The 256,270-nt window shown below is 37.7% G+C and overlaps 1 protein-coding gene across 1 annotated transcript; it reads left to right on the top strand.

The window, feature by feature from the left end:
• Positions 1-47,772: 47,772 nt before the first annotated feature.
• On the top strand, positions 47,773-231,908 carry LOC150083259 (U3 small nucleolar ribonucleoprotein MPP10). Its single transcript, XM_090378453.1, has 11 exons — positions 47,773-47,923; positions 61,634-62,390; positions 111,614-111,747; positions 141,489-141,651; positions 161,219-161,360; positions 166,537-166,604; positions 175,587-175,724; positions 188,714-188,824; positions 210,618-210,725; positions 225,653-225,832; positions 231,765-231,908. The coding sequence occupies exons 1-11, from the start codon at positions 47,859-47,861 to the stop codon at positions 231,906-231,908; spliced, it is 2,010 nt and encodes a 669-aa protein (XP_090234579.1). The 5' UTR covers positions 47,773-47,858.
• Positions 231,909-256,270: the final 24,362 nt, after the last annotated feature.

Genomic DNA, 256,270 nt, shown 5'->3' on the forward strand with positions numbered 1-256,270 from the left:
CAATATTTCGTCATTTTTCTGTGTAACGTAAACATAACTTTCACATACCAAATAATTTACTTACTTTAGTCTACTTTGTAACAAATTATATGTAAAATAAGCAAACTTTAGTTTTCATACTATTTGTGATCCCATGGGCCGGTATCAAAAAAAATATATATGAATTTGTACTGGCATGTCCTCCAATCCGCCGCTGCCTCCAACATCCCTTCCCTCTTACTTTTACTGCTAAGCTGCTTTGAATGGAACTGGAAACAAAAGTTTTTTGTTGGGGGAGGGGGGAAGGACACAATGATGTGTTAATCTCAATATTTAATTTCTTTAAAGTTCTATTTGTCGCAACAGGGCTATCTGAAGATAAAATTGGACAATAAGATTCGTTTCACCAAGAAGACCTGGCCAATACTTAGAGTTTAAGTCTGTTAGAAAGAATAAAAGAAAATCCAGGAATTTCAACAAGGAGGGTTGCTCTGCAAGAGCGTGTACTGAATCATAGCAGTGTGTGGCGAACTTTACATCGCCAATTACTGTACCCCTACCATATCCAGCTGGAAGGGTAGTCTGCAATACAGGCTACCTTCCCAGTGGATGCAACAACAGTGTGTCCAGAACTCACAATTTTTAAACAACATTTTGTTCACTGACGAAGCTGGGTTTACTCGTGATGGTATTTTTAATTTTCGTAACTGTCATGTTTGGTCAGACGAAAATCCTAATACAATTCACAAGTCACGACATCAGCAACGTTTCTCGTTGAATGTATGGGCAGGACTACTAGGAGACCGTCTAAATGGACAACACACACTTTCTACCAAACAGACTACCAGAATAGCTGTACCTTCAGTTTCTGCAGAATGTTCTTCCAGACCTCCTTGATGATGATAATGTTCCACTTAAGCAACACCAGAACATGTGATTTATGCATGATGATGCACCGGCACATTTTGCTCGAGTTGTGACTCGGTATCTAACTAGAAAGTATGGTCAACGGTGGATCGGTAGAGGTATGCCTGTAATGTGGCTTCCCAGATCACCAGGCTTAAATCCTATGGATTTTTGTATCTGGTATTTGGAAGGTTTGAGTCATTCTCAAGGAGCCTTTTGGTGCAGTGTACGGCCTGTTGGACAGAGATTGCCTCCATCCTCCGAAGCACACGGCCACCTGCTCAAACCTTAATCACCATCAACACGCCGCTCTTTCCTCTATAAGAAAGGACAGTACCATCGTCGTGCTTCCCGCTAACAAGGGACGTCGCACTGTCGTATTAGACCGATCAGCCTACCGAGAGAAAGCCCTGGTCCTCCTGCAAGACCCCAACGTATATGAACCTGTGACAGATCCGCCCATGAAAGTCTTAGGACATCTGGAGTCATGCGTTAATAAACTTGTCTATACATGATTTAAAGCAAAGAAAATTTCTGCTCCTCTCGGTGGCTTCTTCATGCCACATGCTGCCAACTACCACAGTTTTATGGGTTATCAAAAATCCATAAGCCTGGTGTTCCTCTCCGGCCCATAGTGTCCTGCTGCAATGCACCTACACATGAACTATCCAAATATATTGCACGACTCCTCACACCTCTTGTAGGAAATACCACCCACACTGTCACTAACAGCGGCGAATTCATTCGCCTTATTAAACAGCTCTCAATTTCTGACATTCAAATGACGTCTGTTATTGTTATGGCATAATCTGATGTAGTGTCGCTATTTACATCAATCCCTGTCCAACAGGCCGTACACTGCATCAAGAGACTCCTTGAGAATGACTCAAACCTTCCAAACAGAACGTCACTGTCTACTACCGCCATCCGTACCGCCCTCAACCTGTGCTTGTCGAGCAGCATCTTTACCTTTGAGGATTCCGTATACCAGCAGGTACATGGTACTGCTATGGGCGCCCCTGTTAGTTCTGTAGTGGCCAACATCGCCATGGAAGAATTGGAAGAACAGTTATTCCTGAACCCAGCAGTACCTATTACAACATGGTGCAGATACCTTGATGACATCTTCACCGTCATTCCACGTGGCTCTCAAACAACATTGCTAGAATATCTCAATTCCCTGTGTTCATCCAGTTCACTCTAGAGTTAGAAGTAGGCGGATCTCTCCCATTCCTGGACGTCCTAGTAAAACGCGTGGGCCCACATCTAAAAACCTCAGAATATCATAAGCCTATGTGGTGCGGACAGTTCACAAACTACAGATCCGGCCATGCTCCTGGTCATCTCAACAACACTGCCTGCACTCTATTCTCCAGGGCTTGGAGCCATTGCAGCACAGATTAAGTTAGGCACAACGAGATTTCTACAGTGAGGACAGACTTGATCAATTGTGGCTACCCAACACACATATTAGACAAGTGCTTATTGCAAGCACAGGAGCTCACAGTCCACCCAAGACCACCATCAACTCAGGACAATGTGCCTACCGCCTACATTCCGTACTATCCAGGCATGTCGGGCCGGATCTCAAAAATCCTCAGAGAATACCGCATAAAATGCGTGCGGTTGCCTGGTAGAAACTTACGTTCTCTAGTTTCCAATGTAAAGACCCCGGTCACCCCCTCTTACGCAGCAGTGTAATATACCGCATAGCCTGCAAAGACTGTGACAGTTGCTACATAGGAGAGACTTCGAGACGTCTTCAAGACCGCCTTGCAGAACACGATAGAGGGATTCGCCTTGCTGAGACCGACCAGTCAGCAATCGCGGAACACTTCTGGTCCACCCACCACGACCTCAATACCAAGCTGGACTATGAAATAATTGACCACTCCCGACACTTTCGCCACCGCCTCTGGTTACAGTCACTCAATATATTGTGTAATTCGAGAGCCATGAACCGCTGCAAAGGCATGAGACTACACCCCATCTTAGAGACAACCGTTTCAGGTTTAGACAAGCGCTGGAGAAAAACTACGCAAGTCCATGCAGCAACAATAAACACCAATTTAATGATTGAATGACTTACCTCGTGCCCTCGCACGCCTCACTGCACGCACAACTGTGTCCGTTAGAATAATTTTATCTCTAAAGTTTCCATTTTCTGTTGAAGAAGAGACACGATTTGTCTCGAAAGCTACAGTATCTATTTGTAATTAAAGATATTATTTTACTGGCTAAACACTTAATCATTTATCAATTTACGCTATCATTAATAACTAAATTTAAATTGTGACTTACACAATGAATGTATTCCGCATTTCATTGAATCCTTTTAATGCATGACTGCACACCATTATAAACCCCACTCATGGCATTAGCCCCATCATATCCCTGACCATAACATTTTTCAACTGGAATATTTAGTTTGTGTAATATTTTCATTATACAGAGTCATCGAAAAAGTTGTCCGTGATTTACCTTTTAATTATCTTCGGAAATATTTGGTCGATTGCTGTGATCGTAGCAGAAAACAGTGTGGTAACTCACTAAGTTTTATTTGACACCTCAACAATGACCTTGGCTGTGACATGAGTGTGCGCAGAATGACTCCTACGCGCACCGCCTCAGTCAGTGCCAGTAAGATGGCCACAGTTCAACAGAAAGCGCAGTGTTGTGGCACGCTGAATTTCAATACCGACGTAGGTTGATAGTGACGTTGCACTGTTATGAGAGATTTAAATTCGGCGTACCAAAACACACACTGCGCTTTCTGTTGCACGGTCGCCATCTTACTGACACTGACTGAGACGGTGCGCGTAGGAGTAATTCTGCGCACACTCACGGCGCAGCCAAGGTCTTACTGACACTGACTGAGACGTTGGTTGAGGTGTCAAATAAAACTTTGTGAGTTGCCGCACTGTTTGCTGCTACGATCACAGCAATCGACCAAATATTTCCGAAGATAATTAAAAGGGAAATCACGGACACCTTTTTCGATGACCCTATATTATCCATCATCATTTCTATGTCAAGAATTCATGTCATAGAATTCTAAAAACGTTTCACAAATTTCAAAATCTTTGGATTTTTCATTTTCGTCGCGAATTATGTGAACATGTCGTACAGTAACACTTAATTGATCTTTTTTTTGTGAGATCTTGAGTAGTGTCTAAAATTAGTGAATAAAATGGTGCTGAGTCAATTTTGAGTCTTGATTCGTTTGTTAATTTGGTACCTAAACATTCTATTAACTCATTTTGGATAGTGGGGCTTAAATAAGTTACTGAACCAGATGGCTTATTAATAATTTATTTCATTACGTCATGATAGTAGGAGAGTAAATGGACTTGAGATAAAAAAAAAAATTGCCGTTTTAATCTTCCGAAAATCTTTCTCGATGACCGCGAAATGCTAAAGAATTTTTAACCAACATAAGCGTTATCTGAAATAACCGTTCGAGTACCATTTTCCAAAATGAGTATCTGTATCTTACTTTTCCTCAAGATCTTTATCAAGCGTTGCGTCCTTTTGCCACATTTCATGTACAGTGTAAAGTATATTGATGTCTAACGGCACCAGGGGCTACCCCCATCTCTGCATTGCTTTCATTGTAGGTGTACCAGTTCGCTGGGAAGGCCAGAGATTTAAAAGTGTGTGGATATTGTTAATATGTGGTGTCGCGTACCGTTGTTCCTCTGGCCATTTAGCCGCCAGACTCCTGCTGAGCCCGACGTTGTCCACACTTCGCCCCAGGGAGGCAGACCGGGTACCCAGTAGTTTCTATTTTACTCTGGCAGGTCTTACCACTTACTTTCCTGAGATTTCAGTGGTTAGGATCTAAAAAAAAAATTATATATATCCGCGCACACACAAAAGTGCATGCGTACGCATATGTTGGCATTTGAGTTCATTTGCGTGAGAGAGTTTTCGCTTGATTGATAGGGCTGAAAATATGGGCGCATGGTATTTTAGGCATAATTAGATTTAGGTGTGTAGGGCATTCGCTTGCGTAAAGATAGAGAGGGAGAGACTGCAGACTGGGGGGAGAAAAACAGAAGTATGGGGACGATAGGACAGGCGACCCCAGTAGGTTAGTGAGGTAAACCCATGCCTCACTAGGAGCCACATTTCATGTATAGGATATGCCTCGATATGATGTTGAGAAACACTGCGAAATTTTATCGGAAAAGATAGAATTTTCCAATGCATAGTCCGGAACGCCAGACTATGAGATTGGCATAGTCAGGAGTTCAAGTTCGCTAGACTACGCCAAATGCAACTTTGTTCAGTTGCATTTGGCGTTGTTGACTTTTAATATTTGAAAACAGCCAGCATGGTTGGCAATATGCAGCATCTAAAATTCGTGAGTAAAAAAAAGGTAAAGTGTAGCCATTATCAACCCACTGCAGGATGGAAGCCTCCTCAACAATTCATGCTGAGGGAAATGGACCATAATCTGCCACGCTGGTCCATTGCGGGTTTGCAGATCGACCGTATTCAGCAGTCAGGGGCTTGAACCCCGGTCTACTCAAAGAGCGTGTGCTACTGCACACCCGCTCCTGACCACTCGGCTACGGAGGCCTTCACAAACGAGGAACTGGACCATATGTCAAAGTAGAATAGTAGTACGTGTCACTAAAACTTCTATTTTGTTGTTAAACATCCCTTGGAAATGGTCCTGTAAGTCTCTGAGGTGACAAACTCATAATGTTTTGTTTTGTTTCATCGGAAATGTTGATGTCCACGTATTCTCCAAGATCGCTTGAGGGAATAAACGGTGCAGTGCGTTCAACACTAATTTCCGATAAAGGCATATCTGTGATTGTTGAATTGTTTTCATTTGATTACCCTACCTGATTTAAATGATCCACAGATATATTCACACCATCAGCATTCTTTTCTGCATTTTCCGATTCAATACTAGTCTTCTCTTTACCTTCTTCTGGACATAATTCATTACTGTGTTTTGTAAAGAAATTATCTAATTTAGGTAATTTATTGACTGCTTGTTCTTTTGCTTTCTTCATTGTTCTTTTTTTGGCTCCACCCTTTTCCTTTTTCTTTTCATCCATTTTTAGCTATTTTTTTTATTAATTTAATTTTAAACTATATTTTAAATACAAATAGCAATAATAAACAAATACATATTTGTATGTCAATTGCTCTTTTGATAATGGCTTGAACTTGAACTGAAATTAATCAACTAACAACTTTAGACCACCGTATATGGCTAAATGTTCGTATACGGTGGGCCTATCCCCCATGTCCTCCTGTCAAGTTTGAGAATTCCGAACACCATACCATGACGCATACACATGCACTAACCGAACGGGTAAGTAGGGCCCCTAATTCACTAGAACCTCTAGTCTTTGCCTACTTTTGCTATACGATAGCTACGCCCCTGCATTCACCGATATAATTCGTGATACCAAATGCTTAACGTAAGTAGTGCGTACCTTAGACCAACGCTTTGTTCACGAGAAGGGGGAGGACTTGTAGCGTCAACGCATCGCGGAATAACCTTGGTGCGCCTAAAAATTCTCTCTACTATAGAAATACCTTTTAGTCTTTATATAAATATTTAGACATAAATAAGTTCATCTGTTAGCATTTAATATTCATTAAAATGTGCTTCTTGAAAACTGCTCAACCACTAGATATATATACCTCTTTGAAATCCAGAAAATGTTAAAATCCAGCAGATCTCAATCCCCCAGGGGTAGGATTTCAAAATGTATCATTTTGTTTAAATTCAATAATCCAGTTGAGTCAAATAACACATTCATAAAAATTCGTAACAGGCCTCGAGATAACTAAAACTTACTCTCACATTGTAGTAGTTTGAACTACTGCAGACGACATCACCATTGCATTTTTTTTTTTTTTTTTTTTTTTTGCAACCCACATGAATACTTTTATTTGAAATTATCCCTAGTGAAATGTTCTGTCAAAATTTAATTCACAACTAATATAAAATTAGAAACCATACCTGAGAACTTCCTTCAAGATTATAAATACCTTGGATTCACAGGAAATGATGTCGCGACATCTTCTGTTCCAAGGAAAGCGGACTGGAAAACATGTTTCTTTCTGAGACAGCAAACTCAAACAAGAATGTAAAGATTTCGTAGGAATAACCTCTAACTTCATTAAAATTCATCTTTAATGGAGAAATTATATCTCTCACGAAGAACAAGTCTCTCACGATTAGTCCAGTGAAGCTTTTTATCACACGCTTTGCATAACAGTTTTCTTTTCCAAAGCATTAGACAATGGGCGTTCCCCACAACTTGCTAAGCTTATCGTTTGGTAATGTTGTGCTCCATTATACATAAGCAAAAATACAGAAACTTTGTTAAAACACGCTTCTAAAATGAATATTTTTTTAAGCGAGTATAGTCTTTATACCGCTGAAATTACACAACCTACTAATAATACATGACATACCAGTCATTGCAAATAATTCCAAAGCCTAAAAATATAATGAACCTTTTGTATAATTTTCTTTACATTTCCCAAATATATTTAAAAGTTTACCAATCACAGTACGTGTAACTAAGCAATAATTACATTGAATTTTCTAACTGCGCCAAAAGCAAAAAGCGGTCAAAATTCTAAACACACACAGACATAATTTCATGTTTAATGCTAAATAAAAACAAATTAGTGAAAATGTGGCACGTGGGTAATTACCTTTAATACGAGTTACATTTATCATGAAGAATTAGTTTTTCAAAAAAAGGAGTGCGCATTAATTCAAACTAAATTATGAACAAAACAAGTTTATCTTTATATAATTAATTCGTAGTGTTTCTCTATCAAATGTTTATCAAGATAATTAATTTTAAATCTAGTAATAAAAATTCCATCATAAGGTAATTACATTCATTGTAAATGGTTTTAACATTTATGCTTTTACATCGCCTAATTGCAGAGGAGATCTACTACAGTTCAGGTCGTTGATTGTTAATCAACGAACCATTTCAGTTACTTATGATTTTAAAAAAATACATACCTAATTTGTTAATCATTTATATTAAAATGATTTAAAATGATTCATATAAAATCAATTTAAACAAATAATTAACATGTTAAGTATGTCTTTTTTATTTAATAATTAATACACCGATGAGCCAAAACATTGTGACCACCTACCTAATATGATGTTGGTCCTCCAAGTGCAGCCAAAACAGCTCGTACACGGCGAGGCATGGACGCTACAAGATTTTTGAATGTGTCTTGTGGTATCTGGTACCAACACGTAACCAGCAGATCCTTTAACTCCTGTAAGGTCCGTGGTTTAAACGCCGCAGAGTGGAGTTGCTGTTCCAACACAAACTACAGATGCTCGATAGGATTGATGTCTGGGGAATTTGGAGGTCAGGGCAATACCTGGAAGTCTTCCTCATCTTCCGCGAACCAGTCTCGAACAATTTGGGCGGTGTGGCATAGTGCATTATCCTACTGAAAGACGGCACCGCAAAGATCGTAGCCATGAAAGAGTGTACCTGGTTAGCAATGATGTTTAGGTAGTGTGTTCGTGTCTAACGGCACCAGAGGTTTCCCCCATTTCCTCTTGGTGGTAGACGTCAGAGTTCCCGGCACATGGATGACTGGACCCAGGGTATCCCAGCAGAACATCGCCAAAAGCATGACACCGCCGCCACCGGTTTGTTTTTGTCCCACAGTGCATCCAGGTGCCATCACTTCCCCAGGTAAAAGACGCACATGTACCCACCGTCCACATGGTGCAACAGGAAACGTGATTCATTGGACAGACGACCTTCTTCCAGTCACTCAAGGTCCAGTTTCGATGCTCGCGTGCTCATTGTAGGCGCTGTCGCTGGTGAACCGTGGTTAGCATGGGCACTCGGAGCGGCCTGCGGCTACGCAGCCCCATTTTCAGCAGGGTTCGATGTACTGTGTGTTGTAACACATTACTCCCGTCACTAGCGTTCCAATTACCGGCGTGTTGCGCCACAGTCGTCCTTTTGTTGCCACGTACCATCCGGGAGAGCCTTCACTCACCTCAAACATCGATGAGCCGTGGTCGTCCAACACCTAGCCAGCATTTCGTGGGATTTCCCTCCTCGGACCACTTTCGATAGGTACTAACCACAGCTGAACGTGAGCATCCCACCAGCCGTGCCGTTTCGGATATGCTCTGCCCCAGTCGTCTGGCCGTTACAATTTGGCCTTTGTCAAACTCTCTTAAGTCTGCTGCCTTGCCCATCTGAAGAACAAGAGTAACACTGATTAACGGAGCTCCTTATCAGGTGTGCTTTATACCGTGTCCCGACCCGCGCACGAGCCGTAGTTCACCTGCAGTTGCTTCGATTTGCATAACGACTCGCTGGTCATTATGTTTTGGCTCATCGGTGTATATGAGAAATACAGTTTTCAAAGCAAAACATGTGCGATATATTCTTCTCTGAGTGCATTCGCAGTAGCACAATGACTGCTACAAAATTTGCAAATTCGACACTTGTCTTTAAGATATCTCTATATAAAATAGTCGTCAGGAGACAGAGCTGGCCAAACGAAATCTCCGCCTTGAATATTACGAAATGTGAGAACACTCTATTTCCAAATTCTTTCTAAAAGTCGAACACAATACTCGTTGTGGGAAGCCTGGTACCACCATGCTGGAACGAGCTTTTGTTGTCATAAACTCACTAACCTACAATAAAAGGAATAAAGTTATTTTCCAAGACATAGAGGTTCACTGCAAGTACAGTCACGTACAGAATTGACTGAACCTGCAATGAACATGGATCCAAAAGTTATAAATAATGGAAAAGGCCGGGCCACACGGTAACTCGATAATTTAAGGGATTGGCAACTAATGATACAATGATTTACAAAACTAATAGTTTGTTTTTCCCACTAACTAAGTTTTTGTTGGTGTACATGACTGTCCAAATGAAAATGAACTTCATCTGAAAACAAACCTCAATAGAGAATAAATTGATAATCATACATTGCGTTTAAAACATATAGCTCATTCTTACTGTAAAATATTAAATGTGTGTTTCTTCGCTTCATTTAAAGGTTCAGATTATTCATCTTGTAAGGATGTGCTCATACGTCAGATGTTATCTTTGTTGTTCTTTGAACTTGCAACAAGGAGTATGAGCCATTAGTATATCGCCTGTAATCTGCATGTTTTCTATAGCTGAGTTGCCTATTTTACTGAAAAAAAAAACAGTTTTTGGGACGAAAATATCATGCAGCTTCCTCCAAGACTAACTTCCTTGCCCACAATGACGGATAAAAAAAGTTAATAAAATTCCCTCCCGCTTCCACGAGATTCGATTCCAGGCCTTTGAGCCCAAGCTTTCGAACCAATCGTTGTTTTTCCACAATGTGGAAAAACAACAATTATAACCACTGTGTTAACTACAGTGATGATATTCATTGTGCCCTTGTGGGTAGCACAGTAAATATCATCCCGGTCCTTCCCACACTGGAGTCCTCATAAGTAGCACAGTTAATAGAATTGCCGTCCTCCCCACACCAGATGTAAAACACTTCAGTTCGAATCCCGCCAATGACGCCAGGAATTTTTATGGACCTTTTTTTCACAACGTTAGTGAGTTAGTTGGTCTCGGGCGAGGGTAGCATGTTTTCTCCTCCCGGAAACTCGGGTTTTTCGTTCAGAAATTCGACCAGAGAACATACGAAATTTACAAACATTACATACAGCACAATATGGCCTAAGTTGCTGATGCTCCCGAAAAACAGTACAACAACCCACACCGGTGGATAAAGCCTGAGTTCAACTCCCGTCAATGACGCGAGTAATACGTAATAATCGGCATTTTTTTCATTTTTTCAGACATGTTCTGACATGTGATTAAAATGGCATAGTTTCAAAGTGCAAACGAAAATTCTAAACATACACTGGTGTTCAAAGAAAGTGCATCACCCCTTAAAATTGTAATTGTCGTCCGAATAACGTAAGTATAGGGCAATATTTCTTACAGATTGCATCAGATGATTGACGCGCATTGGTGATGATTTAATATTGCATCAGCTATATAAGCACACTCTGCAAGAGTTTCAGTCATTCCTTGCTTGTGTCAGGATAGCGAGTTACGAGCAGCTGACGCCACGAAGAAAGAGTGCTATTGTTGCTTTATGTGAGGAAGGATATTCTTCCCATCATATAACTTATAGAATGTCTTGTAATCAGTCGACAGTGAGTAGATGTCTTTCCAAACTCAAGAATACTGAAGAATATTATTGAAGAATACTCAAGAACAGGAAAAAAGGAACCGAATGCAAACAAGTCTCTACGCCAAAACAGGACTGCGTTTTGAAGCGCTTATGCCTTAAAAACCGTAAAGCTTCTTCGTCTGAGCTGAAAAGAGAATGGGAAGAACATACAGGAGTGGTAGCAAGTGCAGTAACAGTCAAAAGACGCCTCTTCAAAAATGGACTTGAGGGGTTTCTTCTTAGGACCCGTCGTCCTAAGAAGAAACCCCTCCTCGCAAAAAAATGAAAAAGGCCCGATTAATTTGGTGTAAGGAGCATGTCAAATGGACCCCCGAGCAGTGGAAGTCAGTTATTTTCTCGGATGTGAAGAAATTCAACCTGCATGGCTCTGATGGCAGACAAACGATTCGCCGTAGACGTGGTGAAGAATACCGTCCAGACTGTATGGTGTCTACAGTGAAATTCCCTACCAGCCAAATGGTATGGGGGTGCATTTCGTATCGCGGACCTTTCGTATAAAAGGTTCCGTAAATGCCAATGGATACTTGGCTATATTGGAAGGCAAATTGCTGCCAACCATTAGAGACCCTTTCAACCTGCCAAGTAACTGCATCTTTCAGGACGACTCTTCTCCTTGTCATTGAGCAAAAAGTGCAAGTCTATAGTTATTTTAGCTTCATTTCTACATTAGAGGTTCGACAGTAATGCGTTTACATTTGTTACAGATGAAAAAATGGTTGGAAGAACGGTCCATTACAACTGTTAGCTGGCCAGGAAACAGCCCGGGACTGAATCCTGTAGAGAACTGTTGGCATCGTGTGGAATCTGCAGTTGCCAAAAAGAAATCAAAGACCCTTCGTGAACTTCAGGAAGCCATAATTCCTGTTTGGAACCACGAAATATCAGTATGATTATCTTCAGAAATTGATCTTGTCAATGCCTCGACGGTGTGCTGCTGTCATCAGGGCCAGAGGTGGTTCAACTAAATATTAGTTCGCACCTGGTGAACTTTTCATTTTGTTGTCCATTTAAAAAGATAAACTGAAGCAAACTGAGGACCTCTGATAAAATTTTGACCATAATTGTCGTGTTTACCAAAACTGTTGTATAAAGGTTGCAAATGCTCATTTTGGAATATTTTGAGAACACTTGTCAAATATCACTTAGCTTTGCCTTAACTATTAATAAATATATTTTGTTTTTATTTCTATTTGTGATGCTAGTCATTAATGTAAAGTACCATCGCAAAAAAGGGTTATAGATGTGAAATTCCTAAGTGATGCACTTTCTGTGAACGCCAGTGTATATCTCGACTCTACATTTTCAATTCCGAGACAGCAGGAATTTGAAAAATATATGCAACTAAAATAGCTCAATGAATAACAACATAAAAGCATCAATTGGCGACCAGTACCACAGCACTCTTGTGAGGCAAGGGACAAAATATATTCTAAGAGGAAAGATAATGATAGTCAGAAAAGTAAACAAAATCATAAATACATTGTGCGTGATTCAAAATTCGAGCAATCCAAATCAGAAATCCAAAAGTTTGGCTTGCCTGTACACGCACAAGTCCAGGGCAAGAAAACTATTAATCACGCTCCGCCGGCTCACGGGCTGTTTGGGAAACTACGCATGTGGTTAACTATCCCGCGCTTCTTCTGAATGAAAACTACTTGGTGAAATAAAATATTATGGGGATGGGGCCAAGGGAATACTGTCTTGATACTCAAATCTAACTTGTTTAGTTTCAGGCAGTGGTTTGGGTGTTTTTGCTAGAAAATCAACAGAAACGATGTACACATCAAATAGCTACACATAAAGTAAGAACGATGGAAGAGCGAAGGGTAAGCTTTCTGCATGGAATTCGCTATATTTTTTTATTACTTTCTACAAGTAATGTGAGAAGGCAGATTTCACTTTTTTGTGGCCATTTACTCTATATTATATGCCTGCATGCGTTCTCAGTATTCAGCATTAGGTGAATCAAATTATTAATACGTTTATACATAATTTTAAAGCTGTAAAAAATAAATAATTTTTAAACACACAAAGCAAATGTCATTCTGTTCTTGTGCGTCACTATATGCATCCCTGGTAGCTAGCACAGTGGCTGCGGCCACCGCTCTTACCAGGCCATATGTGAAATGCTTGGGTTCGAATCCCGTCTGTAAGGAAGATACTTTTATATCCTTTTTTTACATGGTGGCGAAGCTGATCGGTCTCCATCGAGGGTTACGTATTTCGCCCTTCCCGATTAATCCAGGCTTTCATCACATAAAAGAGAGGTATGTCACTGATAGAATACGCGTCATTTAAAGATTCAGTACTGACACCTCATGGCCGAATTAGTTTATACCACTCACGGAATCCTCTTGCATGGCCTCTGGTTAGTGAGATATATATAAAGGATTTCGACGGATTATGCACAAAAGTACATCCAAGGTTGCTGCTGTTTTAGATTTTGCACCTAGGGCCTGTGATGCACTAAGACCATGAGGCGTAAGTGTATCACATCTGTAAATTACGCATATTCTGGGGTCGCTTTCTTGTTTTCGAGATTAAAGACAGCGTATCTCGAAATTAAAATCATTAAGTCCTCTCTCTCGGTGACAGTTACTACCACCAGGAGAGGACTTCTTGACAGTGACTACATCAAAATGTCCAAGTGGATAAAGTGTAGTAGCTACAAACATTAGTTCCACGAATATTGTGTCCGAACAAACAGGAAATGCTTATTTGTGAGAGATGATAAAATTTAAATTTTGATTTCCTGCATTTGACCTACGTCAACCATGCTAATAAATGAGCTGTTTTTCATTGTCATGAATTTGTATAATGCCTTGTATTTACTGTTGTACATTATCCCATGAATAATGTACAACATTATCTACGTAATCAACATTTACGTAGATAATACACATTATTTCATGGATCCACTTCAAATTAGTCACAAATTGTAATATAACAATTTCTCCCACTGATGAAAGGAGAAGATGATCTACTGCACTCTCCAACAACTCCACCCCCCCCCCCACCTCCGTAACACAGAAAACAGTGCTTGTTTTCTGGGATTTAGCTGTAGTCCATGTCAGAATGGAAACTAAAAATGAAACCAGTGTTGAATTCAGTTCTGCATCACAGAATGGTAGTTTACTCTATAAATTCTTGAGAAATATAAGGTAATATTCTAATAGATTCCAAAGAATATTAACAACAGGGGAATATCTCCCAGTACACCACTAAATTCAGTATATAGTAGAACTCAGTTCAGTCATCATGGAATAAATTTGGAAATTCCAGCTCCATTCTGAATGTGAGTTCCTTTCTTCTCGTCAATGAGCTGGGGGTCAAAGTAACCAGTTCCATGAAATAGGCATTCGCGCACTAGTGAGGGAAAAAAAAAAAACTTTTATTTTTTTCAATCTGAAACTAACCATCAGGAATACTGACGAGCAGGGCCGTCTTTAGGGTAAGGCCGAGTAGGCACTGGCCCAGAAGCGCCAAGGTTTAGGGGACACCAGTGCTCTCTAAACCTTGGCGAAAATCGGTAAAAATTAATCAATCTAAAAAATGAAAATCTTCGCATCGGCGGGAGGGGGCCACATCAGTCAATGTGGTCTAGAGACACCATATACCCTTGAACCGCCCCTGCTGACGAGTTATCACAATAAACATTTGCATTATTATCAAAAACATTGGTCCCTCAGTTTCTTCTGTACTAAGTTCTTACATGTTCCTTTGCGTTATCGTCTCTCATCTGTCCGCTATATTGTTTTCACAATTTCTCGGAAAGATTTATGAAAGGCTTTCACTTTTACTTTCGCTAAACGAACATATGAACTTGAACACAAATACAAAAAAAAAAAAACTCTAACGCCTCATTATGAGAAAAGTTCTGACACTTCCAAAATTCCCTGGTCTTTTGTATTCACGTGAAAGGGCATATAAATATTGAATACGATTGCATATCTCACAGATGGTATTTATCAAAGTTTATTTATTTCACGTGTTTGTCATCCGCACGCTGTCAGCCACAGTGAGTCGCCCAGCAAACATTGTGAGCATTTTTGTACATTTGACAAATTTACATTCACAGAGCGTTCAAATCAGTTCGAAGACTTCTATGCGAATGCAAAAATTGTACGGCTTACCTCTCGAGGCTTTAAACTACCTCAAGCGTTCTCTTTTCCTTAACAAAACACTAGGCTAGACGAACAAAAAAGGGAAGAGCAAATAAGATTCCGAAATCACTCCGGATCTTCGTTTAAGAATGATGGAGGCAGTGTAAGATGAATTCGGCGTCTTTTGGCGCGTGACAGCAAAACATCTCACGACAAACTCTGTCGAATGAAAGCGTTCTCGCGACATTTCCGACGAACGCCGTCCTCCGCTATCTTTACAACGATATTTCATCGTCGTTGTTATCCGAGCAAGCAAGTAAGTAAGGAACTTTGCCCCTGCAAATAGAGTCCATTCTGGAAACATTGTCACCGCGCCTTTTTTTTTTTTTTTTTTTTTTGTAATGCGTTTTCTGACATCCTCCACCTCATCCCTCCCCTGATTCTACCCAGTACTCATAACTGTTCTCCAGGATTTTTCAGTGTGACTTATTGGCGCTTTATCTTCGCAAGGTGGAAGTGCACAATAGTGGTGGAATGGGTTTTTTAAGCCCGGGAGGGAAGGAGAGGTATGAAAAGCGTTCTGCTGCCTTCATGTCACGTTCTACTGATGAATCTCATTTTATTCAAAGTCTTGGTGGCCCTTGTGAAGACGATTTCCTCTGGAATACTTAGTATGTGTTTATTTCTGCGTGTGTATCGACTTTGTCAAGTCGGAGGATCGATCAGAGACTCAACTTTAGATGGAGTTAACAGTTCTCTCGTCTACAGGTTATACAAATAAATAAACTTAAGTATCAAATTTTAACTAGCTTTGCGATGGAACCAAAATTTCATTCTAAAATCCATGTGTATTGACACCAGGATGCTAAGCAAAGAAATCCTTTAGTTTTCTGTTTTTTTTTTTATTTTAGATTATTCACAGTAACATTATAACAACACGAACAGCCAACAAGTTATTATCGTTCTAACAGCTGTTCCTGCTATATGTAGCAACTATAAGTTCATTCTCTGCAGCATATCGAACGATAACTGAGAAATCATTGAGTGAAATGTATGCATCACCTTATATTTCAGGTGCGTCTGATATTGAATAACGTTCCTCAGGGATTAAAAACTTCTGTATTGTACTCGAAAAGGTTATAAAAACTTCATAGTGTAATGTTCTAACTGATGACAAGTACAATTGTCACATGTTCAAAAACTCTGATCCGAAAACGATTTGTTGGAAGGGGAATGGAAGCACTCCTGCAATTTTTTTTAAATAAAATACACAATTTTTTAAATTACCCTGCAACTAAAATGTTATTTATTAAGAAAATAAACATTAAAATTAGCATAAAATACACTCTTTTTAGATTACTTTGTAAGTAAAAATTAATTACTGTTATCGGAAAAAAATTACCACAAAGACTTTTTCCGTGATTTCGATTTACTCGTAATTTTATTTATGTTTAATTTTTGGTTTATTTCCTTTAAAACATTGGAATATATGATACAAGTATTAAATAGTTTTGTCAGTTACATTATAAAAAAAGCATATAATAACCTGCAATAAATATCACACTCGCCTCAAAATGAATGGAAATTTCATTTTTCTGTACCATTCTATGACCCGGAAAAACGACAAAACAACAAGGACCACGAGGATGGCATTCTTAAATCCAGTCACTTTTCCCAATTAGACATTAAAACTGTAATGGGCAACAGTGAGGTGGAGTTTGTGCTGCAGTATTTCTTTAAAGGAAGACGTGTGCACAAAGGAAACTAGGTTAACATATCGTTATGAAATTTTGAAGAAATATCCGTATGAATACTGTGAGTTAGTCCCGAAATTTTGAAGTGGATAGCAGCTTCTCTTCCAAATTTATAATAATGTTTCTGTAGTGAGGGAATGAGGATTCTGGAATCGGAATTGGGCCTAAAACCCATTAAGAGACAACAAAACACACACTAAAATTTTCCAATTTATCTGTTCTTTGAGTTTAAAAAGATATTTAGTAATGCCTAAATATCCGAAACATGATTTTTATATCTAAATAACTCGAGATTCAAGTTATTTATATACATATATAATATATGATGAAATTCAAGTTATTTATAAATAAAAAGTAATACAGTACTGGTAAAATTGATGTAAATAAATAATTTTTATCCCATAGCTCTGAAAAATATTCTTCACGGCCGAAATTTTTACAAGCATAATATACTAACGCAGATGTTATTTATGAAACTGTTAAAATTAAATTAAAAATTATTAGGAAATTAGTTAAATATTAAAATGTAATAAAACTTAAATTTAAATAAAAAACATTTTTAAAAGACATTTGAAAAGTGTAAAGAAATTAAGAAACTACACAAGGTGCCTGGTTATTTGCTAACTCAGTTAATGTTAATGAGGCAGTTACATTAACTGAAGTTACGCAGGCGGGACAGTGAATAATATACAGGGCGGTCATATGGCGACTTAACGTAAATTATATTAATCTACCAACAAGAACACATAATGGCCTGTTTTAGTGAAGGCTTCAATGGAACATATCCAAATAACAAAAAGTCGATTAATATGATGGAAATTAACCTGCACACATATTACAAAAAAACACTTAACCAAAGATAAACGTCATATACAATGATTCACGTATAAGAAACGTAAAGCTTTTTGAAATACTCCCCCAAATTCTTATATTCTTCTTTTCCTTGTTTGGATTACCGTGTTAAATTTTGTGAGGTCAAGGTTTGCGCAGATAGAGTGCCAAGGCTGTTCAAGATAAGAATGTTGCATATCACAATTGACTCGCATCCAAATCTCCAGTATCATTTTCTGCCTGCACTAAAGCTCACGACGATTGTAAAGCAGTTATTAAGCAGTCCAAAATAGATTTTTAACAGCCTAAAGAGTTGAAAATTTGCTCCTTGTGAAAATAGCGATTGAGCATTCTGGTCTCTTGCCAAAGCTATTGGCCGCAAATTTTTCCCATCTGTACCCATACCTCTGTTAAAAATCGAATGATTCTACTGCCTCCTCAACTAAAAATAAATCCAACTTACTAGCATCCTACTTTTCTTCTAACTCGTGTATTGATTATCTTAGAAAGCCAGCTTTTACCATTCTCAATACACTTTAACGTTGTTGTTATTTGGTTTTTAGGAGCATTAGCAACTAAGGTCATATTACTCCGGGGATATGCGGTGGTCATTCCCTGACCTTTCCGCATCCTCCATATTTTTGGTCACGGACTCGAACCCCGGTCTAATCAAGAAGCATGTGCTTCGCACTGCTTCTCCTGCCCACCTGGCTACGGAGGCGTCACACTTTAACGAAAGACCACAGGATGCTTCCTGTTGTCTTTCATCAAAAAGATGTCAAAAGAATTCTGAACAATCTTCATGTCAAAAAACTCCAGATCCTGATGGTATTTCTCCACTTGTTTTCAAAATCTGCCCTCTTGAGCTTAATCCTTTTTTGTATCGCTTTTATACTTTATCTTATTCCACTGGTGTTTTTCCTACTGCCTAGAAATTTGTCATAACCAGCCAGTCTCTTAAAAAGGAGACAAATCTTTCTCCAGTTACCATCCTACTGCACTCACCTCTACTCTTTCTAGAGTAATGGAGAAATCCATTAACTGCTAGCTCCTTAACTATCTCGAAACCTTCCATCTGATTATTGATCGCAAAAAAAACATAGATTCCATCACTGTCGATTCACTGGTGATATTTCTGCTTATGTTACCCATCTATGGATAAATTCAATGGAAAAGTTTGTAAAATCAAGCAGTTGCCCTGACATTTCTAAGGCATAAGGATTGTATTAGGCATAAACCTCTTCTAAATAAGCTTCCATCGTATGGTTTGCCATCTGTTTTTTTGTAATTGGGTAACTCAGTTAATTTCAATCCTTATAAAACTCAGTCCTGTCTTATTTATATCTCTCAAAAAGACGTCTACAGCTCCTGTGCTTATCTTCGATGACACTCAGATTTCTAGACAATCATATATCTTTATTAGGGATTACCCTGATTCCAACCTCTCTTGGTATAAGCACATCACAAATATGCTTTCTCTGCATCTACAAAACCGGGTTTTCTTTTTCGCATTACTTTTCTTCTAAACAACTACTCACTCTGCACAAATCTCATATCTGCCCTACCATGGAAAATTGTTCCCACATCAGGGGTGATGTCCTTGAAACCTCTCTCAAGCTTCTAGGCTCCATTCAAAAAAAGGGCAGTTAGGTTAATTAATGACCCATCTCTAACAAAGTTTCTCCACTCTCTGTCTCATAGATTTTCTGTTTCTGCTGCATGCCTTTTCTATAGATACCTCCATGGGCACTGGTCTTCTGAATTGGTTTCTATAATTCCCACTCTGTCTTCGAAACTAGTCTGAACACGTACGCAACCAGTCAGCATCCGTTTACTGTCCAACTTCAAACTGACAGAACCAACTTTTCTTCTTCCTCATTTATTCCTTCAGCTTCAGTTTTCTGGAACAACCTCCCTCCATATGTATTTCCTGAAAATTGCAATCTACAGAAATTCAAATCTAATGTCAACAAGTATATTTGTTCATCGTCTCAAACTTAAACCCATGAGCGGTGCTAAGTACTATAGGTTGTAATACTTCTCGTACTTGGGGGTTACATTAAAAAAATAATAATACCAGTTTGCATATATGTACTTTTACGTTTATGCTTTTCGTTTATACTCGTATTTTAATTAGAACGTTTCCGCTATTATGCGAATAGTGACCATCTAGGATAAGGATAACTTTGTTGCGTGTTTTTTGCTTATTGAAAAGATTCCACAGGCAATGAACGCCTCTTCGTTAACCCAAACAGCTTCTTTCATAAAATGTCTGTACAAACATACATCCCATTGGCACATGTGTCTTCGTCACGAACACTTTTAATCCGCTAAGTAGAATGCAACTGAAATAGACGGAATGCACGAAATTTAAATTTTTCTGCGAGCGAAGTCAGCCTAAATTTAGGCCAAAATTTAAAATGTAGTATGCAATATAACATCGATTAAACTTTATGAATGTAATATCTACTATTAACCGTCAGCAGCCACGCTTCAATTTGTTACAAACACAGTAACGGGGTATTTGAAAGATGCGCAACTTTGTTTTTTTTATTTATGAAAAAGGTTTTTTTCATTCGGCTTGCGGTATGCGAATATTTCTTATTTTCTTAATGGACTGAAGTGCTTATTGCATGTATTTTATAATATTAATAAAAAATGTAAATACGCTTCCCATTGCACCTACCCAACTTTGCAGAACGCCCATGTTCTGCAAGCTATCTTCATTTCCCTGGCCTTCGGTGGGCTCACCAATCAGCCAGAGTATGATGGACAGCCATCATACTAAGTTTGAATGAGGACGACCCAGGTGAAAGATTAGAATTTGCGAACGGTATTTCGCCATGGGTGTTACAAACCCAGATATTGTTGATAATGTTTTGTGGCTGATGAAGCCAGCTTTAAACTAAATGGAACTACTAATCGCCATAACTGTGTTTATCACTCTCTTAACAATCCCCTATTCTTTAACAAGGATTTAAACGCTCCTGGCTTGACAATCTGGGCTGGAATTCGGAGAGGAGGACCATCGACCATTGTTATTTGAGGGAACCTTGACAGGAGAAATCCACCTGACACTGCTAAAAGATAAAATTACCCCATTAATGTATAAAATCAATTTACCAATTTTTAGCATTTTCTTTTTGATAAATTGATGCAGGAATGAAGCATCATCTCACTAAACAAAAATTGTGGTATTAATAAACTTTAGAAAAATGAGATAAAAATATCTTAAATAGTAAGATGCAATACTTTATTTGCGCGTGTTTTTCAAGGCTAAAAATATCTGCTTTTTAGCTTGTATTATTTGTCAGAAATATCTTATATGACTCGATCTACAGGCTTGACAGGGATGGGAGGGAGAAATTAGCAGGCTACAGTACCCAGACTCGCAGTTCTTCATGCGGTTCGGGCGAGACCTTAATATTACATTTTGAAATTCATTTTAAAAACAGATATAAATATTTTACAAATTAAAAAAAAATTATGTTGTTGATTTGTTATTAGCATTGACTTGTTGCTTTTTAACGCTCACGTCTACATGTGGACACATAAACATATACAGGGTGTTTCAGTTAAACGTTTCAGAACTTCTAAGAGGGGTAGGGTACATCCTGACAACTCGAAATCATATAGCAATGTGGGGTCGGAAATGCTTTCCTGAAGCGGTGTTGTACACAGAAGCACCATAAAGAAAAGAGACCGTAAGTGAGAAATCGTTTTAATAATACATGAAAAGAAGCAAAAGGTACATGGATTAAAGTAAGTGTTCGAAGTTTCTTCCACGGGCTACAATGCACGCCTCACATCTCCGACGCATGGACATCCGAACATTCTGGAATACTCCAGGCGAATTTCGAATTTCTTCGGCAGCTACTGCGATTCTTGCAACCAGCTCCTCAGCATTGTCAACAGGGGTGTCATAAACTAGCGATTTCATATGACCCCAGAAATAAAAATCAAGACATGATAGGTCGGGTGACCGAGCAGGCCAACGCACGGGACCACCACGTCCGATCCACTGTTGACCAAATGTGACATCCAGGTAGTTACGAACATCTCCGCTATAATGGGCAGGGGCTCCATCGTGTTGGAACCACATTGTCTGTTGCGTCGATGCAAAAATCTGTTCATCTCTCAAACGTTGTGGCAATACTTGCTGCAGAAAGATCAAGTAGATAGGTCCGGTTAGACGACACGGTAACAGGTAAGGTCCGATGAGGTGATCTCCCATAATACCGGCCCATACATTGACCGAAAATCGAATCTGTGCTGCACGACGTCGTATTGCATGCGGGTTCTCGACCGCCCAGATATGGTCGTTATGCGTGTTGAAAATTGCTTCCCTTGTGAAGGATGCCTCATCGGAAAACAACACTTCAGCAGGAAAAAGGGGATTTGTAGCACATTTTCCAAGGTACCACTGTGCGAAAGCAATACGAGGTGCATAATCCTCCGGTTGCTGTGTCTGGACACGCTGCACGTGAAACGGATGCATGTCTTGTTCTCGGAGAATCCTCCAGACGCTGAAATGGGAAACCCCGACTGCGTTTGCTAGACTTCGTGTACTCGTTCTTGGATTCCCCTGTACATGCTGCAGCACATTCTGTTCGACGGCTGGAGTCCGTACTGTTCTTACCCTGTCCCTGTCAGCTCTTTCAAATGAACCTCTCTCAGCTAACCTCTGGTGCAGTCTTGCAAAGAAATTATGACTGGGAATACGCCTCGTCGGATATCGTTCCGCGTACAAACGCTGTGCGGCTGGCCCACTACAATTTGCAGCCCCGTACGCCAAATGCATATCGGCTAACTCTGCGTTCGTGTAATCATCCATCCTACTAACTTGGCGTTCTTGTTCAAGAAATTCGAAATTCGCCTGGAGTATTCCAGAATGTTCGGATGTCCATGCGTCGGAGATGTGAGGCGTGCATTGTAGCCCGTGGAAGAAACTTCGAACACTTACTTTAATCCATGTACCTTTTGCTTCTTTTCATGTATTATTGAAACGATTTCTCACTTACGGTCTCTTTTCTTTATGGTGCTTCTGTGTACAACACCGCTTCAGGAAAGCATTTCCGACCCCACATTGCTATATGATTTCGAGTTGTCAGGATGTACCCTACCCCTCTTAGAAGTTCTGAAACGTTTAACTGAAACACCCTGTATAGAAACACAAGGGAGGCCCATTAACTGCATCGGAGCCCGCGTTAACACATACAAACACAAGAAGTTGTTTCACCCCGGGGACCACGTTACTTTTTAAAAATTACTTATTTCGATCCGATTAACCCTGTAATCCCCTTCGCCTCGGCTTACCCTAGCGTACACATTACTGATGAGTTCTCTGGCATCCGTAATAAATTAATCAATATGTTAAGAATTGGAGGACTGTCATTAGATTAATTTGGGGTTAAAGAAAATCCTAACCCAACATTATTTAAAATTTTATTAACTGAAATCTCCGGAATAATTCCATGACTTCCGACTTTCAACAGAAATGTTCAAAGATACCTTTGCCGGTCAATCTTTCATTACTGTAAACAGCCATACACAGAAAGATATACTACTGACATAAAGTCGAGCATAATGAGCTAGTAATTAATTATAAACAAAACGTCCAACAATAGCTAAACACGACTTTAATAGTGACGCTTAAATTGCTTCGATCCTTCGGACACAGAAAGATTAAGTATGGCAAATTTCCATGAACCAGCCATTCACTTTTTTTCGTCTTTCCATTATGTATAACAGGCATTTCAAAATTCTTTCTTGTACTACTGCGCAATTACAGTCATAAACCAAAGGCTGAGAACACTAATGAGATCCTAGATATACGCATAATAAAGGATCTTTTCCTAAAATCGGTCGAGGACAGTCATTAACAAGTTCGCTCGTCCATAAATAAGGATCCTTTCCTAGATTGTCCACGAGAAAAACAGAGTAAAACGTGTGACTTCAAATTGTCTTCTTGCTAAAGCGCCATAAATCATTAGTTATTCCTTAATGAACGCTAGGGCACTTTCACACGAACGACGAGAGAAAATTTATATGTGGGGAAGGCTTTAATCCTTCTTTTGCATATTTTTAATCTCCTGCAAAATGAAGTTTTCTTGTCAGAAGAGATAATATGGTTAATGCGCATCATTCTTTTGAAACTAGCACTTCTCTTCTTTTTTAGTGTAGTGTGCCATTTTGTTCTATCTGAAAGTGATAGCAGAAAAAGCATTTTGCATAACTACTGGAGAATTTAGAGGAAATGCTAAATCTCATTTCTTTTGAGAGTTAATATATATCAGAGAGAATTTTGTAATCCTCACTGAGTTTTGATGTATTACTTTCATAAATTTGTTTCTATTCTAAATAATTTCCTGCAAAGTTTATTGATTTATAAACTAACTCCATCAGTGCTTCGAATAACTATTGAATTACTAAGACGTAAGGAACAATCGTAATTCAGACAAACATTTTATTATCAAACAAAAAAAAAGAAAAAAAAATCCATTTTTAACACAAATTTACAAGTTTCATTCGATTTCCTTTTATTGGATTTCTTTAGGGAATTCTTTTATTTTATTGGGGGGGAAAGGATGGATTAGTTAATGTGATAAGTGGAAATTCGTTCTTTTCTTGATACTATCCATTACTGCAGGTGAAAATCACGATACATTTTCTACCAGAGTGGTAAGAACCTCTTTATCCTCACTGCAGAACACCACATAGGTAACTCATTGATATTTAGAGATCGTCACAAAATCGTATATACCTATCAAAAAGATCTGAGATTAATGTAGTTATTCAAACACTATGAAAAGTTGCAAGCTGCGAATGAGATGCAACGCTGTTATTTATAGATAACGTTGCACTAATCGTATTTAGCAGTCAAGCGAGATTCAACCACAGTCCACTCAAAGAGCGTATGCTACTGCGCTCTTTCCAGTGACCACTTGGCAACGTCAGGCCTGAAGTTTTGTGTTAAAGTAGAGAAAGGCTTCGGAAACATAATAAATGTTGTAAATAGCAAATATAGTGAACAATTAAGCCGAACAACATCCCGATGGTTTTCGAAGTTTAAAAATGACGGAAATAAAAAAGAGCGGTTGTTTGTTTGTTGTAGGCTTTTAGGCACATCAGCGACATGTCCATATTGCGCCGTATATATTACGTCTGTAAGCTGCGTGTGTTCTGTAGTCGTCTTACCTCTATGCTGGACGAAAAACTCGAGTTTCTGAGAGAAAAAACCTTGCTACGGTCACCTGAGACCAACTGACTTATCCGCGTTGTGAAAAAGACCCATAAAAATTCCTCACGTCATCGAAGGGAATTCGAACTCAGGTCTTTTCCACCCGGTGTGGAGAGGACGGAGATTATACCAACTGTGCTACTGTGAGGGAAAAGAAGGATGGCAGGTGCGATCAAGGTAAAGTTGGCACTTTTTGATGAAGAAAGCCAAAGTTCACCACAATTATCTTTCTGTTGCGACTCTCTGAATCAGACATTCTATGAAGGATTTCTAGAGTACACTTGATTTGGATAGAAGGAAATGACAGCAATATGAAAGTGGCAGAGTCCAAGATCCCCATACGGTCCTGTCTTTAGACCTTTTGACCTCTTCCTCTTTCTTAAACGGAAAGCACAACATAAAGGAAGATTTGACAACAAAGAGGTTTAAACATTTTTTTTAAGCGCGTTAGCGTATATGTGCATAAAGCGCCTATTGTCGTCACTAAATTCATCGATCTGTGCGTCTGTCAGTATGTGAGAAGTCGTCTACCAACGGACTCAGTTTCATGAAATTTTATACTTACCTCTTTTATGCAAATCTGTTCCGTCATCTGAATTTCATTAAAATTGTGCAAAAATAAATCTGGCAATTATTATTTCTCTTTTTTTTCATACATATGACGTAGATTATCCATATTAACATTAGTATTAGTTTTAGTATTAGCCAAATAGTGGAAGAAAGCCATATGCTTTTGATGCACCAGCAAAAAAAAAAAAAAAAAAAAATAGATAAGAAAATACAAATTTTGCCTTCCCATATTCATGTACATAACTATCCAGCTGACTTTTGAATTTCTTTAAACTGTCAGCCTCAACTTCTTGCGATGGCAACTTCTTCCACTTCTTGTCGCTAACAGAAAACTTGCGACAATCTAGTCTAAACCTATTTTCCTGTAATTTTAATTTATGGCTCCTAGTTCTGGAATCCTTTATAACAGTGAAAATTCCGCCTTCATTCATTTTTGTGTCTTTTGACCCTTTCAAGAAGCTCACTGTCTTTTTTTCAGATGAAGTCTCCATACTTGGCCACAGTGTTCCGAATTGCAGTCTTTCAGTTGCCTTATACAGCGAGATTATAACCTCTCTATCTCTACAATATATTGTTCTATAAATCATCAATAGGACACGATAGGATTTCCTGGCCGCCTGGTTACACTGTTCAGAGCACTTCATACCTGCCAGTATTGTTAGTCCCATATCCCTTTATTTTTTTAATTCAACCCCACCAAGTATATCAGTTATTTTGGGGTTGCTGTTCCCCAAATGAAAATGAACTGAAAATATAGAACTGTGCTTTGTTGCCTTCCAATAATCTGACGTAACATATATGTTTTTCTCATGTGTATCTTTTGTATGTATTGTAAACCCCTGGCACCACCCGTGACGGGACTAATTGTATGTATATCATGCTGCAATTAAAGATTCTATTCTATTCTGACCTCCCTCCTTCGTGAGGCTAATTTAATTTCCCCTCAGCAATATGGATTTTTTCCTGGAAGCTCCGGTGAGGAAGCGCTCGTGGATTTTCTGAGTCACAAAAAAATTCTTATAAATTCGTACTTGCTATTTTCGAGGGGGGGGGGCGTTTTCTACAGCCTTTGGTTGGAGAACTCCCTCGCAAGATTACGTCAAGCTAATTGCCCTCAGCAGGTATATAACTTAGTACAACGTTACAAAGGAAAATACTGGTGAAATCAAAATTTCTGTGTTTAGAGCGGAAGGTTACTCGAGGATGTCCTCAAGGCTCGATTTTGAGACTGACTGTTAATGTGGAATGGGGTATTACAGGAATGGTTAGCACAAATTTTTAACAGGACTAAACTTATTACATATGCCAATCAGTTAACTATTTTAATTGAAGATAATTAAATAAGAGCTTTAGAGTCTTCTGTCAATCATGTATTAAAGGATCTGTATAAGTGGACTCTTCAGAACAAGCTTACCATTAATTCTTCTAAAATTAAGATGATTATTTTTAAGACTAAATTAGATCTAAACAGACATCCTCAAATTAAAATTTAGGACTGACAATTGATTACAAGCTAAATTTCTCTGCACATCTTTCTTTTTTATCTGGTAAAAGTTAAGTTCGCTGCAGCTATCTTTAGGATATCAAGAGCAGAGTGTGGATTGTCGAGAAAAACTTTGAAATTATACCAGTCTGTAGTCTTCCTCCCTATAGTTACCTATGCTGCTGGTGCATGGTACCATTAGGGCGGTAATTGTTAAATTTCAATTAAAGCTCATGTCGTTGCAAATGACAATGCTCTTGGATATTGTACTTGTTTGTCGAACAGTATCGACGGCTGCTTTGCAGGTATTAGCCGGAGTGTATTACCATTGTGCTTTTTTTTAGTATTTCGAGGGCTATGTTTTCACATCCGTAAACAGATTTCAACTGCACTTATGAGGATTGAGATTGACACGCAACAAAATGTTAAGAGAGAGAAACAAATACACAAGTGTTCATATATGTTCGAGTTGGAGAACAAATTGCAGAACAGATGGGGTGCCTCCGTAGGTGGGAAAGAGCAGCAGTGCGTAGCACACGCTTCTTGATTAGACCGGGGTTCGAGCCCGTGAGCCACCAAATACGGAGGATGCGGAGAGGTCAGGGAATGACCACGGCATATCCCAGAGCAATATGGCCTTAGTTGCTAATGCTCCTAAAAACCAAATAACATAACAACATAACAGAACAGATGGGATATATCAGAAGCTGGATTAATGACTAAAAAATTTATTCTTCGGGTTTCTTATTTAATGGACATAAGGACAAATAAGCGGTTCTCTGTGAGCATGTTCAGCTCTTATGTTCTTACAGGACGTGGTTCGTTAAATGATAAACTGTATAAATTCGGCCTTAGCAATACACCTTTCTGTTTTGTCAAGGATTGGAGCCATATTTTGTGTGACTGTCCACAATATTTGGACATTAGGACAGAATTTGAAACTACTGTGGGAACAGTTTCTCCTAGTCAAGAGACTAAACTCATTGAAACTCCCTTTGTTATTTGTTATTTGTTATTTGGTTTTTTAGGAGCATTAGCAACTAAGGCCATATTGCTCCGGGATATGCGGTGGTCATTCCCTGACCTTTCCGCATTCTCCGTATTTGGTGGTGACGGGCTCGAACCCCGGTCTAATCAAGAAGCGTGTGCTATGCACTGCTGCTCCTTCCCACCTGGCTACGGAGGCGCCGAAACTCCCTTTAATCTAAATGCTATTCATGTATTCGCCAATCAGATGTTTAAAATGTGAAAATTTCTGCTGACACAAATGGCTTTGGATAGGTCTAGTGTGTTGTAAAAATTGAGTGGATAGTTAAATTTTTTTATTAAGAATAAGAATGTATACTATAAATACTTTATGAAGACAGTGCATATGAGTTTAGTGAAGGGAAGTGTTAGGAATTTTAAGTTCTACTTTCTTTTTTTAAAATTCCCCCTTTTTTAATTCCCCTTTCTTTTTTAATTCCCCTTTTTTTTATATTCCCTTTTTTTTAGTTTCTTTTTCTTCTGTTTTTTTTTTTTTTTTTTAGCTTTCCAAATGATTGCTGCTCCTGGGTAGCCAAGCAGCCAACACAACTCGCACTTACTACACAGACCTTACACTACTACATGTCTGGCCCATTTTTACAGAGTCTATAAAATTACAGGTGATACGAGGTGGATTTGAACCAACGTTCCAGGAGAAGCCCTTAACAATAACACATGTCCACAAATGCTGACCTGATTTGTGGCGTTTTTTCAGAACGGTCGTATATTTATCCAACATATCGTCAGGTCGTATTCGTCCAATATCGTTAGCCCCAAATGAATAATAATGTTCTCTTTCACCCCTTTAAAATCTGACAACTTGTTGGTAACATCATCAACTGCTGCTTCCCGCAAACAAACCATGGTTCTGGTCCACCTAGATTTATTTTAAAAAATGTTACCCGTTTCTCTGACAATAGAGTCTCCTAATAAAACCAATTCTTCTTCAATTACTTGAAAAAATTTAACTTAGCAGAAATACTTCAGAAAAGTAAGAATTTAATTTACAAAATATTAGAGAAATGAATTTCACTAAATTACTGAAATTAAATTTAAACAAATTTTTTTTCTACCAGAAAAAAATTGTCTTATCATACCTTATCTTAATCCCCTTCAGTTAATCTGCTATTAAGTTTTAGAATTAAGAATAGAAAAGACACGGGATCCCTGTAAAAACGTGCTGTTTCCTATAGTTTCTGCAGAAAATGGTCTAGTTTTCAGCATAATATACTATACAGTATATTGTAGTTGATGCACTGGATATATATTTCCTTGTGCTGATTGGAGGTGTGATGGGCAATATGGTGGATGCGTAGAAATGAAATGTTCTCGGTTTTTGCATGAAAGGTCTTGCTTTTTGGGGAACTCGATTTCTCTGTTATCAGGTTCTAAATCGTTAATTATTACTAATTGCTTGTTATATTAATCTTAGGAAAAATTATATTAATATTAGGAAAGCTTTTGATACTGTTGCACATGGAAAACTACTGTACAAATTGGAGCAGTATGGCATTAAAGGCAAAATGCTGCTATGGATAAAGGTACGGTTGAGTGGGAGAAGACAGAGAGTGGTAATCAATGAACACTGCTCTTCGTGGACTAATGTTATTAGTGGAATCACCCAGGGTTCAGTGTTGGGTTCATTGTTGTTTTCTGTATTTATTAATGATATTGATGAAGGTATATCAGGATTAATGTCTAAATTTGCAGACGACACGAACGTTGGCAGGATTGGTAATGACAGTACGCTACTTCAAAAGGATCTAGAAACGTTCATCAGATGTGTTGAGAGGTGGCAACTGAAGTTTAACATTGACAAATGTAAAGTACTGCATATGGGTAGCAGTAACCCCAGAGTAACATATCAACTGTGTGGTACTACACTTAAGGTGGTAGAGAATGAAAAGGAACTGGGGGTAAGTCAGATATTAACCCTAGGGGCTCACATCTGGTGAGTATGGGCTTGGCACACCCAGGGTCCTGAGCTGGATATCATTATTCTTCTCTTTCTTGGTGATTTCCCTCTACTTCTCTCTCTCTCTCTCTCTCTCTCTCTCTCTCTCTCTCTCTCTCTCTCTCTCTCTCTTTCTCTCTGGGTCACAGGGTAAATCAAATTTTTTTTTGGCTGGTGCAGCAAAAGCCTCAGGCTTCCTTGCATCATATGGCTAATAATAATAATAATAATAATAATAATAATAATAATAATAATAATAAAGTTTTCTGAGCAGTGCAGACAGTCTGAAAGAGTAGCTCATGTTGTCGTGTCAATGATATACAGGAATTTTTCTAGCAGGGATAAGGAGGTGATTATTCCCTTGTATAAGGCAATGGTCAGGCTACATCTTGAGTACTGTATACAGGTCTGGAGGCCTCATTTTAGGAAGGATGTAGAGCTGCTGGAACAAGTACAGAGAAGAGCAACAAGATTAGTGAATGAAACAAATGGTTGCTTTTACGAAGAAAGGCTTAAGATTTGCAAATTACAGTGTTTGGTGACTAGGCACCTACGAGGCGACCTCATTGAGGTGTACAAGGACTTGAATGGTTTGAGCAAGCTCAATGCTGACGGGATTCTTCCTCTTGCCCAGATTAATCGCCTGAGGGGACATAAATTCAAATTGAAGAAAAGCAGTTGTAGAATATATCTGCAGAAATTTTTCTTTATCCAGCGTGTGGTTGATTGCTGGAACAAACTTCCATGTGTCGTTGTAGAAATTTACAGCTTAAATAAATTCAGGGGTTTTCGTTTTTTTTTTAAATAAATAAATGGGAAGGTTTTTTTTTTTTTTTTTTTTTTTGGCTGATGCTGTATAAGCTTGCTTTCTTACATCGTATGCCTCTACTAAGCTAATCACATCAGAAACTTAAAATGCGTGTTATACTTCAATCAGAAGAAATAAGTAAAGTCCATTACGAAAATGTTGTTAATATGCAACGACTGGAGAGTATGTTTGCGTTTATTTAATTCATTAAGTCGCGGACCATGAAGTACATATTGCATTTAATATTTTTATAAAAATCTAGAAGGAAATAATTAAAGTACACTACAAAATTTGAGTGAATATTATGTTCAAGTATGTGCAGAGAGTAGCGAAAATAATTACTTTTATTTATTATAAGTCAATTAATTAATAAGTGACTGGCAACAAGTTCATTAGTTATGTATTTTTCACTTCTGTTTATCACAGAAAAATGAAAATTCAATTAAAAATCTCGAAGGCACCTGTAATGTATCGAACTGCGAATATTGTGCAATGTAACAAATGCTTTCTCCTGCAGAATATTTTGTTTCTTGACAGAACATAATATCACTTGACTTCTGTTACTAATATACAAGGGTGTAATACCAAATAGTCAAAAAGCGGTTTTGTCCTTCTGCTAGGCCCTCGCGACTAACATTGTAAAATCAGAGTCCTTTCGCACCGTGTGGGAAAGGCCTCAGTTCGAGTTCCGTCTAGACAACAGGATGGATGGTTTTCATAACTTGGCTGAATTAGTTGGTGTCGGGCGAGATTTGGATGTTTTTTCTCACTGAAAAGATTTTTAATCCAACAAGTAGACCATGGGATAGACGAAATTTATAGACATCGGAGAAATACGCCTCGTGACATACTTTGCCTTCGCTAAACATGCTAAATGAGAAATCGTGCCTCCGGTTCTATGGTTCTGTGGAAATGTGTCTCTTTCTGTTGATGGCTATGTAGAAAAGGACCATAACTACGACACGATGTCAAGGGCAACTCTAGACATTGAGACATCCATTCGCTAACATTTATTTTAAAAATTACATTGAAGGAAGGTAGCAGTTTTAATTTTCTTTACTTTTTATGCGTATATTTGATAAAAAAAAAATCATGCATTTTTGCGCCTAAGTGTATTCCAACACGAAATCCGGTTAAGTTCCTCCACACCCATCCACGAATTGCTAAAGCTACTATTGAACGTTGCGATGCAATAAATAACTTTCTGACTATGCCTACGGTAACTATACTTTAAAAACTCTAAACCGGGTAGTCAATGAAACTCTCTGCGATAATGATGGAACATTCGAGCAAATTTCGTTACATACAATAGCTTCCATGATTACTTCCTTGAATGCTTCCCATTTAGAATTTTCTGTTGGTAACATCATCAGTTGGTCTCACTTTATACAATTTAAAAACTCTTCCCTTTACTCTTGATGGTAGTTACATCTTTAAGTAAATCCCACATCAGTACAGTGTGATCACTTCCACCCAGTGGTTTCTTTATCTGCAAATTCTTAATGTACGAATAATCACTGCTGATAACCAGATCAAGAGTATTACTCCCTCTGATTGCCTCTCTAACATGCTGCTGTAGAAAACAATCATCCAATAAATCCACAAAAGTCTTGCTAGAGTGTGAGTGACCAACCCACAAGTGCCAGTCAATATCTGGGAAGTTAAAATCCCCCATTATTAGACAATCTGATTTACTGGCCCACTCTATTTCTAAATCTGTACAGTTGTTCGTTGTACTCATTAGATTTATTAGGCCTACAACGCTCCTACTCTCATTTTTGCTTTCCCAGTGCTTACACCAAACTGACTCAACATTGCACTGACCATCTATGTCAACTGGATGCACTTCCTTAGATTTTATGTGTTTCTTAACTAACAGCATAACCTCTCCTCCCTTCCTATAGTGTCTGTCCTTTCTGTACACATTGTACTCCCCAAATTACAATTCTGCCCTGCTTATATCTGTGCGACACCGCGTCTCTGATATCGCAACAATATCAACCTTTGATGAAGTTAAATTATGAAAACATGTATGCTTTGCTATAAAGCCGCCGTAGCCTAGTGGTCAGGCGCGCGGTTGCATAAGTACAGGTGCCTTGAGTGACCGAGATTCAAACCCGTGACTGCTGAATACGATGCTGTTTCTTGTAATCTGTCTATCTTTTGAACTCCTCTGACCGTTTGGTCGTCCCGAAGTATAAACAGAAAATTAATTTAAATGATAGTTTATAAGCCTCTTCTAATACTGATACAAAACTACGCTGAAACCTCTAAGTATCGTCCATATCAATAATAAAACATGGCGGCAGAATTCGAACGTTCATTGTGATGCAATGCAATGACGGCAGAAGTTTCCGGTGTTTTTTTTAAGCAACTACAAAGACCAAGTAATGAAAGAGCTCTCCCGCTTGATTTGTTTACGATCTTCCGTGGGCTCTGCTTCAGAATCAGAAAGAAAATACCAACCTGTATTCTGGATATTGAGCTTAATCTCACTGCAGATGATAAGTGGAAAAAAACAAGATGTTACAGCGAACTGGTCAACATCTGGCAAACCAGGTGGAATACGTCGCCACAAGGCACAATAACCAAAAGATTCCTCCCCGAGGTAAAGTTTGCGATGACCAAAACTGCAAGATCCTGGTTCTCTCTCAGCCTTGAAACGTCCTTCTTGGTGACCGGCCACGGCTCCCTGAATGAAAAGCTGTACCAACTGGGGATTTTCGCTACCGACCTATGCTTTTGTGGAGGCAAGGAAAACTGGTACCACCTTCTTTTTGACTGTGACTTGTACGAGGATCTCAGAGATTAACTTCGGAGAGACATTCTGAACTTCTCCCCAACCAATGTGGATCAACTAATCCAGACTCCAGACAATCTTTCCTCCCTGCAGGCCTTTGCACATGGCATTTTTACCAGGCGAAAGACCATGTATGCTAATGCCAACCAAAACCAGACAAACAATTCTACAGCCTAGATTTCACACTTGTGAAGGGGAAGGCTAAATTCAAATTTTTATTTATTTTTATTTTTTTATTTTATTTTTTATTTATTTTTTTCTCTATATATTTTATTTTTTATTTTATTTTTTATTTATTTTTTTTCTCTATATATTTTATTTTTTATTTTATTTTTTATTTTATTTTTTATTTATTTTTATTATTATTATATTTTTATTTTATTTATTTTAATTTTTATTATTTTTATTTTTATTTATTTTTATTATTATTATATTTTTTATTTTATTATTAATATAATTATTATCGTTTTTTTGCTCAATTGGCCACACTATCAATTTTTATTTTATTTTTATTTCTCATACCTAAATATATCACTTTATTATTATAACATATTACAATGTATTACCTTTATTATAATATATTACCTGCACGCACCACTAGCTTTTTTATTATTTTTTATTTATTTTATTTTATTTTTATTTTTTATTTATTTTTTTTTTATTTTAATTTTAATTTTTATTTTTTTTTTTACAACCTGCACCACGGGTAGTTTTTTTTTTTTTTTTCTTTCTCCTCTCTTGCCTCTGGAATGGGCCCCCAGAGGTTCCTGGCCCACCTGCTGACAACACAGGTGGGTCAGAGTCTCTTTAGAGACGGTACGTGTTTTATTGGGACTGGCCCACCTTTCCGTGGTGTGGACGAGTACCCAGAATCATTTGTCCAAGTGACTGATGCTTCTGGGTAGCCAAGTGGCCAGAACAGAACAACAGAACACACACATAATACACACAAACCTACGTCACACACATCTGGCCCAATTGTAGTGATACTGTTCTTCACAGAGATACGAGGCGGAGTTGAACAAACGTTCTAGGTGCCGCCCTTACATATACACATGTCCACATGTAATGAAAGAATAAATTCACCAAATTAATCAGGCAATTACAAATAAATACTGCACTACTAACTTTTAATAAAGTTAGTAGTGTAGTCAGTAGTAATTTATTAAAAGTTAGCAGTACACTACTAACTTTCAATAAAGTTTAATAAAATAAAGTTACAAAAAAAGCAATAATTTTAAATCAATTGATAAAGATCCACCTAGCGGCTTCCGGAAAAGCTTCTAGTGGACTAGCTTCGTCAGCGGACTGCTAAGCCATTGAGGTCTTCTGCATACTGGGTGGTTTGTACAATTGACAATGGATCTCATATAACAGCACTCTTGGTGGGCTTTTGTATACTACACAAGGCTGGAGGTGTGGGGTTATGCCTGATCAGATTTTTGTAAGCGTTTTTTTTATTTACTTTTCTTTATTTTTAGACTTTAGTTGCTTTTTTTTCGGCATAGTTGTAATTCTCGTAGTTGCTTTCTTGATTACTGATTAAGCAATGCTATCAGCAAGATCAAGTAGTTCACAATTATCCTCATACGTGTTAACGTCTACAAAGGCATTCCCTAAATTAGCTTTTATAACATGTATCTATCTATCTGATCTAAGTTGGGAAAGGGATTTTCTGAGAATTTAATTAGAAATTTCCGTTTCAACAGGATAAATACTCTATTGCTAAAGTTAATTACCATACGGAACAAACTATCAACTGAAGAATTTGACCTGGAGATAATTCCTTGCTGTTACTTTTTACTCTTGGTCAGCGCTGTTATTGTTTATGGTTCCTGCTCTGGCGGTCTGTTCTCATGGAGTTGCGTGTGTTTCCTTTCTACTGTGCTGTCAATCTTTTTTTTTTTTTTTTGAAAACCTCAAGCAAAAAAGCTATTAAAACATAATAGTACAGGGATTGAAGGTTGAGAAGATGAAAGAACATATTTCATATTTGTTGATATTCAAATTGAATCTCTCTAGATAGTAAATTTCAGGAAATTACGTATGAAAGTTTGCTCCAGAAAGCGGAAGTTGAAGAAATAAATGAGGAAGAAGAAGAAAAGTTGGGTTTCTGAGTTTCAAGTTGCAGAGTAAAAGAATGCTGACTAATCGTGGCACGAGTTCGGAATGGTTTGGAAGGGAGAGCGGGAATTACAGAAGCCAATTCAGAAGAACAGTATATGGAAGTGTCTATAGAATAAGCATGCGGCAGAAACATAACGCATATGAGAAAGAGAGTAGAGAGAGAAGGATCAATAATGAAACTAATTAAATTAACTTTCTTCTTTTAAATGGAGTCTAGAAGCATGAGAGAGGTTTCGGGATCAACATCCCATATGTGGTGATAAAGCTCCATGACAGGGCAGATTTGAGATTCCTATAGAGTATCTGTTTAGAAGAATAGTAAATCCCAGAGCGAAAGAGAAAATCCATGTTTTTAGATGCAGAGGAAGTAATATTTGTGTGATGTGCGTATGCCAAGAGAGATTGAAAGACACGTTAATCCCTAATACAGATATCTCATCTTCTTGTTGTTGTTGCTGTACAGTTTTAGGAGCATCAGCAATAAAGGCCATATTGCTCCGCGTATATCGTTTGTAAATTGCGTGTGTTCTGAGGTCGATTTCATATTTGTGAAAAGGAAAACCACGCTGCCCTCGCCTGATACCGGCTAGCTCAGCGACGTCGTGGAAAAGGCCCATAAAAATTCCTTCGGTCACGACAGAACTTGAACTCAGCTGTTTTTCACTTGGTGTTGGCAGGAAAACGATTCTCCCAACAAGGGATCATGTCATCTTGTCTAGAAATCTTAGTGTCATCAAAGATAAGCATAGAAACAGTAGAATCCATTTTGTGAGATATAAGACAGAACTGAGTTTTAGAAGGACTGAAATCAACTAAATTATCTTTTCCCCACTGGAGAATTACCTGAAGATCAGCATTTAAGGATTTGCTAGTGGATATTCAAGAAATTCAAGCGCTACAGACAAGAACTACATTCAAGAAAGCACTACAGAGAAGACACCCTGAAAGAACTGTACAATGTAGAACTATTGGCTGTACCACCTTCACAGTTTTGAAACTTCAATGTTATATCATGTCAGCTTACTTGTAAATACAATGTGTGTTCATATATATATTTTTAAATTAATGTGTTTATATATTTATTATACAATTTGAATATTTGTTATGTACACCCCCCCCCTAGCCGAACCAGGCGGTTCCGGGGGTGCCCACTGATGTGGAAATAAAAAGATGTTAATAATAATAATAATAATAAATTGAAGCTGTTCGTGCAGGGAAAGTTTTCTCAAACTGAAAGGTGGAATGCAATGTACTATCATCAGCAAAACTATGTATAGTATTTCCAGTCAATGGAAGGTGATCGGCATTTAAGGAATTGGTATTGGATATTTAAGAAATTGAAGCTGTTTGTACAGGAGAAGTTTTCTCAAACTGGAAGGTGGAATGCAATGTGCTATCATCAGGAAAACTATGGATAAGATTTCCAGTCATTGGAAGGTCATTAATATTCAAAAATTTCAAATTATTATATTAGGACCACCCGTAATTTCTTACAAATACCCGTTTATATATTATGTTTGTAAATTGTGTGTGTTCTCTGGTCGATTTGCTTGTTTTGCAGGACGAAAAAACCGTAGTTTCTGGTGACAAAATCTTGCCATCTACACCTGAGACCGACTAACTCAGCCACGGAGTGAAGAAATCCCATTAAAGTTCCTCGCGTCATCGACGGGTTCGAATCCCGTCGATGACGCGAGAAACTTAACAGACATAAGACACACAGCACGCCAGATGAATTTCATTATTCGGTTGGCCTAAAAATAATAGGTTGCTTTGGTTTCATAGTTAAGAATCACCAGGTTTTAACCGATTTAGAGAGTAAGAAGGTCATATAAGGCAGGAATTTTCTTGTGGCCGCTCCAACTGGGGTGTTGTCCCATCTGCTCTGCCAAAGACTAAAGATGCTCCAGATGCTCGTTAAAGCATTTGGATTTCTCTTTTTTAGGATCTTCATTTAAATCTAACGGGATACCAAGTAATTCTGAAGATATTTCTTTTTTGTCCCGAAAGCAGAGGCTACGATAGATGACAAATAGATCCAACGGAAGGGACCTCGCAATAACTTGCACTGCAGTGATGGAAACTGTTCCACAGACTCTGTGAACAGAGAGTAACATTCTCCGCTGGGTGAAATTCAGTTTTAACCTCATTTTGGAATTGGTAGCCCAGTGAAACCAAGCTCCTACTGCATAGGTGGCTATTGGCAGGAAAATAGCATTATAGTAGAGAAAGATCTGGAGGACCCACCAGAGAAAGATCAGGAGAGTTTCCCTCCCCAGTAAATGTCATCAGTGAAGTAGAAGTCTTTTTCAGAAAATCAGAAGCCCAGCCTCTGACCACTTCAGCAAACGACTGAAGTGATCAGTCGTCAAAATGTCCAGCTCTGGTTTCAAGTTTTCCAGCTCGAACTTTTAATCGCTCGTTGCCGATAAGTAGCGCTGTGGTAACTGCCTCCAAATCAGGCTAAAAACTATGTATAAGATTGGAAGCCATCTTTGTAACCTTACTAGTATCACCGCAACCGCTACCAATTCCTTAAATGCCGATCACCAAGTAATTCTCCAGTGGGGCAAAGACAACTTAGTTGATTTCAATCCTTCTAAAACCCAGTCTTGTCTTATATCTCGCAAAAACGATTCTTCTGCTCCTATGCTTATCTTTGGTGACACTCCAAGCAAAATGATATTTCCCTTTTGGGGATTACCCTGACTTCTAATCTCTCCTGGCACAAGCACATTACAAATATTGCTTCCTCTGCATCTAAAAAACTTACTTTTCTCTTTCACTCTCGGCGTTACTTTTCTTCTAAACAGCTGTTCACTCTGTAAAAATCGCAAATCCGCCCTGCCATGGAATATTTTTCCCACATCTGGGGTGGTGCCCCCAAAACCTCTCTCAGGCTACTAGATTCCATTCAGAAGAAGGCAGATAGGTTAATTAGTGACTCCTCTCTAACAGAGTCTCCCCCCCTCGCTGTCTCATAGACGTACTGTTTCTCCTACATGCCATTTCTACAGATACTTCCATGGGCACTGTTCTTCTGAATTGGCTTCTATAATTCCCGTTCTCTCTCTCTCTTTCAAAACAGTCCGAACACGTGCCACCACCAGCCAACATCCATTTACGGTCCAACTTCAAACTCACAGAACCAACTTTTCATCTTCCTCGTTTATTCATTCAACTACCGTTTTCTGGAACAACCTTCCTTCGTACGTTTTTTCTGAAAATTACAGTCCACAGGAGCTCAAGTCTAATGTCAACAAATCTTCTTTCGTCTTCTCAACCTCAAACCCAAGCACGGTACTAAATACCATAGGTTCTAATACCTCTCGTGTTTGGGGTTTTCATAGTAAAAAATTATAATAAAATAAATTCACCTAGAGCCTTCCTTGTTTTAGACACAACTGCATAAACAACAGAAACATCCAAGGACCAACCCAGGTCCAGGCCCTCAGTAAATGAAATACTCTGTGCAGAATCAGACTACACACCATGAAAATTATCATGTTTGTCTCCACCAGCAACAACCTAAACAAGGACTACTGAAACAAAAGACTCCGCCTCCTCCAGAATCGGAGGATTCAGTCTCTATCTTCGTCTTCATCCACATCTCGGTCTTCTGAAACCAAAACGTTTTTGTTTTTATCTTTCTACCTTTAAGAATTTTACCTTTTAACTGTTCTACCTTTAAGAATTATAAAAACCTTAGGGGACTTCATTCCCCCAGCACAATCCATAGTCCCCGAATCAGAAGAATTATCAACATCAGATTTATCTTTATCTTCAACTGACTCAGTGGTTATGTCTTTATTCCCTCCATGATAACCTAACACTGGAGGATCTTTATTTTTAACCTTTTCTCCACGAGTACCAACTCTAGTGGTTTTAGGAGTCTTTTGACCCTTAGATACTTTAAAAACCTTCGGGGACACCCTCTTCCCAGCTGGGTCCTCAGACTCAGAACCCGAGAATAGACTGCCAACATTTGATTCCTGAATCAAAACCTTTTCATGCCCAGTACCCATCTTAATGTGTGTATAATAAATAAAAGAGCAAACTTATTTCACTCTTAATCTTAAGAATTCCTCTTCTTCCTGAAAGAAATAACTTTATTTTTATTATATTCTCTTCTTCTGTACCTTCCACTCAATAAAATACTCACCAAACACTTGAAACAAATCTTAATGTCAAAGTAATACTGTATTTGTTGTATGTATTATTCAGTATCCAGCTGGGTACTGAATAATGAAGTTTTGATTTTCTCAAAATTGGATATCTGTATCTCAGCGCCTATCCACCAGATGGAGCTGAAACAATTCGCAAAATTAAGTAATTAGCCAAGAATCTTATCTTCAAAAGAAGCGGTCTCCAGGTCCAAGAGGTAAGATGATATAGCAGTTCAAAGATAAGGCCAGATACAGCCCATGGTCAATCCTATGTTAACCTATAGGACTTGGGTCAACCATAGAAAACTAATATAAAAATTCAGATATACAGGGTGTCTCAAAAATGCACGGCATAACTTCAGGAATGAGTTCCTCATATGTAGACAATAAAAATATTTTATATCAACATAGTTCCGGAGTTGCTTGGTTTCCAAGTTTTGAAAGTCTGTCTATGACACTTAACTGTTCACATCACCTTACGGTAATTATTCAAAATGTCCACCTTCTGCCTGAATACAGGCCTAACATCGACGTCTCATGGACTCGCGAATAGGATGCCAAATTCCTGGAATGTTTCGTATTGTCTCACATCCTGCCACAATTGGATTGCGGAGAGTTTCCACATCAGCTACCGGAGTCAAATACACCAATGACTTTAAATGGCTCCACAAGAAGAAATCTAGGGCTTTAAATCAATTGAGCGTGGAGGCCAGGCAGTTGGTCCTCCTCTACCTATCCATCGACCAGGAAACCTTCGATTCAGGTAATTGCGGGCTAGGTGGCTGAAATGTGCGGGAGCGCCATTGTGCATGAAGTATGCTTCTTGATGAATGATCAGTGGCGTGTCGTCCAAGAAATCAGGCATATTGTTTTCCAGAAAGTTTCTGTACGCCTGACCTGTGAGTTTGTTTGGAAGTACCTGGGGTCCAAATAACTTACCACCAAAAACACCAGCCCAGATGTTGAGGCTGAACCGCTGTGATGGAATAATTGCATGTGGGTTTTCCACAGCTCATTCATGCTGATTGTGAAAGTTTTGGATTCCGTCTCCTGCAACTGTGCTTCATCTGTGAATATCACTAAGGCAGGAAAGTGAGGAGTTGTACCACACTGCTCCAAGAACCACTGGCAGAACATTACTCGTGCAAGGTAATCTGCTGGTGACAAGGCCTGTACCCATTGCAGATGGTAAGGATACAGTTGGTGTTCTCGCAACACTCTCCAAATAGTAGAACGTTGAACAGCCAGTTGCATTGCTATTCTGCGTGTTCTGATTCCAGGAGTGGCATGCACAACATCCAAAATCTCCTGGTCTACTTCAGGAGTCGTAGATCTGGTCGTCCTCTGTCGGCAGCACCACGTGTAAAGGTCCCATGTTCACAAAGGGGACGGTAGATACCTTCAAAGGTTTTCTTATCTGGACATCTTCGTTCTGGGAACCTTTCGTGGTACAAACGACGAGGCTCCGGAGCGTTGCCTTCCGCCAAATCGTACATAAAGTGCATATCCACTTGCTCCTGATTTGAGTACATGGTCGGAGTGGAAAACCATCAGTTCTGTTAGTACCTTGTGATGAAGGAAATCACCTGCGGGAGATACGATATTCCGGTTAATAACTCGGGAAACAAGCATTTCCGGAACTATGTTGATTGAAAATATTTTTATTGTCTAAATATGAGCAATTCATTCCTGAAGTTATGCCGTGTATTTTTGAGACACCCTGTATATATTATTATTTTTAACAGGGATTTCTTCTATATCACTATTAGATGGTGTTGAAGCTGTTAGTAATCTCCTAGGATATTTTAAAATAGAATTATTCCAAGGTAGCCATTTTGTCACATGTAAACTATATGTGGCAGTGCTTTCCCTATGGGAAAATTCACACTATGATAACTCTATGCAATAGTGTTATCTGTATGCCAGCGTCAACATTATTCACATGGATATGTGTAATCGTTAATAGCCTAACAAACACACAAACGCACAACCCCAACAGCTGAAACTTATCTTCTACAACTCACCACATTTTACTTAATACAAATATTTATCCACATGGGGGACGCCAAGAAACGCACAAACAAATCTAAAATGCAGAAGCACATTATTCACCGCACTTAACCAATCTGAACTAGTAGTAGTTAGGGGCAACTTCCGAAGGGAGGACGTCGAAGAGTTCCAAGTGATTAGTGGAGTTGGGAGAAGGATAGAGGCAATAAATGAATTACCCTAAATAGAATAGGATGGAGAGATTTTTAATCCAGAGAAGATCGAAAAGAGGTCAATCAAAATTACACGGAAAGCACAGAATTAATGGGATGTGGTTTCTGGGAAACGCGACGCTGACACCCCTCTCACTAGTGGGCGAACCCACCACTTGACAGGTATATAGGTACACTGCATCACTGTATTCACATAGAATCTATGTGAATGCAGTGATGCAGTGTCTACGTCGTAGAAAGTAATTCAATGTCAGTATGGATAAACGCCGTGAGTTATCCGACTTTGAAAGAGGTATGATGGTGAGTGCACCATGGGTCACTCTATCGCAGAAGTGGTACAGAAATTGCACTTTCCCCCTTCGACAGTATCAAGTGTGCATCGGGAATACGCAATTTTCCGGAATATCATCTGATCGTGGACAACGCTGTGAGCAGAGAAAGGTGGTGGATGAATGTGGCCGTTGATGTCTATCTGCCATTGTTTCAGCCAACCGGAAAGTGATAGTGGCACAAATTACCACCGACCTCAACGAGAAAGGTGCCAGAAACGCCTCCACCAAGACCATCAAGAGATCATTAGCTGTAATAAGCTATGGGAGCTACCGACTCACTAGAGTCATATTACTAATACCACGACGCAAGACTTTACGCCTCAACTGGGCAAAAGAACATCGGCACTTGACCATGAATGATAGTAGACGGGTCTCCTGGTTCGATGAGTCACGTTTCCAATTATTTCGAGTAGATGGGAGGGTGCGTATCTGGGGGAATCTGCATGAATCTATGCACCCATCATGTCAACAAGGAACTGTTCAGGCAATTGGACATTGGTAATGGTCTGGGGCGTTTTCAACTGGCACATGTTGAGACATCTGGTATGTCTAGACGCATCTCTGAGCGGTCCAGGTTACGGGCCCATCGTTGCAGACCTTCTGCATCCTTTGGTTAAGTTTTATTGGCGCATTAGCAACTAAGACTATAACGCGCCTGCATCCTTTCACAGTCATCCTGCACCCATAGGGCAATGCACTCTTCCAGCAGGATAATGCGCCTCCCCACAGAGCCGTGGTGACTAGAACATGGTTCAAAGAGCATTCTGCAGATTTTACCACCATGGAAATGCTTCCCCTGATATGAGCCCTGTGGAGCATCTTTGGGATGTTGTGCAAAGATCAGTTTGAGCTTTGCATCCTACACCCAGGAATGCAACGGAATTATGGACAGTAGTGCAGCAAGAATAGATGGAAATACCCGTGGAACGCTTTCGTGAACTACTGGACTCAACCTCGCCGTGCGATTGCCCTTATCTCGGCGAAAGGTGGGCCTACCCGTAACTAGGCAGGTATCCTATAATTTCTGTCCACTCAGTGTACTAAGTCTCGGACAGGAAATATCAGAGCGGCTATAGGCACAAGTTTCACCTTTGAAACAAAAGAAACTGTGCAGCGAACAATTAGGACAACTTAAATGAAAAGAGGTTGAATCGATAATTGGGATTCTGTCAGAAAAAGTACATGGGGCTTGACACACTGTAAGTGGAAGTGGACGTCACGGAGATTGGAACTGCGACTAGATATAACTGTGAAATGAACCAGGAACCGTTTTGGAGATTTATATCTTATTGTGAATAAGTTTTTTTGAAATGTTTGAACATTCATAATGTATTAAGTAGTAAGAAAAGGTGGGGAAGACATGTTTTATGAAGTAATTAAATTTTTAGATATGGCGTACATACGGCAAGTATATACTCAATTCCTTGAAATAACTTGGCCTCGACAATGTCCTCCCGATACACTCTACTCGGCGTCGGTCTAATCACTTGGAATTTGAGGTTATAATGCTTGTGACACAGCAAATGAAGAGATATTCACACACACACACACACACACACACACACACACACACACACACACACACACACACACACACACACACACACACACACACACACACACACACACACACACACACACACACACACACACACACACACACACACAGTCTTTAATGATATGTACAGAGCATCTAAATATATGTAAATACTGAGTATCTTGTATATACTTTAATGTATATAATCTTGAGACTGTATATTGTGTGTAACTAATAAATGAATGAAAAGAAATAATCACTATCTGGAAGAGTAGACGCAGCAAAATTAGGTGGGTAAGGAGGTGATTATCCCTTTGCATAAGGCAATAGTCAGGTCAAACCTTAAGCACTGCATACAGCTCTGGAGGCCTCATTTTAGAAAGGATTCAAAGCTCCTAGAACGAGTACAGAGAAGAGCGAAGAGATTGGTGAGAGGAACAAAGGGATGCTCTTATCAAGGAAGCTTAAGTTCTGCAAATTGCAGTATCTGGAGACCAGGCACTTGCCAGGTGATCTGATTGGGGGTGTATAAGGCTTTGAATGGTTTGAGAAAGCTCAATGCTAATGTAATTCTTCCCCTTGTTCAGATTATGGAACAGATTATGCACTTGAGGAGGCGTGAATTAAGTCGGCGCCTCCGTAGCCAGGTGTGCAGGAGCAGCAGTGCGTAGCACACGCTTCTTGACTAGACCGGGGTTCGAGCCCGTGCCCACCAAATACGGAGAATGCGGAAAGGTCAGGGAATGACCACCGCATGTCCCAGGAGCAACATGGCCTTAGTTGCTAATACTCCTAAAAACCAAATAACAAACAAACAACAAGCGTGAATTAAAATTGAGAAAAGACTGTTGCAGAATAGATGTGCAGAAACCTGCCTTTAGCCAACGAGTGGTTGATTGCTGGAACAAACTTCCATCTGTCGTTGTGGAAGTTGATAACTTAAATAGATTCAAGGAAGAACTGGATTAACTTTTGCAGCGAATGAATTGGTGAATTGGGAAGGTTTTTTTTTCTTGATTAATCTGTATAGGCTTGCATTCTTGCATGATATGCCATCACTAATGCTAATGATAATTATTCACTAGCTTAGTTGGAAGCTTTCCTTCTAACGACCGTCCTGTAAAGACAGGTTTAGAGCTGTACACTCAAAATGTAAGGAACATTGGATCTCACTATAATGCCCATCATAACCTCAAATGACATCAACTATACTGCATGATGAAAGAGATTAGGGGATATGTACACAGAGCTCTGGAGAAGAAGAATGGGTTCCACCACTTCAAGCTTCCAATAAAGAAATTTGTGGTATTGCACTGGTTGATGAGTCATCTACCAACTCTAATTGCTTCTGATAGGCGTGTTGGAAGGAACTATTCTGGATTATGGTAATAATCAGGTGTTATATTATATGGAATGATTGTTATTTGAAATGGCTGGAGAAGCTTCTCTAGTTGCAGCTGTTGGCAGGTTTTCTTTGGAGTGTGTTGAAGTCAGAGGACAATGCAGGCAAGTACCTGTTTGGTTCTGAAGTTTGTAAAGTTTCTACCGGAGGTTGTGCCATAATTTTCATTGGCCAAAATTAAGAGAGTGTCTGAGATTTAGGGTTGGTCCATACACATTGGGGATGTGAAAATTCCTGTTCCATTTTCAATGGAGGATCAGGGCTATGTGAGAAATTGCAGACCTGCGAACTTGATTTCCCTTACAGGGAAGATAATGGAGTCACTGGGTGAAAAACATAATTCAAAATCATCTTGACACCAACGCAGTTTAGCCCAACACAGTTCAGGGGAGTACTTGTCTAATTAGCTACTGTGTTGTAATAGCAAATGAAATGGACGCAAAAAACTAATACTCTTGTAATAGAGATAAGTTACTGCTATGGATCAATGACGATTGAATGGCAGAAGACAGAGAATAGTAATTAATGTGAACTATTCTCTTTGACTAGGGTAATCAGTGGAGTCGCTCAGGATTATATGCCTAATCCATTATTTTTTCTAAAATATTCGTTAACAACGTTGATGACCTCTTCGTTAGCATAGTTTGTAGAATCGCCTTCCACCCCTCACCATTTGGAAAGGACATGAGTTAAATTCCTGTCAATGACGCAAAGATTTCTTAAGAGCGTCTTCCAGAACGTGGGCGAGTTCGTCGGTATCAAGCGAGGGAAGCATGGTTTTTTTTAGCAAACATGAAATCGATCACAGAAATACGGAATTTACAGACACATTATATACCGCCCAATATAGCCTAAGTTGCTGATGCCACTAAAACTCAACAGTAATCAACAATAATCATTTGACGAAGGCATATCAGGTTTAATGTATAAGTTTGGAGATGATAAAAAGATCGGTATGTTAGTCTGTGATGGGAACCAAAGTATACTAACACAACAAGATCTAGAAAAATTAGGCAGATAAACTGAAAAGTGGAATTCATGTTTAACATTTAATATTTTTCAATGTAAAATACCGCTTAGCTTATGGGTAACAATAATGCCATAATAACATACCAATTGTGCAGTACCACACTGAAGGTGTTGGAAAAAGAAAAAGGACCTAGAGGTCCTTGAAAAATGTCCATGATGTTTTCTAAGCATTGTAGATAGCTGCTAGAATAACTCATTGGTTATGTTAGTGAGGAGCAGGAATTTTCCTAGAAGGATCAAAGCGATTATACAGTAAGACAACGGCTGAGCTGCATCTTGGGTACTGCATAGTGGTCTGGAGGTCTTTGTCGCTTTAGGAAGGGTCCAGATTTTTGGAAGGCACATAGAAGAATAACAAGGTTAGAGAGGGACACAAAATGGCACTCTTACTAGAAAAGACGTTAGCTCTGTAACTTGCCGTGCCTGGTGGTTGTTGTTGTTGTGAAGTTTTAAGCGTATCAGCTACTTATACCATATTACGCCGTATACATTATGCCTGTAAATTGCGTTCTGTCGCCAATTTTCCTATGCGTCAGAAAAAAAAAAAAAAAATTCAGAAGAAATAACCATATTGCCCTCGCATGAAACCAATTAACTCAGCCACACTGTGGAAAAATCCCATTTAAATTTGTCTTGTTATCGTCGTTATTGGAATCCAGGCCTTTTCCTCACGATATGGGAGGACGTGTGGAAAAGGCCTGGGTTTGAGTAGAATTTTTATTCTAGCAATTTGGATATCCAGAGCTTTCCAAAGAGGATGCTCAGTGGCGTCACAGAGTTGATACCAAATTCCGTTATATCAGTTATGTTTTTAGTGCGATCGCTACATATGTTGATGCAATTTATAGGTTATAATAAGTTTAAAATTATGACATTTACTTCTTCACGTAGTTCGTTTTCCGCGGCCGGTGAGATCCGAACAGGCCGGATTTTTTTTTTTTTTTTTTGATTTTTTTTGGGGGACGGAAACAAAATATGATGCTGACCGGCGTTTTTGTTGTTATTGTTGGAATGGGTGGTTACTCTGGCCAGATTGCGCAATCGTTACATTTTCTATCAATTTAAACAAAAAGGAGGAAAGGAGGTGCTAAATAATTTGAAATTCTGAGGGGGGGGTGTCAAATTATTTTTGGTATGTACATAGTTTGCCGGCATCAAAGAAGTTTAGAAAGTCCTGCACTTATTGATATTCTGAAATTCTGCTTTTGTTAGAATTATCGTACAGATGTCGCTTTTTAATACATACAGAAGAAATGTGGATTCGTTGTATTTGAGTAGCGTGTTTCACGATGTGTTATTTTGTTTTAAGTTATTGAGAGCTAAAAGATTAATGACATTATAAATACTATGGAATTAACAGATATTTTAACACAAGTGAAAAATTATGCCAAGCAACCTGAAGCGTTTTTAGAGTAAGTTTATGTCGTTATAGAATTCTTCGCGAGTTGTACTTTTTCAGCTGTTGCTTCCTTTGGAAAGTTTATTCACTTGTGAATAAACTTTGATTATTACGAAATCTGTCTTGTTTAATTAAATTTATGAAAGGATACAAAGAAATTTAAGTTTAATCTAAAAGTTTAATTAAAAATAATTATAAATTTCATTGCGTGCAGCATTTCAGAGTGAACGCCAGAAAGTGAATTTTGATATAATTATTTGCATATCACAAGCTTCAGTCCTGCAGTGTAGCTGCAGACTGATGTAATTATTATTAGCCATATGTTGTAAGGAAGCCTGAGGCTTATGCTGCACCACTCAAAAACAATTCCCGAGTTATCCTGTGAGTGAGAGAGAGAAAGAAATAGAATGGAATCACCAAGAATGATGATAGCCGGAAGGCCGCCGTAACCTAGTGGTTAGGCGCGCGGGTGCATAAGTACACGTGCCTTGAGTGACCGGGGTTCAAGCCCGTGACCACTGAATACGGTGCTGTTTCTTGTATTCTGTCTATCTTGTGAACTCCTCTGACCGTTTGGTCGTCCCGGAGTATAAACAGAAAATTTATTTATTTATTTATCCAGCTCAGGACCCTGAGTGTGCCAAGCCCATACTCACCAGATGTGAGCCCCTGTTTAATAAATAATTTGATGACAATAATCTGATCTGGGGCACTTTTCCTACCTTTCCATTATTATTTCATAAGAGATTATATATGTACATGTGTGTGTGTTATTTGGAGGTTTTTGTATAAATAATTTGTATGAAACTACTCACCATTTTTTTAACATATTCTTAATTAATAATGTATAATTAATTTTTCATTATAACTATTAATTTTAAATTGCCTGCATTTTTATTTTTATTAACATTTTTTAAAGTAAAAGTAACATAACGTAGATGCCACATTTACCTGTACATATTTAAATAAATAAATTCATTTCATTTTAATAATTTTTTTGGCTACAACATTAAGGTATATGTACAGGAAACTGTTCAAACATTAAAGGCTGTATACATGGACTATTTCAGCATAATTTGCTGACCTAGTGAAACAGTGTGGCATCCTGAAGAGATACCGTTTCACATATATCAGCCAGTTACCCACTAATTTAAAACCTTTGTTTAAATTATGACAACATAATTATAAGAGTATACATTAATGTTAAATAAAATTTTAATTATAAGTATAAGATTTTGGTAGATATACATACAACCACTTCCGAATGCAGAAATCTACCATGACCAGGTCCGTTACTAACACGGAGGGTAAATTGCGCTCTCGGATATCCTGAGCACCAGCTTTATATTCTTCAGTCATATGTTTTTACTTTCCTACAACTAAAACTTCCACACTCTTTGCTATTGGTGTAATACAAGGGCAGGAGTGTCTATTTCTATCTCTATCCTAATTACCTTCCTAACTTTGCCTCCCATTAGCTAAACAGCCACACAATGACTTTTAACTATAATACATAACATTTACATAAAATAAATAAATAAATATATACATATATATATATATATATATATATATTATTTTTTATATAAGAAAGCAACACTTTAAATATTATTAATAATAGTTTATGGACCAGGGACACTGCTATAATTATGCAGAAGGTACCCAATAGCCATAATGGCTACATAAGTTTGTAAGTAGAAAAAGGCAAAGCATTAACATTACAACACTAATGTTTGTCCTCGGTAATGACGAGTGCAGTAATGTTAGTGCTTTGCCTTTCTCTACTTACAAACTTATATGTATAAATATATATATATATATAGTATAATATAATAGTAATGGATACAGATATTTAGCATAAATATTCATTAAGGATTATAGACCTCGGTTACTGCTGCATACAGTAGAAAGAAAACAGCGACCATAAAGAAATGTAGATAAGTAGGTAATGAATGTGGTAAAGGGAGAGTAGGTAGTCTTACAAAACAGGAAATCGAAATTATGGAATAAAACAAGGGTACCTATAAAAAATAAAAATAATAATACATTAAAAGTACTTAATGCTGCATATTGAATGATTTTAATGTCTTTCTCAAAGGTCAGCTGTCAAAACCAAGGGACCTACAGCAAGAAGTAAAGCCTCTGTTTCTAACCTGCAATATACATAGCACATGGTAGATACAATGAAACCAAATTATAATTGAGCCAGGAAGCCAGGTTAAGTGCAGTGGTTAACATATGGAATGCTGACATATATTTCATGGCTGACCCGACAGAGGCAGAGAAAAGAAAAAGTAGGAAAAGATAATAAATGCAAGAAGTAAAATGTAATCACAAAAGTTGAAATAAGGAGTTGGAACAGAGGGTCATAGACTTTACTTGCTGTACATATTACCATGCTGAGGTCAGAGTGTGGGCCATAGGGTGTAGACCAACACTCTGTGATGGAGAAGGAAAGGGTACTGTCTTTTGTCAGGGAAAAGTTCTAGTGTGTTATAGCAACCTCGGACTTTGGAATGCAGTAAGTTGAACAAGGCTAAAATTGCTAAGTGTAATGGGAAGAATGAAATTAAGCATGATGAAGCAGTACATCCCAGGATAGTGGAGAAAAGATAACTGAGCAACATTATCTCTGATTTTAGCCTCGTATAACTTACTGCATTCCAACGCCTGACATTGCTGTAACACACTATAATAAATTTTCCTTAAAAAAACACAGTATCCTTTCATTTCCATCACAACATGTTCGTCTGTGCCATACGGCCCACATTCCAACTCCAGCGTGGTACTACAGTAAGTAGCATCCTTCGACTCAGGGGAGGTTCCCACGGACTGGAGATGTGCAAATGTATCCCCAATTCACAAAGGGGGATCGAAGGGTGACACGGGTAATTACAGACCAGTTAGTTTAACTTCTGTTTCGGGTAAAATAATGCAGTCGCTGGTTAAAGATTCATTGCAGGATCATCTAGACAAGACTGCAGCAATAATTCAGACACAGCATGGGTTTGTTAAGGGAAAGTCTTGTATGACAAATTTGATAGGATATTATGATGTGGTTACAAAGGAACTGGATGCAAAAAATAATTTTGATATCATATATTTGGATTTCAGGAAAGCTTTTGACACTGTGCATGGAAGACTATTGTACAAATTGGAGCAGAATGGTATTAAGGGTAAGTTGCTACAATGGATAAAAGGATGGTTAAGTGGGAGAAGACAGAGGGTAGTAATCAGTGGGTGCTGCTCTTCTTGGACTAATGTTATTAGTGGAGTCCCACAGGGTTCGGTGTTGGGTCCACTGTTGTTTTGTATATTTATCAATGATATTGATGAAGGTATATCAGGCTTAGTGTCGAAGTTTGCAGATGATACAAAGGTTGGCAGGGTTGTTAATGACAGTAATGGCAGTGTGCTACTGCAACAGGATCTAGATAATTTGGGCAGATGGGCTAAGAAGTGGCAACTGAAGTTTAACCTTGACAAATGCAAAGTACTGCATATGGGTAGAAGTAACCCCAGAGAAACGTACCAACTGTGTGGTACTACACTTAAGGTGGTAGAAAATGAAAAAGACCTGGGAGTAATTGTGCAGGCAGATATGAAGTTTTCTGAGCAATGCAGACAGGCTGCCTGGGCAGGTCATGGGGTTTTGTCAATGATATATAGGAATTTTGCTAGCAGGGAAAAGGAGGTGATTATCCCTCTGTATAAGGCAATGGTCAGGCCACGCCTTGAGTACTGCGTACAGGTCTGGAGGCCTCATTTTAGGAAGGATGTAGATTTGCTTGAGCGTGTACAGAGAAGGGCAACAAGATTGGTGAGGGGAATGAAAGGATCCTCCTATCAAGAGGATCCCTTCATTGGGATCCTCTTGTTGGTCCTTGAGGTCGTCACAGACATTCTCTCAGATATGCCAGACAAGCTGTACTTGCTACCTGGGAGTCTAAAACGCTGATGGAACTGATATTCGGGTGACACTCAAGTCAAGTGGACCCAATTTCGGCGAAGTCCGGACGGTCTGTGACAGCCAAATCCTCTGCTTGCACCTTCACAATGGTGGGACTGTTAGTAATCCTGGGTATAACCCCCATGCACAAGTACATGGTGGGTGACTACCCAGGTGTGAACCAACGTAAGCAGGGGTCGAGGTGTGGCGCCCACACCACGTGGAGGAACGCCACCCCTCTATGTTACCAGGCAGTACTAGGTGGAAGATGACTCTCATCAACCGGTGAAATACCACCACTTTGCTTATTGGAGGCTTGAAGTGGTGGAACCCATGTTTAGTCTCTAGAGCTAAGTTCCGGTCAACCCTTCCCTATCTCTTCCATCATGCAGTATGATTGATGACTTTTGAGGTTATGATGAACGTCGTGGCGAGATCCAATATTCCTTACATTTCGAGGGTACAGCTCTAAAACGGTTTTCGCAGGCCGGCCGCTAGTTAGTACACCGGACCGGACCGGACCTATTGGTAACTCTCTAGGAGGCTTCCGGATCAGCTAGTGTATAATCTTGCTACCTCTACTCTGCCAGATAGTGACTGGAGGGAGTCCGAGTAGTGTGTATGTGGGGAGCATTGTCGAGGCCACGTTATGTCAAGGATCTGGGTATATTCTTACCACATGTACGCCATATCCAAAAATTTCATTACTTCATACAGCATGTCTCACCCACTTTTTCTTACTATTGAATGCACCATGAATTGTCAAACTAATAGAGCAAGCTTATCTGCGAAAAGATCTAAACCTCCCAAGGACTTCCTAATTCATTTCACAAATATACGTGGTCTCAATTCTAATCTCAACGATGTCCATTTCCACTTGCAGTCTGCCAAACCTCATGTACTTTTTCTGACAGAATCTCAGTTATTGGTTGATTCAACTACTGCTCATCTCAGATGCCCAAATTATTCGCTGTATGATTCCTTTCGCCTCAAAGGTGGTACTTGTGCATATGTCCGTTCTGATATTCCCTGTCAGAGACTTGGCAATTTGGAATCTCCTCTCTTTGATCTTCTCTGGCTTAAAATCTCTCTACCTCATTGTGTCAAATTCATCTGTTGTCTCTACCGTTCTCCCAACTCGACTAATCACTTGGAGCTCTTTGACTTCCTCTCGTTGCAACTTGACTTTCTCCAGTCCAACTCTCCTAACAGTGAGGTAATTTTCCTTGGTGATTTTAATCTTTACAATCCCAGCTGGCTTCCGTTTTCTAGTCACACCGACCCAGCAGGTCGAGATGCTGAGGCTTTTGCAATTACTAATGACCTAGCACAGATTGTTCATTTACCTACAAGAATACCGGACAATCCTAATCATACAGCCAATACACTTGATCTTTTTCTCACAAACAACCCTTCTAAGTACACAGTCGAAGTGAAAGCTCCTTTAGGCACTTCAGATCACAACTTGGTGATAGTCTCTTCTCCAATGGAACCTTTATCTCATGGCTATTCCCAACCTCGTGTTGTTTGGCATTACAAGAATGCAAAATGGGATGACCTGCGAGACTTCTTTTCTTCTTTTCCTTGGTCGGATTACTGTTTCAAAAGTTCTGATGTCAACGTTTGCTCAGATCGTGTCAGTGAAATTATTCTTGCAGGAATGGAATCCTTTATCTCGTACTCCACTTTAAAATCTATGCCTTTATCTAAACCTTGGTTTTCCAATAAATGTGCTAAGGCTGTCCAAGAGAAGAATGTTGCATATCATAATTGGCTTGTTTCTAATTCTTCAGTTTCATTTTCTGCCTACACCAAACCTCACAACAATTGTAAAGCAGTTATTAATCAGTCCAAACTAGAGTTTGAACAGGCTAAGAGTAGAAAACTTGCTTCTTGCCCTAATGGTAGCCGAGCATTCAGGTCTCTTGCCAAAGCTATTGGCCGCAACTTTTGCCCTTCTCTGCTCCCACCTCTGTCCAAACCAGATGGTTCTATTGTCTCTTCAGCCAAGGATAAAGCTGACCTGCTAGCATCCCATTTTTCTTCCAGCTCATGTATTAATGATCTTGGTAAAACACCTCCCACCATTCCCAACACACTCCATTCAATGCCTCCTGTGGTCTTCCGTCAAAAGGATATCAGAAGGATTTTGATGAATCTCGATGCTAAGAAAGCTCCAGGTCCTGATGGTATTTCTCCACTTGTTCTCAAAACCTGTGCTCCTGAACTTACACCTATTCTTTGGCGCCTTTTTTCACTTTCTTATTCTAAAGGTGTTTTTCCTTCTGCTTGGAAATTTGCTCATATCCAGCCAGTTCCTAAAAAGGGTGACAAATCCCTCCCATCCAATTATCGTCCCATTGCAATTACTTCTACTCTTTCTAAAGTAATGGAGAAATCAATTAACTGCCAACTCTTAAACTACCTAGAAACCTTCCGTCTGATCAACGATCACTAGTATGGATTCCATCAGTGTCGATTCACTGGTGATATTCTGGCTTATGTTACCCATTTATGGACTAATTCAATGGAAGGGTTCAGTGAAACACAAGTAGTTGCTCTTGACATCTCAAAGGGTTTTGATCGTGTTTGGCATAAAGGTCTTCTAAACAAGCTTCCATCTTATCGTTTGCCAACTGTTTTTAGTAATTGGTTATCCAGTTTTCTCTCTGATCGCTCACTGAGGGTGATGGTTGATGGCTCTCTGTCTTCTAACTTCTCCACTAATGCCAGTGTCCCCCAAGGTTCAGTTCTTTCCCCCACTCTTTTCCTCTTGTATATCAATGACCTTCTTCCATTGACTGGAAATCCTATCCATAGTTTTGCCGATGATAGCACATTGCATTCAACTTTCCATTTTGACAAACCTTGTCCTGCTCAATCAGCTTCAACCTCTCGAAAATCTGCTAGCAATTCCCTAAATGCTGATCTTCACGTAATTCTCCAGTGGGGCAAAGATAACTTAGTTGATTTCAACCCTTCTAAAACTCAGTCTTGTCTTATATCTCGCAAAAAGGATTCTTCTGCTCCTATGCTTATCTTTAGTGACACTCCAATTTCTAGGCAAAAGGATATATCTCTTTTGGGGATTACCCTGACTTCTAATCTCTCTTGGCACAAGCACATTACAAATATTGCTTCCTCTGCATCTAAAAAACTTGGTTTTCTCTTTCGCTCTCAGCGTTACTTTTCTTCCAAACAGCTGCTCACTCTGTATAAATCGCAAATCCGCCCTGCCATGGAATATTGTTCCCACATCTGGGGTGGTGCCCCCAAAACCTCTCTCAGGCTTCTTGATTCCATTCAGAAGAGGGCAGTTAGGTTAATTAATGATTCATCTCTAACAGAGTCTCTCCACTCGCTGTCTCATAGACGTACTGTTTCTGCTGCATGCCTCTTCTACAGATACTTCCATGGGCACTGTTCTTCTGAATTAGCTTCTATAATTCCCGCTCTCTCTTTCAAAATAGTCCGAACACGTGCCGCCACCAGCCAACATCCATTTACTGTCCAACTTCAAACCCACAGAACCAACTTTTCATCTTCCTCATTTATTCATTCAACTGCCGTTTTCTGGAACAACCTTGCTTCATATGTATTTCCTGAAAATTACAATCTACAGAAGTTCAAGTCCAATGTCAACAAATATCTTCTTTCGTCTTCTCAATCTCCAACCCAAGCACGGTACTAAGTACTATAGGTTTTAATACCTCTCGTGTTTGGGGTTCACATAAAAAAAAAAAAAAAAAAATTATATATAATTTTTTCTCTAAGTCAGTAGGCCCCAAACTTTATCGGTTCACAGCAACCTTAATGGATCGGTAATTTTTTCACAGCACACCTAGGCCAAAAGAAATACATAAAAGTTCCGTTTATTGAGTAGTTAGGTCCAAACAACTTAATAAGTAGGCGCCTCTATAGCCAGGTGGGAAGGAGCAGCAATGCGCTTCTTGATTAGACCGGGGTTCGAGCCCGTCACCACCAAATACGGAGGATGCGGAAAGGTCAGGGAATGACCACCGGATATCCCAGAGCAATATGGCCTTAGTTGCTAATGCTCCTAAAAACCAAATAACATAACTTAATAAGTAATGTTGAAACTGTGAACTACCCCAAGCTAGTAGTTTGTGCGGTGTCCAACAAATGTCGAGTATCGCTGTTTCCCTCGAAATTTTAAAATATCCCACGGCACCCCTATGCTTTGCTGTGGCACTCTGCGGTGCTGCACAGTTTTGGAACCGCTATCCTAAGTTAAAAAAAATTTAAATTTCAAAGAGCCATTGAAGGTCACCATGTATATGTACATCTTGATAACAGGCCTTGATTTTCAATGATTATAATGAACGAATTAACGTGTGTGTGTGTATATATATACACACACACACTGATGAGCCAAAACATTATGATCACCTACCCAATATGGTGTTGGTCCTCCAAGTGCAGCCAAAACAGCTCACACCTGGTGAGGCTTGGATGCGACAAGATTTCTAAGTGTCTTGTGGTATCTGGTACCAACACGTAACCAGCAGATCCTTTAACTGCTGTAAGGTCCATGGTTGAGATGCCGCAGATCGGAATTGCAGTTCCAACACAAGCCACAGATGCTTGATGGGATTGATGTATGGAGGAATTTGGAGGCGGGGAAATACCTGGAAGTCTTTCTCATGTTCCGCGAACATGTCACACTATTGCAGTGTGACATGCCACATTATCCTGCTGACAGACAGCACCGTCAGAGGGGAAGACCGTTGCCATGAAAGGGTGTACCTGGTCAGCAATGATATTTAGGTAGGTGGTAGACATCACTGCCCAGCACATGGATGACTGGACCCAGGGTATCCCAGCAGAACAACGCATGACGCCACCAGCTTGTTTTCATTCCAGTGTGCATCCAGGCACCATCACTTCCCCAGGTAAATGACACACGTATCCAGCCATCCACATGGTGCAACAGGAAACGTGTTTCTTTGGACCAGACGACCTTCTTCCAATCACTCAAGGTCCAGTTTTGATACTCGCATGCCCGTTATAGGCACTGTCGCCGGTGAACCGTGGTTAGCATGCGTACTCGGAGTGGCCTACGGCTATGCAGCCCTATTTTCAGCAGGGTTCAATGTACTGTGTGTTGCGACACATTACTCCCATCACCAGCATTCCAATTACTGGCGAGTTGCACCACAGCTGCCCTTCTGTTGCCACGTACCATCCGGGAGAGCCGTCGTACACCTCGAGCATCGATGAGCTGTGGTCGTCCAACACATTCGTGGGATTTCCGTCCTCGGACCACTTTCGGTGGTTACTAACCATGGCTGACCCTGAGCACCCCTAACAGCCATGATGTTTCAGATATGCTCTGAATCAGTCATTTGGCCATTACAATTTGCCCTTTGTCAAACTCGCTTAAGTCCGCTGCCTTTCCCATCTGAAGAACAAGAGTAACACTGATTAATGGAGCTCAGTGTCAGGTGTTTTCTATACCATGTCCCGACCCATGCACGCAGGGTATTTCACCTGCAGTTGCATAATGACTCGATGGTCATAATATTTTGACTCATCGGTGTATATGTGCATGCAGGAACATATGTGGATATACACGGTGATGATTTGGGCCTGCATGAGCAGTCAGCGTGTGGAGTAAATCATGTTTATACTTTATATACATCTTTTGCCAAGGATTATAAGAAATCCTTGGCAAAAGATGCTAAGAAAAACAGCAAGGATTTCTTTACTTATATAAACTCTAAAAGGAAGGGGAAGAATCTGATTGGTCCACTTGATATCGATGGATCGACTGTTGATGATCCTGCCCAGATAGCAAACAAACTGAATGAGTATTTTTGCATCTACATTCACACACGAGGAGTCATTAAGGTTTGGAAATGGCAGAAGGTTATCAAATTGTAGCAGGATACTTAATGATTTTGTAATGATTGAGAGCAAAGTGGAGGAGAAATTTTTGAAGTTAAACATAAGAAAAACACCTGGGGTGGATGGGATCTATCCAGTTATATTAAAGGAGGCGGCAAAGCAACTAAGCAAACCCTTGGCCATAATTATGAGAGCATCTTTGGACTCGGGAGGTTCCCACGGACTGGAGATGTGCAAATGTATCCCCAATTCACAAAGAGGGATCGAAGGGTGACACGAGTAATTACAGACCAGTTAGGTTAACTTCTGTTCCAGATAAAATAATGGAGTCACTGGTTAAAGATGCATTGCAGGATCATCTAGACAAGACTGCAGCAATAATTCAGACACAGCATGGGTTTGTTAAGGGAAAGTCTTGTCAGACAAATTTGATAGGATATTATGATGTGGTTACAAAGGAACTGGATGCAAAAAATAATTTTGATATCATATATTTTAATTTCAGCAAAGCTTTTGACACTGTTGCGCATGAAAGACTATTGTACAAATTGGAGAAGAATGGTATTAAGGGTAAGTTGCTACAATGGATAAAAGGATAGTTAAGTGGGAGAAGACAGGGGTGGTAATCAATGGGTGCTTCTCTTTGTGGACTAATGTTATTAGTGGAGTCCCACAGGGTTCGGCGTTGGGTCCACTGTTGTTTTGTATATTTATCAATGATATTGATGAAGGCATATCAGGCTTAATGTCGAAGTTTGCAGATGATGCAAAGGTTGGCAGGGTTGTTAATGACAGTAATGGCAGTGTGCTACTGCAACAGGATCTAGATAATTTGGGCAGATGGGCTAAGAAGTGGCAACTGAAATTTAACCTTGACAAATGCAAAGTACTGCATATGGGTAGAAGTAACCCCAGAGAAACGTACCAACTGTGTGGCACAAAATGAAAAAGACCTGGGAGTAATTGTGCAGTCAGATATGAAGTTTTCTGAACAATGCAGACAGGCTGCCAGGGCAGGTCATGGGGTTTTGTCAATGATATATAGGAATTTTGCTAGCAGGGAAAAGGAGGTGATTGTCCCTCTGTATAAGGCAATGGTCAGGACATGCCTTGAGTACTGCGTACAGGTCTGGAGGCCTCATTTTAGGAAGGATGTAGATTTACTTGAGTGTGTACAGAAAAGGGCAACAAGATTGGTGAGGGGAATGAAGGGATCCTCTTACCAAGAGAGGCTTAAGTTCTGCAAATTGCAGTGGCTGGAGACTAGGCACCTTGCACGGTGATGTGATTGAGGTATATAAGACCTTGAATGGGTTGAGCACGCTGAATTCTGATTGGATCCTTCCACTTGTTCAGATTACGAACCTAAGAGGGCATAAATTCAAATTAAGAAATGACAGATGTAGAATAGATGTGCAGAAATTTGCCTTTAGCCAGTGGGTTGGTAATTTCTGGAAGAAACTTCCAACTGTTGTTGTGGAAGTTGATAGGTTAAATCAGGGGTGGGCAACAGCCGGCCCGCGACGATGTTGAATCCAGCCCCCTCGTTAAATGCATAAATATAGAAAATCCATACCTGACTACACTCGCCGTAAACGTTCGGCTTAATTCAGTTTAATCGGGAATCGCGGCCAGGACAAAAGTAACCAAGTGATTCTACGCAGCGTCAAAGAGTTATTTCCTAATTATTATTGTAGCATCGATCGAACAAAGTTCCTTTGGGTTTGACTTCTTATTGAAAAAAAATAATATTGGTGTGAGATATTTTATGTTTTATGCCTTTTCTAATTATTACAATTTTTAATTTAATATAATTTATAGCCCATAAAATGAGCCAATTAAAAAAAAAAGAAAAATTGATGCCGAATGCCGCATTTTCAATGATAATTGGACATTCAGATATTTTTTTTAAAAATACTTTAATAATTTGGTAATTCAAGTAATATAACAGGTTCTGTTTTTTTATTAAATCGTTCAATCTATTCCGGCCCGCATCATGATGCGAAAATTTCATTCGGCCTGCTGACAAGAAAAGTTGCCCACCCCTGGGTTAAATAAATTTAAGGAGGTACTGGACAGGCATTTGGAGGGAATGGTGTGTTTTTATTTATTTATTATTTTTTTTTTTTTTGGCTGATGCTGCATAAGCTCATACACATGCTTTTTTGCATCACATGCCACTACTACTACTATTTTGTAGTTTGAATGATCAAACAACCATATTTTGGCTTGCAGGGGAATACTTTTGTGCATTATGTAAAAGCAGTTTTTATTATACTGCATTGTGGATTAATTACAGTAGAACCCGGATAAGAAATTCTTACATAAGAAGTTTTCCCCTGTACTGTTCATAGTAAACCACCGAAGTAAGTGAAATGGCATCATTTTTGATATACATGTATCTCATATTGGTTTTTTTTTTTTTTTTTTTTTTTTTTTTGTTAGTTATTGGCGCATCGGCTTCTGTGGCCATAATGCACCTCCCAAAGTTTTTTGCATTTTACTCTCATCCAAGCCTGAGGTGGGATTCGAACCTGCGACCTTTAGGTTGCCAGGCAGGCACTTTACCCACCTGGCTAGCCCGGTCGGCATCTCATATTGGGAATGCCTTCACAACAAGTTGACCTGATATTGCACTACCTCTAATAAGCAATGGAGGAGACTAATGTTACTTATTCTTGGCAGGTGTCATCACCCCTGGGTGATGGTATCTGCCGAGAATACATTGGCGAAGTGTTGCCTATTTGAGAATCCATTCTCAAAGCATTGCTTATTCTAGGTAGTTCAATATCAAGCATTACATTGCAGCTCTGGTTTGTACTATCTAGGTAGTTCAATATCGAGGCAACTGTGAAGACATTCATGAGATATAACTAAAACAATGCCATTTCACCTACTTTGGCAATTTGCTATGAACTAAAATGATGATATGCACCACCTTGTTCGATTAGTGAATTTTGAGCGCTGAAACCTTTTCAGTATAAACATTTTGATATAATGGAAGTGACATATTGCGATTGTTTTCATAGATATCCATAATTGGATGTGTCAACCATGTTAAGTTCTGATGGTTGTGAACAGTTCTGAATTACTTAATGGATTGTTGCTCTTATTGTAATTGTGACCTTTTAAGGTATGTTGAAACTCCAAAGGAGCTCATTCTTCCAAATTGATAATGAGTTTAATAAACAATGTTAAGCAATTAAAAATCCTCAGTTTAAAAATGTTTCCCATAGGCAGAGTAAAATATTTATAAATTCTAAAATAGTATTTAAAAATCATCTTTACTTATGTATGTAAAGATGATTTTTACAATATTTACTTATCTTTTCATTTTTATTTGTGTAGTTAATATTTCATACCCTTAGGTCATTTTACCTTCCAAGAAGTTTTCCAGCATAAGAATAAGAAGTTCTAAACCTTCAGTCACTTGGAAAACTTCTTATCCCTGTTCTACTGTATATTGAATTTAGCATTTGGGTTACCACACATTCTAACCCCTCATTGGGGGTCTTCTTCAGTGAATTAAAGGTTAAAGAAACCTTACATACATTCCAAAACTTGAATAAATCAAGATAGGTGATCCTCCATTATAATTTCGCACTGAAATTATAATGGAGGATCACTATATTCAGTTTGCATACCATCGGACTGCATTCTGTATGTAATGGTAGCTTTATCTAAAAGTAAAATGATATTTTCTGTAAATTTTATATACAATGTATACTTTTAATTAATTTTCTTGTCATTAGAGGTCTAATAAAGCTGCAGAACTTAAGGTGTTATTGACTCACAGATTTCTTATGGCTTATTATATAACAATTAATCATATTTAATTTGTAAATTTGAAAATAAAAAAAAGTATTTCCAAATTATTCATTTGGTTATTTTATTTTTTTTTAACAGGCCTCAACCACAAGGTGTGAAAAATTTTAAATCAATCTTGAAAACACTATATCAGCATACTTCAGAGATCATCTCCAAAGAAAGTTCCCTTCCAAATACTCTAAAAGAACTACTACAAAAGTTTGATAATGAACAAATATGGCAACAGTTAGAACTACTGAACAGTTCACTTAAGTCTAATATGATAAATAGAGTTGAGAAAGTACTTGCACAATGCCAGAATGTAGAAACACATTCACTATCTGTAAGCTCAAACAGTACTCATAAGAATTGTGGTACAGAAATACATAAGTCAAAATCTTATAACGATGATGAAGACAGTGGTAATGATAGTGAGGACAGCAATAATCAGAGAAAAATTCCATGCACACTACTAGGAAAAGCTAATATTAATGGAAAAACTACAAAAGCATCAGTTGTTGATGATCAGTTTTTTAAATTGGCTGATATGGAAAATTTTCTTAAGCTTGAAGATGCAAGAGAATCAAAAATGACCAAGGATTTGAGTGATGACGATAGTGACAAATATTCTGATGACGTAAATTTATTTGAAGATATCCCGTCTGAGAATGATGAAATTAATGACATTACTGAATCCATTGATGATACTAATGACATTACTGAATCCATTGATGAAAATGATGACATTTCTGAATCCATTGATGAAAATGATGACATTACTGAATCCATTGATGAAAATGATGACAAAGACTTTCTGAACCTAAAAGATAGAACCTGTAATAAAATAGTTAGAAAGGTAATCTCATTAATTATTTTTATAAAAATCCCCTATTCTATTTGAATAAAACTTAATTACATTTTAACAACTGCAACATAACATAAAATGTTCTTTCAGATATTTATTTCTCATAATTCTAAAATAACTTAGGGCATTCTATGTATTTTGTACCTATTTCAGTTTTTTTGGAAAAAGTTTAACAATTTATAATTGTACATTTTTCAATAACTATCTGTTATTTGCATATAATAGGAGATACAATTACAGAAAAAATCTACATACAATAAACTCCTCTGTAGTAGTTTCAAAAGGACTCACCCCAAAGATCACAGCAGTAGGCCATTTTTCATCAGTATTGTGGAAGATAACATTAATTTTTTTTTTTTTTTGCAGTGTTTATAAAGGAATAGTTTTTGTTATGGTAGAAACCTGCACTTTTAATGTTGCTTGTCTCTTGGAACTTTCAGCCCGTTTTGCTTTAAAAAAATGCAAATTTTTAAAAAGGTTTTATTAAATTAAAACTAAACATATCTTGAGTATTAACTGTAGAAACATGATAATTGTAGTATTAACATAATATAACACTGTCATTGATGAAATTTATTGGTGCCTTAATCCTAGCTGCCAACTCTCCAAATATATGACGTCCGTCTTATTGACTTGATTTGAACCCCTTCTCCATCTCACTGTCATGCTAGAGATAGTACCATAGAATTTCTCAATCATTTTTGCAAAAAAAAAATTTTCTGCACCTTTTATTTTTGCAAAAAATAACAGAAGTTGTGCAGTGGCATCATTACATGATATCTCATATTGTGAATTCCTTCATGAGTTGCCTATCACATTATGCTTCAAATAACGATATAGGCAATTCATTGTGAAGGAATTCACAATATACGATTAACGTAATGATGCCACTGCGCAACTTCGGTTGGTTTACTGTGTATAGAAATAATTCTATCTTTTATGATAGTAAACTCTTTCTTCAGTATGAGGCTTTTTAACCCCAAAATCCTACACATACTTTGCAAAAAAATAGTAAGGCTGCATTAAATTTTTGGAGCTGAGTAGTCAATCACAAGTATAACAACACACACACACTTCAGTGGACTAGTTCAAACTTTTTTTACAACTAAATGTGGTTAATGATTGTATTCTTTGTCAAAATAATTAATTGTAAACTCCTCTGATCTAATGGTCATACTGAATATAAAACAAGAAGTTTTTTTAATTCTTTGAATTTTTTTGTATCAATTCCATTAATGAATACAGCGATGGTAAACATCTGAGAATAGTTTGCTGTAATTATTTAGTTAGCCATGCAGAACTGCCTTTTGGTATTTGTGGTTCTTACCCTTCATTGACAAGCTTACTACATTATATCAAACATATTCAAATACCTCTACATTATATTTATTATTTTGTTGTTTTTAAAGAAACTTGAAAGCATTTCTACAAATTTGGTATCAAAACTACACAACAGTATTCCAATAGTGACTTACTTACAGTATGCACTTTTGATGACATCAATGATTTTGCTAACAGCAAAAGCTGAAGGAAGTATTTCTTAGAAATCCATATTTTAAAAATTTGGATTTTTAAAATATGGATTAGAACACTGAATTCTATTTGAATTATATTTTTTCAAGGCCTATTTTTTGTAGACCCTGTGCACACTGCCTGAAGTTTCTAATGGAATAAGGTGATCCTCTGACCCAGCAATCATACCACCCCCTATTAATTTAAAAAGCAGTAAAAATTAATAAAAGAACTTAAGTCTTTTAAAAAACTAATATAATTAGATTTATTTTTTATTTAAAATAAATTGTTCATTTTCAACTCCTAACTTGCATTACTTGTTGTCTAGAAATATGAACTAAAACATGGTCCTTCTCTGTCAGTAAATTAGTGTAGGCCACCTTCTCTGTCAGTAAATTAGTGTAGGACACCTTCCTTGTCATTCACAATTATAAAAGGCCAGTAAGAGACAAGTGCAGAGAAAAACAATTTGACTCAGTATAAATTTATCATAAGTTGTTTTATATATACAGTAAAAAAAAAATTATTAGTTCAAGTTCACACATATTGTTGAGCTGATTTCAGTACTGATATGATCTAGTGAAGTGTTACAACCTCAAATATTTAATATGCTCAAACAGAAACTGTTTGACTGTGAATAACTTTAGTAAATAGCAGACATAGTTAGGCAACAAACTAACTTCTGTTGCAAATTTCTAAGACATTCCAAAGCATGTTTCCTTATGGCAGTCAAAAGTCTGCTAGCTCAACAGAATTCATATATAACAAGTTGTCCAACTGAGTTATTAAAAGTGTTTAATATTATTTATCCCTGAGTTAGGCATGTGGGGTCAATTCAATCCCAAAAATATTTCGGCAGTTTGTGTGTCATTCACTCCAGCAGTTCCCAACCTTTATGGACTCACTAGCATTAGCATTTAACATTAGTAGAGGCATACGATGCAAGAAAGCAAGCTTATGCAGCATCAGCAAAAAAAAAAAAAAAAAAGCTCCCATTTTACCCCTCAGCTCATTCCAAATACCTGTCCAGCTCAGCCTTCAATTTATTTAGACTATCAACTTCCACGACAAGGGATGGAAGTCTGTTCCACCAACCAACCACCCACTGGCTAAAGGCAAACTTCCGCACATCTAGCCTATAACTGTCTTTCCTCAATTTGAATTTATGCCCTCTCAGGCGATTATTCTGGGCAAGAGGAAGAATCTCATCAGCATTGAGTATGCTCAAACCATTCAAGGCTTTATACACCTCAAACACTGTAATCTGCAAAACTTAAGCCTTTCTTCATACGAGCAACCCTTCGTTCCATTCACTAATCTTGTTGCCCTTCTCTGTACTCGTCCTAACAGCTCTACATCCTTCTTAAAATGAGGCCTCCAGACCTGTATACAGTACTCAAGGTGTGGTCTGGCCATTGCCTTATACAAGGGGATAATCACGTCCTTATCCCTTCTAGAAAAGTTCCTATATATCATTGACAAGACACCATGAGCTACTCTTGCAGACCATCTGCACTGCTCAGAAAACTACATATCTGACTGCACAATTACCCCCAGATCCTTTTCATTCTCTAACACTGTCAGTGTAGTACCACACAGTTGATACATTACTCTGAGGTTACTGCTTCCCATATGTAGTACTTTACATTTGTCAATGTTAAACTTCAGTTTTCCACCTCTCAGTCCATCTGCTCAACTTTTCTAGATCCTGTTGCAGTAGTGTACTGTCATTAGTGTCCTTAACAACTCTGCCAACCTTTGTATCATCTGAAAACTTGGACATTAGGCCTGGTATACCATCATCAGTATCATTTATAAACACAGAAAACAATGATGGACCCAACACTGAACCCTGAGGGACTCCTAAAATCACACATTAGTCCACGATGAGCAGTGTCCATTGATTACCACTCTGTCTTCTCTCACTCAGCCATCCCTTTATCCATAGCAGCAATTTGCCTCCACTGCTGCACTGCTCCAGTCTGTGCAGCAGTCTTCCATGTGCAACAGTATCAAAAGCCTTTCTAAGATCCAAATATATGATATCAAAGTTATTCCCTGCATCCAGTTCCTTTGTGACCACATCATAGTATCCAATCAAATTGGTCAGACAAGACTTCCCCTTAACAAAACCATGCTGTGTCTGAGCTATAACTAAAGTCTTGTCTAGATGATCCTGCAGTGCTTCTTTAACCAGTGCCTCCATTATTTTCCCTGGAACAGAAGTTAAACTAAGTCTATAATTACTTGTTGCCCTTTGATCCTCCTTTGTGAATTGGGGTCACATTTGCACATCTCCAGTCCATGGGTACCTCCCCTGAGTCCAAGGAAGCTCTCATAATTATGGTTAAGAGTTTGCTTGCTTTCTTTGCTGCCTCCTTTAATATAACTGGATAGACCCCATCCACCCCAGGTGCCTTTTTTATGTTTATCTTCAACAATTTCTCCTCCACTTTACTCTCAGTTATTACAAAATAATCTAGCTCACTGCCAGAGTTTAATTCATCTCTGGCATTCCCCTCCCTAAATAACTCATGTGTGAATGTAGATGCAAAATACTCATTTAGTTTGTTAGCCACCTGAGCAGGATCATCAACAGTTGAACCATCAATATCCAGTGGACCAATCTGATTTATTCCTTTCCTTCTAGAGTTTACATAGGTAAAGAACTCTTTGCTGTTTTTCTTTGCATCCTTTGCCAAAGTTTTCTCATAATCTGCCTATGCCTGCCTAATCTCCTTTGTGACTTGGTTACAGACCAGCTTATATCTATCATAGGCTTCCATGTCACCCATTAATTTATATGCATCCCATGCATTTTTCTTCTCTGCCACATGTCTCACTAGTTCATCTGACATCCATTTAGGCCTAAACCTTGTTTAGGCCTAAATGAACCGATCACGAACCCCTTTAAACATAATATTCTCGTTGCGAACCACTTAGCCTATATTCTCTGAAATCGTATAATAGTTCTGAATTTTTATTATAAAAATTTTCTTATAATAAATTTTTTTTATTATAAGAAATATTGCTTAATAATATAAAATTATTATTAAGTGCCTATACATAACAATTATCTTTGAAAACGAAAAAATTTCGTATTGAAATTTTCAAAAACATTTTCATGCTTCTCATTAACTTGTATTTTAACATCATTGTTCTTTATTCTTCCAGTCTTCAACCAACAGTCCATAATGATTTTTAAAGTTTAAAAATACTAAGAATTAACCTTATAAACAATTTAATACTGTATAACGTTCAAATCCAACACAATATGGCACAGTGCAGTGACTAGCAATGTTTGGGAAAAGTAGCATATCTGACACGTGACTGAACGGAATGCTACATATCGGTACATTCACAACCAATTCCTCCCACATTAACATCCTGTCTTGCATGCTCACTATGTTGTTGTTTGTTTGTTTGTTATTTGGTTTTTAGGAGCATTAGCAACTAGGGCCATATTGCTCCGGGATATGCGGTGGTCATTCCCTGACCTTTCCGCATCCTCCGTATTTGGTGGTGACGGGCTCGAACCCCGGTCTAATCAAGAAGCGTGTGCTACGCACTGCTGCTCCTTCCCACCTGGCTACGGAGGCGCCTGCTCACTATGTAAGGGCACATGACTCAAAACACAACTAAATATAAATTTTGAACCAAACCACATAAATTAATATTAAATTTTTGTAGTTTGCAAAAATATACCTATGTAAATCTAAGCAGAAGCCATTATATTATAGAATTTTTAGTGCGAACTCCTGGGGGTTCGCGAACCACTATTTGGGAACTGCTGATCTACAGAGCTGAAACTCCTAATAGCTGTTTTTAATATGGTTTCTTTGAAATTCTCCACTTAAAATTCCAGAAATGTGTTATTATCACAAAATCATGAAATATTAGTGATTAACCTAAGCTAAACCTAATTATATGTATTGTTGATTGACATCTGTCATGCATAGTATTGATAAGAACCTCACTTTATAGCCATGTTCTTTCTTTCAGTCAGTAACACTCACTGGTTTCATGTCATTGATGCATTGTATGGAATTAAACTGTTGATACATGCACACTTTGCACTTCAGTTTTTGTTGAAGCACACAGTTTTAAATTTGTATTTGTTTGCTGACAGGTCTAAATGTAGTTTTAATTTCAAAAATTAATTAATTTTTGAAATTAAAACATGGATTTTTCACAGTTATTTACAGAAAAAATTGGAAAATAAAGTTGGCATCAAAAATGAACAGTTTTTAATTATTTTTTGCTGATTTTTCAAATGTTTGTGTGCACAGAGGAATTTAAAATTTTCACGTGCCAAACTGAAGGTTAATTTAAATATAATCATATTTTTGAACCAATATGTTATCCAGTAACTATACATAGAACAAGTTTTTGGACTAGATGAAACAAATTGATTTTGCAAAAAAAAAATTCTGGTACTTTTCCATTTATCATTGAAAGTAAAGAAATGGATATTTTGCACTATCAGTTTTGTTAGTTTCATTGTGCAAAATAACTAGGTAAGATGATAGACCCTGAATGCAGTGGCATTATGCTAAGCCTGAAAAAGAGATCTGAAGCCAACCCAACTCACAGAAAAGGGTATGCATTGAATAATAAGGGGATCTTAGTGTGGGAAAACAGAGATGAAAGGTGGGGCAGGGACCAGGAGAAGGTGGTTTTACCAAAGGAAATGCGCCCCGAGATATTAAAAGCCTTTCATGCTAGCAGAATAGCTGGGCACATGGGGTTCAAGAAAACATTGCAGCGGATCAGGAAGTGGTACACATGGAAAGGGATGAGTAAAGACATAGAACGGTTTTGTAAGACCTGCCATGAATGCCAGATGAGGGCTACACATATAGGTAAAGCCCCTATGCAACAACACCTAGATCCAGGACGACCTTTTGAGGCAATTGTATTAGACATTGTAGGCCCCTTACCAACAACACCTAGGGGTAACCGGTACATCCTATCTGTGATAGACATGTTTACTAGATACTCGGAGGCCTTCCCTTTAAAAGACCAATCGGCTTCGGCTATAGCAGAAGCCTATCTGAAAGGAGTGGTATGTAGGTACGGATGCAGCAGGTATATGTTGACAGACAATGGTGCGAACTTCCAGTCAGAGTTAATGATGCAGATATGTGAGATGCTGCAGGTAAAAAAACTCAACACCGTACCATACAGACCCGAATCAAACGGGCTATGTGAGCGGTTTCCTCTCACATTTCGGACTGTTCCGCTAAGGATTGAGACGAGAAATTGCCCTACGCCTTGTATGCGATACGGACCTGCGTCCATAAAAGTATAAAGGACACTCCAGCCTACTTGTTGATGGGTTTTGACCCAAAGTTTCCGACTGATTTATGCCTCAAGGGTAATAGGGAGGAGTTCCCTGATATCACAGAGTATAAGGAGAAGATCATTAGTAATTTTGAGGAAGCACGCTCAGATGCGAGGAAGGCGAGTTTGGAGGCAAGCAAAAGGAACAGGGCACGTCTAAATATGGGCAGGAAATACAAGACGCTGGAAGTAGGAGATTGGGTAGTTTTCGGAAGTGCGTAGAGGAAGACAGTCGTGGGGCAGAGTCGTTGCTGAGTTTGGGGAGATGGTTTAGGAATGGGAAGGAAATTTTCTTTGTGAGAAATTTCGTAAGCCTAAAGTTGGGAAAAGAAATGTGTCCATGTGGAAGAAAGAATATTCTGCAGTAGCCAATGTATACTACAGCAGTGTGAGAAGCCGACAAAATTCATAGCGAAGGAAGAAGAGTGCCCAAGGAAAATCCTAGAGAACGCCGTAAGAAAAGGACCCTTATTCAACTCAACAGCGCAGTGCCTATGGGAGAGCGAATCTCAAGTAAATTGATGCATTCCATGGATGAGCAACCGCCCGCCTCCTAGTCTACGCCGTTATGCTGATGGTTATGGCAGCCCTGAATAGGAAAATCACTTGGAAACTGAGTAAGTGATAGTTCAGTAAGAAACAAAACTTAAGTTTATAAAGGAAGGACTCTAGGAGAAATACCTAATCTATAAGAGAAAGTTAAATGTAATTGTAACCATGCCCACAGAACTATCATTTTTAATTTAATAATTTAAAATTCTAAACATGAAACTTTCTGTTCTCTTTATCCATCCAAAAGTATTGTAAGAAACAAAACATCAAGAACAGGACTTTTTTATATCAGTTTTGTTAGTTTCATTGTGCAAAATAACTAGGTAATATTATAAAAAGAAGAAAGAATTGATGTACAGTGTCCCTTGGTTGAAAAGTACACAAGGAATCATGAAATATAAAAAATTATCAAAGTCATTCTTGGCATTTTAATAATTCTTTGTAGCAGTGCTGAGTGTCAGAGAGCAGTCAACCAGGTGGGGGTGGGGGGAGACTGCATTTAAATCGTCTCTTTCTGATGCAGATTTGGAAATTCTCTTGGCAACCAAGTCTGAACAGCAGTGGTATTATTATAAAAAAATAAATAAATAAATAAATAAAAAACATTTTCACTCATCGTTTCTGATGAGAGCGATAATCTGCTACACTCTAAAAAGAAATCCATGGACAAAAAATGTTGGATATATGTTGGATATGCTTTAAAAGCAACCATACTGACAAACAATTTATGGCTGTATTTTAATATGAAATGTATGTTTTGATGGGGGAATTTAATTTCTAACGTAGCATGTTTTTTTTTTTTTTTTTTTTAATAACTATAGCTTTTTTGCAAAAGTTATTGCCTGTTTTGACCAAAAAATCTTTCTTCCTGCCTACAAAATCCCGATCTACAGTTTTTTGAAAGTCAGAAGTTTTTAGTTATGCTTATTGAACACATGCACACACAAATGCTACTAATTACTCTACCAGTAAGAAAGCTGGTAAATAATGTTGCATTAAAAAAAAAAAAAAAAAAAAAAAAATGCACAATTAACAGTTTTTAGATTTTCTTCTCTATTATCCTTTTTGCCGAAGCCAAAAAATCAAGTTGAAGGAGAGATATATATCTGGGTTTATTCCTCCTTGGGACTTTAAGAAAGCAGTATAAGCAGCAAACCGTTTAAATGGAAGTGCCATAGCCATTAAAAAAAAAAAAAAATGGATTTTACTTCATAGGATTGACCATCGAGCCATAATCTGCTACTGGAAATGTTTTGGCCAAAATATCTCCCATATTTCTCCTGCCTACAGTTACCCATTCTATAGCTTTTTGAAAGTAAAATGTTGGCAGCTATGTATCCTGATATTGTAGAAGTTATTTTGAAGTTAAAATTATTAAAATTGAATGCTACATATTGCATTTGTAATATGTAATGTTCCTAAACCTTGCATTTGTATTGTTTAGTTGTAAATTAATCATATTGTAATGATGGTGTTTCCCCTCCCCCATAGCAATTGATTCTTGTGGGGAAGATGGAAGAAAGAGGGAGAGAGAGAGGAAAACCATTAGAGTATATTGTTAAAAGGCCTCTTCAGTTAAGCATAGTCATTAAAATATTCTTGAATCATCAATATTTTAGCTCTATTTAAATCTAAAAGACGCCTCCGGAGCCAGGTGGGAAGGAGCAGCAGTGCCTAGCACGCGCTTCTTGATTAGACTGGGATTCAAGCCCATCACCACCAAATACGGAGGATGCGGAAAGGTCAGTGAATGACCACTGCATATCCCAGAGCAATATGGCCTTAGTTGCTAATGCTCCTAAAAAAAAAAAAAAAAATCTAAAAGTACTATAACAGGAGTTTTGCTAATTGATTTTATTATTGTACTGCATGTTGTCATCCTGTCTTCTTCACCCCCCAGTATAAAAACAGTTACTATGTTTTTCTGATGATAAGACATGCTGATATTTTAGAGTGCAAATTCCAATTGCCTGCTAAACAAAATGTCTGAGTAAAATAGTGTTTACTTGTTATATTATGCCAAAAACTTGCCATTACTGATGTAATATGAACTTTCACTGTTTCCAAAGAGTGTCATTTTCATCAGTGGCATTGCTGATTTCACTGACTTGTGCAAAATGTATCTTTTCACACACCTGGGAAATGGTTGTCACTTCACTTGTCCTGTTGGTATCAAATCTTCATTGAGTACCTGAAAAGGGTGTGTTGTGTTACTTGAGATTTCTATGGCTAAAATTGGCTGAGGCCTTCTGAAATTACAGCTTCTCTATGTTTAATTCAGCAACCGCCCTTTCTGTTATGTGTGATCTGAACTGGTCACACAATAAAGGGGCTAGCTTTTTCAGAAAGCCACCTAAATGTTTTTGCCACAATGTCTCTTGCCAGGGCTAGAGATAAAGACATCACAACATTGCACCTAGTGTGCTCTTGGACTTTAAGACAGAGAATTTTTGGAAAAGTTTTACAGGAAAAAATGTGGTACATTGGATCAGGTTTAAATGAGATATATATCTATTTAATTTAATCATATATTTCTGCCACCTTCCTCCATTAATTTTAGTATGTTTATAAGATTCTTTGGCTTTGAAGCAAAAAAAATGCAGAAAGGGCACTTTCGGAAGCCTCAACTTCAAGTTCTTTTACATCGAGATAGTTTGTTTGTTTGTTATTTGGTTTTCAGGAGCATTAGCAACTAAGGCCATATTGCTCTGGGGATATGCGGTGGTCATTCCCTGACCTTTCCGCATCCTCCGTATTCGGTGGTCACGGGCTCGAACCCCGGTCTAATCAAGAAGCGTGTGCTACGCACTGCTGCTCTTACACACCTGGCTACGAAGGCGCCCATCGAGATAGTATTGACTTCTGAATAGGTTGTAGATAGTGCAAGGACTGGTGAATTCAACAGGTATTGAATTTTATTTTCTCAGCCAAGCCCCTTGATTTTGCCACATGTGAACCAAGGAGTATAAAGATATACATCATTCTGGGGAAGCTCATCTGCACAGTCCATTGCTGGAGCCAATGTCCCAGCATCAGATAACACAACAGTATCCTCCACAGCAAAGCCCCTCAACTTGGGCACTGTACGTGGTGAGAGGACCTCCCAGTGATGCTGCTGATCTTCTAGATTAGCATCACTGAGATTTAACAGCCACATCCTAGGTTCCAGGCTAACATCATAGGAATCTGGTATGTTTGCCGTGGAAATTCAGAAAGGAGGATCCTAGTAATTGAGGGGGCCCAGCTTCGACACACCACTTTGGCCCCTGCTTTTACAATACACATGGCCTTGAAGGCCCAGCCTGGATAAATCAGCTAGTGGGCTCACCTGCGAAAGTCAACCATGTCAATGCCACGCCCCTATCCTCATGGTCTGAGGGACAGGATTCAAGTTGGCAGCAGTGTAGGTATGGTGTCTGGGTAGCCCTGGCACAGAACCAAAATAAAAAACATTATGAATCCTGATAAACTTATTTCTTCAGGGAGCCCCAACAGGGTCCCTATCTGTAAATACAAATGAAGAAACATAATGCTAATGCAGCAAAGAGACAATGAACAGTGAAATGAACAGTGAACAGACAATGAAAGAGACAAGCAATACAATCTGGTCTATTCCAAGATTTTTATCATCCATTCTAATAGTGAAAAACCTATTGGGAAAATGTTGCCCTTTTTTATATAGAAGGGTTTAGAGGGGTTAGCAGGTTCCTCTAAATCAGTTAAGAGGCTTCATTTTGGGCACCTTTTGATTGAAACCAAAAATGACTCATTCTGAGCAGCTACTCTAAACAACATCAATTGAAGGTATACTGATTACCATACCACATCATAGAACACTAAATTCATCGAGATGTGTCATTTCGGATGGGACTTCCCTGAGGTCATTGAACTAAAACCACAAGGAGTGATTGCTGTTAAAAAAATTTCCACACTTAGGGATGGGAAATTTGTTCCCACTAGAAACATCATCCTGACATTTGATTCACCAACATCTCCCAGTGAGATCAAAGCTGGCTACATCAACTGCCCAGTGCATTGATATGTACCAAATTTCTTACGGTTGTTATTATTTGGTTTTTAGGAGCATTAGCAACAAAGGCCATATTGCTCCGGGGATATGCGGTGATCATTCCCCAACCTTTCCACATCCTCCGTATTTGGTGGCTCGTGGGCTCGAACTCCGGTCTAATCAAGAAGCATGTGCTATGCACTGCTGCTCCTGCCCACCTGGCTACAGAGGCACCATTTCTTATAGTGCTTTAGGTGCCAGAAATGTGGACACTTGCAAATGGCCTGTTGTGGAGCCCATGCATGCATTCAATGTGCTGCAGTGGACACAAAACATCATGTTAAGCCACACTGCTTACACACAAGTATGCTAGAGGCAGAAGGAAGAAAATAAATTCAAAGACTTAAGGCAGAGCTGAACATATCATATCAGGAGGCAAGAAAAGTAGTGAAATGTATAAATACAGAATACAAACAAACCTACCTGCACTCAGATGGTAGCAGGGAGATGATCTGTCAGAACTCAGACCAAAATAACTATCCCACCAATAGAGTCATTCACTCCCATTGCACGCTACCTGTTAAGTTCAAGAAAACCTGTACAGAAGGATCAATCAGCTGTCACTCCTATATCTGTACCTCGTAATGCTCCACCAGTAACAAAAAAAAAAAAATTGGGGAAAAGAATAAGAAGCCTGAAGTACCCCTAGTTCCCAAGAGAATATGGATGTCGAGGAGGAGGTACCAGACAAAACAGTCAGAGAACTCTTTGCAGAGGAGGAGACTGTCCATACTTCCCCAAAAGAGATAAATCCAAGACTGAGAAAATTAAGCCCTCAGCACTTTGGAAGCTGCCTGATTGCTTCCAAAGCTGAGGACTTAATGATGGCCTGATGCACCCATCAAGCCAAAATAATGGCTAAATTTCTACAGTGGAATTGTCATGGATTCCATCAAAATACTGATGATGTCAAGGCCCTCCTGCACAAGCCAGTTTGATTTTGCTTGCAGGAAACATTTGAAGGCAAATGAAAACCTATCATTTCATAATATTACGATTATACGTAAGGACAGAACTGGGGATGGATCTGGAAACTCCTCCATGGGAACTGCCCGTGGAGGAGTTGCCATCTTTGTGGGCACCCAGATCCCATTCCAACCTGTGCTGCTTTCGACTAACTTAGAAGCGGATTCGGTTCGTGTTACAGTTGAGTTTTTGTTAAGTCTGCTCGATTTATTTGCCACCTGAGACTGGCATCTCTCAGAGAGACCTTAATGACCTCATTGTGCAGCTGCCTTTCCCTATCCTACTTCTCAGGGATTTCAATGGACATAACATACTGTGGGGTAATTCTGACGTTAATGGAAGGGGACATGTCATAGAGCATATGCTCGCTGACAATAACTTCTTCCTTCTAAATGTGGAAACTAACACTTTCTTCCACTTGCCTCCCCTGTACGTTTTCCGCCATTGATCTTTCTATTTGCTCTTCCCCTTCACTTACATGGAAAGTAGAGGAAAACATGTATGGAAGTGATCACTTCCCCATGATAACCTGCATCCATAGTGGGAGACCTTGTCTTCCTTTTAGGTTGCTGCTGTGGAGGGTCGATCAGGCTGACAGGAATGCCTTTCGACATCTGGCAAATCTTGACATCACTACAGTCAGTCAGGATGTACATGACAGCACAATGATGCCATCACATACATGATCACTTCCCCATGATAACCTGCATCCATAGTGGGAGACCTTGTCTTCCTTTTAGGTTGCTGCTGTGGAGGGTCGATCAGGCTGACAGGAATGCCTTTCGACATCTGGCAAATCTTGACATCACTACAGTCAGTCAGGATGTACATGACAGCACAATGATGCCATCACATACATCACAGAAAGTATTGTCCATGGAGCTGCAATTCCAGTTCCAAAAACATCCACCCAGTTTCCATCATTTCCGAAACCTTGTGGGATATTCTGCCAAAATCCAACCACAAAAAATTTAATATCACTTAAACATGCAAGTGACAAAGCACGCTATATATGATATCAGAGCCAAAGGGGATCTTGGATCTGTTTTACATCTTCTATTACTCAGGCAACTAGCTGTAGGGTAGTCTGGGACAAAATCCAGAAAATGAAGGACAGATACACAGCAAACCTGTCCTTGTCCGGGAATATAATGGATGTACTATTGCAAACCCACCTGCAATAACCAGTGCTCTTGGGGAGACATACTAACAATGGGCCATTTACCATCAATGAACCGAAAACAGCTCTTTCTCTTATGAAGACTCGTGCCATTGGACCAGATAGCGTCCATCATGCAATGATTAAGCACCTCTCACCAAAATCTATGGATCTCTGTAGATGATAGAATATATGATAGAATCTTTCTTGAAGAGCAGTTTATAGATACCTGGTGCAAGGCAAGGCAACTGTTCTTGCACTTGCTAAGCCAGGAAACGATCCTAAATTTCCAAAAAATTATTGACCAGTTGTTCTGACTGGCTGTTTATGCAAAATATTGGAGAGAATGGTCATTGTTTGTCTTTTGTGGTACTCAGAATCGAATGAACATGTCTACTTTGCACCACTTAATTAGACTGGAAACATCTATTCAAGATGCTTTACTAAAAAGAGAGCACCTGGTGTCCATCTTCTTTGACACAGAGAAAGTGTATGACACAACTTGGAAATTTGGTATTTTAAAAGACCTTTATAGCCTCAGTCTAAGATGTGCACCTTCCCGTTTTTATTAAAAAACTTTTTTAGCCTCTTCTTTTCCAAGTTATGAGTAGAATCCACCTTCTCTTGGTCCTTTTACCAAAAGCAGAGAGTATCAGCAGGATCTATTGTAAGTGATATGCTTGAAATGAACTTCCTTACTGAACAACTGCCTCCAACCATAGCCGGTGCACTCTGTATTGATGACTTCAGCATATTTTCCCAGTCGTGCAACAACCCATCGATTGCCTCACCTCCTGGGCATTAGCCAATGGTTTCAGTATCTCACCGGAGAACTGTTTGCATCCATTTTTGTTTCAAGCATAACCCTCACCCTGAACCTGAACCTGAATTATGGCTCGGACAAAGCAACATTCCAGTAGTAGGAGAGACAAAATTCTTGGGTCTCATATTCGATAAAAAGTTTGCGTTCCTCCATTATATTCGTCAACTATGCACCAAGCAAATGAGGGGACTGATCATCCTTGGTGCTCTCTCTTTTGTTTCCTGGGGTGCACACCAGTGCACTTTACTCCATCTATATCGTGCACTTGTACAATCAAAATTAGATTATGGGTCTCAGATGTATGCGTACGTCAGAAGTAGTATCCTTTAGTGGCTTGACCTCGTTCACCATCAGGCTATTCGTATTTCTACCAGTGCTTTTGGGACATTTCCTGTCCAAAGCCTATATGTCAAAGCTGATGAGTCATCTTTGACCCTTCACCACAAACATTTGTCTCAATAGTATGCTGTCAAGCTGAAATCCCTGCCAGACCATCCCATGTGGACACCCATTTTTGAGCCTCACTGAGAAAATCTGTTCAATAGTTGTCAGACTGCCAATCATCCTGGTATTCATATCTGGGATCTATTCAGAAATTTAGGCATCTTGGTAGACAATATTGCCTTGGCAATATTGTCTACCAAGATGCCTAAATTTCTGAAACTTTAGACATCTACTTTAGAAATTTAGGCATCTACCAAGATGCCTAAATTTCTGAAACTTTAGACATCTTGGTAGACAATATTGCCAAGGCAATATTGTCTACCAAGATGTTTAAATTGCCTTGACAAGAATGCCTTGGCAATCCCTTCCACCCCAGCATCTCATATTCCCATCTGCAACTTCTCTCTTAACAAATGGAGAAAGAATAGTACTCCATCTGCTGTTTACTTGCAGCTCTTATCGGCATGCTGATCAGAACATTCTGACTTCTTGCCAGTCTTCACAGATGATTCAAAGTCAGAGGTGTCGTTTGGATGTACAGCTGTCCTCCCAGATGCTCTGATATCTGAGTAGATCCCTGCCGAATGCAGCATACTCACTGTAGTCTGTATAGTTCCCTATACAGACTACAGGCAGGTAATATGAAAGAAACTGATTTCCTAATAGCAACACTGTTGTCATAGGTTTTTGCAGTACTTTGATCCAAGCCCGAGGTGGGAATCGAACCCAAAGGTCACGGGTTCGATTCCCACCTCGGGCTTGGATCAAAGTACTGCAAAAACCCTGGGAGGTGCATTATGCCACAGAAGCCTATGCGCCAACAACTACCAAAAACTACCTTGTCGACCAATTCGGCCCTGGAGAGATTGTGCAAAGCTCAGGGGGGTAGAATTTTTCTCAACATGGTCTGTGCTTATTAATAGGAGAGAGTGCTTCTACAGGGATGGGATATACTTAAATAAAAAGGGTGCAGAATATTTGCGGATGCTATCGAGGCAGTGTTAGGTGGGTTGGAAAACTGCTAGTTTGGTGGGATACAAGGACTAATAGATTAACAGTAGCCGCTGGCAGAGGTGAAAGTGATTCTTGCACTGCTTCTATTGAAATGAGCAGCAGCCTGTAAAACAAGAAGCAGGGAATTTCAGAGGCTGCTGGGAGTTATTGTGGTACAAGTAAACACATGGGCTGTGTTAGGGTAGCTAAGAATAGGAACAAGTGCATGTATACTTGCGTGAACACCAATGCTAGGAGTTTGGTAAATAAATATGATGAATTTGAGGTATTGGTCAAAACATCAAAGGCAGATATTGTTGGGATATCAGAGACTTGATGTCACACATATAAGGAATGCAGAAATGGAAATTGGGGAGTACAATGTGTACAGGAAGGATAGACAGAATAGGAAAGGAGGAGGGGTTATGCTATTAGTTAAAAAACACAAAATCCAAGGAAGTACAACCAGTCGACATGGCTGGACATAGCAGTGTCAAGTCAGTTTGGTGTGATGACATAAGCACTGGGAAATCAAAATTGAGAGTAGGAGTGTGTTATAGGCCTACTCTGATGAGTATAATAAACAGCTGTACAGGGAAATAGAGTGGGCCAGTAAATCAGAGAATCTTATAATGGGGGATTTTAATTTCCCAGATATTGACTGGAATTCGTGGGTTGGTCACTCACACACTAGCAAGGCTTTTGTGGATTTATTGGATGATTGTTTCTGCAGCAGCATGTTCAGAAGGCAACTAGAGGGAGTAATACTCTTGATCTGATTATCAGTAGTGATTCTTCATGCATTAAGAATCTGCAGATAAAGGAACCACTAGGTAGCAGTGATCACAGTGTACTGAAGTGGGATTTACTCAAAGAGGAAACTACCGTCAGGGTAAAGAGAAGGATTGTTGCTTTCATAAAGGCAACTTCGGAGGTCTCAGACAGTATTTAAATTCTATACGGTAGAACCAACTAATGATGTTACCAACAGCAAATTCAAAATGGGAAGCATTCAAAGAATTAATCTTGGAAGCTACTAGACTTTTCACACCAAATAAGAAATATTGTTCAAGGTTTAGGCCTAAATGGATGTCAGATGAACTAATGAGACATTATTCTTATTATTAGCAGCCATATGGAGCAAGGAAGCCTGCGGCTTTTGCTTCACCAGCCAAAAAAAATTTCCAAGAGAGAGAAGTGGAAAGGAATCACCAAGAAAGAGAAGAATGATGATATCCAGCTCAGGACCCTGGATGTGCCAAGCCCGTACTAACCACATATGAGCTCCTGGGGTACAAGTGACAGAGATGAAAAATGCATGCGATACATATAAAGTAATGGGCGACACGGAAGCCTATGATAGATATAAGCTGGTCTGTAACCAAGTCACAAAGCTGGTTAGGCAGGCAAAGGAGATTACGAGAAATATTTGGAAAAGGATGCAAAGAAAAACAGCGAAGAGTTCTTTAGTTATGTAAACTCCAGAAGGAAGGGAATGAATCAGATTGGTCCCCTGGATATCGATGGTTCAACTGTTGATGATCCTGCTCAGGTAGCTAACAAACTAAATGAGTATTTCGCATCTACATTCACACATGAGGAGTTATTCAGGGAGGAGAATGCCAGAGGTGAATTAAACTCTGGCAGTGAGCTAGATGATTTTGTAATAATTGAGAACAAAGTGGAGAAGAATTTGTTGAAGATAAACATAAGAAAGGCACCTGGGGTGGATGAGATCTATACAGTTATATTAAAGGAAGCAGCAAGCGAAGTAAGCAAACCCATGGCCATAATTATGAGAGCTTCCTTGGACCCATGGACTGGAGAAGTGGAAATATGACCCCAATTCACAAAGGAGGATCAAAGGGCGACACAAGTAATTACAGACCTGTTAGTTTAACTTCTATTCCAGAGAAATTAATGGAAGCACTGGTTAAAGAAGCACTGCAAGATCATCTAGCCAAGACTTCAGTTATAGCTCGGACACGGCATGATTTTGTAAAGGAGAAGTCTTGTCTGGCAAATTTGATTGGATACTACAATGTGGTCACAAAGGAACTGGATGCAGGGAATAACTTTGATATTATATACTTGGATCTTAGAAAGGCTTTTGATACTATTGCACATCGAAGACTGCTGCACAAATTGGAGCAGTGTGGCATTGGAGGCAAATTGCTGCTATGGATAAAGGGACGGTTGAGGGGGAGAAGACAGAAAGTGGTAATCAATGGACACTACTCATTGTGGACTAATGTTATTAGTGGAGTCCCTCAGGGTTCAGTGTTGGGTCCATTGTTGTTTTCTGTATTTATTAATGATATTGATGGTAGAATATCAGGCTTAATGTCCAAGTTTGCAAAAACGATACGAAGGTCGGCAGGGTTGTTAATGACAATACACTACTGCAACAGGATCTAGAAAAGTTGAGCAGATGGGCTGAGAGGTGGCAACTGAAGTTTAACATTGATAAATGTAAAATGCTGCATATGAGTTGCAGTAACCCCAGAGTAATGTATCAACTGTGTGGTACCACACTGATAGTAGTAGAGAATGAAAAGGACCTTGGGGGTAATTGTGCAGGCAGATATGAAGTTTCCCGAGCAGTGCAGATGGTCTGCAAGAGTAGCTCATGGTGTCGTGTCAGTGATATATAGGAATTTTTCTAGCAGCGATTTGGAGGCCTCATTTTAGGAAGGATGTAGTTGCTGGAGCGAGTGCAGAGAAGGACAACAAGATTAGTGAATGGAACAAAGGGTTGCTCTTACAAAGAAAGGCTTAAGTTTTGAAAATTACAGTGTCTGGAGAGTAGGTAACTGAGAGGTGATCTCATTGAGGTGTATAAAGCCTGAAATGGTTTGAGCATGCTCAATGCTGATGGGATTCTTCCTCTTGCTCAGAATAATCACCTGAGAGGACATAAATTCAAATTGAGGAAAAACAGTTGTAGGATAGATGTGCAGAAGTTTGCTTTTAGCCAGTGTGTGGTTGATTGCTGGAACAAACTTGCATCTGTCGTAGAAGTTAATAGCTTAAATAGATTCAAGGCAGTACTAGACAAATATTTGGAGCGAGTGGATGGGTGAAATTAGGGATTTTTTTTTTTTTTTTTTTTTGGTTGATGCTATATAAGCTTGCTTTCTTGCATCATGTGCCTTTACTTCTGAGCCTTATATCAGCAATTTTGTAATTTTAAAAAATTACAGACCTTTATACACATATATAAATGTTTTTTTTTTTAAATGTGCATTGTGTATATTTCAGTTTCTTTACTTGATTTTAATTTTATCTAAATTATTTTTTAGCTATTTATAAATATTGATATAGTAAGGTATTTTTAACTTGTATTTTAATATATTTTAATATTGGACGTAGCTCGTGATGGCCTTAATTACTCATGTATCATAAAAACCAAACCAAACCACAGCAAAAATCCTCGGTTCACAGTAAGTAGCTTTAGTTAGTGATTTGATTGGCATGGAAATAGAAGAATATATCGTGCAAAAACTGGTGAGTGAAACAGGACCAGGATATGTCTGCCAGGGGCTAAAGTTTAGGGCACAAAAGGTGATATTCTTGTTCACATTCCTACTAGCGATATTAAGAATAGCAGATCTGAGGAGTAAATTGACATATACAGGGCAATTTTGGAAAAAAGTTGACCTGGGATTTAAATTGATGATATATGTGATTCTGTGCGGACATGATAGGAAGAAGTACATGATGAGAGCCTGGTCAACCAGTTTAGCGTTGGAGAGACTGTGCATGCTCATGGGTAGAATTTTTCTCAGTGTGATCTATTATTATTATTAGCCATATGGTGCAAGGAAGCCTGAGGCTTTTGCTGCATCAGCCAAAAAAAAAAATCTTTTTCTGAGTTACCCTGAGAGAGAGAGAGAGAGAGAGAGAGAGAGAGAGAGAGAGAGAGAGAGAGAAAACAAGAGTCAGAAGTAGAAGGAATCACCAAGAAAGAGAAGAATGATGATATCCAGCTCAGGACCCTGGGTGTGCCAAGCCCATACTCACCAGATGTGAACCCCTGGGAGTATGCTTGTTTACATACAAGACTTTTTACAAGAATGGGATACATCTCAGTAGAAGGGGTGCTACTTGTGTTCAACTGCTATCCAAATAAACTAACAGTAGCCTGATGCATAGGTGTAAGTGATTGTTGCACTGCTCCTTGGAACATGCAGCGACCTGAAAATCAAGGTGCTGGGGATTTCAAGGTCTACTTGGGGGATCCTCATGGAACAAGTGAATACATAGGTTGTGTTAAGATTAACTAAGAGTAAGAAGTATACTTGTGTATACACTAATAATGTTAAGAGCATAGTAAATAAATTAGATGTATTTGAGGTACTAGTCAAGTTGTCAAAGGCAGACATTGGTAATATTGGAGACATTGTGGCACTCAGACATAAGAAATTCAGATTTTGATTATGGGAAGTATGTGTGTAGAAAGAACAAAACTGTCAAAATGTGTTTGTTTCATGGTGGTCTCTGGGATTTCCCTATTAGCCACTGTAGCATCTGTATGAGGCATGTGACAATTCCGGCAGTGTGGGTAGAGTGGTATGTTTGTTCTGTTGGTTGTTTGCCATCTCCTGGCATCTTCGCAGGCATGAAAGGACAGGAGAAGGGGAGAGGTTATGCTCTTAGTTTAAAAAAATGTATAAAATCTAAGCTGTGCATCCACTTTACATGGGTGGCCAGTGCAATGTGGAGTCAGTTTGGTATGGCTATTTTTTATTAAGACTATTAGAAAAACGATAGTAGACATTAACATAACAAATTATGGATTTTACATGCAGACAAAGACACAATAATTGAAGCTGGATGGAAAAATAACTACCAGGATTTGTCAAGAATCAAGGTTCTTACGATTAAAAAGGAAGGAATCATCTTTAAAAATAAGTGGGGAGGTAGTTATATGGAAAATGAAAGGCAGGCTAAAGATCATCAGAGTGTAGCAACTAAAAAAGATAGAGAACCAGAGCATAACTGTAGAGACAGAAACATAAGTTGGAAATGATTAGGTAGAATGTAAAAAATGTGATAGATTGTGAAGGTTGGGTGTCAGTTTCTCAAGATGAAAATGACCAGGCCTGAAAATAATACTTTACAGTGCGGAAAGAGAAATAACTAAGAAAGAGATGCTACAAGTCAAGATCCATGTGAATTAAGCTTTTTTTTATAACAAAAGCTTAATTCACATGGATCTTAATAGAGCAGAAATGAATTCAGAAGTAACTGCGAGGTTTTTGAATGAGAATAAAACAAAGATAGGACTCAATACTGAGGTATCTAAATTCATCAAGAGCGCGGCAATAAGGGCATGTTACTGCTATGAATAATGGGATGGTTTAGTGGGAGAAAATAGAATAGTTATCAATGGGCCCTGCTTTTTGTAGACTAATGTTATTAGTAGATATATTCTGGTTTGTTGCTTGCTGCCTTGTTTTTTTCTGTGTTTGTCAATGATATTGATGAAGGCATGTCAGGTTTTCGTCTAAATTTTCAGGTAATATGAAGGTTGATAAGGATGGTAATGATAGTAATCAGGGTATACTACTGCAACAGGATCTATAAAATTAGGCAGATGGGCCATGAAGTGGTAATTGAATTTTAACATTGTCAAATGCATGGGTGACAGTAATTCCAAATTAACATACCAACTGCATGATACCCCTCGGGGTACTGGAAAATGAAATACTTGTCTGCACAGTCAGATAGGAAGTTCTCTGACCAGTGCAGACAGGCTGCCAGGATAGCTATTGGAGTTTTGTCAAAGATATACAGGAATTTTGCTAGTAAGGTTAAGGAGGTGATTATCCCATTGTCTAAGGCAGTGGTTCCCAAACTGGGGGTCCAAGACCAGTTCCAGGGAAGTTCGCAAAATGACCCTCTGAAACTGGTCAAATTTATTCGTTCTATGTATAGCAAATTGATGATAAATAAAGTTATTATATATTTATGTAAAAATAAGAATAAAAGTTGTTTTAAACATAAAACTTTGAATTTTCTTTTCAGAAAACCCAATGTTCACACACACACACACACACACACACACACACACACACACGCACACACACACACACACAGATATATGCATATATATAGGAGGTCCACAAACTTTTTCCCCCCCCATTTTTGAGGGGTCTATAAATTGTCTCAGTAGTTTGGGAACCACTGGTCTAAGGCATTGGTTAGGCTATATCTCGATTTTAGGAAGGATGTAGATCTGCTGGAATGGGTGTGGAGAAGGACAATGAGATTGGGGAGGAGAACAAAATGGTGCTCTTTCCAGGAAAGAGCTACAGTTCTGCAAATATTAGCATTTGGAGACTAGGAACCTACAAGTGATCTGATTGAGGTGTTTAAGGCTTTGAATGGATTGGACAAGCTCACTTCTGATGGCATTCTTCCTCCTGCTCAGAGCACATACATGAGAGGATATAAATTCAAATTTGAATAGAGATGGTTGCAGGATAAATGTGTAGTAGTTTACTTTCAACCAGTGGGTAGTTGATTGTTTGCAACAATGTTTGGAGATTATTGTTTTCTCATGTTGCCTCTGTAATGTACTGATGTAGAAAACAGGCATCCAGTAAATCCACAATAGTCCTACTATTGTGTGAGCGACTAACCAACAAGTTCCAGTCAATATCTGGAAAGTTAAATCCCCCATTATAACACTTTCTGATTTACTAATCTACTTTATTTGTGTAGTTCATTATACTCATCACAGTCATTTGGCTTGTAACACACTCCTGCACTTATTTTGTTTTGTTTTGTTTTTATAATTCTTATATTACACCGAACTCAGTTTTACATTGGTCACCCTTATCAAATGGTTCCTCCTCCTTAGATTTTATGAAATTCTTAATTAAGTGCATTACTCCTGCCCCCCCACCCCCCTCCTCCTGTACTTTGTCCTTTCTGTACACATTATATTCTCTGTATTGATATTCTGCATCCCTGATGTCAAAATGACGCCAGGTCTCTAATATCCCTAAATGACCATGAACTAAAGTGATTATAGTGTATAAATTTGATAACTATTAGATAATACTAGTTTAGAAGATGATTTTAATCCAGCTAGACAATTCTGTATTACAATACAATTTTGTCCAGAATTGTAAGTCATTTGTCGTAAAATTGTTTCAAGCAGATCAGATATGTATTTTGAGTGGCAGCCACCTTATGCGAAGATGGCAGATTGAAATAGAAGTACCCCTATCAGGATAGACTCTCGCCCCACACAGAGAAAAATGTAAAATTGATTTGAATCAGATGTAAACAAAGGAGTTATAAACAGGCGATGCTTTCGCATCATTTGCTCATCTTGTTTCACGGTGGATAAAATTGCATCCACACTTGGAATTTCAAAAACACACCCATTGAAGTAGAGGTTACTTGTAAGATAAATTTGGTTTTGATCAGACTAAGCAGAAAAGTTATGAAAGTGGAAACACAGACACACAATCTCACAAGCCATCCAGTGTTTGGAAATGCTAAAAAACTATAAAAATTTTTGGAACTTTCTTGAAAAATAGTGTAACTATTAAATGGTTACAGAATAGTGGTCTTTGCTCGATAACAGGAGAGATTGCTTCTACAGGGAATGGGATACACTTAAATAGAAAGGGTGCAGATATATTTGCTGATGCTATCGAGGCAATGTTAGGTGGGTTGGGAAACTACTAGCTTGGGGTGATTCACAGACTAATAGATTAACAGTAGCTGCAGGCAGAGGTGGAAATTGTTCTTGCACGGCTTCTTTTGGAGTGAGCAGCAGCCCAGAAAGAAAGTTGCTGGGGGTTCAGGGACCTGTTGGGAGTCATGAAACAAGTAAATACAAGGGCTGTGTTAGAGTAACTATGAGTAACAACAGGTGCATGTATACTTGCATGTAAACCACTTCTAGGAGTATAGTAAATAAATTTGATGAATTTGAAGTGCTGGTTAAGACATCCAAGGCAGATATTGTTGGGATATCAGAGACGTGGTGTCACACAGATATAAGGGATGCAGAATTGAAATTTGAGGAGTACAATGTGGGGAGGAGGGGTTATGCTGTTAGTTATGAAACATAAAATCTAAGGAAGTGCATCCAGTTGACATAGATCAGAGGAGGCCAACTTAATTTGTGAAGCTATCTACTTTTTTCCTTCAAAATGTCCTGCGATCTACCATCTCAAAAATTTCATTGCACAAGGTTAAAAAAGTTAATCAACACGTATTGAAAAATGTTGTTTATAAATTTTAATATTCAATACAATTCAGAATTCTTATTTTAAATTCATACATATTTAAAATTTTAATTTATGCGAAGTTTGTGTCTTTGTGTCATCTGCCAAGCTTTCAAAATCAGGGATATACTGTAAAAAGGCCAACTGTAAAGAATCCTCTGTATGCAAGTCCATAAAAGTACAGCAATTCTTTGTTTGTTTCAAATACGAGAAGGCCGATTCGCATATATATATGTGGAACCAAAACAGGAATTTAAAAGTTCACTGCATTTTTTTTACATTGTGTACTTTCCTCGGCAAAAATATTTTTAAGTCTTTTTCTGATGATCTGGCTTTTAGGAAGATATCATTTCGCAATGTAATAATTTCATTGTCAAGTAATATTTTCTCCATGTGAAAAATCGCAGCGTTTTTTTTTCTGCAATTTGTTTCGCATCTAAGTTGACATTATATGGATAAGAAATATATTGAACAATGTCTTCAATTGTTTTAAAATCACTGAATCTGGTTTCAAAATCGTCCACAACATTCTCAATTTCAGAAACATATTTCTCACTATTAAATTCAAAAACAGGATATTTTTGCAAATGATCTTGCATATTTGCAAAATGGTCGAATTTTTTTTCTTTGAGATTCTTACCCATTGCCAAAAATTGATATCTATATGCAGAAATACTACTAATCATGTCACCCACATTTTTATTTTTTCTTTGTAATTCCAAATTCAGATCACTTAATTTACTGGTAAAATCTGCCAAAAAAGCCAGATCGTACAACCACTCTGTATCTTGTAGCTGCTGATAATCATCTCCCCTCTGATCAACAGATTTTTTAATTTCATTCAGCAAATTTCAAAATCTCTGTAGAAACTTACTCCGACTCAGCCACCTCACACCTGTGTATAATATCAGATCTGGTTCATTTTCATCAAGTTGCATTTTGAAAAGTCTCCTTTGAAGAGATTGTCCTCTGATGGAATTCACGATTTTGAAAGCTATGTCCATAACACTTTTAGAATATAATCTTTTGCTGGCTAACACTTGTTGGTGGATGATACAGTGGTAACTCAAAAAATCTGGGAATTCATCATCATGCAGTGAATCCGTTAAGATGCCCAGTCATTGTTTTAGCTCCAATTGTTGTTATTGATACGAGCTTAAATAGTGCTAATTTAATTTTTGCACTAAAATGTTTGAATGAGTTAAAGATATCAAGACTTCTAGTTCTTTCTTTTAACGAAACCATACCCAGCAGAATCATCGAAAACCATACGAATAAAAATGAGTAACTGAGCTGTATCACTGACATATGCAGATTCATCCAGTTTAAAGAAAAGGACACAGAATTAGCGATATCACATGCAGTTGTTTGCTCACGTTTTAACTCATTTTTTCGATGCGTCGCATCACAGTATTTCGAGATAATTGCAGATCTTGAAGGGCACTTTTAATTTCATTTTTCTTCTTAAAATTTTCCAAAAGACAATCTGTTATTTCTAAAAATGCATCTTTGGTGAATTGACCATCAGAAAATGATTTGCATTTTTTTGCAAGAAGATGACTTACTTTAAATGATGCAACAGTTACTGCTTTAGATTGTAAATTAGGTGTCGTGAAGAAATTTTGTTGCGCGAATAATCTGGATTTAAGTTCTTTTAATTTATTTTTTCTAAGGTCACTTCGGTGAAAAATTCGATTGGTATGTACCATGGAGTGCGTTGAAGTGCCTTCTAAATTTCCTTTTTTGGATATAGCTACGGAAGCATTGCAAATCAAACAGCAACATTTTTCTTTCACCATTACAAAAAAGTAATCTATTTCCCACTCGATGAAAATAATACGTTTTACTCTTTTTCGTAGTATTCATTTTAAATCAAAAGGTATTAAATTAACATATAAGTACTGTCCATTTATTAAATCAGCAAAAGCAATGCTTACCAATTAAAACACTTTAAGTTGCCCGAACCAGAAAAATATTCTGTCTGAAGAGCTAATATAGAATAATTGAAGAGGATTTCCGAATGAGGAAGTTGTTTCCAAAATAACCGGACAAACACACCACCGTTTATTGCTCTGTTTGGTTATATCATTATAAGAATCAGTTTTGAATGCCTTTGTGATATTTCTCTAAAGCTGTTTCTGGAGGTCATGACCATAAAACTGTAAAAGCAATTTCCACTTTCCGGTTTATTGGGCTTTTCTGTAGTGCAATCTAATTATAAACGGGTAATAAACTCAAACTTATTGCATTTGCAATAATACCAACAGCTGGAATTCTGTGGGGTTTTACGTTATTATGGTGAAATGTGTTTCTCCTTCAATGAAATCTTCAATCAAGGGAAGAAAGACAAAAATAAATTTTCAAAATCTGCTCTTCATTCCTATTTTTGAAGCTTCATTCATTAAAAAAAGATAACATGCAGGTAATGAAACCCACTGAGCAATATAAAATTTTGGTAGTGTAGCTGACCGCGCAGATTGAAGGATGACTGTATTTTAAAATTCATTGTGATCGACCGAAATTGAAGTCGCAATCGACTCGTTGGCTACCCCTGACATAGATGAACAGTGCAATGTTGAGTCAGTTTGGTGTGACATAAGCACTGGGAAAGCAAAAATGAGGGTAGGAGTTTGTTATAGGCCTAATGACTCTGATGAGTACAATGAACAATTAATCAGAGAAATAAGTGGGCCAGTAAATCAGTGTCTTATAATGGGGGATTTTAACTTCGAGGTAGACTGGAACTTGTGGGTTGGTTACTCGCACACTAGCAAGACTTTTGTGGATTTATTGGATAATTGGTTTCTACAGCAGCATGTTAGAGAGGCAACAAGAGGGAGTAACTCTTGATCTGATTATCAGCAGTGATTATTCATGCATGAAGAATTTACAGATAAAGGAACCACTAGGTGGCAGTAATCACAGTGTACTGATGTGGGATTTACTTAAAGATGTAACTACCATTAGGGGTGAAGAGGAGGGTTTTTGCTTTCGTAAAGATGACTACAGTGGTCTCAGAGAAATTTTAAGTTCTATACAGTGGGACCAACTGATGATGTTACCAACAGCAAATTCTAAATATGAAGCATTAAAGGAAGTAATTTTGGAAGCTACTAGGCTTTTTGTTCCAGCTAAGAAATACTGTTCTAGGTTTAGGCCCAAATGGATGTCAGATGAACTAATGTGACTCGTGGCAAAGAAGAAAAATGCTTGGCATGCACCTAAATTGACATTTGACACAGAAGCTTATGGTAGATACTAGCTAGTCTGTAATCAAGTCACAAAGGACGTTAGGCAAGTGAAGGCAGATTATGAGAAATCTTTGGCAAAGGATATAAAGAAAAACAGCAAAGACCTATTTACTTTTATAACTCTAAAAGGAAGGGGATGATCCAGATTGGTCCACTTGATATCAATGGTTTGACTGTAAATGGTCATTCTCAGTTAGCTGCCAAACTAAATGAATATTTTGAAAATATATTCGCACATGAGGAGTTATTCAAGGGAGAGGGCCAGATGTGTATTAAACTCTAACAGGGAGTTAATTAATGATATTGTAATAACTGAAAGCAAAATGGTGGAAAAATTGTTGAAGTTAAACATAAGAAAGGCACCTGGGGTAGATGGGATCTATCCAGTTATATTAAAGGAGGTGGCAAAGGAAGTAAGCAAATCCCTTGGCCATAATTAGAGAGCATCCTTGGACTGAGGAGAAGTCCCCACGGACTGGAAATGTGCAAATGTATCTCCAATTCACAAAGGGGGATCAAAGGGTATCATGAGTAATTACAGACCTGTTAGTTTGACTTCTGTTCCAGGGAAAATAATGGAGTCACTGGTTAAAGAAGCATTGCAGAATCATCTAGGCAAGACAGTAGTAATAATTCAGACACAGTATGGGAGTGTGTTAAGCAGAAGTCTTGTCCGACCAATTTGATTGGATACTATGATGTGGTCACAAAGGAACTGGGTGCAAAAAATAATTTTGATATCATATACTTGAATTTCAAGAAAGCTTTTGATACTGTTGCCCATGGAAGACTACTGTACAAATTGGAGCAGGATGGTTGAGTGGGAGAAGACAGAGAGTGGTAATCAATGGATACTGCTCTACGTGGACTAATGTTATTAATGTTGTCCCTTAGGGTTCGGTGTTGGGCCCATTGTTGTTTTGTATATTTATCATTGATATTGAGAAGGTATATCAAGTTTAATGCCAAAGTTTGCAGATGATACAAAGGTTGGCAAGGTGGTTAATAACAGTAATGACAGTATGCTGCTGCAACAGGATCTGGAAAAGTTGGGTAGATGGGCTGAGAAGTGACAACTGAAGTTTAACATTGACAAATTCAAAGTACTGCATATGGGTAGCAGTAACCCCAGAAAAATGAACCAACTAAGTGGTGTTACACTCAGGGTAGTGGAGAATGAAAGAGACCTGGGGGTAACTGTGCAGTCAGATATGAAGTTTTGTGAGCAGTGCAGACAGGCTATCAGAGTAGGTCATAGGGTCTTGTCAATGATATACAGGAATTTTGCTAGCAGGAATAAGGAGGTGATTATCCTCATTGTATAAGGCAATGGTCAGACCACACCTTCAGTACTGCTTACAGGTCTGGGAGCCTCATTTTGGGAAGGATGTAGAGCTCCTAGAATGAGTACAGAGAAGGGCAGAGAGATTGATGAGAGGAACAAAGGGATGCACTTACCAAGAAAGGCTTAAGTGCTGCAAATTGCAGCTTCTGGAGACTAGCCACCTGCGAGGCAATCTGATTGAGGTGTATAAGGCCTTGATTGGATTGAGCGGACTCAATGCTGATGGGATTCTTTCTCTTGCTCAGATTACAAATCTGAAGGGGCGTTGATTCAAACTGAGTTAAGACAGTTGTAGAATAGATGTGTGGAAATTTAGCCAGCAGGTAGTTGATTGCTAGAACAGACTTCCATCTGTTGTGGAAGTTGATAGCTTAAATAAATTCAAGGCAGAACTAGACAAATATTTGGAACGAATGGATCAGTGAAATGGGAAGGGTTTTGTTTTTGTTTTTTTTTGGGCTGATTCTGTATAAGCTTGCTTTCTTGCATCATATGCCTCTACTAATGCTAACGCTTCTATTTAATATACTTTTTTTTTTTTTTTTTTTTTTATCTTCAATTTGGCTTCTTTGATTTTTATCACTAACTTAAGCTTTCTTCCAAACCAGTATAAAAGCTATTGCTGTATATCTTGAATTATATCTTATTTATAAAATATATTAATTTATAATTAATGTATAGCTTTTTCTCTTTTATATTCATGTTCTTGGTTTCTGTGGCATCTACCCTTTTGATAACAGAATGACTTAGTTCTGCAAACTCAATCTCTTTGCACTTTAAGCTTCTAATGTTGGTGGTACATTTCTGCTTGGAATAGTTTGTAATAGGCACAGTGGAAGATACTCCATTTTTCTTTTTTATTGCTGCGCTTCTGAAACATTATATGAAGTAGGCTTCCTTAAGGCGTTCTTCTGGAGTATGATGAATCTGTTGAAATTTTTGACACATTCTATTTCATGCAAAGATGATTCCAAGAACCCTAAACAACTAAATCCATATACAGCAATACCTCGCTTGGCACGGCTTCAAACAGCATGGGTTTCACTATAACATGGTTTTCAATTAAGTTTAAGTTGAAAATTTACTGTACATATTAAAACTCATTCAATAGCCTAGAGAGGTGACGCTACTGGCTGCTGTCAATGCTGAAAGCAGTTATGTGCTCCTGAATTTTATCTCCAAAAATGTGGTACTAAGAAGAGTTATTTGATTTTCTTGGTGATCATCTTGTTAACGAAGTTATATTGTAGTACAATTGAGTGTTTCTTCACGATATCAGGTAATATTTAACTACTTAAAGACACTAGGTTATTTTTGACAGTTGGAACATTCTTCGTTCTAACTGTCAGTTGATTGTTTACGTATGCTACAGCATAGCGTAAATACTTAAATTTTAACTGGCTATAATTTAAAATCCTGATGTTTAGAGACTGGAAGACTTTAATTAATGAGAACAGTCTTACTGTTCTGTGTGCCAAGGTTTAAATCTAAGGAAATAATGTAAACTGTAAATGAGGATTCAATAAGCTTTAGGTAGCATAAGCTGTACTACTGTTTACTTTGCTCAAAGTTTACATTTGCGGATTCTCATCAGAGGATAATGGTTAAGGGTTCAGAAGGCGCAAAGGACAAAGGTAAGATTAGAGAAAGACATTTGGATGATAAGTTAGGGGACAGATGTATGGGTTTAGTTGAAGATATGGAAACATGGGAAAATACAGTAGTTATGGAAACAAAGGACAATAAAATATTGTTGGGTGGAAAAGAGTGTGATTTTGATGTCAATGGGACATTGGCGAATGAGTTTTGCTCTCTCACAGCAGGGAATAATTAAGACATAGCGAAGGGAAGTAACGATTGCTTAGGATCTTCAAATGACAAGGTTGTTCTATATGCAGTCTGTTCAGGCAAATTGAATAATCTTGGAGAAATTAGTGGAGCTATAAATAGCAAAAGAGATATGACTGGATTTGGGGATGAGGAAGTTAATAATGGAGAGGATGAATATAGTGAAATCTACATGTCTGTGGCGAGTCATGAGAAAATAACAGATGCAATATCCGCTGGAACAATGCAAAGAAGTTCTGGAAAGGGTAGGCCAAAGAACGTTAAGAATAAAAACGATGGAACACTAACTAAACTAGATACTGAAGAGGAAAGCAGAAGTGAAAGTTTGCAGATAACCGGTGGCTTGGGGATGGTTACTCCATTATCTTCCAGAAGTTGGTCTTCCGGCTGTTTTAGAGCAGTTAGGCTTTGAAATAGATCTAATAGAATGGATCACAGTTCAAGGAGCACCCCCTACTTCGTGGGGCATTGCTACGTCGTTATGCAGTAGATACCCTCAGCCTAGGAAAAGTGCCAAAGGTAAACATGTGCAACGTTCCAAAGTAAGTAACAGTTTGAAAAATACTATGCACAATGTTCAGAAGGATATTGACTTAGCCAAGGCAAATAGGAATTTGGAGAAGTTGATGAAATGCACACCAACTGTTTCCCTTGGTTTGTCTCCATGCAATGGAACAGAAGAGTATGCTATATCAAGGGAATTTTTACCTGTATCGTGCGAGGGAACCTGTAGATTTAGCTGAGAAAATATCTTAAAACATTTAGCGAGCTTTCTCTCTGCCTGCACAAGGACCTGGAGGAATTTCTTTTTCAGGAGAAAAAAGGTGTTGGTATGAGGATTGTAAATGGGATACTTTCAAGATGGCGCACACTTGAAAGTGCTCTACATTTTGATGGCATTGAAAACGAACGTCTAAAGGAGAAGGTCACTGGTTTAGAGAGGGTACTAGATGTGAATGAGAAACAACTGAGAGAGATCCATATCAAGGAAAAGTGGCTTACTAAGGAACTGTTTAATGCTTCCTTGTTGGGAACAGAAAATAAATGCTTAAAGGATAACATTACATCCTTGGAGGTGAAATTGGAGGAATACAAACAAAAAATTGAAGGACTGAAAAATAAAGATAGTGATATGGTAAGAGAACTATATATAAGGTAATCCAGCATAGAACACCTCAGAATTAGGTGAACATCAAGGGACGAGGGCAAACTAAGGGCAGAAATGAAAGTCAGGTGTGCTTGTCTTCCTCGTCATTGGATGGGACAGGAGGACATGTTCTGATAGTGAAAGCAGCTGAGGGATCAAGATTGAAAAATAGTGATGAGGTGCGTTTAGCAGTAACTAAAGAGCTTAAAAGCAGCTTAAAGAAAATTAGGATAAGGAGGCTTCGGAAGATTAGGGATAATGGTGTGGTATTGGAGATGCAAACAGAAAAGGAGCTACAAGAGGTAAAGGAATGCAAGAGCATTAAACGATTGGGCATGATTCTCTCGCCTCCAAAAGAGCCAGGGCGAAAAATAATATTGTATGATGTGGAAAAAACGATCAACAAGGAAGATCTGTTAGAAGACTTATACAACAAAAATTTACTAAATATGAACATCTCTAGAGAGGAAGTGAAGATGGAGATATTTGTACATTTTTGTAGTACAGCAGGCCCCCGTTATAACGCAGTTCGCTTTATGCTGATTCGCTATAACGCTGTTCTTATATTATAACCCGTATCTGACTAAACACTGTCACAGATCACTATAACGCTCTTTTACAGATTGCCTTTTTGCATATCGTTTTGCATATTGAAATCGTTTCATTTGATGGAGTCGATAGCCTGAAAATTAATAGCAAAACAGCATTAAAACGTTTCCCACGCCGACTTGAGAAATTTTCCCACACTCAGTGAAATTAAATTTTCTCGCACGTTAAATTAATTGCAGTACAGTGACTTGTTACGTAGTTCTGAGATCAACATTTTAAAAAATTATCAAGTACATTGCTTGTAATATTTGCATTATATGCATTTATCCGAAGTCTAGTCATCACTCAGTACATTATTAAACATTGTGCGTAACAGACAGTTTACTTGAACATTGTATCATAATTAATGCAACCAACGCAGTTACATTTACAAAGAGCTAATAATGGCCGATAAGAATGAAAAAGCAACAACGTCTGGGCGCAGTATGAAGACTATAAATGTAAGAAGAAGACTGAATTTGAAAATTAAATTAGGCGTTTTGAAGTGAAACAATTCCAGTCAACGACAAGCGGATGTGTGCCATAATTTAGGACTTGCAATTTTAACTGTAAGAACAATTATAAAAAAATAAAGAATTAATTTAGCAGCGGGAAAGATAGCTGTTCCACTGCAAGCAACTAGGGCTAGGCCGGCTATTAGGATTGAAATGGAAAGACTAATTAATTTTATTTAAGATAATATCCAGTGCAGAATTCAGTTAAGTTAAATATTATAAAAAAAAAAAAGAGAGAGAGAAAGAGATTGGCCAATATGATTATCTGAAGAAAACTCACCTAAATATAAAAATAAAAATGTGGAACCATTTAAAACTGGTAAGGGCTGGTTGAATAGATTTAAAATCCAGGGAGAAGCCGCAAGTACAGATCAAGGAGCCGAAACTTTCAAAAAAAAACTTGTTAAAATTATTGAAGAGGGGTATTATGTGTTATACTTCTTAACAAGTTTTTAACATAGATGAAGCAGGACATTTTGTGGAAACAAATGCCTAAAAGAAGTTTCATATTGAAAGAAGAAAAACACATGCCAGGTTTCAAAGCAACAAAGGATCGATTGACTTTATTGTTGGGTGGTAACGCTATGGGAGATTTAAAATGAATACCCCTTTTAGTTTATTTGGAAGAGGGCCAAAGTTCAACCCAAAATTGACACATTTTTCATGATTAAATTCATCAATTAAATTAAATCAATTAAATTCATGATTTTAATTGGAATTTTAAGTTTAATTTTGATAAGTAAGTAGTTACCACATAATCATATACTTATGTAATGCAGAATATTTTATATGTACAAATATTTGAATATTAAATATTTTGACCGATATTTGTGCATCTTTTCACTACCGTTTATTATTGATTAGGAAATATCCTATGGCATCGACCGCAACTCACAAATACATGTTACCTTATGGGAATGCGGCGCTGGCTTAACGCGGATTCACTTAGCGCTCTGTTTTTCCGGAATGAATTATCAGCATTAAGCGGGGATCACCTGTATTAATAAAGCAAAAATAGGAAATAATTGGGTCCTCCAGGTGTCAAGGCATATTAGAAGTAATTTCTTACTGCATGGTAGGATTTTCATTGGCTTCATGTCGTATAAGTTCAATGACTTTCATTTAGTTACTTTGTGCTACAATTGTCAGGAATTTGGTTATACAGCCAGAACATGTTATCGCACAGACCCTGTCTGCAGTCACTGTGCAGATATAGGACACTCCTACACATTCTGTACTCATCAGCAAGAACAACCGATCTGTTCCAATTGTAAGGCAAAAAATCGAGCTGCAAATCATTCTGTAAGGAGTAAACAATGTCCAGAATACTTGAATGCACTTAAGTTGGTCAAAGAAAGGGCACGGCAATTTGATAGCGTTAATGGCAGATATTGATAATTACTTAATTCTTAATTAGTACAATGCAAAATTGAATGGTAACCTACGTATACTACAGATTAATGCTCAGAGATCAAAATCGGTGGCTGATGAAGTTAGACTAGTGTGCAGCAGAGAGAATATTGATATAGGCTGCATACAGGAACCATACTTAGTGAAAGGTCGGCCTACAGGATATCCACTTTCAGCATGTGTACTCTGTGCAGATGAACCAGACTTAAGAGCTGCAATTGTACTGTTTAATAAGGACATAGTTATTACTGTTATAAATTCGTTTTGCTCTTCACAGATGGTGTGCGTAGGGATAGAGTCAGATCTTGCATCATTCTATCTATGTTGTATGTATTGTCATCACTCAACAGACGTTAATTTCTACATCAGGTACATGGAACTGGTTCAAAATCGCTTGGGTAGTAATTCAGTAATATTTGCGATGGATTCTAATGCAAGATCAGCATCGTGGTTTGATAGAATTACAAATGATCGTGGTCATGAACCAGATGAATTCTTGGCTTGTTGTGGATTGTTTATCAAAATCTACCAAGTTCAGATAGTACTTTCTTCACTGTTAATGGAGAATCAAATATTGACTTGACAATCTGTAACGTTGGGGCAGCTGGTATCGTGGACGATTGCCGATTAAGAGCAGACTGGGTCTGCTCTGATCATTGGGCCATTGTATTTTCTGTCAGGGACATAAAACCAGCTCTGTCTCAGGAACAGTTACGACGATTTGCTATCGAAAATGCAAAGTGGAGTAGGTTTGATGAATATATTCATGTCCGGTTGGGAATCTGGGTATTGGGGCATTGTCAGATGTCTGGAGAGAATGCAGTGGAGTTACTTCAGTGCTCTCTCTTTGAGGCTTCCAGCACATCTATGAAGGGGCAGTGTGACATTGGAGGCAAATTGCTGCTATGGATAAAGGGGTGGTTGAGGGGGAGAAGACAGAGAGTGGTAATCAATGGACTAATGTTATTAGTGGAGTCCCTCAGGGCTCAGTGTTGGGTCCATTATTGTTTTCTGTATTTATAAATGATATTGATGATGGTATATCAAGCTTGATGTCCAAGTTTGCAGACGATACAAAGGTTGGCAGGGTTGTCAAGGACACTACTGACACTATGCTGCTGCAACAGGATCTGGAAAGGTTGAGCAGATGGGCTGAGAGGTGGCAAATGAAGTTTAACATTGACAAATGTAAAGTACTACACATGGGAAACAGCAACCCCAGAGCAACGTATCAACTCTGTGGTACTACACTGACAGTGGTAGAGAATGAAAGGGACTTGGGGGTGGTTGTGCAGGCAGATATGAAGTTCTCTGAGCAGTGCAGACGGGCTGCAAGAGTAGCTCATGGAGTATTGTCAATGATATACAGGAATTTTTCCAGCAGGGATAAGGAGGTGATTATTCCCTTGTATAAGGCAATGGTCAGGCCACACCTAGAGTACTGTATACAGGTCTGGAGGCCTCATTTCAAGAAGGATGTAGAGCTGCTGGAACAAGTACAGAGAAGGCCAACAAGATTAGTGAATGGAACAAAGGGGTGCTCTTACGAAGAAAGGCTTAAGTTTTGCAAATTACAGTGTCTGGAGACTAGGCACCAGCGAGGTGATCTGATAGAGGTGTATAAACCCTTGAATGGTTTGAGCATGCTCAATGCTGATGGGATTCTTCCTCTAGCTCAGAATAATCACCTGAGAGGGCATAAATTCAAATTGAGGAAAGACAGATGTAGGATAGACGTGCGGAAATTTGCCTTTAGCCAGCGGGTGGTTGGTTGGTGGAACAGACTTCCATCCCTTGTAGTGGAAGTTGATAGCCTAAATAAGTTTAAGGCTCAGCTGGACAGGTATTTTGAACGAAAAGAGGGGTGAAGTGGAAGTGGGGTTTTTTTTTTTTTTTTTGGCTGATGCTGCATAAGCTTGCTTTCTTGCATCAAATGCCTCTACTAATGCTAATGCTAATGAAGCAAAAGAACTGTAATAAGATTCCAGTTAAATGGTGGTCTGGTGAGTTAAGCCAACTTCGGAAGCAGGGTCATAAAGCGCGGAAAAGGTACCAAAGAAGTAAGCCTAACAATGGGGAAGAGGAAGTTAATGTACTTAGAGTATCAGAGGATATGGAGTGCATACGTGTGTTTGATATCTAAATCAAAATTAACTGCCTGGAGAACGTTGTTTAGAACAGTGGGCAATGAGAACCCATGGGGAATTGTATATAAGCTATGTACTGGCAAGACTAAAATATATAATGGAGATACAGCATACTCTATTGGAGGTGTTGACCAGGAAAGTACGGGTTGAAGAGAAAGTATGTCTGCGACTTTGGATCATCTGATTGGAGATACTATCTCTGAGCAAGACTATGAGGAACAGATATTGATGAAAAGGCTTAATCATGCTTAATCTGGGGTACATGATGAGGATCCCTTTAGCCAGATTGAACTCTGTGATGCAGTACAATGCATAAGGAACAATAAATGCCCAGGGATGGACCTCATTGAAGGAGAGGTCATTAAACGGGCTCATCAACTGATACCAGGGATCCTTCTTGAAGCTTTTAATAGCTGCCTGCGTGACGGGACCTTTCCATCACCATGGAAGGATGCCCTATTAAAGCTGATACTGATGGGACCATCTAGGCCAAAGAATGATCCACAATCTTATCGACCTATTGCCCTCCTCCCTGGATTAGTAAAGGTGTTTGAAAGGATGCTGGCGAGGTGGATTACTGACTGTACTGAAAAAAACTTGGGCTGGTCTGGCAGACAATATGGTTTTACTCCAGGTCGTGGAACAGAAGATGTGCTTCGGGCATTGCAAAACTATATATTAGGCTCGAACAGTAAGTATGTCCTTGGAATCCTTATTGACTTTGAGGGAGCTTTTGACTCAATTCAATGGAGCAGCGTTCTTATGATGTTGAGACTTGCAGGCTGTTCAACTAAGATCTTTAGCGTGGTAAAGGACTACTTCACGCACTGTACAGTGCATCGGTTGATTCTGTTGTACGAGAGGTGACCAGGAGATGCCCATAAGGATCAGTTTTTGGACCACTTATGTGGAACCTAGTTTTGGAGGACTGGTTGAGTATGGACTTCGAGCATACAGAGATGGTGGCATACGACGATGATATTGTGTTGCTTATTAAAGGAAATACACGGATGCAACTAGAAACCAGGTCACAGCAGGTTTTGTTTGAACTTAATAACTGGTGTAGGTTACATAAACTGTGACTGCATTAGGAACCAAAACAAGGACAATGGTCTTTAAGGATCAATTTTCGAGTAGAAGACGCCCTGTTGTTAGAATGAATGAGTCGAGCCTAAAATTGGCAAGGCGATTAAAATATCTAGGCATTATGTTTGACGGATCTTTGACTTTCAACTCACATGTTACTTATCTATCAGAAAGGTGAGGAAATTTATTGGGATGATTACTCGAATCACTAGAGTTGGCTGGGGAATAAAAGGTAAGGCGCTGAACTTGCTATATGAATGTGTATTTATCCCCATGGTAACGTATGGTGCACCAATTTGGTTTGAATGTGTAAATATAAAAGTATTTACTAGAAAGCTCAGTTCCATTCATAGAGTAATGCTCCTTAGGATGTGCATGGCATGCAGAACTGTGTCGACCCCAGCTTTGCAGATTGTGACTGAAAATTGCCTATTGATCTGCATTTATTGTATTGTGCATTGGCTTACTTCATCCGCCGTGGCATTCCCTGTTCTTTTCTGAATATACAGGTGGACATTTTGGCAGATCCCAGGAAGGAAACGACAAGAATCTGGGATGCTTTGGTAAAAGTCACTTGCGTGTACACCAATGCTAGGAGTTTAGTAAATAAATTTGATGAATTTGAGGTATTGCTCAAAACATCAAAGGCAGATATTGTGGGGATTTCAGAGACATGGTGTAACACAGATATAAGGAATGCAGAACTGGAATTTGGGGAGTACAATGTCTACAGAAAGGATAGACAGGGTAGGAAGGGGGAGGGGTTATGCTATTAGTTAAGAAATACATAAAATCCAAGGAAGTGAAGCCAGTCGACATCGCTGGACAGTGCAGTGTCGAGTCAGTTTGGTGTGACATAAGCATTGGGAGATCAAAATTGAGAGTAGGAGTGTGCTATAGGCCTAATGACTCTGATGAGTGTAATAAGAAACTGTACAGGGAAATAGAGTGGGCCAGCAAATCAGAGAGTCTTATAATGGGGGATTTTAATTTCCCAGATATTGACTGGAATTTGGGGGCTGATCACTCACACACTAGCAAGGCTTTTGTGGATTTATTGAATGATTGTTTTCTACATCAGCATGTTCAGGAGGCAACTAGAGGGAGTAATACTCTTGATTTGATTATCAGTAGTGATTCTTCATGCATTAAGAATCTGCACGTAAATGAACCACTAGGTGGCAGTGATCACAGTGTGCTGAAGTGGGATTTACTCAAAGAGGCGACTACGATGGACTGAGACAGTATTTAAATTCTATACAGTGGGACCAACTGATGATGTTACCAACAGCAAATTCAAAATGGGAAGCATTCAAAGAACTTATCTTGGAAGCTACTAGGCTTTACATACCAACTAAGAAATATTGTTCAAGGTTTAGGCCTAAGTGGATGTCAGATGAACTAATGAGACATATGGCAGAGAAGAAAAATGCATGGGATACATAAAAATTAACACATGACACAGAAGCCTATGATAGATACAAGTTGATCTGTAACCAAGTTACAAGGGAGGTTACGCAGGCGAAGGCAGAATACGAGAAATCTTTGGCAAGGGATGCAAAGAAAAACAGCAAAGAGTTCTTTACTTATGTAAACTCTAGCAGGAAGGGGATGAATCAGATTGGTCCACTTGATATCGATGGGTCAACTGTTGATGATCCTGCTCAGGTAGCTAACAAACTGAATGAATATTTTGCATCGACATTCACACATGAGGAGTTATTCATCGAGGGGAATGCCAGAGGTGTATTCAACTCTGGCAGTAAGCTAGAGAATCTTGTAATAACTGAGAGTAAAGTGGAGGAGAAATTGTTGAAGATAAATACAAGATAGGCACCTGGGGTGGATGGGATCTATCCAGTTATATTAAAGGAGGCAGCAAAGGAAGTAAGCAAACCCTTAGCCATAATTATGAGAGCTTCCTTGGACTCAGGACAAGTACCCATGGACTGGAGATGTGCAAATGTGACCCCAATTCACAAAGTAGGATCAAAGGGCGACACAAGTAATTATAGACCTGTTAGTTTAACTTCTGTTCCTGGAAAATTAATTGAGGAACTGGTTAAAGAAGCACTGCAGGATCATCTAGACAAGACTTCAGTTATAGCTCAGACACAGCATGGTTTTGTTAAGGGGAAGTCTTGCCTGACCAATTTGACTGGATACTATGATGCCGTCACAAAAGAACTGGATGCAGGGAATAACTTTGATATTATATACTTGGATCTTAGAAAGGCGTTTGATACTGTTGCACATGGAAGACTGCTGCACAAATTGGAGCAGTGTGGCATTGGAGGCAAATTGCTGCGATGGATAAGGGGGTGGTTGAGGGGGAGAAGACAGAGAGTGGTAATCAGTGGACTAATGTTATTAGTGGTGTCCCTCCGGTTTCAGTATTGGGTCCATTATTGTTTTCTGTATTTATAAATGATATTGATGATTGTATATCAAGCTTAATGTCCAAGTTTGCAGACGATACGAAGGTTGGCAGGGTTGTCAAGGACACTACTGACACTATGTTACTGCAACTAGGATCTGGAAAGGTTGAGCAGATGGGCTGAGAGGTGGCAAATGAAGTTTAACATTGACAAATGTAAAGTACTACATATGGGAAACAGCAACCCCAGAGCAACGTATCAACTCTGTGGTACTACACTGACAGTGGTAGAGAATTAAAGGGACCTGGGTGTGGTTGTGCAGGCAGATATGAAGTTTTCTGAGCAGTGCAGACGGGCTGCAAGAGTAGCTCATGGTGTATTGTCGATGATATATAGGAATTTTTCTAGCAGGGATAAGGAGGTGATTATTCCATTGTATAAGGTAATGGTCAGACCACACCTAGAGTACTGTATACAGGTCTGGAGGCCTCATTTCAAGAAGGATGTAGAGATGCTGGAATGAGTACAGAGAAGGGCAACAAGATTAGTGAATGGAACAGAGGGGGTGCTCTTACGAAGAAAGGCTTAAGTTTTGCAAATTACAGTGTCTGGAGACTAGGCACCGGCGAGGTGATCTGATAGGGGTGTATAAAGCCTTGAATGATTTGAGCATGCTCAGTGCTGATGGGATTCTTCCTCTTGCTCAGAATAATCACCTGAGAGGGCATAAATTCAAATTGAGAAAAGACGGATGTAGGATAGACGTGAGGAAATTTACCTTTAGCCAGCGGGTGGTTGGTTGGTGGAATAGACTTCCATCCCCTGTCGTGGAAGTTGATAGCCTAAATAAGTTTAAGGCTCAGCTGGACAGGTATTTCGAACGAACAGAGGGGTGAAGTGGAAGTGGTTATTTTTTATTTATTTATTATTTTTTTTTGGCTGATGCTGCATAAGCTTGCTTTCTTGCATCAAATGCCTCTACTAATGCTAAAGTCTGGCAAGAGCGTTGGAGTGTTTGTGATAAAGGGCAGATTACATAAAAATTTTTCCCAGATTTAAGAAATGCAGCCTCGATAAAATTCAAATGGTTTGCCCCAAACTTACAAGCTATGTTCTTATTAACTGGTCATGGTTCAATTAATGCAAAGTTGCATGATTTAGGAATTAATGAAAGATCTAGTTGCCATTGTGGCAAAAGAGAATCATGGGAACATTATGTACAACTGTGAGGAGTACTGCGATCTATGAATTGAATTGGTATCTCGGGTTAGTAATCTCAATCTTATGGCAGAAGGCTGCGAGACAATTCTAGTTGATAAAGAGGAGAACTTCTTGGCTTTCTAAGCCTTTGCGACTGCAGTATTTCTTAGGCGGAAGACTCTGCATCTGGAAGCCTTGGATTTGTAATGTGGTATGGTGTATGCCGAATTACCTAGAATTCTGTCAATTCGTGGAGGCTTGAGTCTGCTATATCCACTTCAACTCCAGCTCCTTGTGCTCAATTACCTAAAGTTCTATGAAACCATGGAGGCTTGAGTCTGCTATATCCACTGTAACTCCAGCTTCTTGTCCTGGCATTTCTGTTCTCGGCAGCTCCTTGTGCTAGAATGTCTGCTCTCGGCAGCTCCTGGCGCTGGTATTTCTCTTCTCGGCAGCTCCTAGCGCTGCCGGCTTTCCAACAGACTGTGAACAGATGCAGGTCTTTCCAATGAAGTTTGGACTTTGTCTGAAATTTAATTATATGTATATTTTATTTTTTATGTAATTTGATTATTTTTCAATTTATTCATATCAATCTTTTTTGGTCATGGCAAGTTTTTTCCCTCCCTGTAATTGGGCAAACAGGAGAGGGAGTATATAAGAGTACTGCTAAATTATGTGTAACTGACAGCAGGGTTGCCATTGGCTGGCTGGGACCGCTTTATGTAATAAATATGTCAATAGCCTAGACACGTACTCTACATATATGCTGCATTGTCGTAGCCTAGGTACACGTACATATATGCTATGGTGCCAACTCTATTGTCTCACATGCACATGTGCCAATAGCTCCCCTCAGGCAGTCAGCGGCATCATGCAACAGTATTCGGTATTCTTAATTCCATCCTGACGAGATGACATGATAGCTTTTCAAACTTTTCATTTCACAGTTTATTTTTTACCCCTTTAAATACAATCGAAAATATATCTCATCTTGGCTAGAAATCACTGCCAAACAACATGCATTCTGTTTGGTAGCATGTTTTGCCCCATTTGGCAAATGATTTCACTGGTTTTGAATGACAAGTTCAGAAAATTGCCGAAGACATTGTGTTCGGAAAAGACTTGGGATTCAAAACTTTGGACACTGCCAGTGTATGTGACTGCATTTACTCACTTGCAAATGACTTAGATGATGCAACTCTGCTTGAAATTGACAAGCAAACTGCATATGAAGAAGAGGAAAACAATTCTGAAGTGGCACCAAAAGAATTTTCAACAGAAGAATTGGAGAAAGTTTTTTGTGGGGGGTTGACATGGCCTTCAAGGCGATTATATGAATATCCAAATGTTGACAGTAGTATCAAGATACTGCAAATTCTACACAAGATGAGATTCGATGCTACAAAGACTTGTATGCCTAGAAAAAGAGACGACTTCGCCAGACTTCATTATTGAAATACCTAAATAAACAGTAAAGCTTTTTTCTCATCTATCATGATGTTACCTTTTCATTAATAAAATTTATGCAATATTTTTTATTTCAAATCCCTTTAATTGGCTATCAAGCACATTGTTTATAGATTTATCATAATTTGTTTATAGACTGTTTCTCTGGTATGCATTCAATTAAAGCCCATTATAATTATACATCGGTCAACACAGTTTCACATAACATGGAATAGTTTCGGTACCAATTATCAGTGTTATACGGGGTATTGCTGTATTTACCCTCCTTAACCTCGTAACCAGCACACGTGGTGGTAAACTCACGTAATAATATAACCCAGTACCCGAAAAACCATCTCATAGACAAACCTTCCCATTGGCCACAACAAAATCTACCCTATCTATGTATATATAAATCCTTTCTCAGCCCATCCCAAGTACTTCCAGAAAACTCCACTCTAGGATCCCATAAACTGGTAAGCTTTTCCAACTTAATAGCATAAGAGAATAACTCTAAGGATTCCAACGAAACTATGAATTAACTAATTAATTACTTATGCTACATGAATAGTCTTTGTAATATGCTATAATTATTGTATATTTTATCAGTGCTTCTCAAACTATCTGTGGTAAAGGACCAGTTCCTTTTATTTCCAATCCATCACAGACTGGTACTTTTGGAAATTACAATTGCTGTGGACCAGTAGCGTCCACAACGAATTTCCAATATGAATTGGAAATTCGTTCTGGAAATTCTATTTCCAAAAATATTGTAATTAAGACTCAATAATATATATAGAATGTTATCAGAAAGAATTATTCTGTTACACCATTAGTAGCCGGGTGGGTAAAGTGCCTGCCCGGCAACCCAAAGGTCGCGGGTTCGATTCCCGCCTCGGGCGTGGATTAAAGTACTGCAAAAACCATGGGAGGTGCATTATGGCCACAGAAGCCTATGCGCAAACAACTACCAAAAAAAAAAAAAAAAAAAAAAAAAGTTACACCATTAGCAACTTGTAAAACTTTAATTATTAATAGAATTATGTAAAACTCATAGATAATTAATACTTGATACTGAAAAATATATATACCGTTATAACTGTGTTGGGATACAAGTTTAATCTTATAATTTTGTGCTGAAATTGAAATTTAATGAAAGTAAATCGGACTCAGACCAGAGCAGCAAAGCAAAAGGCTCAAGCTAATGGGAGTGCTGTGGCTCAGAGGAGAACTGAGGGGGGCAGTTGCCCTCTGAATCACAGCCTTTTAAAATGCACTGCTTGCATGATGTTTGTGGAGCAATCAGGTATGGGACATGATATTGCCATGGGGGATGTCTTTGTGTGTGCGTGATGCAAGGAGTGTAACGGAATCAGGCCCATAATCTCATATAGGCCCATAACAACTCAGCGTTGTTATGGGCCTATATGAGAGCTTGAAGGACAGGGTGGATGCCCTCGAAGGAACTAAATTGAGGGGCCCATCAAGCTCTCAGCTGCCCACATCAATGCCAGAGCTTGCACTTGTTCATCACACAACACAGCGGAAACCCCCAAGGCAGAATGTGCTGGTCCCACAGGAACTAGTAGTTGTTGATGACTCTATTGTCAGGGAAACGGAGAACATGCTTTGTAAAAAGTATAGTTCGAACAGGACCAGGGTATGTCTGCCAGGGGTAAAGGTTGATGACGTTGTAGAGCAGATATCACCTTTTAAGGGCACAAAAAGGTGATATAGTTGTACACGTTGGCACTAATGATATCAAGAGTAGGAGATCGGCAGAATTGCTTAACAAGTACAGGTCACTGTTGAAAAAAAGTCGTGAATTAGGGTTGAATTTGAAAGTGTCTGCAATTCTGCCCAGACACGATAAGAGGGAGTATATGATGAGAGCCTTGTTGATCAATTTGGCCCTGGAAAGATTGTGCAAGGCTCAAGGGGTAGAATTTTTTTCAGCCTGGACTGTACTTGTTAACAGGAGAGACTGCTTCTACAGGGATGGGATACACTTAAATAGAAAGGGTGCAAGAATGTTTGCTGATGCTATCGAGGCAGTGTTAGGTGGGTCGGAAAAGTGCTAGCTTGGGGGTATATAAGGACTAATAGATTAACAGTAGCCACTGGCAGAGGTGAAAGTGATTCTTGCACTGCTTCTATTGGAATGAGCAGAAGCCTGAAAAACAAGATGCAGGATATTTCAGAGACTGCTGGAAGTCATTGCGGTACAACTAAACACATGGGTTGTGTTAGGGTAGCTAAGAATAGAAACAGGTGCATGTATACTTGCGTGTACACCAATGCTAGGAGTTTGGTAAATAAATTTGATGAATTTGAGGTATTGCTCAAGGTATCATAGGCGGATATTGTTGGTATATATCAGAGACGTGGTGTCACACAGATATAAGGAATGCAGAACTGGAATTTGGGGAGTACAACGTCTACAGAAAGGATAGACAGGATAGGAAGGGAGGAGGGGTTATGCTATTAGTTACGAAACACATAAAATCCAAGAAAGTGAAGCCAGTCGACATCGCTGGACAGTGCAGTGTTGAGTCAGTTTGGTGTGACATAAGCATTGGGAGATCACAATTGAGAGTAAGAGTGTGCTATAGGCCTAATGACTCTGATGAGTATAATAAGAAACTGTACAGGGAAATAGAATGGGCCAGTACAACAGAGAGTGTTATAATGGGGGATTTTAATTTCCCAGATATTGACTGGAATTTGTGGGTTGGTCACTCACACACTAGCAAGGCTTTTCTGGATTTATTAGATGATTGTTTTCTACATCAGCATGTTCGGGAGGCAACTAGAAGAAGTAATACTCTTGATTTGATTATGAGTAGTGATTCTTCATGCATTATGAATCTGCAGATAAAGGAACCACTAGGTGGCAGTGATCACAGTGTGCTGAAGTGGGATTTACTCAAAGAGGTAACTACTATCAGGGGTAAAGGGAAGGGTTATTGCTTTCGTAAAGATGACTACGATGGTCTGAGACAGTATTTAAATTCTATACAGTGGGACCAACTGAAGATGTTGCCAACAGCAAATTCAAAATGGGAAGCATTCAAAGAACTTATCTTGGAAGCTACTAGGCTTTACATACCAACTAAGAAATATTGTTCAAGGTTTAGGCCTAAATGGATGTCAGATGAACTAATGAGACATATGACAGAGAATAAAAATGCATGGGATACATATAAATTAACGCGTGACACAGAAGCCTATGATAGATACAAGTTGATCTGTAACTAAGTTACAAAGGAGGTTATGCAAATTATGAGAAATCCTTGGCAAGGGATGCAAAGAAAAACAGCAAAGAGTTCTTTACTTATGTAAACTCTAGAAGGAAGGAAGGAAGGGGATGAATCAGATTGGTCCACTTGATATCGATGGGTCAACTGTTGATGATCCTGCTCAGGTTGTTGTTGTTGTTGTTTTGGTTTTTAGGAGCATTAGCAATTAAGGCCATATTGCTCCGGGATATGCGGTGGTCATTCCCTGACCTTTCCGCATTATCCGTATTTGGTGGTGACGGGCTTGAACCCTGGTCTAATCAAGAAGCATGTGATACGCACTACTGCTCCTTCCCACCTGGCTACGGAGGCACCTCCTGCTCAGGTAGCTAACGAACTAAATAAATATTTTGCATGGACATTCACACATGAGGAGTTATTCAACAAGGGGAATGCCAGAGGTGTATTCAACTCTGGCAGTAAGCTAGAGAATCTTGTAATAACTGAGAGTAAAGTGGAGGAGAAATTGTTGAAGATAAACACAAGAAAGGCACCTGGGGTGGATGGGATCTATCCAGTTATATTAAAGGAGGCAGCAAAGGAAGTAAGCAAACCCTTAGCCATAATTATGAGAGCTTCCTTGGACTCAGGGGGAGGTACCCACAGACTGGAGATGTGCAAATGTTACCCCCATCCACAAAGGAGGATCAAAGGCTGACACAAGTAATTATAAACCTGTGAGTTTAACTTCTGTTCCAGGAAAAGTAATGGAGGCACTGGTTAAAGAAGCACTGCAGGATCATCTAGACAAGACTTCAGGTATAGCTCGGACACAGCAAGGTTTTGTTAAGGGGAAGTCTTGCCTGACCAATTTGATTGGATACTATGATGCAGTCACAAAAGAACTGGATGCAGGGAATAACTTTGATATTATATACTTGGATCTTAGAAAGGCTTTTGATACTGTTGCACATGGAAGACTGCTGCACAAATTGGAGCAGTGTGGCATTGGAGGCAAATTGCTGCCATGGGTAAAGGGGTGATTGAGAGGGAGAAGACAGAGAGTGATAATCAATGGACACTGCTCCTCGTGGACTAATGTTATTAGTGGAGTCCCTAAGGGTTTAGTGTTGTGTCCATTATTGTTTTCTGTATTTATAAATGATATTGATGATGGTATATTAAGCTTAATGTCCAAGTTTGCAGACGATAGAAAGGTTGTCAGGATTGTCAAGGACGCTACTGACACTATGCTGCTGTAACAGGATCTGGAAAGGTTGAGCAGATGGGCTGAAAGGTAGCAAATGAAGTTTAACATTGACAAATGTAAAGCACTACATATGGGAAACAGTAACCCCAGAGCAATGTATCAACCCTGTAGTACTACACTGACACTGGTAGAGAACGAAAAGGACCTGGGGCTAATTGTGCAGGCAGATATGAAGTTCTCTGAGCAATGCAGATGGGCTGCATTGGACCTGGGGGTAATTGTGTAGGCAGATATGAAGTTCTCTGAGCAATGCAGACGGGCTGCAAGAGTAGCTCATGGTGTCTTGTGAATGATATACAGGAATTTTTGTAGCAGGGATAAGGAGGTGATTATTCCCTTGTATAAGGCAATGGTCAGGCCACACTTTGAGTACTGTATACAGGTCTGGAGGCCTCATTTCAAGAAGGATGTAGAGCTGCTGGAACAAGTACAGAGAAGGGCAACAAGATTAGTGAATGGAACAAAGGGGTACTCTCATAAAGAAAGGCTTAAGTTTTGCAAATTACAGTGTCTGGAGACTATGCACCAGCGAGGTGATCTGATAGAGGTGTATAAAGCCTTGAATGGTTTGAGCATGCTCAATGCTGATGGGATTCTTCCGCTTGCTGAGAATAATCACCAGAGGGCATAAATTCAAATTGAGGAAAGAGAGATGTAGGATTGACGTGCAGAAATTTGCCTTTAGCCAGGGGATAGTTGGTTGGTGGAACAGACGTCTATCCCTTGTCGTGGAAGTTGATAGCCTGAATAAATTTAAGGCTCAGCTGGACAGGTGTTTCGAACGAACGGAGGGGTGAAGTGGAAGTGGGGTTTTTTTGGCTGATGCTGCATAAGCTTGCTTTCTTGCATCATATGCCTCTACTAATGCTAAAACATTTTAGAAAATTGTACCTCGAACCAATTCTAACTCCAAAGATCTGAGTTAGTTAGTTAGTTGGTTTTTAAGAGCATTAGCAACTAAGGCCATATTGCTCCGGGATATGCGGTGGTCATTCCCTGACCTTTCCACATCCTCCGTATTCGGTGGTGACGGGCTCGAACTCTGGTCTAATCAAGAAGCCTGTGCTATGCACTGCTGCTCCTTCCCACCTGGCTACGGAGGCGCCTCCAAAGGTCTGAAGTTGGGAAACAGTGTGTTCCCAAAACTTAGCCAGAATTGTTTGGCATTGAGGTTTTTCACTCATTCAGATTGTAGCATTTCAATAATAGATTACTTAAATCTGCTGCTTGATATAATAGTGTAGCATCAATTAGTTATTTCACAATGATGAACAATTACATAGGGCCTCTCATATAATTAATAATAAGTTTTCTGTTTGAATATTTCTCTAGTGATTTAAGACATTGCCAGAGCTATGTCAGAGAGAACCTGCTGGCTTGTCCTCTTCAGGAGAATGTCTACCTAGTCAGTTCGATTTTAAAATTGATGCCTCACCCAGAATTAGCCTTTTTTAGGCTGGACTCTCCAACTGAAGAAACTCTGTGCTTTCACAGATGAGATATAAAGGAGATATTGATGTTAGTAGTCACATAGAATAACTGAGTTAATACCTGCTTATACTGATTTGAAGGAAAAATGATATAAAATACATAGAGACATTGTGGATTACATTTCAAATGAATTAAGCAAGGTTACTAAAACTGCTATCAAAGTTTTACTAGATATGTAGATATTGTTGTTAAGTCTCTTAATAGAAAATGTGAAAAATTAAGATTAAATCAGAGGAGTTTAGCAAACTCCACAGCACTAATTCCTTCTTATGCATATGTGTTAAAGAAACCTACAACACCAAAAATCTCTTGCCTAGTCCTTCATTTCCGGCACCTCCGTACCCAGGTGGGCAGGAGCAGTATTGCGCAGCACACTCTTCTTGATTAGACTGGGGTTCGAGCCCGTGACCACCAAATACAGAGGATGTGGAAAGGTCAGGGAATAACCATCGCATATCCCCGGAGCAATATGGCCTTAGTTGCTAATGCTCCTAAAAACCAAATAACAACAACCTTCATTTCCAGCCTCTCAAATTGGCTAGACCTTGTGTCTAATTTTTACTCATTTCTGTCTGTTTTGTAATTATGTATCAATGCAACATATTATGGTAATAGGTTGCCCAATGTAAGAAGCAACTTAGAAGATGGGCGAGACCTCCTGATTAAAGTCTCAAACCCTTCAGTAACTCTTCAGTTTAGATGTAATTAAATATGTATTATTTCACTTCATTTTTTAGAATAATTCAAGAGGAGCAATGTATGAAGAGTTCTTTGACCCTCCAGAGATGGAAAATATTGAAAATGAGATTTCTATTAATCAGGATAGTGGAGAAGGCAGTGAGAGTTCTGCAGAAGAAGCTGACGACAATGAGTAAGTTAAAAATAATTCTTAATCTAATACAGTGGATTCTGGTTATTTGGTCCACCGGTTAATTGGGTCAGCCGTTTATTTGGGACAAATCTTAAAGAACAGAACCCAGTCGAGAAAATAGCCAGGGTTTACTTTGCTTAATTGGGGCAACATGCCATTTAATCGGGGTAGGAGACCGCAGCACTAGAGATTACCCTAAGATTGTCTCTGACAGTACCTCGTGGTTTGGTCGGATTTCTGGAGGTTGCAACCATAAAACAATAAAAACAATTAGCAGTCACCTGTTTATTGGGCTTTTCTGTTAGTGAAATCTGTCATAAACAGATAGTAAACTCGATCTTATGGAATTTGCGATAATACCGAAAGCTGGAATTCTGTGGGTTAATATGGTGAAATGTGTTTACACTTCCATGAAATCTTCAATCATATAAAAAAATTAGTTTTCAGAATCTTCTCTTCATTCCTATTTTTAAAGCTTCGTAACTTGTTACTCCTTTCTCACTTGTGCGTATCATGTTACTTGCAATATTTGGGTGCCATATTCTTTGTTATTGATTGCTTATCTTTTTACTGTTTTAAATTTTAACCCCCACCCACAAATGTCAACTAGTTAGTTTGTACATATTACAGCACATATTAATTATTCCAATTATCAGATATATTCTTCCGATTTTCACGTGTCATTTAATTTTTTAATTGGTAAGGTAATAAAGGGTAAATTTGTGCTTAATATATCTTTGCTTTTTTAGCCTGTGGATATATTCCTCTATTTTCGCTAATTAGAATCGCTGTTTAATAGAATTAAAATTCAATTCAAAAATGTGATCGCAATGACTGGCGCTTACTGCACATCGTATAGTGAACGGTACTCTACTGTGGTGAGTCCATCGTAACATTGATTGTACAGTGAACCAATTGCAAAGCAGGGGGTCCACTGTATTTTTAACTATTTATGTGAAACTTCGCATAATTGGAGCAGCCGCTTAATCAGGCCAAAATTCACTAGTCCCAATGTGCCCCAAATAACCGGAATCAACTGTATTTGGAATAAAATATATACAGAATGATTGAGGATGAATATTAAATATTTTGGGAGGTTATAATATCAATTATTCTGAGTAAAAAGTTCATATAAACATGTATCTAATTCTCAATAGATACGGAGATATAGCTGTTTAAAACTGGCATGTACAGCTCTCTGAATCAGATGTGACCAAGAAGCAGTTATAACCTAATGCTGTTTGGTGTTAGAAATGTTAAGAATGCTGCACATCTTCACACATGCTGAATGCCTATATGGTGTTTGTGGTGGAAGTGCTACTGCTGCTTGTAGAGAATACCGTCGACAGTTTCCTAATTTCAGAATACCAGATTCAAGAGCATTTACTGGTATTTACACCAAACTGTGTGAGACTGGTACAATTCCCGGTGCTCATATTTCTTCTGAACATGCAAATGAACAAAATATGGATGAAATAGAACACATTCTATTAGTAGGACTACATTCTACATTCAGCAGAATGTAGTCCTACTATTAGCACAGGAAGAATTTCTACACATATCAGTGTTCCACAGACAAGAGTATGACTTGTATCCATTTCACGTGCAGCGGATGCAACTCCTTCAACCAGGAGACGGCGTCCGACGATTGGAATTTTCTCGGTGGGTAAATGCTAATTGCCAATTAATTCCATTAATACTGTTCAGTGTTGAAGTTACTTTCACCCGTGAAAGTATCAACAGCACCCATAACTCTCATAGGTGGCAATACAAAAATCCACATTCCAGTGTAGAAACAAATTTTCAACATCGATTCTCTGTAAACGTGCAATGCCACATCATCGACAATCAGTTGATTGGGCCTGTTGTGTTAAAAAATTGTCTTACAAGGCCCATTTACCTAGAATTTCTGCGAAAATGAACTTCCACTACTATTGGAGGATGTTCCCTTGGCTACAAACATTGGTATGTACTTTCAGCATGACAGAGCTCCTGCACATTATACCCATCTGGTGATATAATATCTAAATCGAACTTTCCCTGAACACTGGATCAGCAGCAGTGGGCCTGTTCATTGGCCACCAAGGTCTCCAGACCTCACTCTGTGGCACACTATAACCTTGCTGTTTTTGCGCCACAAAAATCAATCAATCAACCTCATTGTGTTAGATTTTTGTTTGTGCGGATGGATGAAAAGGGCAGTATACAAAGAAATGCTGAATACAAGAGATGAATTGGTCACTTGCATTTTGGAATACTGCTTCCCTCATAAAGGAACTCCAAGACAACCTCAGAAGAACAACACGTCATATTACCACAAGAATTGAAAGTGTATTGAGGTTGGCAATGCAATTTTCAAACATTTATTGTGAACTTTAAAAAAATTGTCAATTATTTGTATTTTGTATCATTCAAAAAGTCAATAAATACAAACAATGTCATTTATCGTTCTTTAATACCTCTCATAATGGCTTTGTATGCACAAGTTTCAAACAGCTGTATCACCATATCCATTGAGAATTGTACACATGTTTATATGAACTTTTTTACTCAGAATAATCGATACTATAACCTCCCAAAAATATTTACTATTCCTCCTGAATTACCCTGTATATAATCAATAGTTGTAGACAAATATTATCAATATTTATTTATATTAATTATATTTCAGACAAATATTATTAATGTTTGCCCGTGCTGTGTCTGACAGTTGTGTTCTACATAAAGATTTGCTACATATTGTGACACTAAAGAACTGCTCTCACAAATAAGATATGAAAGAGACTTTGATGTCACTAGTTATTACATAAACTCAACACCATTGCAGTGGATGGGACAATGTCTGTGTGTGTGTATGGATCTGCAAATGGATTGGTGAAGGTTGAGAGCATTCCTAAATTCTGGTTATTGCATTATATTATTCATCAGTAGTAATTTTTGTTGAAAGTCTCACATATGATCATGTTAGAAAACTTGTGTTGGTCATAGTGAATTTCATTTTCGCAAATGCACTCGGTCATAGTCTATAAATCTAATTGAATGAATGATGACTACTTTCCTACCGATTTGCCAATCCACTGCACAATTTTGATGGCTTTTGAGAGATAAAGTTATCTTGTTTTATTAAGCTGTTAAAGCAAGTTCAACTAATTATGGAAGAACAGCACAGAATATACCTAAAACTAGTAGAACCTAGGTGGACTTTAGATTCAACATTTATTGCAGAAATTTTGGTGCATTTGGATGAATTAAACATGGAATTGTAAGGTAAATTAAAATTTCTGCTTGATATAGTGAAAAACATTTATGTTTGTAAACAAATTCACAAACAAATACCCAAGGAAGAATTAATTCACTTTCCCTCAGTGTCACAAGTTTTTTTAAAGATTTGAAGGAAGATTCAAAGGTTGGCAGCAGAAAAGCCCTCAAATGTAATATCAGATTGTCCCTCGTAGCACCAAAGCATATTGTCTGATTCTACATTTAAGTTAACAATGAAGAAAAGCCTCAGGTGGAAATAATAGAACTTTTGGAGAATGATAGACTGGAATGTGGAGATCATGTCAATTTATTGTAGGACAATTTGGTTACTACGACAATTCACCAGGCACCTCCGTAGCCAGGTGGGAAGGAGCAGCAGTGCGTAGCACACGCTTCTTGATTAGACCGGGGTTCGAGCCTGTCACCACCAAATACGGAGGATGCGGAAAGGTCAGGGAATGACCACTGCACCGGAGCAATATGGCCTTAGTTGCTAATGCTCCTAAAAAACAAAATAACAACAACAACGACAATTCACTGAATTCTTTTGGAGAATTCAGTGTATGGCAAAACAAGACAAAATTCAAACTTTTAACATGCTGTGCTGTAAGTGATGAATTTAGTGATCAAAATACCATTCTTGATATTTTATATTTCTGATGGTGCCTACTATTCACCTTCGTTTCTTAATGCACGTTCTACTTTTTTAAGGAGATCCTATTAAAATACGACAGACAGGTTGAATATTTGGATTCAGGTTGTTGTTGTTTGTTGTTTGCTTTTTAGGAGCATTAGCAACTAAGGCCATATTGCTCCGGGAATATGCGGTGGTCATTCCCTGACCTTTCCGCATCGTCCGTATTTGGTGGTCACAGGCTCGAACCCAGGTCTAATCAAGAAGCGTGTGCTACGCACTGCTGCTCCTTCCCACCTGGCTATGGAGGCGCCTTTGGATTCAGGAGAAAAGTGTGAACATTGTTCGCACTTTACTTTTGCTTCTGTTTTTAGGGAATACAAATGGTGGTGGGAGAGTTGTTCCAAAGACCAAAAGTAGAGATCATTAATGGATGCCAGCTGGGTAATGCACATCTTCTGACATTCAGTTTGCAACACATACTGTATTTTTTATTGAAAGAAGTTATTAGGAACAAGAGGGAGGTGATTAAACTTCACCTAGAGGCTACCATAAATAAAGGGAAGCCCTTCCATAGAAGCCAATCAGAGGACACCATTGATTCACTCATTCTGAGCAGTTGACCCGACCATGTAACTAGGGTTGCCACTCAGTCAGAATCCACTATACCAGTGGAATTCCCAACCAATCAGAGTTCAACAGCCCCCTTAAATTCAGTTCACCTCACCAAATATCAGCTGATCGAGCTATGGCTGCATCCAGAGCTGATGGGATTCCTCAGTTTATGTTGAAATGCCTCAGTACATTTGTTGTTGATCCTATTCTGTCATTATTTAACAAGATCCTTAATCAAAAATTTTTCCCTGCTATGTGGCATGTCTATCTAGTAAGACTGCTGCCAAAAATACGCTCTGCTTCTCAGCCCAGTCACTTCCAATTATTTCTGCATCAAGTCTATTAAAGCTCTTTGAGAAATCTCTTCTGAGAAAGTTAACTACCTGATCAAGATCCACTGCTACAAATCTAGGCACCACCGCTACCAAGATTCTCGAGGCATTTGAGCACTATTCAGAAATCATCGTTGCTTATATCGACATATAGGCAGTATTTGATTCTGTTCATGTGTTGGCAAGGCTACTACATAAGTATTACCTCATTGGTGGAGATGTGCTCTGGTTTATTCAGACAATGCTTGAGAACAGGACTATTACAGCTGGAGTCCCACAAGGCGGGGTCCTGTGTAGAATCTTGTTCTCAGCTGTTCCTGTGCCATTCGTGGCAGGCCGAACTGATATCATTGCCTTTGCTGATGACATAAAACTGTTTACTCCCATCAGCCCTGGAGACACTGTTGATACATCAATGCCTTAATCCTTCAGAAAATCCAGGACCTCGAGTCCTTCCTCTCCGGTTTCGATGTTCACATCAATCCCGAGAAGTCAAAACAGTTGACTTTCTCACTCAAACAGAACCCAACAATAGTGCAACCCATTTTAAGAGGATCTGCGATTTTTGCCATCCAACAACATACAGATCTAGGTGTTATTTTTGATCAAAGCTCTCCTTTCTACCACACATCAACCACCTGCAGATAAAGTTCTGTTGACTCTGGTGGATGATTAAACAACAACTACAACTTATGCACATCCATGACCAGGCTGTTGAGTATAGATACATTAAGACGTGTGTATCTCGTCATACTCTATGGCGCCAAAGTCTAGACTTCAACTGCTACGACGCATCTTAGATGGATTTTTGCAGGGGGATTCTGGTTATAGAAGTGGGCCATTTGGAAATTTTGGCTTCCCCCTGCACCAGGGAGCACCCAGATGGCAGCAGCTCTCAGCATCAGGCGGCTTCCTACCATCATTCACAAGAAGACTTGTCTTTGCCGTCAAAATCATGGTTGGCATTATTTCAGTACCAGATTTCTGGGCTAACTGCGAATGGAGGGTCCTGGTCCCAAGTCTTAGTGCCAATCCAATCCTTCAGGCCATTCCAAACGGTTCAAGTTATCTGATCGGTTCTTACCCATGCAAATGCTGCAGGACATACACTCCTTGCTTGGACAGCAACCTTTATAAGTTCACAGTCGATAAGAAATATAGGCAGAATGTACTCAATTGACTTACTTCTCAGGATATTAGAACCTGCTCCGAAGGACCTGTCCATCACTGCCGTGGATCCATCGCTCCAGTGTTCAAACCATCTGTTTATTATGTTGTGTAATTTCTTTTATGTAAATCCCTGGCTTGTAGCTGTGAAGGGAATTGTATACAGCATTGTGCCTTCTGTATACAATAAAGTTATTCTTCTTAATAGTAGGTTAGTACCATGGATTGGTAATTTTCCCTGGAGATTGTGTAGGAGTTGGAATTGGAGTCTGAGTCTTTCTACACAAAAAGAACTCTGGCCCAGTGAGGCATTTTCACCAGGGCCTGTGGTAATTTTCGACACTCCTGACTAAGGTATAAGGTATATTCGTGTCAGACTGCACCTGGGATTTCTCCCATCTCCGCGTGTGTTTTGCTGTATCAAGGACAGTACACTGTCAAGCCAGAGACTTGAAAGTGTGTGGGCCGTGTCTGTGCCATGTGATATGTTGTGCCCATTGTTTATCTGGCTTATTGGCCGCCAGGCCCGACGTTGCCCATACCCTGCCACGTGGAGGCTAGCCGTGTGTATCTGGCAGGTCCTGCCACCTAGTTTCCTGGGATTTCAGTGGCTAGGACCTATTAAAAAAAAAAAAAAAATTGCGTTTGACATTAATGCTTAATGGGATTGCTGTTAGGAAATCGCTGGTTGGGGTTGAACGCTAAAGAGATGTGTTGAAGGCCAAATAGGTCGGGCAAAATTTTGATGTTATTAAATTTAGACGTGAGGCTATACACTAAATAAAAGCTAATAGTGTTAGTTGTCTTAGAGATTTACATAAAACTGGTAGAATTTAGACGCTGATTATAATCTGGCGGCATTGTTAAGGGTGTACTCAGTCGATTTAGTGAGAGAGAGAGGGGGGGAGACTGAAGACTGGGCGGAAACTGATAGAAGAATAGGGACGATAGAGTAGGCATTCCTAAAGAGGTCAGTGGAGACAAGCCCCACCAGGCAAAGTATGGGGGGTAGGCAGGGAGGAGAGGAGACAGAGATCCGTCTCCTCCCTCTCCTGCCTGGGGATGGGGTTTTAAAGGGAACCAGGTTAGAGTACCCAGTTCAGATCGCCAATGGCGTGTTGGCAGCAAAGCCGCAGAATGTCTTCGTCGGTGTCATGTCCAAGCAGTGTCGAATCCGGTATGAAGGTCAAGCTGCCCATCCTGCTCCGGGGGTGGGATATGTTAGCTGGCAGTGGGGAACTCAACAGGCGAGGGGATGGGAGAGACACACATTTACTTCATTCATAATCTGCATTCTCACTCTACTTGCATTCTTTTTTTTTTTTTTTTTTTATTTATTTATTGTTTTTAATAGTTTTTTCTTATTTTATAATTTTTTTTTCCAAGTTTTTACATATATATATATTTTTTTTTTTTTTTTTTCACTCAACTCATTCATCTTTTTCTTACACACCAGGAGGGGATGCAGTGATGTGTAGTGTAAATTTAAATACTAATTAAAACTAGGGGTAGTGTGTACTTAACTAGCATTTATGGTTTGTGGTCTTTTTCTCACACGCTTACACTTTTATTCATTCTTCTAGAGCTCTCATCTCATTTATTCCACTCTTACTTTCTGCACTGCGCTCTCTGGGCACCGCAACTTATTGTTATTCTTCAGTTGTGGTGCAGGCCTAGCCGCAAGGGGTTTTTTTTTTTTTTTTTTTTGCAGGCCAGGGGAGAATGCACTGATGATAGTGTTTATGTGGTTAGTAAATGTTTGTTGGTACAGTATATACAGTGAAACTTCCCTTTAACGGACAGCCATGGGGAACGAAAATGTGTCCGTTAGAGAGAAGTGTCCGCTAACAAGAAGTCTGAGGGAGAAAAAAAAAAAGAAAAGAAAAATCGTTAAACGTTTAATGTAAAATTAAATTAAAATATATACAGATTTTGAACAATATTTTTGTAAATAATATACATACAATTGTGCTATGCATATTATGACTTTTTCTTAAGAAAAATACATACAGTAATCACTTATTTTCTTCTGCACCTTCTTCCGGCTGATAATTTTGTTTTCAACATTTGTTTAGAGTGAAGAAACCATCGAAATTCCTTCAGTATCTTCTTCAGCGGCGAAAAACAGTTTTAAACGATTGATTTGTATGAGCGTTTCTTCTATTTTCATCGGTGGTTCGTCGTTAATATGTTCTTCGACAGAATGACCTCCTTCCATTTCTTCATCTTCATGAGGAACTTCTTGAAAAATATCAATGATATTGTCGTTGATATCTAGAGCACCATCTTCTGTAGTGAGGTTTGAGTCTATATCTTTGTAGCCAGGGTCACTTGTAGCTGAAGTATCGTACGTTATCAATAGATGTTGAAGTTCTTGTTCTTCTTGGTGCTCCACATTGCTGTTCACAACTTCAATTTTTGCGTTTGAGAAGCCAGACTTTACAAAACAGTTCACGACAGTTTGTTTTCTAATTGCGTTTACTGAAGAGGAAATCCATTGAATCGCATCTAGGATGCTGATTTTCTTTGCAAGGTCACTCGCACATGTTACATCGTTTATGTTTGCAATGAGATGTCTTAAAACACGTTTTCTGTAGTGAAGTTTAAATTTTTTCATTATCCCTTGATCCAAGGGCTGACACTCTGCAGATGTGTTTGGTGGCAGAAAAATGATTTGAATGTTGCACAATTCAATGTGCTGGTGAGATGCAGCATTATCCATGAAAAGAATAATTTTTCTGTTTTGACGAATCATGTTTTGGTTAAAGTGACTTATCCATTCGCTCATGATATCTCGTATCATCCACGCTTTTTTATTAGAATTCCAGTCAACATTCAAAAGATTCAACTTTATGCCCTTGAAACAACGAGGATTTTGTGGTTTTCTTATAACAAGAGGTTGTTCAAAGTCTCCCAGCATATTTGTACACAATAGTACAGTCAAGCGTTCCTTAGAAATTTTTCCGCCCTGGCACTTTTCGTTTGTTAGACTCATTGTTTTCTCAGGAAGAGCTTTAAAAAAACAACCCTGTTTCGTCACAGTCGTAAATATCCTTAGCTTCAAAATCACGACATAAATCTTCCAGTTTGACAGTACACTCTGTTACAACCCCAGTATCAACAGATCCACCTTCACCACTTACGGTTTTCCAAGAAATTTTATGCCGAGTTTTGAACTTGTCTAGCCATCCCACAGAAGCTTTGAACTCATTTACTCCCATAGATTTCGCAACCTCCAAAGCCTTTTCCCTAATAATAGGCCCATTAATGGAATTTTTTTAGCACGTTCGCGACAAAACCACTCATACATAACATTGTCAATTTGAAGTCCAACAGTTTTCGGGAATCATTTTTGAACCTGATCATTTCCATGTTGCCAAAATTGTTTAAGCAGTTCATTTTTTTTCTTTAGGATGTCGCTTACCTGCGTCTTCCCGATTTTGAATTTTGCAGCGAGATTGCGAACACTATTTTTTTGCCGATCATATGCATTAATGAGTTCGACTTTATCTTTTAAAGTTAAATGTTTACGAGAAGACATTGTGCACTTCACACGACACTGAACAAAACTGAAAACTGAAACTGAAAAGACGAAAGGCCGACCATATTCCCCCCCCCTGCACACACCGAATTCATCAGAAGTTTTACACTTGCCTTAAACTTCTTGAAAAAGGATTTAGAACCGCGACGTAAACCTTGATAAAATTCAGAGAATCGGAAATAGAAAATAAACACACGATTGAGGCAATACGTGGAAGAAACGTTCCTAGAAAAAGGGCCGTAAGCTCGCCCGCTATCCGTTATGGGGAGATCAAATTAAGTGCTAATCTAAACGAAATAGTGCAGATTGCCTGTCCGCGTCCGTTACAGAGAATGTCCGCTAGACAGAAGCTGCAAACACGTTAAAACCAATGGAGGTGAGTTGGAGAATTTGAAAATGTCCGTTGTAGAGAGAGATGTCCGTTAACGAGAGGTTTCCGTTAGGAGAAGTTTCACTGTATAAAGTTATGTAAGTTATTTTTAACTTTGTATTCTTTCGGCCAATTACATTTGCTCTTCCACTTATTCCCATTCACTCTCTCTCTTTCCCTCATGCTAGGTCACTCTTTCTTTCACCAAAACTGCCATTTATTCCCTTTTACCATAATTCCTAGTTCACTCAGTGCCCAGCCTATTTATTCTATCTTTCATTCTCATTCATTAATTCCTCTTTCATTCTACATTGCATCCCCTTGCTACTAGCTTACTGATATTTTTCAGTTAATCTGCTTCCCTGGCTGCCTGTACATCTCCCTCCCCTACATGGTTACTTAGTTGGTGTGGGGCCCCAGGTTCCTACACATGGCAGGGTAATCCTGGGGAATTTTGTTATGTCAGGTTTCTCTCAGGGTGCAGAATACTGCTATCCTAACAGTTTTTAAGTCATCGTCTGGGCATGGTGGGAAACTTGGGCAATTTTACTATTGATTATTGTTTAATTGCTGGGGGGCCTGAATTGCCATTCTTTGCATTGCTCTGCGCATTTCGAATACTTTCTGTGTGAAAGATGTAAAAGCTTTATAGTTTTGCTCTTCTATGATGAAAAGATGTTCTTCTCCCCTGGGAAGGGGACCAGTCTGTGCTATTAGCTCTGTTCTGGGGATGTCATATATTATACATTCATATAGAATGTGTGCCTAGTCTTCACTTTCACCACAGGTGCAGTTTGGGTCATCAGTCAGGCCTAAGGAGGTTAGTTTTGCCTTTAGGGAGCCGTGACCTGTCAATATAAATGTTGTAAAAAGTCCAGGGGCATACCACTTAGGTGGCTTTGGGCTAACCATTGACACCCGTGGCAGAAACTATTTGGTAACCAGACCTCTGGTTTCCTGCTCCCACTTTGTTTGCCATAGCTCGTGGAGCTTTGTGGCTATTCTTTTTCTTTCATCATTGAAGATGTTGGTTGTGTCAAGGGCTATCCCCAGAAATTCTGTGGGTATGCCCTTTTTAAATCTATAATATAAGCCTCTTTTGGCTACTTCCAAGTAAAGTGGGAGAGTTCCGGCCAGCAACTGTAGTGCAGGTGTGCTTACCATGTGACATGCTCTGGTAATAGTGAGTAGTATTGTCCTTTGTATCGATTCTAATTTATCCCTATTTCTTACTCTATGGCTGAGCGGATGAACCACGCACCAGCTCCATAGGTGATAACAGGTAGGAACATTGCACGGTATATGATTGCCAGGGTCTTTCTTTTGAGTCCCCAGTCTGCTCGACTGATCCTCGCAATCATACCTGCATAATTTCTCACTTTCTTTGCCAAGTAGATCAAATGGGGGTAAAAAGTTAATTTTGAATCAAAGACCACTCCAAGTTATTTTAGTTCTGTTACCATTTTTATAGTGGTTATGTTAATTTTGATTTGTGGACATCTTCTTATGTCCAAATTGCCTTTTAGAAGTATTTGGTTTTTTCAGGCGATATTTTGAGCATGTGCATTTGTGCCCACTCCTGCTGCTGCAAGAGGGCGGCATTTGATCTTTGCTCTACAACCACTGGTGAGTTACCTTTTACAAGGAAAATAATGTCATCTGCAAAGGCCAGGCTTTCCACGGGGCCCAGATCCAAGGCCAGAAATTCATCCAGAACAATGTTCCAAAAGAAAGGGCCAAGGATTGAACCCTGAGGGCAGCCTTTATTCACAGGGCGTGTCAATTCCTGGAACCTTGTGCGTACTGAGACACTTCTGTCTGTAAGGTAGCTGTTTATTACCTTATAGAGGTTTTGTGGGGCATTTGCCTGGCAAAGTCTCCTAAGGACACTAGGCCACCAGAGTGAGTCAAATGCCCCAGCAAAGTCAATGGAGATTGCCAGCATATATTTCTCCTCTGTGTTTTTAACTGTTGTCAGTAGGTGGTGCATGGCATCCTCCGTAGAATTGCCCTGCTTAAAACCGTACTGATTGTTGGAATGCAAACCTGCTTCTGTGTAATATTGAGCTAATCTGCTATATATTAGTCTTTCATGTATTTTCCCTAGTACAGGGAGTAGGGCTATTGGTCTATATGATTTGGGATCAGTAGGGAGTTTTTCAGTGTTTTTGAGGATTAATCTTAAAACAGCTTGTTTCCATATTTTTGGGAATATACCTTCTGTCATACAGTTATTATATAGTGTTTTTAATTTATCTGGTGCTATTTCTGCTAGTTTTTTGATAATCTCAACCTCTAAGAGGTCAAAACCTGGGCATTTATTGTTTTTGGTTTTAGGTAGTGCTATTTCTAAGTCTTGTATAGTGAACGGAGGTTCAGTATTGGCATTGTCATATTCAGTGTTTTCTTTTATAATGTTTAGCTGGGTGGGGGAATGATTTCCAGTTTCATTCTGAATGATACTGTCTAGGATGTTATTTACAGAATCCACCCAACACAGGGTTGGGGTTCCATCTGGTTTGACAGTAGTTTCTAAGACATCTCCTCTTGGCAGCTTGTTGGTCACTATTCTGTAGACAACTCCCCAAGGGTTATTATTTCCAGTAGTTCCCACCAAGTGCCTCCAGCATTCCTTTTTCTTGTCTCTTATGAGGGCTGTATATTGATTCCTGAGAGTTCTATAAGAATCTCTCAGTGCAACCACCTCATTTTGTGGCCAAGATGTTCTGGCTCATTGAAAATGTCTCCTCGCCTGGTGTACCCTACTTCTGAGTATAGTCAGTTCGGGGCACCACCAGGGAACTGTCTGCTTCCTCGGTTTTTTCCGTGGGATGGACAGGGTTGCTGTTTTTGTTAAAATGTTTGTCATAGTCAGTGCTTGCTTGCCCGGGCTACAGTTGTCTGATCTAGACCACTCATTTTTCTGTTTTTGCAGCTCAGCTGCTGTGTGTTCTGCAAAAATCTGCCAGTTTGCCTTTTTAAGGTTATACCTTTTGATATCCAACAGGGAGTGTTGGGTTGTTTGTAATTGCCTGTTTAGTTTGAAGGAAATGGCTCTGTGATCTGATGTGGTCCAGGCTGGCTGGACACACCAGTCTGTGATTTTTATAAGCTATTGAATTGTTGGCAAGAGTAACATAAATGTCACTCTCCCACACAGTACTGCTAAAAGTTGGGAGGTTATTTGGTTGGTTTATCACTTGAAAGGGTGAGGTGGCTATATAGTCTGAAAGTATCTGGCCGTTGTGTGTGCCTGCTCTGTCTTCCATCTTACGGCTATGCCATAAGGCTGACCGGCAGTTGACATCAGCACACACTATAATATTTGCAGTAAGTAGCAAGTTTCTGACTACTTGTACGTATTCAGTAGTTGAATTTATGTCTTCACCTGGTCTGGAATATAGTGAAATAATGTAAAACTGTCCTACAGCACTGGTAATATGGGCACACACTCCCACTGGGGAGCAGAGGTGACCCACCTTTGTGACTGTAAGGTCAGTATTTTTAACTACTATTGCTGTAGAAGGGACACCTGAGGTGTATTCTATTATTTTATAGCTTCTTGGGTATCCCTGAACCCTATCCATATGTGTGTAGGGTTCCTGGAGTACCAAGATATCTATATTATTTTCTTCCGATTTGAGTTTGATCTGATCTACAGTGGCTCTTGCTCTTTGAGCATTCAATTGGACAAGATTTAGAGCCCTAGTCACATTTACATTTTCAATCTGGCCCATAGTTGGTTCTAGATTGAATAAGTTTTGCCATTTTTTTATAACTGGGGCATTTATCATCCCTGATACTATGTGTATAGTCAGTCAGCCGTGCTGCTTTGCAGGTAGCACATTTTGGCTGCTGAGACTTATTTTTGCAATTTTTGTAATCATGGCCAGTTACTGCCCAATTGATCTTCTTTCTGACTGCAGTCTCTGGCAATGTGACCATATTTATGGCAGTTAAAGCAACTTTGGATAGGGAAGTGTTCTCTAAATCTATGACTGGTCCAGCCAGCATAGATTCTCTATTGTCCCTGCAATACCTTCCAAATTTTTGGTGTAATTTCTGCAATTATGTTGAGTTGTCCATTCCTCTTGTTTTTTCAATTCCTACTATTAGTTCACACTCTCCCTATATATATTTATATATCTTGTTCAAATTTTCAGTCGTTAATAAAATACTTTTTATTCATCCACTCAAGTTCAAATGCATTTTTTTAAACTTGTAGTGGATGACACTTGATGTTAATACAGTTTTTTCAAATATTAATTCATTAATTAAATTTAATTAATTAATTTTAGTTTTATATGGGAGAAAAAAAAATTTCTCTTATATAAGATATTTAGCAGGATATAAATTTAGGAATAAAATTGAAATCAACAGGCAGTAGCTCAATCGGTAAAATGCAAGGATTTCAGTATTTTTCACGTGAAGGTGAAGAATGCGAGTTCAATTCTTGCGAAAATCAATAATTTTTTGATAAATTTGTAAAGTCGAAAGTTCGTCGTTGACCTAAGTAGGAATTGACTTTAAAAAAATTTTTTTTATATTACTTGTTCTCTTTTCAGCAGGAATTCAGCAGCAAATTCATCTATTGTCATTTCATTGTTAAAGTTTTTGAAGTAGATATCCATCATGAATTCTTTTTCTATTACTGACACAGGTATGTCAAAGATTATAATATTAGGGTTTTTCCCATTTGGTTTTTCAGGGAGCAAGCCCAGTTTTTCCATTTCAGGATGGTTTTCTATTTTTCTTAGATCTTCTTTGCTTGCTACCTCGATCAGAACTCCATTATTCCTGATTTTCCGCATGTTGTTTATCTTTATTTCTCTCAGATGAGGCCTCAGCTTTGTTACCACTGTATCCTTAACTGCCTCACTGGTTTTATGAGTAGAGTCACTTTTTGCATTTAGAATAATAATGTTGCTTTCCTTGTTTATATTACGTTGCTTAGTAGCTATTTGTTTTTCTTTAGTTATGTCCTGTTTGCCATTAACCTTTGCACATTGGGCATAGGTTAATGTGTTCATTGTTTTATAGTTGTTCTTCTCTTCAGTTGGCAATATATTTCAGGACATGGTGTCATGTCCTGAAATATATTGCCAATTTCTATATTCCATGAACAAGTGATTCCACTTTTTCTGAATGGAACAAGTCTGTTTTCATTTGGTTTACTATTGTAAAAGGACTCATTTATTGTACAGGCATCTCCAATTAGGGTGAGAAGGAAGACTACAAATTTTTTTGCGGCATACAGCAGCAGCAGTAACAGAAGCTTCAATTAGAAGATCATCAAGATTGGAGATGATTGACCATTTTATGAGATCCAACAACCAATTCTAAACATTTCTGTATTAGAAAAGGCGATAGCTTGCCGACAGGCTGTGTAGATAGTGAATGCATTATGAGAAATGCTGGCATGTCTGTAGTTCATTTTTCCCGTCCATAGGCTCTTCGGATGATTTGAGTCATGCTCTGAGACAGTGTTAACAGGTCTGAAGCCTGTGGGCCCTAGCAGTGGATATGCATCACAATTCATCACTGCTCCTTTTAGCCCTGGAAGAAGGAATTCCCTCTCCCAGGTTAACGTCCCCGCCACATGGAAGCAGGTGCCAACCATGACCAAGCGATCAGGAGAAGAGGAGAGCAGTAACGTTGCTAGCAGTGAAGTTGCTCAGCGAGGGAAGCAGTAATGTTGCAAGCAGTGGAGAGTTTATTAAAGCACTAGTACTTGCCCTAGGAAAACACTAGAAAATCGCACTAGAAAGATCGCTTGGCACTCAGGGCCTAGTTTAATTTTGAGGTTATTGTGTCAAACCTGTGCTGAAAAGTGAGTAAAACGTAAATGTTTGAACAATCGGAATGAACAATCGGAATTCATTTTGTTATATTTGCAAAAGTTATGTAGCCCTCAAGCAAAGACAAGATATTATACAATTTGTAACAAATGTGTATCATGCTTATTTTGGAGTGAAAACTCTGTAACCAAGATAAACAATGGAATTCACATAAAGTTTGCTGAATCTGTGTTGAAGCATTGAGATTGTGGAAAAATGGTAAAAAGAAGGCTATGCCATTTGTAATTCCCATGATTTGACAGGAGCCTACAAACCACTGTGATGACTGTTACTTCTGCTTAGTTAATGTAGAGAGATACAATGCAAAGAGTAAGAAAGGCATCGAGTATTCTAATATTCCATCTGCCTTTAAGACCAGTCCACACAGAGTTAACCTGCCAATTTTATGCCCTCCACTCATACAGGAGAATGTAGCAGCACAGTGCTGAAAGTGAAGCTTCTGAAGATGAAACTCAAGTCTAAATGCCTGAAGACATTGAGTCCAGCCTTCAACTGTGTTCACAGTATGAACTCAATGATCTGGTAAGAGATTTAAATTTAACAATTTAAGGAATGTGCAGAACTCCTTTGTTCTATATTTAAGTAAAAAAAATCTAGCACATGGGATGTTTTCTTCAAGGTACAGACACAAAGAACGAGAACTTGTACTCTCTTCTCTGAGGATGATTATATGGTTTTTCACACTAATATGACAATAAACTATTTAGGAATTAATTATAATCCTACACAGTGGAGACTTTTTATTGACTCATCAAAGAGGAGTCTCAAAGGTGTGCTTCTCCACAATGGAAATAAATACAGGTCAATTCCAGTAGCTCACTCAGTAGTGCATCTGAAAGAAACGTATGAGAACTTGAAGAAATTGTTGACAAATATTAAGTAAGAAGAATGCATGTTTGGTTGGTCTGTGCCGACTTTAAAGTAATAGGCAAGTTACTTGGACAGCAATATGGCTGAACAAAAATGCCTTACTTTTTGTGTGAGTGGGACAGTCGGGCAAGGAGTAAGCACTAGGAGGTCCAGATTAAGGTCTGGCCAGAGAGTGGCATTTTGTTGCCTGGATCAAAGAACATAGTTCATAAGTAGACCTCCAAAACTGTCCTCCTTCCACTCTTGTACATCAAATTGGGTTTGATGAAACAGTTTGTGAAAGCTTTACCTTACAAAGATCCTTGCTGCGACTATCTTTGTACTAAATTCCCATCAATCATTCAAAAGAAGCTAAAACAAGTTATTTTTGTTGGACCTCAAATTTGAAAGCTGATGAGGGACCAAGAATTTGAGGCTACTATGAATAAAAGACAAATCAGGCATGGGTTAGGTCTGTTGTTGAGAACTTTAGAGAACAAGAAGTATTTAGACTACAAGAACGTAGCGAAAATATGTTGGCAAACTTCAAGAAACAGGGCTGCAACCTGAGTGTCAAAGTACATTTTTTACACTCCCATATTGACTACTTCCCAGAAAATCTAGGAAGTGCTAGTGAAGAATAGGGTGAGAGGTTTCACTAGGACATTAAAGACATGGAGTTGTGAGGTGAAAGTCAACATGATGGCTGATTATTGTTGGATGCTGAAAAGGGACTGTAAAATAGAAGGATCTCTAAGGCTAAGTCATTTTCTCAACAACCAACCTATGCATGGTACTAAGTTCTACAGGTCTTAATACCTCTTGTGCCTGGGGTTTTCATAAAAAAAAACAAAAAAATCAAAGAAACAGAAATTTGACCCATTGTAGATCAGTTTTTAAAACGAGTACCACAATGCCCTTTTAATAGTGTTTTCTACATGCATTTAAATATAAAACTGTTAAAAGTGGCATTTGTTATAATTTCAGTGCACAAATTCTAACAAAATTAATAAAAATTTGTGAAAAATCAAATTTTATTTTGTGATTTCTGAAGAAACCTGATGCGATGGAAACAAACAGAAGTTATTTTTGAATTTGGCATTAGAAAATGATTCAGAAACAACCTTTCCTGAGAAAACATTAATGCATTTTTTTTTCAAAATGCAGAGTAGTGTAATTGAGGAGTTGAACTTCATAATCTTCATTTCTGGGTATCTTTGCTGATGCTACTTTATGGTATTAGCATAATTTTTTTTGGTAGGGACTTTGTTGGAGACCTCAGAAGAAGAAGAAATTACATATCAGGATTTATTTTATTTGTTTCAGTGATGGATTCCCAAACCCACAGATTCCAATGAATACCCACCACCAGGCAAGCAATAAATGCACTCAGTAGTGGGATTGGGGCTACCCAGGCACCATATCTGCACCACCACCACCATACCATCTTGTTCCTAGGACCATGTGGGTAGGGAGCTAACCCATTAGCCAATTGATCTTCGGTGATCCATCCCAGAATCCATTTTATGAAAGCAGGGGCCAAAGTGATGTGCTGAAACAGGGATCCCTCCCCAACTACAGGTGACCCCCGCTTAATGCTGATAATTCATTCCGGAAAAACAGAGCACTAAGCGAGTGCCGCATTCCCATAAGGTAACATATGTATTTGTGAGTTGTGGTCGGTGCCATAGGATATTTCCTAATCAATAATAAACAGTAGTGAAAAGATGCACAAATGTCGGTCAAAATATTTAATATTCAAATATTAGTATATATAAAATATTCTGCATTACATACATATATAATTATGTGGTAACTACTTACGTATCAAAATTAAACTTAAAATTACAATTAAAATCATGAATTTAATTGATTTAATTTAACTGATGAATTTAATCATGAAAAATGTGTCAATTTTGGGTTGTACTTTGGCCCTCTTCCTGGTAAACTAAAAGGGGTTTTAATTTTAAATCCTCCACAGCGTTACCACCCAACAATAAAGTCAACCGATCCTTCGCCGCTTTGAAACCTGGCATGTTTTTTGCTTCTTTCAATATGAAACTTCTTTTAGGCAGTAGTTTCCAAAAAAGTCCTGCTTCATCTATGTTAAAAACTTGTTGAGAAGTATAATACATAATACTCCTCTTCGATAATTTTAACAAGTTCTTTTTTGAAAGTTTCGGCTCCTTGATCTGCACTTGCGGTTTCTCCCTGGATTTCAAATCTATTCGACCAGCCCTTACAAGTTTTAAACAGTTCCAATTTTTTTAGGTGAGTTTTCTTCAGATCATCATATAATCTCTCTCTCTCTCTCTCTCTCTCTCTCTCTCTCTCTCTCTCCTCCTCTCTTTTTTTGTAATATTTAACTTAACTGAATTCTGCATTGGATATTATCTTCAATAAAATTAGTCTCTCTATTTCAATCCTAATAGGCGGCCTAGCCCTAGTTGCTTGCAGTGGAACAGCTGTCTTTCCCGCTGTTAAAATTAATTCTTTATTTTTTATAATTGTTCTTACAGTTAAACTTGCCAGTCCTAAATATGGCACACATCTGCTTGTTGTTGACCGGAATCGATTTGCTACAAAACGTCTAATTTAACTTACAAATTCAGTCTTTTTCTTACATTTATAGTCTTCATACTGCGTCCAGAAGCTGTTGCTTTTTCGTTCTTATTCGAAAATGTAACTGCACTGGCTGCATTAATTATGATACAATGTTCGAGTAAACTGTTCGTTATGGATGATATCTAACACTGTATCGAGTGATGACTAGACTTCGGATAAATGCATAATGCAAATATTACAAGCAATATATTTGATCATTTTTTAAAATGTTACTCTCGGAACTATGTAACAAGTCACAGTACTGCAAGAAATTAGTGTGCGAGAAAATTTTACAGAGTGTGGGAAAATTTCTCAAGTTGGCGTGGGAAACGTTTTAATGCTGTTTTGCTATTCATTTTCAAGCTATCGACTCCATCAAATGAAACAATTTCGTTAAATATGCCAAAAATGCAATCTGTAAAAGAGCATTATAGTGATTTGTGACAGCGTTATAACATAAGAACAGCGTTATCAAATCAGTGTAAAGCAAACCGCGTTATAACGAGGGCCTACTGTACTGGAATCTCTCTTTCCAAGTTTCAAGACGTCACAGCATAGAACAAACACCTCACACTCCTATATTATCCCACAATCTAGGTTGTGGGTATTAGATCCCAGTGATGCTAACTGATGGCCAGCACCATCAAATGGTGCAAAAAAAAAAAAAAAAAAAAACACATCTAAACATCTGTGGAATAAGGAGTATAAGAATGTGACACAAAACAGAAGTTAACTCTGGAACACGCAGATAAGGTGAAGAAATTCCATCATGACCTACATCCAAAATAAATTGTAAAAGTCTGTTCACAATAAACAATGATTGTTCAGGATCCTTCTAATGTCATTCTGTCAAAAGTCTAAGGGATACACTGAGCAGTAACTGTTCGGTATGATAAGAGTAAATGTACAAAGATTACTGGTGCAAGGATTAACAGTCAAAATTGTCTAGAAAATTACTCCATCAAAAAAATTAAATAAATAGCCATAAGGTTTTCTCTCTTTTTATTTTTTAAATTCTGATTTGACAATAATTTCACTCTGATGTTGGGCAAGGTCAAAGCAATTATGAACAAATTAATATTTAAAAACATCTACATACAGTTTTTATTTTTTATAAATTTTCAAAACTGACTCATGAGCCCACATACATTTAGTAAACTCACTCAGGAATTTTATCCTGAACAACCTTAACATAATTTCTGGTAAAAAAAAAAAAAAAAAAAAAAAAAAAATCCGACACTAGTTTTATATAAAGGATTTCATCCTTAAGAGCAATTTCCTGACATGACCTACACAAATATTAGGATCAGAAGATTTGAAACAGTCCAACCCATGAAAAGTGGAACAGAAATCATTCAAATCATCACATTTCATTCATTACTGAATGACTAACAGATTTCTTTTTGTAAGGTATCATTGTCAATGCAGCTACTACCAACTCCCATGACAATGCACCATCCAACAATTCTTGACTAACAAAAACATTCTTAATGACAAAATGTCTTCTACTGACTTTAAATAGTCTGTTAAAATAAATGACACAAAATTAGAAATTAAAAATAAATTATAAATATGTACAAGAATTTAAAATCATTGACTGTGTACAATAAATAAAATGGGATTATATACAATTAAAATATAAAATAAAACAACCAAATAAAAGCACTAAAACAATCGTGCACTGTATGTAAGACAAGAGGCTTTTGAGGGGGCAGGCTTCTTCTTCATCTTGATAAAGATCAATGTCAGTGAACCAAATATACACTGCAAAGGAAAATCCCTCCCATGCATGTGCGAACAATCAGTTTCTTGTTTTATAGTAACTTTTTTTTTTTTTTGTTTAGAAATCACGAAAATGATCGGCAAATGCAAGAGTTGTGCTTTCAATTAAACAAAAACTTGAAATTATTCAAAAGTTTGAAAACGGTGCATCCGTTAAATCTTTAAAGACCAATTATAATGATGGTGACCAAACCATACGCGACATTGTAAAAAGCTATGGAAACTAATAGATATAAAATTGACATTGTAAAAAATAAAGGAAAACATTGTATTTGACACATGAGTAGTGTGTGGCAAGTTTTTTTCGTCTTTTATCTATTGCCATACTTTTTATGTACTTGCTGAATATTTTTCAATATAGTAAGTCCCTGACTTACATAGCTTCGGACTTACGTTACGTTATTTATAAGACAAGATTTCAGTCATATAAAAAAAGGGGGGGGGGACACATTTCACTATAAAATGCAAAAACCCACAGAATTTCAGCTATCAGTATTATTGCAAATGCAATAAGATCGAGTTTACTACCCGTTTATAATGAATTGCACTAACAGAAAAACCCAATAACCAGGAAAGTGCAAATTGTTTTTATTGTTTTATGGCAGTGACCTCTAGAAATGTGCTTTAGTAAAATGTGAGCTCAGGTGGGGGTGATAATAGTGAGCTTTCACCTTAATCCTGTGAAGTTCTTTTCAGAAAATTTAATTTTGACTGTTATCATGGTGCCGACTAAGAGAATAAGTGACAGCGGTATTAGTAAGCTATCAAGAAAAGGAAAGCAGTTGAGTTGGATCAGAAAATCAAAATAATAAGGATGTATGAAAATGGCCAAACATTAACAAGTATCGTGCGGAATTCAGATCTGTCAGCAGCAACGGTGAACACAATAAAGGAGAAAGAGAATAAGAGAAGTGGTCAGCACCAATGAAGTCAACTATAATAACCAAGGCTATGAAATTCATACTTCATCAGTTTTTACAGTACAATAACATGCATTTTTCCCCCCTTCCTTTTATGTTTTCTTTTCTTATCTGCCACTCCGGCTACTTCACTGCTGTCCCCAGATAAAGTATTTAATTGAACTAATTAAAAAAATATATAACTATTTTTCTATATATATAACTAATTAATTGAAAAATATATACCTATTTTTCTTCATTCTTCTGAGGATATTATGTGGTTTTTTGTAATTTTGGCATATCAAGGATATAGTAGCAATATTTTATTAGTCATTCACGAGTTCCGTAAAATTCGACTCACGTAAGAAGTCCTGGAACGTATCTCTTAGTATGTCGGGGACTTACTGTATTTTTGGATTAAACAGGAAATCGATTATCCGGGATGTTTTATTTATTATCTATCCCAGAAAATCAAGAGTCTACTGTATATATTTGGTTCACGGTAGTTGAGCTTTATCAAACTGAAGACTCACTACCTCGAAAGCTTCTCGTCACATATACAGTGCATGCATGTTTTTAATGCTCTTATTTGGTAGTTTTATTTTATATTTTAAATGTATATAATCCCCTTTTATTTATTGTCCATAGTCAGTGATTTTAAATTCTTGTATATATTTATAATTTATTTTTAATTTCTAATTTTGTATAATCGATTATTTTAATAAACTGTTGGAAGTCAGTAGAAAAAATATTTTGTTTTATGTCTAATCCTGATGCCTGAGGACTCTGCTCTAATAAAAACATTCTTGTCGTGCACACCCAACATAATCATTCACCAGATTTTGCATTAAAGGAGGATATGAAAAGAAAATGATTTGGGTTGATTCAGAAATCCAATCAAACATGTTTGCCCTCCTAAAAAGTATTCACTTTTGTAAATGCTATTAGGTGGGTCCTTGGACCTTTATCTTAGCATCTTCCATTATACTGGCCTGCATAGATTGATTTTGATATGGAAATAAGATGGTATTTCTGGGTGTACTTTTGGTGTTAATTCTAAAAATGCAAGCTGGTTTTACCTATCACATACAGTAAGAATTTTTTTCTTAGATAATCACTCCACATATAAGTGATATGCATCCTATTTCCTTTGCCACTGACAGGTACAGACATACCTAGATATATTTAGACATGTGCAAATCAGGTACCTATACATTAATATGTATAGGTACCTGATTTGCATACTATTTTATATACAGACCTGTGAAGTGTTTCTTCTGCATTTAGTTATTTTCTGGTGCAGTCGTGCTAACTAGTATTTGCTTCCGAAGCAATTTTCATATTCTGCGTCTTTGACAATGGCAACTTGTGGTTGTTTGTGTTGTTGAAAAATCCAAATGTATTTTGTTATATTTGTAACAAAATTAAATTGAAGTTCAAGTACAAAATGCATGTACTTGAACATGCAAGATCGACAGCATGATCAAATAAAGCTGCATATTGAAGTATTAAAAAAACATTTATTTATAATTTTTATTTTCAATTATGTTTCGAAAAACTAAAGTATTCATAATTAATAAATATTGATTTATTGTGGATTATCTCACACACTCCATGGATCATCTTGCGCACCCAACTTTGGAGACCACCGATCTAGACGATGTGAACTATTATGACAAAGAAATTCACGACTCTGAACCATAGCAGTTTACACAAAGCAGACTTCATGATCTTGTGAGAAATTTAAATCAACCCAAAGGGCCTGCAGAGCTTTTAGGATCAAGACTGAAATCTAAGCAAGCAACTGTTCCTGCTGGCTCAAGGAACATTTGCTTTGTGGTATTAACCATTGTGAAAAAGAACTGGCAACAACATTCTTGCAGTTACGAACTCTTTTTGAATTTTCTGCTAACCAATAAAGTGGAAGCTACTTATTGATTAATTGAAGCAATGCCTCAAAGGAGTTGTCCTTCATTAATGGAAACAAGTATGCACACATTGCTGTAGTCCATTCATAACATTTAAAAGAAAACTATGAAATTGTTAAACTTCTTTTGGAAAAAAATTACGACAAAGATCATGGTTGGTTAGTGTGTGGAGATTTGAAAGATATTAGTCTGCTTTTTGGCCAACAAACTAGTTACACCAAAACGCCTTGCTTCCAGTGCGAGTGGGATAGTCAAGCAAGAAGTGAACATAGGGAAAGGAAAATGCCACTAAAAAGAAAGTCTTTGACATAAAGTTCAAAGAACATTAAAGATGAACCACTAGTATATTAAAACAAAGTACTGTTACTTCCTCTGCATATAAAATTAGGTTTAATGAAACAGTTCATCCAAGCCCCGAATAAAGAAGGAAAATTTTTCAAGTACGTTTCACTAAATTCCCATCACTTATATATGAAAAAATATGAGGCCCAACAAAAATTCAAAGCAGGAATTTTTAGTGGAACACATAATTGCAAGCTGCTGCTGCTACACTCTGTATATGAAGAATCCATGAACTGAAAGAGACATTAGACTGGCTTTAAAAATGTAGGATGTAATTTATTGGGAAACAATAAACACCCAGATTACAAGATGATTTGGCTGGGAAAGTTGGGAAAACTAGGCTGCAATTTGAGTGTTAGGGCACACTTCTTGTATTCTCATTTCAATTATTTCCCAGAAAATTTGGGTAGTTTAAGCAATAGAAAGGAAAAGTAATAGTAAGGAAAAGATTTTATCAGGATATAAAATAAATGGGGAAAAGAAGAAGGTACCGGGGGGTCATGGAATGTCAATATGAGATTTGACTACTGTGCATATGAAAAAGAGGACCAGTCACCAAACCTAGCTGCCAAAAGAAGTCAAAAATGTAAGTTTAACTGAATCTATTGTATAAAAACTCCAGTTTGTGGCAATCTATGTCTGACAGGAGGAAATGGCCTTTGTTATTTCTGTTTTTATGTATAATTATCAGTATTTTTTATACTGATATGAACTGTATATATATATACAGGGCGTCCAAAAAAAATTTATGCACACTTTATCAGCCGTTTTTATCTTTTTTTTTTTTTAGTAACCTCTTTTCTTTTTCAGTTGCAAGTTGGTGGTAATAATGGAGAAGACCAGCTTACATTTGAACAGCGGAAATTTGTGTTGAAGTGGTATTGGTAGTCGGAAAATATTAGCATTAGCATTAGTAGAGGCATTTGATGCAAGAAAGCAAGCTTATGCAGCATCAGCCAAAAAAAAAAAAAAAACCCCCACTTCCACTTCACCCCTCTGTTCGTTCAAAATACCTGTCCAGCTGAGCCTTAAACTTATTTAGGCTATCAACCTCCACCACAAGGGATGGCAGTCTGTTCCACCAACCAACCACCCGCTGGCTAAAGGCAAATTTCCGCACGTCTATCCTACATCTGTCTTTCCTCAATTTGAATTTATGCCCTCTCAGGTGATTTTTCTGAGCTAGAGGAAGAATCCCATCAGCATTGAGCATGCTTAAACCATTCAAGGCTTTATACACCTCTATCAGATCACCTCGCTGGTGCCTAGTCTCCAGACACTGTAATTTGCAAAACTTAAGCCTTTCTTCGTAAGAGCACCCCTTTGTTCTTAGGAGTGCGTAAGAGCACTCCTTTCTTCGTAAGAGCACCCCTCTCTCAACGAAGTCCAGAGACAGTTTAGGAGTGAATACCAACACTGAAGCACCAACACGTCTCACAATTTCGCATATTCGTGATAAGTTTGAAGCAGATGGCACTGTGCAAAATGTACACAGGCAACGATCAGGAAGACCTCGCACATCCACGAGCCCTACAAGAGATGCTGGAATTTTCAGGACAAACACCAAGCTAATCTGTCCGACAAGTTGCTTGTGAAGCGGCAATCCCAAATCCAGTGTGCATAACATTTTAAAGTGTGCGAAATGGAAAAGCTATATTCTAAGATTAGTGTAGGCTCTGAATGAAGATGATCCTGATCGTAGGGTTGAATTTTGCAAGTAGTTTTTAAGAAAATCTGCAGAGAATGCTCTGTTTGCCAATAAGATCGTTTGGAGTTATGAGGAAACATTCAAGTTGAATGGCACAATTAATCGCAACAATTGTTCATACTGGGCAACCGAGAATCCACACATTACTTAGAAACAACAGGCGAATTTACCAGGCATTATAGTGTGGTGTGTATTATCATCCTTGGGTTTGATTGGACCATTCTTTTATTTATGCAACTGTTAGTGGTGCTGTTTACTTCCACTTGCTTTAGGAATCAATTGTCCCACACATCAATTTGAGGATGATGATGAATTTTATTTTCAACACGATGGGGTACTTCCCCATTTCCATCGCGATGTTAGGGCTTATCTGGATGAAACTTTCCCAAACAGATGGACTGGACGAAGATGCAGTGTTGTGTTCACTCCACGTTCTTCAGATCTAACGTCATTGGATTTTTATTTTTGAGGATACCTCAAAGATAAAGTTTATGCCACAAAACCAGTAACAGTTGCTGAATTATGGCAAGTTATTGAAGCAGAATGTGCAGCAATATCAAGCAGTATCTCAGGTGATGTATGCACTTCAGTTTCTTCTTGACGATGTCAACAATGCCTGGATGACAATGGAGGACAATTTGAACATTTGCATTAATGGATATTTTTTTTTCACATTTTTTTTTTTCATTATAAAATTATAAAATTGAATTTATGAAAATAAACATAGAAGTTATTAACAATCAAAGTGTGTATACATTTTTTTGGACACCCTCTATATATATATATATTTTTTTTTTTTTTTTTTTTAAATTTAAAATATTCTGATGTGATAGAGCAAATTTCTATAACTTTTCAAATTTACATTAAAAAGCAGTTCAAATTACTTATCAGCAGTAAAACATCAGAGAACTTTTCTTAAAATACAAACCAGTAACCAATTTATTTTTAAATAAAATGCTTGGGTATTTATCCTTTAGTACCAGTTTTTAAAAAATAAGTTCCCTCTCTGTTTTAGGAATATATTTTGGGTCCACGTCAATTCGTATGTGACAATTCGGTGCATGACAGTTCAGTGTACAAGACAATTTGGTGAAAGACAACTGGTGGCTATGACCATTTGGCGTATCACAGAGATCAGAAATTAACAAAAATCTGTGAAGTAAAAGGCTTAGGAAAGAAGAGAAATTTTGGTGACTTAGAAAGGAGGAATGTAGAGATTTATAAAAAGATAATATTTTTTTATCCATTTATTCTATATAAAAGGATTCACACTGATTCTTCTCATAGGCAGGTTGGAAAGAAAGTACGTGGATATTTCAGCATGACTGTCCATATTCTAATACCTTTAATCCAGGTAAGATAATTAATTAATTTTTTTTTTAACATACCTGCTCAGGTGAATCCTATGCTTTTCCAGGAGCATAAATTGGTTGGGAAACTAGAAGAAAGTTATGGATGCAGAACAATTAAAGGAACAGACCATCGTCTGTTCCTTTAATTGTTCGCACCATCCCATTAGTCACGAGTGTGAAGAGTGTCGCTGTGGTCGTGGAAGTGTATGGACGCATCTGCACGAAGCTCCACTTGATGTAAACGGCGGACAATGATATTGCGGACAATGATTTGATCTTCAATTTAGGCAAGTATTACAACATGGATTTTTCAGGTGTGAAGAGTAGCACAGATGAACGTAAATAAAGTAAGTCAGGCAAGAATAGTTTTTGTGATTGTATTTGCCTATTTTTGCTCTTTTGAGTGTTTTTGTTCAGCGCGATCACTACAGCTTCAGCGGTAGCGAGCCCACTGGCATAGCCACTGATTTGAGTACATCTCAAAAGTCCAAAAATTTTAATATATATTATACTTCACTCACAGACCTGTAAAATCTATTCAGATGGATCAAAAACTGAGACACACAAGTCGGTGCTGCGTCAATCTTTCCCTCATTCACCACTTCTGTGTTATTATCTGGAGAATGCAGTATCTTCACTGCTGAGCTCTGCCATAAACTTAGCTCTGGATCACATTATTGAACTTTTAATTACACCTGCTTTAATATACACTGAATCACTCAGTGCTGTCTCTGCTATAAGTAGTAATACCAACCCCTCTCACCCTGTAATAAAGCAAGTTCATTTAAGTTAATTGCTTGTAATGAGAGAAACTGAACTGTGGCATTCTGCTGGATCCTGGAGCCTTCTGGAATAGCAAGAAATGAGAGAGAAGATCTTGCAACCAAACCGACTTTTCAAGCTCCATATACCGATTACAAACATAATGAAAGACTAATGATTGGGCATACTGACCTCACTCATCTGTGCCTATTAATGAATGACAGTACTCTCCAATGCACATCACGTCATGTACAACTGAATGTTCGGCATTTGTTAGTGGACTGCCCTAAGTTTCTAAATATCCGTTCAAACATCTTTGAACCATCTGCTAATGCACAGTCATCATTAACATTATTGCAGATTCTTGGAGATAATCCTAATAAAACAGAACTGTTTACCTTTCTGAACTGCTTAGGAATATATCATAAAATATAACAGGTATTTTAAATAAAGTTAGTATTTCATTATTAACCATTAGAAAGACACAATATGGCCCTGGCAGCCCGTGTGTCATTAAACTCCATCGCAACAACAACATCAAAAATAAACTGAGCGCACCCTGATAAACACAGGATCATGGAGCTCTCAAGGTCAAGAAACAAATGACTGAAGGCAGTGTTGCTAATATATGAAGATTCAGTATACAAATTCCCAGCATTTACTCCTAACTTAGTGCATTCAATAATACAACTTGTGACGACTTTAAAGCCCAAAAAAAACTTTGTAACCATGTTATAAACTTAGAAAACAAATACTGTGAAGTTGATTTTATTGTTTAAAATGAAATCAAAAGCTTAATAATCATTGATTTTGGAGAATGCAGTAGTGATTCTGAAAGCGATAGCAGTGACAGTAGTTTATTAGACAACAGTGATTTGGAAGGCATTGACCCACTCTAAATATCAACAAAATACATATTTTGTGAGTAAATAAAATTTCTTTTCTGTTTATTTTTATATGTTAATGTATAGCTCTTTTCATTGATTTACTTTTTTCCTTTTTAATTTTTTATTACAATTATTTAATTTTTGTAACAATAAATGTTTTTCTTATTTAATTGATTTTATTTCTGTAACTGAATAAAATATATATCAATGTTTTCTAAAGCAAGAAAGAAGCTAGTAGTTTTCCGATCCACCTAACACTGCTTCAATAGCATCAGCAAATATTCTTGCTCCCTTTCTGTTTAAGTGTATCCCATCCCTATAGAAGCAGTCTCTCCTGTCAACAAGCAGAGACCACACTGAGAAAAATTCTACCACATGAGCCTTACAAAATCTCTTCAGAGCCGAATTGATTGACAAGGCTCTCACCCTATACCCCCTCCTATCGCTTTGAGCAGAATTGCAGACACTTACAAATTTAACCGTAACTCGTGACTTTTTTTCAACATTGCCCTGTACTTGTTAAGTAAATCTGCAGATCTACTCTTAATATCATTAGTTCTAACATGTACAACAGTATCGCCTTTTATGCCCTTAAAAGATGGTCCTGTTCTACCTAACCTTTTTGCACAGTATATTTCCCTTTTCCCTGACAATAGTCACTGACAAAAACTAACTCCTGTGGGATCAGTGAATTTAATTTTCTTGTAATTAATTGTGTGTCTAAGGTGTAGTTTGGTTACATAGCATTGGAGGTATTTTTCTTGTCTACTTGATAAATGCAATTTTCTTTAAATACTATTAAAAATATATATATAATAATAATAAAAGAGTATTTTGTTCCCTCCTCTAGAGAGTATGACACCAGAGATGTTGATATAAAATCCCTGGAACCAGATAGTAAAGGTGCTCCTCAGAATTTCCTATCAAGTGATAGTGAAAGTGCTGACGGCAGAGATGTCCAGAGTGTAAAGAATTCAGAACTGAAGTCTAGATTTGAGAAACAACAAGAAAAGGCAAGTACTGCATATGTACAGGGGGTGGACAAAATAATGGAAACACGTGATAGTAGTAGTTTTTTAATGGCTGTATGGCATATTATGAACAAGCAGTGATATTTTTTTTTTTTTTTTTTTGTTTCTTTCAGGTAATAATGTGAAAGAAAGATGATAAAAGTTGATATTTATTTAGAGGTGAGGTGATATAAAAAGTACACAAAGAATATGACCGACCTGTCTGAATTCCAAATAGATCAAATTGTTGATGCACATTTAACAGGAACATTGGTGACTATATATATAACTGCTGATTTGCTTAATGTATCCAGAGCTTATTCGATACATTAAGCAAATCTGCGTAATGTATCGAAAATGATATCTGCATTCACCAAGTGTGGAAAAACTAAACCTGATAGGACAAATTGTGGCAGATAATTGAAGCTGACTGATAGAGACCACCGGACATTGAGAAGGATTGTATTCTGAAAATATAAAACTATTGTCTCAAAAATAACTGCAGAACTTGTGTGTCTCAGCAATTCAATTTCTTGCTAAACAGTTCAGCAAGATCTTCATAAAGCTGAAATTTATGATAATCTTCTGTTGCTGAGCCAATCGTTACTGATGGTAATGCTAAAAAGAGGATGCAGTGATGTAAGGAGCACAAAAACTAGACTCTTGGTGATTGGAAGCATCATATTTTCAGATGATTCATCATTTACACTTTTTCTAACATCATGGAGATTATGTTTGGAAAATGCCAAAGGAAGTACATCATTCTGACTGTCTTCTGTCAGCTGTCAAACATGGAGGAGGTTCAACAATGGATTCAGCAGCAATGTCTTGGTATTCTTTAGCTCCTATCATCACCCTGAACAGGTGAATTACTGCCACTGATTACCTTGATATGCTGAGTGACCAATTCATCCCATGTTTCAAACATGGTTTCCCATAAATGATGCTATGTTTCAAGGTGATAATGCTCCAATTCACACAGCCAAATATGCCCTTGGTTTGGGGCGAATGAAATTGAGGCTTAGCATCTCCCATGACCTGCACAATCACCAGACTTAAAAATGTTATTGAGCCACGTTGGTCATATTTGGAGAGGAAAATGAGAAGCACATTTCTTCTACCTTCATCACTCAAAGAGCTTGAAACATTCCTGAATGGAGAAATGGCCCCTGAGTGCCAAGTGATTTTTCTTAAGCGAATTATAAAGTGATCTTTCCAAGTGATTTTGTTCTGTTTCATTTCTAGCCACTCTGTTATACTCAGTTCATAGTAAGTGGTTCTTCACTTAGCAGATTTTAAGTAGAACCCAGGAAGAAAAATCACCTTTCTTTTCTTAGGATATCTGTTTTCTCACTAACAAACTAATCCTCCAGCCGCTTGGTCACTAGGTGGCACTGCTCCTACCTCTCCGTGGTGGGGCCAGAAACCTGAAAGGAAAAATAACCCTTTCAGGGCTAAAAGGAGCAAAAATGGACTTGACAAACCAGGCTTCTCCTGGAATTATGGATTAAACTGATCATAATTGGCAGCAAGATGATCCTAATCCATCTACTGCCAAAAGACAAAAGAAAGATGTGACCCAAACCATCTCTCCACTCTTTCTAATTTTTCATTCCCTATCAGACCAGCCAGTTAGTAAACTTTCTCCCTTTGTTATACAGAGGTGTCTAGAACATATAGCTGGTCCACCGAAAATGGTTTGCCGCTTGAAATCAGGCGAACTACTGATAGAAACGACAAATCATCGACATTCTGAGCTTCTTCTTGAAACCACAACTTTTGGAGGGATTCCCATCAAAATCACTTGACATGCTATGTTAAATTCATCTAAAGGGGTTATCGTGGAATGGGACCTCCTAAACAGCTCTGAAGAAGAAATCGTACAAGAGCTACAAAACCAGAATGTCATACATGCCAAAAGAATCCTTATTGAAAAGGATGGAAACCTCATTCCAACCCGCACTATCATACTTACTTTCAGTACTCCAACTCTACCGGCGCCTCCGTAGCCAGGTGGGAAGGAGCAGCAGTGCGTAGCACACGCTTCTTGATTAGACCGGGGTTCGAGCCCGTCACCACCAAATACGGAGGATGCGGAAAGGTCAGAGAATGACCACCGCATATCCCCGAGCAATATGGCCTTAGTTGCTAATGCTCCTAAAAACCAAATAACCAACTCTACCATCATCAGTCAAAGCTGGGTACCTGAATTTCCAGGTAAAGCCATACATTCCCAAACAGTATGCAGAGGACAAGCTATTTGTGCCACTTGCTCAAAAGAACGTAACTGTAAAGAATGCTATACACAGTCTCCTCGCTGCCCAAACTGCAAAGGAGACCACCCTGCCTATTCCAGAGACTAATATATGGAAAAGAGAAAAGCAAGTTCAAAAATATAAAACTGGACATAAGATTACATATCAAGAAGCCAAAAACCAGATACCACTATTTCCAGCAGTGAGATCATATGCAGCAACAGCAGCAACTACAGTGCAGAAAACAAAGGTAATTGCAACACAGACTGACATCTCAGTCCCACCTAACATCTCAATAGTGGATTGGACACGTAATCTTCTTTTACAAACAAAACCAAAAGTTGACCAGGCAATTAATACACCCATTGTAATCTCACCAGATGCTGAAGATTCAACATCAGCAGTACAAATCCCACCAAACCTGTTGAAAAAACACAAAAAAATACTGACACTATGGAAATTGATGAAAAGGAGCAAGAAGACGGACCAGTTCTGGTTCGTCTTCTTGCTCCTTTTCCCAATGATGACATGGACAGTGGTGGCTGACCAAGCTTCCCTAGAAAAGAAAAAAATCAAAACTGATAAATTAAAACAAGCAGCTCATCGTAAGTCATCTGAATCAGTTACTAAGCTCAAATAATGCATACACTTCTACAGTGGAATTGTCATGGCATTCGAAGTAATCTAAACGATATCAAAGATCTTATTTCCGTATATGCCCCTGCAAGTATCTGTTTACAAGAAACAAACCTAACTCTGTACATAAGTATTTCAATCAAGCACTACAATGTATATAGGCAAGATCGAAAAACCTCTACAGCTCATAGAGGAGTCGCCATTCTTGTCGACTCTAATATTCCATCCAAGCACATTCAGCTGCAAACACCCCTTGAAGCAGTTGCAGTTCACATCGTGACTTGAATTACCTTGACAATAGTTTCACTCTACCTTCCACCTAATCATGCGTATATACTGCAAGAATTTGAGGACTTAATTGAACAATTACCATCTCCTTTCTGTTTGATGGGGGATCTTAATGGGCCCCTGCAAGTGATCCCCAGATGATCATATGAAGTGATCCCCAGATGATCATATCATCTGGGGATCACTTCATACAGACAAAAAAGAGGACAGATGATTGAAAAACTTATAGATAATAGGAACTTAACACTCTTAAACACAGGTACTCACACCCATGTCCATTTACCAACAGGGACTACCTCTGCAATTGATTTCACCATCTGTTCCCCAGCTCTCTTTCCTCTCCTTGACTGGTCTGTCTCTGATTATCCTTATAGCAGTGATCATTACCCAGCTGTTTGTCACCTACTAGCAAATGATGTACCGCAACCTATAAGAGGTATAAAATGGAAATTTTGCAAAGCAAACTGGGAAAAATACCAATGTGCTGCTTCTTTAGATGAGAAAATCATAAAACATTCTGATATCAATAATGCTGTTTCTCATATCACAAATCAAATAACTTCTGCAGCAAACATTGCAATACCAAAGACAGCTAACCAGTTCCATAAACATTACAAGCAGTGGTGGAATGAAGAATGCTTGGAAGCAAAGAAAGAAAAAAATAAGGCTTGGAATCAATTCAGAAAGTACCCCACCACCACTAATCTCATAAAATATAAGAAAGCCAGAGCAAAAGCACGTTATATACGCCGGAAATCTCAGAAAGAGTCCTGGATATCTTTTGCAAACAAAATTAATAGAAATATGGACAGCAGAGTAATCTGGAATAAAATTAGACAAATTTCAGGCAAATATTCAACCGTCCCTACACCGATCATAAGCTGGAAAGGTCATGACATAACTGAAGCAGAAAAAATTGCAAATCTGCTAAGAGAAACTTTTGAGGAATTGTCAGCAACAACATCATACAGACCAATCTTTCAAACATATAAAGCTCAAATCGAAAAATACAAAATTAATTTTCATGCAGCTCATGAGATTTCATACAACCAATCCTTTACTATAAATGAATTGCATAAAGCCCTAGCCAAATCTAAGCAAAGTGCAGGCAGATCCGGATGGAATCCACTATCAAATGATTAAACACCTCACTAAAAATTCTTTATGCATGCTCTTATTGCTATATAATAGGATATAGCTGGAAAGGTCATGACATAACTGAAGCAGAAAAAATTGCAAATCTGCTAAGAGAAACTTTTGAGGAATTGTCAGCAACAACATCATACAGGCCAATCTTTCAAACATATAAAGCTCAAATCGAAAAATACAAAATTAATTTTCATGCAGCTCATGAGATTTCATACAACCAATCCTTTACTATAAATGAATTGCATAAAGCCCTAGCCAAATCTAAGTAAAGTGCAGACAGATCCGGATGGAATCCACTATCAAATGATTAAACACCTCACTAAAAATTCTTTATGCATGCTCTTATTGCTATATAATAGGATATATCTTGGGGATGCATATCCCCAGACTCTTGGCTACATTTGTTTGTACTGGCCTTTCCAAAACCTGGGAAGGACCATTAAAACCCATATAATTATCGCCCCATTGCCCTCACTAGCTGTCTAGGTAAAACTTTAGAAGAAATGGTGAATGATCGGTTAACATGGTTTCTTGACTTCCATAACCTCCTTAGTCCTAGCCAATACGGTTTTTGGAAAAATAGATCAACAATAGACATAATGACAAAAGCTGAATCAAATATTTGCAATGCTTTTCTTCGAAACGAACATCTTGTAATGATATGCCTTGATATTGAAAAGGCATTCAATACCATCTGGAGATATGGTATCCTTCATGAATTGCACAAATTAGGACTTTGAGGCCATCTACTGAAGTTCCTTCATGACTAAAAGAACTTTTCAAATCCGCTACCATCATATTCTGTCTTGAATATACAATCAAGAACAGGGGATTCCCCAAGGCTTAGTCCTCAGTGCAACCCATTTCGCTATCAAAATCAACCCTATAACAGAAGTTATTCCAGCAACAGTAGAAACCTACCAATATGCCGACAACCTCACAATATCACGTCACTCACAGACTATGTGGACAATTGATAGGCAGCTTCAATGTGCTATTAACAAAATAGAGTCCTGGTCCATCTATAATGGATATCGAATCTCAGTTCAAAAGACAGTGCAATACACTTCTGCAGAAAACAAAAGATGCATCCTGACCCAGAACTAAGAATAAGCAGTCAACAAATCCCACTCAAACAAAGTATCCAACTACTAGGACTAATCATGGATCACAAATTAAATTTCCTAGAACACACAAAATATCTATGTACAATGTGCTTAAAGTAATTAAACATTCTATGAGCTATATTGGGGAGCTGATCGTTATTCACTTTTGCACATTTATCGTGCAATGATAAGATCTAAATTAGATTATGGTTCTCCCATTTACTCCTCAGCTAGGAAAAGTGTGTTGAATTGGTTAGATCCAACTCATCACAGTGCATTACGTGTTGTTTCAGGAGCCTTTCGTACCTCACCTGTGTATAGTCTTAGTCTATACACAGAGATCCATGAACTCCCACTCAGTCTTTGTAGACAAGTTCTTCTTCTGAACTATGCTGCGAAAGTTCAAAGCCTTCCTGGACATCCCACATGGCAATATCTGTATAAACCGAAATGGGAAACCTTATGTGCGAACAAACCTAACACATGCAAACCTGCAGGCATCTGACTAAAAGAAATACTCTCACAATTGAATTTAAGTTTGGATAAAATATACCAAGGTACCCCCACATCCCTTCCACCGTGGGAAATCAGTTCAGTTGACTGTGACATGTCCCTCATAAAATGGAAACAGAACAATATTCCAAATCAACATATAAAACAGCTACATTCCATTTATGTAATGCAATTCTCTGACTATTCTCACCTGTACACTGATGGATCCAAGACTGATGCACACGTTGGTGCTGCAGTCGTATTGCCAAACAGCATAATTTCACAATCTCTTCCAATAGAGTGCAGTATCTTTAGTCCTGAATTGTTTGCAATAAGTCTCGTCCCAGATCACATTGCCAAAACCTCTCTCGTAAAAAGTATAATTTTCAGACTCATTACGTGCAATATATGCTTTAGACAGAAGATCATCCAACTCATCCGTATGTAAGAAAAATTCCTTCTTAGCACACCTTAGGAAATAAAAAACAAAGAGTCAGATTCACTTGGATTCCTGGACATTCTAGAATACTCGGCAATGAACGTGCAAAACATTCGTCAAACGAAAACTCTCACGTGCATAAAATTCCACTCAATGACTTTAAAAACGTCAATCGAAAAGCCTCTAGAAATATATGGATGCAGACCTGAAAATCTCAAACAAACAAATTATAACAAATCAAACAGCAGCAGAAATCCTGGAAATCAAGTTTTCAGTCAAACAGATACGAATAGGTTATCCTCGCCCGGCTTTGCATCGGCCACACACATTTAACACACTCTTACCTTTTAACGAAAGACGATCCTCCACAATGCCCTCAGTGTCTGACCACACTAACAGTGAAGCACATCATCATTGAATGACCACGATACCAAATTGCCCACCAATCAGCTTTCAAATCACATTCAAATGAGCCATTAAGCCTTGAGCTCATTATGGGAGAAAAATCAAATGCCAGTGAACTCTTTTCATACCTCAGTTTAATAAACTTAACCAATATGTCATATCTAATATGTCAAATCAGTAACAGTATAACAGGAAATAACAAAACTTGAACAGGTACAATATAGCTGAAGCTGCTCTTGTGCCATTAAACCCCAAACAACAACAATGGAGAAATGCTTCACGCTCAAGATGATAATGCTCAAAAAGACATAGCTAAATGTATTAATATTGGTTTGGGGAACCTGAAATTGAGGCAAAGTATCCATGTCCTGCACAATTACCAGACTTAAATGTTATTGAACTGCTTTGGTCATATTTGGAGAGGAAAGTGAGAAGCAGATTTCTCTACCTTCATCACTCAAGGAGCTTGAAACATACATTCCTCCATGAAGAATGGCCCAACATTCCTTTTATGACAGTTCCAGGTACATATAGGATTTAGGGCTAAAAGCCTCAGTTTGCAATACGAGTTTACTGTTGTATAAGTTAGTGCAATAGCATAACTTTTATACACAGTAAACCAACCAAAATTATGGAGTGGCATCATTACATAATATTTCATATTATGAATTCTTTCACAAGTTCTGTCTCATTATACCTTGAAGCCATTTCAGGACTATTTGGTTCCTCATCAGTGATTGGGTAGGTATCCCGGTATAACAACTGGCAATCCATTTGTGAATTAATTTCACAATATGAGAGATGCCAAGTGGGGTGTAGTTTAACATGTATAGGATTTAGGGTTAAAAAGCCTCAGACTGTGAGAAGAGTTTACTGTCATTAGTATTAGTTGAGGCATATAATGCAAGAAAGCACACTTATGCAGCATCAGCCAAAAAAAGGCCTTCCCATTTCACCCATCCGGTCACTCCAAATGTTTGTCTAGTTCAGCCTTAAATTTATTTAAGCTATCAACTTCCACAACAACAGATGGAAGTCTGTTCCAACAATCAGCTGGCTAAAGGCAAACTTCTGCACATCTATTCTACAGCTGTCTTTCCTCAATTTGAATCTATGCCTCCTCAGGTTCTTAATCTGAGCAAGCAGAAGAATCCCATCAGCATTGCGCCTGCTCAAACCATTCAAGGCCTTATACACTTCAATCAGATCAACTCGCAGGTGCCTAGCCTCCAAATGCTGCAATTTGCAGAACTTAAGCCTTTCTTCATAAGAGCACCTCTTTTTTCCTCTCACCAGTCTTGTTGCCCTTCTCTGTACTCTTTCTAGCAACTCTACATCTTTTATAAAATGAGGCCTCCAGACCTGTATGCAGTACTCAAGGTGTGGCCTGACCATTGCCTTATACAAAGGGATAATCACCTCCATATCCCTATATATCGCCGACCGGGCTAGCCGAGTGGGTAAAGTACCTGCCCGGCAACCCAAAGGTCGCGGGTTCGATTCCCGCCTCGGGCTTAGATCAAAGTACTGCAAAAACCTTGGGAGGTGCAATATGGCCACAGAAGCCGATGCGCCAACAACTACCAAATCAAAAAAAAAAAAAAAAATCCCTATATATCATTGACAAGACTCCATAACCTGCTCTGGCAGCCCATCTGCACTGTCAGAGAACTTCATATCTGATTGCACAATTACCCCCAGGTATTTTTCGTTCTCCATGTCCCTGAGTGTAGTACCACACAGTTGGTTTGTTTCTCTTGGGTTACTGCTACCCATATGCAGTACTTTGCATTTGTCAATGTTAAACTTCAGTTGCCACTTCTTAGCCCATCTGGCTAACTTTTCTAGATCCTGTTGCAGTAGCATACTGTCTTTACTGTCATTAACAACCTTTCTATGTACACAGTAAACAAACCACCAAAGTTGTGCATAACATCCCATGTTGTGAATTCATTCACAGCAAGTTGCCTAGGAATAGCCCTGAAATGGCTATCAGGTTGGTAGTACCCACCAAGAATAAGTAACAGTAATGTTCTTTACTGGGAAAGCATTATTTGTTCAAGATATAATGAGATAAGTAAACTCACTGTGTAGGAATTCACAATATGTGATTTTATGTAATGATGCCATTGGAAAACTTCTGTTAGTTTGCTGTGTATAGAAATTATGCTATTGCACTAACTTATATGACAGTTCAAGGTTTATTTGAATCTATTCCACATAGAATACAGTACAAGCTGTTTAAAAGCAAAGGGTGGCCCAGCACCATATTACTACATGTTTGTAACACTTATTACAGTTGTTTGCATTATTTTGTCCACCCCTATATGTATAAGTATTTACACACAAACTTTATTAGTATAAACCTAATATAAATCAAATAAAAATAAATAAAATTAATTATTTGTATAATTAAATTTCTGTATTTTTAGAATCATATTATAATAGCAGTGATTTCTACAATACTCAAATTACAATTTACTGCCATGATTACAAACTTGTGTAAATTAAAATAAAATAGGGGATGATTATTGCATTAAGGAAGGAATTTTGGTAATCTAAAGTACATGGAAGCAGTTAACAAGTAATGAAAGATAGAGTTTTTAGAATATGGAATTCCATGGATTAAAATCCTTCAAGGATGATCTAAGCAATGCAGTTGCAGTAAATGTTTGTTAGGATCACATTTGAAAAAACAGTTCAACCTAAGAAAATGTGTATTGAAATCTTGAGCCTATCTCATTTATTCCGTTGATGCTTATTTGGTCAGTCCTGTGTAAAGCCAAATAGCTTGCTTATCACGAATCACTTGAATAAGCAGCCTGGCAAAAGAAGAGAGTGAAGATCAAAACTGAGAACAACTAACATCTGCTATATACACTGAAAAGTTATTAGTGAGAAAAAGATCAAGAGAGTTAAGTGGTTAAAATTATCTGGTTTTCTAATATGTTAGTGAATAATTCTTGTTTAGTTAGTGAACAAACATCAGTTATGTCAGCACTGTTGGAAAAAAGGAAACTAGTTGGAATTAAGATTAACATCATTAAGAAAAAAACATCAAAGGCAGATATTGTTGGGATATCAGCAACGTGGTATTACACAGATATAAGGAATGCAGAACTGGAATTTGGGGAGTACAATGTGTACAGGAAGGATAGACAGGATAGTAAGGGAGGAGGGGTTATGCTATTAGTTAAGAAACACATAAAATCAGAGGAAGTACAACCAGTAGACATGGGTAGACAGTGCAATGTCGAGTCAGTTTGGTGTGACATAAGCACCGGGAAAGCAAAGTTGAGAGTCGTAGTAGTGTTGTTATATGCCTAATCACTCTGATGAGTATAATCAACAATTGTACAGAGAAATAGTGGGCCAGTAAATCAGGGTGTCTTATAATGGGGGATTTTAATTTCCCAGATATTGACTGGAATTTGTGGAGTGGTCACTCACACACTAGCAAGGCTTTTGTGGATTTATTAGATGATTGTTTTCTACATCAGCATGTTCGTAGTCAACTAGATAGAGTAATACATTAAGAATCTGCAAGTAAAGGAACAACCAGGTGGCAGTGATCACAGTGTGCTGAAGTAGGATTTACTCAACGAGGTAACTACCATCATGAGTAAAAGAAAGGGTTTTTGCTTTGCAACTACGATGGTCTGAGACGGTATTTAAATTCTATACGGTAGGATCAACTGATGATGTTACCAACAGCAAATTCAAAATGGGAAGCATTCAAAGAATTAATTTTGGAAGCTACTAGGCTTTTCATACCAACTAACCTCTTAAGAAATATTGTTCAAGGTTTAGGCCTAAATGAATGTCAGATGAACTAATGAGACATATGATAGAGAAGAAAAATGCATGGGATACATATAAATTAACAGATGACACGGAAGCCTATGATAGATATAAGCCGGTCTGTAACCAAGTCACAAAGGAGGTTAGGCAGGCAAAGGCAGATTACGAGAAATCTTTGACAAAAGGAAAACAGCAAAGAGTTCTATACTAATATAAACTATAGGAGGGAGGGGATGAATCAGATTGGTCCACTTGATATCGATTGTTCAACTGTTGAAGATCCTTCTCAGATACCTAACAAACTAAATGAGTATTTTGCATCCCCATTCACCCATGAGGAGTTATTCAGGGAGGGGAATACCAGAGGTGAATTAAACTCTGTCAGTGAGCTAGATGATTTTGTAATAACTGAGAGCAGCAAAGTGGTGGAGAAATATTGAAGATAAACATACAAAAGGCACCTGGGGTGGATGGCATCTATTCAGTTATATTAAAGGAGGCTGCAAAGGAAGTAAGCAAACCCTTAGCCATAATTATGAGAGCTTCCTTGGACTCAGGAGAGGTACCCATGGACCGGAGATGTGCAAATGTGATCCCAATTCACAAAGGCGGATCAAAGGGTGACACAAGTAATTACAGACCTATTAGTTTAACTTCTGTTCCAGGGAAATTAATGGAGGCACTGGTTAAAGAAGCACTGCAGGATCATCTAGAAAGACTTCAGTTATAGCTCGGATACAGCTTAGATTTGTTAAGGGGATGTCTTGTCTAACCAATTTGATTGGATACTATGATGAGATCACAAAGTAACTGGATGCAAAGAATAATTTTGATATCATATATTTGGATCATAGAAAGGCTTTTGATACTGTTGCACATGAAAGACTGCTGTACAAATTGGAGCAGTGTGGCATTGGAGGCAAATTGTTGCTGTGGTATAAAGGGATGGTTGAGTGGGAGAAGACAGAGAGTGGCAATGAATGGGTGCTGCTCTTCGTGGACTAATGTTATTAGTGGAGTCCCCAGGGTTCAGTATTGGGTCCATTGTTGTTTTCTGTATTTATTAATTATATTAATGATGGTATATCAGGCTTAATGTTCAAGTTTACAGACAATACAAAGTTCGGCAGGGTTGTTAATGACAGTATGCTGCTGCAACAGGATATAGAAATGTTAAGCAGATGGGCTGAGAGGTGGCAGCTGAAGTTCAACATTGACAAATGTAAAGTACTGCATATTTAAAGCAGTAACCCCAGAGTAACATATCAACTGTGTGATACTACACTGACAGTGGTAGAGAATGAAAAGAGACCTAGGGGTAATTGTGAAGGCAGATATGAAATTTTCTGAATAGTGCAGATGGTCTGCAAGAGTAGCACGTGATGTCTTGTCAATGATATACAGGAATTTTTCTCGCAGGGATAAGGATGTGATTATCCACTTTTTCATGCTGAGGGAAATGGACCATAATCTGCCACGCTGGTCCAGTGCGGGTTGGCAGATCGAACGTATTTAGCAATCAGGGGCTTGAACCCCGGTCTACTCAAAGAGCGTGTGCCACTGCACTCCCGCTCCCGACCACTCGGCTACGGAGGCCTCTTTTATAAGGCAATGGTCAGGCCACACCTTGAGTACTGTATACAGGTCTGGAGGCCTCATTTTAAAAAAGATGTAGAGCTGCTGGAACAAGTACAGAGAAGAGCAACAAGATTAGTGAATGGAACAATGGGTTGTTCTTACGAAAAAAGGCATAAGTTTTGCAAATTACAGTCTCTGGAGACTAGGCACCTGCGAGGTGATCTGATTGAAGTGTATAAAGCCTTCAATTGTTTGAGCATGCTCAATGCTGATGGGATTCTTCCTCTTGCTCGGAATAATTGTCTGAGAGGGCATAAATTCAAATTGAGGAAAGACAGTTGTAGGATAGATGTGCAGAAGTTTGCCTTTATCCAGGAGGTGGTTGATTGTTGGAACAAACTTCCATCTGACATAATGGAGGTCAACAACTTAGATAAGTGCAAGGCTGAACTAGACAAAGGTTTTGGAGCGATTGGATGGGTGAAATGGGAAGGATTTTTTTTTTTTTTTGTCTGATGCTATATAAGCTTGCTTTCTTGCATCTTGTGCCTTTGCTAATGATATTCTTACGATCTCTGACAGTTGCAGTACTGTTATACAACAATCTTCTCTCATGATTACAGAAGCAGTATTTATGGTTTCTTTGGTGATAGCAATGGTTGTGCTCAGGACCACCAATGTTTGTGATTGAATTATGATCATCTTTAAACATTCTAAATCACCTGCGAACTGTGCCATATGAAAGCATAGAGTCGCCGTAAACCTCTTAACATTTCATATGCTTCAGCTGACATTTTCTTGAAATGGAAACAAAATCTAAGAGCAGAATACTGTTCCTCACATATGTGTTATGGGGATTTAACACAGCATAAGCTGCTGTGTGTTTCTCGCATGTCACATCCATTGTTATGTAGGCAAAACTGAACAGGCATAAACTTGACTGAGTTCTAAGTTTACACATGAGTCAATTGCACTGTTGCTATGTGATGCTGGGTTGGTATTAAATTTTGCAGCTGAGATAGAAATAGCAAGCAGTACAGTTTGTTGATGAAAAATTATAACATTCTTTATTGAACAGCCTTCATATATTAATAGCAACTGAATAAATTAACATAGCAATAAAATGAATATATACATATTCAAATAAAATGGCATATCTACAAATGTCAACCTCAATATAATTTGCTAATCATATGCACAATATCCAATTTCTTATATGCATCAGAACACTGAACTTTAGAAAACCCACATATTCTGTGTTTTGGCATTCTGAAGAACACATAAGATAAACAGAATATAATCAATTTTATGATGAAAAAGTTTATGGACATATTGATTTTTAAGTGCAGCAAAATCTCAACTCTGTCACTTTGTTATAAAAAAAAAAAAAAAAAAAAAACTGTAATCCAAAAATGTATCTATTGTCTAGCTTTTGGATACCCTTGGATTGTCTCTGGGGTGGATATCTTATTTACATTAGATTTAGAAATGAATTGCTGATATTTGATTCATATGGTAACATTCCTAAAGCCATAAGTACATATGAAGTGTATAAGACACAGTAAGCAGTGTCATTGTGGTACTGTTTGTGCAGTTTAAGCAGGACCCTTGGTTGGTCAGCATCACATGATGTTATTACAGATGTAATGGAAAGCCGTGATTAATACCTTTAATAATTAATGATTTGTTTTGTTTACTTTATTAATTTCAAATTTAAAATTAAAAAAAAAACAAGTAAAGAAATAATAACTGACATTATCTTGCTGAACTAATTCAGTATTTTCAAAAAAAAGAAATCTGTCAGTACTATTTTTTACTTTAGAATATTGTAATGTGAGTTTTTTAAAATATAATCCACTGTTAGGAAAGTAACTCCCATAAATGTACTATGCAAATAATTGTAATATAATTATAAGTTTGTTAATGAGAGGTATTAATTATAAACATTTGATTAAAATAATGGTACTTTTTTTTTTTTTTTTTTTTTTATGGGGAGTGGATACACTATACTTGCAGGAAACTTATTGCAAACACTGGAAAGACATATATTTCCACAAATGATATAATTCGTATATATGAATCTATGTGCTGCTAACTTAGCTTCATATTGATTTCAAATACACTTTTCAGCATTAATTTTTACTAACAATTAATGAAATACCCTGAACATTGCATGCGAATGCATGTAAAAGCTTTATTTCTATATTATAGAGATTTTTAAGTGTTCCATGCCATCACCTACTGATCAGTCAGGAGATTGCATCATCTTTAGTTGACAGAAAATATCACCAAGCTGTTAAATAAATAAAATGTTTATATTCCAGAGGGTGGAGGAATTTTAAAAAGAGGTGGAGTTTGCAAAAGCTTTGTTGTGAGTTTTTGGCGGAGCGTTTGCATATATTCAGAACTTAAGAAGCAGTCTGCTATGGTAATTTATGAAGTTCCTCCATGATTATCACCTCCACTGTATTCTGTACATTGAAGGAAAGTTGTCTATGTAGGTCCCATACAAAATCATTGTTCTAGCTGCAGATTTAACAGGTTTTCAGTTCCACTGTAAAGGTTAATGCGAGGTATTAAATATAAATTTAAGCTATCATCAGTGTAGTACCTAACTGCATTCTTTAAAGCTCTAGCATGGATGAGTGTTCTTGATTATCTAGCTTTATAGACAGTAATGTTGTCCAGTCTTCTGTGAAACTTTAATTCCCTTAATCTTCCTTTCATCACAGATCTCAATCCCCTCCTTTTGTTTTCGTGTCCTGCAATGTACTGCTGCACTGTTGTGTATACCTCGGAATATAACAAAGCTTTCTTAAAAATTTCTTTACTGTGTTTTAACCCTGTAGACGTAAGGATGAGATGTCCCTTAATGAGCACTTGTATGTGGTGAGATCTCCCATTGATGCTGCTGGTGCTTCGGATTAGCATCACTGGGATCCACAGCATAGGTTTCAGGCTACTACCATAGAAATCTGGCATGTTTTCCCATGCACCCCAAGCTGTGGAAACTTGGAAAGGGGGATCCTGGTGGGTGAAGGAACCAACCTTCGACATACCACTTTGGCTTCTGCTTCTACAGGATGGGTGGTCCTGGGATGGCTCGCCCAAGGTCAGTTGGCTAGTGGGTTTACCTGCAAAGGTCAACCATGCTATGTCCATACCCTCAGGTCCGAGGGACAGGATGCAGGCTGATGATGGTGCAGATGTGGTGTCTGGGTAGCTCTGGCACCTCACTCCCAAGCAGATTTATTGCTTGGGAGCCCAGTCACTGAAACAAAATTAAAAAAACTTTATGAATTCTGATAATCTCAACTTTTCTTCTGGACCTCAACATGATCCCTAAGAGATAACAATGACACTAACAATAATGCTACTGCATCAGTAAAATGATCCAGAACAGAGGTATCAGGACCTACACCACACTTTCTTGATAATCCATTCCACTAAAGAAAAGCATAGCAAAAATATCATCCTCCTTTATATAGAAAGGGTTACAAGGCTTAGCAGGCTCTCCTAAATTGGTAAAATGACTTTTTTCTAGTGACCTTTTAATCAAATCCAAAAGTAAGCATTCAGAACAGCTTCTTTGAGCTGCCTCTATTGGGGGAATACTGATTACAGAAGTTCACATAAAACACTAAATTCATCATAATCGAGTGGTGTGGGATCTTATGAAAGTGTCAGAGGAGAGGTTTGTTTGAACATAAGCCACAAGGAGTGACAGCTGTAAAGAGAACATTTGTGCATAGGGATGGGAATTTAGCATCCACTAGAAACCTCATTCTTGCTTTCAACTCACCAGTATCTCCATATTTGAGCCTCTCATAGTCTGCGAGCTCGGAGCCACTTATGACAGCAGTTACCTACCTCAACCTTCTCCCTCCCCCTCTTGACCTCCCTCTTCCCTTGTCACTCTTTGCACATACCCATAAACTGCCCTCCCTTCCTATGTGACCTTGCATACTTACATACTTGAAGATCAGCTTCATGCATATAAAAACCACCTTTTTTCCAGTGCTCTATTAGTTGACAAAGGCTACAACAGTAGCCGAAAGCTTCTGTGTTATTAAAGAAAAAGTTTCGGGTTTCATAATCATTCAAGAAATATTATTCCTTCAACCAAAAAACTGATAACGTTTATTATATAACAATAAAATGTTGTCTTCTATGTCAGCATTTCCCAAAGTGGGGTCCATAGACCAGTGCCAGGAGGTCCAAGAAACGACCTCCTGGCACATCATTTGACGATTTTCAAATGATTCATTCTATGTATAGCAAATTGATAATAAATAAAGTTATTATATATTTATATAAGAATAAAGTTAAGATGTTTTAAACTTAACTTTAAATTTTCTTTTCAATAACGCAGTTCATACATATATACACACACAGAAACATATATATAGGGGTCCACAACCCTTTTTTTTTTTTTTTTTTTTTTGAAGGGTCTGTAAACTTTTTTTTTTTAGATTTTTGAAGGGCTCTAGATCTGTAGATATCAGTAGTTTGGGAACCACTGTTCTGTGTTATGTTTTTTATTTGTGCTAAATATAATATATGTTATCTCTTATTATTATTATTATTATTATTAGCTATATGGCGCAAGGAAGCCTGAGGCTTATGCTGCACCAGCCAAAAAAAAAATTCCCAAGTTACCCTATGAGAGAGAGCAAAAGGGAATCACCAAGAAAGAGAAGAATAATGATATCCAGCTCAGGACCCTGGGTGTACCAAGCCCTGAGCTATACTCCCTCTCCTGTTTAATGTAATGTAAATGATATCACAGTCCCATCCCCCCCCCAGCTTACAACAAAATGAATAACAATATAAACAGACCAAAAAAAAACCCCACACAAACATAAAGCCACTTTTAAGAAGGTACAAAATCTAATCCCCAACCAGTGAGTTACTAGGTGTTAAATATTTTCCAGCAGGACCTGTCAGGAGACACAGTGTTACTGCAGGGCTAATATCAATTAATAAATATTAAAAATAGTAAGGGACTCAACACTGAAACCCACTCATAACATTAGTCCATGAAGAGCAGTGACCATTTATAACTACTGTCTCCTACCACTTAAGGATACTTAACCATCCCTTTATCCACAGTAGTAATGATATGACCCTTGATGCTATACTGCCCAATTTATAAAACATCGTTTGTGTGAAACAGTATCATAAGCTTTACTGAAATTTATTTAAGCAATATGAAAATTCTTTGAATCTAGTTCTATTAATAACTTCATAGTAACAAATTAGATTGGTCAAGTGTAATTACTTTTACAATGCTTTACACAGTAACGCTGTGCCCTATATGCCTCTTGAGTATCTGTGCCATATGTCAGTTACCATTTTGTTTTTCTGTGTGTACTCTCTTGCTTAATAATAAAGTTCTTTTCACTTGGTGCAAGCAAGCAATTACTATGCATCCAACTCCCGACCTTACAGGATTCTTCAGTCAAATTTCCTATTAATAACTTCATATTAATAACTTCATATTAATTCTAGTTCTATTAATAACTTCATAGTAACAAATTAGATTGGTCAAGTGTAATTACTTTTACAATGCTTTACACCGTAACGCTGTGCCCTATATGCCTCTTGAGTATCTGTGCCATATGTCAGTTACCATTTTGTTTTTCTGTGTGTACTCTCTTGCTTAATAATAAAGTTCTTTTCACTTGGTGCAAGCAAGCAATTACTATGCATCCAACTCCCGACCTTACAGGATTCTTCAGTCAAATTTCCTGTTTATACTCTGGGACAACCACATGGTCAGAGGAGTTCCCAAGATAGAGAGAATACAAGAAACAGCACCGCATTTAGCAGTCACGAGCTCTATTTTTCAATGGGTTATATCTTTTTATTGCAGTTCAGAACAGCATATGACCGTGGATGGTGAATTTATTCAGTTTGTGTACTAAAAATGAATTTCTTCCTTTGTGATAACATCAAAGCATACCAAGGAAATATTGAAATATTTTCCAGCAATACTTTTTGAACAGCCCATTAGCTGTAATTAGCTTTGTATTATTAGAAAATATTGCAGTTTTGTGAACAATACACATTTCAAGAAACAATCTGTCATTCAAAGCTGATGATTTTTCTTTTTTTGCACACAAATTTTCGAAGTTTATAATGCAGCTATCAATAGAAATATTTTCTTGAAATTTCATTAGAATGTCAAATATACATCCAGGAAACATCCTTGTCCAATATTGTTCTCTAAAAACAATTACAATAAAGCAAACTTTTTTTTTTTTTTTTTTTTTTTTATCAAATGTGCATTTGATCAGTTTTTCACCAGTTTTTCCCATTTCCATGTGGCTTCCAACAATGAATTTCCTTGATTTTGTATTAGTAGATACAATACACATTGAAGAAAGGAATACATTCCTTTTTCTTTTTCAAAAACAATTGTTGCAGATTCTTTAATTGTTTCTTATGGCAACAAACAGTTAAGTGCGGTTTTTTTTCTCTTTGCCTTCTCGATAAAGCTTTAGAAGAACTGTAATGCAAATGTCAGACGTTCTCACATCATAAATGTAACTCCCTTTTGCAAACACAGGACGAGTGCACTAAAAAAATAAAACGAATGGAGTATCACATTACTTGAGTGCTAGGCTACTTAGGGCAGAGGTAAAGAAAACTGAAAAAGGCTTAAAAGATGCACATATGATGGTATATTTTTGTCTTTTGCATGAAAATCAATAGAAACTTCTAAAATTTTAAGTGAGAAGATTCAAAAAAAACAGTTCTGGCTCCAGATATACCGAGATTCAGCTCTGTGGATAGAGTAAAAATTATAGAATTTATTAGTTGAAATTTGTTCTGAGTAGATATCTACCGCACGCACAGAATACAACCAACATTAAAGTATTCTTAGGTTCTTGTTTGGAGCTCTATAACTACTGATGTCGGATACTTTGGTTCATTGGTTTTCCTTCGGGTGCAAAGATACGTTTAAGTAATATTTTTACTAAATTAATTGTATAACAGAGTGTATTGATATTGGAGCATTTTACCGGAAATTATTGAGATAAACCTCTTATTCATTTTTGATTTATTTATAACGTAAAACATACTGACCTCGTTATTCTTATATTTTCTAAGTATATATTAAATTATTTAAAACAGTGCATATGTTATTCAGTCCAAACCATTTTTTCATTTGTTCAAGCATATATTCCTCCTGATTAGCTTTAAAAAGCAAAAGTTAAAATGGCAGATTTTGTATAGTCTTTCTAATAAAATATCTAATAGTCAAATAAAATATCTGAATATTTTAAAAATGAAATAAATCCTTACCCTTTTTAATTTCTATACATAGATAGGAAAATTGTAAATATGATTTGCCCAGTTAATGTATAAAATTATTTAATAATTGTAGAATTTAAATGAAACTCTTTCTCTTATAGTTATTGAAAAACATACATGAATTGGAAGAAAGTAATCTGAAGGAAAAAGACTGGCAGTTGAAAGGTGAAGTAAGTGCAGATACAAGACCAGAAAATTGTCTTTTAGAGGAAAATTTTCAGTTTGACCATGTTACTAGGCAACGTAAGTATCAAAAGTAAAATATTTTAGGCAATTATTGTGAATTCATATTTAATTATTTTATTTTTGTGTATCATTAAATTTAATTATACATGATTAGCCAGGTTTCCTTTTAACACATCCATTCAGTGGTGATCTTACATTGGGTTGCCAAATATTGCAGTTGTTTGCTTGGGTATGTCTAGTTTTAGTTCATATATGAGGCACAAAGATTATATATTTTAATTTTTTTATTACAAAATCAGGGTGCTCAGTCACTCTCTTGCATAGGATAATTCACTGGAGAGTTGCCAAATTTCTTTAAAGAGTTCATCTATCTGCTTGATGAGGAACAACAGAAGGTTGTTTTGAGACAGACAGACCTTCATCATTGCATTCTCCTCACATTTAACTGTCGAAAATTAATATTGCACATTAATAAGAATGAAAATTGTATGTATAATTACATACAATTTAATACCCATTGTATAGCTCGCAACTGTGCCCATTGAGTATAGCTACACACACTGAGTATATGCATTAGTAAAGGCATATGATGCAAGAAAACAAGCTTATACAGCATCAACCAAAAAAAAAAACTTCCCATTTCACCCATTCATTCATTCCAAAAGTGTCTAGTTTTCCTTGAATTTATTTAAGCTATCAACTTCCACAACTGATGGAAGTTTGTACCAGCAATCAACCATCTGCTGGCTAAAGGCAAATTTCTGCACATCTATTCTACAACTCTCTTTCCTCAGTTTGAATTTATGCCCCCCTCAGTTGTGTAATCTGAGCAACAGGAAAAATTCCATCAGCATTGAGCTTGCTCAAACCATTCAAGGCCTTATGCACCTCAGATCACCTCGCAGGTGCCTGTTCTCCAGATGCTGCAATTTTCAGAACTTAAGCCTTTCTTCATAAGAGCAGTCCTTTGTCCTCACTAATCTCATCACCCTGCTCTGTATTCATTCCAGCAGCTCTACATTCTTCGTAAAATGAGGTGTCCAGACCTGTATGCAGTACTCAAGGTGTCGCCTGACATTGCCTTATACAAAGGAATAATCAACTCCTTATCCTTGCTAGCAAAGTTCCTGTATATCATTGGCAAGACCCAGTGAGCTGCTCTCTCACCCTGTCTGCACTGCTCAGAAAACCTCATATCCAACCACACAATTATCCCCAGGTCATTTTCGTTCTCCACTACTCTTATTGTAGTACTGCATAGTTGGTACATTACTCTGGGGTTACTGCTACACATACGCACTACTTTGTATTTGTCAATGTTAAACTTCAGTTGCCAACTCTCAGCCTGACTTTACTAGATCTGTTGCAGTAGCATACTGCAACAGATCTAGAACTGTTATTACTGTCATTAACAACCCTGCCACCTTCGTATCGTCTGCAAACCTGGACATGGGCCCAACACCAAACCCTGGGGGACTCCACTAATAACATTAGTCCATGAAGAGTAGTGTCTATTGATTGCTACTCTGTCTTCTCCCACTCAACCATCTCTTTATCCAAAGCAGCAACTTGCCCTTAATGCCGTACTTCTCCAATTTGTTCAACAGTCCTCCAGGTGGAACAGTATCAAAATCTTTCTGAAATCCAAGTATATGATATCAAAATTATTTTTTGCTGTCAGTTACTTTGTGGCCATATCATAGTATAAATCAGGTTGATCAAACAAGACTTCTCCTCCTTAACATTGAGATAGGAAGGTTATAATTCCACTGTATCAGGCAGTTGTGAGACCACGTTTGAAATACTGTTCAAGTATTAAGACAACACCTAAAAAAAACATTTAGGTGCTTAAAAAAAGTCTAAAGACGGACATTGTGTGCGATAAAATTGATTATGAGGTACTCATATTAGGAAGACATGCAAATACATATATGGACTACAGAAATTGGTAACTATATACCTTGGTGCATTCACTGTGAGAGGGAATAGTAAAATAAAAAAGGGGGAAATTTTCACAGTATTAAGTAATGCTAGAATGTTGGGGCATAAATTCAGACTGAGGGGGAAAAATTATATGCTTAATTATGGAAAGTTTTTCTTTAGACATCAAGCAATTAACAATTAGAATAAATTGTTTCCATAGATAGTTGAGGCTGATGGTTTGAAGGGAAATTCAAAAGCCTGCTGATTTGGTACCTATATTTTAATGTTCGTGTTTATACTCCCACACAGCCACCAGGTCAGTGGGGTTTACAACAAATCAGTCAATACAAATGTTAATCATATTTAGCAGTATAGGCTTGAACCTCAGTCCACTCGAAGATCGTGTGCTACTGCACTCGTGCTCATGACCACTCAGATATTGCGATAGTAACTTCACTGAAGGCAGAATGATACTAGATTTTGGCAAGCTTTTATTTGAACTAATTGAAAATCACCTGTGAAGGATCAATTTTACCATTTAGGCCAAAAATGGGGCCCATGTGTTGCCTTCTTCAGTTGTCTTCAGTAAAAATCATTTCTTCAGCATAAGTGTCTGAATACTTTTGAGTAGATGGTGTACTTATTTACTTAGGATGAAGTCAAGGAGGTTGTGATGAGGTTACCTTTTTTTTTTTTTTTTTAGATAAATTAACTAAAAACACATACTTTTCTGGCCTACTTCAATTATCTGTGTAGATATTCATTATTGTCTCCTTAGAAATTAAGTCTGACATATTCCTCTTGTCATTACACTGCTGCAGTTACACTACCAGACTGATTCAGTATCATGTTGATAATTCTTATGTAATCAGTGGACTGTTCTTGAATCTGTGCTTATTGATTAATGGCATGACCTCCCTTTTATATGCAGAACATGCAGTTACCAAATAACATATACAAATTCTGCATCCCCAGTATGAGAGGAACACTGGTTTTCTGATATTCCTATTTACAGAATTTAACTTTGCCAATGACAGAACATTCCATTATGAACTTTACATTGGTCTACATTGGTTTTGTGACTTTCTTATGAATATAAAAGCCACAAAGCTGATAATTTTTGATTCAATTTACAAAACTTCATTGAGCTTCATCAATTGTGCAATATATTTACTTTTGAAAATAAAGTGGATAAGAATGTAATACTTTCATTGTGTATGTATTTAACCTATATTATACATATACAACACAGAAATTTTTATTTTATTTTTTTTTTTTTTTGCAAAATTAGTGTTGCTACTACTACATTTTCTTTTATTTTTTTTTTTATTAAATGGTGCTAACATGAACATTTTGTGAGAACAAATGTGTGAAAATTCACAAGAATACAGTAATTTAGTAATTATTCAGTAATACACATGCTAATGAGTATTATGAATTCAAGCCTGTATACTTCCAAAAAAAAATGCATGCCCCATTTAACTATTGCATTGCTAATATTGAATATAATGAAACAGTTACAAAGAAGTTACAAACACCTGGCCCAAACTGTATATAGTATAAATGAAAATTTATTGATTTGGTTATTTAATGATTTACATGTAATCATTTTAGCATAAGGCCAGGGCCAAGGGTTCCATTTGCTTTCTTCACCAGCTCTGTCAGCATAAAATATGCTTTTCCTCATATTTAACATGCAATGTACTATATCATTATTACAACCAGTAATATTCTTATGATGGTGATAGTGATAATGAAAGAGTTCATTATCACCAAATTGTAGGTGGCCATAAATTATGCTATCTCTGAATGCATGGTGATCTATCTGCCTTTTGTTCCAGGCCTTTTCAGCAGTGTACACACAATTTTGGCATTACAATTACATTGAAATTCCTTTATGCCTAAACATTTAGTATATTCCTTCAGATGGGTTTTTTTTTTTCAAAAATCCATCCTTATTTACTTGAATGACTACAGAATTCCTTGATCAAGAAACTGGATCAAGGATGTACAGTTAGGTGGAGAATACACAACAGACACATTATATTTGAATATACCATGAGGTTAATACAAAATCAGTCATATGATAGTCTGAAGAGAAGAGCGTGCTGGGATATTCAGAGTGTTTTGGATAAATGGTCCCTATACAGTACAGTCAGTCCTCGTATAGCACGATAGTTGTGTTCCTAGAAACCCTCGTGCAATATAAACAAAGGCCCTATGGGAAAAGTAAGGTTAGGTGGCGCCCACCCAAGATTGAACACACATTTGTAACCAAAACATTACCAAACACAATAAATAATCGTAATAAAATACTTACGTATTTTATTACGATATTACTATTATTTTATTACTAGTCTTAGAGATGCCTGGTACTAATAAAAATGGAAATCGATTTTAGAAAATAACGTGGAACCTTGAACAGTCTATATAAAGCCTTCTGTACTATTTAAAGGAAAAAAATATTGGGTCACCTTGTTGGCTGCTCTTATATCAATCAAGAACACCAAATTACCATTGACTTTTTTGTCTGTTAGAATAAATAGGCTGTTCCCTTCCTCTTGATAATCTTGTTCATCTTGTAAATCAAGGACATCTTGTACCATTTCATTTGACCGACAGGAATATATTTCTTATGCAAAATACAAGAAATCTCTTTCCTTTTTTGCCTATGTGCATCTGATTATACATGACTACCCTTAGTCATCTTTCACGACTTTAGAGAACTTTACTTAAGACTACATAGATAAAACTTAAAATATGAACATAGTTGTGAGTAATTTATGCATTTTTACTATTCAGGTGCTTATTTTGTCTTTTACATATGAATGCCTTATTCCACTTTACACTTCAACCACATTCTGCAGCGTTACATTTTTTTTTCCATGTTACAAAGAAATAGTCTGTTACTGCAAGAAATTCTCTGTGTTCCTGACATTTTAGGCCTGTTTTATAATTAAAAAAAAAAAAAAAAAAAAATCACAGTTCACATTTTTCCTATAATTACCTAAGTTATGCATTTATAAAATAAATATTTCCTTCATCTTGCCTCCAGTGCTTTTTATATATTCTACACAATCATGCTGAAATAATGTTTATACACATTTAATCTGTCAGTTATAATAACTTAACTTTGTTCAACTTCTTAGCAACATTACATAGCACTTTTAACTAAATTTAGAATTAACACGATACGTTTCTGATGATAATTTTATTATAATTCTTGAAATATCAATATTTTTAGAATTATAATAAAAAAAATTTGTTAATTCTTATTTTTTTTTTAATTTATAATATCCTTTTCTTTCAGCACCTCTCATTACACAGCAAACTACAAGAAAACTCGAAGACATCATTAAACAGAGGATTAAAGATAAGGTTTTCAAATTTTGATTATTTTAAATACTGAATATTGTTTTCCAAAGTGGAATAGAAAATATTTAATGATTTAAATAAAACTAAAAACTACAAAAAAAACTAAATTTTATCAAATGTAAATTTTGTATTATAACCTTGGTTTTTAATAAATTGCTTATTTATTTTGGGAATTGAAACAGATTATATGTATAACTCATCAAAGTGTATAACCAGGTTCATATTATGTATCATCTGGTAGGTTTCCATGCTAGAAAATTTAGGTGTTAAAGAACGTTTCAGATTTTTTTTTTTTTTTTAATAATTTCAGTGAAGTACTGACATAAAAAAAAAACTCTCTAATACTTCCTTCACAGCAGAAGAATATAGAACAAGAATTCACTTGAAGTAGATGTGTATGAAGATAGCTCAAGCCAAATAGTAATATTGTTTTTTAATATTTATTGAATGATTGGGTTGTTATGTCATTCACCTAATATTAGGTTGGGGATTAAACATCACATTCATTTGTGCTCTTGGGGTTTTCTGTGCTATTTTTCTTAGGGATCATAGACTTTTTGGTAGATTGTTTACATAAAGAAATTAGGATGCTATTATAAAATTTAGAATGATCCATTGTGCAATATCATTAGTTGACTCAGCAGGCAAACTTTTGAAATTCTGAATCATTATGTGGATTAAAATGATATAAAAAAATTATATTTTTTAAGCAGTTTATTGAGATGAGAGTTTACAAAAAAGGTTACTTACATTACAAACATGCAAAGAATCTATGTGCATTTTTGTTGAAATATTCTGTCAACTATCCTCAATGGAACAAGAACTAAAAATTATTGCAATTACTACAGAAAAGGCCATAGATATAAGAGATGTTAACTGGAAGTTTCTTTTCACTTCAAATCTGGATAGTTTGTGAAGATCAATAAAGTGTTCTGGCAACAAAATTTCTTCTGGAATGACAAAAAGGATTATGAAGTCAAAATTATGGGCCACCATTTTGAGTAAGCCTGTACTACAGATACATGCCAAGAGGCTGGTCTGTTTTTAGTCTGGTGGGAAGGGGGGGTGGTGTTGAGCTCAATTTTAGAGACCTAATGAAGATGTTGCTGGATGAGGTAGCACTCTAAGTCAAAGAAGGGTGTAATACTGGAAGAATGGGCCAGAATCTTCAGCTCAGGTGTTGCAGTATCTGCTTGACTTGAAGAAGGTAACAATCGTAAGCAGCTAATTTTCAACTGCTTATTACCGTTACCTTAGGTCTTTCTCAGGCTCCACTACCATGAGTTTGGTATCACCCAAATAGTATGTTATTGCTACCCATTGTACAAAGGGTACTAGGAAAGTTTTGCAATATGACGCAACAATGAATCACAGGAAGCTGCTTGTTGCTGCATGTTGAGACATGTTCATACGTGCATAGTAGCCGCCGCGCCAAGTCGATGGGCTCAGTTATTCATTAGTAGTGAGAGTGTAAAGTGCTTGCGATGGCATCATGGTCACGAAATGAGATAAGGACAGTTTTGCGGTATAATTTCGTGCGTGGTTTAACCATAGACCAGTGCTTAGAAGAAATGACTCTTGCACTAGATGATGATTGTCCACATCATACAACGATATTCAGGTGGTATAGAGAATTCCAAAGGGGAAATTTCACTCTGGAGGATTCTGAGAGGCCGGGAAGGCCACGAACATCAGTTACGGAGGAAAACATTACTGCTGTGAGGAAAATGCTTGACGAAAACAGGCGAGTGACCTACCAACAGATAGAGGATACTTTGGGCCTAAATGCACCAGCAATTCATTCGATTCTGCAAGATCATTTGCACGTGAAGAAACTTTGTTCTCTCTGGGTGCCGCATCAACTGACTGAAGAGCAGATGACACGACGTGTGACTTGGTGCCGGGAGATGTTAAAAAAGTTTGATAAGGGACAATCTCGGTATGTGAACAACATCGTAACAGGTGACGAGACTTGGCTGTACTATTACGATCTGCCGACCAAGGCTCAAAACAAAGTTTGGGTCTTTGATGATGACGACACACCCGTAATTGTCAGAAAATCCCGATCTGTAAAGAAGAAAATGATAGCTGTATTTTTCAAATCGAGTGGAATTGTGGAACGTGTTGTTTTGGACACGCAGAAGACAGTCACAGCTAAGTGGTATACTGAACAATGCCTGCCTAAAGTCATTGGATCTATGAAGAACCTGCGGCCAAAGTCAAGAATGGACGCCTGGTACCTCCATCACGATAATGCTCCAGGTCACCGCGCCAAAGCCTGCACAGAATATTTGACCACGACAGGACTGAAACTTCTCGAGCACCCTCCCTACAGTCCAGACCTTGCTCCCTGCGACTTTGCACTGTTCCCGCATGTGAAAATGAAGCTAAAAGGGAGGCGGTTTTCCAGTGATGAGGACCTTCTACGGGCTTGGGACAACGAGTGTGCTTTACTCCCTAGTGAAACTTGGCAGAACTGGTTTAAAGATTGGTTTCGGAGGATGGAGAGGTGTATTGAATGTAGAGGAAATTACTTTGAAAAAATTAAATAAATAAAGCTGTATTGCAAAACTTTCCTAGTACCCTTTGTAATACCTTCCAAATGACAAACTCCAGTAGTAGGCAGATCTGCTCATTTTGTGTGATATTAGATGTAGTAGTAAAGAATAAGTGTTACCCTTGAACAGACATTGAAATATTGCCAACATAGCATGAACGATACTCTTTTCACTCAACTTTTATAGAGATATATTAGAATTGGAAAACCAATGACAAGAAATGCAGTGTTCACAAGTAGGGAATAGAAGAACATAGTGGCATAGTATTTAGGGTCAGGCATCACTGATTGTTTCCACATCTGCACTGTATGTATTTTTTGATGGAATGTGTAACTACCGCAAAAGTCCAGAAAAGGTGTAGCGTCTTTTTTACGCAGTATTGTGTTTTGTTCTGTTGTTGTGTCTCTGGCTGCTTGGCTGCAGGGCCCCTATATTGCCCTTTACCACCTCTGGGAGGTGAGCCATGCTGCCCATCATACTCTGGCTGGTCTCCGCCAGGGGTAAGTCCATTGGTAAGGTGAAGCTGTGGCAGAAGCTTGGAACATGGGGGACCCCCAAAGTGGGGCAGGTATGCCTGTGTTGCATTTGTTGTTTTTTTTTTTTTTTTATCATTTCAGTTTCTAGAGAGAAGTGACCTTGTGTATGTGAAGGCTGCCTGTGCAGATGTGGAGAGTTCTTTGTAGTGCTGCTCATCTATGATAAAAAAATATTCGTCTCCATGTGGTGGGGGAGGTTTGCCAGCATGATGCTTCTGAATGGATGTTAATTTTCATGGATGGACTGTCGGTGAGGCCCAGGCTGGCAAGCTTTAATGAGCCATGTCCCATGAAAAGATAAGTGACATAGAGACTTGGTGAAAACCAAGGGGAGGACCGCAGGAAGGTGATTGTGACTTGGGGAATGAATTTCTTTGTAATCAACCCCTTAGGGGCGGTATTCCAATTGTCTTGCCAAATTTGAGTGAGGTGAGTATACAATCTTTCCTTTCCCTTTTCCAATTATTGGTTGGGTCCAGTGTGAAGTTCAATATTGTTGCTGGAAGTGATTTTCTGAAGCAGTAACAAAGGTACCTAACAATGGCTTCGAGGTGGAGTGGCATGGCCCCAGCCAGTACTTGAAGGGCAGGTGTCCTGACGGTGCATCAAGTTCGGGCGATGGCAAGCAGAATTTGCTGCTGGATGGAATCAAGCTTCCTTTTGTTTCTGTATATACTGGCCCTATGAAACCAAATGACAGCAACGTAGCATACCACTGGAATAAAGACAGTCTTATAGATGGTGGCCAAGGCATGGCATTTTGGTCCCCAATCGCATTTGGAAATCCTAGCAGTTAAAGAGGTGTATTTTTCTTATCTTTCCAGCCAAGTGGACAAAGTAAGGATAAAGTGTAGGTTTATCATGAATAATCACGCCGAGAAACTTGAGCTTTTTAACCAGTTTAATGGGTTTTTTTATCAAGGTGTACAGTTGGTGATCTTCTGGGACTCAGGGTTACTTTAATTAGGACTTACATTTTCTCTGGTGACATTTGCAATTTATGAAGATGCGACCATGTCTAGATTTGGCTTAAGGCAGATATAGATCTTCTAGCTGTGCTCTGCTGTCTGCTTCTGTTAGTATGATGACATCATCAGCATATGCTAGGATGGTGAAGTGCTCTCTTTCCAGATTTAGGAGTTCATTTGAGGACAACTGTCCAAAACAGAGAAGCTAAGACAGACCCTTGTGGATAGCCTCTGGAAACGTGACGTGATATTTCTTTGTATTTGGTTCTCACAACGACTCAGCAATCTTGAAAGTAACCTTGGAGGCATGATAAAGATTAGAAGGAATGCCAGCCTGCCAAAGGTGTCTCTGACACTCGGCCACCAATTGGCGTCGAACGCCTTGGCAAAGTCAATTGAGATTGCTAGCAGGTACTTCCGGTCTGTGGCAGCAGGAGCTGCTGTAATAGTGCAGAACGTATCCTCTGCACTATTACAGCAGCTATCCCTTACTGAAGCCATATTGTCTGTTTGAATGCAATTTTGCAGCGAGGTAATGTTGGTGTGTTATTTCATAAAGTAAAGAGATCTTGCTTAGTACAGGTAAGAGTAATATGGGCTGATAGGAGTTTGGTGCTGTCAACAGTTGTATGGCCCCTTCAAGATAACTCTGAAGGAGGCTGTCTTCCTCCTTCAGAGTTATCTTGAAGGAAATGTTGCTTGTTTGAGGCATTTTTTGAAGAGGATCAAGAGGCAGTCAGGGTGGATGATGAAGAGCTTTTTTACCACTTCAATGTCAATGAGATCGTATCCGGGTGTCTTATTGTCTTTTGTTTTCTACAGTTCACTCTTTTATGGGGTGAGATGAAGGTGAGGCATATCATTAGTATTAGTAGTTGCATGATGATGTGAGTTTATGCATTTTCAGCCATTTAAAAAAAAAATCACTATTGCCCATTCCTTCTAATAATTTGATATGCCTTCCTCAATATCATTAAATATCAAAATCAGTATGTGGCCCCAACAGTAAACCCTGAAGGACCCCACTAATAACCTTAGTCCATGAAGAGCAATGGTCATAACCACTGTCTTATGCCTTATGCCACTGAACCATCCCTTTATCCATAGCAGTACCCTCACCATACTGCCACAATTTGTGTAGCAATCGTTCATGTGAAACATTATCAAAAGCTTTGCTGAAATCTAAGTACAGTCCATTCCGGTTATTTGGGACACATCGGGACTAGTGCATTTTGCCCAATTAAGCGGCTGCCCCAGTTATCCGAAGTTTCACGTAAATAGTTAAAAATACAATGTACCCCCCCTTTATGATTAGTTCACTGTACAATCAAATCACGTTACGACGAACTCCATAGTAAAGTACTGTTCACTATATGATGTGTAGTAAGTGCCGGTCATTGTGATCACGTTTGTGAATTGAATTTTAATTCTACTAAACAGCGATTCTAATTAGAGAAAATAGGAGGAATATTATCTATAGGCTATAAAAGTAAAGATATATTAAGCACAAATTTACCCTTTATTACCTTACCAATTAAAAAAATTAAATGATACGTGAAAATTGGAAGAATATACATGATAATCAGAATAATTAATACGTACTGTAATATGTACATACGAACTAGTTGACATTTCTGTTCACTGACATTTGTGGGTAGGGGTTAAAATTTAAAACAGTAAAAAGATAAGTAATCAATAACAAAGAACACGGCACGCACAAATTGCAAGTAACACGATACACGCAAGTGAGAACGGAGTAACGAGTTACAAAGCTTTAAAAATAGGAATGAAGAGAAGATCTGAAAATTAATTTTGTTATATGATTGAAGATTTCATGGAAGTGTAAACTCATTTCACCATAATAACCCACAGAATTCCAGCTGTCGGTATTATCACAAATTCAGTAAGATCGAGTTTACTGTCCGTTTATGATAGATTTCACTAACAGAAAAGCCCAATAAACAGATGACTGCTAATTGTTTTTATTGTTTTATAGTTGTGACCTCCAGAATTTCAACCGAACCATGTGGTACTATCGGAGACAATCGTAGGGTAATTTCCAGTGCTGCGGTCTCCTGCCCCGATTAAAGGGCATGCTGTCCCAATTAAGTGAAGTAAACCCTGGCTATTTTCTCGATTGGTTTCTGTTTTTTAAGATTTGCCCCAATTAACTGGTGGCCCAAATAACCGGAATCCACTGTATATGGTGCAAAATTGTTGCATCCAGTCTTTGTGAGTACCTTATATTAGCTAATGATATTGGTCAGATGGGATCTCATTTTTACAAATCATTGCTGTGATTTCTGTATCCTGCATTACTTCTTTAACCATTCACTGTATTTTTTTTTTTTTTTGCACATAAATCAAGCCTGTAGGTCTGTAATTCACTTTCCCTTTTGATTCTCCCCTCCTTGTGAATAGGAGACACATTAACACATATCCAGTCTCTAGGGGCATCCCCTGGATCCACAGAAGAGGTACTTGTAATTATGACTAAAAGTCTGCTGCTTCCATTAATGTAACAGGATAAATTCCAGTTATATTAAAATAAGCAGAAAAAGAAGAAATAAACCTTTAGTCATAATTATGAGGGTATCATCTGGACCATCAAAAGAGAAAGAAACAGAAGTGCCATGTTTGATCAATCTACTCTCTGTCTGATTAACCCCACAGGAAACATTGACATACTTGCCAACACTTCCAAAAGTAGAACAAGCATTAAGGGAAAACAAAGGATTTAAATCAGCAGTCATGAGCAGTAATACCGAAAGACAAATGGTACTGAAACTGAAGAATAGCAGCAATGGTGTACTTATAAATAGCATAGAAGGTATAATTCAAATAGCAGAAGACTACTATAGAGAATTATACAAGGAGCGAGGGAATGATGCCAGCAGTAGGGAAGATGGATCACAAATTTGTAACACATACGACATACCCGATATTCTTCCTGATGAGCTAGAACATGCGTTGAAGAAAATGAAGAATCAGAAAGCCTTGGTGTAGATGAAGTTACTGTAGAATTGTTAAAATTGGGAGGAAGGGACATGATACAAAAACTGGCAAGACTCTTCACAAAATGCATTAGAAAAGGTATGACGCCTAAGGAGTGGAATAATGCAATCATAGTTTTGCTGCATAAGAAAGGAGATAAATCAGAAATTGGAAATTATAGACCAATTAGCTTGTTATCCCACATCTACAAGTTGTTCACAAGGGTCATTACTAACAGATTAGAAAGAATACTTGATGAGAATCAACCGAAAGAGCAAGCTGGCATTAGTACAGGATTCTCAAGTATGGATCACCTTCATGTAATATCACAGCTAATGGAGAAAGCAAATGAATATAAAACACCATTATGCCTGGCATTTGTGGATTATGAAAAGGCCTTTGACTCCATACAGCATAAGCAATGTTTCGGGCACTGGAAAGACAAGGCATAGATACCCCATATATTATGATTTTGAAGAAGATATGAGAACGCTATCTCCTTTATTAGACTAGACAAAGACAATAGTAAATTTAAAATTGAGAAAGGAGTTCGACAAGGAGACAGTATCTCTGAAGTTGTTTACTGCTGCCCTTGAATAAGCTTTCAGAAGATTGGACTGGTTGCAGAAATGAGTCACTGTGAATTGAGAGAACCTAACCATTTACGATTTGCAGATGACATTGTGATCATAAGCCACGATCCCAAAGAATTAGAGGAAAATCTTAATCGGTTATGCACAGTTAGTAAGGATTTTGGACTAAAGATGAATATGGCTAAAATAAAAGTAATGATGAACAAGTATACCACAGAAAGGGATATAATGATTGAAGGAGCAGTAATTGAAAAGGTGGAGTCATATACTATCTGGGACAAGTCATTAGCTGTAATAATGATAAATGGCTGGAAGTTGAGAAGATAAATGGCCAAGTCAGTGATATTTGCCACTGGATTTCAGTAAACCATATATCCTTAATGGAACTTCAATAAAGAGAAGTCAGACAGCTTTATGTTCTGTAAATGTGGTGATCAAGTGAACTATACACCTTCAAACCCCAATATTGATGGTGGCCCCCACCTTGTTCATAAAAGACATCAGACTGCTGTTCTCCCCATTGTGGATACACCACCCTTCCACCGTATTTTGTTAATTATTGGAATTCATAGTTTATTCCATAAAGAAGAATGGGCTAATCATTTGGTCATGGAACAAGCCACATCAGACATTTTCTTTTATATCACTTCACAACATTGAGAACCTACAAATTCCCATATCCTCGTGTTGCAGCCATTTCACTTTTTCAGGTGAAAGATTGATTCATCTGAAAACACAAAGAAAATCATTGTTCATTTGATCAAGTATACTAATGAAAAAAAAATTTTCTTGGTTGCTCCATTATTTGGCTTCATTGCTTGTCTCACTTTCAACATATACATCAGCAGCAGAAAAATGTCTGTATCAACCTGTGTATCATTGATTGCATCATTTGCAGGTGATGTGTGCACTCCTTTTGGATTTCTGTGAACTGCAGGTGAACACTTGCCATGTATGCTCAGTTATCTTGTGAAGGATGTCTCCTGTATGAATAAACAGTTTGTTGTTGTAAGTTACTGATCTTTATGGTGGTTCTTTCTTATAGGTTGTTCAGTAGTTTCTTTGTGTGTATCACATTTGGTTTAAATGACCACCCTGTGCACTGTGCCTTCCCTATGGTGGTGCCAGTTTCATTAATTTAAGATTTTATGTAACTAGTCTATATTGTACATACCATTTACTTTAATTTTTAATTCAGCTTTTAAGAACTGTGTATTTTCAATTTTTGATTATTTATATAAGAATACAATATGGGCTTTGTTGCCTAGTGTACTGTTTTCTGTATTATAATTTTAGATCCTTAGACTACAAGCATATTATATTCACTCAATTCCAGGCATGGGATGATGTGGAAAGAAAAATCAAACCTAAGGAGGAGCCTTTTGAGTACAAACGAAGAGTTGTCTTGAATCAAGAAAAAAGCAAATTGAGTCTAGCAGAAATTTATGAAAAAGAATATGTAAAACAACAACAGGTCTGTATCTGTTTAAATTTCTTTGTTCCTTCTATTTTTGGTTATTGTAAAGTGTAATCAATAGTCATTTCCACATATAATTCTGTTTGACAATAACCACACAAATAAATGCTGTGCCATTAAAAGTTTGCTAAATTAAAATACACACATACACACTTACTATCTGCTTATAAAGCTCATTAATTGTTAAAATGTCATAGTTGAATTCTTAACTCTAATATATTATTGATGCAGTACTAATGCCATTGCTTTTGCAATTGGAACATTACCTGTTATGTGTAATATATGTTGTGAACAACTTTAATTTTAAATATATTATGATTAAGCTTTTATTTTCATTAATGGTCATCAGATTTTGATTCTTATATATCAGTCAGAGCCCAGCCAATGTGTAAAGATTAAGCCAGCTCTAGTGCACTAACAATATATAACCATCAGCCATTTTAGATACTAATTTGTTGGATATAAACCATCCAGGTTATTCAGTTACCATTTTTAAAAAATTAGAAAGATATAATATCTTTCTGTTAGAAAGATATTATATTCATATATCTTTCTGTTAGCCTTATCCAGCATTACTAGTTACACTTTATTCCAGCTTACAATTAACTTAATTCGGGCATACAAAACTCTGATTTGACAGTTTTGTATCCCCGAAAATAATAAAAAGATCAAACTGTGTTAAATATTTTTCACTTTTACCATGCTACTGTAAATTGGAGTAAGGAAACAAAGCCCTACATTAATTCATATCAAATTAAACTAGTTTCATCATTTATTCAGATCTTTGTTACAGCGGGTCACAGCAATAAAAGAACAAATGCTTGAAAATTGCACCTTTAAAACTATAATGGCATGTAATAATGAGAAATACCATTTTTCAATTTTAATTATAAGTAATTTGAACTTTAACTGTTATCAATGTTATTTATCTGAATTTAAATGTGAAATTTACTATAATCGAAGTGAAAGTTAAAACAATTGAGACATTATTTTGTAAAGCTTTGAAGTTAAGGATAATTAAATTAAAGTTAAATTTAAAACTAAACTGTAATATTTCTGCATAATGGCCCATGTTGCCAGTCATATATTTTTACAACTACCAAACTAATGCAAATCAACAGATATTGTGAGTGGAAGTAAAATGTTGAAGTGCTATTAAATTTTTGAATAGGTGTTTTATATTCTATAATGAGACAATGTCTGTCTCGATGTAAGGAAACATTAATGACTGTTGGTGGTAAATACCAGGTGTGCTAATTAGGCAATTATATTGTTTAACCACTGTCTTCATATTTTGTGCATAAATATGCTTTTAGGGTAAATATTGATCAATTTTGATAATTTTGTGAAGCTGGATGGTGTTCAGTGCCATCACATCAAGCCCCTTTTGGAAACAGAGAAGTCGCTTAAATGCTGTTCCATAATTGGTTCACAATATGTCTTGTATTGTAAGTGACACATTCATATGATCTATTTACATTTTAACTGGTCAGGTTATTAATTAAGTGCATAAGCTGATTCACCTTTAAGTTTATGTTCTTATGATATTAGCAAGCACCTTATTTAATACGTTGGAATTCCAGTTTGTAAATCTAATAGTCTTGGAATTAAAATCTTTTTGTTTGTTGCACCTCTCTCTCTCTCTCTCTCTCTCTCTCTCTCTCTCTCTCTCTCTCTCTGTGTTTTTCATTATTTATATTGTCTGTTTCAAAGTTGAGATTTGTGGTTCTAATATGGCCATTGTCATTGATATGTCCTATTTCTATATTATGAGAATAACATGTTCCATTAGTAATTTATTCAAAATTTTCATAATCAGATAGGTCATCTATAAAATAAAACTTTTATATTATAGTTGATATTTCTTTCATAATAAAAATAGAAGTTTGCAAGGTTAGAATTGCTCATTCCCAGCACATACAATATACAGTAGTGCTCAAAAAAATTGCATCGCCTATTTTCTTTTGGTTGTTTGTCCTTATACTGGCAGCCAATCTTTTTGGAAATAGCTGAAAGAACATAAGTAATAACAATACACATGTGAAACTATTAATTGCAGAAAATTTTACTATTATGCCTTATGGGTAAATATAATATTTCATATAATAACAAAAATTCTGTGAAAGCAGTGATTTTTTTTTTTTTTCCATTACTTTGCTCATACTAAGATGACAGGCAGCTATATAACTAAAAAAAACACAACAAAATGCACACACTTATATTTCATTGGCCATCAATTCAAATTTAGGAATGATAGTTGTAGAATAGATGTTTGGAAATTTGCCTTTAGCCAGTGGGTGGTTGATTGTTGGAACAAACTTCCATCTGTCATAATGGAGGCCGACAACTTAAATAAGTTCAAGGCTTTAGACAAAGTTTTGGAGCAATTGGATGGGTGTAATGGGAAGGGGTGTGTGTTTTTTTTTTTTTTTTTTTTTTGTTTGAATGATGCTTTATAGGCTTTCATCATATGCCTCTACTAATATTAATGCTGATTAAAAATTTATAAAATTATTACCATTTATCATAAAACACTCACAATAATTTCTCAAAAGGTTATAAAATTAGCAGGCAAATCCCTGCTACTGGCCATCTGACTGTTGGGAATTGTCGTTTATATAAATGCATAAGCCAACTATCACAAGCGGCCATAGTGACACCACATACTGCTTGTTACTGTGACAATGAGTAAAAAAAGGAAGTGAACAAACTTTGATGTTTCCATGACTTATCAAGTGGTGATATGTGAATCTTACTATTTTCATGTTTATTATTTGTTTTATGTGTCCTTTGATATAATTTCATTATTGTAAAATATATTCAAGAGAACTTTTTTTTTTTTTTTCTTTTGAGACACCAGGACATGTGCTCAGCTTACTTATATAGCAAGTACAGTATTCTACTGTTATTTAATCTTAAATGTAATTATCTCTTGCCATTACAGTACTGCCAGTGGTAATTTATCTACTGCAGTTAATATACTGGGTGGTTATAAAATAAGTTTCCCTATTCAGTAGACCCAAGTGTCAAAACAGTTAGAGATAGCACTGTGAAAATCGGTGGATATGTCATTTAGGGTATGGGGGAAGCAATTTGTAGAAGGAAAAAAAAAAGTAGTTCAAATTTCTGTTACTAGGGGAGAAATTGGCACTGTAAACATGAAATGGAACACTTACCTAAGGATTAGATTTTAATATCAGAACTTAGAAATCTACAGATATTGTTCTATTTGCTTTCCTTCACTTGAGATGATATTCTGAAAATGGAGGATGCGTGCGACAGTTTCGCACTCATTGCATCTCATTGGGGATATTGACTACATGCTGTTTAATGCTTGCTTTCAAATCGCCAAGCGTCTGTATGCCGCCATGGTAAACTCTGTCTTTCAGGTATACCCATAGCCAGAAATCACGGGGATTGAGATCTAGCGATCAGGCTGGCCAGAACTGTGGAAAGTCTCTAGAAATGATGTGATCATTTCCAAATGTTGAACGGAGCAGTTCCTTCACTTGTCGACCACCATGGGGAGGGACACCATCTTGCATGAACACTACGGTCTCCAAGCATTGCCTTTCTTCCAGAACGGGAATAATGTCATCTCTTAGAAGAGCACAGTACCATACACCTTACGGTGCCATGAGGTGTAGACTCTTCAAAGAAAAATGGTCTGATTATAAACTCTGCTGTGAATCCACACCATACTGTAAAGTATGGACTTTGAAATGGCCTTACATGCACAGCAAATGGACGAGAAGATCCCCATATTCAGCAGTTTTGTGCATTTGCCACCCCATGAAGAGTGAAATGTGCCTCATCAGACCACAAGATCATTTGAGCCCATGTATCGTCAAGTTCCACACGAGCCAGAAATCATAGAGCAAAGTCTACTCGTTGCTGCTGATCACAAGACTTTAGTTCTTGCGCTACATGAATTTTGTATGGGAACCAGTGTAAAATTATTATTTGAAGTACTTTATGTACAGTAAACCAAGGAAGGTTCAAGTCTCTTGACACACCTTTAGCATTAGTATTAATAGAGGCATATGATGCAAGAAAACAAGCTTATGCAGCATCAGCCAAAAAAAAAAAAAAAAAAAAAAAAAACTTCCACTTCACCCCTCCGTTCGTTCGAAATACCTGTCCAGCACAGCCTTAAATTTATTTAGGCTATCAACTTCCACAACAAGGGATGGAAGTCTGGTCCACCAACCAACTACCCGCTGGCTAAAGGCAAATTTCCGCACATCTATCCTACATCTGTCTTTTCACAATTTGAATTTATGCCCTCTCAGGTGATTATTCTGAGCAAAAGGAAGAATCCCATCGGCACTGAGCATGCTCAAACCATTCAAGGCTTTATACACCTCTATCAGATCACCTCGCCGGTGCCTAGTCTCCAGACATTGTAATTTGCAAAACTTAAGCCTTTCTTTGTAAGAACAACCCTTTGTTCCATTCACTAATCTTGTTGCCCTTCTCTGTACTCGTTCCAGCAGCTCTACATCCTTCTTGAAATGAGGCCTTCAGACCTGTATACAAAACTCAAGGTGTGGCCTGAGCATTGCCTTATACAAGGTAATAATCACCTCCTTATCCCTGCTAGAAAAATTCCTGTATATCATTGACAAGACACCATGAGCTACTCTTACAGACCGTCTGCACTGCTCAGAGAACTTCATATCTGCCTGCACAATTACCCCCAGGTCCATTTCATTCTCTACCACTGTCAGTGTAGTACCACAGAGTTGATATGTTGCTCTGGGGTTACTGTTTCCCATATGTAGTATTTTACATTTGTCAAGGTTAAACTTCCGTTGCCACCTCTCAGCCCATCTGCTCAACCTTTCCAGATCCTGCTGTAGCAGCATAGTGTCAGTAATGTCCTTAACAACCCTGCCAACCTTTGTATCGTCTGCAAACTTGGACATTAAGCTTGATATACCATCATCAATATCATTTATAAATAGAGAAAACAATAGTGGACCCAACACTGAACCCTGAGGGACTCCACTAATAACATGGAACAAATGGAACAAAGGGGTGCTCTTACGAAGAAAGGCTTAAGTTTTGCAAATTACAGTGTCTGGAGACTAGGCACCAGCGAGGTGATCTGATAGAGGTGTATAAAGCCTTGAATGGTTTGAGCATGCTCAATGCTGATGGGATTCTTCCTCTAGCTCAGAATAATCACCTGAGAGGGCATAAATTCAAATTGAGGAAAGACAGATGTAGGATAGACGTGCGGAAATTTGCCTTTAGCCAGCGGGTGGTTGGTTGGTGGAACAGACTTCCATCCCTTGTAGTGGAGGTTGATAGCCTAAATAAGTTTAAGGCTCAGCTGGACAGGTATTTTGAACGAACAGAGGGGTGAAGTGGAAGTGGGGTTTTTTTTTTTTTTTTTTTGGCTGATGCTGCATAAGCTTTTTTTCTTGCATCAAATGCCTCTACTAATGCTAATGCTATTGCTAATGCTAACATTAGTCCATGATGAGCAGTGTCCATTGATTACCACTCTCTGTCTTCTCCCCCTCAACCATCCCTTTATCCATAGCAGCAATTTGCCTCCAATGCCACGCTGCTCCAATTTGTGCAGCAGTCTTCCATGTGCAACAGTATCAAAAGCCTTCCTAAGATCCAAATATATAATATCAGAGTTATTCCTTGCATCCAGTTCTTTTGTGACTGCATCATAGTATCCAATCAAATTGGTCAGGCAAGACTTTCATTTAACAAAACCATGCTGTGTCCAAGCTATAACTGAAGTCTTGTCTAGATTATTCTGCAGTGCTTCTTTAACCAGTGCCTCCATTAATTTCCCTGGAACAGAAGTTATACTCACAGGTCTATAATTACTTGTGTCAGCCTTTGATCCTCCTTTGTGAATTGGGGTCTCATTTGCACATCTCCAGTTTATGGGTACCTCCCCTGAGTCCAAAGAAGCTCTCATAATTATGGCTAAGGGTTTGCTTTCTTCCTTTGCTGCTTCCTTTAATATAACTGGATAGATCCCATCCACCCCGGGTGCCTTTTTATGTTTATCCTCAACAAATTCTCCTCTGCTTTCCTCTCAGTTATTACAAAATCATCTAGCTCACTGCCAGAGTTTACTTCACCTCTGGCATTCCCCTTCCTGAATAACTCCTCATGTGTGAATGTAGATGCAAAATACTCGTTTAGTTTGTTAGCCACCTGAGCAGGATCCTCAACTGTTGAACCATCAATATCCAGTGGACCAATCTGATTCATTCCTTTCCTTCTAGAGTTTACATAGGAAAGAACTATTTTCTGTTTTTCTTTGCATCTTTTGCCAATGATTTCTCAATCTGCCTTTGCCTGCCTAATCTCCTTTGTGACTTGGTTACAGACCAGCTTACAAAGGGTACTAGGAAAGTTTTGCAATACAGCTTTGTTTATTTAATTTTTTCAAAGTAATTTCCTCTACATTCAATACACCTCTCCATCCTCCGAAACCAATCTTTAAACCAGTTCTGCCAAGTTTCACTAGGGAGTAAAGCACACTCGTTGTCCCAAGCCCGTAGAAGGTCCTCATCACTGGAAAACCGCCTCCCTTTTAGCTTCATTTTCACATGCGGGAACAGTGCAAAGTCGCAGGGAGCAAGGTCTGGACTGTAGGGAGGGTGCTCGAGAAGTTTCAGTCCTGTCGTGGTCAAATATTCGGTGCAGGCTTTGGCGCGGTGACCTGGAGCATTATCGTGATGGAGGTACCAGGCGTCCATTCTTGACTTTGGCCGCAGGTTCTTCATAGATCCCATGACTTTAGGCAGGCATTGTTCAGTATACCACTTAGCTGTGACTGTCTTCTGCGTGTCCAAAACAACACGTTCCACAATTCCACTCGATTTGAAAAATACAGCTATCATTTTCTTCTTTACAGATCGGGATTTTCTGACAATTACGGGTGTGTCGTCGTCATCAAAGACCCAAACTTTGTTTTGAGCCTTGGTCGGCAGATCGTAATAGTACAGCCAAGTCTCGTCACCTGTCACGATGTTGTTCACATACCGAGATTGTCCCTTATCAAACTTTTTTAACATCTCCCGGCACCAAGTCACACGTCGTGTCATCTGCTCTTCAGTCAGTTGATGCGGCACCCAGAGAGAACAAAGTTTCTTCACGTGCAAATGATCTTGCAGAATCGAACGAATTGCTGGTGCATTTAGGCCCAAAGTATCCTCTATCTGTTGGTAGGTCACTCGCCTGTTTTCGTCAAGCATTTTCCTCACAGCAGTAACGTTTTCCTCCGTAACTGACGTTCGTGGCCTTCCCGGCCTCTCAGAATCCTCCAGAGTGAAATTTCCCCTTTGGAATTCTCTATACCACCTGAAAATCGTTGTACGATGTGGACAATCATCATCTAGTGCAAGAGTCATTTCTTCTAAGCACTGGTCTATGGTTAAACCACGCACGAAATTATACCGCAAAACTGTCCTTATCTCATTTCGTGACCATGATGCCATCGCAAGCACTTTACACTCTCACTACTAATGAATAACTGAGCCCATCGACTTGGCGCGGCGGCTACTATGCACGTATGAACATGTCTCAACATGCAGCAACAAGCAGCTTTCAGTGATTCATTGTTGCGTCATATTGCAAAACTTTCCTAGTACCCTTTGTATATCTATGATAGGCTTCCATGGAAGTACATGACATGGGAGAAATGAGACATGGCAGAGAAGAAAAATATGAATTTTTCTTCTCTGCCATGTGTCTCATTAGTTCATCTGACATCCATTTAGGCCTAAATCTTGAACAGTATTTCTTAGTTGGTATGTAAAGCCTAGTAGCTTCCAACATAAGTTCTTTGAATGCTTCCCATTTTGAATTTGCTGTTGGTAACATCATCAGTTGGTCCCACTGTATAGAATTTAAATACTGTCTCAGACCATCATAGTCGCCTTTACGAAAGCAAAAACCCTTCCCGTTACCCCTGATGGTAGTACACTCTGATCACTGCCACCTAGTGGTTCCTTTATCTGCAGATTCTTAATGCATGAAGAATCACTACTGATAATCAGATCAAGAGTATTACTCCCTCTAGTTGCTTCCCGAACATGCTGATGTAGAAAACAATCACCCAGTAAATCCACAAAAGCTTTGTTAGTGCGTGAGTGACCAGCCCACAAATTCCAGTCAATATCTGGGAAATTAAAATCCCGATTATAAGACTCTGATTTACTGGCCCACTCTATTTCCCTGTACAGTTTCTTATTATACTCATCAGAGTCATTAGGCCTATAACCCACTCCTGCTCTCAATTTTGATCTCCCAATGCTTATGTCACACCAAACTGACTCGACACTGCACTGTCCAGCGATGTCGACTGGCTTCACTTCCTTGGATTTTATGTGTTTCTTAACTAATAGCATAAACCCTCCTCCCTTCCTATCCTTTCTGTACACATTGTACTCCCCAAATTCCAGTTCTGTATTCCTTATATCTGTGTGACACCACGTCTGTGCTATCCCAACAATATCTGCCTTTGATGTTTTGAGCAATACCTCAAATTCATCAAATTTATTTACCAAACTTTTAGCATTGGTGTACATGCAAGTATACATGCACCTGTTCCTATTCTTAACTACCCTAACACAACCTATGTGTTTACTTGTACCGCAATGACTTCCAGCAGTCTCTGAAATATCCTGCATCATGTTTTTCAGGCTTCTGCTCACTCCAATAGAAGCAGTGCAAGAATCACTTTCACCTCTGCCAGTGGCTACTGTTAATCTATTAGTCCTTGTATCCCCCCAAGCTAGCACTTTTCCGACCCACCTAACACTGCTTCGGTAGCATCAGCAAATATTCTTGCACCCTTTCTATTTAAATGTATCCCATCCCTGTAGAAGAGTCTCTCCTGTTAACAAGTACAGTCCAGGCTGAAAAAAATTCTACCCCTTGAGCCCTGCACAATCTTTACAGGGCCGAATTGATCGACAAGGATCTCATCATACACTCCCTCCTGTCGTGTCTGGGCAGAATTGCAGACACTTTCAAATTGAACCCTAATTCACAGCTTTTTTTCAACAGTGACCTGTACTTGTTAAATAATTCTGCTGGTCTCCTACTCTTAATACCATTAGTGCCAACATGTACGTCATCAACATTTTCCCCCGGTAGACATAGCCTGGTCCTTATTCACCTATTATTTTTAGAAAGCATGTTCCCTGTTTCCCTGACAATAGAGTCACCAACAACTACTAGTTCCTGTGGGACCAGCGCATTCTGCCTTGGGGTTTGCCGCTGTGTTGTGTGATGACCAAGTGCAAACTCTGGCGTTGATGTGGGCAGCTGAGAGTTTGATGGACCCCTCAATTTAGATCCTTAGAGGTCATCCACCCTGTCCTTCAAGCTCTCATTTAGGCTGATGACAACGCTGAGTTGTCGCCTGATTTCCTTACACTCCTTACATCGCGCACACACAAAGACATCCTCCGTGGCAATATCATGTCTCATAGCCGATTGCTCCACAAACATCAAGCAAGCAGCGCATTTTAAAAGGCTGTGATTCAGAGGGCAACTGCCCCCCTCAGTTCTCCCCTGAGCCACAGCACTCCCATCAGCTTGAGCCTTTTGCTTTGCTGCTCTGGTCTGAGTCATGATTTCTATTTAATTTCAATTTCAGTACAAAATTATAACCCTAAACTTGTATCCCAACACAGTTATAACAATATACAGTAAACCCCCGCTATTTGCGGGGGTTACGTTCCTGAGAAATGCCGCGAATACTGATAATGGCTCCCATAGTAATAAAGGGGTTCCATTCCACAGTATGAAATATATAAGAAAAACTAGTCTAAAATTTTGTCTAGGTATGTATTATATGTACATTCATAATATGACTATGTACATAGACAGTACATAGTGAAATGCAAGCATGTGGCATCGAAATGAAAATAAGAAACAATTTAATATTAAATGTAAAATTTATTAGAAATTTCAAACAAATCTTTCAAACCAGCGCCTTTGCTAGCTAAAAAACTTATCCTGCCAGTGCTATCACCAGTTTCGCTAAAGTGTTGATAAAGGAGTTTTGCCTTTTCACAAATGATGAGTGAACTTAACGGAATTTTATTTTGAGTTTGGTCTTCTATCCACAGATTTAAAGCTCTTTACATTTTTTCTAAATTAACATCACGAGTTACAGAGCAAATTTTTGAAGCAATTATCGCGTTTTCACGGAAACTACGGCGGATTTTTTCTTCCGATTTTTTGATTGATCGTACCGTTGACTCATTGATTTTATGTTTTGCCACTGAGGAGACACTTTCACCATTAGAAATTTTGTCTAATAACTCAATTTTATTCGTTAATGTCATCACCTTCTTTGATCTTTTCACATTTCCCTTGTTATTCGTAGCCATATTTTTGTACAGGTGGCGCCTCGTAGCCAGGTGGGAAGGAGCAGCAGTGCGTAGCACATGCTTCTTGATTAGACCGGGGATCGAGCCCGTCACCCAAATACAGAGGATGCGGAAAGGTCAGGGAATGACCACCGCATATCCCGGAGCAATATGGCCTTAGTTGCTAATGCTCCAAATAACAAACAAACAAACTTTGTACTGGTTAGAAAGAACTTGTCCACAATAAAGTCACTTTCTTCCATTAACACACTCGAAAAAGTCTGTTTTACGCTGCAAAACAGTAGATTTATCACTTTTGTAAGCATATCAATTTATAAATTGATAAGTTTATTCAATTTATAAGCATATAAATTAAAAACAAACGACAAAACCTTCCTTGACAAGCACATAACACATACTGAACAAGGATTAGCGAGAAACATCCACGCTCGCGATTTTGTCACCCCTCTCCCCCACCCACTGAGCGCTGGTTTGACCAGGAAAGATAATTTTAGCCACGCCCACGTTTTTTATGCCGGATAATGTTCACGGCACTTTAAAATTCACATTTTTTTAGGTTTCATTTTATATTAAATCAGCGACCGCGAATACAGATACCGTGAATAGCGGGGGTTTACTGTATATATTTTTCAGTATCGAGTATTATCTACGAGTTCCGTTTATATAACTTCCGTATCAAGTTATGTATTAATTAATTATGTTATGTTTGTAATCTAAGTCATTATATGTATTTAGTTAAAATGTACAATTTAATTGACAATGAAGTTTATCAAGATTAATAGATTTTACTGATTAATTGACAATATTATATACTATACCAAGCTTACACTATCTAGTTCGTGATATAACGTATTGTATAACAATGGCGGCAAGTTACGAACGGTAAATCTACGGACACTTAAGTATTAATTAACTTCCAAATCTCGCTGTCTCAATTCAGAATAAACTAAGGATCCTGACTACATCTATAATTATGCTACTTATAGAAAATAATTTAATATAACAATTGGTCAATAAAGTGGCTAAATATGGCTAAGAAACTTCTCATTCAGCGGGGCTGCAACTTGTAACACATGGATTTGATACCCTTACTGATACTAAGTAATACCTACAAAATCTCTAAGTTAAACTTTAAACTAAGTATCGTAACTAGGAATATAAAACTACTCTAGAAAATAAGTTAATATGCCAATTTAAGCTAATAAAACAGAAAAACCTTCTCTATTCCAGTAGCAGTAAAAACTTCAGTTCACCTCTGACACTACTGACTGGTAGCGTTTCGCATTCTGACCATTGCAACAGCCACTTCATCCACTACTTCTGTTCCAATATATAGTTGTCCCCTGCCTAGAATTACACCTAACTCCCCAGTAGCTTCAAATTTCTTTATTAGTTTTCGAAGCCCCACTGACATCAATGGTCCTTTACACAAACCTTTGTTTCCGATATTCACATAGTGCTCCATTAGCATTATTATTATTCTGGTAGAAAAGTTTTACTAAAAGAGCACGTTCCTTTTTTGTAAGAGCCATAATGATTATTGACGGTGGCATTGACCTTTCTGCTTTTATTTAACAGGGTATCATTTGTGTAAGCAGCATGTCTTGAAGTAAATGACAACTTTTATATATGTGCAGTGCCGTTTTTCACCTGGTGACAGAAATTTGAACTTTTTTTTTTTTTTCCTACAAATCGCTTCCCCATACCCTAAATGACATACCCACCGATTTTCACAGTGCTGACTCTAACCGTTTTGACAATAGGGTTTCCTGAATAGGGAAACCTATTTTATAACCACCCGGTAATTGTCTAGCTGTATGCAAAGTGGTTTTAATTTGAAAAGTGGGTGCATCTCTCTCTGTGTTTACTTTCTGCCTCAGAAGATAGATGCTTTGGCTCTGTGATAGCAGCAGAATGTTGGCTGTCGTGACTTGGGTTTACTTCTGCAACAGATTCTTTGTCTTTGCCTTAAAAGAAAGCTATTTAAAAAAAATCTCCTGTGAAATTTAAAATTGCTTTATTTCTTTTTATTTTATTATTTTTATTTGTTTATATTTTTAAGAAAAATGTATTGAATGATGTGCCACAAACACCACTGTTTAAACCGGAAATTAACGTGTTACATTCATGTAACACTTACTTATCTAAGACAAGGTCTGTCATTGCCACTGTTAAAATTTGGAAATATAGAAAATTTTAATTGTACCTGTAATACAGTTAAAATAACGGATGACATTGCAATGTGCATAATTTAAAATTATTTTTGTTTTTTGTGGCCCCCACACAATAAAACCGAATAGTGACTTAATTCCAATAATGGTATTGTTGGTGCTACTTCTTTGAAGCACCCAGAAGAAAAATTTGTCGGAGGTGAAAAAAAACTACTTTTCTTATGGGGTGACCATTTTTATATATCTCCAATAGAGATAGTTAGTAAGGCAAAACATTCCAAATTTCATTGTACATATTTGAATTAGTTTAATTGAACTTTGCTTATTTCAGAAAAAATAAAATACTTTGTTTACAATAATACTATGCATTTTTTATTTTAATGTTTTTGATTTAAATTTATTTTTAATTAAGTGTGTATTAATGCAATAGGCACAAAAAGAGGATGAAGAGAAACTAGAACATGTTGAAATAAAGCAAAGGATGTCACTGTTGTTCTCACAGTTGGATGCTTTGTCAAACTTCCATTATATACCAAAACCAGTGAGTAGTGATGATCTTAGGTGTGTGTGTGTGTGTGTGTGTGTGTGTGTGTGTGTGTGTGTGTGTGTGTGTGTGTGTGTGTGTGTGTGTGTGTGTGTGTGCGCATGCGCAGTTACATACAAGGCGACTATAATATAATAAGATTGAATATTTGTGTATGTCTTACAGAAGCTTTGGAGGAATGATTGTAGTAGCAAGGGTATGTTGGCATGTTTTTCCAGTGTTTGCAGCTAGTCAGTTATGTGCCATTAGCCATGGTAAATAGAAATACATGTTGTTTCTTGTTGACATTAAAATGACTGTTTACAGCAAGAATTTTCAAATTATATGTGAATAAAAACAAATTTGAGCGAGATAATTGACTTGATAAAAGAAGCTTGTTGGGGATGAAATGTCAAGAAAAGTGCCCACAATGATGTGAAAAGTGGCCATCCGGTCGTGACTTGAATGTGAGGAAGATTTCCACAAAAGTTGTTCCTGGTGTTATGTTTTGAGTCAGGTGTAGAAACACCAGGCTTTTGGTCTGCTACCTTAATGGAAAGGTTTTCATGGAAAGGTGGACAAAATGATGCATTTTTAGGAAAAGTGGAAAACAGGTTTTTATTATGACTTGAAAGCAGTGCCAAGGTTTGCAACAAAAAAGGCCAATATCCCCATCATCCAGAAGTGTACTTGTGGAAAGAACTTGTTTAAAAATATTAATGACATTGTTCATGCAGGATTCATCTTACAAGATCCAGCGGTCAGTCAGGCTTATTATATAGACATTCTGAAGCATTTGAGAGATTCTGTGCAATGCAAAAGGAGTGGTCTTCTAATTTGCTTCTTGATTCTGAGTACATTTCTATGAAACAGGACCTGACCAAATCTCAGAAAACTGTTTTCAAATATCAGATCCATCATTGCCATCATCAAGCTTATTCAAAGGAATTTACTGCAGGCTCTGAATTTAATTCCAAAAGAGAATTTCCGTAAATGTTTTGAGTAATTCCAGAATCATTGGAAAAGTGTATAGGCCCTCAAGATGACTGTGAAGGGGACTGTACTTATATGGATGTGTGGTGTGTATATTAAGAAAATCATTCTTTTTACTTTATGGTTATGCCTTGTATGTGGCTTGAAGTGATTTTATGTATTGTTATTGTGACACACAAAATATATGTACCTTATGTATACAGAATCCTTGTAATAGTGCTCTAGAAAGTTTTCATGGTTTTAATAAAAGCATAAGCATAACAATTTTCAAATGAGTAAGATTTCTTCATAACAACGGGTACTCAGGTGTTTACAAACAGTAACTAATAATTGAATATAAAAGCAAGATAAATACACTGAAAAGCCAGACACACTTGTTTTTCTTCTTCTCTTTTTCTCCCAATTAAAAATTAGCAGTTGTTGCTTTCTGTGTATCTCTTGTATTGCTTAACTTTGTTTCGATAAATCTTTTCACTTTCTCTTTGTTTTAGGATAAGGTTTAACTATGTAGTGTTACAGTCAACAATATTTGACATGGTTGCTGATTGTAAATTTTTTGAATCTAGTAATATTTTTCATATTTTCATGTATTTGTTGGTTTACTTGAATTTTTTGCTTTAGGTGTAAGTATATATTTGTAGAAAACATATCACAGCATGGTTTTTTTAATTATGCTTTTTAAAAGTAAACCCAGTTGTAATAATTCTATACTCTTTAAAATTAATGAATGCATTTTATATATTGAACCATTTTGTGATAGAATTATATCTTCAATTGGTTAATATACGCATCTTTTCCATAGGAAAAATATAAATTCCATCTTATATTTGCAGAATAAATGTTTTGTGAACCATAAATATTTTCTTTGGTAGTAATTTACCCATATGAGGCATGATTAAAAATTTGAAGGGGGTTGGCAGAACTAATATTTTGAAAATGATGAAGCTTACTGGCTATTCAGATGGATCTCCTTTGAAGTGGGGTCTCTTTGACACTGTATACACCAACTGCAGTGCTTCTGGAAGCATTACTCATAGGCTTTTTTGAAGCTGCTAACACTTCCTGAAGAAATGCTCCCTCTTCCAAGGCTGAAAGATCCTAAACCAACAAAAAAAAGATGCAAGCCAAACCACTGTCCCTTTGTTCCTCTTATACATTCATTGGTGGATCAACCATTAAACTCTCTTTTTGTGATTCAGAAACATATTGAAAATATGGCTGGTCTTCCTAAAATGATATAAATATGAGGATCTGGTGAGCTGTTAGTAGAATTGATAAAATATTGACACGTTGAAAGACTAACACTCTTATTTGGTGGAATACAAATTGAGTTAGCCCCACATGCCTCCCTTAAACTTCTCTAGTGATTAGAACTGAATCTTCTGTGAGTCTTAGAAGTTACCCAAGAACCAAATGATCGACCAGCATCATCAAAACACCAAATCTGCCATCAGCCATAAGAACTGCTTATTTGAATTCTTTGAGTTTTATTCTACATCCGTAATCCAGTTGCTTTAATTGCCAAAAATTCAAACACCTATAAAGCACAGATTGCCGTGTACAAACACTAAAATATTCAGAATGTCAGAAGAGTCATTTCTACCATTTTCCGGAAAATGTGAATAATGGAAAAGAGGAAAATTAGATCTAGACATATAAATCAAATAAAATATATATACATTTGAACCCGGATAAGAAATTCCTGCATAAGAAGTTTTCCCATGTACTAGGTTTGGTCTCTTAATTCCCAATTTCAACTCTATATGTTGTAATGTATTATTTTCCCGCATAGGAAGTTTCCTGGGTAAAAAGCTTTCCCGCATAAAAAGTATGTAATAAAGAATACACAGTGTATTATTATAATGACATTTCCTACTTAATACATTTTTAAAAATAGAAATTCTTTATTTTTATATAAAAAAAACCTTGTGTACCCTGTACGCATGAAAGATATTTTATGTGAAAACATCTTTAACAGAAATGTGAACGGAAATGAAGTAAATTGCATCACTTCCTAAATGACATCAGTGCTATCACCAATGTTGATTCAGTAGAGGGGGTGAGCCTTCTATTTACCAGTGGAAGGTCAAAGATTTCATTACCAATTCCAGCCCGTTTGAACTTGTTCGTCATCATCCTTTTCTCATATTTATCAAACCAGTTCTCTTTCCAAATGTCAGTGGAATCATCACCTATGTTTTCTCATTCCATTTCTTCGTTCTATTTTCTATTACGCTGTCACGCGATAGGTCAGACAGGTATATAAATTATAAGAACTAAACTCTCAGACATCTGTTGACGAAGCAAAATACCAAGCAACCTCTTGACTAGTAATTTTGACAGAGTTGAGCATGTCAATGCTTAATTTTCTTGTAATTTCTATGATGCCAAACTCAGGATACTCATTCATAATTTCAATAATTTTACATTGTAAATTGCTAATCCCGCAATTGGTCTTATTTTTACCTATTCGGCGACATAAATAGCACAAGAATATTCTTCCGTGATAAATGGAATGTCCATGTTAGACTTTAAAATGCTAAACACAAAAGGATTGAATTTTTGATGAGGTTCTCATTTCAGGAAGTCTTTTGGCCGAGTAATACCAGCTCAAAGTAAATTGATATAATATGATTCTGAATGAATACGATTTTCTTTAACATAGTGATTGATGGTAGTATATTTGTTGTCCTCTTTATTCTTCCACAATTTCTTTATTATATTATTATATTATATACTTTATTATATTAACATTATATTTGACTCATCGAGTGTCTGCTTTTGGCATGGGAATTAAAATCATTGCAGATCATAATGGCATAAATGGAGCTTCCAAACTTCCAAAAAGTAAAAGTATATTTATGAGTTTGGACTTTTTTCAGTAGGTATAGTTTCACTCATTTCACCATGGATAGGAGTATGATCGTGTTCCATGTCTTCATCGAAGAATGTTTTGTCAATCTCGATATCATGCAGACGATACAAGTAGATGCAAATAAGTAGATACTTTCACCTAACCCTTACATCTCGTTTATGAACCAAACCCTTTAAATTACTGGATTTGTGAATTTTTTCTTACATTTGATATGAACTCTAATGCAATAATCGTTATCTATTCTCCAAGGCAAAATTCCTTATTTTCCGGGACCATGACTTAGTTTTCTAATTTGCATTAATGGTATATGAGGAGAAATGAGCCCCTCTGTCACTAAATCCAGTCGAGGTAGATGAGGTGGAATAGCTGGATGAACGAAACTGTTGCTCTTCAAAAATGTTGGAATGGAATCATTTTTGAGAGATGCTGGACAAGTATTACAAGCCTTCATAGTCGTTACGTCTGCAGTTGGAAATTCTAGAAGGAACAGGCTTCAAATATATTTTTCAAAGTGTAATAAAATCTGCTTCTCAGTATCTTGAGAAGCAGATTTTATTAAACTCTGCATTTTTTTCATTCTCTGTTTTTGAACTCTTTCTTTTGTCGACATGGAAGGCTTCTTCAGTGACTTTGAAGCTTTTATTCTTGCATACTTCTTGGTTTTGCTCAGCTGGAGTTTTAACCATCTTCAAAATACTCTTATAGGTTGTTAACTGAAATTATATTTGGGTTATTATTTCTACTGCTTTGTTGTTTGTTCAAGTGATTGTTAATAAAATGTTTGTTTAAATTACTATTTAATAAAGTGACTGTTTAAATTTTTAAACAGCTTCAAACTTACTTATTTACAAAATTTTTAAACGAAACTTACTTACGATACTTGGAAAGTTGATGTTGATCAGATCTTGAGAAGCAGATTTTATTAGTCTGCATTTTTTTTTTTTTTTTTTTTTTCATTCTCCATGTTTTTGAACTCATTGCTTTTCGTTACGAGAGGCTTCTTCAGTGACCGAGAGGCTTCTTCAGTGACTTTGAAGCTTTTATTCTTGCATAATATTACTACCCACTGCTTACTCTACCGAATCAAGGTTAGTGACTAAGTTAGTGTCATTTAAGAAGTGACATCACTTCCATATCTTAGTAAGAACATAACCTACCAAATCTGTTAGTGACATTGTGAGTTAGCATCATTAACGGCATTTAGGAAGTGGCATATGCATAATATAAATCTAACAGCCACCTAATAGGAAGTGACATCAATTGCATCATTTCCTTTAAAAAATTTCATTACCAATCAATTGCGTCATTTCCATTACCAAAAGAAAATTTTGTTACCAATCGATTTTACTCTAGTGCCGCAGTAGATGTTTTCATCAAAAATATTAAACAAAATAAACATTTTGATATAATGGAAGTGACATATTGGAATTGTTTTCATCGATATCCATAATTGGAAAGCATCGACCATGTGAAGCACAGTGAAGCATTTGCTCTTAGGTTCTGATCAGTTCTGAATTATTTAGTGCATTGTTGCTGTGTCTTATTGTCATTGTGACCTTTTAAGGTATGTTTAAAGCTGAATTTATAATGCCCGATGTTCCTGAGTAAGTGTTGTAATTTGTTAAGGAAATTGATTTATTATCTGGATAACTACTTGAAAAAATTATAAACATTTTTTTTTTTTTTTTTTTTTTTACTTCTAGTAATTCTTGTAATTGATTTTTATCATTTGAATGTTAAGCAATTAGAAATCCTTGGTTTAAAAATGTTTTCTATAGGCAGGGTAAAATATTTATAAATTCTGAAATAGTACTTAAAAATTATCTTTAACTTGTGTATGGATATCATTTCGTTTTTATTTGTGTAGTTAATATTTCATACCCTTAGGTCATTTTCCCTTCTAAGAAGTTTTCCCTCATAAGCAGTTCTAAACCTCCACTCCCTTGGAAAACTTCTTAATGAAGTTCTGCTGTATATATATATAAATATGTTCATTATTAAATTATTCTTCAAGAAAAAGGCCCAACGAAAATGGATGTGGAAGAGCCCTATCGGAAATACTGGTGAAAGTGACTTAATACTGACAAACAATATTCATTGACTGTTTATCTTGGACCATTTTAATGTTGGAAGCAATGGCAGATCCAGAAAAAAATGACAGTAGGAGCACCGTTTTGTGCACTAGAATGGCGATCACATTAGCATCAGTATTGCCAACTGTAGTCAGTTGAAAATAGTTGAGCCACAATACAAAAAGAGATAAAATCCTATATTAACAATGGGGGGGGGGGAACTTTTGTAGTTGAAGGGAATTTAAACCGTTTGTGTATGCTTTCCGAAAAACGACAGGGTGGCTCATGCCCCTACCCTGAATTGCCACTGGTTGGAAGTGATCATTGGTAACTGAGAGCAAAAATTGAAATTGATCGCAAGAAAGAATGAAAGAAATTAGTCAAGTCAACTAAAGTGAAGAAGGTCTAACAAACTATTGAAAAATCACCAAACGTTTGAACTAGAACTGTCCAATCATTTTCATGTGCTGCAAGACCTTCCTGATGCAGATATTTCATCTGATAATGACAGTCATTGAGGCTATTGTAAATACTGCCTATGTCTTTGCACCTACTGTAAAACAAGTAAAACCAAGCTGAACATCAAAAGAAACAATTGCCATAATGAAGAAGAGATGAGAAATGAAGCAAAGTGGTAACATAAGAAACAAGGTAGAATATGTAGAAATGTGAAAGTTCAACATTGACCTTGTCAGAAGAACACTAGAAGAAAGTCAAGGGTGAAAGAAAGTAAAAAAAAAAAAAAAAAATGGTTACACATAAGAACCAGATGTTTGCTTTGAAGCTTGAGGATGGTGCAACAACAAATACTGAAACGAGTGGAAGAATTTTATTCAAATCCTTAAGGATAAAGGACAACAACTGGATCCAACACCAGATGTAGAAACTGTACCAGAAATTTTAGTGGAAGAAGAAGATGCTATCAAATCAGTGAAAAATGGCAAAGCAGCAGGACCTGATAGTCAGTGTTGAAGTCTGGAGGCTAGCCAATATGTAAAGCTCTAGCCAAACTATTTTCAAAATGCCTTCTACTTAAAGTATCGTAGAATGGAAAAAATGCAGAAGCCATCCAATTGCACAAGAAAAGTGACAAAGCAGATTTAAAAAACTACTGACTAATAAACCTATTGCCAATTGTCTAAGGTTTTCACAAAGATACTTTCAAGAAGAATAGGCACAATATTTGATACAGCCCAACCCAAAGAACAAGCTAGTTTCAGAAGCTGCTTTAGTACAACAGATCACATCTAAACAATGTAGCAAGTTATAGAGCTGCACAATGAATACAACCTTCCATTATGTATAACCTTCATTGACTACAAAAAAGCATTCGACTCAGTCACAAAACAAGCAATAATCAACACCCTAATAAACCATACATCAGTATTCTCCAATCAATATAGGAAAAGGCAGCTGCATCAATATGGGTCAGCAATGATAAAGTTCATATCAACATAGAAAAAAGCATCCAACAAAAAGACAATCTCCCCAAAACTATTTTCTGCCTGTTTAGAAGAAATTTTTTGCAAGCTAAATTGGGATGATGAAGGACTCAAGATAAATGGATATTATCTAAATCTCTTACGATTTGCGGCTAATGTCATTCTTTTTGCCAATGATTCAAAAGAATTGCAGAAGAACATTAAGAACTGCAGCATGAAAGCAAGAAGTTCTATTTGAACTATCAAGAAAACACAGATTATGTTCAACAAATTTGCCAGACCAAAGAAAATCATGGCCAATGGAAAAGAAATTTCAGCAGATGGAAATATCATGGTTGAAATTGAACAGCACATAAAATTGGGATAACAAACATTTGTAAAGCTTCATTTGTATATAATCTTCAAGGCAAACTTGCCACTCTGTCTCAAACAAAAAGTTTTTAATCAGTGTATCCTCCCTTCCCTAACATATGGTTGTGAAACATGGACATTGAATGCTAAAGCTTTGCAAAGACTGAGAGTCACACAGAGAAGTATGGAGTGCTGAATTTTGAACATAACCAAAAGAGACCGAAAAACATGTGCATGGATTTGCCAATGAACCAAGGTCTGTGAGGTCATTGAAAGAACAAGTGCTTAAAATGGAAATGGGCAGGTCCCATATCAAGAACTGATGATAGGTGGACCAAACACGTTTTTGAATGGATACTGCTTAACTCTAAACACCCAAAAAAAAAAAAAAGACCAAAGATGAGGTGAATCAATGAATTTGTGAAATTTGCCAGTGTACAATGGCAAAAGAAAGCACAAGGCCATAAGTGCTGGAAGAAAAGTGTTGGGATGGCTTCATCCTGCAGTGGATCGACAATGGCTGAAGATTGTGATGATGATATATAATTATATATTTACGCACACACGTCACCACCTTGGTGATCCTACAGCAGAACATCACAACAATACAAACAGATGTTACTGTATTACCTAATACTGTATTTCCTCCAGCTGCAAATCTTGCTGTACAATTGGTCAAAAGAAGTGAAAGAAACACAAACTATTAATCATATGGAGATTGATACAGATTACAATGAAACCATTATTAAAATATGTGGAAGATGATATGGAAAAAAATATCATTATCAGCCATATGGTGCAAGGAAGCCTGAGACTTGCTGCACCAGGCAAAAAAAAAATTCTGAGTTACTGAGAGAGAGAGAGAGAGAGAGAGAGAAGGGAATCACCAAGAAAGAGAAGAATGATGATATTCAGCTCAGGACCCTGGGTGTGCCAAGCCCATACTAGGTGTGAGCCCCTGGGGTTATATGCCATTTTTCACAAAAAAAAAAAGCAGGAGGACAAAAACAGAAATAAACTGGTCCAACCAGCCTTCTTGGAAATAAATAGAAACATTAATTAAATCAGTGTTCATGTAACGAATGTCCATCCTAATTCATTGGAATCTCATGGTCTCTGTGTTATGAACTTCTTAATCCAGTCAGTTGTTTTTTTTTTTTTTTTTTTGTTTTTTTTTTTTTTTTGCAAGAAAGTAATCTCACACCCTGAAATTCTCTTGCAATAAATCATTATACTAGGTATAGGAAAGATAGAAATTCATCCAGTTTGGTTTGTGGAGGAATAAAAATATTAATTGTAGTGTTTGATTAAGATCGATACTTCGATGAACATCCATAGAAGCAGCAGCAGCTTATACAATATTGGCACAACAATAGTGTAGCTTGGTGACTTAATCAGCAGCTTCCCCAACTTTGTGACCTCAGTGACCTTACTGTACATCATCCCTGTAGGGGTCTTTCACCCTCCTAGGCAAGGAAGCAGTTAATTGAAAAATGCTTGATAAGCAAAACTCAGTAGGGATGCTGTGTACATTTACTACAAAATCCAGTTTGTTGATTGGCCTATCTCTGCATTCTCCAGTCTTATTTCCACTCACTGACTGGACAGCCCTAGGTGCCAGGTGATTTTGTGATCAAGTGACTTTGATAATAAATACTCACTTTCTTGAAAAGCTGAATTGTTTCCTTATGTATAGCATTATACTAAAACTCAGTTAAGTGGTCCATAGTAAAGAAAGTATGTTGCTGGATTAGTAACAAAAGTTACTTTCTTTTTTATTTTTCCTATTCTTAGTACTAACCCACTACTGCTTGGTCACAAGGTGGCACTGCTTCTGCCTCCACATGGTGGGGTCACCTGGAGGGGAAAAGTTCTTCCTTCCAGGATGAAATGGAGCAGCAAAGCATTCTCAATTCCTAGAAATCCACTTCTTTCGCAGACCAGTAACGAGTCATAAACATGAGGAGCTAGTTCTGTCTGAGCAAAATGTCAAAAGACTGACATAGACAGAATCTGTAATCCAACCTTCCTCATTATCCATTCAACCAGTTGGAAAATTTTCTCCTTTTCTAGTGAAGTAGGAACTCCAAAAGCAGTTCGTTGCCTGAGATCAGGGGACTTACTGGTTAAAGTTTATATTGCTCGACAACCTGAGAAATTACAAAAGCTCACAGCTTTCAGGGGAACATTTGTCACTGTTTCCCCATGCTCCTCCCTGAATTCATCAAAAGGTGTCATTACTGGTGGGAATCTGATAAATCTAACATATGAAGGACTAAAGCAAGAATTGCAAGATCAAGGAGTGATTAATGTGAGACGAATAATGACAAAACAAGAAGGTACGTTAGTCCCCACACAAAACATAATTATTATTTTTAATAATCGCAGATTACCAACAATGATCAAGACAGGCTACTGTAACTGTTATGTTATAACTTATATCCCAAACTCCTTACCTTGCTATAAGTGCCAGAAATTTGGGTGTATGTAAGTGTTCTGCGAGGGACCAGCTACCTGTGGCACATGTGGATCTTGTGCACACAGCCACAACACCCAAATGTCTGAACTGCACACAAGAACATTCTGCCTATTCCAAGTAATGCCCACTCTGGAAATAAGAATAAGATATGATACAACTGAGCATAACATAACTTTATCAAGAAGCTAAAAAATCCCTAATAGTTGAAACCACAGAGAAGGAAATTTATGCTCAAACAAGCATGAAAAGAATATAAATTGCCACTCAAATGAAAGTAACCATCCCATCCAGCTAATCTCTAGCTCAGTGGGATAGGTCAATATTGGAAACGTACCAGTAAACCAAGCTCCACCTAAACCCGGTAAAGCAGTAAATACACTGATAACCATAAAACCAGGTGCTGTTCCCCAGCTGATTACTGATACACGTATAATCACTGATACAAAGCAAAGATCAGACAGCATAGGTATTGAAGACAAATCAAACAATGATGATCAGATTCTAGAACTATTTACTGAAGAGAAAATGGACACTGCAGTGTAGCCCTCAGAAACACTGAGGATTCCTCTAAATCTCAACTGGATGTATGCATTGTAAATAATTTGGAAAATTAAATGCACTAGGCATAATCCTTATGGGTTTTGATAATTAACTATATAATATCGGTGTAAATACACCATAGTTAACCCATAGATTTGAGCTACGATTGTAGCGTAGAAGGCATCGTTTTAATTGTATCTCATAATGTGGTTGCCTTCACAACAAGATAGCTACTATTGAATTACTTCAAATAAATAACGCTTCTCTAGTAGAGAAGGCTACTGTTATTTATTTTTCAGCGTACCACCACCCAGACGATCGTTTCGAAGCTTTTTGGCTTCGTCATCAGTGGGCGGGTAGGTAATACAACAAGCCATCTCAGTTGTGAAGTTATATCCACATTATGAGAGATGCCAGAAGGGTGTGGCTTGTTGTATTACCTACCCGCTCACTGATGACGAAGCCAAAAAGCTTCGAAACGATCGTCTGGGTGGTGGTACGCTGAAAAATAAATAACAGTAGCCTTCTCTACTAGAGAAGCGTTATTTATTTGAAGTAATTCAATTGTAGCTATCTTGTTGTGAAGGCAACCACATTATGAGATACAATTAAAACAATGCCTTCTACGCTACAATCGTAGCTCAAATCTATGGGTTAACTGTGGTGTATTTACACCGATATTATATAGTTAATTATCAAAACCCATAAGGATTATGCCTAGTGCATTTAATTTTCCAAATACATTACCACCACACCCTTCTGGCATCTCTCATAATGTGGATATAACTTCACAACTGAGATGGCTTGTTGTATTACCTACCCGCCCACTGATGACGAAGCCAAAAAGCTTCGAAACGATCGTCTGGGTGGTGGTATGCTGAAAAATAAATAACAGTAGCCTTCTCTACTAGAGAAGCGTTATTTATTTGAAGTAATTCAATAGTAGGTATCTTGTTGTGAAGGCAACCACATTATGAGATACAATTAAAACGATGCCTTCTATGCTACAATCGTAGCTCAAATCTATGGGTTAACTATGGTGTATTTACACCGATATTATATAATTGTAAATAATGCATACATTCCTGCAGTAGAACTGTAGGGGTTACTGCAGTAACAACTGATGTGTGAGATCTCTTTGCACAATATGATCCTATTGCCTTCTGCCTGCAGGAAATTAACCTGTTTCTTGTGGAATCAGGTTAATTTCCTGCAGACTCCCTCCCCTCTCTCTAAAACTACATAATACATCAACAAGATTGTGTTACACATAATCTGAAAAATGTGGCATGCATTGGGACAGCGTTGATAATTAGCTCTCTGATACCCTCAAAACCAATCACATTAAAAGCACACCGTGAGACAGTTGCAGATGGAATTAACATAAACTTTGACCTAACTATAGTTTCACTATACCTGCCCCCTAATAAACATAAGCTATGCCGACTTAAGAACTAATGATACAAGTTCCTTGGCCTTACTTTATCCTCAGAGACCTTAATAGTCACCATGGGAAATCAAAATCTGGACAAATGCAAGCAAGCAATTGAAAAATTACTCAACCAACATAATCTGATAGCCCTGAATACTGAACACACACATTTTCCTATAGGATCCACCTCAACCATAGACATTTCTTTATGCTCAACAACCATATACCCTTTATTTGAATGGACTGTACACAGCAATCCATTAATCGGTGACCATTACTCTGTAATATGCCACATCAACCCCAGCATCCCCCAACTTTCCAACCAAATTACAAAATGGTGTTTCAACAGAGCTAACTGTTTTATAAGCAGTCTATGTAAGCAACATGCTTTACTCTAGGAACAGTGGGTCCAAAAATCTTCCTTTAGTGTCTATATCAAACTGAATACTGAAGGCAGCAGATCTAGCAATCTCAAAATGATCCATTAAATTCATATACATCTAAAAATATGGTGGGATGATGAATGCAGTAAAAGCTAAAAAAAGAAACGAATAGAGCATGGAACATCAAGAAGTTCCTAACAACTGCAAATCTTATATGCTTCAAAAAGACTAGAACAAAAGCCAAACAGCAAGAGAGAGAGGGAGTGTGTCGTGGAAACGTTTAGTTTCCACAATAACAAGGTCACAGACAATATGGGCTAAAATACAACAGATATATTCTAAACATCCATGCATCAACCTTCTATACTATAACAATTCATTGTCATGATGTAACAAAACCACAAGAAATAGCAAATGTATTAGGTGAAACATTTGCAGAAATTTCAGCTATGTCTTCATAATAACCCAAATTCTAGAAGTAAAAAAACCAAGCTAAAAAAATGCCATCTCAACTTTGAAACAGTGCCTAGCACTTCATACAACCTCTCATTTACACTAGTTGAATTGCATCAAGCTCTGTGTACAACCAAGCAGCTTGGTGCAGCGGGACCTGATTAGAATTCAATACATAAAGATTTCTCAACTTAATGAACCAATTCTCAAAACACTTTTACTATTCTATATTCTAAGTTGGGTACTTACTTAACATACTTTCCCAGACAAATGGCACCATGCTTACATTCTGTGCTTTCCAAAATCTGAAAAAGATCCTATCAATCTGCAAAACTGCCAGCCCATTGCTCTGACTAGCTGTATGAGCAAGCTCGAGGAAAAAATGATCGATACTCAATGGACCTGGTTCCTAGTGCAACATAACCTCCTCAGTCCCATGCAGTGTGGTTTTCATGAAGGTAGATCCACCCTTGATATGTTGATTCAGTCGGAAATAAACATTTGCAATGCTTTTGCACAAAAAGATCATGTTATGATTCTGTTTGATATAGAAAAATCTTTTGACCTTCTATGGAGATATGTCATTTTGTACGATCTATACAACATAAAATTGCGGGGCAATTTCCCATTGTCCATCTGAAACTTCCTGCACGAACAGAATTTTCAGGTTCAACTTCATAACCAGCTGTCTCATAAACTTTTCCATGAGGAAGGGGTCCTATGGGGTTTAATACTTAGTACCATTTTATTTATCAAAAATAAACTCAATAATGCTGAACCTACCAAGAACATTATTTACCTCTTTGTATGTATGCAGATGACCCCCTCAGTATCTCCTGCCATTCCTACAGTATGTAAATGGCAGAAAGACAGTTACAAGGTATGATCGACGGAACTGTTGCATGGACTAGAAACAGTCTTCCACCTGTCACATCAAAAGACCATTGGGGTACTCTTTTGTAGGAAATGTAATCTGCATCCAGACCCAGAACTTCAACTGTACAATCTAGTAATTCCAATAGTTTCTAGCATCCACTTCCTAGGTGTAATATTTGATAAAGAAAGTTACTTTCCTCGAGCATATTAAAAACTCCGGATAGCACGCCTGAAAAAACTAAACATCTTAAGAGTGCTGTCTGCCACAACGTAGGGAGCTGACTGATTTACACTGCTGCATCAGTGCCATGCATTAATATGGTCATGCTATAATGTGACTGTGGTCTACAGCTCTTCTAGACTAATCACCTTGTGATAGTTTGATCCTCTACATCACAGTGGCCTTCACCTTGCACTCGGCGTGTACTACTCCGTGTGTACAGATGAATCTAAAACTGACAGTCATGTCTGTGCAGTTGCAGCAATCCAGAACCTCTGCATGGCGAAGCCAGTCAACTTCCCTTATGTTTACACAGAGAAGCTCTTTTAGTAAGCTATGTAAAACTAAAGGGACAACTAAATCACCCAACTTGGAAACTGCTTCCCCAAAATTGAAAAATTGTTACAGAGCCTGCCTATCAATCAACCCATCAACAGGGATATGCCTTTGGTCGACACTTACCGATTGGCAACTTGACTTACGTGAGTTACAACCTACTGTCCATTGTACAATCCCTCCCTGAATGTACCATGTGACACCATGTAATTTATCACTCTTAACATGGGGGAAAAAATTCCCAGTCCTGACAGAACATGTTACAACTGCATGCATCACCGACAGCCCAATATTGCACAGTTCATTCTGTGTGTACAGATGAATATAAAACTGACAGTCATGTCTGTGTAGTTGCAGTTTTTCCTAATATCACCATAGCTAAGAAACATCCAACTGAATGTAGCAACTTTACTGTGAAACTCTATGCAATTATCATAGCTTTAAACTTCACATGTTTGATAACCATACCACTCGCTGTCATATACACAGATTCAGTTAATGCAGTTCAAGCTGTACAATAGGAAAAAAATAATGACAATCCATTACTGAGACAGGTCTGGAATGTTCTAACTGAATTAATTGAAAATAGGTGAAGCATCATCTTCTGCCGGATCCATGGTCATAGTGGTATCTTGGGAAACGAGTGGGGGTTTAGCTGCCAAAACTGCAACAAATGCTGTATGCTGTTGATCCTTCCTTCTATGCATGGTTCTCAGATTACAAGTTTATTATTAAGCAGTAATGTGCAAAAAATGACAACAAATCTAGGAAAACTAAACTAACAAGTTATTCTATATAAAGAAAGATCTTGAAAGCTTGGAAATCCAGCATCAGAGTTAATAGACAAGAAGTTATATTCGCTATATTGTGGATAGGTCACACCCATCTAACTCATCTGCATGTGCTTACTTAAAGACCAATCCCTTAGAATGTCCAAACTGTAATACTATAATTTATAAGTATAATATGCTAAGCTCACAGTTTACCATATACTTATAGACACTCTCATACGCAAAAGAAAAAGAGGCGACCTTTGGCTCATTTTCTACCATCGGTACACTCCTCACATTAGCCCGACTGTTAGAAGATATGCTTGATGTAGCCAAAATGTTTATCTATCTCAAATGGATTCAATTTAAATTCTCTCCAGAAACTTGCAGGAAACTATATGTTACTTTTAACCACAGATTGAACATATTATGGTCAAGTTGCCCTTTTGCCAATAAGTCCAAACAAGCAACAATACTGACTGGACAGTTTCAAACAACCAGGTAAAAGTCGAACAACAGTATGCTGTTGAAAACTCACTACTTAGGACACATACATTCAGAAACATTTTTCAGAATGTGTGAGTATGTCCCAAATAGTCTTTAATTACTCTTATTAGGCACATTTGTATATGCATAAATGCGTATTGTCTTCACCACGTTCATGTCTGCCCATCTGTCTTTTCATCCATCAATCCATCTGCATGTAACAACCCGACTTCTACTGGATTTTCGTGAAATTTTATATTTGGTCCGTTTAAAAAATATTTATTAAGCCCTCCCAAATTTCATTAAAATTGGGCAAATAGAAATCTGAACAAAAAATAAAAACCTATAAAAAAAAAGTGAGTCAAGTTCTTTCACAAGCTTTGCAAAATTCTCTGTCTTGCAAAGATTCGAGATCAAACAGTGATACCAAGTTCATAACCTCAGCCATGTAAAGCACTGAGATGAAAAAGTTATACCAGGTTTGCTATTGGCCAACCAGATTAAAAGTTTGTCATACACTTGGCAGATTCACAACATTATTTCTTTTTCATCCAACTTTTTATGGGTGAGCCTATAACAAACTTTGCTCACTTTTTTTTTACAAGTTTTTGTTTGGATATCAGATGAATCTAAATATCTTTTTGCAAAGTTATTTAGCTTTCAACACACTAACACACACTACATTATGTTGGCAAATAACAATAACAGTTTCTTCTCTCGTCCATGCAAACAAATGATCCACATTTAAACAATGGCAGTTACACGCAGGGTCATGTACAACAAATAATGGTCTTCAGTGTAACTGCCATTGTTTAAACATGAAATTATTTAAATGTGCTGAATGAATTGCTTGTATTAATTAAAACCATCATTCATGCTGTTATTTTAACAAACATAGCCCCAAGATAACTTGTCATAGTTTTATTAATGTTCCCATTACAGGCAACTGTCGGTTTACGAATGAGTTCAGTTCCAAGACTTTGTTCGTTATACATTTTGGTCGGTATGTGTATCTTGCATTCCTGAACTTTTACGATATGTATCGTATAAATTAGCTGCCATTTTAAAGCATTAAAACCATGTACTAAACATTGAATGATCTATACAATACGTTTTATTACAATGTATGTATGCATTACGGTTGATCATATGCGATACATAACGTAAAATAAAATAAAAAAGAATGAAAAAACAGAGTTACAAAATAGAAATAAAGAAAATGAGTACTAACATAATATGTAATGTACGCACATATGTATTCAACTTTTATTCGTCAATATCTTCATCGGAGTTCAATATTTTCCAAATAAGTGACACTAGTTGCAGATGAGGTAGAAGGAAGGGTACCTGATAATGAAGAAACAGTTGGGTTTTCCAGTTTTTTAAAATGTTTTTATAGAAGATTGCATAGTTATTCTTTTTTTTTTTCTTTTTCTTCCTTCAAAAATCTCACTGTAGCATGCTATAGACAGTCATAAATGCCTCTTTTCACTTTTCTTTCCATATTTGCATCTTCTTCAATGAATGCCAACCCCTCAGAAATTGATTTAAAAGCTGCAGCCATTTTCTGTCTTGTAAATGTTCTGGGTGGCTGTTACTCTGTTACTTCAGAATTTAGATGCATCTCTATTTCAAATATTTCATTGGTTGTTAATTCCTCAGAATGCAAGTCCGAAAGCTCTCTCACATCGGCACCTCCATAGCCAGGTGAGCAGGAGCAGCAGCAGTGCGTAGCACACGCTTCTTGATTAGACCGGGGTTCAAGCCCATGACCACCAAATGCAGAGGATGCGGAAAGGTCAGGGAATGACCACCGCATATCCCCGGAGCAATATGGCCATAGTTGCTAATGCTCCTAAAAACCAAATAACAACAACATCTCTCACGTCAGTCACATCAAGGTCAAGGTTCATTTTATTGCCCAGTTCAATAATTTCCTGATAATTATTGTAATAAATACATTTTTTAAAAGTTTATTTAAGTCTTACAATTATGTTCACTATACGTTTGGCATTTCGTTTTATAAGGAACTCTATATCTATTGGTGACTTGAAGAAATTTTGAATGATTGGAACATTCGTTATAGCGAATATTCATAAATTGAACGTTCGTAAACCGAGAGTTGCCTGTACCAGGAAAGACTTAATTTGCTATGACTATAGAAAATTTTAAGTCTCTATAACTTAATCAGAAATATGTTAGATGATCAAAGGATGAGTGAGAGAGTCAGTCAAATTGTAAAAACTACAATGTTTGAGGTACTACAGAAATGTTTAAGGCACTACAGCAGTTCATCCTAGAGAAATGAAATTTGGTATATTTTGTTTCAAGAGTCCAGTCTTTCAGAAATCCAAGATTTTAATCTTCTGGCTTTGTTCAGAGATACGGAGGTGTGTTAAAAAAATAGGTATTTGTTGATTTGTGTAAAAGGAGTGGGCAGCTTGTTAAGAACTTGGCTAGGTGTGCTGCCAAGCACCTATTTATAGATTAAATGTAGTTTTGATGCACCATTGTTAGCTTTACACAATCCATGTACATTTCATATATATTATTATTCAAGACACTCATAAACATGGTGTCGTTTGTGAAAAGATACATATAAAGAGAGAGAGAAAAGAGACTTAAAGAAGAAAAAAGTATACTAGAGGAGAGTAATAAATATTATACAGTTATAATTAAACTGAACAACTAAAAGCTAAATCTTAGTAATTAATTGATGAGGAGATAACTGTATTTATTATTATTAGCTACCATATGGTGCAAGGAAGCCTGAGGCTTTGCTGCATCAGCTAAAAAAAATTCTGAGTTACCCTGAGAGAGAGTCAGAAGCAGAAGGGAATCACCAAGAAAGAGAAGAATGATGATATCCAGCCCAGGGTCCTGAGCTGGATATCATTATTCTTTTTGCTTTTCAGTTCTATTAATCACAGAAAAGAAAAATTCAATTAATTAAAAAAATAAAATCAAACTTGCCTGAAATGTAACACACTAGGTGCATTAATAGCCATGATATTTCTACTGCATACAGCCACTATTTTGCTGCACAGAACTCAAAAAATATTTCAGTAGTTCCCATGATGTCAGTTGTACTGGGTACTTGTTTACAAGTATGTCAGTTATTCTAAACTAGCTCCACAATATTAGAGAAGGGACTTTGTATGTCACTGATTAATACAAATATAGAATAAAAGAAAATGTTTAATAAACTGTAAAACCTAGGTAAGTAAAATACAATAAAAGGTAAAAACTGATAAATAGTGATAAATAGCTTTCAAAGCAGTGTTCCTCTTTCTGAACTCTCAAGCATACAGTATATTAACAATTCTAATTATGATGTTGCATCATATGATAATTTTTGTTACCTGTTATATGACATTATATTATTTGAATTGTTAATGTGTTTTAGAGTTGAGAAAGCGACACTGCCTCAAAAGCTAATCGCTTCTAGCCATTATATTTTATAAGTTCTTAACTGGTTTTTACCATTTACTATATTTTGCTGTCCTTGGTTTTTATTTTTTTTTATTCTATATCTGTGGTAATCAGTGGATGAAAGAATATTTTACCAAAACCAGAGTTTTTTTTTTTTCTCAGACTTTTTAAGCATAACAATCATAATTTACATAGCAGGTTATTCACTTTTAAATGGTATTATGTTAGTATTCATTGTGCCTAGTATATTTAAGTTTCTCATATTTCAGTGGTTACTGTTAGCACTCACAGTTTACTGAAGAAACTGTGAGTGCTAACAATTAATTTACTGATTGTTATTTATAACTAAATTACATTTATTAAAAATATTAAAGGGTACAAACTCTTCCATAAGACAAACTTTTACACTTCCTTAACCCTTTTCTAGTTATAAATATATATATGTTGTGTGTTTTGCAAGTAATTTCAAATAATGTCCATTTATGTATGAATTGGCTAAAAATATTCAAGTAAGTGCAGTCATACCTTATGTGGGCTTCCAGGTAATTGTAGATGCAGTTTATAATAGATGGTGGCCAGAAAATAGCTTGGAAAATCAGAAAAGAAGCTCACACCTATTAGATTTAGATGCCTGCATTGTGCTAGCAGAAGCGGCGCCTCCATAGCCAGGTGGGCAGGAGCAGCAGTGCGTAGTACACGCTTCTTGATTAGACTGGGGTTCGAGCCCCCGTGACCACCAAATACGGAGGATGCAGAAAGGTCAGGGAATGAACAGTTGCTAATGCTCCTAAAAACCAAATAACAACAACAGCTAGCAAAAGCCAATATTGAATTAATGAATCAGGTGATACATGATGCATTTATGGCATTTTTAAGCTTTTGACTGTGGTAATTTACTAATGCACACTGTGTAGTACATTAAGGCTTACAATAACATCTCATATTGTGAAATCCTTCACAGGTTGCCTAGTCCTGCACTTTCAAATAAGTAATGTTTCCATGGAGAAGACTACTATCACTTACATCGATGAGTCAAAACATTATGACCAACAAGTCGTTATGCAAAACGAAGCAACTGTGGGTGAGCTACGGCACAGGCACGGGTCAGGACACTGTATACAAAACACTTGATACTGAGCTCCGTTAATCAGTATTACTCTTGTTCTACAGATGGGAAAGGCAGCAGACTTAAGCAAGTTTGACAAAGGTCAAATTGTAATGGCCAGAAGACTGGGTCAGAGCATATCCGAAACGGCACAGCTGGTGGGGTGCTCACTGGTAGCCGTAGTTAGTACCTACCGAAAGTGGCCCGAGGAGGGAAATCCACAAACTGCCGGCGAGGTGTTGGACAACCACGGTTCACCAATGCTCGAGGTGAGCAAAGGCTCTCCCGGATGGTACGTGGCAATAGAAGGGCTACTATGGCCCAACTCGCCAGTAATTGGAATGCTTGTGAGGAAGTAATGTGTCACAACACACAGTACATCGAACCCTGCTGAAAATGGGGCTACGTAGCTGCAGGCCGCTCCGAGTGCTCATGCTAACCATGGTTCACCAGCGACAGCACCTACAATGGGCACGCAAGCATCGAAACTGGACCTTGAGTGACTAGAAGAAGGTCGTCTGGTCCAATGAATCACATTTCCTGTTGCACCGTGTGGACGGTGGGTACATTGCGTCTTTTACTTGGGGAAATGATGCCGCCTGAATGCACCGTGGGATGAAAACAAGTCAGTGGTGTCGTGCTTTTGGCAATGTTCTGCTGGGATACCCAGTCATGCATGTGCTGGGCACTCTGATGTCTACCACCTACCCAAACACCATTGCTGACCAGGTACACCCTTTCATGGCAATGGTCTTCCCTTCTGGCAGTACCATCTTTCAGCAGGATAATGCACCATGCCACACTGCCCGGATTGTTCGAGACTGGTTTGCAGAACATGAGGAAGACTTCCAGGTATTGCCCTCACCTCCAAATTCCCCAGACATCAATCTCATTGAGCATCTGTGGTTTGCGTTGGAACAGCAACTCCGAGCTGCAGCATCTCAACCACAGACCTTACAGAAGTTGTAGGATCTGCTGGTTACGTGTTGGTACCAGATACCACAAGACATATTTAGAAATCTTGTATCATCCATGCCTCGTCAGGTATGAGCTGTTTTGGCTGCACATGGAGGACCAACATCATATTAGGTAGGTGGTCATAATGTTTTGGCTCATCGGTTTATTCTCAGTTTAGTGCCACTGCCCAGATTGGTTGGTTAGTTGGGGATTTATTTGGCACATCAGCATCTATGGCCATAGTGCACCAGAACTGTTTCAAGAATTTTTGTTCCCTCTTCAAGCAGAAGTTAGGCACTATGAATGGGCAGAAAACCTGCTACATATTTGAAAGCTGAGAGAGAGTATTTGTATTTTTGAATATTAGTTGCTGTTTAATACTTGTAATCCATGCAAAAAATTCGACATATCTCTCCTGTAGCACTACCACTCATTTTTTGCTGCAATGAAATATGCAGGCTGCTCTTATTGTTATTCCTTTTTGCTATCCATAATTTTTAGCTATTTAGATATATGCTGAAAATGTTTACTTCATTCACTGAAATGCAAAACATTTGCTCTGTTATTTGTCGGGGTTCATTGTTGCAGATATAACTTGTTCTTTTATAGCCTGCACCTGAAGTCAAGATTGTAAATAATCTTCCTTCTCTGACTGTAGAAGAGGTTGCACCTGTTAACATTAGTGATGCAGCTCTACTTGCCCCTGAAGAAATACAGGTAAAATATTTATGTCAAACTATAGTGACATGGATTGTCAAATCATTCATTTAAAACAATTAAAATGATAATTTAATTGTGATTTTTTTCTAAAAACAAAAATTAATGTTATCCATTTTACTTACTGAATATGAATTATATATCACGTGCATACCTGCCAATAAATATCCATTAATTTCTCTCTTTTGCATTTAAGGATGCTTTTTGCAGATTCCAATGTGTTATGTTTTTTATCATATACAATCTGTTATGTTCATTGATAATATTCACAGCTAAATAAGTATGAGGGAGGCTGGCAAGTAATTTGCAAATTTTTCAAAAAAAAAAAAAAAAAAACATACTTGCAGCCTTAAAAAGTGTTGAATTTTGGTGTATCATTTTTCTACATATACCACCTAATTCAATATATTTTATCCATCACTTAATAAATTTTTGTCTGCCATTCAAGTAAAATTTCAGCCATCTCTTCATAGCTGCTTTAACTCCTTCACTAGGGGATTCTTGGCAGTATTTGCATGGCTGCAAATACTGCCAATAAATATATCATTGAACATCACTTTCATCCTTGAAAATGATGAAAAATATGGTGACTGTTTATGGGCCTCTGGGTGCTACCTTACTTATTCATTCTTTTTGTGAACTTGCCTGATGTCACAGTGTACTGAATTGAATTGATTATGGTCCCTCTTTCCAAAAATTTGGTGCAGCTAACACCCAGAGGCCCATAAACAGTCACCATATTTTTCATCATTTTCAAGGATGAAAGTGATGTTCAATGATATATTTATTTACAGCATTAGTATTGGATGAATTTAACTCTAAGTTCTCAGTACAGGTTTAAAATGCAGTAATTGAGATAAATTTGTGCAGCAGGCAGTTCAATCTTAAATACATATATATATTAAAAATAATAAATTAGGTAAAATATTAGTTTTAACAAGTGCTTTGTATTTACAGAGCTTACTTTCAAAGCTGTAATGATGAGGGTTGGAAGACAATAAAGTGAATTAAACTAAAATTTAACAGTCCTAAAAGATATCCCAATCTCTTCCATCATGCAAAATGGATTGATGTCTTTTGAGGTTATGATGGACATCTTGATGAGATTCAATCTTCCTTACATTTCTAGAATACAGCTCTAAAACTCTGTTTGCAGTAGGCCACTGGGTAGTCTGCCAGACCAAACCTATTGATAACTCTCTGTGGCATCCATAGCCAGTGTATAATCTCCCTGCCTCTGTTTTGTCAGATAACAACTGTAGGGAGTCCAACTTGTGTGTATACAGGGAGAAGACATTGTCAAGGCCACATTTTGTCAAGGAGTTGAATATATTCTTGCTGTGTGTACGCCATATCCAAACATACATTTCCCCATTTTTACTTTTCTGCTGAATATGTCATGAGTAGTCAAATTAATAGAACAAACTTATCTGAAAAAAGATCTAAACCTCCCAAATACTATCCTCATTCATTTCACAAATATATGTGGTCTCAGTTCCAATCTGAATGATGTCCATTTCCACTTACTTTTTCAGGCAGAATCCCAATTATTGGGTGCCTCAACCACTGTCATCTCAGTTATTTTGATTATTCACTGTACAATTTCTTTTATTTCAAAGGTTGTACTGCTGACATCTGCTCTGGTATTTCCTATTAGAGACTTAATAATTTGGAACCTCCTCTTTTCTGGCTTAAAATCTTTCAACCCCATTCTGTCATATTCATCTATTGCCTCTGTTGTTCTCCCAGTTCCATTAATCACTCTGAACTCTTTGACTTTGTTTCTTTGAAATTCTCCAGTCCAACTTTCCTGACATTGAGGTAATTTTCCTTGAAACTATCATTCACACTCCAGCTGGTCAAGATTCTAAGGCTTTCACAATTACTAGTGACTTCATACAAATTGTTCTTCATTTAGCTACCAGAATACCAGACAATCCTAACCACCCACCCAATTTTCTTGACCTTTGTCTCACAAACAACCATGCACTTTGCATGGTCAAGGTGAATGATCCTCTAGGCACTTCACATCACAACTTGGCAGTGGTCTCTTCTCCAGTGGAACTTTTCTCTCATGGTTATTCTCAGCTTCATATTATTTGGCATTACAAAAATGCGAAATAAGATGACCTGTGAGATATCTGTTCTTCTTTTCCTTGGTTGACTTACTGTTTTGAACTTTCTGATGTCAATGTTTGCTCAAATCATGTTAATGAAATTAATTTTGAACGGATGAAATCATTTATTCCATACTCTACCATAAAATCTACATTCACACATGAGGAGTTATTCAGGAAGGGGAATGTCGTAGGTGAAGTAAACATTGGCAGTGAGCTAGATGATTTTCTAATAACTGAGAGGAAAGTGGAGGAGAAATTGTTGAGAATAAACATAAAGGCACCCGGGGTGGATGGGATCTATCCAGTTATATTAAAGGAGGCAGCAAAGGAAGTAAGCAAACCCCTAGCCATAATTATGAGAGCTTCTTTGGACTCAGGGGAGGTACCCATAGACTGGAGATGTGCAAATGTAACCCCAATTCACAAAGGAGGATCAAGGGCTGACACAAGTAATTATAGACCTGTTAGTTTAACTTCAGTTCCAGGAAAATTAATGGAGGCACTGTTAAAGAAGCACTGCAGGATCATCTAGACAAGAATTCAGTTATAGCTCAGACACAGCATGGTTTTGTTAAGGGCAGGTCTTGTCTGACCAATTTGATTGGATACTATGATGTAGTCACAAAAGAACTGGATGCAGGGAATAACTTTGATATTATATATTTGGATCTTAGAAAGGCTTTTGATACTGTTGTGCATGGAAGACTGCTGCACAAATTGGAGCAGTGTGGCATTGGAGGCAAATTGCTGCTATGGATAAAGGGATGGTTGAGTGGCAGAAGACAGAGAGAGAGTGGTAATCAATGGACACTGCTCAATGTGGACTAATGTTATTAGTGGAGTTCCTCAGGGTTCAGTGTTGGGTCCATGTTGTTTTCTGTATTTATAAATGATATTGATGATGGTATATCAAGCTTAATGTCCAAGTTTTCAGACGATACAAAGGTTGACAGCGTTGTTAAGGACACTACTGATGCTATGCTGCTGCAACAGGATCTGGAAAGGTTGAGCAGATGGGCTGAGAGGTGGCAAATGAAGTTTAACATTGACAAATGTAAAGTACTACATATGGGAAACAGTAACCCCAGATCAACGTATCAACTCTGTGGTACTACGCTGACAGTGGTAGAGAATGAAAAGGACCTGGGGGTAATTGTGCAGGCAGATATGAAGTTCTCTGAGCAGTGCAGACGAGCTGCAAGAGTAGCTCATCGTGTCTTGTCAATGATATACAGGAATTTTTCTAGCAGGGATAGGGATGTGATTATTCCCTTGTATAGGGCATTGGTCAGGCCACACCTTGAGTACTGTATACAGGTCTGGAGGCCCCATTTCAAGAAGGATGTAGAGCTGCTGGAACGAGTACAGAGAAGGGCAACAAGATTAGTGAATGGAACAAAGGGTTGCTCTTACGAAGAAAGGCTTAAGTTTTGCAAATTACAGAGTCTGGAGACTAGGCATCGGCGAGGTGATCTGATAGAGGTGTATAAGGTTTTGAATGGCTTGAGCATGCTCAATGCCGATGGGATTCTTCCTCTTGCTCAGAAGGACGGATGTCAGATAGATGTGCGGAAGTTTGCCTTTAGCCAGCGGGCAGTTGGTTTGTGGAATAGACTTCCATCACTTGTTGTTAAAGTTGATAGCCTAAACAAATTTAAGGCTCAGCTGGACAGGTATTTCGAACGAACGGAGGGGTGAAATGGGAGTAGTGGTTGTTTTTTTTTTTTTTTTTTTTGGCTGATGCTGAATAAGCTTGCTTTCTTGCATCATATGCCTCTACTAATGCTAATGCTAAATCTTGACATTTATCTAAACCTTACATTTCAAATAAATGTGCTAAGGCTATTCAAGATAAGAATGTTGCATATCGCAATTGGCTCACTTCCATATCTGCCTACACCACTGGTTTTCAACTGATGTGCCACAGCACCTTAGGGTACCACAACAACATTCCAGGGGTGCCACGTAATTTGGATTGAAGTTACTTAAACTTATTTATTTTTTTAAAAAAATGTATATATTTATTTCATTATAAAAAGGTGTATGGTATCTTTTTAGTTTTGTGGTGATCCATAATTGATGTTTATTTAGTACCTCTATATAAAGAATAAAATTCTTGTAATAACTATCATATAACATATTTTTTTTAATATTAGATATATATATATACAAAGAGAGAGAGAGAATCAGATCTAACAGGCAGAAAACTGAGTAGGGATGCCACAAAATAAAATAAATTACTTAGGGCTGCCATTATTAAAAAAAGGTCAAAAACCTGGCCTATACCAAAGCCCACAACAATTAGTTTCCCAAAGCAGTTGTTAATCAGCCCAAACTATATTTTGGACAGTCTAACAGTAGAAAACTTGCTTCTTGTTCATTTGGTAGGCAAGTATTCTGCACTCTTTCCAAAGCTACTGGCTGCACTTTTGCCCCTTTTTGCTCCCACCTTTGTTAAAACGTGATGGCTCTCTTCCCTCCATAGCTAAAGATAAAGCTGACTTACTAACATCCTACTTTTCTTCTAACTTTTTTATTGATGCTCTTGGTAAACCACCTCCTATCATTCCCAGTACACTTGACTTAACCCCTCCTGTGATCTTTCCATCAAAAGCATGTCAGAAGAAATTTAACCACTTTTGATGCAAAAAAATGTCTTGTGAATTGGTGACTGTTTTAGTCTTCAATCAGATTTCCAGTTTTCTTTCTGGCCATTCACTTCAGGTGTTTGTAAATGACTATCTGTTTTCTGGCATCTCCACTATTGCTGGTGCTCCCCAAGGTTCAGTTCGCCCACTCTTTTCTTGTATAATAATGACCTCCTTCCACTGACTGGAAATCCTATCCATAATTTTGCCAATGATAGCTCGCTGCATTCCACCTTTCAGTTTGAGAGACTTTGTCCTGCGTAAACAACTTCAACGTTTTGAATATTGAAAACCAATTCCTTAAATGCTGCTCTACTGGTAATTCTCCATTGAGACTGAGATAATTTAGTTGATTTCAATTTCAATCCTTCTAAAACTCAATTCTATCTCACAAAAAGGTATCTACTGCTCTACTTATCTTTGATGACACAAATTTCTTGACAAGATCACATATCTCTGTTAGAAATTATCCTGACTTCTAATCTCTCTTGTCATATGCACATCACAAATACTGCTTCCTCTGCATCTAAATAGCTTGGTTTTCTCCTTTGCTCTCAACATTACTTTTCTTCTAAAGAACCACTCACTCTGTACAAATCTCAAATCTGCCCTACTGTGGGATATTGTTCCTACATCTGGAGTGATATCCTATAACTTCTCCCAGGCTTCTAAATTCCATTGAAAAGAGGGCATTCAGGTTAATTAATGGCATGTCTCTTACAGTCTCTTCACTCACTGCCTCATAAACATTGTTTCTGCTACATGCCCCCCTCTCTCTCTTTCTCTTCCCCCCCAAACCAGGGGCGCCTCCGTAGCCAGGTGGGAAGGAGCAGCAGTGCATAGCACGTGCTTCTTGATTAGACCGGGGTTCGAGCCCATCACCACCAAATATGGAGGATGCGGAAAGGTCAGGGAATGACCACCGCATATCCCGGAGCAATATGGCCTTAGTTGCTAATGCTCCTAAAAAACCCAACAACAACAACAACCCCCCCAAACCAGTCTGAACATGTGCTGCAAGCAGTCAGCATCTATTTACTGCTTCAAACTCACAGAGCTAACTTTTCTTCTTCCTCATTTATCCCTGAACTTCTGTTCTCGAGTAACAACTTTCCTTCACACGTATTTCTCGAAAAGTACGATCTACAAAAATTCAAATTTAATCAACAAGTATTTTCTGTCTTCTCAACCTTCAACACATGCACGGTATGGAGTACTATAGTTTCTAATACTAGGCTTTTCATACCTAGTAAGAAATACTGTTTGGGGTTGAACATTGAAAAATGCAAAGTACTGCATATACATATAAGTAACCCCAATGAAATGCAAACTGTGTTGTACTACACTCAGGGTGGTAGAGAATGAAAAGAACTGGGGGTAATTATGCAGTCAGATATGAAGCTTTCTGAGCAGTGCAGACAGACTGCCAGAGCAGTTCGTGAGATCTTGTCAGTGATGTACAGGAATTTTGCTAGTAGGGATAAGGAGGTGATTATCCCTTTGTATAAGGCAATGGTCAGGCCTTGAGTACTGCGTACCGGTCTGGAGGCCTCATTTTAGGAAGGATGTACAGTTGCTAGAATGAGTACAGAGAAGGGCAGAATGATTGGTGAGGAGAACAAAGGGGTCCTTCTACGAAGAAAGGCTTCGTAGTTCTGAAAATTGGACATCTAGAGACTAGGCACCTGCGAAGTGATCTGATTGAGGTGTATAAGGCCTTGAATGTATTGAGCATTCTCTATGCTGATGAGAATCATCCTCTTGTTCAGATTATGAACCTGTGGGGGCATAAATTCAAATTGAGGAAGGGCCGTTGTAGAACAGATGTGTAGAAATTTGCCTCTAGCCAGCAGGTAGTTGATTCCTGGAACAGTGTTCCATCTGTCATTGTGGAAGTTGAAAATTTAATTAAATTCAAATAAGAACTAGGCAAACTTTTGGAGTGAATGGATGGGTGAAATAGGAAGGTTTTTTTTTTTTTTTTTGCTGATGTTGTATAATCTTGCTTTCTTTTGCATCATATGCCTCTGTTTTGCATATGATGCAAAATACTTTTCATTCTTGGAGTTTTCATAAGAAAAAGGAAAAGTGCACACATTTTCTGGTTTGTTATACAGTGGATTCCACTTATTTGGCCACCGTTTAATCCGGGCAGCCGTTTATTTTTGTTTATTTGGGGCAAATCTTAAAATACAGAACCCAGTCGAGAAAACAGCCAGGGTTACTTTGCTTAATTGGAACAACACGCTGTTAAATGGGGGGCAGGAGACCGCAGCACTGGAGATTACTCTACAATTCTCTGCAACCATACCACGGTATTCGGTCGGATTTCTGGAGGTCACAACCATAAAACAATAAAAACAATTAGCAGTCACCTGTTTATTGGGCTTTTCTGTTAGTGCAATCTATCATAAACGGATAGTAAACTTGATGTTACTGAATTTGCGACAATACTGACAGCTGGAATTCTGTGGGTTTTTATGGTGAAATGTGTTTACACTTCCATGGAGTCTTCAATCATATAAAAAATTAATTTTCAGAATCTTCTCTTCATTCCTATTTTCAAAGCTTCGTAACTTGTTACTCTGCTTTCACTTGCATGTATTGTGTTACTTGCAATTTGTGTATTGTACGTGTGTTCTTTGTTATTGATTGCTTATCTTTTTACTGTTTTAAATTTTAACCCCCCCACACACAAATATCAGTGAACAGAAATATCAACTTGTTAGTATGTACATATTACAGTACGTATTAATTATTCCAATTATCACGTATATTCTTCCAACTTTTACGTATCATTTAATTTTTTAATTGGTAAGATAATAAAGGGTAAATTTGTGCTTAATATATCTTTACTTTGATAGCCTGTGGATAATATTCCTCCTATTTTTCCCTAATTAGAATCACTGTTTAACAGAATTAAAATTCAATTCACAAACGTGATCACAATGACCGGTGCTTACTACACATCATATAGTGTACCTCTCTTGAACACAGTCTGTGCCCAGAAGTCAAAAGCAAAATCTCTGTTAATCACTTATCAATGCAATAAGGGTTGTGCTTACTACACATCGTATAGTGAATGGTACTTTCTATGGTGAGTCCATTGTAATGTGATTTGATTGTACAGTGAACCAATTGTAAAGGGGGGGGGGTCCATTGTATTTTTAACTATTTACGTGAAACTTCGGATAATTGGGGCAGCCGCTTAATCAGGCCAAAATGCACTATCCCCGATGTGTCCCAAATAACCGGAATCGACTGTATTTAAAAAAAAAAAAAAAAAAAAAAAAAGAACCAATAAAAATTTAAATGGAATAAAAAGAATTAAGAGAACAGTGGGGCAACCTGGATTCAAGAATAATGAGGCTTTCTAAACTTGTGAATGTCATCAGCAGGCTAGAAAGTATGAAACACTGAAGAATGTATGTTAAATATAAACAGTTAATGTACTGCAGTGGCATGGAGCTGATGTATTAGCTCCATAGTCATATTTTTGGATATGATAGACTCCAACAATCATATCTCTTTGCGACTAAGATACTTGAGAGTGTCGCTAAGTAGGCACTTCTATTCTCTGAAATAGGAGTCCGGAAGTAATAAGCATGAAGCTGGTCAAATGTATAAAACATAATAGTTATTTCTTTTTATAACTATTTTGTAATACTGGATTATTGTAAAATGCAATCATAATATTCAGAAATAATAGATGTTGGTATCTTAATATTTAATAAATGTTAATAACTTAATTAAAAGCTTACATTAGTCATTCTTTTGATCTGTGTCCATTGCCCTTTTAGTTTTGCTGTCACTTTCATTTGTAATAAACAGTACAGACCGTAAATTCTTCAATAATACAATCAATTTCCCAGTACTTCTGCTCTATGTTGAAAACATGCTTACAGCAACTTTTCTATATTTCTTGATTTATGCTAGCTATTCCTTGTTTTGTATATATTCCATTATATATGTCATGTTCAGATCTTGAATATTTTTATTTCAAATAAATTTTTTTCTGTCGAGCCCATATTAATTAAGTAAAGTTTAAATCGCAATAGTATGGTGGTAATCTTAAGGCAATGTGTCCATACTCATGGAGCATTCTATTTGCTGTGTAAGTTTTTGGAATGTTTAAATGGCTAATAATTTCTAATAATTCACACATAATAGGCTGAAATGATAGTCTCACCAACTACTCTATAATATCTTGCTTCCACAACAAAGTGTTTGGAGACTTGTCTTGTTGAATGCTATGATATGGTGTATTACTAAAAACTATAACAGAACCTGCCTGAATATGTAGCAAGAGTTGCTGCTTTAACCAAGTTTCAGAATTTATGTTGATTCATTTGGCCATGGTAGTCACCAGTTGTGTTTTTATTTCCTGCACTTATTATTATACTAAGTTTTTTTTTTTTTTTTTTTTTTTTTAGCATGACCACAGTCCATGTTTCTAGATAATCCATCGATCCTCCAACACTTCTGAAAAATTAAATTATTATCCACCCAGGTTCTTCCCATAATCACAGTGATGCATTAATTGTTTATAAATATATTTTTCTCTGTAGAGCACTGTTGTCTCTTTCCATTTGGATTCTATTTTCTTCTGTTTAAACCCCATTTGTTTCAATATCTTGTGTAGAGCTGTTTTCCCAAATGGAAAATCAAATTTCTCTCTATTAACTGGCAACAATTTATTTAAAGTAGACAAATTTCCATTTACACTATAAAATTCTTGAATAGTGTGATGATTAATGCATCCATCAAAATTATCTACTTTATCAACTATTTTCCTACCCACTGATTTTTCCTTCTTACATGGATATTTTAATTTATCTTCCAGGTGCGATAGCAGTGAACATTATTTTCTAATCCATTTAATTGTTATTTCTGATAAAGCTGTGGCTAGAGCAGCTCTTCTTGTAGTCTGGATTTTGGGTACAATTAAAATCGAACATCTTTCTTCATCTCCAAAAAAACATTTTGGACGTTGTTCATTATATCTTTCTTTTCACTGTGAAGAACTTTTCAACTCTGTCATACAAACATTTTTGTCACTTAGGCAGGTGTCTGGCAGTTCAGTACACATGTGTACTGCTGAATCAGACCACTCATTCCACCTGCTGACTCTACTTTCCCTGTTTGTAAAATGGTTTGGTCTCTGAGAATTAAAACTCATGGAAAATCTTTTTAATGCAGGGGGGGGACTGTAAATTATAGTGGACATAATTTTGGTAGATACTGTCATTTATTTAATGAATTAAAACAATATAAAGAGTGGGGTTTGTTTGTTTTTTTTTTCATTATATTTGAATGAATAAATATTTTTTCTTACCAGCAGTTCTCGCCAGTATCCCTGTTTGAATGTAGTTTCTCTGTTTTGTCCCATATTGTATACCTTACATAAGTCTTTGAAATTAAATCTTCAGTACTTGTGCTTAAACTAAACTTCATTCCAGTAAGCTGGCAGATTAACACAACCAGTAGTGATCAGTTCTGACTTGCTTTTCCTAGGTGCTTGTTACCCAAAAGGGGGGGCCACCTGCTTTCTATGTGTTTGTACCCTAAGAGCTGCAAGCAAGCAAGCTTAGCTTGCTTACTCTTATGTATAGTCTGCATTACCTGGAAGGGAATGTATGGCACTGTCACTAGTGCTCTTTCCTAGAAGTCCTGCTGGCAAGGTGAGTATTGCAAGTGAGCAGTAGCCTTACTGAAGCTTCACAGGTGGAGAGAAACCATCTTTAATAAAAAAAAAAAAATTTCCAGCCTAACTCACAGGAGAGATGCTGACTAGAGTTCTTGCAGTCCTAACACATGGGAAATGCAAATGTGCAGCATACAAGGGGAGGCTGAAAAGTTTCTAGCATCTCATAGAAAGAATGCTGGAAAGTTGTTCAAGCCCATTTATTTTTCAACATAGGCCCACCCTTAAGTCAATGCACTTTCGGGCATGATCCACTAAATTTCATAAATAACCCACTGAAATAAAATTCACATTTTGACTCAAACCATTTGTTGACTGCATCCATCACAGCATTGTCACTATTGAATTTTAGCCCTTCCATCCATTTTGCTTGGAAATAGAAAATAGTCCAGAGCCAAATCCAGTGAGTAGGGCAGATGCTGTTAATAGCTTGAACACACAGTCATGCAGTGTTGCCTGAGTCATGAACTCTGTGTGCACCAGTGCCAGTGCATTGACTTGATACAAGATTACTCTTTTGGCCAATTTTCCATGCTTCTTGGGCTTCAATTCCTTATGGAAATGTTTCCGTAGGTTAGACTAATACTTGTCATTTATAGTGGCACCTCATTTCAGGAAATCAACCATGATATGATCTCTATCCTTCTACATCGCAAAAGACATGACTTTCCCAGGTGAGTTCTGCATCAAAACTTTTTAAGAGGGGGAGAAGATTGATGCTTCTGCTATTTCGGTTGATCTCTTGTTTCAGGGTTGAAGTGGTGCACCCAGATTTCTTCCAACTCTGTTTATATATATATATTGTATAGTGACATTCTCTTTTTCCAGTCACATAGCTCCCTAAGGAGCTGTTGTGGCCTTCAACAAATTCCTCCCACTGCATCAATCATGTGCTATAAGAGTGGCATCACAAAATGTCATGCCCAAAAGTTCACTGATCCCATCCTTCCACCTAGTTGAAGGTCTCTGCGCCTCTTACCCTCGGTTTTTTTCCCATTATATTCTTCAACAGAAAGTTTCCCTCCTTACCATGTGTCCAAAAAAATTAAGTTTTTTTCTGTTGATGCTATGAAGAAGAATTTTAGGCCTGCCAATTTTATTCAATGCCCACTCATTTGTTCTTCGATCAAGGTAAGAAATATGCAGTAATCTCCTGTAGCACCACATTTTTCAAATGCCTCAATTTTCTTCCTGTCAACTCTCTTCTGATTGCATCCTTCACATCCATAAGTGGCAACTGGAAAAATTAACAAATCAGTGATTCTCGGGTTTGTCTTTGGGAACAGATCTTGATCTCTCCATAATTTTGTCAGATCAGTGACTAACATTTTAGCAATACCTGTCGTGTCTTTACATTGTTTGAACAGTCACCATTTTTATTTATTCTTGACCCTAAGTAAACAAATTCATCAACTTCTTTGACATCTTTCCCATTAACCTTCACTTTACTGGAACCATGATTATCACCAATCACCATAATTTCAGTTTTACACAGATTCAGAAACAATCCTTTTTTTCTCACTTGCTTTGTGTATTCTCCTCAGTTTCTTTAAGATGATCCTTGGAATTGTTGTTTGGCATTACAAGAATGCAAAATGGGATGACCTGCGAGATTTCTTTTCCTTGGTCAGATTACTGTTTCAAAACTTGTGATGTCAGCGTTTGCTCAGATCGTGTCAGTGAAATTATTCTTGCAGGAATAGAATCCTTTGTCGAAACCTTGATTTTCCAATAAATGTGCTAAGGCTGTTTAAGAGAAGAATGTTGCATATCGTAATTGGCTTGTTTCTAATTCTTCAGTTTCATTTTCTTCCTACACCAAAACTCGCGACAATTGTAAAGCAGTTATTAATCAGTCCAAACTAGAGTTTGAACAGGCTAAGAGTAGAAAACTTGCTTCTTGCCCTAATGGAAGCCGAGCATTCTGGTCTCTTGCCAAAACTATTGGCTGCAACTTTTGCCCATCTCTGCTCCCACCTCTGTCCAAACCAAATGGTTCTGTTGTCACTTCAGCCAAGGATAAAGCTGATTTGCTATATCCCATTTTTCTTCCAACTCATGTATTAATGATCTTGGTAAAACACCTCCCACCATTCCCAACACGCTCCATTCAATGCCTCCTGTGGTCTTCCATCAAAAGGATGTCAGAAGGATTTTGACAAATCTCAGTGCTAAGAAAGCTCCAGTTCCCGCTGGTATTTCTCCACTTGTTCTCAAAACCTGTGCTCCTGAACTTACTCCTATTCTTTGCCGCCTTTTTTCACTTTCTTATTCCAAAGGTGTTTTTCCTTCTGCTTGGAAATCTGCTCATATCCAGCCAGTTCCTAAAAAGGATGACAAATCCCTTCCATCCAATTATCGTCCCATTGCATTTACTTCTACTCTTTTTAAAGTAATGGAGAAATTAATTAACTGCCAACTCTTAAACTACCTAGAAACCTTCCGTCTGATCAACGATCGCCAGTATGGATTCCGTCAGTGTCGATCCACTGTTGATATTCTGGCTTATGTTACCCATTTATGGACTAATTCAGTGGAAAAGTTTGGCGAAACATAAGCAGTTGCTCTTGACATCTCAAAGGCTTTCGATCGTGTTTGGCATAAAGGTCTTATGTCGACAAAAATATACCATTAGTTTGCTACGTGTGAGAAATATGTGGGGGAGGTGGTTGCAGAAGGAAGTAAACACTTATTGTGTTCTTGTTTATCTTAATTATAGCAATAATGTTGTTTCATATTACTTTATGGTTAATGATTACATCTGTTTCTGTCTTTTGGATGCAGTCTCCTATATATATATATATATACACACACACTGGTGTTCAAAGAAAGTGCATCACCTAGGAATTTCACATTTCTAACCCTTTTTTGTGATGGTATGTTACTGTAATGACTAGCATCACAAATAGAAATATAAACAAAAGATATTTATTAATAGTTAAGACAAAACTAAGTAATATTTGACAGGTGCTCTCAAAATATTCCAAAATGAGTATTTGCAACCTTTATACAAAAATTTTGGTAAGCACGACAATTATTGCTGAAATGTTATCAGAAGCCCTCAGTTTGCTTCAGTTTATCATTTTAAATAGAAAACAAAATGAAAAGTTCATCAGGTGCAAACTAATATTTAGTTGAACCGCCGCCTCTGGCCCTGATGACAGCAGCACACCGTCAAGGCATTAACAAGATCAATTTCTGAAGATAATCAACTGATTATCAATTCGTGGTTTCTTCCAACCATTTTTTCACCTGTAACAAATATAAACACATTACTGTCAAACCTCTAATGCAGAAATGAAACTAAAGTAACTACAGAAGTGCCTACTTACACTTTTCACCCGATAACAAGGAGCAGAGTCGTCCTGAAAGATGCAGTTACTTGGCAGGTTGAAATGATCTCTAATGGTTGGTAGAAATTTGCCTTCCAGTATAGCCAGGTATCCATTGGCATTTATAGAACCTTTTACAAACTGCAGGTGACCTACTCCATGATACAAAATGAACCCTCATATCATTTGGCTGGTAGGGAATTTCACTGTAGACACCATACAGTCTGGATGGTATTCTTCACCACGTCTATGGCAAATCGTTTGTCTCCCATCAGAGCCATGCAAGTTGAATTTCTTCTTATCCGAGAAAATAACTGACTTTCAATGCCCAGGGGTCCATTTGACATGCTCCTTACACCAAATTAATCGGGCCTTTTTCATATTTTGTGTGAGGAGGGGCTTCTTAGAACGATGGGCTACAAGTCCATTTTTGAAGAGGCTTCTTCTGACTGTTGCTGCACTTGCTACCACTCCTGTATCTTTCCATTCTTTTTTCAGCTCAGACAAAGAAGCTTTATGGTTTAAGGCATAAGCACTTCAAAATGTGGTCCTGTTTTGGCAGAGACTCTCTTGCATCCGGTTCCTTTTTTCCTATCAACAGAACCAGTATTCTTGAGTTTGGAAAGAAATCTACTCACTGTCGACTGATTACAAGACACTATAAGCAGTATGATGAGAAGAACATCCTTCCTCACGTAAAGCAACAATAGCACTCTTTCTTCATGGCGTCAACTGCATGTAACTCGTCATCCTGACACAAGCAAGGAATTACTGCAACTCATGCAGAGCATACTTATATAGCTGAAAGTAACAGCTGATGCAATATTATGTCATCACCTATGTGTGTCAATCTTATGTGATGCAGTCTGTAAGAAATATTGCCATATACTTATGTTATCAGATGACAATTACAATTTTAAGAGTTGATGCACTTTCTTTGAACACCAGTGTATCTTATCAAAAGGTAATCATAATTTAATCCATCACATCAATTGTAGGATTTGTGCATGCTAACTTTGTATTTAAACATAGGTAGCCTGTCAAATCTCTGGTATATATTTTTATACTACTGTGTGTATTTTTTATTTATTTTATTTATTTATTATTATTTTTTTTCTCGAAGGGTAAAATGAAAGGTGATATCAAGGGTTCGTCAGAACGAACATCCACAGACAGAAAACGAGAAAGAAGAAAGAAAAAGCTCAGGCAGAAATTGTATTTCAAACGGCAAGAATTTAAAAAACAAAAAATATCTCTACCTGGTGAAAAATATAAAAAGGCAAAGGAACAAAAAGAATCAAAGGTCTGTAATTTATTCATTTCTTTTTTTTTATTATTATTAAATATCCTCATTTTTAACATTTTTCATCTTAATAAGTGCATTGAACCTGTATGCTACCCATTTTGTAAAGTAACCATATTTTATACATACTTATGCAAGAATTATCTACTTTTTTATTACATATTAATAGAAACATTAACAACATTGGAAAAATGCTGAACAAATAACAAGGTATTACAGAAACACAAAACTGCAGCAAGCACCTTCATCCAAGATAGTTTTCACCAAATAGCAAAACTTGTTACACACTAAACTCTGATTTCTCATGCAAGATTCTCTGAAATAGTTGATACATAACAGTCCACTATTTAAGTGGAACAAGCTCTTCTGGCTAGGACTGCAGGATCACTGTTCTTCCACACCACATTTTTTTTTTTTTTTTTTTTTTTTTGTTGGCGCATCGGCTTTTGTGGCCATAATGCACCTCCCAAGGTTTTTGCATTTTTACTCTGATCCAAGCCCGCAACCTTTGGGTTGCCAGGCAGGCACTTTACCCACCTGGCTAGCCCAGTCGGCTTCCACACCACATGGAAAAGGCCTAGGTTTGAATCCCACCAATACAAGGTAAATGTGAAATTTTTTCACATTATGGCTAAGTTAGTCAGTCTCTGGTGAAAGCTGCTTTTTTTTTTTTTTTTTTTTTTTTTTTTTCAAAAGAAAAACCTAAGTTTTTCGTCTCATAAAATAGCAAACCTACTACAGAATGCATATACAATTTACATTTACAGACATGGTGACTGATGCCTCGTGGCCTTGGTTTCTTCTCTGCAAATACTTAACAACAGCAGACAATAAAATGTGAAAATTCTTGCAGTTAATCTATTTTCACAACAACCTCTATTGAAGATTCCTCTGGTCTTCAGTGGAATTCAAACTTAGGCCATTCCAGATGAGTGGCAAAATCACTTGACTGTGGTGAATTATATACTTTCAATAATGATAATATTTTTTATTATTATTATTGTTGTTTGATACATTTTACTACAGAAACAGAGGGCCTAATTTGATGTATTTCCATTTAGTTTTAGTGGTTGATCCTTGACATCATCAAAATTGGGTATTAATTTTTTTTATATACTCTGTAAATTCCCTATGATATTGCTAAGATATTAATACTGAGGTATACTTTTTACAAAAAAAAGAACCTTCTAACTTATATACTTACTCAACCATTACTTTAAATTATCTTCTGTGTACTTCTACATTTTCTATATCATTAGTATAGCTTTACTAAACTGTACTTTTCCTAAATTTCCATACTTACTTAACCGTATATATATGAGGTGTGGCAATAAAGTCCCCAGACCGTTGCAGTCATGTTCAATGAATTTGAAAATAAACAGAAGTGTTTGTTGTAGTGAAAACTTTCTCCAACAGATGTTGGTACAGAGATTGTCTATTAGGCTGACAGGTTACAGGTAACAACCAGTTTTGTTAGTAGCATTAACATTCCATATCACAATTTTGCATTGGAGCAATGACCAAGTATCAAATTTTGCTTTAAATTGGTAAAATTTGCATTAGAAACTTATGAAATGGTAGTTGTTTATGGTTATGAAATGTTAAGTCGTACTAGTGTGTTTAAATGGTATAAGTGATGCAAAGGTGGATGAGAGGATGTTTGCAATGATCTAAGAAGTGAGCAACAGTAAGATTTGAAATGAGGACAGAGTTGCAGAAGTTTAGGAAATTGTGGTGAGAGATTGCCATGTGATCCTCAGAATGATGGCTGATGAGTTGGATATAAATTAAGCGACAATTCCTTCTGTATGAAGATTTAAGTAAAATGAAAGTGTGCAAAATTTGTGCTGCACAATCTCACAGATGAACAAAATCAACAGAATGCCATAATGGCTTCATCCAAACTTGTAAAGACAATCCTAATTTCCTCAACTGTGTTGTCACTGGAGATGACTGTTAGATGTTTCAGTATGACCCAGAGATGAAGCATTAGAACATGCTGTGAACTCCAGAATCATCACCAAGGCCCAAAACGTTTTGTTCCAGTCAAGGTGATGCTGATTGTGTTTTTCGACAAATGGTGCAATTCATGCATGAAGGGGGAGAATCAGTGCTGCTTTCTATATACAAGTGCTTCAAAGACTATTGAAGTGACATTTCCCATTTATTGTAATTTCAATAGAAATGTAGCTGGTTCTTGTTGCATGACAATATCCCCACCCATTCTGCACTTGTTATGAAGACATTTCCAATGAAACATGGCGTTGTACAGATCAATCATCTGGCCTACTCTCCTGATGTAGCCCCAAGGAACTACTTCCTCATTACCAATGTGGAAACTGCCCTCAAAGGAAAGAGATTTTAGGATGTTAAGAGCATAAAGAAAAATGTAACTACCAGGCTGAACATGATATCCTTAGATGCCTTTGCTGATGCTTTTCAGAAACTCTTAGAATAGAGTAACAAGTGAATTCCGTCAGGTGGTAATTACCTTGAATAAAAGTAGGACCATTTTGAACTCGTTCACTGTTCTTTTAATTTCACCAATCTGGGAATTTATTGCCACACTTTGTAAGTATGGAAAGCCTCCCAGTTTTATATTTAATATTTTGTTTCTGATTTAGAAAGGGATTTTCTTGAAAATCCATTTCTAAATCAGAAATTTAGAATTTTCTTTAATGGCTGTCTCTTAAAATTTTACAGCATTCCAGTTGCATGACATTCCAAATTCAAAAAAGTAGAGTTGCTTTGCCAATGCCATCTCATCCTTGCTGGTTTTCTCCTGCTACCACAAACTTGCTGTTTTCATTTTTGATTCACATTAAATATTACAGTTTTCATAGTATTGTTCAATGTCGCATTTTCTTGATTTTGACGGTTTTTTTTTTTTTTTTTTTTTTTTTCTTATTGCAAAAGCTCTGCTGATTTCTTTCATTCTGGTTTCTAAAAATTTTATCACTTTCATTTTCAACATAAATTCTTTTCGATTACCTGGCAGCTTGGCTACTATTAAAGCATATAATTTTTAATCCAGCAATATCTAAAGGAAGAATAACTTTGCATTAGCATTAGTAGTGGCAAATGATGCAAGAAAGCAAGCTTATACAGCATCAGCAAAAAAAAAAAGCATGACACTTCTCATTTCACCTATTCATTCCCTCAGTTTATCTAGTTCTTCCTTGAATTTATTTATCAACTTCCACAACAACAGATGGAAGTTTATTCCATCAATCAACCATACACTACTAAAGTAAAACATCAGCACATCTATTCTGCAACTGTCCTTCCTCAATTTGAATTATGCCCCATCATGTGTGTAGTCTGAACAGGAGGAAGAATCCCATGAGCATTTTGCTTGCTCAAGCCATTCAAAGCCTTAAACACCTCAATCAGATCACCTCATGGGTGCCTAGTCTCCAGATGCTGCAATTTGCAGAATTGAAGCCTTTCTTCGTAAGAACACCCCTTTCTAACCCACTCACCAATCTCATTGCCTTTCTCTGCACTCATTCCAACAACTCTACATCCTTCCTAAAATGAGGCCTCCAGATCTGTATGCAGTGCTCAAAATGTGGCCTTACCATTGCCTTATACAATTGGATAAACACCTCCTTATTTCTGCTAGACATAATTCCTGTATATCATCAACAAAACCCCATGAGTTATCCTGGCAGCCTCTCTGCATTGTTTGGAGAACATCATATCTGACCACACAATTACCCCAGGTCTTTTTCATTTTCCATTAACCCCTGGCTTGTAGCCGTGAAGGGTATTGTGTACAGCATGTGTTTTTTGTATGCAATAAAGAGTTCTTCTTCTTACCCTGAGTACTACCACACAGTTGGTACGTAACTCTGGAGTTACTGAAACCCATATGCAGTACTTTGCATTTGTCAATGTTAAGCTTCAGTTGCCATTTCTCAGTCCATCTGCCCAAATTTTCTAGATCCTGTTGCAGTAGCATACTGTCATTCACTACTCTGCCAAGCTTTGTATCATCTGCAAACTTTGACTTTAAGCTGTATATGCTTTCATCAATATCATTGATATATATAGAAAACAACAATGGGCCCAACACCAAATACTTGGCGACTCCACTAATAACATTAGTCCATGCAGAGCAGTGTGCATTGATTACCACTCTTTATCTTCTCCCACTCTACCATCCCTTTATCCTTAGCAGCAGCTTTCCCTTAATTCCATAATGCTCCATTTGTACAGCAGTCTTTTATGTGCAACAGTATCAAAAGCTTTCCTGAAATCCAAGTATATGATATCAAAATAATTTTTTGCATCCAGTTCCTCTGTGACTGTGTTGTAGTATTCAGTCAGATTGGTCAGACAAGATTTCCCCTTAATAAATCCATGCTGTGTCTGAAGTATAATTACAGACTTGTCTAGATGATTCTGCATTACTTCTTTTACCAGTGACTCCATTATTTTCCTGGAACAGAAGTTAAACTAGCAGGTCTGTAATTACTTGTGTCACCCTTTGATCCTCTTTGTGAATTGGAGATACATTCACAAATCTCCAGTCTGCGGGGACCTTCCCTGAATCCAAGATTGCTCTCATAATTATGTCTAAATGTTTGCTTGCTTACTTCCTTCACTTCCTCGCTTAATATAATTGGATAGATCCCATCCATCCTAATTGCCTTTCTTATGTTTAACTTCTGACATCCCCTTCCCTAAAGAATTCTTCATGTGTGAGTGTAGATGCAAAATACTCATTCAGTTTGTCAGCAAACCCAGCAGAATTATCAACAGTCAAGCCATCAGTACTAAGTGGACTAATTTGATTCATCTCCTTCCTTCTAGTGTTTGCATAAATAAAGAAAAACTGCAAATATTTCTTTATTTATGTAAACACTAGAAGGAAGGGAGTGAATCAAATTGGTCCACTTGGTATCGATGGTTCAACTGTTGGTGATCCTGCTAATTTTGCATCTTCATTCACACATGAGGATTTCTTTAGGTCAATGGGATGCTAGAAGTTTATCAAATTCTAATGGAGAGCTAAATTATTTTGCAGTAAGTGAGAGGAAAGTTATACTTTGAAGGTTAAGGGTGAAAGAGAAGTAGAATATCAAATAGTCGTGTTTTTCAATAATGGAGTTTGGTGCAATAAAGAGGCAACTAATCTGCTAACTGCTGAGACAGATTGACAGGAAATGTTGGCAGCAGAAATTTCCTTTAACTGTGTTTATGAAGTGTTATAATGCAGTTTGTAAACAGTAATTTCCAGTTATTTAGTTTATTTAATCTTTCATGCAGTATTTGTTTTCTGTGTTTTTATCTCCAGTAAAATGTTTGTAATTATGAACACAGCTTTCTTTTATTACTTTAGTTGATTTAAAAGCATATTTTGACCAAGTTGTCTTTTTAGTTTGAAATAAAACCATTGTGTTGCAACTCCATTTCTTTCCAGTTCATCTCATAATTAGTTAAATTTGGCTGTAATCATGTCAGAATTTTTTTATCGTTAAATTTATCAAAAAAAAAAGTATGAAAAAAAAAAAAAAAAAGTTAAATACTTAACCTCTGTTGGATTTCCTATGTTAACAAGTTGGAAAAATCAAAACAAGACCATTCAATGTGGTCAAATTGCATAAAAGACTAGTGCTTACTGTACTGTGTTTCTTATATACAGAATTCCTATTTTTCTTTTTTACTCTACTTTCAACCAAGCATGTAAAACGTGCAGACACATAACTTAGTTTTACTTAAAATGACAGATAATAAAATGGCAATGTGTGTAGTTGAATATGAAGTTTTAGAATAGGGAAAAAAATTGTTTTTCCTATTAATATATAAAGTTGTGTTCTTTGAAATTATTATTGATATAAAAATATGTTCAGAATGCAAACTGTTTCATTCAGAAATATTGAAGTACATTGTAAAAAATAAATTCATTTGGCATTTGTATTTTCAGAAGGGAACTACTAAACAAGAGCTCAGATCTTCAACTAGCTTCTTTAAACAGTTACAAGATCAAGTAACAAACCAAATTTCAGCAAATGTGAAAAAGAAAGCAAAGGTTAAAAAACTGTTTAATTCTAGCAAATTAATGTTGTAAATTGATGTAAATAAATTTGTATCAGCCTGTTACAGGTCATATTTTTTTATAATACATATGATTGTGTGGGCGTGTTTAAATCGTGCAACTTTTAATGAATCTGAAAGGATATTTCCCTGTGTCCCTTTTAACTTTATCATTATAAAGAAAAGATATTTATTTGTTAATTACCCCTTCTTGTTTTGGCCAATTTGGGGTTCCAGTAGTGAGTGACACAGGTCAAGAATATTAGTTTTCTTTGACATTTTCTAGGTAATGTTTATTTGATTTCATTTACTCTTCCAAATAAAGAAAACCATAGTTTTTAATGAACAGTTAGAGTATATTTCAAAAGCTTTAGTATTACAATAGAAGACATCTGTTCTTCATGAAATGAGAATTGTAGTAGTAACATGCTTTTAATTCATGCACATAACTTAAAAGTTAGACAGAATTTTGTGAAAGTAGAATTTACTATACAATAAACATGCAAGACATTGCATTATATATAGATTAATAAGTGTTTTGCTCATTTACTTCAGTTAATGTATTTCTTTAGTTCAATACTATTTAAATGCATAGGCAGCTAATGACAAATAGATTCTATCTTTAGGTATAAAAAAAAAAAGAGTAATCTTTTTCCTTAATAATGACTTAACTTGAAACATGTACTTTAGCAAGAAGAATACATGATACCAATTTGAAGCCACTTCCAGGTGATAGAGAGTATCTTCAAGATTTTATTCACAAAACAGAAAATTGCACTCTGCAATAGACAGTAACATAATTGCAAAAGTAATCGTGGCAGAATTTACCAACCACAATAAGGTGCTGTGCATACTTTGGTTCCAACCTGCCACTGCTGTTTTGCATAAATTTCAAATAGAGTTTAAAAGCAAACTATTTATACCGACAAGCCAAAACATTATGACCACCTACCTAATATGATGTTCGTCCTCCAAGTGCAGCCAAAACAGCTCGTACCCAGCGAGGCATGGATGCTACAGGATTTCTAAATGTATCTTGTGGTATCTGGTACCAACACGTAACCAGCAGATCCTTTAATTCCTGTAAGGTCTGTGGTTGAGACCCCGCAGATTGGAGTTGCTGTTCCAACACAAACCATAGATGCTCAGGGGAATTTGGAGGCCAGGGCAATGCCTAGAAGTCTTCCTCGTGTTCCGAGAACCAGTCTCGAACAATCCAGGTGGTGTGGCATGTCACATTATCCTGCTGAAAAACAGCACGGCCAGAGGAGAAGACCATTGCTGACCATGAAAGGGTGTACCTGGTCAGCAATGATGTTTAGGTAGGTGGTAGATGCCAGCATGCCGGGCACATGGATGACTGGGCCCAGGGTATCCCAACAGAACATCGCCCAGAGCATGACACCACTGCCACCAGCTCGTTTTCATCTCACGGTGCATCCAGGCGCCATCACTTCCCCAGGCAAACGACACACATGTACCCAGCCATCCACATGGTGCAACAGGAAACATGGTTCATCAGACCAGACAACTTTCCAATCACTCAAGGTCCAGTTTCGATGCTCACATGCCCATTGTAGGTGCTGTCGCCAGTGAACTGTGGTTAGCATGAGCACTCGGAGTGCTACATGTGGCTGAAAATGGGGCTACACAGCCCCATTTTCAGCAGGGTTCGATGTACTGTGTGTTGTGACATATTACTCCCGTCACCAGCATTCCAATTACTGGCGAGTTGCGCCACAGTTGCCACATACCATCTGGTGAGCCTTTGCTCACCTCGAGCATTAATGAGCCGTGGTTGTCCAACACCTCACTGGCGGTTTGTGGGTTTCTCCTCCTCGGACCATGGCTAACCATGAGCACTCCACCAGCTGTGCCGTTTCGGATATGCCCTGACCCAGTCATCTGGCCATTATAATTTAGCCTTTGTCAAACTCGCTTAAGTCCACTGCCTTTCCCATCCGAAGAACAAGAGTAGCACTGATTAACGGAGCTCAGTATCAGGTGTTTTTATACCGTGTCCCAACCTCTGCAGTTGCTTTGATTTGCATAACGACTCGCTGGTGATAATGTTTTGGCTCATCGGTGTAGGTCCACAGTTCTGCAATGGTACGGAAGATTTATAAAACACTTGTTTATGCGATCATAGTGGCAGAGGTGTTAGATACAAAAAAAGTCAGTGAGAGTACAGTAGAGTTGGTTTGAGGAAATTTTCAGAAACCCAGGAAAATGAATACAGTACGTGTCATGAGCTTAACATGTCAAGATCAATACTGCAATATTATGTCATCTGAGATGATATGTGATTTGTATTTCATTTAAATTCTGCTGTCCGTTGCTTAATCATGGAATAGGAAGGGGGCTCCCCGAATTTAACCGTATCCTCATTTATTTATTTATTTATTTCATATGATGTGATCAATACACAAAGGAACCAGTTTTTTTCTTGCTTCCTTTGTGTATCGTGGCCAGGATATCCAACCAACCGGTTGGTTCGGCACCATCGTGATATCCAGCCCGAGGCGGGAATCTAGCCCGCAACCTTTGGCTTGCCAAGCAGGCACTTTACCTACCCGGCTAGCCCCGTCGGCACCATATCCTCATGAATTGCCTTTGGTATTAGTCTCTTTATTCCCAAACATTGGAAGACTTCACAGTGATTGATTTTGTTCATCTTTTCTCATTCACTCATTTTGTTGATTTCAGGACATGTAATTAAAAGACTTGAAATAGCATGAAATTGAGTGAGTTACAATTTGATGTGTTATGCATTGAGTACAGATATTTTTAACACTGTACTGCTACCCTTTCACACTAGAAAATAGATGTTCTCCTGCCAGCTTCCATAAGAAGCTGGAAGGAGTATTTATTTCCTGAACACTTGCTTACTTGGAGTTAAGAGAAGATATAATGATCTGGGCACATTTCTTGTTTCTTGTGATATCATTGCAGTACATGAATGCTGCTTCTGTATTGAGGTCCTGAACAAATCTCTGCCCTGCATGTGACAGTTTTATAGAAGTGGTTCTGCCTTTCCAATGAACACTGTCACAAAGCAAAGTTTGTGAACATGTCCAAAAAAAAAAATTAAATTGAAAAAAGTATTGCAGTGGTCAGCACAGAGTTCCTATCTCAATCCAGTTGCATATCACAGAAAAATTCCACTTGTGGGTAGCACAGTTGGTAGGATCACTGTCCTCCCCACGCTTAGGTGGAAAAGACCTGAGTTCAAGCCCTGTTGGTGACAGGAGGAATTTTTATGGGCCTTTTTCACAATGCAGCTGAGTTAGGCTGTCCCAGGCAAGAGTAGCATGGTTTTTCCCCTTCTGGAAACTTTGGTTTTTTTTGTCCAGCAATCAGAAAATCGACCTTAGAACATGAAATTTATAGACAAAGAGGCCAAACACAAAGCAATATGGCCTTAATAGCTGATGCTCCTAAAACTCTACAACAACAACAACAACTGAGATAAATTTAAATCCGGAACTGGGACATGGCTAAGACAGCTCTCTTCTTTAGTGGACCCCACAAAAGGCTTTAAAGGATTGCCCTCATGGTTAGCAGAATTGGTATAATCACCACCCTCCCAACGTCGGGTGGTTCGAACTCTGTCAGTGATGCTGAGAATTTTTAAGGCTTTTTCGCAATGTGGCTGTGTTGGGTGGTCTCAGGTGAGGCTACCACAGTTTTCCTTCTCGAAACTCAAGTTTTTTTGTCTAGCAAAACAGCAAATCAACCACAGAACACTCAATTTTCAGATATATTATATATGGTGCAATAGGGCTGAAGTACCTAAAACCTTACAGCAACCAACCAAACAAGCTTTGAAGAAAATCTGGTGCAGCACGCCACCAGCTGTCTATCAGTTGGTCTTCCACTTTTAAATATTCATTAGGGACAAGCATGCTCTAACTGGCTGTTAATCTTTCTGAATAAATGCATGTTTTATTCATTATTAATGGCACCAGATTTAAATAAAATAAATAAATTTAGCAGGATACTGTCCAATGCAGTGAATGATATAATGTAGATTTGTGCAGAGAAGAACAGGTTTAAAAGTGCACAGTAAAGAGATTAGGTTAGTAGTGACAAATGATGCAAGAAAGCAAGCTTATACAAGCAGCATTAGCCCAAGAAAGCACTTTCCATTGTAAAATTAGTCTTTCTCTAATAATTTGTCAAGTTCATTTTGATTATTCACACTGTCCACTTCTGCACACAGCATGCGTGTTACATAAACAAGCAAACTGAGTTGCGACTAGTCGGCATCAGTTTCCTCCCTGAAATAATTTTGACATATTCTCATAGGAAAATGAGTTCAAAAACTCATATGTGGTTAAAAAGTTCCCATCACCCTCAGTTTTCAAATATTGTAGGTTAATGACCAAAAACCAGGACCTGTTGGTTTAATCATCTATTCCATCTATTTAATCTATTTATTTTTCTAAAACATTCGGAAGATTTCTGCAGCAAACGGGTGCTTTCTAATACATTCAAGAATGTTCTGGTACATTCTAAAATATTGTTACTTGTGGAAGAAAGGTCAGGATGTTTCTGAAAGTTTCTAAAACTTTTGACATAGTTCTCTAGAAACATTGTGACCCTTCTAGAAACTTCTCTACTAGTATATATTTATAAGTGGATTCTGCGCCAAGCAAGCATTTTTGTATTTCAAAAAATGTGTGATTCAGAGAGCAAGTGATGAACAAAGGGAACAAGTGTCGTGTAAATTGTGAACTGTGTTTAAATTACAAATAAAAATCTACAATTTATTGTTTTTATCTGCACATACCTCAACTGTACATGAAATATGTCACTTTTTTGCCAAAATAAGCCTCATAGCTTTTGCTACATTTGCAGAGAAGTGGAATTAAAATCTCAGCAAAAGCCACTGTCACAACTTGTGAAAAAAGCCTATTAACTCTATTTTGGATGTAAGATTGGAGAGCAAGATAAGGTATGAGCTCGAAAGATGTAACTCATGTTCAAGGACATTAACAGGTTGGCTTTGAGGTAGTCCTAAATCGATTCATCTTGCTGTTCCAGTGATATGGTGCGAACCTCGAGACCACAAACAACTGTTACTTTTGCATGACCAATATTTCTGGTGTTTGTAGGAAATCCAAACATAAAGTAGAGTAACCCAACATACCTGGTTGTTTGTATACCTGGAAAGTCTATGCTTGATATTCAAGAAAATGCTGCATTAGCATTAGTAGAGGCATATGATGGAAGAAAGCAAGCTATCAACCAAAAAAAAAAATTCTTCCCATTTCACCCATCCATTCACTCCAAATGTTTGTCTAGTTTTGCCTTCAATTTGTTTAAAGCAGTGGTTTTCAACCTTTTTTTAATAACGGCACCCCTAAGTAATTTATTTTATTCTGCAGCACCCCTACTCAATTTTCTGCCTGTTAGATCCAATTCTCTCTCTCTCTCTCTCTCTCTCTCTCTCTCTCTATATATATATATATATATATATATATATATATATATATATATGTGTGTGTGTGTGTGTGTGTTATATGATATTTATTATAATAATATAATTATGAAAAGTACATTTCATAATACAAATTATATATATACAGTATATAATTTTATTCTTTATATAGAGGTACTAGTGTAAACATCACTTATAAATCACCACAAAATTAAAAAGATACTGTACACCTTTTTATAATGAAACAAATATATAAATTAAAAAATAATAATAAGTTTAAGTAACTTAAACCCAAATTACTTGGCACCCCTGGAATGTTGTTGCGGCACCCCGGTTGAAAACCACTGGTTTAAAGTGTTGACCTCCACTACAACAGATGGAAGTTTGTTCCAACTATCAACCAATGGCTAAAGGCAAATTTCTGCACATCTATTCTACAATTGTCTTTCCTCAATTTGAATTTAGGTCCACTCAGGTGAGTAATCTGAGCAAGACAAAGAATCCCATCAGTATTGAGCTTACTCAAACCATTCAAACCCTTGATTAATCATCTCATAGGTGCCTGGTCTCCAGAAGCTGCAATTTGCAGAACTTAAGCCTTTCTTGGTAACAGCATCCTTTTCTTCCACTCACCAATCTCGTTGCCCTTCCATGTACTTGTTGCAGCAGCTCTACATCCTTCCTAAAATGAGGCTTCCAAACCTGCATGCAGTAGTCAAGGTGTGGCTTGACCATTGCCTTATACAAGGGGACAGTTCCTGTATATCATTGACAACACACCATGAGCTACTCTTGCATCCTGTCTCCACTGCACAGAAAACTTCATATCTGACTGCATGATTATTCCCAGGTCCTTTTCATTCTTTACTACCCTGAGTGTAATACCACCCAGTTGATAACGTTATTCTGGGGTTACTGCTACCCATACGCAGTACTTTACATTTGTCAAGGTTAAACTTCAATTGCCACCTCTCAGCCCATCCGCTCAACTTTTCCAGATCCTGTTGTAGTAGGGTACTAACATTACTGTCATTAACAACCCTGCCAACCTTCATATCATCTGCAAACTTGGACATTAACCCTGATATACCTTCATCAATATCATTGACAACTACAGAAAATAACAATGGGCCCAACACCGAACCCTGGAGGCTCCACTAATAACATTAGTCCACCAAGAGCAGTGCCCATTCATTACCACTCTGTCTTCTCCCACTCAGTCATCCTTTTATCCATTGTAGCAAATTCACTTAATGCCATAATGCTCCAATTTGTACAGTAATCTTCCATGTGCAACAGTATCAAAAGCTTTCCTAAAATCCAAGTGTATATCAAAATTAATTTTTGCATCCAGTTCCTTTCTGACCGCATCATAGTATCCAATCAAATTTGTCAGACAAGACTTCCCGTTAACAAACACATGCTTGTCTGAACTATAATTGCAGTCTTGTCTAGGTGATCCTGCAAATCTTCCTTAACCAGTGACTGTAATTTTCCCTGGAACAGAAGTTAAATTAACAAGTCTGTAATTAATTATGGAACTCTTTATGAATTGGGGATGAATTTCCACATCTCCAGTCCATGGGCACCACCCCTGAGTCCAAAGTAATCTCATAATTATGGCTAAGGGTTTGCTTACTTTCTTTGCTGCCTCCTTTAATATGACTGAATACATCCCATCCACCACAGGTGGCTTTCTTAGATTTAACTTCAATAATTTCTCCTCCACTTTGCTCTCAGTTATTAAAAGATCATTTAGTTTCGTGTTAGAGTTTAATAAGCTTGTGTTTTCCACCCCCCTATAGAATTCCTCATCTGTTAATGTAGATGCAAAATACTCATTCAGTTTGTCAGCCAGTTCATCAGCAATCGAACCATCAATGTCAAGTGACCGATCTAATTCATCCCCTTCCATCTAGAGTTTACATAAGTAAAGAAGTCTTTACTGTTTTTCTTTGCATCATTTGCCAAAGATTTCTCGCAATGTGCCTTTTCTTGCCTAACGTCGTTTGTGACTTGATTACAAACTAAATTCCCACGTCAGCACACTGTTATCACTGCCACCTAGTGGTTCCTCTATCTGCAGATTCTTAATGCACAAAAAATCACTGCTGATAATCACATAAAGAGTATTGCTCCCTCTGGTTGCCTCTCTAACATGCTGCTGAAGAAAACAGTCATCCCATAAATCCACAAAAGTCTTGCTAGTTTGTGAGTGACTAACCCACAAGTTCCAGTCTATATATGAAAAGGTAAAATCCCCCATTACAAGACAGTCTGATTTACTGCCCACTCTATTTCTCTGTACAGTTGTTTGCTGTACTCATCAGAGTCATTAGTCCTATAACACACTCCTCTCTATCACACCAAACTGACTCAAAACTGCTCTGTCTACCTATGTCAATTGGATGCACTTCCTTAGATTTTGTTTCTTAACTAACAGCATCATCCCTCCTCCCCTTCTATCCTTTCTGTACATATTGTACTCCTCAAATTCCAATTCTGCATTCCTTACCTCTGTGTGACGCCATGTCTCTGATATCCCAACATGAGCCTTAGATGTCTTCACCAGCACCTCAAGTTCATCAATTTTATTTACTGTGCTCCTAGCATTGGTATACTTTCAAATATGCATGCATCTGTTCCTACTCTTAGTTACCCTAACACAACCCATCTATTTACTTGTTCCATGATGGCTCCCAACAGCCCTTGAAATTTCCAGTCTGCTGCTCATTCCAATAAAAAGCAGTGCAAGAATCACTTTCACCTCTGCTTGTGACTACTGTTAATCTATTAGTCTGTGAATCTCTACAAGCTAGTTGTTTTCCTGACCACCTAACACTACCTTGATAGCATCAGCAAATATTCTTCCACCCTTTCTATTTAAGTGTATCCCATTCCTGTAGAAACAATCTGTCCTGTTAACAAGCACAGACCTTGCTGTGATAAATTCTACCCCATGAGCCTTGCACAGTCTCTCCAGGGCCGAATTGATTGACAAGGCTCTCATCATATACTCCCTCCTATTGTGTCTGGACAGAATTGCAGACATTGAAATTTAACCCTAACTCACTATTTTTTTTTTTTTTTTTTTTTTTCACATTGCTGTGTACTTGTTAAGTAAGTCCTCATATCTACTGTTAATGTCATTAGTGCCAACATCTACAACAATGTCACCCTTTGTGCCCTTAAAAGGTGATAACTACTCTACAATGTCATCAACTTTTGCCTCTGGCAGACACCCTGGTTCTCTTCCACCTATCTTTTTAGTGCAGTATATTTCCCATCTTTCTGACAACAGATTCACTGGCAATAACTAGCTCCTGTGGGGCCTACACATCTGCCCTGAAGGTTGCCGCTGTGTTGCATGATGCACAAGAGTGAGCTCTGGCATTGAATTGGACAGCTGGGAGTTTAAGGGCCCACCATTTCATTTCCTTTAAGCTCTCATAAAACTCCCATCAGAATGCTGAGTTGGCACCTAATTTCTTGACACTGTACCTAGCACAAACAAAGACTAGATCATGTCCTGTTCCAGACAGTCTGCATCACAAATTCCACATTTTTTAGGCTGTGATGCACTGGAGAATCGCCTTCTTCGGTTCTCCCATGAGCCACAGCACTCCCGCTACTTTGTGCACGTTGCTTTGCTGTCTAGTCCCTGGCATGATTTTAGTTTAAATATGATGTCATTCATTAACAATGAAAATTAATAAGGTTAATAAATTTAATTGATTAAATTGCAATACTATGCTAAGCTAATGCAGTAATACTTATTGTGCTATATATATTTTTAAGTTATACTTTGCTATCAAGTTACGCTATACCTTTAGCATTACCAAAGGCACATGATGCAAGAAAGCAGACTTATATAGCATCAGCCAGACAGACAAAAAAAAAAAAACCCTTATTTCACCCATCCACTTGTTCCAAATGTTTGTCAAGTTCCCTTGAATCTATTTCATCTATCAACTTCTACAACGACAGATGGAAGTTTGTTCCAGCTTTCAACCACCTGCTGGCTAAAGGCAAACTTCCGCACATCTATCCTACAACCGTCTTTCTTCAACTTGAATTTATGCCCTCTCAGGCGATTATTCTGAGCAAGTGGAAGAATCCCATCAGCATTGGGCATGCTCAAACCATTCAAGACTTTATACATCTCAATCAGATCACCTCGCAGGTTCCTAGTCTCCAGACACTGTAATTTGCAAAACTTAAGCCTTTCTTCGTAAGAGCAACCCTTTGTTCCATTCACTAATCTTGTTGCCCTTCTCTGTACTCGTTTCAACACCTCTACATCCTTCTTAAAATGAGGCCTCCAGACCTGTATACAGTACTCAAGGTATGGACTGACCATTGCCTTATACAAGGGGTTAATCACCTCCTTATCCCTGCTAGAAATATTCCTGTATATCATTGACAAGATACCATGAGCTAATCTTGCAGACCATCTGCACTGTTCAGAAAACTTCATATCTGCCTGCACAATTACCCCCAGGTCCTTTTCATTCTGTACCACTATGTGTGGTACCACAGTTGATACGTTACTCTGGGATTACTGCTTCCCGTATGTAATACTTTATATTTGTCAATGTTAAACTTTATTTGCCACCTCTCAGCCCATCTGCTCAACTTTTCTAGATCCTGTTGCAGCAGTGTACTGTCATTAACAACCCTGCCAACCTGATCATATAATGAGGATTCCTTATGTGCTGTGATGTAACAACTAGATCATAAGTATAGCGTAGCTTAATTTTCAGCACTGACCTCATAATAATCCGCTTGGTTTGATGAAACATCTAACAGGTACATAGTAGTTATAAAACTTTTAAATTCCATAAGCTATTCGTAACTTAAATTCCAGTAGCTATTCGTAACTTAAATTCCAGTAGCTATTCGTAACTTAATGTAATTATGAATTTTAAAAAATTTAAAAATTTACTAAATTATGAGCTTTAAAACGTGTTAAAATTTGCATAAGAAAGGAAAGTACACATTCCATTCTATGGTTGTCTTATTAAATTCATGGAATAAAAATTAAAATAAGATAGAAGCTAATAGTCGCACAAGAGCAACTTTCGAAACCGTCCTCAGTTAGCTATAGTGGGAATAGAAGAACACGCAAAGCATGTTATATACTGGTTAAGTTATGAAATGCATTTCAGTGCACGTGGAAACTTTATACATGCTAAATTCCAAATAAGGGAGAAGTTGATTGGAACCTTCATGTTTAATATGTTGAACGAGGTGTGGTGTGGCACTTAAACTGTTCAATGAAGAGAGTCTCATTTTGAAGAAATTTATAACTAGAATTTAGTTTAATTATTGTAATAGCTGAATCGATGTGTGGATTATGATTACAAGATTGAACGTGTTGCATTAATTCTGTACCCGATAAATTAGATTTGAAGCTATTAAAGTGGTAGTAGGCACGTGTGTTAGAAATTTTTGAAGTGCCAAATTTAGCTGTTGTACTGCCTCCATAGCCGAGTGGTCAGGAGCGGGAGTGCAGTAGCACGCTCTTTGAGTAGACCAGGGTTCAAGCCCCTGACTGCTAAATACGGTCGATCTGCCAACCCGCACTGGACCAGCGTGGTAGATATGATCCATTTCCCTCAGCATGAATTGTTGAGGAGGCTTGCATGCTGCAGTGGGTTGATAATGGCTACACTTTACCCTTTTTTTACTACCAATGTTAACATGCTTGACAATCTGATTGACATCTAATTAAATATATAATGTTATTGTAATCCTATGTCGTATACTCATGTTGTCCTGTATGAATTAAATTTAGAACCAAATTTATTATAAGATGTAAATATTAACTTGATATCTGTATTCTTAAAAATCTGTCAAAGCCGTCTATGCCGGAATCTGTCGGAGCTTCCATACCATCTTCGGAATCTGTCAAAGCCGAAGATGGTATGGAAGGGCGATAAGGGGTCCATGTATCTTATTCAGATGGTTATTAATATTGTCAGGGCTATTAATACTATTATGTACTTTAGTAATGGTTTCTTTTATTAGTTGTAATGGATATTTCCTATCGATAATTTTTTAGTGAGGTATTGTAATTCTGTGGTTAGATCTACTTGTGTGTGACTATATTTAATAGCATTATATAGCTGATTATAAAGAACTGCTTTTTTAATGTATAGAGGATGGTGTAAGTAGTAATGTAAGAACTTCCCTGTATATGTGTTCTTCCTATATATTTTGGTACCTAAAATTGTACCAATTTTATAGTGAGATTTAGAAAATTCATTTTATTATCGGTTTCTTATTTCAAGGGTAAATTGAGTCTCTCATGCGTTGTATCAAATAAAGTGTCAATAGTTGTTTTATTACGTATTAAAAGGATGTGTGTGTATCTCATACAATTTGATAACTAGAGGGAAAGGTTGAAGTACTTTTTCTTCAATAGAAACGAGGTAGATTTCGGATAAAGGGGCCAAAATACCGAGGCCCTTAGGAAGGCCAGAAATTTGTTCATATATATTATTTTGAAATCTAAATTTCTTGGCATTGAGTAACAGTGATGTGAGCTCTGAAATGTCATTAACATTTAAATCAGTACGTTTTGTCAAAGTGTCATCTTTAATTAATAGTTCTTTAAGAGCTAATAGCGTGGCTTCGATGTGTACGTATATGAGAAGACGACGTTAAAAGGCACAAGAATATCATTTTCAGATATGGTCATGGAAGTTATACGTTCATGTTCCTGCTTAGTGTTGTATACCCTGAACCGATAAAATCTCCTTAGAGGTGAAATAATTTTAACGAGGAATATGGATAGATTAGCATCTAAAAGTCACTCGTGTGTGACTCTTAGCTTCCATCTCATTTTAATTTTTAATACATGAATTTAATAAGACAACCATAGAATGGAATGTGCATTTTTCTTTCTTTACCAAATTTCAACACATTTTAAAGCTCATAATTTAGTAAATTTTTAAAATTCATAATTACACTAAGTTACGAATAGCTACTAATTAGAATTTAAAAGTTTTATAACTACTATGTACCTGTTATAAGTTCCATCAAACTAAGCGGATTATTATGAGGTCGGTGCTGAAAATTAAGCTACGCTATACTTATGATCTAGTTACACTATACTGTAACAGTCACAATAATAAATTAGTTATATCCTTAGCTAAAACCAAAAGATATATGCCCAAAAATTAATTAAAACTTTCAAAATATTTATTACAATTAAAACCCTACTGTACTTCTGCACTACTGTTTATGCTACGATACTCCTGCGAAAACACCGATACAATAGTGGTATGAGTTGCGAGTTGTAACTTACAAAATCACTAGCTAAATTTAAAAAATAAGTTAACAAGTGCTACTAAGCCTATTTAATCTATTTCTAAAATACAAATTATTACCTTAACTAATCAAAACTATGATAAAATTTCAAGTAAAACTTATTCGTTTGCAATAGCTACAGAAGTCTACCCTTCACATCTATAACCAAGTATTTATAATCTTGTTTATACTCTGGCACGACCACGAGGTCAGTGGAGTTTAGTAAATCATCAATACAAACAATCGTATTTAGCAGTCATGGGCTTGAATCCCGGTCTGCTCAAAGCACATGCAACTACACTCACGCTCCTGACCAAATTTATCTCAATGGACTGATAAGCATAAATTAAAAATAACCAGTATTAAAACTGTGATGATGCTTTTTAAAGCCAAGCTAGATATTGAAAGATCATCAATAGTAAAACTTTTGGGGAAAATAGGTTCCAATGGTCAGTACGATGAAACCTTTAGGTATTATAGACAGTAAGTTAGCATTTATTCCTCACTTACAGTATATTAGAGAGAGTTAAAAATTTCTTCAGCCATTATTTGTATTGCAAGAGCACAGTGGGGCTTAAGAAGGAAAGCCCTTGTATTTCATTAAAAGGCAATTGGGACACATTGTAGTATATAGATCTAATGTTTGGCTTTCTGAAATAGTAAATGTTAAATTTAAGCAAAAGCTGTTATCAATCCAGACACAAATGATACTTTCATTATTTAGAATTTATGGAACAGTATCTACTAATGCCATGCAAGTTTTGTTGGGCCTTATGCAGCTTGATTTGTTTGTAGCTTATAGAGCTCTTTGTTACAATTTAAGTAAAGTTATTTCAATTAACTTCATGGGTATGGTTAGCAATACAAAAAAAAAAAAAAAAAAAAAAAAAGACTAATGAATCTCTTGTTAATGGCATGGCAGGATAGATGGGATTCAAGTAAAACTGGTGTTACCGGATTGTTCATACCAAAAGTGTCATTTGCCTTGGCCAAAAATACTTAATAGTTGGTTTTATCTTGAAATGGAGACCTCTTATATTCTTACTGCGCATGGATCTTTTAATCTAAAATTATGTTATTTTGGATTAGTGTCAAATCCATTGTGATTTTGTGCATGTGAAGAGTCATGGTCTCATATTTTACATGATTGCTTAATTTATGACCAGTAATAGAATACAATTAAAACAGACCATTCCAGAATTGAAAGCAGGAACGAACACGCACTCCTAAATTGATATTTTAAAGCTCTGCAGATCTTTGCAAAGGCTGTTGTGTTTTTTTTTTTTTTTTTTTAAGAGAAGGCAGATGACTGCTTTTATCACCTGCTTATTAATTTGTTGTTATTTGGTTTTTAGAAGCATTAGCAACTAAGGCCATATTGCTCCGGGGATATGCGGTGGTCATTCCCTGACCTTTCTGCATCCTTTGTATTTGGTGGTCACTGGCTCGAAACCCGGTCTAATCAAGAAGCATGTGCTACGCACTGCTGCTCCTGCCCACCTGGCTATGAAGGCGCCACCTGTTTAGTGTGTTTTGCTGTACTTTTTTTTTTTTCCTTCTCTCTGCCTATTTTTTTGTTGCTGACACTGGGCAGTTTACCTTAAGTAAGGGATAATGTTCCAGCAGGATTGGGGGAAAGTCCCCCCCCCCCAAATTATATATATATTGATTTTTGTTTTTTTGTTTTTTTTGCTGGCACTAGGTAATTTGCCTTAAGTGTAGGATAATGTACCAGTTAGGTTGAGGAGGCGGAAAATTTTTATTTATCTATTTATTTATTTTTTTTTTTTTTATTTATTTTATTATTATTTTTTGCTGGCTCCCAGGCATGGGCAACCTGGGGAGCGGGATTGCTGTCACCCTCTGGTCTAGCACTACTACCGGAGGGTACAGTCAGCGCAGTCAGTTTCGTGGCCCGGCTCCAAGTGTCAACTGCTCCCTGGTGGCTAAGTGGTCTGAACAACACAAACAAACCCGGGTGGGTAAAGTGCCTGCCTGGCAACCCAAAGGTCGCGGGTTGGAATCCCGCCTCGGGCTTGGATCAAAGTACTGCAAAAACAGTGGGAGGTGTATTATGGCCACAGAAGCCGATGCACCAACAACTAACTAAAAAAAATACACAAGCACACCTGTACATACATAAACTATACATTACATTTTTTCGGGCTCATTTTACTATGTATAGCAGTGAACAGTGATGTTAGGCGGGTTTGGACAATTGCCTAGGGGCCACCAAAGACAATAAATAATATCACAACGTACCTTCTACTCTAAGGCCGGTTTCTTACGATTAGACAATGCTAGTGCCAAATCCACCAGAAACTTAGTCTTACTCTGATTCAGAATCAGAATCTCCAGAAGATGCAGAACGAGAACACATCTAGACTTTTCAACTCTTGATAGTGCAAAACAGCATTTAATCACCCAAGCAGAATTGAATAATGTGGTCAGAGATTTGGACCTCTCCAACACCAATGCTCAATTACTATGATCACTGCTTCAACAATGGAATCTTGAAAATGCTGTCAAGGTGGCTTTTTATAGGAAGAGGCAATCTAACAACGACCACCATGGATGGTGCTTTGGTTTATCGTAACAATGTAGGAATTAATGAAAGAGTTGCATATGCAGCATGTCCCCAAGCAGTGGAGACTTTCATTGATTCATCCAAGGCCAGTTTGAAAGCAGTTTTACTCTATAATGAAAATAAGTATCCATTTGTACCATTGGCTGATGGAGTTCACATGAAGGAACTGTACCAGATGTACAGGTTCTTTTGCAAAAAAAATATGCTATCAAGAATTCAAATGGGACATCTGTACCAACCTAAAAGTGGTAGCTTTGCTGACTGGGATGCAAGGTGGCTACACTAAATACTGATGCTTTTCATGTGAAGGCGCCTCCATGGGCAGGAGTAGCAGTGCATAGCACACACTTCTTGATTAGACCGGGGTTCGAGCCCATGACCACCGCATATCCCCTGAGCAATATGGCCTTAGCTCCCCAGGGGCTCACATCTGGTGAGTTACGGGCTTGGCACACCCAGGGTCCTGAGCTGGATATCACCATTCTTCTCTTTCTTGGTGATTTCTTTCTACTTCTCGCTCTCTCTCTATCAGGGTATCCTGAGAATTTTTTTTTTTTTTTTTTTTGGCTGGTGCAGCGTAAGCCTCGGCCTTCCTTGCACCATATGGCTAATAATAATAGTTGCTAATGCTCCTAAAAACCAAATAACATAACTTTTCATGCGAGTGGAACAGCTGAGCAAAGGTTTGCCACTACAGGATAAAAAAAAAATCGCCGGACTGTTCAGAAACTACACCAGACCAGAAAAGTAGCGTATCCAGCTTTTGGTGGATAAATCAAAAATCTATTCAACTCCATTGCACATCAAGCTATGTTTGATAAAAGTTTGTGAAAGCGATGGACGAAAAAGGAGAATTTTCCTGTTTGAGGCAAATGTTTCTTCGAATCAGTGAGCCAAGATAAAAGGGAAATTTTGTGCATCCTCAAATCAAACTGCTATTTAAAGATGTGGAATTCACTGAAAAAATTAAATGCTGCAGCTGGGAAGGCATTCGAAAATTTCTGGAACTTTTTTAGGCAATGAGAAATTACAGTGGAATTGTGGATGAGCCAATTTTAGCGTGCAGAAAATTAGGATACAACATGTTAAAGCTTCATTTCCTACATTCCCATTTAGACTTCCTGAAAACTTGGGCGCTTTCTCCGATGAACGCGGTGAAAGTTTCACTAAGATATTTCTCAAATGGAAAGTGGAGTCCAAATGTGTTGGCAGACTATTGGAATCTCGTACGGGAGACACCAATGACGATTATAAAAGTAAAAAAAATGACAAGTGTGTTGTTGTCAGATTAACATTTTTTGAATAGAATAAGGTTAACAGACCCATTGTTCAATATTTGGTACTGTATGTAACATTTACTTAAAATATATGAAATTTTTTTACTATGGACTTAGTTTTTGATTTTAACCCCTTCTCCCTTAAAATTGGTGGGTGTTACAGGAATATGGTTGCCATATTTGAATTCAGCAACGTCAAGTCTAAAACACTCACCCTAAATTTTAACACGGGGCGAAAAAAGTGGTTTTGTTTTTTTCTGCTACCAGTGTAATTTATCTGGTTCCTCCTTAAATTTATTTAAGCTATCCACCTCCGCACACTATGTGCGTGTTCCTTCTGGGCGTTATATCATAAACAAGCAAACTAGAGTTGCGTCTAGAAGCTTACTGCGTTTCGAAGAAGCTAAATCTTATGCCATATTGGTAATTTATCGTTTTTAACAAAATCCACTACTTTGAACTTCGGAATGCCAACAGGAACCGATAGTGAAACATGAAAGTATTAGCGTGAAGTTGATGTGAGCAATCAAGAAAGAAATGGTGAGGGAGACAAATCGCTGATTTCTGAAAAAAATTTGGGAAAGCGAAATAGCGACGTCCTTTGAAATCATTACATTACCTCTCTAGATGCTAATGACTCGAAGAATTTTTATGGAACTTTCTCACAACTTGACTAAGTTGGTTTCAGGCGAGGGTCGCATGGTTTTGTTTCTGGAAACTCGGATTTTCCGTCCAGCAAACATAAAATCGACCTGAGAACACATAATTTACAGATAATATTTACGGAGCAATACGGCCTTAGTTGCTACTAAATCCATACTACAACGAGGATAACTCCAGGTGCCTGCAGAAATGTCTAAATGCGTACACTAACGAAAGCTATGTCGTTAAGAGTGGCGCAGTGCATCGTTCTTGGAAGGTGGAACTGCAGAAGCAAGTTCCCACTGAGCTATGAGCAACATTATGCAGTCTTCAAATAAAATAATCAAGGGTGAGTGTGGAAAATGGCTCATCATTTACCATGGCTTTTTCTGTATTCCTGAAATCTCATAAATAAGCACAAATGAACAAGGGATAGATAAAGAAAATACTGAGAAACGCGTGTTGAAATCACTTATTTTTCAGCATTTCAAAGTTAGCCCATATTTTTATGTGCACGTCACAAGTTCCCCATTTATCCTACCCTGGTTATAGCCCTTCTGCCCAAAATGAAGCTAAGAGGAAGTGCAGGGAGGTGTGCAGTTGATTCTCGACATCGATGTCTATCAAAAACATCAATATTGAGTTGAACGCTGAGATTTTGCACAATTGCATGATGGGTTAATATAGGCTAAATGCAGAACGATTTCATCAATCGTCGCGTGGTCAGTAAAGGAAAAATTGCTACAAAATCTTATTGCCTGCTACTAGAAAAGTGAAAATTAACTGCTGGATGAGTTTACTGGGGCCAGAAATGGGACTACACCTTAATTCTCTCATTGAAATTTGTGATTACCAATATTGTGTTCCGAGTACTTTTCATAGGACAGTTTAGATACATACTCGTCATTATTTGTATGCACAAGGTTTGATCACAAAGTGCAGTAATAACCCTTCAATGCACTGCGGTGGAAACAAAATTGTGACCATGTTTGTTTATTTGTCTAGCAGAAAGCTCATTTGAGTGGACACTTCCTTTTCTCATTTATCGCATATATTGAAAATGCCGATTTTGAACGACGTGAAAATATTAAATTTTGTTGTAAACTTGGAAAGCCAGTATCAGAAACAAAATGCTTGTTACAGTTCTGGGAAATTATGCTATTTTGGGAGGGTCATCTTCAAGTTGTTTCAAAGATTCTCTTGTGGGGGATTTTTTGCTTGCTTGAAGATAAAGAAAGAAGCGGTTGCCCATCAAAATCTTAAAATAACCAGTACATTGATGAAATAAGCACCATGGTTCGATCAGATCGACGATTGGTCATTCCATAAATCCAAAGACAACTTTATTTGTTTTGGTTTATATCATTTTAGCTGAGGAGATGAGTGAGCGCAATAGCGCTTGTTCGAATAGTGAGCTATTCGAGTAAGCTCTGTTGGATTCTGCCTTTTGCAACAAAAAAATTTTTAAATTAATAAGTCCTACGTGTGTCGGTATGACACAGAAACGAAGGTTTGAAGCTCCCAGTAGAAAACAACATTGTAGCCAATTCAAGAAAAGAAGTAATAGTTAAAATCAGACGTGAAGGTTGTGTAAATTTTGTCGACAATGATGGGATGGTATTATGATGATTAGTTCCACGAGCGAGAAGTAACTGTTAAGGCAGCCCGTTGCCAAGAACGTTTAAAACGATTGAGGGACGTAATCCGCTTTAAACTACTCGACAATCGTGAAATGGTTGATTTCTTCACCGCGAAAATGCATAATGTTAACAGCAGTCCAACACCTTTTCGCTACAAACATTCCCGTCATAGAGGACTGTCCTTATTATTCGTATTTAGTACCCAAGAGGCTTTAGGCTATATCCAACATTAAAACAAGTCATGACAGGAAAATGATTTGAATCGATTCAATAAATCTAATTAAACATGGCGGGCCGCATAGAGGTAGGCAGAAAATGCTTCCAAAAAGAATTCGACCAGTGGCAAGTACGATGGAACAAGGGTGTGGTTGCAAAGGGAGAACATATTATTATTAGCAATGGTGCAAGGAAGCCTGAGGCTTATGCTGCACCAGCCAAAAAAAAAAAAAAAAAAATTCCCGATTCACCCTGACACAGAGTGTGCCAAAAGTAGAAGGGAATCACCAAGAAAGAGAAGAATGATGATATCCAGTTCAGGACCCTAGGTGTGCAATGCGAACATTTATCATTAAATAAATTTAATATTTTTGTAACCTTCTCTGAAGCTTTGGTCACACCTTGTATACAAATGTATAGATATCTTGAGTTAAATGCAGACATACTGAAAAGGCATTAAGGCAGTGTCATTAATATTTACTCAAAGAGGTAACTACCATTAGGGGTAAAGGGAAGGGTTATTGCTTTCGTAAAGGCGACTGCGATGGACTGAGACAGTATTTAAATTCTATACAGTGGGACCAACTGATGATGTTACCAACAGCAAATGCAAAATGGGAAGCATTCAAAGAACTTATCTTGGCAGCTACTAGGCTTTACATACAAACTAAGAAATATTGTACAAGGTTTAGGCCTAAATGGATGTCAGATGAACTAATGAGGCATATGGCAGAGAAGAAACATGCATGGGATACATACAAATTAACACGTGACACAGAAGCCTATGATAGATACAAGTTGATGTGTAACCAAGTTACAAAGGAGGTTAGGCAGGCCAAGGCAGATTACGAGAAATCTTTGGCAAGGGATACAAAGAAAAACAGCAAAGAGTTCTTTACTTATGTAAACTCTAGAAGGAAGTGGATGAATCAGATTGGTCCACTTGATATCAATGGGTCAACTGTTGATGATCCTGCTCAGATAGCTAACAAACTAAATGGATATTTTGCATCGACATTCACACATGAGGAGTTATTTAGCGAGGGGAAAGCCAGAGGTGTATTCAACTCTAGCAGTAAGCTAGAGAATCTTGTAATAACTGAGAGTAAAGTGGAGGAGAAATTGTTGAAGATAAACACAAGAAAGGCACCCGGGGTGGATGGGATCTATCCAGTTATATTAAAGGAGGCAACAGAGGAAGTAAGCAAACCCTTAACCATAATTATGAGAGCTTCCTTGGACTCAGGGGACGTACCACAGACTGGAGATGTGCAAATGTGACCCCAATTCACAAAGGAGGATCAAAGGCTGACACAAGTAATTATAGACCTGTGAGTTTAACTTCTGTTCCAGGAAAATTAATGGAGGCACTAGTTAAAGAAGCACTGCAGGATCATCTAGACAAGACTTCAGTTATAGCTCAGACACAGCATGGTTTTGTTAAGGGGAAGTCTTGCCTGACCAATTTGATTGGATACTATGATGCAGTCGCAAAGGAACTGGTTGCAGGGAATAACTGTGATATTATATACTTGGATCTTAGAAAGGCTTTTGATACTGTTGCACATTGGAAGACTGCTGCACAAATTGGAGCAGTGTGGCATTGAAGGCAAATTGCTGCTGTGGATAAAGGGGTGGCTGAGGGGGAAAAGACAGAGAGTGGTAATCAATGGACACTGCTCGACATGGACTAATGTTATTAGTGGAGTCCCTCAGGGCTCAGTGTTGGGTCCATTATTGTTTACTGTATTTATAAATGATATTGATGATGGTATATCAAGCTTAATGTTCAAGTTTGCAGACGATACAAAGGTAGGCAGGCTTTTCAAGGACACTACTGACTCTATGCTGCTGCAACAGGATCTAGAAAGGTTGAGCAGATGGGCTGATAGGTGGAAAATGAAGTTTAACATTGACAAATGTAAAGTACTACACATGGGAAACAGCAACCCCAGAGCAACGTATCAACTCTGTGGTACTACACTGACAGTGGTAGAGAATGAAAGGGACCTGGGGATGGTTGTGCAGGCAGATATGAAGTTCTCTGAGCAGTGCAGACGGGCTGCAAGAGTAGCCCATGGTGTATTGTCAATGATATACAGGAAATGTTTCTAGCAGGGATAAGGAGGTGATTATTCCCTTGTATAAGGCAATGGTCAGGCCACACCTAGAGTACTGTATACAGGTCTGGAGGCCTCATTTCAAGAAGGGTGTAGAGCTGCTGGAACGAGTACAGAGAAGGGCAACAAGATTAGTGAATGGAACGAAGAAAGGCTTAAGTTTTGCAAATTACAGTGTCTGGAGACTAGGCACCAGCGAGGTGATCTGATAGAGGTGTATAAAGCCTTGAATGGTTTGAGCATGCTCAATGCTGATGGGATTCTGCCTCTCGCTCAGAATAATCACCTGAGAGGGCATAAATTCAAATTGAGGAAAGACAGATGTAGGATAGACGTGCGGAAATTTGCCTTTAGCCAGCGGGTGGTTAGTTGGTTGGTTGGTGGAACAGACTTCCATCCCTTGTCGTGGAAGTAGATAGCCTAAATAAGTTTAAGGCTCAGCTGGACAGGTATTTTGAACGAACAGAGGGGTGAAGTGGAAGTGATTTTTTTTTGGCTGATGCTGCATAACCTTGCTTTCTTGCGTCAAATGCCTCTACTAATGCTAATGCCAAAATAATTTAGTAGTAGGAAAACTGCTTTTAAAATATAGTAAGGGGAAGTACCGGTATCTCAGTAGTACTGCTAATAAGACCGTCCTCCTCGCACCGAGTGAGGGCAAAAAAACACTCGAGTAGGAACCTCGTCAATAATGCGAGGAATATTTTATGTGCATTTTTCAAATCGTGGCCGAGTTAGTTGATCTCAAGAGGGATTGTATGGTTTTTTTCTTGGAAACACTTGTTTTTCATTAAAAAAAATTTAAACTGGGTTTATTGGTTTAAAATTTTGAAATTAAAAAGTGAAGCGAATTCTGATATATTCCTGGCGATTTTGAAGCTTACTACCCGAGTTACCGCAAGCTTTAATGCAGAAAATGATTATTCAAAAAAAAAAAAAAAAAAAAAAAAAAAGAAGAAAGAAAATTCCACGGAGATATCTTCGTTTCTGGAGACAGCAGGCTGTACCTTTTTGAAGAGCATTAGACAGCGACACTGTGCAACCTTTGAAGTTTTGAAAATCTACAGATTGTCAAAACTTCAGTGATATTTCAATGGTAGGAAAATTTTTCCAAAAATTTGTTGACGTAGTTGCGTATATTCGGATGTTGGACCTTGTTGCAAAGTAAACTTATCTGTGTGTTGTTCTTTTTAACCATTTTATGAGCTGGAAAATGGAAGATATGAAAACTTTAACGATTTTGTGTAATTTGCTATTATGTTCGGCGTGGTATATGTGGCATATAGGCTACTATGTTCGGCGTCATGATGATACCACTGTGCTACTGTAAAACCTAAGCAGGATAAGCCTCTTTCTGAAGATGATGACACTGTAAAACCCAAGCAGGATAAGCCTCTTTCTGATTTTCGATTTGCCTGTTTTTCTGGACAAAAACCACAGTTTCTGGAGAAAAAAAACGTGTTATCTACGCCTGAGACCGACTAATTCAGCCACGGAGTTAGTGAAAAAAGTACATAAAGTTCCTCGCGTAATCGGCAGGATTCTAACCCGGACCTTTTCCACCCGGTGTGGGGGAGGACTGTGACGATACCACTGTGCTATCGCACAGACTCGTGTGCATATCATTATATTAACAGTCAAATCGACCGGAGAACACACGCAATTTACAGACAAAATAAATATAATCATTTACGGGGGACCGTAATATCATAAATATTATTATATTAGGGTCACTTTCAATTCACTGCATAAACCCATATTTGTGTCTGTGAATTGTGTGTGTTCTCTGGTAGATTTCTCTGTTTTGCTGGACGAAACCCCCTCCGTTTCTGGGGGGGGGAAACATTGCTGTCTGCGCCTGAAATTAACTAACTCAGCCACGGAGTGAAAAAAGTCCATTAAAGTTACTCGCTTCGACGACGGGATTCGAACCCGGACCTTTTCCACCTAGAGAGGAGAGGACGGTGATGATACCACTGTGCTAAACGCGCAGACACCATCATGTGCATGGTCCTAGCAAGAAGAAGTATGCCATTAACACTAGCACTGATCTTTCTAAATCCATTCAAAGCCTTAAATAACTCAATCAGATCTCCTCCTTGCAGGTGCCGTGTCTCCAGATGCAGCAATTTGCAGGACTGACGACTCTCTCGTTGTCCTTCTTTCTACCCGCAGTTCTCTATATATCAGCAGTTCTACATCCTTTCTAAAATGAGGTCTCCAGACCTGTATGCAATACTGAAAATGTGATCTGACAATTTCCTTGTGCAGTGTAATAATAACCTCCTTATTCCTGCTGCCACAAGTCCTGTATATTACCATTCTTCTGTTTCTTTGTGATTCCCTTCTACTTCTCTCTCTGGATAACTCGGAATTTTTTTTTTTTTTTTTGGCTAGTGCAGCATAAGCCTCAGGCTTCCTTGTAATATATGGCTAGTAATATTAATAATGATAATAATAATCATTGAAAAAACCCTAAGAGTTCTTCTAGCAGCCTATCTGCACTGCTCAGAGAACTTCATAGCTGATTACACAATTTCCACGACTCAGGTCTTTTTTCATTTTCCACTACCCTGTGAGCAGTACCACATAGCTTAATTTGGGATTGCTGCTAGCCATATGCAATACTTTTCATTTGTCAATGTTAAACCTTAATTGCCATTTCTTAGCCCAACTGCCTAAATTTATAGATCGTGTTGCAGTAGCATACTGTCTTACTATTAGTCCTAAAACTGCTGAATTGATGGTCTGCCTCCTCGTGGCAGGGATAGAAAATTGTTAGCAGCTTTTTTGGTGACTGCTGCTGGCTAGTTGCTAAGCGGCCCAGTCACACAACACAAACATGACTCGACGGTAAACACAGACCTACATAACAGTCTCGACTGGCTTAGCAGGATTCCTGCTGCTTTACAGTGAGTCTGCAGGTACAGTGGTATCGTCTCCGTCCTCCCCACACTCGAATGAGTACAATGAACAATTGTACAGAGAAATAGAGTGGGCTAGTAAATCAGAATGTCTTATAATGGGGGATTTTAACTTCCCAGATATTGACTGGAACTTGTGGGTTGGTCACTCACACACTAGTCAGGCTTTTGTGGATTTATTGGATGATTGTTTTCTGCAGCAGCATGTTCGAGAGACAACCAGAGAAAGTAAT

The sequence above is a fragment of the Mastigoproctus giganteus genome, chromosome 7 (assembly GCF_048544385.1).
Source record: "Mastigoproctus giganteus isolate SK-2022 chromosome 7, ASM4854438v1, whole genome shotgun sequence".
Classification (NCBI taxonomy): Eukaryota; Metazoa; Arthropoda; class Arachnida; order Uropygi; family Thelyphonidae; genus Mastigoproctus; species Mastigoproctus giganteus.

Bases quoted from the DNA above. Each gene is read 5' to 3' on its own strand.
- LOC150083259 (XM_090378453.1), top strand. From the start codon at position 47,859: ATGGAATTAACAGATATTTTAACACAAGTGAAAAATTATGCCAAGCAA. The intron at 111,748-141,488 runs GTAAGTTAAAAA...TCCCTCCTCTAG, and splicing joins GAAGAAGCTGACGACAATGA to AGAGTATGACACCAGAGATG. The intron at 161,361-166,536 runs GTAAGTATCAAA...CTTTTCTTTCAG, and splicing joins TGACCATGTTACTAGGCAAC to CACCTCTCATTACACAGCAA.